Below are 277,236 nucleotides of genomic sequence, written 5' to 3' on the forward strand. Positions count from 1 at the left end.
TCCTCATCTTTTTCTCATTCTCTCTCTCTGTCAAACAACCAGCTTATGGGGCCAGGCTGCATTTAAGTATGTGGCTCTTTTAAAACCCGCTGCCAAACACAAGCCAGCTGATGAAGACAAGATTCACTTGCAGAAAACTTACAGTAGGTTACAATCAAAACGATAAACACAAACCTTTTGCTCCCTCAGCTGCTTTCTATTTGTCAAAGGCTCAAGTTTGACTATTTGTTTTTCTGTTCTTCTGTGAGATTAAAGGAGAAAGTATTGAGGGACCGACAACAGCTAGAGCTTCAATACAGCTTAAATTGCACTTTTTACAGGTTCAGATGAATTCAGATTTATTGAGACATTGTTTTGGAACTACGTCTTCTGAACTAAGTTTTGCCTTCAAGTTTGAAAATGACCATAGTGTGTTATAGTTCTCTATTTCTCAAAGTGTCACTAATTGTGAAAAATCTGTGAATGATGCATATGAAGGTATGGGTAATCCTTTTATTTTACATGACACAAAACAAAATTTAAGTCAGCTGTTTGGTAACATGGGGCAGTTTTGTTGTTCTATTTCTGCATAGATGTATGTGTTCAATTTTAGCCCTATAGGGCACCTCAGGCTCTTTGGAATCTGTGCCTCTACACTATTCCTCCAGACTCTGGGACCCCTTTATTTCCAAATGAAATGGAAAAAAAAGAGGTCTTAAGATCTCTAAGAAAAAGACTCCAGACGGCAGTCTTATATATCTCCCCCAAAGTCTTGAAAAGCACAATCCTCTTAAGACTGTGGATATCCCTGTTGCTTGTACACTTATTTCCACACCTTTTCCTTCCACACAACTTTCCAATGATGTGTGGATAGAGCACTCTTTGAATGATCAGCTTCTTTAGCCATTGCCTTTCTTGTGGAGCAAGGTAAACCACATTAACAGTCTTCTCCAGGATTATGTTTGTCGTTCCATATAATTTTTAATCTTTATTAGCACTAACACAGAATGATCAAAAGTAGCAGATATAAATTCTTGAAATTGTCCACTCTGTTTTTGATTATTCTATAGAAGATTTACCTCTTTATTTAAATTACAGATTTTTTTAAAATGAATGAAATAATTTGTTGAAATGCACCTGTAAATGGCCATAAAACAAACAAACAAACAAACAAATGTGTAAACTACAAAAGTGTAAATTACCAAAAAATAATCAGAGCAGCTTATCTGCAGGGGTGGCAACTGCCCCCTTGCCCCCCTTACTGGTGCACTTATATGATATGCATCCAAGCCCGATGTATTGGCACCCTGAGCTTGCCATATACTTTTCACAGCAAGGATGCAATGTTTTTACCAATGCTGCCCCAAAGTACCTGATGTCCCAGTATGCCTGGATATATGTCAAAAGTATATCCTAACTGCAGTGTTATGAATGTATTTCGTGGACCATGCACCAAAAGGCAAAATCTTGTCATAAATGTGTGCTGGTTCTTGTATCAAAATATTGAAATCCTTTTCAAATATCGCAGCGTGTTGCCAAACACAGCGTTTACCACCTCTTAGTGTCTGCGGTCTCTCCCTCATCCTCTGCGTTTGTGTGGTGCGCATTCAGGTAATAAGCTGCTCCGCCACTGCGCAACGATGGAGCTATCACAACGATGGAGATGACGCAAACAGACTCAGCTCTCCGAAAAAGTGTTTCAAGACGAACATGGCGGCAACTTAACCGAGGTCCAAGATGACAGTGGCCACCGGGAGAACGGATTAGATGCTTTCGGAGAAACACATCTACCTGCGTCGAGGGGGCTGCTGGCTCTCCTCTAAGTGAATCTGCGGATCGAGCGGTGGCAGACGCGCAGCATCAGCACTGAGAGGCTCGCAACAGCTGGTCTCCCTTGCGCGCACCCCCTGACAAGCGAACAAGCCCGGAAAGGGGACGTCAGGGAAAACGTGGGGGTATGCGGTCAAAAAGGACGCCGTTCTCCCCCGGAGAGCCATGGAGAGCCGGGATGCGGCAGCGCCAAGCTTAATCTGTGCGGGCACGCTAATTGGTTCGGAATAGCACCGACTTGCTGCGGGGCGCGATAGCAGGAGCGCCCTGGACCGGCGAAGGCTCGGAACCCCCTTCCTATCGCTGCAGAGGAGAACCAACCGGAGCCCGTCTCCCGACAAGTCAATGAGTATTGTGGCAGAGCAGCCCCCGCGGTGGAGTCGGCCAGGGCAGCACTTTCCTAAAATATGACCAGGGGTGCTTGGATGCGTCGGCAGCATGACGAATGCTTAAAATACTGGTTTGCACCTCGAGAGAACGAGAAGCCATTCACGGAGCCGGAGCGGGCCCAGAGATGGCGACAGTCGCTGGCCTCTCTGCTCTTTATCACCGTCCTGCTCTCTGATCACCTGTGGTTCTGCGCCGAGGCCAAGCTGACGCGGACCCGCGACAAGCGCTCGGACGAGGGGCTAGCTATTACGGACGCGGGCGAGAAGAAGCAAAACTCCCCCCAACCACACCATATTCCAACATCCCCCGACCCCCGCCGCCTCTCCAGAGTGCAAGATGTTATTTTTATAGGGAATTCTACCAAACCTCTGTGGCGGATGGACACCTGTCACCCGGACAGCGTGTCCAGAGACTGCTTCACTTTCACTGACGCTCTGACCGTGTGCCTGGGCCTCTCTGGCGGGGAAGAAGAGGGGACACAGTCGGCGTACGTGAATCTGAGCGATTTGTACCTTTCTTTTTGTAATTCCTACTCACTTTTGGATTTGTTTTACGGGTTTACGATGCCGGACGTTCTGAATTGCTCCCTGGATACGGCCATGGGATTGGATCTGCTGGGATGCGCGGAGTGTGTCCGAGCTTATCAGCGTCTGGATCGGCAGGCGGAGGAGAACTACAGGGAGTTTGAGCTGCTGGTCCAGAAGTACGAAACGGACGCGTATTCAGTCAGGACGTGCATGGATGAGTGCAAGGTAGGACGCACCCACACACGCACGTGCATTTAAGAAGAAAAATTGGATTAGGGGGTCACGGTTGTCACGGTAACCGCTTGGCTTATTTGTCCTGCGTGCATTTATGCTCTAAAGTTCAAGGTCCCTATCGGTTAGCAGAGCCTGCATGGCTGCAACACATTCTCCACACATGCGGATGATACTGGAGCAAGCATAAAAATCCAAGGCTGCGACGCCTCTTGTGCTTATTTATTTCCTTCAAACTCTTGGCCTCTAACTCTGCAGAATACCTTGCAGCTAGTGTTTGACATATGGACTCAGATTCAATTACATCTCAACCAGATGAACAGAGAGAGAGGACACAGTTTTAATATCTATAATAGCACTCCTGTGATTTCTGCATCTAATCCAGGATTTGCACTTCACCCAGTTTACCTGTGCCATTAGCAGCACAGCCCTTTCAGTTATACAGCATGGTTGCTTTTGCAATTAACAGCACAGATCTGCTGTATGACAAAGACGTATCCTTGGTTTTGTGTCAGGTTTGCTGTTTGAACCCAGTCTGCTGTGCTGTCAAGGAGAAACAAGGAGGAGATGTATCAGCTGAATTAAAGCTGAGACTATTTTCGTTTGTTTTGAGCTGTATAGTTGCAGGCTTGCCTCTCTTTAATCAGTGTACGCTGCTGTTGTAAATGTCTGTGGTGCTGAAACAAAATGCAGCTAAAGGGTTTCAAAAGGAAAAAACTTTATTTCAAACCTAGGATATATTAAGTCTATACTAATAAGTTAGAAAGCCATATAGCTAAAAGTACTGATGTACATATTCATCAAAGTGTAACTTCAACTAACTTTAACAGAATTCCTCATCAAGTTGAACCCACATCTGAATTTTCTGTGTTTTCTTGCATGTTACTAAAAAGCACTGTAGGTTGCAATGCCTTGCAAAAATGTTTACAGATTGAACCTTTTCTCATTTTGTCACCCCATTTGTCACCTTACAACTTGTGTTTTATTGGTATTTTTTCACAGAACAACACAAAATTGCACACAATTGTCTTTTTACAGATACAAATCTGAAGGCATTTTCTGATACACCTCAACCCCATCCCCTTTACGTATAGAATCAGAATCAGCTTTATTGCCAAGTTTGCGCACACAAACAAGGAATTTAACTACATTTTGCTCATAGTAGGGATTTTTCTTCAATATAAATGGAAATATAAAATATAAAATATCTATTAAACGTACATATATACACCAGTGACTTTACAAGAGGAGATAATGTGAGATCAATCCAAGTTAGTGTTGTGTTGATTTGGAACTCTGACTGTCAAGTGTTCATCAGAGAAACAACCTGGGGGAAGAAACTGTCTCAGGGTTTAGCAAATAGTGCTCTATAGCACAGAGCTGAAGGTAAAAGTCTAAACAGTTTATGTGCAGGGTGTGTGGGGCCTGCAGAGATTTTAGCTGCCCTTTTCCTGACCCCAGACCTGTACAGATCCTGGATGGGGGGAAAGTCAGCCATGATGATTCTCTCTGCAGACCTGATTGGTCGTTGCAGTCCGGACCTGTCCTGTTTTGTGGATGAGCCAAACCACACTGAGATGGATGAAGACAGGACAGACTGAATGATGGCAGTGTAGAAGATGACCAGCAGCTCTTGGGGAAGGTTGTACTTATTGAGTTGCCTCAGGAAGTACAGTCTCTTCTGGGCCTTCTTCTGAACATTGTCTATGTATGAGGCCCATCTCAGGTCTCAAGAAATGGTGGTTCCTAGAAACTGAAAGTATAACAAACTTTCACTGCAATTAAGGCTGCAAGTATTTTAGGGTATGTCTCTACAAGCAATGCACATCTGAGGAATTAACTTTATGCCCATTCTTGAAAATAGCTCAAGTTCAGTCATATTAGATGGATAACAGATGGGATTAGCAATTCTGAAATCTTGTCACAAACCCAATAGGATTTACATCTGGACTTTGGAATAAATTACATACAGCTGGAATCTATTTACTAAATTATGTGAGTTTTGAAAGCAAACGGTTGCACTGGATATTATTTAGGGGTATCAAAGTAAAGAGCAAGTCACAAAATGATCCATGTATCATTTTCTTTCCACTTAACAATGATGCTGTACTGTGTTGGCCACATAAAATCCAAATGAATACAAAAACACTTTTAGTAGTTATGTGATTAAATAGGAAAAGGTTCAAGGTGTAGAATTCTTTTTAAAGACGGTGCGTGTCTGGAGGGCATCTTTAACAAACAGCTTTTAGAATAATTGGTATTTCAATTGTAAGCAAAGACTCTGGGAAAAGATAACTTTTCTAGTAGAGATTAAGCTCCAGCCAGCCTAAAGTTTGAGAGAAATCCATCTCAGGACTAACCTTCTGTTATGTAAATAGGTTATATAATAAAATAAATTTTCCAAAATAATTTGGGTAGGGTTTAGATGGTGGTGTGGCTTTGAATGTTTCTGAGCTAGGGTGGATAAATCAGGTAGCTACCATGGGGGTTTGTTATTTTATTTTGAGTCATAGCATGTTAAAATGGTTGTTTTCCTTTGGGTGCATACATTTATGAATGCATCGTATCTTAAAAAGTCTATTTTCCATATCATTTACACAAATGCTTTCTTGTTATGCCATCTAATAAGCAGTATGCTTTTGCACTGCAGATTTTGCTAAAGTAATAAGACTCATGCAGGGCTACATTAGCCTTTTAGCCCCTTTATTTTAATCTGAATTTCTAATTTGTTTTAGTGTACGTGTGACCTTTGTGAGAATGTAGCTTCCCAGGCCTCCCCAAGAAGCTGCTGCTTCTCTAAGGACCACTGTGTTGGACAATACAACGACACAAGGTGGCTTGAAACAACAGTTATAGCTTTTCAATCTGATATCCTCTGTTTCTTTCATCCAAAGCCTTCTCACTTTGAAAAACAGATTATTTTCAAATGAAACAGTGTTGGGAAGTTTTCAGTACCTAAAGGAGATTAAAGAGTGTCAAACACATTTGTTTGCTTTAGTCGTGTATTGTCACAATAAGATGCAAGAAGTGATGTAATTTGAAGTTTTAAACAGCAGAAACTAAATAAAAGGCAATAGGATAATGAAAAAGTTTTATGTTTAGGTGATACTCGCATTGCAGTTTAACAGCAGTGCTTAGAAGCATATTTGATGTGTTAAAAGCTGCAGCACAAGATGTAGCATGTGGGAGATAGAGTGCTGTGCAAAAAATATTTGCATCCATTTCCATATTTTGTCCTGTTACAATCTCAAACTCCAGTTTGTAACAAGCTAAGTGGAGCTAAGTGGAAGACACAACAAACATGTTGAAGAAGGTGATCTAGTCAGGTGAGACAAACAATTTAACTTTTTGGTTGACACACAATATGCTATGTTTGGCAAAAAAATGGCACTGGTTATCACTCTGTCCACAAAATCCCCAATGTGAAAAATGGTGGTGGCTGCATCATTTGAGGATGCTTTTTTCAGCAGGGACAGGGATGCCTGTCAGGGTAGATGGCAGGATGAATTCTAAATACAGGATCAATTCTGTTTTTTTAATTTGAAAAAAAAAAAAAGAAATACATGAAAACCATGTATCCTTTTTTTTCCACTTCACAATTATGGGCTACCTTATGTTGATACTCACATAAATTGCCAAACGTTTGTGAATGAAAGGAGACAGAATGTGAAAAAGATGAATGTTTATTCTGACATTGACATTTCTATGAATGAAACATTTCCTCGTTGATGGTGAATTCTGCTTTGTTACAACTGTTTTAAAATTGTGTTGGGTTTTAATTTTTAAGCATAAAATACTGGCAAAGTTGCTTCTTAATTACATACCTATCAGAAAGGCCATGATTACCCCATTTGGATTATGTCTAATACTTTCCTAATATTTATTGTTGGAAAATCTTAAATAACAGTTTTTGTTTAATAACTCAAAAGAGAGATGCTTCACTTTATTTACAGATTTATTTTAAATCTGCTATAATCAAAAGAACAAAATGCCCGAGATGAAATCTATAAACCAAGTGTTTATATTTCTGTATCACTGGCTGATCTTTCCTTAGATGGGAACAATTGGGCTTTAAAGCAGACTTCTTCAGATTTTCACACAGCTCATGTTAACTCTGTTGAACAATGGTTCAGTACTTTTTTCTTGACGTGAACAACCCCGCCATTACATATCTGTTTGTAAAGTAAGTGTGTTAATTTTAAGAGCTAGACACACATAGACTAATACATCTACACCTGTTTCTTGAAACACACAAAGGCATCCACAAAGGAAAACTTTAAAGACTTCAAAAAAAAAAAACAGTGAAAGTCAGGACGACTTTAGTCGTAGTTAATATTGGCTGGGTCAAATTTCTGACATCTGTCTAACAGAAATGATGTGGAAGGACCTGGAATTACCAATGACTTGTCAGGGTATTTATTCACCTTGAGGTTTTCAGCTTTTTAAATATTCTTCACTATATCATAATGAGCTTTTATGAGATGGACCAATAAAAAGTGGTGGATAATTATGAAGTGGAAGAAAAAGGAAACATAATGTACAGATTCAAAAAATGGTATGCATTAGTATTAAGCCTATCTTAAATTAATACTTTGTACAACCATCTTTTACTGCAACTAAATAAAACTCACCCATCAGTCCTCAGTGACTATAGACCTGTTGCTCTGACATCCCACATCATGAAGGTCCTAGAGAGACTCCTGTTGGCCCACCTGAGTAAGCAAACAACTATCAGGACCTCCTTCAGTTTGCTTTTCGCTGTGGAGTTGGAGTTGAAGATGCCATCATACACCTGCTTCAACAAACCCACTGTCATCTGGACAAAGCCAGCAGCACTGTGAGGATCATGTTCTTTGATTTCTCCAGTGCATTTAATACAATCCAACCTGATTTGCTTTGTCAGAAACTCCAGAAGACTCAGGTGTAGGCCTCAACAATCTCCTGGATCAAAGACTACCTGAAAAACAGACCACAGTTTGTGAGACTGAAGGGTTGTCTGTCTAACCAGGTTAACCAGTTAGCAGGAGAGGAGCACCACAGGGGGCTGTACTCTCACCATTGCTCTTCACTCTGTACACCTCAGACTTCCAGTACAAGACAGACTCCTGTCATCTGCAGAAATACTCGGATGATTCTGCAGTCGTGGGGTGGATCAGAGATGGACAAGAAGCTGAGTGTACAGGGACCTGGTGGACCACTTTGTGGCATGGTGTGGAAACAATCATCTCATCTTGAACATGAATAAAACAAAGGAGATGATTGTAGATTTTAGGAGAAACAGGAATAGGGGAAAAACTATTTCCATCATGGGAGAAAAGAGGAGGTGGTGCAGGAGTATAATTACCTCGGTGTTCACCTGGACAACAGACTGGAGTGGAGATGCAACTGTGAAGCCATCTACAAGAAGGGACAGAGCAGACTATACTTTTTGAGGAAGTTCAGGACCTTCGGTGTTTGCAGTAAGATGCTGCATATCTTCTATAAGTCTGTTGTGGAGAGTGTGACCTCTTCTGCCATCATCTACTGGGTTAGCAGCATCAGAGCCAGGAGCTTCGACCCTCCTCCACCCCTTCTCCACCATAGGCTCCCAACTCTTTCCATACCAAGGCCTACACCACCAGCAAGATTGGATCCCAGGGGGAAGACGTACCTAATCATAATCATAAGATGTTTATTCAAACTCATTTCATCCTCAGCATTCACATCTTCCTCAGGGGTCCGAGCGCCAGAGAAATAATCTTTCATTAATAAACTCTTTAACCGTCTTCTTGTTGTTTCTCCATTATGTGAGTCTTTCCAGGTTGAAATCCATTCTAACAAAATATCTGGGCTTTGAGCTAAACTATTATATTGTAGCTCTGACTGTAAGTTTAGCGTTGTTTTCCTATTGGAATGTTAACCTCTTCCACAGTCTCAAATCCTTTGTAGCATCTGACAGGTTTCCTTCTAGGATTACCCTGTATTTTACTACATCCATCCACCCAAATCAACTCTGACCAGCATCCCTGTCCCTGTTGACCTGTTTTTCCACAGTTATTTGCATGTCAGCAAAAACTTACAATTTGCTGACATGCACATTGCCCAACAAACAGCTGTCCTGTTGAAAGTTTCCTCCACCTGAGCAGTTGATCTATGCATCTCTTCCAGAGTTACCATTGGGCCCTTGGCTGCTTCTCTGATTAATGATCTTATTTCCCAGTCTGCCCATTTAGGTGAATGGCCATGGTTTTGTACATTTGCAGTTGTGCTATGCTATTCTATTTTTGGATAATGGATTAAGCAATTCTCGATGGGATACGGTTACCTAAAGCTGGGGATAAATGTCTTGGCCGCTGTCATATATAATTCCAATCAAGCAATTATCTGGTTATAAAGTAACTAAATATGAAACATTTGAAGGGATATTGATACTCTGGCAAGGCTGTCCATGTGAGTAAACGCAGTCATAAGAGCTGCATCTGTTCGACTCTCAGATATTGGTGGTTATTGTACATTTTTCAGTTGTAGTTTGTCGAGGAAGGATCTTGGGTCGGACCAAAGTGCAGACAAGAGCTCGGTAGCCGCATCATAGTTTATTCCACACTCCAGGTACTATGGCAAAACGTAGCAAAACGAAGCATGAACAAAACATAGTCATGGTAAAAGTAGCATAAACGAAGCATAGACAAAGCATAGACATAGAAAAGGAACCAGCGGGGAACTAAGCAAACAGAACAACTAATATACACAGAGCACAGAGAGGGGAACAAAAGGCAGGTAATCAAAGAAACAGGGAACAGGTGTGACAAGGAACAGGTGAAACAAATACAAAGGCTGAGGATGGGTGAAAGGACTAAACAAACAGAAAACACAAACTAAGCAAGAGAATAAATCAGAGGAGGAAATAAAGAACTAGAATAACTATGAACTAAAGTAAACAGAGAAACTAGAGGGGAACATAGAAACAATAACTTAATAAATAAACAAAGAGCCATAAGGAGAATCTAAATTACAAAATAAACCATCAAGTCCAAAATGTCACTCCATGACATAACCCCCTCCTCAAGGTCGGATTCCAGACGACCACTTGGAGACTAAAACAAAAGTTCAAAACAACCCAACCAGGGTGGGCGGAGGGGGGCCTTGGGAGGAGGGCCAGAGTCCAAAACAAAATAACTCCCAATAAACAAAACCAAAGTCCATAATCTCCAGGGGCGCATAACAAAATCCAGGAGGCCGATGATCAGGGGGCCTGCGACGACGAAGCCAACGGCGAAGTAGCTGATGATCCGGAGGTCGGCAGCGACGAAGTAGCCAGCGAAGTGGTCGATGGTCTGGAGACCTGCAGTGACGGAGATGCAGGCGTCTAGGAGGCCGGCAGCGGCGGCGAGGATGCAGGCGCCTCGGAGGTCTGCGGCGAGGATGCAGGCGCCTCGGAGGTCTGCGGCGAGGATGCAGCGTCTCGGAGGTCTGCGGCGAGGATGCAGGTGCCTCGGAGGTCTGCGGCGAGGATGCAGGCGCCTCGGAGGTCTGCGGCGAGGATGCAGGCGCCCCGGAGTTCTGCGGCGAGGATGCAGGCTGCCTGGAGTCCGGCAGCGGAGATGCCAGGCAAACCCACGAAGCGAGGAGTCAGGCAGTGTATGACGTGGCGAGATCCTCAGAGACTTAAAGCTGGCGTCCAACTTGGACCCAGACAGAAACCCTGAAGACTTGGCCCTGGCGTCTGGTTCGGACCCAGGCTTAGAGTAGTCAGGAGAACGGTCAATCAAAAAGTCAGTCATCACATAGTCAGGCTGCAGTGCATCAGGCAAAGAGTCAGGCTCTAGTGTGTCAGGCAAAGGGTCAGGCTCTAGTGCGTCAGGCAAAGAGTCAGGCTCTAGTGCATCAGGCAAAGAGTCAGGCTCTAGTGTGTCAGGCAAAGGGTCAGGCTCTAGTGCGTCAGGCAAAGAGTCAGGCTCTAGTGCGTCAGGCAAAAAGTCAGGCTCTAGTGCGTCAGGCAAAGGGTCAGGCTCTGGTGTGTCAGGCAAAGGGTCAGGCTCTGGTGTGTCAGGCAAAGGGTCAGGCTCTGGTGTGTCAGGCAAAGTCAAAGAGTCAGTCCATATCTCCAGTAACACCCCCCAGAGGAAACTGAGCAGGTGCTCAGAACCAGGTCGTGGAGACAGCCCATCCATGGGCTCCACCGAAGCATGGTGTGGAAGTGGAGGCAGCCCGCCCACGGGCTCCTCCGTGTCGTGACGAGGCTCTGTAGATCCGGCGACGGCCGGCTGAGGCTCTGTAGATCCGGCGACGGCCGGCTGAGGCTCTGTAGATCCGGCGGCGGCGGCCGGCTGAGACTCTGTAGATCCGGCGGCGGCCGGCTGAGGCTCTGTAGACCCGGCGGTGGCCGGCTGAGGCTCTGTAGACTCTGTAGGTTTGGCTGCATGCTGCGAGTCCTGAGGCGTGGCTAAATGCTGTGAGCCCAGAGGTTTGGCTAAATGCTGTGAGTCCAGAGGTTTGGCTAAATGCTGTGAGTCCAGAGGTTTGGCTAAATGCTGTGAGTCCAGAGGCTTGGTTGCCTTAACGGCCACGAGAAGAGGATCGAAGGGACCTCCAGCGGAGAGTGGAGCTGGAGCGTCAAGCCATCCCACAGCAAGAAACTCAGCCTGAAGTAATGAGTGCACCTGGTCCAAATCCTCTGGGTGATCCATTAAATGGAGCACGAACTTACAGCAACGATTCTTCATAAGTCTCCTATTCAAACCCTCCAGCCCGGCTTCAATCCAACTAGGGGCTGGAGGCTGCACCGGTGGCTGGAGAACTGCAGAGGGCACTGAGTGACCGCCCACCAACTCCGGGGAAGACAGCCGCGAGGAGGTCATGGCGGATGGACACTCCATGGAAAAGTTAGAGGCGCCCACCCGTACTTTCTCAGTGGCGACTGCCTGCCGACGATGACGTCGTCCAGGGCAGAACGAAAACCCAGCCGGAAACTCTGCAGCGGCAGGTGGCAGCTCGGCTGGAGCTGCTGCAGACGTGGAACGTTTGCGGCAAGAACGACGTCGCTTGGAGGAGGATTGTGCTGGTGAACAATGGTTCCGACCTGGCTCGAAATCCACATCAGCCCAGTCGGCCTCACCGAAGCACGCTTCCATCTCCTCCAGCAATAAAGGTGAGGGCGAAAGTTCCACCTCCTCACCGAACATAGTCCTTAGCGTCTCCACTTGCTGCTTAACCCATAGCTTCAGCTCTGAGACTTTGTCTGCTTGGTCCTTAAGTTGGCTGGTTCCTAATGTCGAGAAAGGATCTTGGGTCGGACCAAAGTGCAGACAAGAGCTTGGTAGCCGCATCATAGTTTATTCCACATTCCAGGTACTATGGCAAAACGTAGCAAAATGAAGCATGAACAAAGCGAAGCATAAACAAAACATAGTCATGGTAAACGTAGCATAAACGAAGCATAGACATAGAAAAGGAACCAGCAAGGAACTAAGCAAACAGAACAACTAATATACACAGAGCACAGAGAAGGGAACAAAAGGCAGGTAATCAAAGAAACAGGGAACAGGTGTGACAAGGAACAGGTGAAACAAATACAAAGGCTGAGGATGGGTGAAAGGACTAAACAAACAGAAAACACAAACTAAGCAAGAGAATAAATCAGAGGAGGAAATAAAGAACTAGAATAACTATGAACTAAAGTAAACAGAGAAACTAGAGGGGAACATAGAAACAATAACTTAAGAAATAAACAAAGAGCCATAAGGAGAATCTAAATTACAAAATAAACCATAAAGTCCAAAATGTCACTCCATGACATAATTATTGTTCTATAAAAAAGTCAAAGCAGATATTAAAAGCACTCACAATGATAAATAAAAATTATATAATTATAATGTTTCTAACTTTTAAAAACAAATCTCTACCAACCTAGAGTACCTATCTCTAAAATACATTTTTTCACATGATATTCAAGCAGCAGTTTAAGATATACTAAATATAAAATTTAACACAACATTTTTGCCACGTGCCCAATTGACTCCAAATGCAAAAGCTAACAAATTAAATCAGCATTTCTGAAATTGCTTCTTCCGTCAATAATCCCCGAAAAGGTTTTTTATCCAAGAGGAGAATTTCCACTGATCCAAGGTTTAATAGTGTAGTGTGAACAACCAAATCTCTGAAACTAGGAATATTTTTAAATTCTGTATTAATAGTGGCTGTAAAAGAAAGATTGCATTTTGGGGAGAATAAGAAAAAAAGCTTTGAAGTGATAAGTCTGAAACCCAGACGATCACAAACGTTTTAGAAAGCTGTCATTTGAAATTTTAGAAAGATTTTGTTGATTATTGAAAATGTGAAATAATCTGAAACAGGGATAAACTGAAATACACAATCTAATCACCCTTTATATTCACAATGAAGCAGAAAATAGTAATACTAAAATATTTTAAAGACAAAGTCATTAAAAATGTCCAGGGCCAATACTGTCTCTTGAAAATCCTTTATCTGTCAAGCGTGGTAACTTGAAGTATGCACAAACATTGCTGCCTATTTGTCCAGAGGCTTGTTTGTTGAGTTGGTTCCCGGGCTGCTGGCCTCTCTTTCTGCAGTAGGTACCCTCAGGTCACGAATGTCCAACTAGTGACAAGCTTTGAAGTATGCAGACACATACACATATTCTCATTTTACTGCTGACCAGACTGCCTGTCATCTGTGCCACATTGTATGGTCCCTGGAGCCTTTAACACATATGTATGAAAATGTTTTACAGTGCCTTGCAGGAGTATTCATTCCCCCTTGAATTATTTTTCAGATTTTGTGACAATACAACTATAAACCTTAATGTATGTTGTAGGAATTCAATGTGACGGACCAACATAAAACAACACATAAAGTGAAAGAACAATGCTAAATAGTTTTAGACTTTTAAAAAAATCTGAAAAGTGCAAAATGCATTTGTATTTTCCCCCCTTTACTCTTATATCTCTAAATAAAATCCAACTAATCGTCTTGAGTAATCACTATAGCTGCACAATATGTTGAATTGCAGTTGTCATTGCAATAGTAATGTGTGCAGTATAACAAATGCAAAAGATTTTTTGGATGCAACATTTGGTACAATATTACATTTCAAGTGCAATCCATTCAAAGACCATTCATATTTTTTGGCCTCTTGACTAGACTTTAACTGCCCTTGATGACCACACCTAATGTATACTTTTAGTGACCGAGAGACTAAAAGAATGTGGGTGGTTTGTATCACCAACATAATCATTATTTATGTATTTAGACATTAGTAAGGTTCATATTTCACCTATTTTCACATATTGGATTTCTTCTTGCATGTTAAGAAAGGAGTAGGTTTAAGTATAAACTTATGTAGTCAATTTAAAAGCCACGTTACACTTTTTTAACCTACTTATACTGTTTACAGTCTGAGATCAGTATTTTGTTTTCTTGTTGCAAAACAGCAAGAAAACCAACCAAAAAAAAATCTAAAAAAAGTTGTAATATTAAAGCATTTTTTTCTGTATAGCTGTTCTTCATTTAAATATTTTTGTATATTATTTGAACTCAGGTGTTTAATTTTATAATTTTATCCCTGAAAGTAAAACCTATATATTTTTCAGCGTTGTCTTGACACTTAAATTTACCCTCCCAAATTATATCTTTCTCAAAGCAGTTTCTGTATTTTACTTGGAGTAAATTTTTTCTTGCTTTGAAAATCATTTGTGCTCTTTTAAAATAAATTCAAAACCTGAGGTTTTATAGTTTCTGATTTTAGAAAGAGTTGTGGTCTTTAAAGCCAACATTATTTATTATTGTACCAATACAATATTCAGCAACAGAATCAGTGTTTTCTTGAAATTATGGCATCCTGGTAGCAACCCAATGAGTAAATAGTTGACGTGTGTAATTTTATGCATCATTTAGTGAATATATTTAGAACAGGATTTTGCTATAATTACAGCTGCAGGTGTTTTGGAGTATTTCTTTTTCAGCTTTGCACATCTGGAAGTTTTGCCATTCTTCTTAGCAAAATAGCTTAAACTCAGTCAGATTGGATGGAGAGCGAACATGAGCATTACATTGCATGACATTTAACAGGAAGGGTTTTATTTAGCTACATGCATCTTCTCATCAGTTTCAACTTGCTTTCTAGTCCTGGCTGAAGAGAAGCAGGGGTGAAGACCTGCAGTGAGGTTAATACTTGTTTAGAGGCCAAGACAGCAGCACATTGCATGCCTCAGAAATCTGACCCAGATTGATAGGTGCTTACTCTGATGCTAGTTCTGAGCCTCGCACGACAACAAGTTATCTGTATAATGATAAGTGTCTAAACAGCTGATCAAAACTGACCAGATCAACCTGGGGCAGAGGTGAAGCAATGTTTTGTGTCCATGAAGGGGGTTCTTCAGTCTTATCCACTGACTGAACTCCCCTCCCCTTTTTCTATCCAGTCATTGCGATTTTGTTTAATGTCGTCCTCTGTATAAAACATGTATATATGGTATGGTCGACGTCTCCTCTTTGGGAGATCTCCACAATTTTATCCCAGTGCTGTTTGCTGTGTCTTAGTCTTCTTCCACAGAACAACTGAATTTCTATTGAGATTAACTCGCACACAGATAGACTCTGTTTAAACCTATAACCAGCACTCTGCTAAGCTTACTAATCTCTATTTGTTATTGAAAACATGAAATACACTAATCTCACTTTATTCAAGTTTTCCCGTTGAGTTTCAAATGTATTAACATTAAATCTCTTTAATGTGCCTTTACACTTGTGGGAACATACACACACACAGATCCCCTTACACAGTGTTTCCTGCAGGTCCAGACCTGAATGTCCCTTCCGGTGTAATTTAATTTGCACTCCCATAATTCTCTTCTTCTGTGGTGGCTGTCTCCAGGGCTCTGTCTCAACATGTTGATCTCCTTCTTCCCTCCAACAGTAACCGTCCCTCTCTTGCTTTCACCTCCCCTCCCATCAGTGTCAGCTCAGAAAAAACACAGCACACTTACACACATGTAAGGTATCTCTCCCTCCACTGTCCCCGTTCTAATGAGGACATTCTTCCCATCAGGGCTTACGGTTCCTCTTTCCCTCTACCTTTCTAGAATCGTGGGTGTTAAAACTTATTTTTCTGCTAGAGTAATTGATAATTCTGTAAATTAAGGTCCTTTCCTTTAATTACAGGCTTGTCCACAAAGAATTCTCTGTGCTCACTTCTAAAGTACATTTCTAATCCTTAGTCTTTTCAATAAAATTTCCTCCATTTGCACACTGGTATTCAGCTGAATGCTCATTTAACTTAACTGTGTGGGTTTATGTGTTAATTTCACAGTATACAGCTGAGGTTGTTGATTTTTCCGGTCTGTGGTCATTATGCTTTAGCTAAGAAGAAAGCAAGACATGATGACTGCACTGTGAAATTTGGAGATTGCTGTCAATAAATCTATCTGTGCAAAGAAAAGCAAGTTTTACTACAGAGTTTTACAACCCCAGTTCCAATAAGGTTGGGATGTTGAGCAAAACGTAAAAAATATCTTAGAAGTTAGAATTTTCATGAAGAGTAATTGAGAAATAGCTAGATCAGTTATCAGAAGATATGGAGGAAGCCATAGTGCCACTAATTAGAGCAGCATTGGCTGTTCTCCTAAAATAACGGCACAGACAACACCCTGTATGTGCAAAGTAGCTTTGAGAAACAGCCCGTGATGAGCTTCACGCTTGGCACTGGTGTTGCTCCATGGTGTTTATATGACAGCTCATACATAGCAAAAGACATTGCACAACGTCACCTTCTATGAAACTGAACAGAAAAGGAGTAAAATAACCTCAACTGGATCATAAAACCCGTAGAGCAGTTTGTTAGATGTTCATTGATGGGACATTTTTAACTTGAATCATGATCATCAGCATAACTGTCTTGATGTCGGACAAAGACATTTTATTTAACAGTAATTTTGAAGCAATTTCTAATCATTTAGAATAAAAATTATTGTTATGTTAGGCAGGAAAAGGTTCTTTCACTTCAAGGCAATGCTGTAAAAATACAGTTTTAAGCATAGCCTCTCATTGAATGCATATTGGAAGTTAAAAGGACATAGCATTTGCTGATAAATGCCTGCGAATGTGTTAAAAATACTGGCCATGAAAAGTCACCTCCTAGTTTTCAGAAAATTAGCTAAAAAAACAATTCAGCATGACAGTGATTGAGGGCCAAAGATTCTTACCAAAAATGATGAGGGAAAAAAAGCATGAAAAGTGTCAGCCTGGTAATTTTGTTGCCTCACTGCCTGACTTTGTTGTAATATATATATTTTTAAGGTATTTTTATATCAAGAGTAGAAAAAATACATTTTCAGCAAACAGCATTTGCAAACATGACTCTGAAGCCGGAGAGAAAATGTCTTCAAAAGCTTTTGCAAAATTTGCTTTCATTTTCAAGAAGATTCAGTTCAATTCAATTAATTTATAACACGCCAATTCACAACAAATGTCATCTCAGGGCACTTTACAAAAAAAGAACATTTAGTTGAATTCAGTTGATTCGAAGTTAATTGACTAGTATTGTAGTCAAAAGAAGAGAAACACAGCTAAGCAGATAAGCTCTGAGACAGTTTTCAAAGAGAGCACATATACAGGTCCTTCTCAAAATATTAGCATATTGTGATAAAGTTCATTATTTTCCATAATGTCATGATGAAAATTTAACATTCATATATTTTAGATTCATTGCACACTAACTGAAATATTTCAGGTATTTGATTGTCTTAATACAGATGATTTTGGCATACAGCTCATGAAAACCCAAAATTCCTATCTCACAAAATTAGCATATCATTAAAAGGGTCTCTAAACGAGCTATGAACCTAATCATCTGAATCAACGAGTTAACTCTAAACACCTGCAAAAGATTCCTGAGGCCTTTAAAACTCCCAGCCTGGTTCATCACTCAAAACCCCAATCATGGGTAAGACTGCCGACCTGACTGCTGTCCAGAAGGCCACTATTGACACCCTCAAGCAAGAGGGTAAGACACAGAAAGACATTTCTGAACGAATAGGCTGTTCCCAGAGTGCTGTATCAAGGCACCTCAGTGGGAAGTCTGTGGGAAGGGAAAAAGTGTGGCAGAAAACTCTGCACAATGAGAAGAGGTGACCGGACCCTGAGGAAGATTGTGGAGAAGGGCCGATTCCAGACCTTGGGGGACCTGCGGAAGCAGTGGACTGAGTCTGGAGTAGAAACATCCAGAGCCACCGTGCACAGGCGTGTGCAGGAAATGGGCTACAGGTGCTGCATTCCCCAGAAGCGCCTGACCTGGGCTACAGAGAAGCAGCACTGGACTGTTGCTCAGTGGTCCAAAGTACTTTTTTCGGATGAAAGCAAATTCTGCATGTCATTCGGAAATCAAGGTGCCAGAGTCTGGAGGAAGACTGGGGAGAAGGAAATGCCAAAATGCCAGAAGTCCAGTGTCAAGTACCCACAGTCAGTGATGGTCTGGGGTGCCGTGTCAGCTGCTGGTGTTGGTCCACTGTGTTTTATCAAGGGCAGGGTCAATGCAGCTAGCTATCAGGAGATTTTGGAGCACTTTATGCTTCCATCTGCTGAAAAGCTTTATGGAGATGAAGATTTCATTTTTCAGCACGACCTGGCACCTGCTCACAGTGCCAAAACCACTGGTAAATGGTTTACTGACCATGGTATCACTGTGCTCAATTGGCCTGCCAACTCTCCTGACCTGAACCCCATAGAGAATCTGTGGGATATTGTGAAGAGAACGTTGAGAGACTCAAGACCCAACACTCTGGATGAGCTAAAGGCCGCTATCGAAGCATCCTGGGCCTCCATAAGACCTCAGCAGTGCCACAGGCTGATTGCCTCCATGCCACGCCGCATTGAACCAGTCATTTCTACAAAAGGATTCCCGACCAAGTATTGAGTGCATGACTGTACATGATTATTTGAAGGTTGACGTTTTTTGTATTAAAAACACTTTTCTTTTATTGGTTGGATGAAATATGCTAATTTTGTGAGATAGGAATTTTGGGTTTTCATGAGCTGTATGCCAAAATCATCCGTATTAAGACAATAAAGGACCTGAAATATTTCAGTTAGTGTGCAATGAATCTAAAATATATGAATGCTAAATTTTAATCATGACATTATGGAAAATAATGAACTTTATCACAATATGCTAATATTTTGAGAAGGACCTGTAGTGCCTTGCGAAAGTACTCGGCCACCTTGAACTGGTCAACCTCTTCTGACATTTCAGGCTTCAAACATAAAGATATAAAATTCTAATTTTTTATGAAGAATCAACAACAAGTGGGACACAATCGTGAAGTGGAATGAAATTTATTGGACTTTTTTAACAAATAAAAAACTGTAAAGTGGGGCGTGCAATATTATTCAGCCCCTTTACTTTCAGTGCAGCAAACTCACTCCAGAAGTTCAGTGAGGATCTCTGAATGATCCAATGTTGTCCCAAATGACTGATGATGATAAATAGAATCCACCTGTGTGTAATCAAGTCTCCGTATAAATGCACCTGCTCTGTGATAGTCTCAGGGTTCTGTTCAAAGCGCAGAGAGCATCATGAAGACCAAGGAACACACCAGGCAGGTCCGAGATACTGTTGTGGAGACGTTTAAAGTCGGATTTCAATACAAAAAGATTTCCCAAGCTTTAAACATCCCAAGGAGCACTGTGCAAGCAATCATATTGAAATGGAAGGAGTATCAGACCACTGCAAATCTACCAAGACCTGGACGTCCCTCTAAACTTTCATCTCGAACAAGGAGAAGACTGATCAGAGATTCAGCCAAGAGGCCCATGATCACTCTGGATGAACTGCAGAGATCTACAGCTGAGGTGGGAGAGTCTGTCCATAGGACAACAATCAGTCGTACACTGCACAAATCTGGCCTTTATGGAAGAGTGGCAAGAAGAAAGCCATTTCTCAAAGATATCCATAAAAAGTCTTGTTTAAGGTTTGCCACAAGCCACCTGGGAGACACACCAAACATGTGGAAGAAGGTGCTCTGGTCAGATGAAACCAAAATCGAACTGTTTGGCCACAATACAAAATGATATGTTTGGCGTAAAAGCAACACAGCTCATCACCCTGAACACACCATCCCCACTGTAAAACATGGTGGTGGCAGCATTATGGTTTGGGCCTGCTTTTCGTCAGCAGGGACAGGGAAGATGGTCAAAATTGATGGGAAGATGGATGGGGCCAAATACAGGACCATTCTGGAAGAAAACCTGTTGGAGTCTGCAAGAGACCTGAGACTGGGACGGAGATTTATCTTCCAACAAGACAATGATCCAAAACATAAAGCCAAATCTACAATGGAATGGTTCACAAATAAACGTATCCAGGTGTTGGAATGGCCAAGTCAAAGTCCAGACCTGTGGAAATAGCTGAAGACTGCTGTTCACAAAAGCTCTCCATCCAACCTCACTGAGCTCGAGCTGTTTTGCAAGGAAGAATTGGCAAGAATTTCAGTCTCTCGATGTGCAAAACTGATAGAGACAAACCCCAAGCAACCTGCAGCTGTAATTGCAGCAAAGGGTGGCGCTACAAAGTATTAACGCAAGGGGGCCGAATAATATAGCACGCCCCACTTTTCAGTTTTTTATTTGTTAAAAACGTTTGACACTATGGAAGCAAATCGTTACCATATTTAAAATGAAAAAGCATTTCCAGAAATGCTTTTTAAATTAAAAATGTGGCTGCATTGTTTGACTCATAAATGAAATTAGTTATCAATAATCCTATTTGCATTTTAATTTTCTTCTTCAAGACTGCTCATTCTTTCACTAAATGAAAATGAAAAAGAATAAGACATTTGAGATTTATTTTTCAAAATGTACCCCAGCAAATAGATACCAAAATTCAATTTGAAATGTAAAATTTGAAAATGAAAAAGCATTTCCAGAAATACTTTTTCATTTTAAGAATGTGGCTGCGTTATTTGACCCATAAATAAAATTAGTAATCAATCATCCTATTTGCATTTTCTTCTTCACGACTGCACATTTTATGCCATAATCAAAAAGAAAACAAAGCAGACATTGCTTTTTCGTTTTCGTGGTCTGCCCACAAAGTACTGCCCAGAACTCGAAAACGAAAAAGCATTCAGAGCTGCGGGCGCAGCAGAGTGACGTCAGCAGCCGCTCTTCCTCAGCTCCCTGCTGACCGAGCTACCCATCTTGTTCGGTCGGGGGCGCTGTGCACGTCTGCATTGCATTACATTGCAAAAGTGCCGAGGAATTGATTGAATTGCAGCAGGGCCGAGCTCAATTTGTGGCAGTGGCAGGCAGAACTGGTAGTTTCGGTGGCAGGCTGTGGCAGTTCCGCCACAGCCTGCCACCGAAGCTGCCACCGGAACTGCCACAGCCTGCCGCAGGGTGGCACGGGATTCCGCGAGGATGCCAGAAGGTGCCAGACCGGCCGTAAAAGCTTGCCAATGCGGTTGCCGCAAATGGGTTGTCATCATTGTTATAGCCTGTTACCTTTACATAATGATTTCATTATTGATTATTATTTAGTAAACAGCTTTAGACCATAACATAAGGTGATTGTATTTACTTGACATGGAAAATAAATAGCACTATGTGTGACGTGTTGAAAGGATGACGAAGATTTATTGCACAAACAGCCGGTTTATTATAGAGCACGAGCAGCTATTCTGAATTGTCACTCACAGAAAAATATAAATAAATGCTTAAAAACACGCTGGATGTCCCAGGCCATAAGGCTGCCACCGGAACTACCAGTTCTGCCTGCCACTGCCACAAATTGAGCTCGACCCTGCTGCAATTCAATCAATTTCTCAGCACGTTTGCAATGTAATGCAATGCAGACTTGCACAGCGCCTCCTACCGAACATGATGGGTAGCTCGGTCAGCAGGGAGCTGAGGAAGATCGGCTGCTGACGTCACTCTTCTGCGCCCGCAGCTCTGAATGCTTTTTTGTTTTCGAGTTCTGGGCAGTACTTTGCGGACCACAAAAACGAAAAAGCAATGTCTGCTTTGTTTTCTTTTCGATTATGGCATAAAATGTGCAGTCATGAAGAAGAAAATGCAAATAGAATGATTGATTACTAATTTTATTTATGGGTCAAATAACGCAGCCACATTCTTAAAATGAAAAAGCATTTCTGGAAATGCTTTTTCATTTTCAAATTTTACATTTCAAATTGAATTTTGGTATCTATTTGCTGGGGTACATTTTGAAAAATAAATCTCAAATGTCTTTTTCTTTTTCATTTTAATTAAGTGAAAGAATGAGCAGTCTTGAAGAAGAAAATTAAAATGCAAATAGGATTATTGATAACTAATTTCATTTATGAGTCAAACAATGCAGCCACATTCTTAAAATGAAAAAGCATTTCTGAAAATGCTTTTTCATTTTAAATATGGTAACGATTTGCTTCCATATGACACATCCAATAAATTGCATTCCACTTCACGATTGTGTCCCACTTGTTGTTGATTCTTCATAAAAAAATTGAATTTTATATCTTTATGTTTGAAGCCTGAAATGTGGCAAGAGGTTACCAAGTTCCAGGGGGTCGAGTACTTTCGCAAGGCACTGTATAGTTAGGCACAGTAGTAGCTCAGCCAATAGCTTTGTCTAGGAGAGAGACACAGTTGAACCCTGAAAGACAGTGCCTAGTGTATCATCTATAGAAAGAGTTTTTGGCAGCAGTCATTTTCTATACCGCTGCTTCCATAGTGGGTCGCGGGGAACCTGGTGCCTATCTCCAGCAGTCTATGGGCGGAAGGCGGGGTACACCCTGTATAGGTCACCAGTCCATCGAAGGGCAACACACAAAAACCATGCACACACTCATTCACACACCTAAGGTGACACCTTCACAGGTGTCACAGCTACCTGTGTGACACCTGTGAAGGTGTCACAGCTAAACACAGAGCCAGGCCAGATGTAGCTTCTAGGAAGAGAAAAAACAAATAGAGAACATAGAGTTAAAAGCTGAAATAACAGCAAACAATGCAAAACTGGGGAGTAGTAGGACAATGCAGCAGAGTGAGAGAAAATTGTCATTATGTCTTCCAGCACCCTAGACCTATAGCAGCATAACTACAGAGTTAGTTCAGGATAACCTAAGCCTCTCTAACTATAAGTGTTATCAAAAAGGACATTTTTAAGCCTAGTCTGAAAAGTAGACAGATTGTCTGGCTCATGAATCCAAAAACTAGGAGCTGGTTCCACAGGAGATGACTGAATAAAGGTTCTGCCTCCCATTCCCATTCTACTTTTAGAGACTCTAGGAACCACCAGTAAACCTGCAGTCTGAGAACAAAGTGCTATGTTAGAAAAATGTTGAACGATCAGGTATCTGATGTTTGATAGATCTTGATCATTAAAGGGCTTAAAATGAGAAAAGGAGAATTTGGTGTTCATTCTAAAATTACTTTTAAATTCCTTCTTGTCCTTCTTGCATTTGGGACAGAAGGTCACCTTTACAACAGGACAACAACCGTAACACACAGCCAGAGCAACAATGGAATTGTTAAGATCAAAGTATAGGCCTATTCATTTTTTAGAATGGCCAAATCAAAGGACAGACCCAAATCCAATTGGGAATCTGTGCCAAGACTTAAAAACTGATGTTAATAGATGCTCTCCTTCTAGTCTGACTGAGTTAGAACTATTTTGCATAGACTGGGAAATAAATCACATCTCTGGATGTGCAAAGCTGGTTGGAAAGTACCCAAAAAGATACTTGAAGCTGTACTGTGACAAAATATGAAAAAAGTCAAGTGTATTATGAACTCCATAATACCCCTGTATTGGCTCTCCTACCTAGGAAAATAGAATGGGCATAGTAGATGTCAAGCACGTTTGTCTATCTTGCTTGAATTTATTTATGAGATTTTTCAACACATCTTAAATAGATAACATTTAGGAAAGCTCCTCTTCTTTTGAGGTACAAGCGTTTGTTTCTCCACAGCCTGGAGACGAGGGAATGCACCTGTTGAGAAAGAAAACAGCAGCACTCCCAAAAAAACGCTTCCTCATCTTCCTCTGTTCCCCGGCCACACAGCTCAGAAAGACTGTGCGATTTTCTTCTTCCCAGCCTTGAACATTAGATCAAATCAACATGCACATGCCCAGCCATTCTGTTGTCTATTATTCATCAACTCCTTTGCAGGCCCTTACGTTGAAAGAAAACTTATGCTGACCTATTTAACATGTCTGTGTCCCTTCTTATTTATTTCCCCTTTCAAATGGTTTAACTTTGTGCTTAAGTGATACGGCAGTCTGCAAATGCAAAACATTTACTGCCCGATTAGCTGCAATACAAACTAATCTGTTATACAGACAAATACAGACTTTAATCTAATTGTTCCTATTCTAACTCTGAATAAATAGATGTGTGGGGGATTTGTCATGGTCTGTGATAAATGTGAAAGGAGAATTGGTTGGTGAGAAAATGACTTTTTAAGCCCCCACAAAATACATTTAACAAAGTGCAAATAAAATGCACCAGTTTAATAACTTATTCATCCTTAGCAGACAGTAAATCTAAAAATGAAAGAATTAGATCAGTAAATGTTAGGAGCATTATTTTAAAACACCTGAGAAGTGCTGCCATGACAGCCGAGCAAAGTTTCCTTTTGCACGTTTTTCAGTTCTCGTGTGTGAATGTGACAGTAATCTGCAGACCTGATTGTTTGTTTGAAAGGCAGAGAAATTTGCTTTTCAATGGAATGAGTCATTGATATAAATGGAATCAATTTTAGCAGAACTTCATTGAAGCAGCTCTGTGCGAGCTATCTGTAAGGCAGGCAGCGTACGTGTGATATTTGGAATTATGTCAGCACGTTTTTATAGTTGATTTAAAATGCATGAACTGTGATGGCAGGGCATTTTATCTACGTTTAAATTCACTTGGACAGTTGTTTGTTTTTATATTTTGTATGAATACAACTTCATAGATGCAGCTGATTCCCATAGTTAATTGATTATTCTCCAAAGGCGCCTGACACTAGCTCTTAAAAATATCTGTCCAGTAATTACCTGAAATGGAAACTTGGTGTTTTTTAGAGTGCAAGCAGTTAAAAATACAACGCTTTACAAACATTAGAGGATTTATCTATTTTCTGGCCACGACCAATGCAAGTAAAAGCTTGCAACAAAGGTCACCAGCAAAATTGGCTGAAGGGCCTGAATTTTTTCTAAGCGGACAGTGCAAGTCTTTTATATATCCATGTTTCTGTTCTTTTTTGCCCATTTCGGTTTCTTTTGTCACACACAGATGGCATTCACTGGGGCTCTTTTACTTTTTAAAGTGATCTATGATTTTCTGTTTATTCTGTTTTGACTGGCAATATAATAAGAGGATCAAAAAGACATTCATCACAAATGGTGAATAGGAAAATCTAAAATGCGAAACACAGAATAGGCCTTTTCATTTAAATGTAATAGCTTATCCTTGCACCTATAATTTTCTTACAGTATGTCCTTATTTCGGGAGATCAGTTCTTATCAAACAAGATTCATTAAACAGAGATGCATCATAAGCTATGGTTTTTAGCATTGTTTCACTTTTAAGCTAACTCTGTGAGTTGCCTAACTATTTCAAATCTAGGTCATATCTGATTCCTCTGAATTGTTATTAATTCCCAGTGTATGCATATAACAGTTAGTCCATGTCTACTGAAACCCTGGGTACAGATGAGTGTACCATTTCCAACTGCTAAACTAAAAATGGCTAGCAACCTTAGGCCTGAAAGAACAAGAATTTCAAAAATAATTTGGATTTTTCTCCAAATTAATTATACATTTTTCCACCACAAATATTTAATCAAAACCCACACAATTTTTGTAGCCATCGATGGGGTTCTTGCATAATTCCGACTGGATATTTGACCACTCTTTTTTATCAGAAATGATTGAACCTTTAAGAAGCTAAATGCTAGCCTACCTTATCAATTCCAAAACCAGTTATACTGTGCAATTGTGATCATAATTCTGTTAGAACACAAAGTTGTGTTGAAGTTTTGACAATTTAGCTTTAGATTTAAGTGTTATAGACAGACAACCCAATGATTATTTTTATTCTATTTTTCATAAAAGATGTAAATGTTTTATTCATTTAGGGTTTCTCTGAATACCACGAATAGCCTGACTACTAACCACTTTTTATTTCATATTTTAACTGGCCAGGGTCCAGATGATGATCAGTGGTCTACTATAACAATCAAATCCTCTGTCTTAGTAGTTTATTTACTTGGCTGTGTTCCTGAAACTATCCTGCTAATTTTGCAATTACACCAATAAGTAGCGCAATTTCTTGTCTTATTTAGCTAGAGAGCTTCAGCTACACTATCAGCAGAGTCCGTGCTGAAGCAGCACCAACTCTGATTTGCTGGTAGCTTGGAGACACTTTGGATTTCAGCCAGATTTTATATTGTGAAGGAGCACAGTACCATCTATATCCTCTTCCTCACATATGAGACGCTTGAAGTGGGCCTCAGACAGGACAAAATAACAAGAAAAAACAACCTATAGCAGCAATATTAAAGTGTGCTGAGAAAGCTACAGTCTCAGTAGGGCGATTGAGACTAGTCGCAGCTCTCAGACTGTGGTGACATTCTCACATTACTGAGTCATCGTCTTCATCAGTCGCTCATGACCATTTCTACAAACGTATTCCTGTACAGTAGCATGGGCAGATATCCATTACTCTGTAGCATAACTGACGCACATGGGAGAGAAGCTGACAGGAATCTCATGAAAGAAGCAAACACAGTGGAGTTTAGAGAAAGAGAGAATGACTAATGAATGGTTAGATTATAGAAAATATCCAGTGATGCGTGCTGAATGATGGGCTTGTGTCAGACAGCTCCGACATGCCCTCAACATACTGTAATTTCTCTGGGTTTTGTACAAACAATTGATTTGAGCACTTGGTTTGACATAATCCTTTCCATTTTAATCAGGCTATAGTGGTTTTCTCCCAGAGAATGAGTAAGTATGTAAACGTGGTTCCTACCCAGAAGTCTGCTGGCTCTGTTGACTGATTTGTTGTGACTGGAAAAGAAGGTTTACAAAAATATTTTGACATAGAAAAATATGCTTTGATTTTCCCTTTCTTTTCAAGAGTTAGATAAGACCAAGAATACCCTGATGAATAACTACCAGATGCAGGAAGAGAACCATTAGCTATTATTAGCATTATTTATTTAGGAAAACAATCAGTATTTTAGTTGCTATTTTATCGGGCAAATCAAACCCAATTCACCAAGCTTACAAGCTTTGTGCAGACTGAACTCTAATGAGCTATAATAACCTGTTTTTAAACAATGCAACACTGTCTGTTAGTCAGTCAAAATCTTTATACCTTAGAAAAAAACTTATTTAAGTCTTTTCTTTTCTTTATATTTCTATACTTTGAATATAAAAAGCTTGCTGTACAGCATAGCATCCATCCACCCGTCCATCCATCCATCCATCCATCCATCCATCCATCCATTCTCTGTACCTGCTTATGCTTGGATGGTCGCAGGGTCTATACTCAGCGGCCATTGGGTGAGAGGCGGGGTTTAACAAGGACAGGTTGCCAGTTCAAAACAGGCTGTGGGTCAGCAGAGCATGACACTGAATAAATGTATTATTGGTTAATTGCAGCAACATCCCAGTAGGACCTGTGAGGGTTCTGCAACAGTAGCAGGTCTGTCAAGTATATATATAAATATTTGAGTTGGGAGTTGTGACCATCATGCCAAAATTTCAGTATGTTCAAAATAATCAGTGGCCTAGCTCAGCTGTAGATCAAATGTTGTATCATATAGTTTGGCCAGCACCTGTACTAACTTAGATAATAATCATCAATGTTTCTGTAGGAAAACAGGAAGTGAGTTAAGAGGATCTAGAAGGCAAATTATGTTGACCAAAAAAAAGCAGTTGCAGGGATGCTGCTGATCCTCTTATTCTTATCAAGAAAACTAATAAATATATTTCTGGGTTAAATACTTATTTTAGTTTGCACTAAACTGCACTTAAACTAAGTTTCTACGAAGAGAAAACCTAAAGCTAAAAACTTCACCTATGATTTATGCTGGAAAACAATACCACTGGTACCTCTAGATTGCATATTTAATTTAATAAACTTACTCAGCAAGACTAAATTCAGATTTCAGTTTGTTCCTAAATACAACACAATAATAAAATTTCTCTGGGATCTATAACTGTGTAAAATGTCACAAAATAGGTAGCTAATGAAAAACACAAAGAAAATAATGATAAACAGATAAAATGAGTGCAATGATATAGCAGCAGATCAGAATTGTAACCATTTGAGGCAAACATTGTGTAGCAGACTGGTGGTTTTGTTTTTCATATTTGCTGATGGCAGCAATTCAGACATTTCATTAAGAGCGGATGTGAGGAGTTTCTGACAATGTTCAGAGTCCTGTTCCTGCAGCAACTCTGAAAAAGATTCTTTCTAAGAAGTTAGAAGCATTCCAGTGACCATCTTAGCTCCCCTTACTATCCTCTGCAGGGCCCTTTTTCTGCCTTGTTGTAGTACGGAGTACCATGCTGAGATGCAGTTTGTCAGCACACTCAACCACAGATTGGAAGAATGTGAGGACTCTGATAAGAAGTGATGCTTGTTTCAGTTTCCTTAGAACATGTAGTCTCTGCTGGGCTTTTCTTATAAAAGGCATGTATGATTGAAAACGATCAATAAAGCTAAACCATGAAAAGGTTTTCAAAATTTTCTTTGGTTTGTGAAAACCTCCAAATGTGGATTTATGCCATATTACACAATTAGACCTCTATTGAAACCGATGCAAATGAGTGCACTTCCTCCTCCTCACAGCCCTCTTTATTAAACCAAAGAGGCTTATTAATCATATTGTACCTCCAGTGGCACCTAGCAACCTCATCACAATTGAGGGGTCTCGACCAGTGCATGATGCAGAACCTGGAGACTAAGGTTTGGCTGTCCGACTTGACATTTTTTTGCATGTAAGTTGAAGCTAAATGAATTGTCTGCCCTCCATCTACTCCAACAGAGTAATTTGATTGTGAACGGAGCAGCAGAGGGCGGTGTATTGATGGGTACAGATTGAACATGAAAAAGGAACAAAGCAAGATATAAGAGCAATAAAGAGGAGCATGACCTGAAGATGAGGGTTTTATCAGCCTAACCTCAGCACCTTTTTGTAACCGTGCTTTACCCTGTTAGTGTGTCTGTGTGTGTAAATATGAAATGGATGTATGGATGGATGTATGTATGTATGGGTGGATGGATGGATGGATGGATGGGTTTGTAGGATTCCTTTCTTCTTTTTTGGTAAATTTGTCCTTAGCCATCATTTGGGATTTTCAGCTCTGACTGTGATACTCTTTGCTCACTCTTCTCCATCTTTATGAGAGCTATTTGTTTAATATTTTAAATGTCCCTCTATGCTTCACCAAACTGCCTTCTTGACATGGATGATTCTTTTCTTGTGAACATGTTTGTGTCAGTTGTTTCAGTTTTGCTTACATTGATGCTGTGTACTGCTCTCACATTCCCTCTCTTAATTATTCATATTCTGTTACTATTCTGTTACTATCCAAAACTGCTTTAAATCTCTTTACAACTTTACACCTAACCTGTCTGGTGTGATTCGGTCTTCATGGTGTTGTTTATTTACTAATGTTCTCTGACAAACTTCTGATACCTTCAAAGAACAGCTGGAATTATTCTGAGATTATATAACACACATATATGCTCTGTTTATGCAGGTGACGTCTGGAGGTGATCCACAGTACTGCAATTCATTTAGGGGTATCAGAGTTGAGGGAAATTATAAACACTCATTCACTACTTTTTGTTGTTCCATCACTTATAATCTCAACCATATTCACTGAATTTTGTGCTTGTAATGTGACAAAATGTCAAAATGTTCAAGAGATTAATATGGGTTTACATGGCAATATAAGATGCTTTCTGGATCCATTGCAATGGCTGTGACACGTCATCGTTGTCTCACAAATGGGTTAGTTATCTTATTTTTAATGACAGCAGCAGATAACCCTTCTCTACCTTGTGACCTGCCCTGAAGTAGTGGCCTTTATCCATTAATGCAGCCACAGGCCCATCTATACACTCTATCAAGAGGCATCATTTTCCCATGGGTTCATTTAATTATTGAAAATTCTGTCTTCAGGTATTATCATCTTCATCCATCGAGCTAATGACTTTTCTTGTTTTACTCTTCAACAAGCCCATTCATCATTTGATTTGCCAGTCTATCAGAGACACTAGTTTTAGTGTGTGGGATCCATCATAATGCATGTGCTATAATCCAAATTCTGATCTGTGTTGCAACCCTCTTGTCTTGAATCAACTAGAGCTCAGATAAAAAAACTGTTTTTCAGTTTTTTAGAATTTAGATCTTAAGAATTAGTCTCACCTAAAAAGGAAACTATTGAAGATGTTCAGGGGAACAGTACATCTCTTTCCTTTGGAGGCCATGTTTGTGTTTTAGTGAAGGTTTCTTCCACCTTCCTATAGAATTTGACCTTAGCAGAAGACTGACATTTTCTCTCAGTTGTTATCCCTTTTTTCCCCGACCCATTTCCTCCCCAGCCTCCATTTTTATCAAGGTGCTTGCCCATCACACACATGGTACCCCTGTTCGTCACCTCCTACTTCTCTCACTGTCTTGCTGTAACCCTTAATCCCTATGTGTAGGCTGTTAGCTGGTTAAAACTGTCTCCTATCCTTTCTCTTTATTGCAGGATTTACAGCAGCACCCATCCACAGCGCTCTTTTAGTGCTCTTATGGTAGCTTCCACTGGTGCAAGGTTATGCTCTTTGGGGAGCATAAAAACTCTCCCTACCTCACAAATTACTCATACAGTTTCTAAAAAAACACCAGTATGGAGACTAGTGATGAAAATAAATACATAAATACTACTACTACTACTACTAATAATTATAATTTAAATTTCCCCACTGAGGGATAATAAATGGTATTTCTATTCTATTCTATTCTGGTTCTATTTACAGTTAAGATTAAAAAGGGTTGGCAAAGCATTTTAACATTAATTAATAAACAAAACTAATAAACAAGAGAAAACAGAGAATCAAAAACAATGGATAACTGCAATAAACAAAATATAAATTTTTTTTGCATTTGCATCTTCACAACGAACATTCACACTCTGCATGTTGATAATATATTTGGCTTTAACTGCCATTAATCCCCACACCTCATCTCTACCTTTACTGGCTGAGATGCTAAAGCTAATAGGGAGTTAAGGGGAGATTGCATAAAAGTAAAGAAAGAAAAGTGTCCAGAAAATGTGGGTTAAAATGTGGGTTAAGCAATTGTATTAAATAATTTCCTCATATTGCACAGTCCTAACACTTGTAATGTTTCTTAATTTGATGGTGGAAGGAAATGGGGAGAAGGCCAGAGGGAGAAAAGTAAAGTTCTGGAATATTTTCCCCCAAAAAATATTAGTTGTAATTCAATTGCATGTTCTATGAGCTGGACAGATGTCTACCATGAACAGCTTCAGATATTTGTTTAACAGTAACTGACTATAAAGGGGCCTATATTGCATTTCAGGAAGTTTGTGGTTAAAAACAGGAAGTGTCCTCTTTCAAAATGGTTATCCTTAAAGTATACTCATTTTTATTTGGTAATACATTTCATAACGTCTGTATGGTGTTAACTAGTTGTAGTACGAATTCCATCAATGCATTTGCAACAGCGCACATCTTGTTGCACATCTGCTGTGCAAGTTATTCACGGTTCAGGGGTTCAGTCAGAACGATTTCAGGCTTCATGATGGTTTTTGTGTTAAGAGCAGAGTTTGGTGTATTTAATGAAAAGAATATCTCTTGAGACCAGGCATGGAGCAGTAACAGGAACCAGAGTACCAAAGTGGATATATATCAGGTCTCAAATAAACATGGGTGGTCACGGTGTAGAAAATAAAGAAGCACCATCTATCTCTCTTATTAAAGGAATGTGGTCTTGAAACTACTGTACATCTGGAAAGCTACGAGCAGCATCTCTATTAAGACACCAACTACAGGCTGACTACCAAAACAGATATCAAATATCATATTTATACTCCCAATATCATAGCATTTAACATACTTAATTTGTTATCAAATTAAGTATGTTAAGTCTTAAAATAACAGATTATCAATATGTTGCATTATTAATGCAGAAGTAGGGATTATTGTTGCTGTTCTGTTTCAAATAAAAGCAATTGGATGATATTGTACAATCTTTTCTAAATATTATAATAAAGCAAAACTGTCTACATGCCTACATGTGACTGCATTTGTGTGAGTCAGTAAAACAGTTGCGTTAGGAACAAGAACAACTTTTCCCTTTGTATGTTTTGATTTTTGTTCTGTTTGAAAGCAGGCATAAGGTACTGGATGTGAGTGACTGAGAGGTGAAGCCATCAAGAAAAAGATGATCATGTAGAGAAAATTGCCACAAAAAGATGGGGGCACTGGGTCTCTTATTTGTAACAGATTAATACAAAATGTATAAAATTATAAAATGAAACGTAGGATGCACTCATGGAGGTTGGGTGGATGAAATGGTGCAGGGCCTGTTGATGACTGGGGACTGATGCTTTCAGCAAAACATTATGCACATAAGAGATAAAGATTAATCTAGTCATGTTTAATTATTTCTATTTCATATGTTTTTGTCACAGTCAGTCCTCTTATTTATCTTGGTATCATTTTCCTGATCATACATACTATCATAGCTCAACTTCTCTCAATGTCGTGTTCCAACCAAGTTTTAAAAAAAGACAAAAACATTCACGACATTCAAAGTCTGATATAAAAAAAGAAAATGGGTAAAAAGATAACAATAAGAAAATAAGTACATGTATTTTATACAACCCTTCATTTAACATTAATATAATCAACAACACTGAAAACATTGTCAAAAAGTGGCAGCATGACTGGCAGGTCGAGCAGTAAGATAGTCAGGCACAAGTTAAAATGCAAAAAAGGGGCTTTTATTTACCCAGAAAAACAAACTTAAATAAATTATACAAAAATCAAGATATTAGGCCCATAAAAGAGGTCAAACTAACCAACTTTACTCATAAAACTGGCAACAAACTGTAACGTTAAAGCAAAATCAGCCAGAACCCAAAACGCAGCCAAACAAGAGGGCGGTTCACCAAAAGTTTTATTACAAAAATAATAGGGTAGGAAGGGCTCCACAAGGTGTGGTCAAACTGGTAGGTCAGGAATGGAGGGTCCACAGGGGGCCGGAATCCAGCCAGGGAGGTTGGGTGGAATGAACAACGGGAAGTCTTCGGGTTTCCGGGGACAAACAGACGACAGGGACAAAATCCACCAACCAGATGCTGAGTCATGAAACGATCCAGGGTAATGCACGGGAGGGTCTCAGGCAATGAAAGTCCAGTAATCAGAAGACGGAGTCAGAGACAGGCAGGTTTCAGCAACGGGAGGTCAGAACTCTTCCAAACAGCAGAAGGACTTGGCAAAAATCTGTGGTCAAAAAGCAGGCAGGATCAGAAAACCAGAAAACTCCTTTGGAACATGAAACAAGGCTTGAAAGCTGTGACTGGGGCAACAGACGATCTTGCACTGAGCTGGTGACAAGCAGCTGTTTAAATAGGGAGCAGCCCAGTGCAGATGAAGGTAATGAGTAATCAGCACAGTCAAGGTAGAGCTGAAGGGCTGGAATCATGACACAAACGGCACTAAATCTAACAGAGCAGCCTGACTTAAACAGAATGGTAACAGGTAATAGTGTCTGATCAGTTTACACAGACAAAAAAAAGGATCAAACAAACAAAAGCCTGATGAAAACTAATATAAGCAAGTCCCATTTCTCCCCCATCGTCCTGACTTATAGTATGAACCAATTTGCAGGTCTTCACATCTGCTTGTTCTGCCCCTTTTCCACCTCTGTTCAGCCACAGGAATGGAGCAGCTGCCACTGAAGTACCTCAGAAAACAAAAAGGATTACAAATAGTACACATAATAGGGTAAACTAAAATGTGCACACCTTTTGGAATACAGTGCCATATTGTGTAAATAAACAAATTCTTGATTAACATTTGTGTGGTGTTTGGGTCTGTGGGACCCATTTTCATTATTTACTGAAGGAAAAATGATACAATTAATGAAAGTTTATTGTAAATTTGTTTCCACTCATAACATGATTTTAATTAAGTGTTTGATTGTGAGGCATTAAAAATCACAAAATGCAACGGGTCCACCAGACCCAGAAACATTGGCTGAGTAAAAACAATATGAACACCACACAAGGGTTAATGTGTAAATTAAGTACTATATTTAAAGAGAGCAAAATATAAGTGTGGTGAAATGGGTAATTCTTTACTGTAGCAATATGATGTTGGATAGAAATGACCTAATTTGTGTGACTGTAACTGCAGCCATCACAATGACATACCAACATGTTATTTTCTTTGAAAGAGCTTTTTATGTTTTGCTGTTGTGTCAGATCAGACAAACCTGGCCGGTTTCCATCTGTATTATTAACATGGTTTTACCTTTTTACCTAAACGCTACATTTCACCTTTTAATGAGGTTCTCTTTTTACTCCTTTTTGCTGGAGAAAGACTAATGATGCTTGTATTCCTATGCTATGAATGTTTTCAGCTGGTGACAGTTCTGAACCAATGGGAAGACAGCTTTGCATCTGTAGTTAACAGCTGAGCTATTATGCTGTGATACAAGCTGGCTCGGCAAGGCCGTTTTCAGATCTGCTTTGATAAAAGACATTGTCTGGATGGCAGCTCATGCTCCTCCAAAGCTGTGATTGTCCTGGAGCATTATTTTAGGCTCCAGAAGTGTGCATGTTATCCGAGCCATGTACAATATTACATCCACAGATGTTGGCTTTTACAAAAATCGCGGGGGCAGCAGACTCAGCAGACTCAGCAGAGACGCCGAGACGTCCCTCTCCCCAGTCACCTCCTCCAGCTCCTCAAGGCGCCCAAGGCGTTCCCGGGCCAGCCGAGAGACATAGTCCCTCCAGCGTGTCCTGGGCCGTCCCCTGGGCCTCCTCCCGGTGGGACGTGCCTGGAACACCTCCCGGGGAAGGCGTCCAGGAGGCATCCGGTATAGATGCCCGAGCCACCTCAACTGGCTCCTCTCGATGTGGAGGAGCAGCGGCTCTACTCCAAGCCCCTCCCGGATGGCCGAGCTCCTCACCCTATCTCTAAGGGAGTGCCCGGCCACCCTACGGAGGAAGCTCATTTCAGCCACTTGTATCCGGGATCTCGTTCTTTCGGTCACGACCCAAAGTTCATGGCCATAGGTGAGGGTAGGAACATAGACCGACCGGTAAATTGAGAGCTTTGCTTTTCGGCTCAGCTCTCTCTTCACCACAACGGACCGGCACAGCGCCCCCATTACTGTGGCAGCCGCACCGATCCGTCTGTCGATCTCCCGCTCCATTCTTCCCTCACTCGTGAACAAGACCCCGAGATACTTAAACTCCTCCACTTGAGGCAAGAACTCCCCTCCAACCTGAAGAGGACAAGCCACCCTTTTCCGGTCGAGTACCATGGCCTCGGACTTGGAGGAGCTGATCCTCATCCCAGCCGCTTCACAATCGGCTGCGCACCGCCACAGCGCATGCTGTAGGTCTTGGCTAGAGGGGGCCAGCAGGACCACGTCATCCGCAAAAACAAGAGACAAAATCCACTGGTCCCCAAACCTGGTTTGCATGCGCTGTGGTGGTGCGCAGCCGATTTTGAAGCGGCTGGGATGAGGATCAGCTCCTCCAAGTCCGAGAGAGGTGTAATTATTTTCCTGACTCTTTTGTGAATTGTTTTCTTTGTCAGCCCAAAATTTTAAGCCTAATTCACCTGAGCTACTAAAGGTGGCTAAAAAGAAAAGCATTTTCCACATTTTCTCTCTTTACAGAACATTACCTGTGGATGATGATTACAGGATTAAAAGCTATTGCTACTCTCAAACTTAATTAGATATGATTCAGCAACACATTGTCCTTATTTAGACCTGAATATTTTGAAGTTTAGCTCCATTTGGCCTAAGCATATATATACATACAGTGCACTTCACAGTTATTGTTGCATCTGGTTAAGTTGTACCAAAACCCTGGAAATAAAAAATAATAATACATAAATTGCTGTAGCATAATGTAACACTAAAAATTTTAGATAAAATGCAACTTTTATTTCAAATATATTTATAAACTGGAAAAAAATTCAGTGTTTAGAAATAAATGTTTTTGACTTCAAACTGGTGTCACAGTTAGTGGTACACCTAACAATAATATGAAAGACAGAAAATACCACTGGTCTAAACTTGCCCATGTCCACAGACAAAGTAATAATTAATACTTTTCATAATAGTACATTTTATTTATAATTCAGTTTACCATAGTTTACTGAGCCATGAAAACCAAAGGGCTTAGGATCGGTCAGTCGTCAGTTTCTCAGTCAAAGAGATGATGATTTCCAGATGTGGACAGGAAATGGCAGAGTAGAAACACAGAGTAGTACACAAAGTAGTGGCAGCTAAACTACTTTTTGGGTGTTATTTAAAATGTAAGCATGTGAAGTTAAAAGCCAATTGGACTTTAGTTGGAGGTGTTCGCTCAGATCACACCAAAAAAGATTTTCAGGTAGGTCTGGTATAAAACAAAGATGATTTGTATAAATGTGGAAAAACACCTCATTCCCATTTTAGTATGGCAGACGATCCATGATGCTCTTGGCCTTTTTCTCTTCTGCTGAGGAGGCTGTAAATCCTACACAAATGTCTCAATATTTGTAAGCCAAAAAGATGACATTTGTAAATTACACAACAAAGTTGGTCTGAAAGAAAGATATTAGTACCTAGCTAGAATACACGATACATCAATAATCACTGCCCTCTTGAGTGAAGAAAAGCTAAATCTCCCCATCTATTGAGCTAACCTGACACATAATGATAAGGAGCGATGCTGATCAGACTTTAACTGCACAAGGGTTACAAATTTGAGCTCATGCCAAACTATTATGTAAATAAATTCAACTCTGTTCATCTTGTTGCCCATGCACATCTTGTATATCTAGTTTTCCATATTTCCTAGCCTGTCCATGCTGTAATTTGTGCATCATCTACACTTTGGGAGAATATTTGTCTTGTTCAGCATATTTCAACTTTGCTTTGAATTAAAGTTATTAGGACAAAAACTGCCGGAACTAGTCACTGTCTAAATTTAGCCTTAAATATTTAGGTCCAAATGAGACCAACATTGTGAGTGTCTAAACGGTGCCTGTTGCTCTGTGGGTCAGTGCTAATTTATGTTGATTTTGTGATACCAGTACGGTGCAGTGGATCTAAAAGTCCAGATTTTGGCATCCCTAGTCTCCTGCACTGTCTGTCTGCAATTTTCTATCTAGATCTCTCTCTCTATTTTTGCCTCTCGCTAGCTTGATGTGGCAACAGAAGCACCATCCGAGAGCAGAAAGCAGAGGATCAATGGCGGAGCCCCGGATGCTATTACCAGCCTTTACTTGCGAAACTTCAACCCCATTTGTGCTTATTTGTTGACGTGCGTGACTGCGATTAGGGAATATGTGTGTTCCGTGTCTCTGTGTATTATGGCTGTGTTCCTGTGTGTTCTCGGGGCTCAGTGTAATCACAGCTCTAATCTTTCTGCAAGGATTCTGTGTGTGGGTGACATTAAAGTTCTCATTAGCACTGTAACTCAGCACCAGTGTCACTGTGAAGACACCAGCAACACATCCACAGCACCAAAGTCCTCAGTAGCTATTGTGTGCGTGTGTGTGCTTGCATGTGTGTGTGTGTGTGTGTGTGTGTGTGTGTGTGAGGGAGGGAGGGAGGCTTTAAAAGCTTAAGTTCACAGTTTGAGGGATTTATTGCTCACATTCTCCTCATTTTCTTTCCCTGTTTGTTGTTAGCCTGCCGTTGAGTATATCAGCAAAATCATATGAACTGCAAACAGGTCATTTACTGGAATTTTTAACATTGCTATATGCTTTAAAAACTGTCAGGAATAAAATATGTTTTCATCTTGACTCGCAAAACCAAGTTAGGCAATTTCCTCAACCTGTTTCCATTAAATAACACATTCTTTGTAGCCCTTTTTTATGTGATTTAGGCTGAAGTAAAGCTGGATGAATAATAAAGAGGAGGTGGAAAGATTTGGAGAATAGCAATGGAGAGGGAAGAGTTAGGTTGCTATGGTAACAGAAAATGGGTTGGTATTGAGTGAAAGATGTGGTGTCAATTGTTTTACTGAGCCAAAACCACAACAAATCTAATCCTTTGCGTCCAAAGCTCTACCACTGCTTTTGTTTCCTGAGACGCCTAAACGGCTGTGTGATTATTGGTTGTAAATAAAAACATTCTGCTGGCCTTGATTCTTTGACCCACCTCTGAACACTGTTTGCATTCTGTGAGCAGTCCGGTGACTGCACAGGGCATCAGTCTTTCCATATTATTTGTTGTCTAAGCATTAAGAAAGAAATTAAACAGAAGAAGTGGGTCAGAGTATGGGCAATTGTACAGGCTCTAAGTTAATCAGTCACTAAAATTTAGTGACCTTTCCGTTTATCTTGAAAGTAGGAGTATAAGTGGGAATGACTTTACTCATGAGCCAAGAGCAGTTCTAGCCACATTCGCCATGTTATTGAACACTCAGGGAATAGAGGTTAGTTTAGTGCTGGTCACAGCCAAAGCACAAAGCTGTAGAATTAGTTCCAAAGTTGGACTTGAAATCTTATCTATCTATCTATCTATCTATCTATCTATCTATCTATCTATCTATCTATCTATCTATCTATCTATCTATCTATCTATCTATCTATCTATCTATCTATCTATCTATCTATCTATCTATCTATCTATCTATCTATCTATCTATCTGTCTGTCTGTCTGTCTGTCTGTCTGTCTGTCTGTCTGTCTGTCTGTCTGTCTGTCTGTCTGTCTGTCTGTCTGTCTGTCTGTCTGTCTGTCTGTCTGTCTGTCTGTCTGTCTGTCTGTCTGTCTGTCTGTCTGTAATCATATTGAAAAAATTACAATATTGTGGAAAAGTTCATTTTTCTCAGTAACTCAGTTCACTTAGTGGAACACATTATAAAGACACAGTCAGATGTTTTAAAGCTTTTATTTATGTTAACTGTGATGATTTTTTGTTTACAGCTAATGAAAATAACATTTAAGATTAGAATTTTACATCAGACCAATGAAATGGCATTTTTAATACAGAAATGTAGCCTTAATGAAAAGTATGTTTAATACCTGCTTAAATTATGATTTTTTCAAAAGGGACTTTAATCTGACAAACAAGCCTCACTGGAATGCACATTCTAATTTATTGACTACTACTTTATATGTATATGTACAGGTAATGAAAATCTAAAATACACTATCTTGGTAATGTTATGGCCGACACAATAATGAGGAAGAGTGCTTCTTCTCAATTTTCCAACAATCACAGATACCCTCCAGAAATCGGGTAAGCAACAAAGAGTCTTTATTACAAAACTGCTGTTCACATTGCATATTAATGGAAAGTAGAGTGGAAGGAAAAAGTTTGGTAAGAAACGGTCCACAAGCAAGTTGGATAAAAGCAGCCTTGAGTGGATTGAGAAGCAAAGTTTATTCAAGGGTTTTGGGGAGATACACAGACATATCCAGTACGTAAGCTACAGCTGTTGCATCTCATTTCAAAGCCACCCAAGACATTGTAAGAAGCATCTTACCTGTGCTAAGGAGAAAAAAGACCAGACTGTGGCTCAGTGCTCCAAAGTACTCTTTTCAGACGAAAGTATGTTTTGCATTTTATTTGGTATTTAAGGTTCCAGAGTCTGACAAAAGATAATTTGAAACATTGGACCTGATCACACTGCTAAAGGTACTAAAAGGTGATTCAGTGACCATGATACCACTGCCAGAAAACTGGTCTGACACGAGACATAAGACACAAGATGCAGCAACGCAAATGAGCTGAATCCTGATATTAATTCAACCTCGGCTTCACCAACACCTCAGCAGAGCCACAGGCTGTTTTTTTCTACGCCACGCTGCATTGATGCAGTAACTAATGCTAAAAGTTGCCCCAAGCAAGTATGGACAAGTACTTTCAGTCAGCCAATATTTAGGTATTAAAAATCCCATTTTAGTCATCTTGAATAATATTGAGATTTGATATTTGAACATCCTGCGAAACGGAATTCTTCATTAGGTGTAAGCTATACTCATCAAAATTAACAGAAAAAAGCACTACAAATATATGACTCTGTGTAATTAATCTATATAACACGAGTTTCTCTTTTTGAACTGAATTACTGAAAGAAATTGCCTTTTCAATGATATTCCAAGTTACTGAGCTGCACCAAACAGTGTTTTGGCCTTTAAGCTCAGACTAACACAACTTTACACATGCTTGGCTTCTGTTTAGTTGCACACTATGATGCCATCAGGATTCCCCTTAAAATACCGGCTGGATGTTTATCAGCAATATACACAAATTCATACACTTTTAAGAAGCTTGAGTGTTTAACTTTATGCAACATTTGCATAGTGCTGTAAAGAGTATTATTGCAACACTCATAAATCCCACTGGGAGTTATTCTAACTATTCATCCAGATTAATGGTGAACTTGTAGAAACCCATTATATCTTCTTAAATATGTTCTTAGACTTTATGAACATTGCTCTTTTATGTTTGATCCTTTATTTATATTGTGTTTTTGGCTTTGTCTGTGTATTTATGGACTTAAGTTTGTGAATAAGGTTGAATAAAATCAAGGTAACACAACCTTTAGCTAGAAGTGAAAAGTAGTTTATTAAGTAAAGATATTTAAAGAACTTCAGCATATTTAATTCAATGTAATGTATCAAAATAGATTGAAACAAAAATGAGAAAACATTTGGTAAAAAGTTTATTGAAATGCAGAGCCTTGCAGAGGTTCCACTGGGTGGAAAAGCGAGAGTAGTGAGGAAAACGTGGGTTAATCACAATCGATGTCGTCATCAAAACATAGAAAAATAACATTGCAATTTTACGCTTTCCTAATATCATTTACCCTTAACATGAAGCATTTTCTGGTAATAGAGAACAATGTCGAATTTGGTCCATAGCCACTCTCAACACCCAGAAAGGTTGTCTTTGTGCATGCTTGCTCAAAGCTTGTGAAGTAAGCAAAACCAGACTCCACTAACAAATTTCGATATTAGTAAATAAAACATGTTTAGTACTGATATTTCTTTACCTATTTTACGACAAGAGAAAACTGTACATGACAAACTTTGTCTTTTGTACCAGGAGGTAAATTAATTACGTTCCACTTGTTAAATGTTTTACCACCAGATAAAAATTTGCTTTCACACAACAGCTCTCTCATATAAACGCAAAAACAAACCTCTCACTAACCTGCATGTGGTTGTTCATAAATCCACAATGGAGCCAGCCGTGTCCTGACTCAGGTAGGTCAATATTGAGCAATAGTGTGAAAAATATCTGAGGTGTATCGTGATGCAAGTAAAAACAATTCACCAATACCTACCCATGGCTAAAGTCCAATGATGTTTTCTCTCTTAGCACACTTCAGCACAACCCACCCAGTGTGTTAATGTTGCATCGAATGAAACACCTCACGGTGACCAGATGTGTTTTCGCCTCAAGCCCTGTTGCTAGCTGCTGATTGACATACACCATCTGTCAAGACTGCATCCCACCTTTGAGCTGTGAAGCCAGCTTACCCTTACATAAGTCGACCTTCATGGCACTGTCATGACCTTGCTTAGTGAGGTGTAACAGTGGCTTCAGCTCCCTCTTGCTGCCCTGGCCATTTCAAAAATCACAGAGATACGGACGGCGAGGAGGGGTCTAAGTCTTGGCCTAAAGAGTTTTGTGAAAGTGGCTAGAGATTAAGGGGATTCATTTGTGTGTCTGGCCTGTTCCCACTTTTCTTGTTGACTTGTAAAATCTTATAAAATTCTGAAAGGGGCAATAAGAAGAAGAACAAGCCCCCTTAAAGCAGAGCTAACTCGATGATAGCTCCAGTGTTTGACTAATCTGCTCGCTTGCTAAGTGGTGCTTTTGTAACAGCAACAAAACACACTTAAAACAGTTTTACTTGAGCATGCACAGTCTACAGTGCTGCATGAAAGTATTCACACCCCTCATATTTCCACATTTTGTTACAATACAGATATGTTCTGTCAGGATCTGCCATTGTGGGTTTTTATGCTTGTTCATTTGGGACTGTTTTGTATATTCTGTCCCTTTGGTTTATTTACTGCGTTTCATTATTTTCTCTGTTTTCCTGTGCTCTCCTTTCCCCTTCTCTGTGCCCTACTAGTTCCTCCCCTAGGCCTTAGTTCTCCTTCAGTTATTATTTACTCAGTGTTCGTCTTCCTTTATATTTGTAGTTCTTCCCAGCCTTATTCCTTGTTTAGCTTCCTGTGTTAGTCTTTATTGTTTCAGTTCATTCTGATAGGTTAGCTTGTAGTTATTGTTTGCCACTATACTTAGTTCCACTTATTGTTTACGTTTTGGTTTGCATTTATTTTAAGTCTTTGCTTTCTCTGCTTCCCTCCCAGTTAGTTTCAGTCAGTATTTGTTTGGGTTTGTTTACTTTTTCAGTTAGGGTTTCCTTTATGGTTTCTTTGTTAATTCTTATTTGCCAGGTTCTTATATCTTAGGTTGTTATAGTTTTCTTAGATCTGTTTCCCTCAGTTTGTTATTTAGTCCCTTCTCCCATAGTTTAGTTTTGTAGTCAGTTCACCTGTTCCTCAGCGTCCCTGCTCCTCTTTGTGAGTTAGTGTTGTTTATCTTTTGATCCAGTTTTCCCTTTGGTTTATTTCATAGTATAGTTTGTCCAGTGTCCCTTTGTCTCCCAGTCCGGTCACCATAGTAACCATTCATTCCCTCAGTCTTCACAGCCGATTCTCGCACCTGTTCCCACTTCTCCTCTGATTACCTTAGCTTTCCTCTCATTGGTCCACTCTCCTCTTCCCCCTGCTTATAGTCCTGGTTATTCTGATTATTCTCTGCTGGTTCCTCCCATTCTATCCCGTTCTCTTCCCTGTCTAAGTTCTGTTGGTTTTCACTCAGAGGACTTTGTATGCTTGGCTCGATTCAAGTAAGTTTTTGGAGAACTTTTCATGTAAAGCTTGAAGAAATCTGTGATTAAAGATGAAGCCTTCTCTTAACATGCTGCTGCCCAGTGTTTGTCTGCACTTTGGTCCGATTCAACCACAGACCGTGACATGTTCTAAAATTGATATAGGTTTAGTTTTCCTTACAAAGACCTTAAAAATTCCCCACAATGACAAAGTTGCACATTTGTAAATTTATAAAAATAAAAATATTCTGTAACACAACAAATGCGGAAAAAGTCAAGGGGTCTGAATACTTTCTGATTGAATTGTATATAGCAAAGGCAAACTGTAAAATGACCAGAAAAATAAATTAAATGTAAAGTAGACAGAAATTATTAAATACCCGTTTTTTCTTTGGGGCTTTTATAATTTTACCCTGTCATTTGTAATAGTGTCTCTATAAATGAACTGCTAAAACGTACGGTTAATTATAAAACTTTAATGCATTCAAGACAGAGCTCTTAATTCTGCAACAGTAGAGTGCATTTACTTTTAGTATGTTAGATATCACTTTTCCCAATTTCCCCAATTACCCCAGACCTTTAATAAATTCCCCTTTCCAAGAAATAAAACTTTCCAAAGTTCTCTGTTTGTACAAATGTCTGTCCCAAGGAATCCCCAATCTTATTGAAACCTACTGTAATTTATTTATAAGAAAGAAATAATTTCAACTGGTCTTCGAATTAAAATTTGTGCTATCTTACCAGTCATGAAAAGAAAAAAATGTCTTGATCATACAGTAAAACTAAAAACTGGAATAATGTTATTATGATTTCCTTCTACCACTTGTTACATTCTCAAATAAATCTCAACTCATGTTATGATGACATTTTGCTCCTTTGGACGTAACATTTGAATGCACTCTCAGCTACAATACTGAGATCTGAGTTAATTCGAAGGTTAAGATTGTATTGTTTGTTCTGCATTTTCTGTTTTTACAGTATTTCTATCTGGCTTAGTTCTGGTATTAACTTCTAGTTGTCTTTGGTAATCATCCATTACTGCTAAATTGTGACATTTTTTCTTCCCATTTTCATTTTTCTTTATGGATTCCATCCATGTCATAGCATCCTATGTGTGTATGGTATTAGCCACATGTTTGCCTGACCTGTAGCGATCCTGTCTTTGAGACTTGCTTTAAGTTACCATGTTCTGGATTCAACAAGGATTATTTAGAGTCCAGACTCTGTCATTTTTCTGATTCTGGATGAATGTTTAGTTCAAGTACATGATTAGCAGGGAAGAAGTAATTCATTTGTTATTCTATATTTATTTGATTAATTGTATTTGAATAACATAACATAACATTTCTTTTTGACTAAAGAACTTCAATGGTAGATCATCTATATTTTAGGAGCTCAAACAGCATTTTAGAGGGGGCAGCACATGGCACACCTTTAGCACCCAAGCAGCAAAATAACTTTCCCAAGAAATAAAGTTGACCTCTTGGTCAGCAACATCTCTTTAAATAACTGCTGTATTAGCCAATGAGTGGTGGTAGTCACAACTACTTCCATTATTACTTTGGATTTAAACTCAGATATGCACAACAGCATCAGGGTGTTGATTTTGAAGCAGACACACTACTTTGTTGTCTGGATGCAAGGATGGTACGTAGTTATCTGGGCTAGTTAGCCCAGCTAGATTGAAAGACATTGCCTGGGAGCTGGTCAAAAACAAAAGCACACCTGGCTCTTATGCTTGTCACTGTGCATGCTGCATGTGTGCTTGCAGCTGTAAATAATCTGTCCTGTTATCAAAGGGAATACCATTAGAGGTGAAAAGCATCCGTTGTTAAGCACAACTCACTAGGTGCATCCTCATTTGGTCAGCTGGGTAAGCTAGCTGCCTACTCAGCAGTAGGCCATACAGCTTATCCTCCATACCGGCCTGGCAAAACAAAGCATCATATTAAATGGAATTAAAAATAGGTAAACTATCCTGGAGCAATAGAGGTTATTGTGAAAAAAAAGCTACTGAGAATGTGCCTGCCGGTAACTAAAAAAGACTGCCTAATGGTTACTTAGTAGTGTATTTGCCCCTTTGGTCAATGGCAAGCTCTTGGTTATTAGCAGTATTGCTCTGGGTAAACTAATTTGAATTTTATTGAAATGAGCTCAATGTGCCTGTTTGTTAATCAGTGCAGTTTTGGAGATCAGTGAAAATCTCCACCCTGAGGCAATAGATATAACAGATTGAACTGCTAATATAAAATTGATTGTATAAAATTAAAACAAATTACAATTGTAATTTGTATTATTAGAAGGATGAAATATCAAGAGACTTTGTATTATCTTAATCAACTCACCAACAATTGCCCAAAGTAGCTTTTAATGTTTTCAAACCAGTGATACTTTAACTTGCTAGATTAGAAACTCAACTTTTACACAGCCTATGCTGAGATTTCTGTTAAAAGCTTATATTAACACAGCTGGGCTTGCACAGACCACCTGGTACCGGAAGGGTTCCCTTTATCTATCAGAGGTTTGCCACTCAAAGTGCCTCTTTGGCAGCTGGGTTGCACAAGAGGGAGTCAGCAGTGCACCTGTGTATGTTTTGTCCTGGTTCAGCATGGCCCCTCTGATGGCTGATGCTATCAGCCTTTTGTGATGAAAGGTCGATTTTGTAACTTCCAGGTGTGTTTGGAAAGAAAATAAACATCTGTGGACCTAGCTGAAGATTGGTGGCTGGACAGTATATTTCATAGAAAGTTTACAGTATGCTTAAACAACCTAGACCAAAAATAAAACAACTTTAGATTTAACATTAGTATTTAAGGTAATTGTTTACTTTCAGAAGAAAAGTAAAAAAATAAACAATGACACACCTTCTATATCAAACTTTTTATTACAGGGATACATTTGAAATAGTAAAATCACTTACTAAATGCATTTTGGGTAACATGGGATTTACAGTACCTTACAAAATTACTTACACCTATTCAACCAAGGAACATGACAAACAGGTCATGCATTAAGCTTATAGCAGTCAGTTTCTTAAACATCCCAGCTTATCCAAAACTTTGAACATCTCCCATAGCATTTTGCTGTAGCATCCATCAAACCAATCCATAGACTGAACATGGTGGCTCTGCATTTTGTTTCACCATAATTAATAGTCTCTGTACAATTTTGTCACTAGTGAGCACTTTGTTGGAAAATGTATTGTGAGTTCTCATGTTCAACTTGGGGTTCTGATTAACAATTTGAATATGATATTTAGTTGTTAGAAATGCGTTGCGATAATAACATTTGTAAAGTCATAAACCACAATCAATACTATTCTTCAGTACTCATTCATTTAGCTATTAACTGATAACGTGCAGTGTCTTTTTTTTAAAAAGTACTATTATATATAGTCACAAAAGTGACTTCTAATCCCCCTGAGACTTCTCTAATGGGGTCTGACTAAATCAAAAAGTAGCAGCCCCACCTCCCTGGTTCACCTGTTATGAACGTTCTAAACTGCTTTTTAAGAAAGAAACATCTTAAAAAAATATAAAACTGTGAGGTGCCCTGGGATTATGTTTTTTACTGAATTGGCATTATAAAAAAAAAAAAAAAACGAATTATTACACTCAACAAAACAATGAGCACAAATTAAATTCATTGGCTGCCTGCACCCTGCAAGTGCTTTTGAATTGTTAAAAGCATATTGTGTTTACAGAACTAAAGAAGAAAATGTACATTTCTTCAACGTAATGTGGGTTGAGGGAATTTTCTATTTTTTCTGTTCATAGTGGATACATGTCACCTTTACCGTTTTGTCTTAAATGTAAATATGTGCATTTACTGTATTGAGCTTCAGATAACACCAAATGAAAAGTACTGACAGTTTGCAAGCTAAAGACCATGTGTCATGAAAGATAACTCAAAGAAGGATGAAGAAGGAAAAATTAACTGCAACTCAATGGCAAACCGAAAGGATAAAGCAACAAGTAAGAAATAACGAGTGTTTTCCTGTGGTTGTTTTGGTCTTTTAAGAAGCTTTAAATACTGTTTAAAGCGATTTTGGCATTGCTATATTCATGAAGAGAAGAGATAGAAATCGATACATTTTATGGAAAAGTTTGATAAACTGAATTCATTTATTAATATAAATGAGTTACATTGACTAGTTTAACCTGCTCAGAAAAGATGCCACTTAGTCCATTGGCATGTATCAGTAAAGAGATAGGATTTTGTGCATGCCTTGTTACCTGTTTGGCTTTAACAGTATACAATATCTGCTCTCAGTTGAGTCAGTAAGGCTTGAAAAGACAATGTGTACAATAACAGGTTCTGCCGATCATACAGCAGAGTAGAGCCTGCAAGCACGTTTTTTTTTACAAGCACATGAACAGCTGAAGCAACATTTATTGCAAAATATAATATGAACTTCAAAGACCTCAAAGTGACACTTATGCATTCAAATTATGTTGTTAGAGTTGTATAGATTCTTGCCCAGCTACCACTTGTTGAACAAAGGAATATTTTTCTCTGCAGCAGTGCTCTCCTAATTTTAAATACTGCTTGAAGTAGCAGTTTAAAAGCCATTCCTTTAGACGTTCATGTTAATGCAAAAACTGACCTAAAGGACCTCTGTGACCTCTTTTATTCTTCTGCTGCTACAAAACACTTTTGGATTTTCAAAACAAAAGTACTGTTCTATTCATTCAGAAATTCAATATTCTGTTTCACTTGCTTCTATCATAGTTTCGAACTTTTTTAGTGTTTAGACTTTAAAATAGAAGTTTTTTAAATGTGCCTCCAAACTACCAAAAATATAAAATATTATATAATCAGTCAGTCTTTCATTTTCTATACCGCTTCTTCCATAGTGTATCACGGGGAAGCTGGTGTCTATCTCCAGCAGTCTACCGGCGAGAGGCAGGGTACACCCTGAACAGGTTGCCAGTCCATTGCAGGGCAACACAGAGACACACAACCATGCACACACTCATTCACACCTAAGGACAGTGTAGAGAGAAAAATTAACCTAACAGTCATGTTTTTGGATTATGGGAGGAAGCTGGAGTACCCGGAGAGAACCTACGCATGCATGGGGAGAACATCCAAACTCCATGCAGAAAGACCCCCAGACGGGAATCGAACTCAGGACCTTCTTGCTTCAAGGCAATATATTATATTATGTTATATTATATTATATTATATTATATTATATTATAGAACAGTGACAGGGAACTTAAGGGTTGAACTGCCTCACAAATACTTAAGGACTGACTTGCTCGTGAAGAGTAAAGGCTTAAGTTTCACATCAGAGACCTAAAACTTGACATGTCCCTCAAAGTCTTGAGACTAGGCTTGTCCCTGAAAGACTTGATGAATGAATTGCCCCTAAAAGACTTAAAGATGACATGGATCCCCCAAAGACCAAAGACTTTACTTAGTCTGGAGGTTAAAGACTTGGGGAGGGATTTGGCCCTTAAAGACTTGGGACTAGACCTGGACTTGGGGTCAAAAAACTTAATCTGAATGCAAATGCGATAAACTAGACACAACTTTAACAAGTTATATTTTAACTCTTTTTGGTTGTCCCATCAAGTCATGACTTCCATGAAGACACTGACTGACTAATCAAATGTCATGTTTCTGTTTGGGCTGCTTCTGCAACCTCTTCTGCCAAACCAACACAGTTTAAGACTGAACATTTTACCCTTCTCACTGTTTTTCTCTGTTTAGCTAATAAGGATCTTCCTTTAAAAGAGTCATAGCAGGAGGTAGCCACCACTGTTCAAGCTGCCTTATCTTCTCTCGCTGTGCACACCCTGCTGGCTTAGCTGGTCTGCAACCCACCTTAATATAGATCAGGCACCTGGGAGAACAGCGTGGGGGCTTTGGCCCTCTGGCCTGTTCCAGAGCTTTATTGATGGGCACCGAGCCGAGCTGCCAATATCACAGCAGCACATGGACCTGGAGGCTGTCGCTCAGAGTGTGTGTATGTGTTTGTGTATTAGTTGGGGGACAGTATCGAATCCTTTGTGCTCTGCAAACTGTGTGTGTCTCTTTTATGGTATTTATATTTTTTTCCTTGTATGTTTTTGTTTTCCATTTTGTGAAAAGTCCCTTGTGAACATATAAGAAAAAAGCTGCAAGCCCACACACAAAAATTGATGCTGACATTCACGCCTTTTATATGTGTCTAGAATGGGGTGAATTTATATTATATGTATTGGTATATTCTTAGAATTTTAAAGAACAATCTGTATTCATTTTTCTGTTTGCTGGATGCTTTTTGTGTTTAATGCTCCAAAGTCATATTGTTGAGCTGATATAGAAAATGACTGTAATGCAGGTACATTGACTATATCTTTACCATATTTTATGGAAGAATGACTTTGTCTCCACAGTATGTAGGAACATATGACAGTTTTTTGAAAAATGGGGTAGAGAGGATGGGTAATAAGAAAAACGGAGAGCAAAGGGTAGATAGAGGGAGACAGAATAAGGGGAAAATGAAGAGGTGGTTAATATTTTATTAGTTAATTAGAGACTGTTCTATGTTCTGAGCGAGTGTTCAGTAGCTCTAGGCTCCTTGGTGTCACTGTGGCTGGCGCAGTCATCACTTACAGTACTGTGCAATCCCATTTCCGATGGCCTCTAATTTACAACAAATACAATACTGGGACTTCTTTTCAAAGTTTGACAAACCAAGGGGAAGGGATTTCAGAAGAAGAAAAGGCCTGAGTGTAGTGAAACCTGGTGCAGTTGATCCGGCTATTCTGGTATCTGTGTCTCCTAAGTACACAAGGTTACCAAAATAGCAAATGATTGATCTATGTCAAGCTGCTTGTTATGGACCCAGCATGGCTTCATTTTCTCCACACAGAAAATATACTTAACTACTGATTTTCAGTGTGATTTAGTCTGTAAATTCTTAATTCTTTAATTTTAAAAGAGTATTATCAAAGAGAATTTAAACCCAACTGCACAATGTTGCAACCAGTAAGGACAATAAAAGATGCTAGGAATCCCAAAACTGACTTTGAAGCTGCACGTTTTACCAAAATGTCATAACTGGCTTAACGTTTTATTTCAACACTGTGTGTAGGATTCCTATATAGTCTGGAAAAGAATGGGTCTTGATTTAAGTATTTTACAGGTTTGGATAGGTTTGGGAAGAAAATGCTGGAAGGACAAAACATCCGTCCATCCATCTGTCCATCCAAAAGGAGGGATAACCTGTTCACCACTCTATACCCATTCATCCTTCGTTCCATCCGTCCGCTGTTCCGTCTTTCCATTAAACGGTTTGTCCACCGCCACACCCATTCTTACTGTGGTTTTTGCAGATTCCATGCTGAAAGTTGGCCATTGTAGAAACATATTTCATAAATTGACATTAACATTATGACAAAAAAGGCTGTGAACTATGGAAATTCGAACCTGGAAAAAGTATGGTATTTTGACATTTAATTAACATTTAATTTAGTGGGAATTCTGTGTGTGGTACAAGCATTTTAAATCATTAAGAAGAGAGAGAAAGATAGAGAGAATGAGAGAGAGGTTTATTGATTATTACTTTGGACTGACACATGCCCTATTTGAGGACTAAAGTTCTTTATTTGAATGAGATGCAACATTGTACTAGGAGACACAATCTTTGCACACTTAATGGTTTATGACTATATTCATATAAATAGAGATTTAAAATGCCATCACAAGTCCCAGCTGGACTGGGAAATAAATCAGTGTCATCTTGTAAAAAAAAGAAAAAAGCAATTTTTTTCTGCGTCAATGCATCCTTCAAATCTAGTTATGCAGCAATGCCCTACTAGGAATTTTTTGCATTGCATTGTCAGATATGATAAGAAAAAAACAGTTGGCCCATTTTTCCAGTTGCAGGCATAAAAATAAACATCACACAGAAAAATTGGAACCATACAGAAAGACTCAAAATTAAGTTAAAACTAAAATTGGCTTTCATATAGGTTCAACTGTTGTGGAAAGGTTAAAAAAAGGGTGAAATAATCTATAACCACACCAGAGCTACCTAAGAAACCAGAACCAGAAACCAGAAAGGTTTGACAAAAGTGAAAAAAAAAAAAAAAAAGAAAATTATAGAGTCAACACCGAGTATTAACTACAAAGTTGACAAACCAGAATATTGTTGGTACTCCTTTACAGTATGCTGTTTGTCCTTACAAGCTTACCAAAAGAGCTACATCTCGCCAAGCTGAGTTGAGGTTTAGGCACATGGAAGCACATACTTTACATTGGTTGATGCTACAGCACTGTGCAAAATTCTGAAATCTTCCCTCATTCCTTTATATGTTGCATCCAAAATGTCCCACCTTCTCATAATCTTGTAAACCAGTGTTGCATATTATTTCTTCAAGCTTTCTAAAGATCTTTCAATTCAGTAGTTATACTTTAGTAATCTGTAACATCTATTTCCTACATTCAGAGGTGTCTAAAGTGGGACCCTGGGGCCATTTGTGGCCCTTGGAATGATTTTTGCGGTCTCTGACTGCAATTCAAAAACGGTGCAAATTTGGGCCACCGTCCCAAGCAGTTGATGCAGATGGATGCTTTATTGTTTGTTTTGGGCAAGGTTTTCACAGGAAAATTTAAATCTCTAAAATGAAAGATGTTTGTAGAACACAAGGTATTGGTCTTTAATTAGTCACATTTATTTCTTGTTTTTTAGTTCTACTCTAAATAGGACCACAAACATTCACCAAGCTCCCATTCATTAAACATGGCTAAACACAGCAAGCTTTTCAAATAGTGACCCATATCTCGATCTTGTTCCTGAGACCAACAAAACTGCATGCCTTTCTTTTTATAAAGCAAATGTGCATGCCAATTTTTATGTTTAGAAGGTAAATTAATTTATAGATCCCTTTTTTTACTGAAAAAACATCCTGCTTTGTTTAATTGTTGTAACATGTTAAAATTCTATTTTAATGCTAATACAATTTTTAATTGAATAAAAATTCAATTTTTGTGCCCAGCGGGTACATTCACCTCAGTAATTTTGGACTGTGTGGCAAAAAGTTTAGACACAACTGCTTACTTCATAAGAATCATTATATATTGTTATGACTTTGGAAACAAAGGATCTTCTGTAGTAGTCTGTATTTTGGGTTGATCTGAAGACACTCTGTTGCTGAGTTTTGATTGAACTCTTCACAAAAGAAAAATAAAAGAAATTCTAAATATTTCTTCTTACCCTGAAGGACAAACACTGTTCTGAATTTTGGATTTCATAAATACAGTTTAAATTGTCCCTTCTTGCAGTCAGTATCAGTGTTGTCTCTCCAGTCCGTAAAATTGTCCATGTGAAAATCAAGGTAATTATACTCCACTTTTTCTCCCATGATTGACATTTTTTTACATATTCCTACTTCTCTTAAAATCTGCAATAATATCCTTTCTGTTGTTCATATTCAAGAAATGAAATGAAAATAAATAATTGTTTCTACAGCGTGCCACAAAATCTCTTTGTAGATTATTTCACTGCACACTAGAACACCTTCACATTCATCCTCCACCCATGCACACCATACACCAATGATTTCACAGACTTTCACACCACATATTGGAAGTTTTGATTTTACCCTTAATTTGTGTGGAATAAGTTTATATTTAAGAACTCTTTTTGTGTCTCTCTTTTTGTTGTGGCCTTAGAGCCAAGCCATAACAACAGTGCCATGTTGTGCTCCTGTGGGGCTGACCATCTGCACAGACCCACAGCCCGTCAGTCTAACAAACTGACAGTTAAAAAAAAAAAAAATGGCAGTCTGATTGTCAGCTAGTCAATAATTAAGGACATTGTGGGATATACACCCGTTTCTTCTGGAGCTTAGTAAAACCTTTGTGGATTCTGTTAAATGGTCTGGAGAAATCAAATACCACGATCCTCAAAGTGCTACCTGCCTTGTCCAGATGACAGTGGGTTTGTTGATGGTGTATTATGGCGTCATCAACTTCAACTTTATAGCACTAAACAAGCTGCTTCTTTGATTACTTAGGTGGGCAAATAAAGACTTTTATGATGTATGACATTGTTAGTGAAACTGGTCTGTAGTCATTATGGACAGATCAATAAGATTTGTTAGTCAGGAGGTTTTCCACAGCACTGGAACGTCCTCTTGGATCTGCCTAAGGTTAAATAAGTGCGGCAGAATCCAGCATAGCTGGTCTACACAGCCCTTCAGGACTCAATGTCTGACAACAATTGGACCTGTTGCTTTGTTCTAGCTTGGTCTCTTGAGCTGATTCTTCACCTAGATCTTCTGATGTTGTTGGTGACGATAGTGCAGCAAGATCCATTGGTAAGGAAGATGGGACGGTTAGTTACGGAGGTCAAAGGAGGGGAGTATTCTGAGTTTATTTCTAAACAAAACCTCTTGAATAAAGATGTTCAGTGTATTGGATCTGTTTTTCTTCAGACATTCACTCTTTTTTGGTCCAATCACCTTCAGTCTATTGTCTTTCCATTTTATTGGTGTGTATTAGGGCCAGACTACTCTGACCTATTAATCATTCAGGTGCTAAACACTCCTTACATCATTAACCAGTGTAATGTTTGCAAAAAAACAAAGCGGAGCAAAATTGCAAAGAAAAACTTTGAAAGACATTCCGAGAGCATAGACTGATATTGATTAAAACCTCTTTGAAAGATTACATGAAAGTCTATTGTTTCATAGGAGCAAAGGATAAAGTATTTAAAGGTGTAGTATAAAATGGTTGCACAGTCCTGTAAATGCAAAACTTTTAATCAACTAACTTACATTCTGCTGCAAAAATAAATATATAAAGGTTGGGATGAAACAGAATTTATGATTCCATGATTTGCACAGTTTGGCAGTTAATGCAAAGGCTTACTGTCGTTATTGCTGCCATTACATCTTTTTGGTAAAGCGTAGCTTTTTCTGCATTTATTCAACAACATGGGCTTAAGACCGGGAAAAAGAGAAAGTTAGGACACGGTGAAAGGATAATCAAGGACAGACGGGCAGTTCTGAAGGAAACAGTTGGAGGCGTTGACTTCCACTGAGCGAAACCATGGAAATGTCAGAAGTTACCTCAGGTTGCTGGATAAAGAGACAGTAAAATGTATATTGTTTTTGTGTGTATGAACAAAAGAAAACACAGTAAAACAGTTTTTGAAACAAGAAACATTGGCAATTTCTTAATTATCATATCTATTTCAGACATAGATGTTAAGACAGATAAGAATACAAATTTTCCCACAAAAGATGTTTGGGTGTGAGAACGTCACTCTGGGTCTAAAAAAAAGACACTGATGTCTTAATGACGACTCATATTAATCACAGTGAGTTTGGTGTTGGCAGAAATAAATAAAAATGGGAGCTTGATCCTGACACAAAAAGACCTAAGATTGTACTTGTTGTTTAAGGAAATATTCATATTTACTGTATGCTGCTGTGTGTTTTATTTCCACCAACAATATGGTGCATATTTTTGTTTTGTACAAATATATATTTTACTACATAATTGATATTTTAGAATGTTTTACATTAACTTCATTCTAGAACCACAGAAATAAAGTTGTTTTGTAATCTTTCTCAACAGGCCTAAACAGTGAACACTACATCTTCTTTGTAGTCTACATAATTTTTATATATGTTATACAATTGCATACTTGCCTTCCGTTATAGTAGTACTCAAATATACATCACAACTGCATAATGTTCCATCATCTTTGTAGTGTATGTAATTTTTTAGATGTCTTGAATATTTTCATGGTATGGGTATACCATATAAGAGACACAAAGTATTCTGCACCTAGGCACACTACTCTGAAAGTACAGACGCATATGTAAATGTTATAAATAATAATAATAATGATAATAATCATTATCACCCTTCTCAAAAATGAATAGAAAAATCTTTATTGACCTAACAGCTATCCAACCCTTGTTTTAATTGCTGATCAGATTTGTTTCTGTTTCCACAGGTATTGTGACAATTTAATCTTTGGTGATGACATAATACATGATATACAAAGCTATATATAAATCACCTTGAAACACCAAAATACAGTAATTGTGTCAGTAGAAATGTCTCGTACTGACAAGCACAGCTACATGAGGAAGCTGGGGGAGTGCCTCCAACAGAACAACACCAAAGCGGTGTGGACAGGCCTAAAGATCATCTCAGGCCACAGTAAGGACAGTGGGAGGGGGCCTGAGTCTGGAGACAGGGACTGGGTAAATGAATTGAATCTGTTCTTTTACAGATTTGACTACACTTGCCCCCTTCTCCCCCTCACCCTAAAACACTAACTTGCTGTGACACACCACCTCCTCCTCCTGTATCTTGACATCTTCAGCTATACCTTTTCCCACGCTACTCCCTTCTCAGGCCTCCCTTTCCTCCACTCTTGCACTCCTCATCACCTCTGAACAGGTGAAGAGAGGGCTGAGAAAGACCAAGGCTTGTAAGATGGGTGGCCCCTTCGGTATCAGCTACAGACTGCTCAGGGACTGTGCTGACCAACTTGGCGATGTACTTCAGTACATATCTAACCTGAGCCTCAGTCTGGAGAAGGAACCTGCCCGATGGAAAACCTCCTATGTGGTTCCAGTCCCCAAAACTGTGCACCCAAGGTAGCCAAACGACTTCTAGAGAGTTACCTTCATATAAAGACGATGGAGAGGATTGCACTAAAACACCTTTTTATACCTGTACCATTCTGGGAACACTATGAGAGTCATGTTTTTTGACTTCCCCCTGTGCTTTCAAAACCATCCATCCTTCACTCCTGAGGGGAAAGACGCAGGACACAGGAGTAGACAATTCTCTGACTGCATGGACCACTCCACGGACTATCACATGATCACATTATACACTTGGAAGTAAAGGTCTGGCTGAAAAAAAAGTCTGAACGTGAGTTATCACTTAAGGTTATTTTCTGATACCCCTGAGGGTTCCTTCATACCATGAAGACAATTAGTAGTCCTGAGTCATAGCAGGTTGAAATCAGGACTGTATGAAATTTTTTCTAAAAACAGCAAGGATTAAAGCTACTGCAGAATGCTTCTTAGTTAAAATGAAAAATAAAACTCTTCAGTGAAACACCACAGAAAGAAAAAACAGATACCCCAGCTTAGTCATGAATAGAAATTCATATAAATAGAAAAGAATGTCTCAAACCTAAAGTTGTTTAAATTGTAAAAGGCGGATTGATATTTAAGTGCTTCCTTAAACACTGCAGCAGTATGCTGACCTGGTTGCTTGCCTCTTTTACACTACTACATAAACAATGCATGCTCAGCAGCTTTATGCCTGAGGATCACATAACATACTAACAAGTTAACCCACAGTCAGTCAGCCACTGACTAACAAACTGTACATATAAAAAGTAATTTAAGTTTAAAACTAATTTCTCAACAGAATATTATGGTGGCATATCACTGACCAAAACCCGCGAGCAAAAAAAGAGATCCGCGAGCAGGATGTCTGTCCTCACGCGCGAGGAGAAGTCATGTTCACTTTTTGGCAGTGGGTGGGCTGATCCAGCTGGTATCATATCGCTACACATGATTGGTTAAAGTCCCTGTCCTCTGTGATTGGCAGTCAGAAGAGGAAGAACAATGGCGCGTTCCATTTGTGCTCTAAAGTCATAATTTTCATACTGCTTTTCAGTGTTTATAAGACAAGATGTTTCAACACTGTTTATATGCTCGAAATGCCGCGTAGAATAGAGTTATTGTCAATGTTATTGTTTTGAGACTGCTGTTACAGTTGCTAGTAATATAAAAAAATGCAAGCAGGAAAATGGAAAACGCTACAACTCGAAGATGACCTAAACTCCCACTTGGAACACGGCACAAGCAGTGGTAGTGTGAAAGCCAGGAGAGCTTCATGGCACACCCTCAGGAGGTAGGTTACATATGTCTTACACTGCATAATTATCTGTGCATATTGAGTGCATCTTATCATTTCCTTAGCTTGACATTCAATTAAAAATATTCTGGTAACTTAGCTTACATTGTCTGCCGGCAGCATGTAGTTGTAAACATGACGTAAGCTAACACAAGCTGAATAGCATGTTATTCTTTCTTGTTTGTTTATGTCTATATAACAGGCACAGTTACAAAACGCTGCCAGGTGGGTGGTTGCCTTGTTACGGAGTGCCCTGGCTAATGAAGCTGAACCATCTTCACAACACCAGTTACTACTCATTTTGGCACTGTGGGTAGGTCCCGCTGGAAAAGCAAACCAGCATCTCCATGACGTTTGTCAACAGACGGAAACATGAAGTTCTAAACCAGACAGAGATTAAAAACTCCTCTCCTGTTGATATTTCTGTATTGTTTATTCTAATATTCTGAGATATGGAGTTTTGATTTTCTTGAGTTGTAAGCTGTAATCAGTGGCAGAACTATTTAGCTAATTTACTTAAGTAAAAGGACTAATACCACACTGTAAAAAAAAATAAAAAATGTAAGTATTGAGCATGAAATAAAAATACTCATTGCACAGGAAAATATTTCGGTCATTGTGAAACCATTATGGTTTTATATTAATAAGACTGCTGCATTAATGTGTATGTTGCATTTTCCTGAAAATATTTTAAGTAATTGTAAGAAGAGTATATGGATATATTTTCATTAAAGCCATATACTAAAGCACAAGTACCTCAATTATGTCAGCAAATTGCTGTTATGTTTTACTATTCACCATTTTAGAAAAAAAAAAACTGACATTGTAGAGATTTCATTTTTTATTTCTCACTTTTACCACCTGAGTTTTCTAATCTTGAAAACAGAGAAATTATGCACATGTGACGTTGGCACCAAAGCACACTGCACAATGATGGTTGAATCCAATTTGGAGCCTAAATCTCTCTCTCTGTCTCCGCTGAGGTGACGGGCCTGTCCAGTAGGCAAATCACAGTCGTCTTGTGTTTCTCCATGTCTCCATATCCATGTTTTTCCAAGCTCATCTGCTGCGAGCGAGCAGGATTTTTCTCCTCGCGGATGAGGAGAGACATCCTGCTCGCTCCCAGGTGCTGATCTCATTTACGCGTGCGTGGAACTGTATTACCCTCCCAGAATCACTTTTTTGCTTGCGGGTTTTGGCAGTGATATGCCACCATAGAATATGCACAAATTAACAAACTGATTATGATTACTGCAGCCATAATGTTTGCTCGTCAAAGTTTTCTGGTGAAATGAAAAGGTGAGTTGCATTTCTACTGTTCATCTTCATGACAACAGTGCACGTTTTTGCTGGAAATTGCACAGTTTTAGAACGGGTTCAAGAGTGTAATGGTTTGAAAATGTCCCGGTTTCCATTAATGTGTGGACGGGAAAAATGAAAACCGCCCCGAAAATACTGGCACCAAGCAGGGGAGACCCCACAGTGCCCCTGAAACGTCAGGCAGGCACTAGTTCACCACAGCAGTTGGAACCGGGAGGGACCAATGTAGTATTTCACCCTGTGAGGGCCAGTTCTGGAGAGGTTTGGAGGGAGGGATACCCACCAGAGCCCACCCAGCCCCTGCATGATGCTCCCCCCATGCCCCCAAGGCCCATCGTCCCACATCCCAAGACCCTACTGCTGTAGTGTTTGCATATCTAAAGGAGGAGGGGATGAGTGCCAAGGCACCATCATGATTCCACTCTTGGGGGCCAGCTCTCCAACTGATCCCCTCTAGTCCCAGTAGCATCCATACCAGCCCAGTGCCAACCGAAGCCAGGGACCCCCTAGAGATCCCCAAAGACATGAGGGAGCCACCACAAAACAGGTGCCCCTCCCCCCAACAAAGTGGTTCTCCAACAAAGTCCTCATTTTCTCCCCTGTTTTCAAAAGCAGGAAATGTTTGCGCATGTTGTTGAGTTTCAAAGAACATACCGCCTACTAGTGGCATGGCGGGGGAATTATACACTTTGTCGCGTCTCTACTATTGCGATCTGAATGGAGATTGTAATTTAAACATCATGTAGATGTGTTAACAGAAATGTGAAAATATCCCGTTTTCATTGGCTCTTCTTGTAAACAGAGACTGAGCTACATTTGGATCTTGTGTGTCCTGTATGATGTGAATCTTAAGCTGTGAGAAATGCTGTCTGATTGCAAAATAATTAACATTGCATGCTTCATGTTGAATATTGATCATGTTTTGACTCATTGGCGTTTATAATTAACTACAAAATAAATGTAATACACAATGTGGAAGCATTTTTTTCATAACACTAGATATATATTTTGGGGAAAGTGAATACATTTTAGTTGTTGTATTGAAGTTAGTTATTGTAAGACAATGTTGTTACTGGCAGTGATATTTTTGGCAGAGGAAAGTCTTTGGCCCTCACTAACCCTGCACTGTAGCAATCAGTGACTCCTGACTCCTGGCACACACAAAACATCTATAGGCCAAGACAGCTCCTCTCCATAATGACTATTGATAACTGATAATGCAGTTAGGAAAAGGAAAACTGCTTGTGTTTTGGCCATGGGTTACACAAGATACTTTCTTTCAGTATTGCTGAGAGAGACATCAAAGGAGAGGTTTTAAAGCATCTTTAAGAACAGCCATATTTAGGTTATGTTTTAGTATTATATAGTGTTTGCTTCAAAACACAAAGTTACCTATTCCGATAGCCAGACGATGAGCATCAAAGTTGCATATATGTAATTAATAATTGTCTGTTATTGTCATGATTTGATGGTGTTTTGGGGTTTTGTTTGGGTTTTAGTTATTCTTTTTTCCAGTTTACATTTTGGATCTTGTTTCTGTTTATCATTTTCTGGTTGTGCTTTAGTTTCTTATTTCTAGTTTATGTTGTGTAAATCACGTTTCTCTCTATTAGTTGGTATCACTGGATTTCGGTTTTGCCCCAGTCACGTTTTGTTTCTCCCTGTCTCTGTCAACCATAGCAATGCTCATGTAATCAGTCTTCTCATTTCACCTGTACCACGCTCCATATATACACAATCATTCTGTTTACTCATCGTGGAAACATCACTACTCCTTGCTGTCATCTGTGCCTGTTTTGTCCCTGCCTATTTTGTGAGTTATTTGCCTTGCTAAAAAATAAACAGTTCTTACATACAGTTAAGATGTCTGTGCATCTGCATTCTGGGGTCCTCCAGCATACCACTCCTGAAAGTTATAAACATTGAAATGAAATCATTTCAGTATACTTAAAAGTCATGTAAATGAGCATATTGTTGTAGATTGAATTCTAATGTTAAATGTTAAATGCCAAATAATAGGTGTTCAACTCTCATATTGATTTCCATTGTACGTTTTACTGTAATCTTACTTTCCACAATACATTACAAGGTGTGAAGTTTGTTGCCAAAATTTTACATTAGTTCGTTGACTTGACAGAATGTGACTTTAAAGTTGTCTAAAAGTGCACCACTGTAAAACCTAGATGAAAAACATTTGCCACGTTATTTTGTAATTATCCTTTCAAAGGTATATTGTTCATAAACAAAACATTTGCATGATGGAATCTGAACAGATGTCTATAAACTAGTGTTGAAAGTAGGTGAACTGTTTCCTGATGGTGGCCAGTGAATATAACTTTTTACCTAAACAGAAACTTTACATCTAAAAAAACAATGCCACCTCAAAGAATGTTTTCTTCTTTCATAAGTAATCCTTTATTATGAAGGGTGTTTACAAAAACTGGTGATTGGAGTTTTTTTAACTAAAAAAACTTGTACTGGACTGGAATTCAGCCTCTCCAAAGGAATCCACTGGTTTTAGCCAGTAACATGTGGTAGAAAAGAAAACCCTGATCTGCCCTGATAGGATTTTTATCAACCTGTAGTAAAGACGTTCGCTGCTTCAAGCCCTGCTATAGACAAGTAGGGAAAAAACAGTAACTAAGCTAAAACCCATCTAGACATATTGTTTATGTTTATGTACAAAATAGTGTTTGCAATGTAGCACTGCTAGCCACCACAGGAATCAAGTACACGGTAGTTTGAAACTACTATGAGACTATGCTTAACTTAAAAACTTTTTTTGAATCCATTGTTTTTGCCCTGTTGCAACCATAAGGCAGATAATTATTGCACAAAAAGTATTTAGTTTTGCTAAAAAATAATTAATGTTGCTTATTAATATTTATCACAATCAAAATTACTTTGACAATGACCCATATACTATTAAAGTCGGAACAAATGAGAACATGTCTGCAAAGGCAATATGAAATCAATTTTGATTGATGACCACTGAAACAAAACTTTTTGATAATGCAATTGTATAAGTAGTTTCTGATTCAATTGTGATATAAAAACCAAAAACATGTCCCTTAAACATAAAAATCCAGCTTGCAGAGTAGCTTCTTCCTTTTAAAAAGAGGTTGTACTTAATGTTGAGAGGCTTGAACTTAGAGGGCTGTCTGTTTGCTTTTCAACTACATGTAAAATACAAAACTAAACACAAAATGCATTCCGTGTCTTTTATTTCTTCGTGTTCTAACAAAAAAGATAAAAACAGAAAATAGATATAGAGCATAGAGAAAACAAAGGAGGCAAACAAAAGGACAGGTTAATCTGCAGAATGGGAGAGAAAAAAAATGAAAAAGATGTACTGTAGATGTGTGTAGCTAAATCGCTAAGATAGTCACACATTTGATGTGTTTTGACCAAATGTTTTTGCATAAAATCAAATATAAGGTTAAAATAAAATTTGGAAGTGATTACAAAAAAAAGATTTGATTAAAAACAAAAGTATATAGTCTATATGACATTACCTTTATGTTCCTCAATTCTTCTTTAAATGAAACCTTTGTATTAATTTTTAGGGTACATATTTTAAAACTGGCTGAAATTATAATCAAAAAATCAAATATTAGATGAAATTCCCTTTTGCTTGATGCAGAATATATGCATTTCCCTTACTGCTGAGAAAGTACAGTTTTACTGCGCCTCTTCACATAATCCTGGCCATCAACTCCCACACTCTCTGCATCTCCACAGCATGGAGCATCCAGTGTCTGTCAACACTCCAATGGGAGGCAAACTAAACAGCACAGAGGGAATAGCATAATAATGTACACAAACTACTCAGAGAGAAATGGAAATGAGGCCAATGTGTTACATATCATATGTGAGTCATGCTGGTAATAAATCCTGTTTTAGATGCTTGGTATTGGACAGCTGAGGTAGACTTTTCACACTTTGTGTCACGTTCTGCAATCATTACTTTCGTGCAAAGACTGTCATTTCTGGTGTGAATATTAATGCTGCAGTTTAGTTAAGGTGAAGGGCTGCATTCAAACAGGCACTGCAGCAGAAATATTATGGGCAAAAACATTCAATGTTCTCAGGAAGAAAGTCATTTTCAACATAGAGATAATTAACCTGATAGTCCTTTGCAACATTGGTAAAGCTTAGCAGATTTAATATTATCTGTTTAAAAAGGAGGGTGATTAAAGGCCAGAACAGAAAGTAATTGCATGTTTGGTGAAAATAAGTTATTCAGTTGCACAGCACTGTCATTTCTGCAGGGCCCGATTATGTCCTTCCTGCCTTGAGTGTTGGGACTGTTAAAGTCTGAAGGCAGAGATGAACTAAGTAGACTCTGGATTGATGTTCTCCTTCAGCAAAGCACTCAGAGGACTGACATTTGCCCCCCCCCCCCCCAAACCACTTTTTCACTTGCCCGCATTGCAGCAGTTATTTCTCACCTCCATCTTAACATCTCATTGTGGCCAATAGATACAGTGCTCTGAAGAGCTCCTACCTCTTGCTTCTGTCCCTGTATCTCCCTCCCGGTAAAATGCTGAGAGGTCAATTCAGGTATAATCAGGTTTGGGCTGACTTTAGATCAAATAAGGACTGATGACTCTCCTTAGAAAAGTTTTCTGAGAAATTTAAAGGGAGGTTGCAGCGTACAGCTATGGACTTATTTTATGAGGCAATCTCATGTTGTAGTAATCTAAAATACTCTGAGCCCTCGAACTTTGTCTATTGAGACTCCTGACACAATGTTTATATCATGAGACATTTTCATAGTGCTTTCCCTTAAGCAGAAAACCACAGTCCATGCAGACACGCTGGAAGATGGTTTTCCCTAGGTCCTTCAACCAATTTCAATTGTATGCCTGTTCATCCTTCAAATAAGTGCCTTAAACAGGTATTCTTTATGTAAACCATTAAAATGAAAAGATCTAGTTTTTCACTGGTTACACCAACGTTCCTGCTCAGTTGATAAAAAAAAAAAAAAAAAAAACTTTTAATATGGTGGCTATTAATTACCATCATCAAATCAACACATCATCAACAAGACTAATATTGAAAAATTACTGAATACACTCATTAAAATTATTATGTACATAAATCCTTGCAACAGAGCAAAATTGATGAACAAATAAATAAGTTGGTGGCAAGAGAAAACTAAATAGTAACCCAAACAGGGAAGGAATCAATAAACTAACCGAACAAAACCAGTGCCAGAAACAAAACAAAGTTCAGGTGGGCAACCCGAAGCTTGACCGGTGCGAAGCCCAGAGTTTAGGCGGATGGCCCGGAGGTCGTCCCGAGCAGACCCCAAGCTCGGATGGCTCAGAACCACGGTGGAGCTCTGAAGAGCGGTGCAGAAAATGCTTAAGCCCTTGGTGAGGCCGTGGAGATCTGCGGCAAAGCCCTCGCGACCTGCGCGGTGGTGCCACTGAGGCAGAGCTGATGGAGGCAGTGAATCCTCGCACCCCTCACGGATGGTGGAGGCATCTCGTCCACAAGCTCCTCCGAAGCAGAAACTGGAACCAGGAGTGGAAGCAACTCGTCACCGAGCTCCTCCGGAACAGTATCAGGCAGCGGTCCATCCGCAAACCGCTCAGGAACAGGATCAGGCAGTGGAGGCAGCCCGGCTTCGAGCTCCTCCAGAACAGGAACCGGAAGTGGAAGCAGTCTGTCCCCAAAGCCCTCACGGGTAGGAACAGGATGTGATGGCGGCCCATCTTCGGACCCCTCCAGAACAGAACCAGAAACGGGAGCAAGATCAGAACCAGGAACAGGAACAGGAGTGAACAGCGACTTATCCTCGAACAACCCAGAAACAGGATCAGAAAGCAGGAGTGGCAGCAGACAACCCACGGAGTCTGGACCTCCAGGAATGAGGTCAAACAGGTGACCAGTCTTCTCCACAGCCCTCTGTTGCTCCCTCCGCAATGAGTCAGGCGTCAGGGGAATCTGTGGGATAACCCCAACACCTCCAGCCAGTCCCACAGCTGATTAACAGTCTCCAGCCTCTGCCATGATGTACTGCGGGCAACCACGAGGCTCGAAAGTCAACCGAACAGCACTTGTCCAGACTCAAACCCCTGCTGCATCCTCTCCGGCTTGGTCCATTAGGCTGGTTCCTTCTGTCATGATTTGCAGTTTGTGGTAGGACCAAAGTGTCCTGCCACAAACTGCAAAGATATCCCATAGAAAAGATGTCCCATAGAATTTAAGTGGTAGCACCAAAGTGCAGAAACACGGAGAATGCATGTAAGAAGGTTTAATATCCTTGCTCACAGGACCAGGCATAGAAACAGGTGTTTGGCACGCTCCAACCAGACCCGATTACCCGACTTGGAAGACAGGACTTAACACAACGAGGAACCAGCGGGGAACAATGAAAACTAAAGAGCTTAAGAACAAACAGAAAGTACAGGGAGAACCAATGAACAGAGGGAAAGAATAATCATGGGGAACAAGGAACAGTTGTGGGTCAGACTGCAGGGAGTGAAACCAATTAACTAGTCACAACACAGAACAGAGGGTAAACTAAGGACCAGACCAGGATAAATAAACACAAACAAACACCAGACATGGCACATTGTGACAGTTGCTGCTTTCTGGGCTGCAGTGCTAACACATTTGAATGTGAAAAAGGGTTATGCACAATGTGTATGTAAATTTTTGAAAAGCTTCTATGAAATACACTCACCGGCCACTTTATTAGGTACACCTGTCCAACTGCAAATTTCTAATCAGCCAATTACATGGCAGCAACTTAATGCATTTAGGCATGTAGACATGGTCAAGGCGATCTGCTGCAGTTGAAACAGCATCAGAATGGGGAAGAAAGGTGATTTAACTACCATCTCTAGGGTTTGGAGAGAATGGTTCGAGAAAGAGAAAATATCCAGTCAGTGGCAGTTCAATGGGCGCATATGCCTTGTTGATGTGAGAGGTCACAGGAGAATGGCCAGACTGGATGAGCTGATAGAAAGGCAACAGTAACTCAAATAACCACTTGTTACAACCAAGGCATGCAGAAGAGCATCTCTGAACACACAACACGTTGAACCTTGAGGCGGATGGGCTACAGCAGCAGAGGACCACACCGGGTGCCACTCCTATCAGCTAAGAACAGGAAACTGAGGCTCACCAAAATTGGAGAATAGAAGATTGGAAAAACGTAGCCTGGTCTGATGAATCTCAATTTCTGCTGCGACGTTCGGATGGTAGGGTCAAAATTTTGCATCAACAACATGAAAGCATGGATCCATCCAGCCTTGTATCAACAGTTCAGGCTGGTGGTGGTGGTGTAATGGTGGGGGATATTTTCTTGGCACACTTTGGGCTCCTCAATTAAGCATCGTGTCAACGCCACAGCCTACCTGAGTATTGTTGCTGACCATGTCCATCCCTTTATGACCACAGTGTACCCATCTTCTGATGGTTACTTCCAGCAGGATAACGCGCCATGCCATAAAGCACAAATTATCTCAGACTGGTTTCTTGAACATGACAATGAGTTCAATGTACTCTAATGACCTCCACAGTCACCAGATCTCAATCCAATAGAGCACCTTTGGGATGTGGGGGAACGGGAGATTTGCATCATGGATGTGCAGCTGACAAATCTGCAGCATCTGTGTGATGCTATCGTGTCAATATGGACCAAACTCTCTGAGGAATGTTTCCAGTACCTTGTTTAATCTATACCACGAAGGATTAAGGCAGTTCTGAAGGCAAAAGGGGGTCCAACCCGGTACTAGCAAGGTGTACTTAATAAAGTGGCCAGTGAGTGTATGACATGTTAGAATATAACAAAATAAAATACAATGTTAGAAAAGTTATATCAAAACAGATATAGAGAAAAAGAGAAAAACAAATTCTGGTGTTGAAAAATTTTCTGTTGGAGCAAGTTGTGAATTTATTGAAGACAGTAGCTGAATGTGTTGAGTCAGATGTATCTATAGAAACAAAGCATATGTTGTCTGTTTTCTTTTGTCTTGTCTAGATTTTTTTAATTCAAATTAAAATGACTTTAAATGTCATTAAATGCACCCATTTCACTTGGCGGCAAAGATAAACTGACCTGACCTAAAAACAAACAGTCTACAACCAGGTACGCTATCTGGCAGGAAAGATGCTGAACAACATGAGATTCTTAACTTGCTCCTGTTTCTGTAGGAAGGAATTATGTCTTATAAGCCAGATCATTTGGCTTTATGTGACAGCAAGGAGTTACTGTTTCTTTGCTTCCAGTTTAGCTTTTAATTTTGTTTGGTTTTTATAGTTTTTTTCAAATTAAATTATGTTTGTTGTCTATAATTATGGAAGGCCAAAAAAGAAAAAATTTAATAAAAAGATATATCATAAAAAATAAATAAATGTACTATATTTAGTTCATTAAATATTTCAATATACCATTAAATAATGAAATGCACAATTGAATAATGAAATATCCTATTAAATAATCAAACATACCTTTTAAATTATTAAATTAATCAATTAAATGTAATTTTTTATAAATTCATTTAAAAATAAATCTAATTTTGTACTCTATATTAATTTATTTTATAGCTGTTATGCAGCAGTGTCATCATGAAATAATTTAAACTGTCAGCTTGACCCATCAACCTCAGTGGGCGGAGCTAACGCTGATCCTATAATTCTGTGCCAGCTTCTACCACGCTGGACCTCAGTGAGCTCTCTCATGAACTGGTTAGAAATATTTTAGATAGAACTAGGGATACAGAAGGTGGAGTTGCTCAACAAGATTTTGTAGTAAAAATATTGCAACAATTTCTTGAAGTTATTGGAGTTATTTCTGTACTTTCCAGCGAAGACATTAACCTCAGAGTCATAGCAAATTTGGAAGAAGCTGTCTTGACTTGCTGTGTGAAGCAACCAATCAGATGTCAGGGTTTGATGAGGAGCCAATCTGAACCCGCCCACTGGGTTTGATGGGTGAAGTTGACAGTTTAAATTAATTCATGACACTGCTGCATGGGAGTTATGAAATAAATAAATATGGAGTGAAATACAGGTCCTTCTCAAAATATTAGCATATTGTGATAAAGTTCATTATTTTCCATAATGTAATGATGAAAATTTAACATTCATATATTTTAGATTCATTGCACTCTAACTGAAATATTTCAGGTCTTTTATTGTCTTAATACGGATGATTTTGGCATACAGCTCATGAAAACCCAAAATTCCTATCTCACAAAATTAGCATATTTCTTCCGACCAATAAAAGAAAAGTGTTTTTAATACAAAAAACGTCAACCTTCAAATAATCATGTACAGTTATGCACTCAATACTTGGTCGGGAATCCTTTTGCAGAAATGACTGCTTCAATGCGGCGTGGCATTGAGGCAATCAGCCTGTGGCACTGCTGAGGTCTTATGGAGGCCCAGGATGCTTCGATAGCGGCCTTTAGCTCATCCAGAGTGTTGGGTCTTGAGTCTCTCAACGTTCTCTTCACAATATCCCACAGATTCTCTATGGGGTTCAGGTCAGGAGAGTTGGCAGGCCAATTGAGCACAGTGATACCATGGTCAGTAAACCATTTACCAGTGGTTTTGGCACTGTGAGCAGGTGCCAGGTCATGCTGAAAAATGAAATCTTCATCTCCATAAAGCTTTTCAGCAGATGGAAGCATGAAGTACTCCAAAATCTCCTGATAGCTAGCTGCATTGACCCTGCCCTTGATAAAACACAGTGGACCAACACCAGCAGCTGACACGGCACTCCAGACCATCACTGACTGTGGGTACTTGACACTGGACTTCTGGCATTTTGGCATTTCCTTCTCCCCAGTCTTCCTCCAGACTCTGGCACCTTGATTTCTGAATGACATGCAGAATTTGCTTTCATCCGAAAAAAGTACTTTGGACCACTGAGCAACAGTCCAGTGCTGCTTCTCTGTAGCCCAGGTCAGGCGCTTCTGCCGCTGTTTCTGGTTCAAAAGTGGCTTGACCTGGGGAATGCGGCACCTGTAGCCCACTTCCTGCACACGCCTGTGTACGGTGGCTCTGGATGTTTCTACTCCAGACTCAGTCCACTGCTTCCGCAGGTCCCCCAAGGTCTGGAATCGGCCCTTCTCCACAATCTTCCTCAGGGTCCGGTCACCTCTTCTCGTTGCGCAGCGTTTTCTGCCACACTTTTTCCTACCCACAGACTTCCCACTGAGGTGCCTTGATACAGCACTCTGGAAACAGCCTATTCGTTCAGAAATTTCTTTCTGTGTCTTACCCTCTTGCTTGAGGGTGTCAATAGTGGCCTTCTGGACAGCAGTCAGGTCGGCAGTCTTACCCATGATTGGGGTTTTGGGTGATGAACCAGGCTGGGAGTTTTAAAGGCCTCAGGAATCTTTTGCAGGTGTTTAGAGTTAACTCGTTGATTCAGATGATTAGGTTCATAGCTCGTTTAGAGACCCTTTTAATGATATGCTAATTTTGTGAGATAGGAATTTTGGGTTTTCATGAGCTGTATGCCAAAATCATCCATATTAAGACAATAAAAGACCTGAAATATTTCAGTTAGTGTACAATGAATCTAAAATATATGAATGTTAAATTTTCATCATGACATTATGGAAAATAATGAACTTTATCACAATATGCTAATATTTTGAGAAGGACTTGTATGTATTTTTTACAAATGTTCCTAATTTTGCCTCCATCTTGCATAAAGAGAAAGAGGTGCAAGCTCAACTTGCAATGGAAAACAAATGCTAGTAGACATTGCATCATTTTTTAAAATAACCAAGTGGAAGAAAGATGAAGCAAAAATGACCTAGTAGTATGAGCATAATATTGCATCGTACCGTTTATATGCCAATGCCTGGTGAAATTGATGCTCACCATGAGATAATGTATGCACTTTCCTAAAGTACTAAAATTACTGGTATATCTTGGTGACTTATAGAATCAATAAAACTATAAACAACAGAACACAATGAATTCAGTGTGTAACAGAGAGTTTTGGCCTGCTTCAAGTGCAGAGCTGGGCCAGAAGGCTATTTCTCTCATCTGTAGTGCCTTGACTGACTTCCTCTGCTTTGAACTGAGCAGAGGCTATCCTCACACCATCAAACCCATGAGATTAAATGGTTGAAAAGCAGAAATAACCCAGAAGCATGTCTGTGTGAGTGACTGGACACGATGTGTTTACAGCATGAGGAAAGGACACCGTAAATCAGGCTTCTTCTTTTCTCCGTCACTATAGCAATGATTTCCTGATCCACTCTGGGCTGATTTAATAGTCCTAGGGGGCCTCTAAACACACGCTACGGATGCTATTTGGTCTCTGCTCACTGGGCTTGGGCTGGCGTAAATTCAATCAGATACTCCTTAGAACACCTGTGTGCACTTGGGTGAAAATGTGTTCTTTGAGCATTTTAGCCATTTGTGTCTGTGTACTTTTTACAATCTATTTTTGAGGGAGAAATGATAGATTTTCATCTGAAGTGTAACTGTGATCTGCCATTTTAATTGCTTTTACCCAAAGAGACAGGAGGAATTCTTTCATCTGGTGATATTTCATCTAAATCCAACCTCACCTTCACCTCTCATCCATCTAAACTCTACATTTATTCATCTGTTTAAGCCTTGCTCAATAGAGTTTAATTTGCATTTTTGGCTGCATCATCAAACTGTTTACTCTCAGTGTTCTTGACCTCAGTTAGAATTTCCACTGCAGAATCATAGTTTTTAATAGCACCCTATTGGCCTGGAGTTATCAGCCACTGAATGTTTTATTTTCAGCCCAGTCCACTTGATTTTTTTTTTTATCTCTGTGGTATATCTGTATCTGAGATCCGAAAAGTTCTTAGAGTCATAAGTTAAGGACTTAGAGCATAATTTGAAAGTTTTTTCTATTTTTTTAATTGTTCATGTTCTTGCTTAGTTTTTTTTGGTGTGTGGTCTTTAATATATGTTTTCTCTTTTTATTTAGGTAATCTTATTCCTCTTGTTCACTGTCACACTTGTCTCTGAGTTGCATTGTCTTACCTGCATACATTTAGCCATTATCTTTCTCCGTTTATATACAGGTCCTTCTCAAAATATTAGCATATTGTGATAAAGGTCATTATTTTCCATAATGTAATGATGAAAATTTAACATTCATATATTTTAGATTCATTGCACACTAACTGAAATATTTCAGGTCTTTTATTGTCTTAATACGGATGATTTTGGCATACAGCTCATGAAAACCCAAAATTCCTATCTCACAAAATTAGCATATCATTAAAAGGGTCTCTAAACGAGCTATGAACCTAATCATCTGAATCAACGAGTTAACTCTAAACACCTGCAAAAGATTCCTGAGGCCTTTAAAACTCCCAGCCTGGTTCATCACTCAAAACCCCAATCATGGGTAAGACTGCCGACCTGACTGCTGTCCAGAAGGCCACTATTGACACCCTCAAGCAAGAGGGTAAGACACAAAAAGACATTTCTGAACGAATAGGCTGTTCCCAGAGTGCTGTATCAAGGCACCTCAGTGGGAAGTCTGTGGGAAGGAAAAAGTGTGGCAGAAAACGCTGCACAACGAGAAGAGGTGACCGGACCCTGAGGAAGATTGTGGAGAAGGGCCGATTCCAGACCTTGGGGGACCTGCGGAAGCAGTGGACTGAGTCTGGAGTAGAAACATCCAGAGCCACCGTGCACAGGCGTGTGCAGGAAATGGGCTACAGGTGCCGCATTCCCCAGACCTGGGCTACAGAGAAGCAGCACTGGACTGTTGCTCAGTGGTCCAAAGTACTTTTTTCGGATGAAAGCAAATTCTGCATGTCATTCGGAAATCAAGGTGCCAGAGTCTGGAGGAAGACTGGGGAGAAGGAAATGCCAAAATGCCAGAAGTCCAGTGTCAAGTACCCACAGTCAGTGATGGTCTGGGGTGCCGTGTCAGCTGCTGGTGTTGGTCCACTGTGTTTTATCAAGGGCAGGGTCAATGCAGCTAGCTATCAGGAGATTTTGGAGCACTTCATGCTTCCATCTGCTGAAAAGCTTTATGGAGATGAAGATTTCATTTTTCAGCATGACCTGGCACCTGCTCACAGTGCCAAAACCACTGGTAAATGGTTTACTGACCATGGTATCACTGTGCTCAATTGGCCTGCCAACTCTCCTGACCTGAACCCCATAGAGAATCTGTGGGATATTGTGAAGAGTATGTTGAGAGACTCAAGACCCAACACTCTGGATGAGCTAAAGGCCGCTATCGAAGCATCCTGGGCCTCCATAAGACCTCAGCAGTGCCACAGGCTGATTGCCTCAATGCCACGCCGCATTGAAGCAGTCATTTCTGCAAAAGGATTCCCGACCAAGTATTGAGTGCATAACTGTACATGATTATTTGAAGGTTGACGTTTTTTGTATTAAAAACACTTTTATTTTATTGGTCAGATGAAATATGCTAATTTTGTGAGATAGGAATTTTGGGTTTTCATGAGCTGTATGCCAAAATCATCCGTATTAAGACAATAAAATACCTGAAATATTTCAGTTAGTGTGCAATGAATCTAAAATATATGAATGTTACATTTTCATCATGACATTATGGAAAATAATGAACTTTATCACAATATGCTAATATTTTGAGAAGGACCTGTATAGCCCTTGTTTTGGTGTGTTTATCGTAAAACTCATCATTCACTGTTTTATTGTGTTCCTGTTAAGTATAAGCATGGTTTCTTAACATTTTGGTCAGTAGTTATATATTTTCTTTTACTTTAATTTCAGATGGTACGTTAGACACCTTGCATTTGGAGTTTAGGCATTTTAGTCTTTTCAATCAACACTAAATTAATCTAGCCTGAATTTAGAAAGAAGTCATGGTCAATTACCAAGTATTTAATTCTGTCTGCCTTATTTCTGGTCTTTACTGGCCTACCCCAATCTTATTTTTCCTCCAATTGTTCATATGTCTATTAAAACTAAAAACATTCATTTTGTTTTCAATGTTTGGGATGCTTTTTTGGTTATATAATAGTATAACTGATTTTCAATATGGCTTTCACATAAAACTTGTTTTGCATTACTGTATTTTGTTGTTACAGCTGATCAGCAGTCTGCATTTGTCAACTCCTGTCCTTGATATCCCATAGAATTGAAGTAAGAGAGAGACTTAGGTTTCTCAGTAATATTCACACTGCAACTATTAAACCACACTGTTAAAATAGTAGGAATCATATCTAAGAGCATTCAGTAGAACCGATCACTGAACGTACTGGAAGAAATATAATAATGCATACAGCATGCAGTAGCATGTGTCTGTCTAAAATCCATGCATGCACCTCTGCATCAATGTTTCCTTAACACTTGTCCATGTTTTACATACCTCTGCCACACAGTTCCAAACTATATTTGAAGCTGGTTTTGGACTTATTACTGATAAAATCTTTACATTCTTTTTCATTCAACAGCAAAGGCCAGATGAAACGTGTACTCATCTGACTATGGAGCACACATCTACAGTATGTGTCCTTTTTAGATAAGCTTCTGCTCAAAAATCTCCTCAGAGGTGATGGATGTCCTTCTCCATGTTCAGTTCAGTTCAATTCAATTCAGTTTTATTTATATATCTCCAATTCACAACACATGTTATCTCAAGGCACTTTAATTCAATAGAATCACACACATTTCAAGTCAGGTATATACATTCCAATTAATCCTAATTATCAAACAGTGCAGTCAAATTCAGTTTATTATTCAAATTGGTGAAACATTTTTTCTATTTAAGGAAACCGGGCAGTTTGAAGTCAGTGACTTGCAGCATTCACTCCTCCTGGATGAGAAGACAGTGGACAATCACTTGCATTTACTTTGCAGCAATCTCTCATACTGAGCATGCATGTAGCCACAGTGGAAACGAAAACTCCCTTTTAACAGGAAGAAACCCCCAGCAGAACCAGGCTCAGTGTGAGCAGCCTTCTGCCATGACCAACTGGGGGTTCGAGAGAACAGAGCACAAAAGAACACAGAAGCACTGATGCAGGAGTACTTTCTATGGGAAAGAAAAGTAAAACATTATTGGTTGTAGCTCATTTAGTGGTTTCATCTAGGAGAGAAAGACAACTAAGCAAGTGAACACTGAGACAGTTTTCATGTCTAGAGTATGAAAGAGAGCACATACAGTTAGTCACAGTAAAAGCTCAGCCAGCAGCTATGTCTAGGAGAGACAGTGTTGAACACTGTCGAAGGTGAGCATTAAGTTGTTGGCAGCAGCAGCTCAGCCTCATGCTTCCCTCCAGGAAGGTGCCACGGCTAAACACAGAGCCAGATCAGATGTAGCTTCTAGAAAGAGAAAACACAGAGAGAGAAAACAACAGCAAAACAACAGCTGAAACAACAGCAAATAATGCAAAATATGAGAGTAGTATGAGAATGTAGCAGAAGAGAGTAAAAGTGGTCATCATGTCCTCCTGCAGCCTAAACCTATAGCAGCATAACTACAGAGATAGTCACTCTAACTATAAGCTTTTTAAAAAACAAATGTTTTAAGCCTTAAAGGTAGAAAGGGTGTCTGCCTCACAGTCTGAAACTGGGAGTTGGTTCCACAAGAGAGGAGCCTGATAACTAAAGGATCTGCCTCCTGTAGTGGAATTTTCTTATCAAAGTGGGAGAGAAGTTGACTCACAACAAGAGAAAATCCGGGCTTTGTCTTTATAAGTTTTATTCAAAGCCATTCAGCTTTTGAAGACCCTGTCACTGAGGTTAGTCAGTGAAGCAGAGCCCCGAACACCAGTCCCACACATGTATTTATACCAAACATAACAGTGTTATCTCAACTTAAAAGAGTCTGTGTTTTATGGCCCTAGACCCTCCTTGGGTCAGAGGTTACAAAGTTATCTACGAGCAGACCTGCGCTTCCTGAGACATCACCCTAAAGGATGGGTTTTAACCATTAAACTTCTGATAATGGCTTTACAGCTTCCAACACAGATGTTCTGAGGTGAGAGGTAACCTAAAGGTCATACACTTTGGAACACTTAACAGTAAGAATTTCCATCATACCTCCCCCTTGTGATTACAAGATAATCATATATATATATATATATATATATATATATATATATAAAATACTACAAAACCATCACCCAGGAAAATAATCAAAAGAAAAGAAAAAAGAAAAGAATATATAACAAACACACGTGTTATGTTTATGGTCTTCACTAAGATCTAAGGTTCGCAAATCACTAGTAAAACAAAACTGAAATAACAAGGATAACAACACTTCAAAAGAATAAATCACCAAAGCTCTATTTATACCACTAGAATGCTGAACATCAGTATTAACTCCCCAAACAATTTAGAATTATCACATCATTATAGCATCTTAAGCAACATAAAATCCATCGTTATCCATACCATCTGTTATCTCAAATGCATAATCATCACAGTCATTACAAACAGAAATTAAGTCTACATCCTTATCAACTTTTAACATGGAAAAATGTATCAGTCTCATTACCATCCCTTTAACCATTGGAATAATGCAACATGAAAGAAACATCAAAATCAAAAAGAAAAAGAAAAGAATTACTCCAGTCTTTATTAACCAGGATGTCCAACCACCAGTAATGAACCAGGACCAAGGATTCCAAGAGGAACTCATATTTTCCTTATGTTGGGTCGTCAGCAATTCCTCAAATTTATCATGGACAAGTGCAACATTGTTCTCCAATTAAATGACAAACACCACCCCTCTCAGCTAACAGGTAATCCAAAGCCATTCTAGTTTGCAAACTCATCGTTCTAATAGCCTGCTGCTCCTTGGTCAGAACAGTGAAACCTACCTCAGTTAAAGCTGTAAGATTTTCCAACTCAACTGACAATTTATTAATCCTATGGGCGGCGTTAGCAGCACCATAACTAGGAATAAGTGTACCCAAAATCCCTTTCCAATGTGGAATCCTAGCTCTCTTTTGCCGTTTGAGCATTGTCTTCCTTTCTAATAATGGGGTGATTGAAGTATAAGTTGTGACTGTAGGTAGTAGATGAGCTAGATAACATACTCCAGACCAATTAGCAGGCAGATACAGATATGATCTATTTCCACACATCCAAACCATGTTCTTAGGACACGAGTACCCATCTCTACTAGGAAAAGTAACAAGGACCCTGGTTAATTTACCTGCCTGGCCATACAATTTACTTCAATTCGGTAAGGCTGTAAGATTAAGAGTTAACACAAAAGGCTCTGCAGCCAAAGATTCTGAAATGGTATATGGATCAGTTCTGATAGGACATGGTCCAGATGTATTTCTGTGGGTCAAGGCACATGAAACTGGTATAATAGTTTTGCATCCCTCTGTCTTTCCAAGGAAATAAGGTGTGTTTTCTTCCTGAGCAATACAAATATCTGGATCTTCAATTGGATTTCTATTACCCCGAAATCTATAAAGAGTTCCCGTATTTTACACGTTTGGCATGAGTGACCAAAGGTTTGGCTGTAGCAGCCTGGCCATGTATATTGACCCTGTGGAGCTCCCGACGGACAGTTCTGGTGGAAACAGGAGAGTTGAGGTGCACATTTAATTCTGCCGTGATTTGGGCAGCCGTGGTTTTATGTTTTTTGGATACAACCCGGGTTAGCACCCAAACATCCCTTTCAGACAGCTTCCTCTTGCATCCACAGTTAATCCTGTTGGATGTGGTTCGTCCTTCTTGGTGGTATGCTGACATTACCCTGGATACCGTGGCTCTTGATACATCACAAAGACTTGCTGTCTTGGTCACAGATGTGCCAGCAAGACATGCACCAACAATTTGTCCTCTTTTAAACTCTGGTATGTCACCCATAATGTTGTGTGCATTTGAATATTTTGAGCAAAACTGTGCTCTTACCCTGCTAATTGGACCTTCACACTCTGCCCTTATTGGTGCAATGTGCAATCAATGAAGACTGGCTACCAGGCTGGTCCAATTTAGCCCTGAAACCTCCCACACCAAAATGACAAGTGTTTCAGTTTCATTATCCAACCCTTGTATATAGTAAAGAGAATTGGCCAAATCATGGAACCCTGTGGTACTCCACAATAACCCTGGAGTTTGAAGATGATTTATCATTTACATGAACAAACTGGAATACGTCAGAGGATCTCCTCCACCCCCAAAGCATTGCCGCCTCAGAGCTTTCTGACCACATCGGGTGGTGAATGAGTCCAACTAGTCCGTTTTCATCGAGTCCTCAGTCTCTGCTTTCACCAAGGAAGGCAGGACAGCTGGATTGAGGAGATCCTCGAAGTAGTCCTTCCACCATCCCATATTGTCCCCCGTAGAGGTCAGCAGTTCCCTACCCCCATTGTAAACAGTGTTGTCAAAGCACTGCCTCCCTCTACTGAGGCGGCAGACAGAATGCCAGAGTTTGACTGATAGTCCTTCTCCACGGCCTCACCGAACTTCTCCCAGCCCCGAGTGTTTGGCCCTGGTACTGCCTGGGCCACAGTATGCTTGACCTCATGATACCTGTCAGCTATCTCAGGATTCCCACAAGCCAACCAGAACAGATAGGACTTCTTCTTCAGCTTGACAGCATCTCTCATTCCTGGTGTCCACCACCAGATTTGGGAATTGCCGCCGTGACAGGCACCTTACAGCAACAACTGTGGGCGGCAACATCAAGAATAGAGGTGAAGAACATGGGCCACTCGGACTCTATGTGTTCAACCTCCACTGGCATCTGGGAAAAACTCTCCTGGAGGTGGGAGTTGAATAATTTGCTGACGCCAAATGTTCCCAGCAGACCTTCACTATACACTTGTGCCTGCTTCCTCCTCTTCCATTGGATCCAACTCACCACAAGGTGGTGATCAGTGGACAGCTCAGCCCCTCTCTTCACCTGAGTGTCCAAGACATGTGGCCGAAGATCTGAAGACATGACTACAAAGTCGATAATCGACCTCCGGCTTAGGGAGTCCTGGTGCCAAATGAACTGATGAACACCCTTATCCTTGGACATGGTTCTCATTAAGGACAATCTGTGACCAGCATAGAAGTCCAATAACAAAACACCACTTGGTTTCAGGTCAGGGAGGTCATTACTCCCAATCACACCCTTCCAGATGTCACTGTCATTTCCCACATGAGCGTTGAAGTCCCCCAGCAGAATGATAGAGTACCTCGAGAGGGGCTTCGTCCAGCACACCGCCCAGCACTCCGCACCACTGCCCGCCTCTTAGGCTGAAACAACAGTTAGAGACCTCTACCGGACCCCAAGCTACAGGGATGCGACCATCTCATCCACCTGGGTAAACCCTAACACATGACGACTGAGTTAAGGGGCAACAAGCAAACCCACCCCAGCCCACTACATTTCCTCTCGGGCCACTCCAGAGTAGAAGACGGTCCAACCTCTCTCGGGGAGCTGGGTTTCAGAGCCCAAGCTGTGCGTGAAGGTGAGCCCAACTATTTCTAGCTGATATCTCTCAACCTCCTGCACAAGTTCAGACTCCTTCCCCTCCAGCAAGGTAACATTCCACATCCCTAGAGCTAATTTAAGGATCTGGGGTTGTCAAGGTCTCCCCTTTCGACCACTGCCCGATCCTCTTTGCACTGGTTCCTCATGGAGGTGGTGGGCCCACTGGGGGATGTCCTTGCATCTCTCGTTTGAGCTTGGCTCAGTGGAGTCCCACGAGGAGTAACCCAGCCACCAGGCACTTTCTGACAAGCCCCAACCCCAGGCCTGGCTCTAGGGTGGGGCCCCAGCTCCGCCGTACCGCGCGATGTCACGTGCCTTGTTTACTGGTCCTTGAAGGATTCTGAACTGCTCTTTGTCTTACTCGTAACCCAGAGCCTAGTTGCTAGAGGAGACCGTAGCAGGGGCATTTAAGCCCTGCACAACATTGAAGCAATTAAACCCCTCCACCATGTTAAGGTGGCGGTTCAAGGCATAAAAGTAAATAAATCTAATTCAAATGTGGTTTCTATTGAATACAACTATCTCTCCAACAACTGGTTTTGCTGTGGTGTGAAAAATTAGAAGAGATAATTTAATTGGGTATTTTAACAATTTGACATTACCCCCAAACATTTTCATGTTATGTTACATAAAAGAGAAAAGTACATGATATAGTGCTCAGTCAATGTTTGTGATGATTCATAGCAGTAAAACAGCCAATAAAATGTACTTAGTTTGTTTCTCAAAACATAAAATGTAACACCTAAAAAGTTTTACAAAAGTACTTCTGCTGTTAATAACAAGTATGCAATTTATTGACTTAAAAAAATGTCATCCTTCTGAGTGATTTGCATCTGAGTGTGAAGCATCTGGGATGAGAATTAGCTCCTCTAAGTGTGAAGTCAGACATTTTAAACGAGAAAAAAGGTGCATTGCTCCCCTCAGGAGTCAGTGTTCACCTTAAGTGGATGAGTTCATGTTGGTTTGTTGTTCACTAGAAATAATATTATAGAGCCGGAGTTGGAAGGATGGTTTGGGGTCTCTTCTGTAGTGATGCACAACCTGCTGCGTTCTGTCATGGTGAAGAAAGAGCAACACCAAACAACCAAACTCTCAATTTACCCATCTGTCCATGTTCAAACTCGCACCTATAGTAATGAGATATGATCAAGACCGAAAGAACAAGATCCTCAATCCTAGTGGCTGAAATTATATTCCTCCCTTTCGTGTCACAAAAACTAAAACAACTACAAATTTCAACTTCCTAGATATTGTAACAGTTTGTAAACCTGGCCTTGTTAGGATTAGTTTATTTCAAGTTTATTACAGATGCTTAAAAATATTTTAAATAAGAAATTATTTCTGTCTGTAATGCAATATCATATAATGTTATAACAAGTTGGATATGTCATGTCTTAAATAAAGGTCTTGTGATTCAAAATCACTTTACTTTCCCTACAATTAAAGACGTATCACAACAGACTTTAGGTACTGCCTAGTTACCATACAGAAATTCTTATTCAAATAGTTAAACGTATACAAACACAGGGTAATTTAATTTGCTTTCATTGGAGATGTAGGTGATAAAAACAGGATCAGACAGGCACAGAAATGCGAATCAGACATTTTATTTTGGAAATATATCCTGAGCTACAGTGAAATTAACAAACTGACGGAAGTCTATTTAGTGACGTATTACAGCTGGTCACCCTCTTTTGTACAGGCACCCGACCTTCTCCCTAAAGGCTTCACTCCAATCACAGAAAAACACAAAGAACATTGCTGCTGACAGCAGGCGTTATGAGTGGCCTCATGGGAAATGTAGTGCTGGCAATTCAAAGTGGGATGTGAGTCACCATCTGTCTCCCTTACTCAGTCATTATACAAGCACCGCACATGCACGTGTTTGTGTGTGTGTTTGCATTTGTCACCATAAACCCTGAGTGCACTGAGTTATATGACACAGTCAGTGCTACATTTGGGTTCAATTATGTTTTTCATGACTAGGAAATTGTATGTTGACCTTGCGAGACACTTCTTGTTATGCATTTTTGTGTGTAGAAATGGTTTTGGTGATGTTGGTAACTTTTGACCCACAGATACTAGGTGTTACACACTAACACACTACTGAAACACACACGTGCACACACAGAAGCCACCATCACCTAAAGGCGGAGATATCCTACTGTGTCTTTATACTGGGAGAAGGTTTTGATATTCCAAGGAGTACTGACTGGGTCTATTGACATTCCTGTCTCATTGCTTGCTCCATTGTGCATTCTGTGAGAGCTAACCCTTCATTTCACTCTCTCCCTCCCTCCTGGTCTCTGTACGTGTCTCTGCCTTTCCCTCATTCTTCAGAGCATCAGTCTCATTATCCTCACTCACACTCTGAAAATGTCAATGGATAAAGCAGGTGCAGACACGCAAGCAACCACGTACAAAACAAGTGATTACTGTGCACTGACAGTATTTGAAGAATTCATTGATTTAATGGCTCTATTTGTGAAAGTAGTTGTCTGATTTGCCAGTATACAGTATGTATGTTAATCATGATGTTGATGGCACATTTAACTTTGATGTTGCCAGTTCTTGGTTTCACCTCTTTAGAATACTGAATGAATGTTGAATCAGAGTGTACAGCTAAAGACTTGTGTCACTGCCAAGCTGTGCTGATTTGTGGCCAGCAGGTTTATGCACCCGGAGCAGTCATAGTGCTTGCGTACTGAATCATGGACTGTATGCCGTGCAGCAGTTATGTCAGAGTTCATATCTCAGAATTATGTCATTCCCAAAGGTGTTCAGGCTGCAAGTTGGAAAACCTGTTAGGTTTTGCTATTTGTTGAGCTCAGGAAATAGGTTGACCATGGTATACAATAGAAAATAATTTAATTTAATAAAACATTACAGCAAAACCACTTTTTAGCTTGAATGGAACAGGGTTTTAAAAATTAAATGAAATATTGGGCTGTTCCAATCTGTATTTTTCCCTTTAATCTTATTTTTAAAATGCTAGTAATCACTTCGCATATACAGCTAACTTATCTTATCTTGTCTTGTCTTGTCTTGTCTTGTCTTGCCTTAGTTTGCCTCATTGAACCATATGGGTTGTCCCTCACATAAACGTTTTGGAAAAGAGAGACAATTGGTCAATCAGTTGAACCAAGCAGATACATACAAAACCAACCAGAGAAAAAATACATTTATTCACAAGACAAGGCATTTTGAATAGTGAAAAACACCAAAACAGTGAGAGAAACTGAATAAAAAGCATTTAAGTATATGTGGAAAAATGTGGTTGCTTCCAGTTGGACTCAAACTCCACAATTACTACATAGAAATTGTATCAGACATCTAATGTTAATAATTAAACATGACATTTTTGTGTTAATCATATGTAATAATTTTTGTGTAGGCATACATGGGGGAAATATGTTAACAGATATGCTAAACAACCATCTTGCACCAGTAGTTTGCCTTTTATGTCATGTCTCTTTATACTGTTTACTCTGTAGAAGCCCGGGCTATGCCCTTTTGATTTTACAGCAGTTTTAACAGCTCAATTATCTTCCCTGACCTCATACTGATCCACACCATTACACTGCCTGAAACTGCCCTTTTGATTTTCTTTTTCTTTCTGTGGCATCTGAATTGTGATGTTCAAACCACTTTTTATCACAAAGTGACAATCTTTTTAGTAAATACAAAGTGCAGATCAACTTGAAAGAAATATTTTGCTGCCATATTATAATGACTGGATATCAACCACATGAATATCAGGAAGAAAAACAACATAATGTATCCTGTGAGGACACAAAACATGCATGCAAACACCCTGATAGTAAATATGCTAATATATTGGTACTGTATATTAAGGTAAACCCTGCCTAACTAAGAAATGTACTTTAATAAAAATAAATGCCATCCCTTAAGACAAAAGATGATAAAACATATAAACACCATCAACTCAGATGTGAAGTTCACTCTTGCAACATAATAACGATCTTATTATATGAACATAGATTATGTACTCAAATTCAGTCAATATTGATGCTAGTGTGTCATCTTACTGTACTGTGAATCTCTGTAGTTTCATGTGATTCATGGCATTTTAATACATACATACATATATACATACATACATATATACATATATATATATATATATATGAAACACCTGGTTTTAGATGACAATGATTTATTAGTATGGTGTAGGGCCTCCTTTTGCGGCCAATACAGCATCAATTCGTCTTGGGAATGACATATACAAGTCCTGCACAGTGGTCAGAGGGATTTTAAGCCATTCTTCTTGCAGGATAGTGGCCAGGTCACTACGTGATATAAAAATATATGTATATATATATATATATATATATAAATATATATATATACGGTAAATATATATATATGTATATTTATACACTCAGACATAATGTTTTGGACATCAAAATATAGCTATATATATAGTTTTCTGATTTTATCACGTTAATAGTATTTTACCAACACAAAGTACTCTAAAACTGTGAGGATTAGGTCGAGCACTATATTCAGTGTTTTACAGCCCGTCAAGGGCTTACCTTTAGGCTTTAGCTCCAGCCATCTTCACATCATCTCTGTTCAGCTTCCCTGTCCCTGCTGAAGCAAAGCATCCCCAGTGTATGATGTAGCCACCACTATGCATCGCTGTGGGGGGATTTTAGGTTGATGTGTATTCGTTTTTTTGTAATGCAGAGCATTGTTGCATGTAGTACAAAAAGTACAATTTTGGTTTTATCAGACCAGAGCTACTTCTTCCACTTTTGCTTTGTCGCCTAAATGGGGCAACAGTGGCGACGGTGGTAAAGGTTCCCGCTTTGTTGATGGTGGTCAGAGAACTCGGTGGCATTGATTGTATGGCAGCCTCACTTCTGTCAGTCTAAACCCAGGGCAGCTGTAGCTAAATGTACTTTACTACTGTCAGTGTGTGAATGGGTGGATGACTGATTGTAGTGTGAAGCGCTATGGGGTCCTCATAGTTGATAAAGCACTATACAAGTACAGGCCATTTACCATAAACAGCATGTGGGACCTGCAAGCAGAATATGTTGTTGATTTTATCTCACAGTTGCTTTCTTCAAGCGACCTTTCCATAAAAGCCTGATTTATTGGGTGTATGAGTAGAAGTTTTGATGTTACAGATTCTGCTCCTTAAACTGTACCTCAAGCTGTGCGACAGGACTGGATTTTATTTATTGTGTCATGGTAAAGGTGACTTCAAATGCACACCACACTTTTCAGATTGTCATTCATGAAAACAAGAACTGAAAGTTCTCCAGTCCAATCAGTTTCTCCAAGTCCGAGGCCATGGTTCTCGACCAGAAAAAGGTGGCTTGTCCTCTTCAGGTTGGAGGGGAGTTCCTCCTCAAGTGGAGTAGTTCAAGTATCTCGGGGTCTTGTCCACGAGTGAAGGAAGAATGGAGCGGGAGATTGACAGACGGATCGGTGCGGCTGCCACAGTAATGGGGGGGCTGTGCCGGTCCATTGTGGTGAAGAGAGAAATGAGCCGAAAAGCGACACTCTCGATTTACCAGTCGGTCTACGTTCCTACCCTCACCTATGGCCATGAACTTTGGGTCATGACCAAAAGAACAAGATCCTGGATACAAGCGGCTGAAATGAGCTTCCTCCGTAGGGTGGCCGGGCACTCCCTTAGAGATAGGGTGAGGAGCTCGGCCATCCGGGAGGAGCTCGGAGTAGAGCCGCTACTCCTCCACATCGAGAGGAGCCAGTTGAGGTGGCTCGGGCATCTATACCAGATGATTCCTGGAACCCTTCCTCGGGTGGTGTTCCAGGCACGTCCCACTGGGAGGAGGCACAGGGGACGGCTTGATGCCGGATAAAGACAACAAGTACGAGCTATGGTTCACTTTTCCTCCACTTTACACCTATGCACTACTATGTGTTGGTCTATGTTACAAAATTCCAATAAAATACATTTCAATATGTGGTAGTAAAATAAAAATAAAAAACTGCACAAAAGGCACTGTACTGTTTACCTATATCTTGATGTAAAAGATGTAGACAGATCTACCTTTGTTGTGAAAAATCACTGCGGTTCAGAGGGTTAGGAGGACTGTGTGGTAAGATAACAGAACTGAGCCAGCTGGTGTTATTACTATTCAGAAGGCCTTCAGGTCAGAACTGCCAGATACAGTAGGTAGACAAAAGTGGGATGGGATGCGGCACTCACATATGAATTCCACAGTCTGTTAGCAGTGTGGTAATACACACTGCTCATAATACACTGTGCTAAATCATGGCATAATACACACTGCTAACACATTTTAGGCTTCGCTATGTTAAGTAACAGACCACCCGAGGAAGCAGAAATATACTGTATGTTCTTAAACACCCAATTCTTTCTGATGTCAAAATAAAATTTGATGATAACTCACATCGTCTACATTTCTGGGCAAAAGTCTTGAGATGTTCTGACGTTCTTCAAATTTTACTTTAAAAGAGACAGATTTTCTTCTAATCTTTAAAGTGGTTCTCCAGACTTTCTGAAGGCCTTTCAAATGTTTTTGTTGGATATTATTTGTTTTTTCTTCTGTCTGGAATTAGTTTAGTTTTTTTTACATCTAAATTCAGGGTTTCACATCAATCTAAACAGATTCAAGGAATCTGTGATATGTGTAGACAGATTTTGTTCAGAATTAACTGGATTACAAAGTAAGCAGTGTTCATGACCACCTTTTCAAATCTTTGGAGGTCCAGCTGCTAGAAAGACATTAAACATGCTCTTTTTGTTTACCTATAAATAGCATACAGGTTTCTTTAATCTCAAACTGTGTTTTAAAGCATTTGTTCAATTTAGATCGATCCATTTCATTAAAAAGAATGAAACGCCATTTCATTTAGCGCTGAATATGCATCTATCACTCAAATAACAGCTTCATACTTCACTGTCTTCAGCAATGTATGGTTCCGTTTTACAATTTATATACAGTAACAACATGGGGCTGGTCTATACCCCTTCAAGTGGACATGCAAGCAATGTGTTCTTTTTTGGTTATTTTTTGAGTAATCAGCCCACCCCCAGGTGGAAAGGTGCCTTGGCTGATAATCGATATAAACCCAATAATTGATATTCAATAATTTAGACTATTATTTAAAAGTTAATTTATTTCAGTAACTCAGTGAAACACATATAGATTAATTACACACAGAATGATGTTTTCAAACCTTTATTTCTGGTAATCGTGATGATTTTCTTCTTAAATCTAATGAAAACAAAACATTTAATTTCTTAGAAAATTATATTACATCAGACCAATAAAAAAAAAAATGTTAGCACAGAAATGTGGGCTTAATTAAAAGTTTGTTTAATACCTTATTTTCAAAAGGTTCTTTTAATCTGACAGACGAGCCTCATCAGAACACATATTCTAATTAATTAAATATGACTGTAATCAAAACCAGCCACTGATGCAAAATACAAAATGCTACACACACAACTCTTTTATAGTTTCAAGAAGATGATTGAAAAAAATCTATGAGGCTGAAATCATATCCCACAGTAGATATTGTGAGAAAATCAAATATCTTAATAAATACAATACATACAAATTAAAGCAGAATTTTTTGCAACAATTTATTAGGTATGAGAAGACATACTGTAGCAGCAACATGTCTTCCATACTAAAAGAACTACCCTTGTCTTTTGTGTGTTTTATTCTGATTTTCTATGTTTCATTTTGACACATTGGGTGGTACAACTCCATCCATCTCATTGCATTTTATAGTTAGTTTGTTAAAAAACAGAATGGTTTCCAGAGGCCTGGTTGACCATTCTTTCCCCAAAGTAAACCTTTGTATAACACCTGGTGACAAGAAAAACAAATAACTAACAACCACCACAGGCTAAAGAGAAATCCAGTTTTGCTTGTTGTTGCCTGTCCTGACACTGTAGCATACATGATATGATCACCAGCTAAACCAGGCTGCTACAATTTCTCTAGCAGTCATTTTTGGGTTGAAAAATGTTGAAAAATGTTTTCAGCATGAAGGCTGCAACTCCTAGATGCCACAAGTACTGCACATAAACGCCACGGCTACAGAATTGATGTAAATGCTACCAAAAGTTTGCAGCAATGTCACAATAAAAAAATATTATACATTTTTTTAGTACACATGCTGATGCTCTATTTACACTAATGAAGATTTTACCTTAGCATGCCAAAGACTTGAATTGGTTGGTGTGCCAGGGAACTTTGACTTATTTCATGATCAATCTAAGTGCTGTCTTAGCCCCTGAGATGGCATTTTTAGAATGTTTATAATGTAGTCAGGTTCCAGCCTGATCAGATGATCATCAAGTATTGGACAAGAAAAAAAAAAGAGATGTTTTTGTCACGACAAAAACAATTGGCTACAGTTTGTCCAAAAATTATCTGTTTGCAGCAGCTATTGACTCTTCAATGACTTCATTTAAGGTCTCTATCTATCAAACAGATGAAGAAAGGAAATCCTGCCTGTAATACTAATCTGCTTAATGGCCAGTAACCTTCTACAGATGAAGTAGTTTCATAAGTTATATGAAATATAATAGCTTCCATAATTACACTGAGCCAATATTATTAACCAAAGGTTTTAAGATACTGTATACAAACAACTATTACTTTGTTGAAGTTTTGCAAGTGTAAATCATTAGATACATTTTTCTCACATCAGTAGTTTCTTTTATCCGTCCATAATATCCAATGGACGAAGTGTCTCCTTAGGCAGCAGCCACTGTATGCAGTTATCATTATGATGCCAGTTAGATCACAATTAATGGGAGGTATTGTGTTTCTCATAGTAACAGATTGTAGCCTGTCCTCTTTCGACATTACGTTGTGCATATGATCTGGTATGTGCAGTATGTTTAAGTGGGCCTCAATTTCTGCGAATGTCTATGTAAATCCCCATTTGTGGGGGTGGAAGAGGAGGTGTCAAGCACGGTGTGGTATCCAGGAAAAGATTGTTCTGTTCTTTTAGATGTGTGTGGGAGGACACTGTGGAGTGGAGGGGTCATCTCGTACTGTGGACACTCAAGGATTTAAGGAATATCTTGTTCTGATTTCAATTTAAATGCAAATTTGGGAAATGTTAGCTCACTGAAGAGACGATTGAAAAGAAGAGGGCCATTTAAGTGTTTACAAAGATATTTAGAATTGTGCATAAAAGGCAGTTGATGACCAGAGGGGTAAAACCAGAGGGGATTCTCTACAATATCAAAATGCTTTTGGTAGAAAGAATTTCTACCACTTGTTTTATAAAATGCTCCTTGTCCTAATCTGTAGTCTTAGGGTAGAAGTTCAGCATCTGTTGCCCATAGGGTGTATGTCATAGGTATTTTTTTGTAAGAATAAATATCTGCCACTTTTTTATTGTAAAACCTATGTATGCCCATAAGACTAGTAGATGGACTAAAATGAGCATTAGGGGTGTCTATACAAAATGCTTTACCTAAATTTGTTGTTAAAGCAAAAAGGTAGTTTCAAGCTTATAATATGGATATTATCGAAACGTGTAGCCAATGAAGAGGGTCCAAAAACTGACATTTGTGCTGTGGCTAATGGATTATTTATAGTACAAGGAGAAGCCTGTATTTGCATAATTTAAAGGAAGCTTTAAAATTTTTGGAAGGGGTTTCTGTGGAGCTGTGTTCTGCAGACAGAATCTTTTTGCATCAGACAGAAGTCTGAACGACCGCGGTTTAGAAAAACAGAGATCTTACAACCATCTTAAAACAACTGCAATGTCAAACATTTTACAGCAATTTATGGTTCATACTATTACAGAAACCTTTACACTTTTGTCACTTTAGCATTGGAAGGTTACTTAGAAGTCTGCTAAGGGAGAGTAATTTAGTGCAAAAATCAATAAAATTGTGTTGTGTAAAGGTACCATGCTATGTTTAACTATTTTAATGTTCATGTACCAATCAGTCTCATATTCTCACAAAATGTAAAGGATTTAAATCAATTGATCTTTTTTTAACATTTCAAGAAGAATCAGGAAATTTGTGTGTGTTTTCCAGGATCTTTTTTATTTATTTATCAAAGATAATTGCACTTAAGCGAAAGGTTGTGAGAATAATCAGCAAGAGCTAGTATTCAATAGAATCAAGAATTTATTATCAATTAACGGAATCGTTACTGTCACTGATTAAAAGTGAAAAAGAAAACACAAATCAATATAAAGGCTAACAAACAAATATTAATTCTAACAACACACAACACTAAAAGGGTAGGTTCTATGACAAGAGAGTGAACATTCAAAACATTATATCTAAACTTAAAAGTGAAAATGATGTAAAAGTTCATAAAAAAGTGTTTGCTTTAACTGGCAAAATAATTAAATGAGGTAACGCCTGTCAGATAGTTCATGCAATCAAATCGAGCTGTGATGATGCTGTACACGTGATCTTCCTCACACTTTGCAGAATTTATAAAGCATGCTGTAATGATTTGGGTGGTCTATTTAAGCTGCAAGGCTTCCAGCTGCACTTTGCATTTCCTGCACTGCTGCTGCCTGCCAGCTTTTGCTGCTGCTGCCAGTTTCTGCTTGGTTCTCTTCAGCCCCTCCACCACCCTATCGCCTCCAAGCTCAGATATCCTCTTCTCACTTCCTAATATGCAGAAGACTTGTTCAGGGGGGTAGGGATGTGCTCATCCTTCCATAACACATTGGACGGCATAGCCATGGAGTGATGAGATCGGAACTAAGACAGCAAATTCAGTTCTCAAACTTATACTATATTGGCTAATAAAGATGTATTTAAACATTTACACGTTGGTGGTCTGACTGGATTGTAATAGCCATTAACTGGCCTGCCATTTTCTTTAAATTATTTCAAGATGAGACAACTCTAAGCTCCTTCTACTGCAGGTAAGACACTGACTGCAGGTAACAGTCCTACAGAGCCCCACAAATCCAAAGATTTTTTTTAAGAGCCAAAGCACTGATATGAGCCGGGAACTGATCCTGAGTCCTTTTAGGCTCACCTTGAAGAAATACCTCTTTTTTCATAAGATACAGATTAAATCAAGCTTTGCTGATATATATAAGTGGCAGCTATATATGAGTGGAGGGAGCTAAAGTAATTTCAATGTGTTTGACATGATAACTACCCAAAAGCAAGCATAGTGTGCTTTGATAACTGAATTTTCCTATGTTCATTTCTCCAGGTATGAAATGGATAGTCTACGTCTGGAATAAAGTCATTAATTTACTGTGGCATGTGATTTCTTTTTGTAAATGTATGTCTTTGGTATACAAGCATTGCTCCTTTTGTTCGAATTCTGTTTAAAACTCTTTGCTTTGATGCTCCATTATTCCCCACAAATAGTAATAATGCCACAGAGCTGCAAGACGTTTCTATTCGTTTACCATAAGCATTTATTTTAGGTCAGTTTCTGCTCATGCTGCTCAACTGTTTTGCCTGTCAAAAGCTCTGCTAAAAATAGCCAGACAAATGCACGTTTCCAGTTTGAAGCAGTGTTAGTTAAAAGTACTGCCCCTTACAATGGTAGTGAGCAGTATTCAGACCTGTTTAAATATGTATGAATTCTGAGTATATGAATGAGCTTAGCGCTGAGAGCTACTCATGCATTTAGTTGAGCAGCACAGGGGGACAGGCAGACATGTTTATTTCATTGCATCCGTTGACTGAATCAGACCATCACCGCCCTCGTCAAGCAAAAGCAAAAGGTAAATCTGAATTGAACTTGCTGGAACTGTAACCCTATAACAGGCTTGCTCATTCTTTTAGAAGATTTATGTAAAAGATCCCTGAGCACAAACGTCTATGAGCAGACCCAGGAATGCACTGAGACATCGGCTATGAATTATTGAAGGGAGATATTGGTTATCTCGTATTACTGTGCACAGAGTGTTTTACTTTCATCACAGCAGACTGTTGGTGAAAGATTTCCTCATTAAACAGGTCATTTATGAGTGGGTAACAGTGATTAGAGTTGAAGAGGATATATACTTGATGAGATTGGAGTGCTGGATTAGGTATTGTTGCATACACCACATTTGGAAGTGAAGTACTGTGCAGGAGGGGTTCCCTGGTCCTCACTCCTTCACAGTGGAGGCGACGGAGTGGAAAATGGGTGGATTATAAAGAGCCTGACCCTGGGACATTTAACTCAGACAAACACACAAACACACACTTCTGTCAGCATACTTTCCATGCCACATTTATGTAAAACTCTGTTATGTCTATTGACCTGTACTTTTCACAAAGCATGATGATCATGAGTATTGCAGTGTTACTATTATGGGAAACTGCTGCTGCCCCAAAGGTGCTCTCGTCCCTTCTGCTCTCCTCTAATCCTCTCATATATCAGCTCCCCTAAGCAGTGGTGAGCTGGGCCCTGAGGCTGGCTCTTTTCTAACCAACAGTGCTCTTAGATGGTCCATTTGTCATCATGGCCCTATGGAATTAGCCATGTTCTTGTTCAAATAAATATTGGATGTGGACAAGGATACCTGTAAGAACACAGCTAAAAATGGCTTTTACTGTCATTCTTGTTTATTATGTCTGCTTTTTTCTTGTAAGAGCTAAATGTGAATTCAGTATACCTGTGTTTTATGAGAAACCCATGGCAAATATTGAACATATGAGGTGGCAGGCAGGCATTTCAGTAGGCCCTTCAGTTGTATTAAGCCTGTAGAGACTGTGACACTATGTGCCTGTCGGCATTTACACTGATCCGGCATACCATTATGACCACTGACAGGTGAAGTGAATACCACTGGTTATCTCTTCATTATTTCACTTGTTATTGGGTGGGACATGCCATCATAGCAGATGTGTTAGGAGTAGATTAACATAAAAAATTATGTTAAGGTTTTATGCGAGTTTTGACGAAGTGTGTTGTTTAGATGAGTGGATCAGAACATCTCCAAAACTGCAGGTCCTGTGGGATGTTGCCAGTCTGCAGTGTTTATTTTTGGTACAAAAGTGGTACAAGAAAGGAACTGTGATGAATCAGGGACAGGGTCATGGGTGTCTAAGGCTCATTAATTAATGTGGTGGGCATGTGATCCAACAGACGAGCTACAGTTGCTCAAATTCCTGAAAAAGTTAATTCTGGTTCTGATAGCAGTAGTCAGAATACACAGTGCATTGTTGTATGTTGTGTCTGTGTTACATAGCTGCAGACCAGTGCAGATACCCATAGTACTTTTAGTCCTGCTGAGTGATTTTTATATTTTAAGCTGAGAGATAAAATAAACTCATGATGTGCTAAAGCAAATGACCATGAAGTAAAATTTTTATGAAATAATTACTAATAATTTAATTGACTGCATCCAGGAGAATACCATCCCTGGTCTGGACAAGAACAACTCCTTTCTTGACATATTTAATTTTGTTTTGAGTCCTTAATGCAATGCTCCTAAACCTTTGATCAGCTAATGAAAAATCTGTTTGAGTTCAAATGTTGCTTTCAATACGTTGCCCAGTCTTATTTTTTTTATCTCTCGGTCCAGCTTCTTCTTTTTGAACCTGGTTATCATTCAGCAGCATGTAATGTAAATACTTTTAACTTTTCCTCTGTTCTTAGGATTTAGATCAGGAGCGCATCAGAAATCGTCTGTTTAAATATACAATATGATTGTCTTAGTGAAGTTGTAATCATAAATTAGTCTTCTATTATATAAAAAAATGAGAAACCTATAACCTAAACACATAAAAAAACGTTAATTTTAGCTTTAATTACTTTCAGGGTGAAATGCTGCTGTGCACTTCTTACTAGCCTCCCTAATGAGAATCTGAGAAACACTACAGGCAAAGCACATTTAGCATTTAATTAAAGCCACAACATATTGTCTTTTAATGTTCTGTGCTAGAAATATATCCGAGATGCTGATTACTGACTATGCCTGGTCTCTCAGTTTTGCGGGGACTAATCAGGGAGGGGTTGCAAAAGTTGAAGCAAAACATTATAAAATTTGAGAAATACAGCTTGCCTTGAAAACATTCTGATATTTTTCTCTCTCAAAAATAAAACTGATGCTCAGAGATTTAATTTTAGAAATTTTTGGCAGATAAAAAGTGTTAACAAGCGTTTGCACCTAAACAATTTGATCCTAAAGCCAGTTACTAAATGTCATAACTCCAAATCTCCACAACTCCCGCACACTGAACAAAATTAGAGCTGAGGTAGAAAGTGACAGACTGTTTAGTCTAACTTTGTCATCTTGGATAATGATGTTGAAGTGTAAAGATTGCCTAAAAAATAACAACCTGTGCCTGCAGCCCATGTGCATGTAAAATGCCTTGTGAAAGTATTTATACCCAATGAACTTTATTTAATATTTTCTCATGTTGCAACCACATAAGTTTATTTTAAAACTAAAAGTATGAAAAGTCTGGTGTCCATTTGTGTTCAGCCACCTTGAACTAATGCTTGCAATTACAACACCGCAATTACAGGTGTAAGTCTTTTGAAGGTATGGCTTTGTATGTCTACAAACGAGCATCTACCTAGAGCTTTTCTAGCTCTATCCATCTTTCCATCGGGTCTGACCAACTTCCCAGTCCCTTCGGAAAAAAAAAAACTTCTACCCAGCATGATGTTGCCACCACCATGTGTTACTGTGGGGATGGGGTGTTTGTGGTGACATGCAGTGCTAGGTTTCCCTACGTAGTTTCTGCATATAGCATTTGAATGTCCAACAAAGAGCTAATTTTTGGTCTCATCTGAACAGAGCACCTTCGTCTGCATGTTTACTGCGTCCAGTTAATGGATTGCCAACTGCAAATTGGATGTCATAGGGCTCCCTTTAAACTATAACTTTCTTCTTGCAATTAGAGGACAGATTTGTGGAGTGCATAACTAACAATTGTTATCTCAAAGAATTCTTCCAGCCGCTATTGATCATTGTAAATCCTCCAGAGTTGCCACTGGCCTTTTGGGTTTTTCTTTTATTAATACTCTCCTTGCACCCCTCAGTTTACGTGTGCCGCCATGCTTTTATAGGTTTGTACTTGTGTGGTACTCTTTCCATTTTCGGATGATGGATTGAACAGTGCTTTGTGAGATATCAAAGGTTTTGGATTTTGTTTTATAATCTAACCCTGTTTTGGCATTCTTCGAAATTTTTCCCTGATCTTTCTGGTGTGTTCCTTGAATTTGATAGTGCTGTTTGTTCAGTGTTTACAAAAAAACAACTCTGGGGCCTTTACATGCATACATGCACTGAGTGCCTCCTGTGGTGAATTGATTGCAATGTTTTTTTAAGGATATCAGGGTTAAGTGCGCCACACATTGCCACGCATTGAAATTGTAATACAAATGTCTGGCACACTTTTCAGATTATTGTTTGTGAATGTAAGCCATGTATCATTTTGCCCCCTTTTCATGATTCTACTCTACTTTGTTGGTTTTTCACATGATTGCTGCAACATCACAAAATGCCAAAACGTTAAAGGGGTAAAAACACTTTTGCAAGACATTGTACATTCATCTCCCAAATAAAACACAGCAGAACAAAGCCCCAAATTAAAAGTCACACTTATTTATTTTACCAAATAAATATGCACTTTTTTTGCATAGGTGCTAAAGCGTTTAATGTTTCCTGGCAATATCTCTGTAGTCTCCTTGGGTAAAGTGTTAGTGGTAGCCTCGGACAGACATATGGAGGGGATTTAGGGACTTATGTCTCAGGACGTTGAAAGTTTAACTCGATCATGACATTATTCTGTAAGCTATTATTAAAATTCAGTAACAATAAAAAGCTTCTCCCCCAGCAATAGGCCTAAACGCTGTGTGGGGGCTGCCCGTGCTTTACTCTGCTCTAGTCTGCTCTGCTCAAATAAACTCGTATTCTCCTCATGCAGAGCTGTAGATTATTCTGGCAGCAGCAATCAGATTAATAAGTAAACAAGCGAGTAATTGGCCCCAATGAAAGATTCATATGATATGGATGTTTACTACAAGGGTTCCCATCCTGAAATTTGAAGCATTAGCCACCCATGATTATGAGACATGCCATGACAAGCGCTATAACCGTTTTGGGTGTCTTTTTACAGAACCCTATCTTCCAACGCCTCCACCACCTCCCCTCAGTATCCAAGTCACAGTGAACCTACAAGTTCATTTCATTACTTTTGAGAAATACTTCTGCACATTACTTATTTTGAATTCTGCATTTTCGGTGAAACATATCTTAATGTATTTAGCATTGCATATGTGACATGGCTATACTTTTCATTTCAACATGCAGGACATGTAACAGTCTGCCTATATGCTTGTGCTCCTTTGTGATCTTGCTTTGTTTTGACATGTGACATTGCAAAACACAAGCTGCAAACTAACCCAATCATTAGGATATTAATAAGAACTTCAGAATCTAACTTCAGTTTTGCACACAGCAGACCTGGGAGAAAGAGAGAAATAATGAGAGGGAGAGGCAGAAATATGGGATGGTGGAGTGGGTCTGCCTGTTTTCCCTCTTCCGTACTTTTTCTGACAGATAGAAGCACAGTGGCAGACATTGGTCTTGTTGAATATATCAGACACAGACTTCCCCTTTTATTCCTTTTTTGGCTAATTGGGAGCAGCAGCAAAGCAGCTACAGCTCAGGCTTGGCCCAGATGTTGTGACCCCATCTGGTTCTGCCATTTCTTTCTAATTTTGTCCTGCATTTCAAACACTGGCTGGTGCTGGCCCACTTTTCTGTCCATGTGTCTGTGATAAAATACCACAAGAAAGAGTCAGAAACTAAGGAGGAGCTGAGGAAGAGCAAATGTTGATAGAGTTCCACGTTTCAGTTCACATCAGCTGCAAGAATTCACTGTAATGACATGTTCTTTCTACTGCTACACACGAACATGACCTTATAGATAGTTTGTTCATATTCTTAAACAACAAAAGGCTTCCTGTAATAAACTACAGCTACCACAAATGTACAGCAGAGGGGTTAGTACATGGGTCACACTCAGAGTATCTGCAATTCATAAACCTCGGGGTTTATCGTGGGTCCACTCCTGTGCTCTTTCTTGCTAAGGGTTCATTGTCAAAATACGCTGGGTTAAGTTTTTTGAATGTTTTCGCTACTTAAACAAGACTAACACTAAAATGGAGAGTTGCTATTTTATAGTGCACCAAATGCATTACAATCAGACATTTTAGATCAAATTGCAACTTATTTACATTAGAGTTGGCTAAAATGAAAGATTTACAAAGCCTTCTCTATTTATGAATCAAAGCATATGTCGGATTAAGCTTTGTTTGATTTTTATTAAAGTAAAACAAACGTCAAGATGTATGCTGTCAGTTGATTCATTTATAGACTAAGCATGTTTGAAGTTGTTTTTTTGAGGCATTTAATGGTTTGGAAGAACAATATTAAAATTGTCAGTGTTGTCCTGAGTACTGGTCAGAGCCTATCAGGGTAGATCTTGAAAAAACCTTTAATAAAAACATCATACAAGTAGTTTAAAAATACAAACTCTATGCAGAAAGACCCCAGGCCAGGATTTAAACCCAGGACCTTCTTGTTGCAAGGCAGCAGTGTTGCTAACTGTGCCACCATGCAGCCATAAATTCCCACATGAAGCAGAATATTCCATTCAAATGCAGACAAGCTGATTTAGGATTTGATACAATATTTTTGGCCTCACAGTCAATTTGATTGTGTTTAAATTCGGTCAGTAATGTTTTTATTTTTAACAAGATTGGAACGATTTACTCTGTCAATTAGTTCTTCAAACTGCAACCTGTTTGCTTTAGAGCACCTTTTGTCTGTCTCTTTTCTGTAGTCTGTTTCTTTCACCTTGCTCTTGTCCCTCCTTGTCTGTTCCAGTCAGTCAAGCCTGTGTTGTATTATCTCTCTCCACTGTGTCTATATCTTCTGTGAGTTTCCCCTAAGCCCGTCGGTCTTCATTCATGTGACAAGAGGTCCAGCATTCCCTTGTTTAAGCCTTATGGTGCTACAATACTCCTTTTGATTCCTGATCCTTCTCTCAGCCTTGGCAATGTGAATCATTCAAGTTTTCATTTTAGGTTGAATATGTTAATAAAAGTAATACAGAATCTTTTTTTCATATTATGCGTTAGAGTCCTGATGTTGCTTTCATGACAATGTACCGTGTTATAGCTGGTTACTCCTTAGCCACATTTTATGTCTTTGCAATAATTTACATGATGGTTAACAATCTATTTTGTACATTTGTAAATGTATATATTCCCCTAATTTATTTATTAGTAGCTAAAGACAGTAAACGTATTAACAGGTTTTACAACATGAGCGAAAGCAAAAAAAAAAAAAAAAAACTGTTGGTGGTAATATAGGTCCATCACAATAAATGTGTAATTTATTTCAGTAATTCTGATGAAAAAATAAATAAATAATCATGGGCCACTGCTGAGTTGACAACTGTCCAGCACACTGTCACTGACACACACCCTCAGGAGGGTAAGCCACAAAACTTAATTGCCTGCTCATAATGCGCTGTATTCAAGTATTTTAATGGAAAGTTAAGTAGAATAAAAAAGTGTGTTACGAAAAGGTGAAGAAATAACAGGAACAACTGCAGGCTTGAGAGGAATGGGAAGTAAATCCCATTCACAAGGTTGGAGGACTGTGGTCAGAGTCAGTGCTTCAAGACTCACTGCACAAAGACATACCCAGGACAGTCCTTGAGTTCTGAACCAGAGACAAAGTAAAAAATGTCTGGCTTGGAAAAAGGAGAAAATGGACTACACTGTTGGTTGGTGGTCCAAAGTCTTCCTTTCAGAAGTAAATACATTTTACCTTTCATTTAGTTTCAAGAATTTGACTAAGCCTAATTTATTCATGCATTTCAATAATAAATAATTAAAACAATATTTCTTAAGATCATTTAAACTCTTTTGTGTTTGCTTTTTTTACTGTGGAGTACCAGAAACCAAGAACTTATATTTAAATGCTTATGAGAACTATACGTTAATTTTGCTGATTTCTGTTATTTTTCTTAGTGTCATCTCTCACCCGCTGGATGTTAAAGTTACTGTATGGATCTCAGTTTGAGCAAAGGGTTATTTTGCTGCTTTTAAGAGATCTGGACTACATTTGATTAGCTCAAATTCTAAAATACACCAAAGATTTTAAAGGTTAGTAAATTGTGGGATACAGTTTGACACAATGCAGATTGTTTTTGAATAATCTGTTCTTAACTAAGAATAGTGTAATCCAGTTTTGACCAGCCTAAGTATTTTAGATAATGAACTAGAGCTAGTTCAGAATCTTTAAAACCACCGAAATACCCGTTTACTCACGCTACGAATAGGATGCTAACTTTAGTGTTGTTTCGGTCAGCTTCCATCAGTCAATCTCAGTCATAAAGGCATAGTCAGATAAAGGCTTGTGGGAAAGTTAGGCGATGTCAATGAAAAGGTCTGCTTTAATATGGGGCAGAACAATAAGTTTTATTTGACCCTACATGAATAATGTCCAACCTCTTAATGCTGTCTGCTCTGAGCAGGTGGAATGTAAAGGTTTTCTGAGCAAAACAGAAGACCAGACCTCACGGAAAAAATGAAACAAAAAAACTCAAGCATTTAACCTCTGAGGTAGTCTTGAAGGCTATATGAAGCACATAAGTAGAACAGGCTGCAGTGACATTTTCACACAAGCAGCTTCTGCTTCATAGCACCCTGCTCTGTAAGAAATACACACCAGGCAAGTTAGTGTCACAGCTTGGACATCTGTTGAAATAAGTTAGAGAGCCTGGCAGAATGAAGGTTGAGTTTCTCCTCTTGTGCAGCAGCATAGTTCAACAGCTTATGTTACTAAATAACACTTGAGGAATCTTTATCTAAATGGTCCGATAGTAATCTTGGGGAGTTCCTGTTTACACAGTTTTTGCAATTTATATATTTGCGAGATAGATTCAAATAATTTTTCTATATTATGTCAGATGAAAAAAAGAACAAATAAAAATATTAAGGTAAATTAAATGTAAAATCTATGCAAAATTGTGCAAAGGTTTCTGTGGCCAATTGGTTTTCCATCCAAACAGCAAGACATGTTAGTATTCTTTAAAAACACTCTCTTAAGGTGTTTTACATTTTTATTTTTGATTAGCATCTCCAGCAGAGGAACACTATGTGAAAGTTGTATCTTTAGGACACAAGAAAACATCCAACAAACAACTTGCAAAGAATTTCAGAACTGCAGCATGCTTTAGTTGATCATTTTCTGTTTGCCAGGTTTTCAACAGATAGCTCTCTGAAGCTAAGATATTATGCTCTGTTTCTCTATAATTGTTGGTATGTAATTAGGTCATAAGTTAATGATTATAACAGATTTATCTATTAGGTTTTGGCTGTTTTTCTAATGCTGTTCTTTTTAGGTCAGAGCTGAGCTTAATAGACAATAAAAAAATAAAACATTCCTTTGGAAATAGTTAGGCAATTCTCTGAAAAGCAGTAAAAAAAAGTCCAAAGAGAAATTTTGGAAAATCTTCATAAAAACCTGGAGAACTCTTGATCAAGACCACACAAATCTCTGGCCTTTAGGGATGACAAAGTACTTTGGTTTGAACTATGATGTGTTCTAAGCACTGAAATAACCGGAGTGATAAAATCTATTTAAAGGGATACTTGGTAATGTGTTTCAAACAAGTATAAGCATCTCTGGGTATTTGCTAAATCTATAATAAATTTATTTTTGAGCAATCCATATAAAAAACAGGCTTCATTTGTTCTACAAGATTAGAACAGGATTACCTAATATACTAGTGACTTTGAGTCAGCAGGCTAGCTCACCCTGTAATGTTTGTCACTTTAGCTAACCTCATGTGGAGCCAGCTGGCCTCTACGCAGTATCCATGTCTTTGTATGTGATGTACTTTTGTAGCTGGCATTGGGTTCACAGCTGACTGTGCTATGACCGGCCCGGAGGAAACCTACATTGACAGTCACTTCTCAGGTCTGCTAGTCTTTCATCTTATAATTAAATAGATAAATTGTGAATGTCAGTTGAGTAGTGAGAAACTGAGTGTAACCATATGTATTTGTCTTTTTTGTGTATGGTTGTTCCCTATGAGAGATATCACTGCTTGTCTTTGCTGTCATGCATGGACCCTTGGCAGCAAAAGTTGATGATGTAAAATTCATTCTGACAGTTCTTTGTTTGCACGGTTCCAGCAATTCAAATTACTTTTGAAAAACATTTAGAGCTTTGAAAGTTTAAACCCTAGTACTATGTAGTGCTGGTCAATTTTTAGAGTATTTTTGCAGGATAATACAATTCTGACACTTCCTAAACAGCACAAAGACCAATTAAATTATATGACAGTTGCTGAACATGTTGTCAAATACCGACTGCTTAATGTTGATCGTGCAAGCCCAGAGGCAAATACAAATGCTAGATACAATGTCCGTCCAAAACAAAAGTCACGCACTCTAATATTTTGTCGGACTGCCTTTAGCTTTGATTACAGTATACATTTGTTATTGCTTTGTTCCAATAAGATTCTGCAATGTCAAACCATGTATTTCTGTCCAGAGTTGCTTGAAGTTTTGAATTTTTTGAATTAAAGATGTCTTGTTAGCAAAATGCCCAACAGCTAAAGATACCGAAAAGAAGCTGGGTGGGTATATGCATGGAAAAGTTTGCTTTAACACAGTGGGTGCGCAACATCGCAACACACTGGGAGCAGGTTAGAGCATAAAACACTTACACCACTGCTGCCTTTCTCCTGCTGATGTTATCCCACTGGATAACGAGATATAATGTTTGCAGTTAATTGTAAGAACACATGTAGCATATACACCTGCAGATGAGCCTTTGTTTTTGACTGGTTCCATAGCAACTTCTCTGCCTCTGTATTCCAGCTCAACATGCCAGTAATGCTGGTAGCTAACATCCTCTGATGCAGATGATAAAAAAATGGCTCTGCTTCTTCACTGTCTTCATAGAAGCTGAGAAGAAAATTTAAAAAACTCTCAGCACCAAACCTTGCCCTAACAAAAATATCTGACAGTCACTTTTAGCTACCCACGTTTACATCATTTTCCATGTGTCAGAAGCCATGCTAAAATGTGATCAAAATTTTGCTTTTTAAAATACTTGTTCTGCTAACTGATTAAAATGTCAGACATCTGCTATATAGCTAAAAGTATTGGGTCACTTTCCATTGCACTCACGTGAATATGGGGGACAACCAATTTCTATTCAAAGGGATTTAATATGATGTCAGGGAGCTTTTTGCAGCTACAACAGCTTCAACTCTTTTGGGAAGGTGCCTCATGAGGTTTAGAAATGTGTACATGGAAATATTTGGCAATATCAGAATCAGGATCAGCTTTATTGCCAAGTTCGTACATACAAACAAGGAATTTGACTCTGGTACACTTTGCTCTTTGGTTTTGTTTTTGCATTACAGAATATACATATTTACAATGTACAATATACACACATATAAATAAAAAGGTGCATTGCAACATCTGTATACTGTTGTTTGGTACTCTATTAAATGTTCAACAGAGAAACAGCCTGGTGGAAGAAACTGTCTCTGTGGCGGCTGGTTTTAGTGAACAGTGCTCTGTAGCGGTGGCGTAAAACTCTTAACAGTTTATGTGCAGGGTGTGTGGGGTCTGCAGAGATTTTAGCAGCTTTTTTCCTGACCCTAGACTTGTACAAGTGCTGGATGGAGGAAAGGTCAGCCCTGATTATTCTCTCTGCAGTCCTGATTATTCGTTGCAGTCTGGACCTGTCCTGTTTTGTGGATGAGCCAAACCACACTGAGATGGATGAAGACAGGACAGACTGAATGATGGCAGTGTAGAAGATGACCAGCAGCTCTTGTGGAAGGTTGAACTTCTTGAGTTGCCTCAGGAAGTACAGTCTCTGCTGGGCCTTCTTTCGAACAGTGTCTATGTGTGAAGACCATCTCAGGTCCTCAGAGATGGTGGTTCCTAAGAACCTGAAGTGGTCCACGGCCGATACAGTGTTGTTGAGGATGGTGAGGGGGGTGTATGGGGGTGGTGTTCTCCGAAAGTCCACCACCATTTCCACAGTCTTCAGTGGGTTGAGTTCAAGGTAGTTCTGACCGCACCGGTGGACCAGCCGATCCACCTGCTGTCTTTATGCAGACTCATCACCGTCCTGGATCAGTCCAATGACAGTGGTGTCATCTGCAAACTTAAGGAGTTTCACGGACGGGTCTGATGAGGTGCAGTCATTTGTATAGAGGGAGAAGAGGAGTGGGGATAGAACACACCCCTGGGGAGCACCAGTACTTATTGATCTGGAACGGGAGAAGATGCTCCCCTGTCTCACCTGCTGCTGTCGGTCCATCAGGAAGCTGTTGATCCACTGACAGGTGGAGGCTGGGACGTTGAGCTGTGTGAGCTTCTGGTGGAGGATGTCTGGTATGATGGTGTTGAAGGCCGAGCTGACGTCTACAAACAGGATCCTGGCGTACGTCCCTGGGTGGTCGAGGTGTTGCAGGATGAAGTGTAGACCTAAGTTAACACCATCATCTGCCGACCTGTTTGCTCAGTATGCAAACTGCAGGGGTCCGGCAGTTTGCCTGTGATGTCTTTCAAAGGATTTTGTGACCCCAGACGTCAGGGCTACAGGCCTGTAGTCATTTAATCCTACAATGGTGGGTTTCTTTGGAACCGGCATGATGGTGGATCGTTTGAGGCAGGAGGGGACCTCACACTTCTCCAGTGATTTGTTGAAGATCCGTGTGAAGATCGGAGCGAGTTGATTTGCACAGGCTTTCAGGCATGATGGGGAGACGTTATCAGGTCCTCCAGCTTTCTTTGTTTTCATGCGCTGAAAGAGCCTATTTACATCTTCCTCTGAGATCTTTAGTGCAGGCCCCTGTAGGGGGCCCCTGTAGGCAGTCAGGTTTCTCAGACCGGTCCACACAGCCGAAGTGTCACCAGTAGAAAGGCTGTTTTTCAGCTTCACACTATAGCTTCTCTTGGCTGCTTTGATCTCCTTTGTTAGTCTGTTCCTAGCCTGCCTGTACCGCGCCCAATCTCCTCTGTTTTGAGCTTCTTCCTTTTCCCTGCGCAGATTCCTGACATGTGGAGTAATATTTACAGGATCTCATCTGTCAGTCGCTGATGTTGGACAAAAAGGCCTTGCTTACTGTTAATCCCAAAAGTGTTCTATCAGGTTGAGGTCAGGGCTTAGTGAAAGCCACACCAAATACACCAAACTCACTCATCTATGTCTTCATGGACCTTGCTTTGTGCGCTCGTGCACTGTTGGATTGGAGAAAGAAGGAGCCATCCCTAAACTGTTCCTACAAAGTAGGAGCATAAACGTGTCCAAAATAGCATTCGGAGTTCATTTAATTGGAATTAAGGTGCCGAGACCACCTCCTGAAAAATAGTCCAGCACCATAATCCCCTCTGGACCAAACTTTGCACTTGACACAAGGCAGTCAGGCATATGCTGCTCTCCTGGCAACTGCAAAACAAAGAGCAATCTATCGGATTATCAGACAGAGATATAATTCATCAGAGAACAGGTCTGCAGTGCCCTATAGTACAGTGGCAGCATGTTTTGCACCACCGTATCCAGAACTTTGCTTTGCTTGAGATATAAGGCTCTAGACCCCATTCGCCACAACTTTTTTATAATACCACTAAGTGTTGACTTTGGAATATTTAGTCTGGATGAAATTTCCTGACTGGACTAATTCCACAGGTGTCATTCTAGCCTGCTAGATTGCTGGATTTCATTGAGAGCTACCTAGTGATTCACAAATGTTTGTGAAGGCAGTCTGCAAGCTTAATGCTTGATTTTATACCTCAATGGCCATGGAAATCATTGGAACACTTGGATTAAATGATTTGAAAAGGGTGAGAATACTTTTGCCAGTACAGGTAAAAAAAAATAAAATAAAAATTTGAAAATATTTTTTTTTAGTAATTACATATAAGGTAAAGATGTTAAGCCTTTATTTATTGTAATTGTGATGATCATGGCTTAATGATAATGAAAACCCAAGATTTATTGTTTAAAAAACACTGAATGGCATGGAGGTGATCAGCCTGTGGTTCTGCTGAGGTGTAATGGAAGCCCAGGTTGCTTTTATAGCAGCCTTCTGGTCATCTGCATTTTTGGGTCTGGTATCCCTCAACATCCTCTGGACAATACCTGATAGACTCTATATGATCAGGTCAGGCACATGTGCTGGCCTATCAAGCACAGCAACACTATGGTCATTGAACCAGCTTTTAGTACCTTTGGCAGAGTGGGTAGGTGCCAAGTCCTGCTGGAAAATGAAATCAGGATCTCCATAAAACGTTTAGAAAGAAGGAAGCACAAAGTGCTCTAAAATTTCCTGGTGGATGGCTGCATTGGCCATGAATTTTAGAAAACACAGTTTGCCAACACCAGCAGATGACACTGCACCCCAAATTAACAAATCATGACTGTGGAAACTGGACTTAAAGCAATGTGGATTCTAGGTTGCTCCACTCTTCCTCAAGACTCTGGGAACTGGATTATCAAATGAAATGCAAACTTTACTTTCATCGGAAAAAGGACTGTGGACTACTGAGCAACTGTACAGTTCTCTTTCACCTTAGATCAGGTAAGATACTTGTAGCCTATGTGTAGGAGTAATACGTACATAATGGCTCTTGATTTGCTGACTCCAGCCTCAGTCCACTCCTTGTGGAGCTCCCCAAATTCTTGTAGGGATTTTCCTTGACAATCCTCTCAAGGCTGCAGTTATTCCTGTTGCTGGTGCGCCTTTTCCTACCGCACTTTTTCCTTACACTAAACTTTCTATAAATATGCTTGGATACAGCACTCTGTGAACAACCAGCTTCTTTAGCAATGACGTTTTGTAGCTTACCCCCCACCAGTCTAGTCAGCAGTGTTCCCCATTGTTGTGCAGCCCATTGATCCAGACTAAGAGACCATTTAGAGGCTCCAGAAACCTTTGCAAGTGTTTGGAGGTAATTTGCTGGATAGGGTGTGAGATACGAGTTTCCAATATGTAACCTTTTCAAAATATTCAAAATTTCTGAGACACTGAATTGTGGGTTTTCAAAAAAACAAATTACAAGAAAAAAGGCTTGAAATATTTAATTCTGTGTGTAATGAATCATAAGATATAGGTTGCGCTTTGTAAAATAAGTGACAGAAAATATTACACTTCACATAATTTTTTTAAGATGTACCTGTACATGTAAGACATACTCTAAACTGGAATAATATGTTTACTTACTTTTACATGAAAAAAATGTTACAATGTACTTAGAGATCATTTTAATGGTACTTTTATCTCTTTTGTTTGGTTCAAAACATATCACTTTTTATATTTGTGTCTTTTTGTTTGTTGAAAAGCTTTGAGCTTAACAAGTTCTAGATAAATAAAAATGATCAGCTGCTTAATAAAAGTTTGGGACTTTAACCCAAAGAATCCCACCATCTATCTTTACTCAAATTTAACTGCTCACTTTTGATCATCCTGACGTTTAACAAACTTCAGCAGGCTTTCACATCGATAGCTGTATCCCTTCTTTTATGGTACAGGACCCATGACGAAATAAACCAACAACAAATCATAGAAAGTAAAATAACATATACAAAACTAAAAGTACATTTGACAATAGAACTATGTAGCGAGATAAATCTGTTCTATTGCTAAGCTAAAATGTGTACTAGAACCTTGTTAAAAATGTTTGTAGACACGTTTTTATTAACATTTTGTGTTGCATTTGAAATAAATAGGCATTCATTCTGTTTGTAAGCATGAAAAATAAATTAGTCAGGTACATTGTTTTGATCTTAAATGACATGTGGTAAAGTGCTGCTTAATTCCAGTGTGTTAAAAGAAAGAGAAACCAGTTCAGTAGCTCATCTAGCCAAGCCTTTGCCATGGACAGTACCTTGATAAATAGGTTACTAGTCTCAGGGTGGTGGGTACCATCTTTGGCATGCTAATGGCTAGTTTTTCCAGTTGCCACAGCCGACTGCTCCTCATTATCCAAAGCCAGCTTATCAGTTATAAATGTTGGTGTATCATTGGCAAGATCAGTAGCTGTCCATGGAAATAATATAGCATGTACCAGCATCCCATAAGTCTTCATTTTGTCCAGCAGTCCATATCATATAATGATGACAATTATAGTAATTCCCACTAATAATGACTTGCACAGTGATGAATCTCAGTCATCCATCACTGCACATAGCTCTGGGTTGCATAGCTCCTTTCGTTGTACTAACTCGGGTTTTAGGGGATGGATGGATGGATGGATGGATGGAAAAAGTGTCCAAATACAACTTTTTATCTAAAGTTATTCTTGTATATGTCTTTAGTTTTGGATTTATATATAATTAACACATTTGAACCTGTGCCACCTTGCAGCTCAGCAAGTGAAGACCCTGTATTAGTAATTAAGTGCAGCTCAGTCCAGGTCATTTCTCTGCTTTTCTTTTCTTTCATCTCAATATCAGCTAAAACAGGTTTAAGTTTAGACTTTTAATAAATGCCCATAAAACAAGTGTAGAGAAATCTTTAACCTAGATGACTATGAACCCACCTAACATTGTTTTAATGAATTTACACAAAAATGGCTCTTTAGCTGTTTTGTTTTTTATTTTCTTTTTTACTTTATAAGTACACCTGTTCAGTTGCTTGGTCACAACTCAGTCAATTACATGGCAGGAACCCAATGCATTTTGGCATATACAGGCGTTGAACAATGAAACTGTAACACCTGTCATTTTAGTGTGGGAGGTTTCATGGCTAAATTGGACCAGCCTGGTAGCCAGTCTTCATTGATTGCACATTGCACCAGTAAGAGCAGAGTGTGAAGGTTCAATTAGCAGGGTAAGAGCACAGTTTTGCTCAAAATATTGAAAAGCACACAACATTATGGGTGACATACCAGAGTTCAAAAGAGGACAAATTGTTGGTGCACGTCTTGCTGGCACATCTGTGACCCAAGACTGCAAGTCTTTGTGATGTATCAAGAGCCACGGTATCCAGGGTAATGTCAGCATACCACCAAGAAGGACGAACCACATCCAACAGGATTAACTGTGGACGCAAGAGGAAGCTGTCTGAAAGGGATGTTCGGGTGCTAACCCAGATTGTATCCAAAAAACATAAAACCACGGCTGCCCAAATCACGGCAGAATTAAATGTGCACCTCAACTCTCCTGTTTCCACCAGAACTGTCCGTCCGGAGCTCCACAGGGTCAATATACACGGCCGGGCTACTATAGCCAAACCTTTGGTCACACATGCCAATGCCAAACATCGGTTTCAATGGTGCAAGGAGCGCAAATCTTGGGCTGTGGACAATGTGAAACACGTATTGTTCTCTGATGAGTCCACCTTTACTGTTTTCCCCACATCCGGGAGAGTTATGGTGTGGAGAAGACCCAAAGAAGCGTACCACCCAGACTGTTGCATGCCCAGAGTGAAGCATGGCGGTGGATCAGTGATGGTTTGGGCTGCCATATCATGGCATTCCCTTGGCCCAATACTTGTGCTAGATGGGCGCGTCACTGCCAAGGACTACCGAACCATTCTTGAGGACCATGTGCATCCAGTGGTTCAAACATTGTATCCTGAAGGCGGTGCCGTGTATCAGGATGACAATGCACCAATACACACAGCAAGACTGGTGAAAGATTGGTTTGATGAACATGAAAGTGAAGTTGAACATCTCCCATGGCCTGCACAGTCACCAGATCTAAATATTATTGAGCCACTTTGGGGTGTTTTGGAGGAGCGAGTCAGGAAACGTTTTCCTCCACCAGTATCACGTAGTGACCTGGCCACTATCCTGCAAGAAGAATGGCTTAAAATCCCTCTGACCACTGTGCAGGACTTGTATATGTCATTCCCAAGACACATTTACGCTGTATTGGCTACAAAAGGAGGCCCTACATCATACTAATAAATTATTGTGGTCTAAAACCTGGTGTTTCAGTTTCATTGTCCAACCCCTGTAGATATGATGAAGAAAACGTGCTGCTGTTCAAAGCAAGCATGGTTGTTGGGGCCAGACTAGTTCAAATAAATCATGATCTACTGCACAGCCACCTCTAATTACTGCAAAGAATAGTACAGAAAAATAAATATCCAGGGAATGGCAGTCTGGTAAACGTAAATGCCATGTTTTCAGAGGTCAGAGGACAGTAAGCAGACTGAAAAAGGTATGTGGTACACTATGTATCTCTGAACACTACACATCAAGCCTTAAAGGGAGACAGAAGACCTCACGTGGTGTCTCTCCTGTCAACTAAGACAAGGAAAATGATGCCTGAAGTTGCACAGGGTCAAGAATTTGGACAGTAACAGATTTTGAAAAATGTTGTCAGGTCCGATGATTCTCAATTCATTTACGCAATCCAGATAGTATGGTGAGAACTTGGACAACTTGAAAGTATGGATCCTGCTTTGTATCAGCGGTTAAGGGTGGCAGCTGCAGTGTAATGTTATGGGGAATTTGGCCTTGACACGCTTTGAAAAAGAACATGACAGTGAGTTCACTGTACTCCAAAGGCATTCACAGTAATCAGAGCTCTGCCCAGTAAAGTATCTTTGAGGTGTGGTAGAACTGGAGATTCACCTCAAGGGTACACAGCTGACAAATCTGCAGTTACTGGGTGATGCAATGAGAACGTTTATGTATGTATGGACCAAAATCATTATTTGAATTTAGACCATGAAGAATTAAGGCAGTTCTGATGGCAAAAGAACTTCTGACCCACTACTAGGTGTAGCCAGTAAAGTTGCCAGTGATTGTATGCCAGAGGAGACCAGCTCAAAGGAACACTGTAAAAAGTCATAAAAGAAATCTCGCACAGTGGTCTGACGGTGCGCATGCATATGTTATGTCTCAGCTGGAAACCTTGCACCAGCCCTCTCTTTGAAGTCATTTTTCATCCAGCTGCTGTAGTACACACTGCAGAGGGATGCCACGATGTAGAGGAGGTGTAGAGGGTGGGATGAATACCAGGATGAAAGATTGCTGCACTGTGAAAAGAGACAAATGTTTATGTCACACTAAGCACTAATAGCCAACATTTGGCTCTTTGGATTGCTTACATAATTTAACAGGTCCAGTGACTGTGTGTCTAGTGGTTGGATCCTACAGAGGCAGAGAAAGTTCATTAATACATTAACACAGGAACAGACAAATAGAGAACATGCTTCAACATGTATGGTCTGGTGGATCTAACAGCAGCCTTGGTAACTGCAGTGGGTATTGATTCATCATTCACACTCACACATGGCACATCTTCCTGATAATTATCTTTGTGAAATTAATTATTTGTGTAAGTGTCAGCATGACAATGCCGATAAATTACACTCAGATGACCTTGATTAATCAACAGAATGAGCTTTTGGGCAAATGCTGGATGCATATGGATGCTCCCCTTGTAGTAAATGTCCTCTTCAATGTTCATCTATTTTCATCCTCACATACAGTGCCTTGTGAAAGTACTCGGCCCCCTTGAACTGGTCAACCTCTTGCTACATTTCAGGCTTCAAACATAAAGATATAAAATTCTAATTTTGTGTGAAGAATCAACAACAAGTGGGACAAAATCGTGAAGTAGAATGACATTTCTTGGATGTGTCAAACATTTTTAACAAATAAAAAACTGAGAGGTGGGGCGTGCTATATTATTCGGCCCCCTTGCGTTAATACTTTGTAGTGCCACCCTTTACTGCAATTACAGCTGCAAGTTGCTTGGGGTATGACTCTATCAGTTTTGCACATCGAGAGACTGAAATTCTTGCCCATTCTTCCTTGCAAAACAGCTCAAGTTCAGTGAGGTTGGATGGAGAGCGTTCGTGAACAGCAGACTTCAGCTCTTTCCACAGATTCTTAATTGGATTCAGGTCTGGACTTTGACTTGGCCATTCCAACACCTGGATACGTTTATTTGTGAACCATTCCATTGTAGATTTGGCTTTATGTTTTGGATCATTGTCTTGTTGGAAGATAAATCTCTGTCCCAGTCTCAGGTCTCTTGCAGACTCCAACAGGTTTTCTTCCAGAATGGTCCTGTATTTGGCCCCATTCATCTTCCCATCAATTTTGACCATCTTCCCTGTCCCTGCTGATGAAAAGCAGGCCCAAACCATGATGCTGTCACCACCATGTTTGACAGTGGGGATGGTGTGTTCAGGGTGATGAGCTGTGTTGCTTTTACGCCAAACATATCGTTTTGCATTGTGGCCAAACAGTTCGATTTTGGTTTCATCTGACCAGAACACCTTCTTCCACATGTTTGGTGTGTCTCCCAGGTGGCTTGTGGCAAACTTTAAACGAGACATTTTATGGATATCTTTGAGAAATGACTTTCTTCTTGCCACTCTTCCATAAAGGCCAGATGGGTGCAGTGTACGACTGATTGTTGTCCTATGGACAGACTCTCCCACCTCAGCTTTAGATCTCTGCAGTTCATCCAGAGTGATCATGGGCCTCTTGGCTGCATCTCTGATCAGTCTTCTCCTTGTTCGAGATGAGAGCTTAGAGGGACGCCGAATACTTTCGCAAGGCACTGTATATGTTACTCTCTTCACACCGTCTATTCTAGTCTTATTTATATCAAGTTTTAAAACAAAGGTGTTTACTAAATTGAGTCACAATTATTTTGTAAAACTCTGGTGAATTCTGTTATGTTTTTTTTGCTTCCACTATTGGGTTTTATTCAAAAAATACAGATCTTTACAGACTTATGTGTCTATATATGTTCCCTTGAGCGGCTAAATAGGAGAATTTGGTCAGGATTTTACAATGTTGCTTTTAAATCCAGCATATGTATTTAGGGACTGCTCCACAAACAAAGCCAAGAGAAAATGGCCACGATATATATGTACTGTATACATACACAACGTTGGATTAAGGTGAGGTTTTTGAAAAATTTGGAGAAAACTGAGAATCCCCTTCTTTTGTAGCATTTTTCGGGTTTTTACATATAAGTATCACATTTATTGTTTAAAAAACTGTGCAATCAGTTTTAGAATAAGAATAATTGAGTCCAGGTTTGACTTGTCTATATATTACAGTTTTCATGCTTGTCTCAGTTTAAGGAGGTCCTGATGTTGAAGTGATCAAATACTTCAGATTCCTTCAAAAACAGTGTAATAGCTCAGCGGCAAACTTTAGCATCATCAACTCAGTCAACCACCCGCTGTGAATAGCTATATTATAGTCAGCTTATACTCTGCACAGCGCAGAGGAAGACCGAATCCACATTGACTAAACATAAAAATAAGCAACAGAAAACACCTAGAGCTACAACATTTTTTTGTAGGGTTCATCTGTTCTGTCCATCGAAGAAGGGCACTCTGGGTGGGAAGGCATATAACTGATTTTAAAACTACCATAGTTACCATGTTCAAAAGTACCTAAATCAAATCCCAAACTCTTAAAACTAGATGAATGTTATTTTCGTTCCCTACCCATTAGGCCACATCACACATAGTAAAGTAAAAGGGAACCTTAGTCAGTATTTGTCTTTAATAGCACATTGGTTTAGATATCACAGCACTATTTAAGACACTATTTATGCTTACAAAGTGTGGTGGGAGCAACTTGACAAACACTCCAGACTTAAGACCTGCTGATAGCAGGTGCTGACCACCTCAGTAGCTCAGAGGGCAGGACAGAGTGCCACCCAACACAATCTTTTAGGAGGTGAACACCTCCAGCATGCATGGAGGGAATTCATTCTTTCATAATTAATTCATATACTGTCATGACCATATCTTTCATTCGTTAATTTTTCATGTGACCCCTGCTCTGCAGCTATTTTGCCATTCAGAGCTCACTATACTTGCTGCATTGTTCTCCCTTCATTGAGTGTACGCTACGATAGAATACTTCTTTTCTGATTTAAAAACTCAAATAAATAGCTTTTTTTTCTTTTCATTTTACAATTCTGATTCAGGATATGTGTTTTTAAGTATACATGTTAGTTATATATTTTTAAGCTAAAATGAATAACAAAGCATGAAAACTTACATATTTGTTGACTTTTGACTTCTGTCAAGACCAGAACGTACCTCTATATGTGTAATAATATAGTGTTTGTGTAATCTTTCTTAATATTCCAGAAGAATATGGTACTGTCAGTATAAAATCACACTATACAAGACAACCAAGTCCAATCCATTTCTAATTATACAAAAACTGTTCTCAAAACTGTAATTTCAAGTAAGTTCTTTCCTATGCAATCCAGTCATATTTTCAGATTCAGAGCCAAGTACACACAGTTCAGTTTAATCCTAATTATAATACAATAGCATCAAATTCTGGAAATTCTGAATTTCTGCGAGGGTCTTTGAAGTTATGACCTAAGAAGCTCTCGCTTCTTCCTGTGCTCATGATCTTCATTCCTTAGAAGCCCCTGCTTCAGGCACACGTATGTGTTCTAAATATCAGCATTACTTCACTAGGTTTAGAAGACACAGAGGAGTCACAAAAAGTTACAGAGGCACTGGGCCAGAAAGACTTTCTATGAAAAAGATGAAAACACTTAGGGCAATAATAACTCTGTCAATGGATTCATAAAGGAAAGAAACACACTGATGCATTGAACCAGTAATCCTTTCTAAAAAAAAAAAAATGATTAAGCAATAGCTTCATCTTTTAAATATTTGAATATTTTTGCATGGATACATGAAAAGATCTCATTTTTATTTTCACAACACAGAAGCACTGAACCAGGAGTACTTTCAGTGTGAAGATCATATGCAACGTACACTAAAATAGCAGTGGTCCACATAAAGTCAGGCTCTTAGCATAGTTATATAGGCTTTGTGTTGTTAGTGACAGGATCTGGGTTTGTGTTTTTGTTTTTGTGCTTGCTACATGTGCTCATTCTCAGGTGGTGCTGGAGCTCTCAGGTGGTGCTGGATGACAGGTGCGACTTATTCCACTGATTGCCAGGAGGAGTACTTAAGCAGGAGGCTGCCAGCACTTCAATGCGAGAGTGTTTTGCCACAGTGGTACAAACTCTAGCCACACTCCAAGTTATGCTTCGTACTTCGACCTCGTTTAACTTTGTTTTTTGCTCCTCTGCAGATTTTTAAGCCTAAGCTTTGGATCTATGTCACTGAGTTTTCTGGACTACGTTCTGTCTTCGTTTGAGGATCCTGTGTATCTACCTTCGTTTGGATTTGCATCAAGCTGGCAGCTTCCTGTCCTCTTCGTCTCCTGAGCCAAGCCACAAACGTACCTTGTCCACCCTCCAACGTAAGCCACCGCACATCGAACTTGTTTACTGTAACCTGAACAGGACAGCACCAAGTGAACTCACTACGGATATATCTGCTTAAGACCTGGATCCTGAATCTCATTCCCCCTGGCGACCTGACCATCATAACTCATGAGATATTTCATCCGTTCCGTTCCTGACTATATCTTCAATAAACAATTTTATTTTACTTCCTCCTCCTGAGTGTTCTCTGTATGTGGGTCCGAACTATTTCGAACATAACAGTTGGGCAAACTTCAGCTCTTGGCGAATAAAACAAAAAGACCTAAGATTAGATCTTGTAATTTTAGCAGCTTTCTTTGTTTCATTTTCCAATAGTTTTTGCATGTTTTGCGCCATTGATCTCTCATATGTTTGTGCCCATTGAGTCCCCTTTAATTAGGACCTTTAAATGTACTCTCCTGTGTTTGGGTTAATTTGTTTATTCATTTATACTTACGTATGTATTTTGAAGACCACAGTCAATCAATTTGGAAGACGTCCAGTATTTTAGGCATTGATTTGACACTTTTAATGTTTTTTTAATTCCCTACTCTTCTATTGCTGGATGTTTGTACAAGATTATCCCTGGGTTACTGATGTGTTTTTTTCTTCTTTCAAAACAGAAATGACATAAAATATAGTTTTTGTCTTTCTAAAAACCATTTTGGAATTTGCCACTGAGTAAACATAAGTGTAAAAAGTCTTAACATTTTATTCTGACAACTTTGATGTTTGTGGCTGATTATTTTTTACTCAGACATGCTTCTCTTTTGTTTAGTTTACGATATACTCTTTTAATGAGCTCGCTTAGCATGTCACTGTAGTACATATCACGATGTGAGGTAATTACTTTAGCATGGCTTCTGTTTATCAAATTAGCAGCCTACATAAAGAGATAGAGGGTGGTGTTTAGCTGCTGTTGATAGAATGTGTGTCATGTATGCATCATACAATTGTCGCCTCCTGGTGAGTTGCATAAGTGTTTTTTGTTTTTTTACCTTTAACAGTATTTTGATGCTTTTGCAGCCTGCTGAAGTTTTATTTTCTCGCTGGCTTGTCAAGCCACTTTGGCTGAACCTGCCTGTCTATTTCATGTCTGTTTTGGTGCTGAGATCCTTAGCTATGTTACATTTTCTCTAAATAACTGCTGTTGACATGACAGCTATGCTTGCCAGGTACTGGCGCCTCAGGATAGTCATTAAAAGCACATGCACTGATTTAGTCTACATGCACAGAAATGCACATTGCACATTGGACTGTTAAATGCTGTCTGCTCTGCTAGTGTTGTAGTAAATATACTGGTCTCGTTACAGGTGCTCTTTATAAGCAGTGTTTTGTTTTTCTGTTTGGCTTCTTGGTTGATCACATCCATTTATTGATGCAGTGGTCATTCATGCATCCTGGTTTGTTTCTGTCTGTGAACTATGTTTTCTCGCTATATTTATCATAATCTTAATTTTTCTCATTATTTCGCTACATTTTATTGCAAACCACAGTGGAGCCATTGTCACTGGTGCTGCACTTCAACTCAGGCCAGAGTTGAAGTGCTGACCCTCGCTGACGAACACCCCCTATTTGAACCCTTATATTTTACTGCTTTACTGCCACCTCTTGAATAGATTGCTCATTTCAGCCAACATAATGATGAGACTACTGAATGATGATCTGAATAGGATATTTTTCCTTTTGTGCACTTGATTAAATTAGTCACTATATTCATTGGTTATTCTCCAAATTTTAAAGCCATCTCAAAGCAACTAAAAATGTACAAAACATTCTCAGGTTATCTTTTACATAACTAAAATAGTCTTTTTCCTATATAACTGTGTACATCTTACTTTCTTTGCTGACCTCCATTGTTTAACTTTTTTCATTTGATTAACAACCAATCTATTGATTTTTAATACCCGTGTATTGAATATCAGCAGGAGTCAACTTTCTTGTTGCAGACTCAATGTTGCATGTTTTATCTGAGTTGGAGCGACAAATCAGACACAGACTCTGCTGGAGGCGTTTTGAATAATTATTTATTTTTATAATAAAAGACAAGATGAAACTTTGATCAATAATTGACATTCCAGCTTTAGCAGTAAGGCAGACCTGAAACAAAGAAGAAGGAACTCTCTCATGAAGCAAGCCCCTAGAGGTCAGTGACCGTAACAGACAAAATCTCCATAACAAAAGGCCAGACTTTACAAAGAGCACAGGACTATTTCGTCACAGTTTGTAATGTTATAATTTAGTAGAAGGTCAAGAGTTATATATATATTTTTGGCAACTCATTTATTAAAACTATATAATATAAGACAACTGTGTTTGTCTTCACTTGAGGATATTGAGAAAGTACTATGATCCTTCAGATATGTGAGATCAAACTGCACTTAGGAAAAACAAGCACTTGTTACTCTTGGTTCATCAGTGGGACTCCATGGTCAGTCATGTCTCTCGACCAGCCTGGCACCAAAGTTAGCAACAGTTACCACCATTCCTTTGATACTTCTTTCACTATGGTCAGAAAATGGTTCAGTCAGAAAGCGTAAAATGAAGGAAAGCAGGACCCTTGGTCACTCAGTGATCCCCACAGTATATCTATTGGTCTTTGTTTGGTCAGGGTCATCAGTTACAAGTCTTTCTCCAAGTTCGGTTTGCTTATTAAAGCCATTGTTCGATCCTTCCTCTGACTTGTCAACATTGGGGTTCCTTTTAGCAGGTAATTGAGACAAATCCTGTCTTCCAAGATCATGGCAATGTGGATATCTACCAGGACAAGGTGAGGAATTGGATTCTGTGAAAATAGCTGTGCTAAACCTTTTTTTTTTTTCTTCCTACCGAACAAGAAGGAGCATGTTATTTTTGACTGACATTGGGCTTATTTACTGGATATCTTTTAAAACCAGATGAGAAAAGATGGACTGGTCTGGCACAGAGGCAGGAGGCTATCTTTTGTTTTAGACTGTTTAAAACTATGTTGCCTCTGAGTTCACACATACTTAGAACAAATGATTTTTTTACTACAAAAACATAGGGTGATGCTAAAATTCTTTAATTTTACCTTCCCAAATTTCTCTATTTGTGTTTTGTTCTGGACTTCAGAAGCTTTGTAAAATGTTCTCAATAAAGTTCTGTAATTGATTAGTTGTTTTTTTTTGCATGTTTTCAGTAAGCTTGCTATTTTGGTAAAAAGTGGAGAAATTCAGGGATAGAGAAAATGTGTTCAGTCAGATGAACCTTTTAATCCTTTTTATCCAAATCCATACCAGGACATTAATACCTCCTGGTATTTATGAAAATGCTTTTAACTGAAAAGGTTGAGCTGCTTTGGCTATAAACATTCTGCATAGGGCAAAGACTCATTTACTGTCCAGAATTAATACGTAGATGGCCCCTTCAGTGGTTCCTTACAAGTGATGTTTGTTTCAAGGATTTCTATACCCTTGCACAAGAAAAACTATTGGTGAGCTTGTTCCTTTCCTAATATCTTATTGACGTTAAAGCAACATGAAAACTTGAGACTTAAAGGGAAATCATTTACACAACTATTCTTCTTTGTCTTTTTTAGATTTTTAACACTAAATATCACTCTCTAATGCATTGTAAAATAATCCTAAGTCTGTTTTCGTGTGAATTGATTTTAGTCCATGCCAGAACGGTGGATAAAAGTTGGGGCCTGATTAAAAAGCTTAAATGCAGTGAACACATTTGTTGATACTGAAGAACTGGTTGATGAGACTGTGGGTTTTTCTGTGTAGTGCTTCTGTGCTGCACTATAGGTTGAAGAGTAATGAGCGGCTGGTATTTGGTATCCCTCCTGCGTCTCTGTCAGCAGTTTAGCTGAAAGTCCAGATAAAATATCAAAGACAAGGCAGTGACAAGGCAGGGCCATCAGGGGCCACTTAAAGCCAATAGTAGAGGGCAGAATATAAGGCCTTCCATCAGTTACAATGATATTAGCCTAATTGCAATGAAATAATCTAATTTGGGAGCCAGCTGGGCCTCACCTCTGCAGACCGCCAACATGCGAGCACAGCAATGGAGAGCAAGGGGAAGGAGTAGGTTGTAGCAGCATTTTGTGACATGACACTTTCTGATTACCAAACTGATATGTAGTATATAGATAAGAAATAGATTAGAGCACCAGCAAAATTTTATTAGAGATAAATCTTATCTCTCTTTGACTGTTGGAGGATATTTACCACAGAAAAAAAGTAAGTTGAGTAGTTTCTGCTGTTATATCAGTTATCTCTATTATATAACACACACACACACTTCTGTCCGTCAATCTCTGTGTGTATAGAGTCCGTTTTATAAGATATTTGACATGGAGGAACATGTTTTCAAAATGATTTGCATTTCCTGAAGTGATGTAGCTTAGTTCATCTAACCGTTATAATCTATGCATTGCATCATAATCCACTGCCATTACATGTATTTGGCCCCTTACAGATTAATACTCTTTTTGCTCCATTGTCACCCTTAAATGTTTCATATCAACAAACAAATTCTGATATCAAAAAGATAACCAGAGTCATTACAAAATGTAGTTTTAAATCCAAATCAACCTTGTAAAAAAGTGAAACTAATAACTGGTTGTGGCACCCGTGGCTGGAGCAACTGCCATGAGGACTTTGCTTTATCTGGCAGTGATGCATTGATTACATTGCTCTGGCGGAATTCTAGCCCACTCTTCTTTGCAGAATTGTTTTTTAATTCAGTCACATTAGAGGGTTTTTGAGCATGAACAGCCTGTTTGAGGTCATGCCACAATCTCTCTACTTCTCCGAGGCAAATGAGGCCTCCAGAGCTTTACATGTTGTTCTGGGTTTTCTTGTGACATCCAGGATGATTCATCAGTGCGCTCATATAGTAGTTTTGGTAGACCAACCTCTCCTTGGAAGGTTTACTGCAGTTCTGTTTTTTGTTTTTTTTTTTGTGGATAAATGTCTCCCACTTGTGATCGCTGGAGTGCCAAAGCTTTCCAGACTGATAGACGTCAATGACTTTGTTTCTCATCTCTTCTTAAAAGTCTTTTGACCGGGAAATAATAGGTTGTATTCTATGTCATGTTGCCAGACAGATTCTGCTCAAATTATTTGTTGATTCTACAGATCTGGCCATGATCAGACCTGTGCTACTGTGATTAATAACAGTTAAGTAATAATTGAAAAAGGCAGGGATCAGATTGGTTTAGATATCGTTTTTCCATCAATGAATTAAATTCATGATTTGAAAACTGCAATTTGTATTTACTTAGGATATATTTGTCTGCTATTCAAATTTATTTGATGATCTGAAACATTTAAGTTTGGCAAAAAGAAAAAACAGAAGAAAACTATAAAGAGGCAAACAATTTTCATGGCACCTTATCTCTTCCACTTTAACCCGTATATCCACAGCGGATTCTTAAATATTTATAGTCTATTACTGACTTCACGATCTGCCAATTTTTGACCAAATCTTTAGCTTAATCTTAAGGACAATGCAATTATCGTGATAACTCTAAAGATAATCTTATGAGGTATTTTATTTGTGTGTGGTGTGTTAAGAGTGATCTTGGGACCGCTCCAACCTCAAATCGGAGATATTCAACATGTTGTAATGTCTTGGCCCAATATCCTAGCATGTGGGGTTGCTCCCCGAGGACAAATGAGCCTGTTGAATGTGACGTGCAGCCAATCAGAAAGTAAGGTAACAGAACAATGGAGAGGAATCCAAAATACAGAAGACACAATACCTGCCAGGACGCACCAGAAATCAATACATTTTATTTAAACTGTAATTAACCAGGAAAACTCAAAGAAATATCAGAACAGAGAACAATCTAAACACAGTGTGTAACAATGTTTCCCGAAAAAAAAACACAACTGACCTCCATATTTAGTGTAGCAAGTAGAGCCCCTGCTCATGCTGTCTTTACCCTTTAAGTAAGTAAGTAAGTAAAATTTTATTTATATAGCACCTCTCAAGACAGATCACAAAGTGCTTCACAACACTAAAACTGATTACAATTGGAATAGTATATTTATATATGTAAAATAAAAGAAGATAAGATAAAAATCAAAAATAAACTAACCAAACGCAAGCCTAAAAAGATGAGGTTTTAGCTGTTTTTCAAAAGACACCACCGAATCCGCAGTCCTTATACACAAGGGGATAGAGTTCCAGAGTCGGGGAGCTACTGTTGCAAATGCTCTATCACCCTTAGTTTTCAGCCTTGTGTGATGTACAGCCAGTAGGACTTTATCGCATGACCGCAGAGACCTGGGGGGATTGTACGGATACAAGAGTTCACTGATATAAATTGGGGCTTGACCGTGAAGACTTCTATAAGTCAAGACCAGAATCTTAAACTGAGCTCTGAAATTAATGGGGAGCCAGTGCAGCTGGATGAGTAACGGTGTGGAGTGGGAATACTTAGAAGATTTTGTCAGAAGTCTAGCAGCAGCATTCTGAACAACCTGGAGACGTTCCAGGGAGTTTTTGCTAAGACAGGTAAATAAAGCATTACAGTAATCCAAACGTGAGGAAATGAATGCATGGATAGCAATCTCAAGTTCAGAACGTGACACAATGGGACTTAACTTAGCAAGGTTGATAAAAACAAGAGTGAACCAGCGATTTGACGTGGGTATCTAAGGAGAAAGCAGAGTCGAAGGTTATACCAAGGTTCCTGATGGAAGATTTAGCAAATTTGCCAAGAGGACCAAGAGCTTCCATTATCCTGGGTATAAATCTATCAGGGGCACAAACAAGGACTTCAGTTTTTTCATCATTAAGTTGGAGAAAGTTATCAGCCATCCAATTTTGATAGATTCAAAACATATAATCAGCAACTTTAACTTAAAGACATGTTCAGGCTTAAAGGAAATATACAGCTGAATGTCGTCGGCATAACAGTGATAAGAAATGCCCTCAAAAGTGCTCAGGATATGCTGTAAAGGAAGCAAATACAATAAAAATAACAAGGGCCCTAGGGCAGAACCTTGGGGGACACCACAAGAAAGAAAGGGAGGCTGGAGAGGACCTGTACCTAGAGGCAGCCACACAGAAGCATCGTTCAGATAGATATGAAGTGAACCAATCTAAAGCAGAACCAGATACACCACCCAATGTCTCAGCGTATCAAGCAAGATTTGATGGTCAACAGTATCGAAGGCAGAAGTAAGGTCCAACATCAGCACAACAGAACACTCCTGCATCACTACGCAACAAGATATCACTAGAAACTCTAACAAGAGCTGTTTCTGTGGAATGAAACCTACGAAAACCAGACTGATATTTGTCAAGGATATTGTGTTTGTCCATGAAGGCTATCAGCTGCCTAGATACAACCTTTTCCAGAATCTTAGATAAAAAGGGTAATTTTGAAATTGGTCTATAACTGTTGAAAATAGGAGGGTCAAGCTTGGGTTTCTTTAAAAGTGGGTGAATGACAACGTTCTTAAAATAAGTGGGTACTTGACCAGAGACCAGTGAAGTGTTAATTATCAAAAGCACACAGGGACTGATATAGCGGAAAACATTTTTGAACAGAGAGGCAGGTAGAATATCAAGAGAGCAAGAAGATGCTTTCGTTGAGTCCACTAATTTTTCCAGCTCAATTAAAGAAATAGGAGAAAAACTTTCTATAACAACAGGCCGAGCTGGAGCAGGTACGGTCAGTGAAGAACCAGATGGGGAGATGTTAGATCTTATATTACTGATTTTATCTACCAGAAAAGAAAGAAAATTATTACAATCCTCATTTGAAGAAATTGGAACAACAGGTAGAACAGGAGTAAGGATATCAGTAATTGTGTCAAATAATACCTTTGGATTCCATCTACTCTTTATGACCAGGTTTGAAAAGTAAGCCGCCTTTGCATCTTTGACTGAATTATTAAAAGAAACTAAAAGATCCTTTAAGTGAAGCAAATGAATGTGTAAACAAGTTTTCTTCCACAGACGCTCAACTTTACGACAGTCACGCTTTAAACAGCAAATGCTGTCATTTACCCAGGGTGAAGGTTTTGAAGCAGGAGCTAATCTGGTTTTAACAGGACAAACTTAATCTAGAATGGAAAAACAATGATCATTAAAATGATTTGTTAAGTGATCAACATCATCACAGGGAGATAAGAATAAATTAAACCTGAGAATTTTAACCAACACCTTTTCTTTTTCTAATGTTTTTTCTCTGTTAAAATTACTCCACAAACTATTGCTATTGCTTATTCCTCGTCTGCCATGTTTATTTCCTCTGAAGTCATGTTTGATCTTGCGAGATTTCCCATCTGCCATCTTAATGTTTGTGAGCATAATCTGTTCATGTGTGGTGTGTTGTGCTTGCCATGTGGCTGTACACCAAACACTGTAGGACCAAACTTGTTATATCTACTATTTGTTATCATCATGTGTGGGGTCTCTCAGGTTTCAAAAATCAACCGACAATTTTAAAATCTTGCTTAGTGAACAAGGTATAATCTGTTAATTGTAGATCTTAGAAGTGAATGATTAATGTTTACTCTAAGTTACCATAGTTTTAACAAATGGAAATATCATGCATAGCAGTCAAGGGTTATCTGTGAGATATCTTGAGAGTACATGCCACAAATGTAATTAACAGCAACTTCCAAGTTTGTTTTATTTCATGTTACCGTTGAACACGCATTAAATCATAGACCAGACCTCGGACAGAGATGCACAAATTCCCCTGTGTGTTTGGATTTATTAACCAAGGACATGTGTGGCTATTAATGGTTTATAACAACATCATGTTAGCTGGAGCTTCATAATAATGACCACATGAATATCTCTTAAACTTCAATCCTGCTTGAAATGACTGTGAATTGTTTAATAAAATTGACTTAACCAGGGGCATCTTATTCTCTTACTGTTGAGCTAGTATCTTTACAAATACTGTTCAGGTTCTTAAGAAAATAAGAAAGTCCTGTTTCATTTTTGTTTGGAAATTGGACATTTAAAAGGTGTTACCACACAGTAACTCTATTTTATGTGAACATAAGTGCATATTTACATTTGTAGTGGTCAAAAAATTAAGCCTAGTAAATGTAAAACAATTCACAGCATTTAACCAACTTATGTTTCAGGCTGAATGTTCAAAAATAGGATAAATGTATTAAATGTTCATGTGTTAATTTAGGCTTTAAGACATTAATTTGAACCTATAAGGTACAGCAATCTGCAGTTTAGTCTGACCAGACAACATGTATCTGATCTAAGTATCTCTTAAGAGGCTTGAGACTTGACTAAGACTTGCGCCTGAAAGATGTTGAGTTGACTTGGACTAAAAAATATTACTTCAAAAAATATCTGCTTCATCCTAATCTATCAGACTGTAACGTGTTAAATTAACATTAACAAACAAAATAAGATATTTGAAACTGAGGAACTTTATAAACCTATTTTTTTTACTAAAAGATCAAAAGCTTGATTGCTTTTTCAGAAAGCACTGGCTAACATTTGGCAGATGAATTGGGGCCTTTACATGAGACAGTCTTATGTCACAGGCTGACATTTACCCCTAATTTTCATGGCTTTGTATAAATGAGAGCTTTGTCTCAGATCTGCTTCACTTTCCCTTTGATTTTGATGCTGTTTGAACTCGGCTGTGCTCGGTCTGCCTTCATGTTTACGTGTTGTCTTAACATACTTCAGATAAAGAATATTAAACAATCATTTCATGCTGTTACAACATTATTATGTAGGAAGTACACATGCAATAGTGATTGGCTATCAGAAACAAATTTATATGTAAAATAAAGTTCTATTTATGCTATTGTCTTAATTATTTTGAATGTAACTGAACTGTTATTGGATCTGAATCGCACCATGTGATTGAACTATATTGTAGCAAATAGGATTGATCTGATTTAAATTAGGGAATGAGTTGGATGTCAAATGGGAGTTGCAAGAAGATCCTGGGTTCAAATCCTAGTCAATGCCTTTCTGCGTGGAGTTTGAATGTTCTCCAGGAGCATATGTTAGCTGGACACTCTAAATTGCCCTGAGGTCTGAGTGTGAGTTTTTTACACTTTTCTGTCCTGTGTGTCTCTGTGTTTCCCTGTAATGAACTGGGAACCTGTCCAGGGTGTTATGTAATCTTTGACTAACTTTTTGGTATTGGCATCTTCTTGCTGAAGGTGTTTTAACTCTTATTCAAAGTTAGGCTCTGTGTTGCCTCAGAGTAGTAATGTGAGCATACAGATTTTCTTTCAATTGTACATTCAGCCTCACAAAGATAGCAAAAGGTTTAAAACATTGCCATAAAATATATGATCAACTGCACTGTTTTGTATGTTATACATTTCCTGACAGTCCTCAAAGGACTTCTCAAACATTTTTGGTTGATTGCAACAGTTGATAATACCACCCAATAAATGAAGCAACTAATCACATGCTCCTTTGTTTGAGGTTTATAAGGTAATGCATTCTGACTTCATTATTTTAGTGTAGATTGACAGGGCTGTTTCTTTTATTTGTGAGTACAAATTTTCTAGGAATAAACACACACTCACTGGTTACTTTATTGAGTACACCTTGCTATTATTGGGTTGGAACCACCTGTACTTTAAGAGCATCATAACATCTTGCATTTGCTGTAGATTTGTTAGCTTCACATCCAAGATGTGAGTCTCCAGTTCCACAACATCTCAAAACTGGACTGAGATCTGGTGACTGTAGAGGCCACTGGTGTAAAACTCATTGTCAAGTTCAAGAATCCAGTTTAAAACATGCATTTTTCACAGATAATGAATACACTGTGGTCATAATGGGAAAGACATGGTCAGCAATGATGCTTGGGTGTTCTGTGGCATTTAAATGATGCTCAGTTTGTTCTAATTGGCTTATACTGTACAAAAAATGCCCCCTCTGGCCTAAACCAGTAGTACAAGGCAGGATCCATGTCTTCATGTTGTTTATGCCAAATACAGACCCTACCATCTAAATGTTGCAGCTGAATCAAGACTCATCAGACCAGGCAACAGTTTTATGTTTTTTGTGAGAATTTTAGCCTGGTCCTCTGCTGCTGTAGCTCCTCTGTTTCAGGTTTCAACTTGCTGTGTGTTCAGAGATGAGATTCGAGGTACTGTTTCCTTTCTGTCTTCCAGTTTGCCAATTCTCCTTTAACCCTTGTGTGGTGTTCATATTGTTTTTACTCAGCCAATGTTTCTGGGTCTGGTGGACCTGTTACATTTTGTGATTTTTAATGCCTCACAATCAAACATTAATAAAAATCATGATATGAGTGGAAACATATTTATAATTAATTTACGTTAATTGTATCATTTTTCCTTCAGTAAATAATGAAAATGGGTCCCACAGACCCGGATACCACACAAGGGTTAAAAACACCAACAACGCATATTTGATACACAACTGTCATAAGGGGACAATTTGTCATGCTGCACAACCAACTTTTTGTAAGTCAGAAATATGGTTGTGTGTGAACATTCAAAAAGGTCAGCAGTTTCTGAAATACCATCCTGTCTAGCACCAGCCACCATGTTCAAACCTTTTTTTTTCATTCCAATCCTAACTTTGAACTTCAGCAAGAGGTATTTACCACATATATATGTGAACTAAACTTTTAGAGATTTATCTGATTGATTATCTGTTTTAGAACAGCCTATTAAACCCCAATCATCCTTGCTAGATCAGTGACTTATGTGACCTTAACAGCCCTATAAATGGGATGGTTAAAATTTGTAAGCTGATGGTCCTACTATGTGATCAGAACTGAAGAGAAACGTATTCAAAAAACAAAGGGTCCAGTTGCTTTCTATTTAACCTCTTAGTAAAGCCTTGGTTTTCATTCAGTGGTAGCCTAATAATTGCTAATTTGCCACAATGCAAATTCACCTATGAACACAGCAATGGCAGCAGAGGACTGATCTGAAAAAAAAAAAAAAAATCTATTTGCAGCCACTTGTGCATTTTAGACAAGGCAGTCTAGATCATTCATTATTTACATTTGAATTTGATAGATCAATTTCTCAAATTAAGTGAATATAATCATTAATTTGTTCCATATTTTTACATTGAGATCCAAAACACAGAAAGGTTGGTTAAAATGATACTTCTTAGCACAAAACGTCACTGATAAACATTTTAGAAACATCATGGGCCACATCAGTATTTTTAGAAACCAAAAACAGAAATAACAAATTCCTATACAGCAATCCAATTTTACAAAACACAAATACAGTCTCTCTAAATGGTTGATCATTCTCTTTACTCTGTTTCTAGTGCTTCATTAGAAGTAGGTTCTAGCCCCAAAGGACAGCTGCTAAAACCTGTTACTGAGCTGAAGATTGTCTTCTCTTAGACAGCCTGGGTTACACAGAACCACCTATTCGTATTGGAGTATATGGCATCATATGTTTAGACACAGTAGCACAGAATGACAGCTAAGTTTGAAAAAGACAGACACTGTTACTGCCTTTAATTCCTTTATTTAGAAAGCATGAATAACAGATGACCTCAGAATGTGTGTATATATTTTGGTGTTTAACTAATAGCTCATCAGTTTTTTCTTTTAGTTATGTGTGCCACAAGGATGCATCTGCAAGGTCCAGATAAGGCATTTTAATGTTTGTCCACTGATGGTTTAATGAACACACTGGTTAATGTTAATGGTTAAACAGGGCCAAACAGCATGAATTTAAACACATTTTACAGATGATCAATCTTGAACTGTCTGCAGATTACTACACACAGACTAAGCTATACTATGGGGAAGGGACCTCTGAATGAACCATAGCACATGATCTCCTGGGATCAGTCCCATTGTACTGGAAAGTCTCAGGGTGGCCTTTCAAAAAGGGGTTAGATTTCTAACAGACAGATTATCTGGGAACAACTGGCAGCCACTTCTTCCATTCGAATTCTTATAGGAGCAGGAACAAGAAGTGAATAATGCAGACACGTATAGAATCTGGCCATTGATGTGCCCTCCTGTCCTTGCACATGGGGAAATAGTACCTATCAATGGACTAAGAGCGGGCATTGCGCTGTCTCCTGAGAGACAAACAAATCAGCGGCGACCATACTGGAGCAATACCATACATAACCTCTGGTCATGGCCTGTGTTGCTAAAGGAGGAATTTCCCTTCTGGAAAATGTATTTGCTCTGGGATGAGAAAGCCTTTGAGGGTCACTTGCTTTGCAAACGTTATGGAATAAATCTTTTACCTTAACTCTGTGTAGTTCTTAAGTCACTCTTCCTACTGTTGTTGTGCAGGGCTGTGCAAAAAGTAAATGATGCACACTTACCACCACTGACTTTCTTGTTCGAGGATTACAACTCTAGGCTAAGACTGTCCTAGAAATATTTGTGCATCTCTAATTTGCATTTCATCCTACGAGCCAGGCCACATTGTAATATAACCAAGTGAGTTCTGGGTCATCTCCCAGTGGGATGTGCCTGGAAAATCTCCGAAGGGAGGAACCTGAAGGAAGACACAGTCATAGGTCATCTCCAGATCCACAAAACAGTTGTAGACCAGAGAAGCATAGTCCTATGACCCCCTCAGAAATACTGCGAGGGTAAAGATCTGGTCCACTGTTCCAGGGCTAGGACAAAAGCCACATTACTCCTCCTGGATCTGAGGAACCTCCTCTTCAACACCCCAGAATAAGCTTTCAAAGGGAGGCTTAAAAGTGGGATCCCTTCATAATCTGAACACACTCTTCATTCCCCTTGGGTTGTTATATGATTTAAAAATGCAGCGGTTTGCTGGCTTATTTTAGGATTTTTACAAAAATTGCTGTTTTTCCCTCAGGATCGACATTGTATCACCTCTAAAAATAGATGTTAACCTTCTGAAATCTGTGCTGTGCAGCCCAGTGATACTGTGTTTCAGAGAGGATGTTGGGTAATACTCTGTATTGACTGACAAACTGATGACTGCCCAGCAACAAGTGCATTCATTAAACAGTGGATATTAGGATCAACAGGATAACTGCATAGCCTTGTACAAATCAATAGCTGTAGAGGTCATGATGGTGTATGAACATTGTGTAAAAGAGTGTGTATTTATGTGTGAATATCATCCAGAAAGATATTTTCTTACTCATCAATATTCTCTCACCTCTCTGTCTTCCACCCAGATGGTTTATAAGCCCTGGCTGTGTTCTCAGTACTTCCAGACCACCCAGATACACTGCAGCAATCGAATCCCCTGTGGCCAGTACTGCCTGGAGGTTCAACAGCGCTGCCCCTTTGTCCTCCCTGACAATGATGATCTCATTCATGGAGGCAGCCCAAGTTTTGTATGCACAGGTAAAATTTGTGAACCACATACTAATACCTTATTTCACTTTTCTTGTCTGTTCCACCAACAACATGCATAACTTTGTTTTTAAAGATACGGTATAATTGACTCGAAACATACGGCTACAGTCTTTAATAAACTCACATCTTGCTAATGCTGTTCTTATGCAACAGAGTTTGCAGAAGTACTAGCTTAATGTTAGCATGTTTCTTCGCTGTTTTGATTTGAGTCCTTTATAATTAGTCTAAAAAGTAATTTCAATGCAGTTCCACTGAATTGTTTGCAGACAAAACTTATAGAATAAAGTAAATCTTTCACTTCAGAAACTAAGCACCTTTTTTGGAACATCAGCAAAATAAATATCCGAGTGCAGCAGATGGAGCAGGTCATACAACACAGTCCAACAGGAAGCAGCTGCAGCTACCACAAAATGCCGTAAAGGAAGTTTAACTTGATGTGAACCATAAATCTGATAAACTGTGTTTGAGTATTCGCTGGCTTCCTCAAGGACCCAGATGTATGTCACAAAAAACAAACAAACTGAATTTTTAAATGAAAATTGAATTAAAGAACAGAAAGGGAATGTAGTCAGAAGGAATGTTTTATACAACAAGATACAATTTAAAAGCAAATTTTCATTTTCAAACCAATGCATTTAATTTGTAATTATGTGAATACAGATTAAGTCTGAATTCAAATTCAAATTCTGATGGCACAAGTTTGTGCCCGTAATAGAAGTGATCAACCCCAAAAAACAAAGGCTGTGCTGGGATGCAGCTGACAGCCGATCTTTTAAAAATACTGTGAACTCAACCCAGAGCAGATACCTGGTATCAGATTGGAACATCCCTTCTTTAAGACATAAAAGAACAGCAGCAAATCCAGTTTCTTACAGATATTTTACTACCGCACCACTGGTTCATGAGGAATTAGGGGTTTTGATTGGTGGCACAAAACAAAACATTGTCCCTATAAATCCAGGGGCTCATGGCTGTGAGAAACAGGTTCTTCTTAAACACACACACACACACACACACACACACACACACACACACACACACACACACACACAGCTATCATGCAGTCTTTCAAGGGCCAACATAAGCTCAAGACCACCAGCTCCAGTGGGACACCCTTTCTTTGACACACAGAAACCCCTTGTGTGTTTACAGTTGCAAGATGTCTTTGCTAATAAGGCCAACAGGTTCTCCGTAAAAGGTTCAGAGGACATTTTCCATCTCATTCAAGCTTTTTATGTCTAGGATAAAATCTTTAGTTTTTTTACATTTAAATTTGATATAATTAGCAAAGGCCCAATGTTGCATTGCTCACCAGAAACAAGAATTCTTAAACAGCACTATCCATACTACTGCCGAAAACAAAATGTATATCCTGTGTTAATCCAGGGGATCAGGAATCTAGCATCCACACCAGAAAACTAAGTAAACTGAAGCAGGGTTTCTTGTTTGGTACAAATTAAAATATTTTAAAACAGGACCACTTCGAGCCAAAAGCTCATATACAAATAATATTCTTAATACTAATAAACTGTTGATCCATGCTAATGTTAATCTCTGGTCCTCTTGTACACTATTTTGACATAATAAACTCGTATGCCATAGTGTATGCTGCCTCCTGGTGGTCATATGGAGCAATACGTTTGTGGGCCTTTTCAGATCAGATGTTTTTTTTTAGATTTTTTTTTATCAAGATAAGAATATTAAGCTGCATTTGGTAGTTTGAAAATCTATGTTTTCCTCTATCTAGATATTTTATTGAAACAAGTAAAGCAAATATCCTGTTTTTGAAGTCATTTTAGCAGTCTGACCAAGTCTTTCATCCTTATGCCAAAAATTATTATTACAAAGATGGCAAATCTGTTCTAACCTCTAATTGGTTTCCTTAGACAGAAAAACTTTTTATCCAATTTGAATAAATAACTAAATCTGACTGCACTGTTCTATGGTTAGGATTAATTGGAATGTACAGGCGTTGGACAATGAAACTGAAACACCTGTCATTTTAGTGAGGGAGGTTTCATGGCTAAATTTGACCAGCCTGGTAGCCAGTCTTCATTGATTGCACATTGCACCAGTAAGAGCAGAGTGTGAAGGTTCAATTAGCAGGGTAAGAGCACAGTTTTGCTCAAAATATTGAAAAGCACACAACATTATGGGTGACATACCAGAGTTCAAAAGAGGACAAATTGTTGGTGCACGTCTTGCTGGCGCATCTGTGACCAAGACAGCAAGTCTTTGTGATGTATCAAGAACCACGGTATCCAGGGTAATGTCAGCATACCACCAAGAAGGACGAACCACATCCAACAGGATTAACTGTGGACGCAAGAGGAAGCTGTCTGAAAGGGATGTTCGGGTGCTAACCCGGATTGTGTCCAAAAAACATAAAACCACGGCTGCCCAAATAACGGCAGAATTAAATGTGCACCTCAACTCTCCTGTTTCCACCAGAACTGTCCGTCGGGAGCTCCACAGGGTCAATATACACGGCTGGGCTGCTGTAGCCAAACCTTTGGTCACTCATGCCAATGCCAAACGTTGGTTTCAATGGTAGAAAGAGCGCAAATCCTGGGCTGTGGACAATGTGAAACATGTACTGTTCTCTGATGAGTCCACCTTTACTGTTTTCCCCACATCCGGGAGAGTTACGGTGTGGAGAAGCCCCAAAGAAGCGTACCACCCAGACTGTTGCATGCCCAGAGTGAAGCATGGGGGTGGATCAGTGATGGTTTGGGCTGCCATATCATGGCATTCCCTTGGCCCAATACTTGTGCTAGATGGGTGCGTCACTGCCAAGGACTACCGAACCATTCTTGAGGACCATGTGCATCCAATGGTTCAAACATTGTATCCTGAAGGCGGTGCCGTGTGTCAGGATGACAATGCACCAATACACACACCAAGACTGGTGAAAGATTGGTTTGATGAACATGAAAGTGAAGTTGAACATCTCCCATGGCCTGCACAGTCACCAGATCTAAATATTATTGAGCCACTTTGGGGTGTTTTGGAGGAGCGAGTCAGGAAACGTTTTCCTCCACCAGGATCACGTAGTGACCTGGCCACTATCCTGCAAGAAGAATGGCTTAAAATCTCTCTGACCACTGTGCAGGACTTGTATATGTCATTCCCAAGACGAACTGACGCTGTATTGGCCACAAAAGGAGGCCCTACACCATACTAATAAATTATTGTGGTCTAAAACCAGGTGTTTCAGTTTCATTGTCCAACCCCTGTATGTACCTGACTGTTGTGAAGTGCCTTGAGACATGTGTTGTGAATTGGCGCTATATTAATAAAACTGAATTGAATTAATATTGGAGGAAAAACATAACTTGTTCATGAGAATTTGGGTATGGAATTAAAACTGAACATTGCTGAGATATTTGATAAGGCATACCATTAGATACTGAAAAATACAGCAATATTAGTGACCATTGTAGTCACAGACTAAGGTGTTTCGGTTCTGTTTTTATGCTTTTTTAAAAAGCAAACATTATCAGTGTAGTTCCTATGAACAAAGCAATAGTAATCATCTTTAGATAGAAACATAGCATCTACACCTGTTTAATCTTCTACTAAACTCTCATGTATGTCATTAATTGTAAATGTTTTATTTGGCTGTCCTACAAACTCTAATCCTTCTTCTTGTTGACACTCAGTTTTCCTCCTCAAAATAGCATAGATGGTGGAGTGTTTTTGTTTGTGCATGAGTTTGTGATTTACAGGTGTAAGTGACAAGTTTACATTATCTTATCACTGAGATGTGTGTGATATTAATTTTAGGCTTTTAAAGATGTTCTTTCTTCAGGCTACAATGATTACACAGCAAACCATGTCAATAGTCTTTAAAAAATAGAATTGGGTAAACCAGTTTACTTCAATTCACATGAATGAAAATTTGACATACCGGCTCAAATAGGAACAAATGCCCCCAAAAATGTTAAAATGAATGCCCTTTAACACATTTGCAGAGAAACCAAACACTTAAGTGTTTGGTTAAAAGTACGTTTTTTGGCTCTATCCTGTCTGTTTAAGACCACTCCGTATCAGAAATGGTCAAGCTCATTTAAAGTGGCTTGACAGTTTGGGTCAGAAGGTCGAAAGTTGGAAAGAACTGTTGGGTTTTCTAACAAGACATTGATCCTAACGACACATGGAAATACGTTTCGAGAGGGATAAAGCCGTGTAAGTCTGTGAAATGGTTCAGATTGAAAATTTAAGGACTGTGCTTTTGTACCTGGGCCATGTTAGGATTTAATTTGATTGATCTCTGTCCTTTTTGTTTAAGAGAAAATATCTCGTGGTCAAATATCATTGGGCATCAAGTTTCTTTTGGTATTGTCAGTGCACCCTACATACAGAACACTTATTCAAGGTTTAACATTTATTTTATTACCATGTCCATGATCAGCGTATTTAAACTTGGATGAAAGTGTAACATGCTTTACTTTTACAGCCTGAAATTAAAACTGTGACATAAGGTGCTGCATGACAATGGATAAAAAGTCAGCTTAAGGGAATGTGTAAGACATTAAAGCACAAATAAAAGCCTCATCTTTGCCAAAATGCACTGTTTGTCACATTGTCTTGAAATACTACGAACAGAACTGTGTACATAAAGAGTTTCATAACTAATCCTTTCAGTATGTTGAAGTATTTTCATAAATGTTGCACACAACATAAATAAATGCATGTTTACCTGATTAACTGCTTTGTCCTAACAATGCTCCAGCACAACTAATTTTTCAGCTGAAAAGCCTGTTTATTTCCCTGTAATTGTCCCACATTTGTAACGGAAATGCATTTTTGGGTTGAGCAGCAGAGTTTAGTATGTGGGTTGTATGCATGAAAACTTTTCTGACAATGCTAACAGCTTGTTCTGCCTTTCGTCCTTGTTTGGTGTTAATTGGATGATTAACGCTTGAACAATCAAGGCATGATGGCAATTTAACAATTTATTCACTTCTCAGTAGTATATGGAATAATTTGACACAACCACAACAGGCTAGAACCTCAACCTCATGCTGGTCACCGGCTTGGTCACACATTGCTGTGCGACGATATCCTATTCCTTGGCATGGTGAGTTGCATTTACACGTTTCTCTGAGATGGATACAGGCAGGAAACAGGGACCGGACAGGTAGCAAGCAGAAGGATGCAGTGGCAAGAAAACCAGAATGAATAAATACTGAGGGAAGTGGAGAATGGACCAATGAACTGAGGGAAGTAATCAAGGAGAAAACCAGGTGCAGCTGGTGTGAGAGAGACTGAAAGTATAGAGAGAGAGTGACTAATTAATGCTGACAAGCAGGGAGGTAATAGAAAACATCTGAGTGAACAGAAATAAGTAAACAATGAGACTACCAAAATAACATAAACTGGGAGAAACAGATCTACAGAAAAATACAAACTAAAACATCTAACTTAGGAATCCTGAACAACAGAATCTAATGAACATGAATGAACTGAAATAAAAGTAAAGAATATGGTAGTGTAGAGAACGTAACCAGAACTCAAACTCAAAACCTCAAACAGAGGCAGATCATGACAGGCACTTCTAATGGTTTATATCTGGTTTAACCAGTGGCACATATAGTGCTATAAAATATCCACTTATGAATATATTCCTTTCTCCCAATTTGAATGCATCAAACTGGGAGAAATATATCGTTATTGGCATATATTGCTCATAGTGGTTAGTGCCAAAACAAACAGCAAATCCCATTGTTTTCTGACTTAGAGCTAGAATGCTCTATATTTTGGGTGTGACATTATTCTCAGCTCTGAGTCCTGACCTCCGATTACCTAGACCTATTGCGTGTAACACTAGTCTTTGATAAACCCCAGTCCAACATGGGAATCTTGGAGGAGATAATTTAGTCCCTAAGAGTTAAAATTCAGGCTTTACCATTTTTGCAGAACCCCATCTCAATATTCATCTGCACTGAAATGCCCTCCACTTATGACAAGTGTTGTTTTTCCATTAAGGAAGATGATGCCCCACTTCATCACACTGCCTCCACAAAAAGCTGTTTGGTATTGGCAGAGAGGATTTGTCAGGTTTTTCTTCAGCACAGCCCACATACTCGACTGTACAGCTCAAGTGCAAAATGCATTTTCCTTACAAACGTGACATCTCTTAAAGGGAAATAAACTGGCTTCCCAGTGGTATAAAATGTGTTGTGACAAAGCATTGTTAGTACAAAGAAGAAAATCTTTTTGTGCCAAATTTGTTTACATTACATTACTAAACTAGTCAGTATCAGGCTTTTCTTTGGAAAATGTTTTGACAAGCTGTACACATTCTTAAATGAAAACACAATGATTTAGTCTTTATATTTTCTCCCCAAACCCCCTTTCCCTACATACATCCAGGGTTGCTGGAGGACTACCCATCAGGTGTTGACCCAAATGCAGAGTGCTGTGACGTGCGGTGGGATTTAAAAGTGGACAACGGTTCCAGAGGGACCTTAAAAAGAACTCACCCGCCATGCCAGCATTGTACCTCCCTCAGCTCCTCAGCAGCCTGCAGACTTTGTAACAGCCGGCTCAAACTCTGCCTGCTGGTCCTTGTCCTCCTACAGACTGTTGCCAGCCTCACTGCATCCCACAATGCAACAGGACTGGGCCTCCCCACCTTCACGCCTCTGGAGGAGAGCCCCACCAACGAGGAGTGATAGAGCAGCTGAGCAGATGTGAGGTTGCAGAAGGTGGGGGGGATTCCCTCACCATGGCAACCAGCTTGGAAAAATACAGCAACGTTTGATGCAAACGGCTGGAGCTGTGTGCCTGAAGACATACTGCAACACTTTATGATAAACAAAAACATATGGATGCTTTGAGATGAGAGACGCTTAAATCAATCAAAACGAAGCAGTGACTAAATAAACAGATTCCCTCAAACTAAGGGTTTCAAGCAGACCCTTAGGTAGGAAAAGGGAACAATGCCACAACCTTTGTTGAGAGGAAAGGTCAGCCTCCTCGTGGCTGAGTTTCTCTAACTACGCTTTTTTACACTGTGTTCCAATTATTGGTTTCTGTTGCACTGGCTGACTATGGAATAACACAATCATATTCTTTCTCTGACGTTCATTATTTGTCTTTTATGTGGTTCCCACATTCAGGAACAAAATGATTCCTTTAAGGCCCTGTTTACTCGACAACGATACATTGGAAACGGGATTTTCTTTCCGTTTCTGTTAACACGTCTACACGACAGCATTGTAATAGCAATCTCTGTTCACATGGCAACAGTAGTCATGAAAATTGTGTAATTCCCCCATCACACCACTAGTTGGTATGGTGGTAAGTTCTTTAAAACAATAACAAGCGCAAACACTTCCTGCTTAACAACAGGGAAAAAATTTGCATATTGTTGGAGAACAGTCATTAGATTTAAAAGAGTCAGCAGTACAACTCAATACTCTGGAGTCCACCATTGTTACTGTTTTAAATCTCTGTCTTCTGTGGGTGTTAAACTGATCGGGATCTGTTATGTTGTGTGCATTAATTTTTTATTGATTTCAGTCATACTGTGCATGAGCCAGGGCTTCCCCTTCTAGACAACATTGGAGACCAGGACATTTTCAAACTGTTACACTCTGGAACGCGTTTTCAAATTGTGCCATTTTCAGAGAAAACAAACAGCAGAAACACAACTAAACTTTTCCGTCTTTATTAGAAAATGTTCTCGTGTAAACAGGGCTTAAGTAAGAAAGAAAATGTGTGTGTGTGTGAGAGAAAGAGAGGGAGAGAGAGATAGAATGAGTGCATGTTGCTATGCCAAAAGTCTATTTAAAAGGCTGATGATTTTATGGCGAGCCCCTCAGATTTCCTCTGCTCCACCATGGGAATTGGGCCATATTCTTGTTAGGACTTCATTGGGTTTAAATGTGGTTCTGACTTCCATTAAACATTCTTTATTTAACAAATGCATATAGGACTTCTCTGAATTTGATCAGTGAGAAAATATTCACCAAATAACAGAGTTTAGTATCAAAATATTTTTTGTGTGTTCCAATAAAAGCAAACACTGGGCTCAGGAAAGTTTTATCATGTTATCTAAACATTTTTCCAACCCTTTTCTTTCTTATGCTTATATGTAATCAATCAACAACTATGACAGAATTAAGCTGATAAGTAATACACACTTCTTTCTCTAAACCTAAGTGGGAAAAGTGAAATTTGACATGACCTAATGGTGAAATCCTACATGTTACTTTGTGATTATGATTGTTTAAGTAAAGTTTTTAAAAGGCTCATACACATTCATTTTTCTATATCTATTGTTTACTTCTAATTGTGTGAGCTTGATACATTGTATTTAAATGCTAAATGCATGCAGAGTACCCCCCAGCAACCCAGAGAAAAAGGTTAATTAATTAATAAACAATTACTTTCACTGCCCCCCAAACACTGGATGTCCAGGAGTGAGACACAAATTGAAGTCCGGCTTGGGTAGCCCATTTAATCAAACCTAAAATTCACCACCGAGGGCCACTTGCTCATATGGATCAGTTTCCTAGGGGCGCATTAGAATAGGTCAGTGTTTTTCAACCTTTTCTGAGGCAATGTACATTATTTTCATTGAAAAAATCACGAGGCACACCACCAATCAAAAATGTTAAACAAATGATACTCGGTATTAACAATATAATCATTCTTATCAAAGTGTCTTGAATAGGAATCAAATAAACACAAAAATGTATTTTTATCATCTTTTATATTTCTTCTTTCAAATAAAAAGTGCACTTAACATGTCCACTTCAAAAATACAGCTGGAACCGTGCCACAGCAATGTGGTCTTAAACTTAAAGAGGTAGTAGAAAACTTCAAAAGTGTTTTACAAACTAATTCTGTCCAAAGCATTCTGTTAGCAGGAATACAGAAAATAATGCTTATTCTGACAGAAGCTATAATGTTTGGGAAAGATTTCACTTTACAATATGAAGAGTTGCATGTGCAAAATGTCAATCTCAGTATATTTTACTCACTTATTGTGAAACCTGTGCATGTTTGGATGAACACAGAGCAGATATCCTGGCGGGAATTGAAGAGAGACACACATGAAGCTCTTCCTCCACAGCTCTCAGTCTCTGTTTTTAGTTTTTATAGCAGTCAGGCTTGAAAAGCTCACTTCACACAGATATGTTGTGGAAAATGGGAGCAATGTCAAAATAGCTTTGTGGGCCAGCATGGGGAACTCCTTGGCAGCTGCCAACCAGAAACTGTCCAAAGGTAGATCAGCAAAGCTTAGCTTTAAACCACGATCTTGTTTCAGTTCAGTTAGTTCCCCCTGCTCCTGTAAAGTCATGTCCTTTCCAACAGCTGATGCTGAGCTGATGGGTCCCTAACCCAGTCAAGGCATTCAGTGGTGGCTGAAGAGAAATAAAATGACATCTTCTGCTCAAGAGTTTTCAAATGTTTAACTATTACCTCACACAGTGCAGCAGTATTAACATCTTGCCATTTATTGGTGGGTGGGAACATTTCAAGATTGCCACTTTCCACATGTTGTTGCCAGAGTTGCACCTTGGAAAGTAATCCGTTTATTTTATCTGTGCTTGTAGCAGGTTTTCATTTCGGCCTTGCATTTGTGTGTTCAGTTCATTCAGATGATGAAAAATATCTGCCAGGTATGCCAGCCTTGCACACCACTCATCACTTGCAAGTAGCTTTGTGTAATCGGACCCCTCGTTTGTCAGAAACACTTAGTTCCTCTCGCAGCTCAGACACACGGGCCAGCACCTTGCTGCGCCACAACCATCGGACCTCCGGATCAAACAGCAAGGTCTTATGCTCCGCTCCCATTTCCTCACATAAAGCCGCAAATATGCAAGTTTTCACAGGTCGTGACTTTACAAAGTTTACCGTGCGAACAACATCATCCAACACAGGAACGAGGTCTGCCGGTAAAGTCTTGGCCACAAGAGCCTCACAGTGCAAGAAACAGTGCGTAATAATCACATCTGGGTTTCTTTCCTTCACTCTGCTTACAAAGCCTTTGGTGCGGCCGACCATGGCTGCAGCTCCATCAGTGCAGACACTCGTGCAGTTTTCCCACTTAAGTCCTCCTTGTTCAAGATATTCTGATGTGACCCAAAACATTTCCTCTCCTGTTGTCCTTTCTGACAATGCCTTGCAAAATAGGAAGTTTTTTCTGATTGCGTCTCCATCCACAAAACTCGCATTGGCCAAGAGTTGAGCATGTCCACTAATATCAGTACTCTCGTCAAGTTGCAACGCAAATTTCTCACTGATATGGATCTTTTCCAAAACCACACTTTCGATGTCTGCAGACATGTCATCAATACGTCTGGAAATTTTGTAATCTGAGAGAGGGACTTTGGCTATTTCTTTAACCGCTTCAGGTCCAAGCATCTCATTTACAATGGCTTTGCAGGCGGGTAATATTAATGTCTGCCACAGTGTGGGACCTTTTTGATTTAGCTACAAGTTCAGCTACGTAGTAGCTAGCTTTAAGGGCTCTCTTATTTACCTTTGTGGTTTTTCTCATAAAAGTTGCCTGTTTCTCCGTGTGTTTACGCAGGCAAACAAAATAGTCTGCATTCTTGTTTTGAAGTGAAGAGTGTTTCGTTTGGAGATGGCGTTTAAGCTTGCTTGGTACCATAGCACTGTTGGATAGCTTTTCACCGCATGCCAAGCAAAACGGAATTGGTGTCATTGCATCCCCAGTAAAAGTAAATCCAAATGAAATGTAACTCTCATTGTATTGCCTCGAGCTCACGGTATTTGCCTTCTTTTGACATCCACTCATACTAGGGCCTTCATTTGGGTCCGAATTTTGTCCAGGGCCCAGATCGGAGTTAACATTTTTTCTTTTCAAAAACGTCTCCATCACTGTCATCACAGTCTTGCTAGCCACAATGCTCTCACCACTACCTGTCACATTTCTGCATCACTAATTCTCTTGTCTTAACGTACAATGCAATTCGCTACCTGCTGCCATCTAGTGATAAGGAATTATTACATGATTACGCCGCCAATCACTACTACAGCACAGACACTCAAAAATGGCATATTATTTGCAGAAAATAATTAATTCATTTTCAAGTCAAGTTTATTTATATAGCGCTCTTCAGCAACAAGGCACTCAAAGCGTTGTACATGAGGAAAATCATTACAATGATACTGAAAATCAAACACAGAAAAACAAATCAAATGACACTAATAATCCTTGGGAGTAATAAAAATTAATAATCCTTCTGGGTTTACTGGTAGAAATTGGTTCCAAGGCACTCTTAATAATAAAGCATCTTATGCTAAAAGAAGATGATAATATTGATAGTCTCATCATTCCACTGATTTCTAACTAGGGAAGCTGAGTCACTGGTACAAAACAGCTTTAATCCACATTTTCAGGTGCTAATAATATATTGCTTTTACTGGTACTGAAGTCAAACTAAGTAATAACAGTCCATTGTAGTCTAATTAAGAAAGCTGGGTCATTGTTGTAAGAGCAGCTATAGTCCAAATTTTCTATTACTAATAATGTGCAAAGATTTTCAAAAAATCTTTTTTGACCAATTAGGTCAAATTGGATAATTTCCCATGGCACACCTGACGATCTCTCACAGCACACTAGTGTGCCGTGGCACAGTGGTTGAAAAACACTGGAATAGGTCACATCCATATAATAAAATATTACTTTTCTGCCAGGTGTGCCCTGAACAAGAGTTCCATTGATTTATGCATGGGCAATCAATGGGAAGTTAGCCATTGCATTCTTCGATGCACTGCATTTTATCCCACCTAAGGATCTCAGATAATTTCTTAAATTTAAATCGGTTTAGGGGTTGGTTTGCCCTGGGCACCATTTATGCTTGCACTGCTTCTGCCCATCACACAAAGTACAGTAATTCACATGATGACTGGATGTTATCTTTGCATAACGGGTAAACTGTAACTCTCATACAGGTTGATTGAATTATAATTCTGTCCTCTGTCATGCTGTGTAGCCTTTTTTTAATTTCAGTAACACATAGGCAGTTTCAGTCAGTTGGTCTCAGCAAGGTGATGTCACCTTACTGTCAGAACCACATTTACATCCAAATCACATCCTGTAGCATGCCCACTGTTTGTTTTTCTTTACTTAAAACATCACAAATTCCATTATGTAAAGGGCTTATTACGATATACAGAACAAACATTTTTATTCATACAGTCAGACACATTTAAAAGGTACTTGCTTCGCAGTTTGCTTGCTGGTAGAAAGGAGGATAAAGCCTCGTATTTATTTTCACAGAAATTCATTCAACTTCAGCGCAAAAGGCCTTTTTTTTTACTGCAATTGGAAATCAGGAGCAGAAACAAACAGAGAAAGGAGCATGTCACTGTTTCTGTACGCTCAAAGTCAGCTCAGTTTACTTATTTATCAAGAATGCATTGTGAGAGATTAGAAAGAAAATGGTGTGACCTTAAGGGCTGACTTTTTTCCTTCGTTTTGTTTCTATTTTGTGTCTCTTTGACTAACATTGCTGCGAGATCAGGTATCTGCTAAAAACAAGGGGATGATACTGGATACATTTATTTTCACATTCTATTGTGCTTATTATTGATGTGAGATGATCCATCCGGATTCTGATGTCATCAGTTTATATGAAGCTTACATGGGGATTCCATCTTTATTTCATCTATGTCAGTATATATATTTATATATAGGCTTATCTTTACATTTGCTGCTCAGACCTTGTGCTATTTACTCTTCACTATTCCTGTTTGCATGAAAAGCTCCTCATTCACCCATCCTGGTTTAAGTTGTCTTCATTCAGTAACAAAAACGCTGCTATGCCAGAGGACACCACTAGATGGAGATGTATTTATTCTTTTATATGATCACTGCTGCTGGAGGCCTACAGTAGGAGCACTGTTAGATACACAGGAATCAAAGATGCTTGAGCTCGGGGAGAAAAATTAGTTTTTTTTACCCATCAGTTTATGGGTAGAAGTGTGCTGCTGCTGTCTGTGTACCTCTCTAGAGTTTTGGATTTAGTTTTTTTTCAGTTAAAGTTTGTCAGTTATCATTATTTCATTTTGAGCTAATTGCAAACCTCATGACACTGGGGATGCCGGATGGATACAACAAACAAATCCATCCTCAGACACCAGGAATCTACAACATTATTATGTTATTCACTGCAGCCTTGCACTTGCTTGAAAACATCCTATTAATCATTGCATTGAACAGTAGTATCATACTTAAACACATAGTCTGTTTTATCTGACTTTGCTTTTCCCAGTGTGAGAAAATATTTTTTTTAGAAATCTGCCCAAATTAGGTAAATAAGAGTTGAGGCCTCAACTAGTGCCAAGGTAAACCCTGTTTGGGAGTAAAATGCTGCAAATTCACATCCTAATTTTCAAAGAAGAAAGGTTTACCAGTTTTGTTTGCACTATTATTCTGTGTTAGCAAAGCATATGATACACCTCACAAGCTTTATGCTGCCATCATTTAAAGCACCAGGAGGAAATCCAATTTAGGCGACTTGCTAACATTGGTGGTGTTTGATGTCATTTCAATGGGGGCAGCACAAACACTGAAACAGAAAAGGTAAAAGTATTAGTTGAAAGGTATTTTTTCTAAAAGTCCTCTTTATTGATTGTTTCCATGACCTGACAATGAGTGGATCCCGTCTGTGCAGTCTAAACACTGAAAGAAAATATGGCTGTGGACAATCTCTGATTGCACAAAATGTGGGCCCTCGGAGCAGATGTGCTACAGCAGCAAAAGAGCAGACCAGGTGCCACTCTTGACAGCTAAGAACAGGTAAACAAGGCTACAGTACAAACATACCAACAAAATTGGACGGATTGGAAAATGGCTGCTTGGTCCCATCTGTCTCAATTTCCTTAGGTGACATTTGAATGTTCAGAAATTAATGCAAACAACATGAAACATGGATTCATCCTGCTTGTTATATAGTGGGAGCAAGAAAGGATTCAACCAGGGCACCATTTACGCAAGAACATCTTAACATATGGAAAGCATGTTTGCATTATACATTTTCCATGTGCTTGCATGAGTGTGAACGCGGTGTATAGGTGGTCCCTTTAACATGATCCTTTCATGCATTTACATAAAGGATTCACATTTTTACATGCAAGAGTTCTTTAAAACAATTAAATGAATTAGATCATTCTTTGGTCACATTGGTCATAGAGGCATGCATAAAACAAATACTCTTTACTTTTAATGTATGTTTAATTATGTCAAAAGTTTATGGCATTTCGCTTAAAGAAAATAGTGTAGATTCATATAGGCCCAGTCTTCATCCCTAGAAATGCTCTGTAGCAGCTGTAGGCAATGCTCTGTTACCTTCCATAACATATTAACTAAATATGTTTGTGTTTTCTTCCTGCACATACAGACTATTAATGCATGTTGCCCTCAGCTCTTGTGCTCCCATTCAAATGTACACAAATATTTCACTTTGTCTTTACAATGGTTCCTTTCTCTATCCCGTGGATCTATGCAGAAGCTCATTTCTTTTTTTCTTTCTTTTTTTTGGTTGTAAATATGTTCCCTAATATGCTGAACACTGTATGTCTCTCCTTGTGTTATTTAGGTTAATGCCACACACTTACTTCATCTGTTTCTTGTATTTGATTTGAGCGTCTGAAATCTCTGACTGAAGACAGTGTTGCACCGTTAGATAAACAGGTTTCGCCCTCAGCGTCGCAGCCTTTTTGTGAAAGGCTGCGGTTCTGTGTGTGTGTGTGTGTGTGTGTGTGTGTGTGTGTGTGTGTGAACGCAAAAGATTTATTATACTAGAGAGGAAAAAGGTTCAAAGGCATATAGAAGTACCATTGCGATTATGATTATTATTACTATTATACTACCAGTATATTGTAATATTATAGATGCTTTAATTCAAGTAACTTATTTAATTTTTTTTACAAACAACTTTGAGATGAAATAATTTTTAAGAGTCTCACAAGTCATGATTTTTTTGAAAAGTATGAAAATTACTGCTACAATTATTAAAATTGTGTTCTAATGAGAATAAATACAAATATAATGATTCTGTGTACCTTTGTTGTACTTTTGCATGATGTGCCTTGGCATTGGAAGGTATAAAACTGTAAAAAACATTTTCAACACGGTACAAATATAAACATTTTCATGGACTAATAAAGGTAAACAAATGATTTAGTAGAAGTTTAAGAGGTTATAATGTAGTTCTTAGGCTTTTAATATTATGCTAAATGTTAAATCTCCACTACGACTTAGCTCAGGTCATGACTCAATTCTTATGATGTTACGTTCAGCAAAGGCATTTGAGTTTCAGGTTCTCCTAATTTTATAAGGAAAACTAATAGAATAACAACTTATACATAAAGATAAATTCTGTGCATTGCAACAGTACTCCACAGCCTTTTCAACTTTTTCACACTTTGTTGTGTTACAACGACAAACTTCAAAAGATTTTAATTGGATTTGTGCTAGAACAACCCAAAGCAGCACATAAAGTTGAAGTGGGAGAAAAATGATTTATGCGAAAAATCGTCTTTAAATATTAATCTAAGAACTGAGACTTATTTTTGTATTTGCTTTATTTTGACCAGACACAAAGTCTGTGTGTCTACTATTCCACAGCAGTCCCATCAAAGAGTTTTAATTATTGAATCAAATGCAAAAGCAATAGCTTCAATTCTCAGCCCGATTCAAAGCCTGGTTACTTCTAAATGAAAGCTTTAACCATCTTATCTAAATGGCCTGCACGTTGGTCCTCCCAAACCTCACCACTATAGAGGTCCTTCTCAAAATATTAGCATATTGTGATAAAGTTCATTATTTTCCATAATGTCATGATGAAGATTTAACATTCATATATTTTAGATTCATTGCACACTAACTGAAATATTTCAGGTCTTTTATTGTCTTAATACGGATGATTTTGGCATACAGCTCATGAAAACCCAAAATTCCTATCTCACAAAATTAGCATATCATTAAAAGGTTCTCTAAACGAGCTATGAACCTAATCATCTGAATCAACGAGTTAACTCTAAACACCTGCAAAAGATTCCTGAGGCCTTTAAAACTCCCAGCCTGGTTCATCACTCAAAACCCCAATCATGGGTAAGACTGCCGACCTGACTGCTGTCCAGAAGGCCACTATTGACACCCTCAAGCAAGAGGGTAAGACACAGAAAGAAATTTCTGAACAAATAGGCTGTTCCCAGAGTGCTGTATCAAGGCACCTCAGTGGGAAGTCTGTAGGAAGGAAAAAGTGTGGCAGAAAACGATGCACAACAAGAAGAGGTGACCGGACCCTGAGGAAGATTGTGGAGAAGGGCTGATTCCAGACCTTGGGGGACCTGCGGAAGCAGTGGACTGAGTCTGGAGTGGAAACATCCAGAGCCACCGTGCACAGGCGTGTGCAGGAAATGGGCTACAGGTGCCGCATTCCCCAGGTCAAGCCACTTTTGAACCAGAAACAGCGGCAGAAGCGCCTGACCTGGGCTACAGAGAAGCAGCACTGGACTGTTGCTCAGTGGTCCAAAGTACTTTTTTCGGACGAAAGCAAATTCTGCATGTCATTCAGAAATCAAGGTGCCAGAATCTGGAGGAAGACTGGGGAGAAGGAAATGCCAAAATGCCAGAAGTCCAGTGTCAAGTACCCACAGTCAGTGATGGTCTGGGGTGCCGTGTCAGCTGCTGGTGTTGGTCCAAGGTGTTTTATCAAGGGCAGGGTCAATGCAGCTAGCTATCAGGAGATTTTGGAGCACTTCATGCTTCCATCTGCTGAAAAGCTTTATGGAGATGAAGATTTAATTTTTCAGCACGACTTGGCACCTGCTCACAGTGCCAAAACCACTGGTAAATGGTTTACTGACCATGGTATCACTGTGCTCAATTGGCCTGCCAACTCTCCTGACCTGAACCCCATAGAGAATCTGTGGGATATTGTGAAGAGAACATTGAGAGACTCAAGACCCAACACTCTGGATGAGCTAAAGGCCGCTATCGAAGCATCCTGGGCCTCCATAAGACCTCAGCAGTGCCACAGGCTGATTGCCTCCATGCCACGCCGCATTGAAGCAGTCATTTCTGCCAAAGGATTCCCGACCAAGTATTGAGTGCATAACTGTACATGATTATTTGAAGGTTGACGTTTTTTGTATTAAAAACACTTTTCTTTTATTGGTTGGATGAAATATGCTAATTTTGTGAGATAGGAATTTTGGGTTTTCATGAGCTGTATGCCAAAATCATCTGTATTAAGACAATAAAAGACCTGAAATATTTCAGTTAGTGTGCAATGAATTTAAAATGTATGAATGTTAAATTTTCTTCATGACATTATGGAAAATAATGAACTTTATCACAATATGCTAATATTTTGAGAAGGACCTGTATAACATGATAACTGTGCAACAAAATATTCTCACATGTTAAGAAATTGCTGTCAACAATATTACACCTAATTTAACAGTTTTCTGAATAATCATGAACTTAGGTTCCATGACTTTCATGACTTCCACTTAAGAATTGTGCTACGGAGCTGTTTTTATTATAAGCAGACTGCTTATAATAAAAACAGCAAATAAAAATGCCCAACCACAACAATTCTCTCACAAAATATACATGAAAATGTAAAACATCAGTTTGTAACAGATGCACTTATGTGTGCCATGCATACAATGGAGCCTCCTGAAAAAATCCATATGTGATGTTGAACTTCTGCATAGCCTTATTAAGTTCTACTTGAGAACATGTGATATGAATAAAAGGTGGTCAAATCATCCATCAAGAGCAACTTCTTCCAACAACATAGTAGGAATTTGACAAAGTGCCTTGTATTTCCTAGCACTATAAGACAATGTTTCATAGGGCAAATATGATAACCAATTTTTAATGCATAAAATTAGCTAAAGCTGCCTTTTTATGACATTAAATTACAATATTATTTAAATTTCAAAACATTCCTCAGTTCTATACCCATTTTGCTGTTATTAAGTTATCAAGAGCCACTTGGGAGGGCCTAAAGAGTCACATGTGGCTCTAAAGTTGCAGATTTTAAACCATTGGTCTAGTTAGGATACAGATTTTGATGGCCATAGCAGACAGTGTGCAGTTCCAGGTTAAATCACGAGATGGCAGAGCTGACATGTAAAATAGAGATTTTGGCGGCACAAATCCAAGAGGATAAAATAGGCCATGAACAAAACACATTGGGTGTGTAACTCTGAGATTATAAATGAATGCTACACAGACATTTTCCGGCCTTCATTTCTATCTAAACTGACCTTATCGCAGCGTCAGCATGGATAATGTTATTATACACCATCTTTTTTCTGAACGCTGTATGCATGTTTTCCAAAACCATCAATATGCATGAAGATTGGATATATTTTCCAATCATAAATGATAAAACTGCTGACCAAAACTTTCCAAGGGCAGTTTGGTCAGTTCAACACAGTCATCTGTTTAATTTTTAATGTCATAGCTTGAGATTTATTCAGCAAGTAATCCAACATTAATTCCTTCCTGAGTTTGCAGTAGTAAAGTCACAGATATTTCCATTCTCAGTTTCTGCATCTATCCATCCATCAACTATGTGGATCAGATCATTGTGGGTCACCGTCATGGGCTTCCTGTTTTGCATTGGGGGACTTTACTCCCAACAGAGTTGAATAAAACTCTCTAGTGTCACAGTAGTAGATTAGAAAGCAGAAGAACAATAACAAATTACATATTCTTCTTTGTCGTCTGCCCAGAACAGTGGCCGTTCAGTCTCGGATTAAAGCCCTCATTTCTATTTCAGTTTGTTAGGGGGATAAAGTGCTCAGCTGACTAATCCTCCACTAGCCCGCCAATACTCAGCATCTATATTCCACCTGTTTTCAGAGCAGAGTCTACGTGAATGTGTGGTATTAAAAGGCCATGTGTTTTTAGAGGTGAAGTTAATGGCTGGATTTGTGACTCATGAATGTAAAGATTAATGAAATACTAATGCAGATTTTTGAGTCCACAGCAAATATGACTTTCTGTTTGCAGTGGAAGATGTAAATGTTTTCTTTAAAGTTATTGTCATTACTTTATACTTGATTCTTTAAAATATATACACTTGATACAGCAGCATCCACCAGCAGATGTCAGAACTTTGACATTTATGAAAGGAAATTAAATTTAAACCATTCCTTGTTTTTAGTTGTTAGATGTTGCCAGATGAAATTAACCATCATTTATTATATTAACTCCATTATAACATAACATTTGCAAATTACTCAAAGTCAACTAGTTTATATTAGTTTGATTCTGTTATTATCTGTTGCCTCATGTACTGTTATTCAGTATAGGGAAATTCACACCCATTTTGGTTACCGATGCTTTTAGCAGGAGCAATTTGAAATTACAACGAAAAGTGACATATTCACTTTAAAGCACTTTGTAATCCTGATGTTATTTCTACAATATTTACATGTTTAAAAAGTGTGAAATGGCAGAACTAAGTGGAGGATGTGGGTTTGTGTAATAACCTGACAACCAGATCCTGCCCTTCAGGAGAAAATAAACTCTCTGCATCATGTAAGTAAAGTTAATTATTTTATTTAGTTTATGAAAGCCATTCACTTCCTAATAGAACAATGTTTAATGTTGGCATATTATGTCTGCCTCATTTCAAATATATCAGCGTTGTTAAGTTCAGTAATTTTTTCAGATATTAACAATGCTAATAAACACAATCATTTGAATGTGTTTGTCCACAAGACTGCTCAATCTTGGTGTTTTATGATATAGGTAACACATTCTCAGGGTCCTTAAGGTTCTTGAAAAGTGATTCTGCACATACGCTTCTTCCTCTCAGCATATGCAGTATCTGAGACACTAGAGTGGTTCCCTGTTCCTTGAAACAGCATCGCTTGTTTATTGAGGTAACTTCAGCTCATGATATTCAATATCATGAAGCCTCTTTAGCTGGTTCAGTCATTCCGGTGAGGTATCTTGGAAACATTGCCTGCTTTGGACTAAGTGATGTTGGCAAAACAAAACCTATAAGGTACTCTCTTTAAACAGAATGCTTCTAATGGTAATCGTCTTTCTCAATTGAGATGCCTACCGCTTAAAAGCTATCCTCATCTTTTATCAAAGGTTTCTGAGTGCAGAGCCCATAATTTTCTCCAAAAAGCTATTGTGTCTGAACATTTATCTTTTTAAAAATATATTTTCCAATCACAATTTATAACACTGGTATGCAGTATCATATGCAGTTTATTAATAAGCATATTAATTTGGGCATTCAGTTTTTCGTGGCCAACTTTCTTCCTTGTTCTTTGTAGTGATTCTCTTCATATTATATACCTGTTAAGTTAGGTAAGCCAGGTATTTTAAAGGAAATGTCTGTGGTATGTTCAATCATATTGTCAGTATAGAGCCCTGGGGAGATTAGTGGCAAAATTATCACATTTAGCTCTTAACAGTAAGTGTACCACGTATCGCTGTATGAATGTGTGTGCGATTGGGTGTGGCTCTAGTGTAAAGCGCCTTGAGTGGTCAGTACGCCTAAAAACAGTTAAATTCAGGGGACCTCCTGAGTAATCTGGGTAAAACCCTTTTACTGGCATTAAGGCAATCAAATGCTTTTTATAATTGCACATTTCCACCAGCATTTTGATGATTTATCGGCTACTATTTTTAGTAGTAATCGAATGTAAACTAAAAATAAGTACAATTCTTCTGGTCAGTTAGTTTCTCATAGGAAATGGAACAGCTTCTTACAAAATATAATAAAACAATGTGAAATAAGCACTAGTTTTTAAAAAAATTTAGTTTATGTGCTTTTTTTCTAAATTGCATGTTACAAATTAATTATACCCCTCTCAATAATCAGTAGAAAACTCTTTATTGGCATGACAACAGCCAAACCCTTCACTGGTTCCTTTCACTATCACTTTCACTCAGAAGAAACATGCTGGTAAAATGAAATTACTTTAAACCTAAATCTGCCAGGAATGTGAATAATTTTGGGCTTAACTGCATGGTTACAGTATCAAAAATAAGAGTAATTAGCTGAACTCTTTAAGGAAAAGGAATACAACCAGGTAAAAATATTCAAACCAAAGAATCAACCCTTTGAAATAAGACAATTTAAATTGAATCAGATTTTTGTATTTGGTGTAAGTGATGCTTTTTAGCTTCCAGTCTAAACCACCTCCAGGTAATTAGTGAATGCGAAGCACCTGTCCCCTCTGCCTCTGTGAACTCCAACGCCATCTAGTGACCAGGCAGAGTAAATAGCAGGCAACACAAACACACAGTAAACTAACAGACCAGGACATATATAATAGATTTGAAAATGAAATGTTGGCTGCTGAGCATGATACACCTGATCTATTCTCCCAATAAAAAGGCATTAGGACGATGATATTAAATTTAATGATATATTTATGATTCAGACATAAAGCGCCTGAATGATGATGAGCAGACACAACAACCGAAGGACAGATGATGTCAGTGAGCTGAGAAAGATTAAAGACGGTACTCTAAAGGTTAGACAGCAGTCATATAAGTGGGGACTTTCAACTGGTGAATCATCCCACATGCAATACACCTGAGGGTAAATCAACAGACCATAGTGAAAATTACAAATGATGTATAATGCAGGTATCTGAGAGCTTGAATGAATTCTGCACTGCTATCAGATTCAACTAGGGTACAGCATACACAATGTCTTAATGGACTCATCTGCAGTAATTCTGATGTAATATAGTGGTAGGATAGGTAGATATACAGGTAGAGTAGATTTAAAAGTGAAGGTGAAAGTGAGGCTTTTAGTCACAGAAACAACCCACATTTTCCAAAACATGGTTTACGTACAATTGTAAATATGTATATCATATGCAGGAATATTGATATTTTTATTATGTGAAAGGACAAATGCAAATCAACACACTGGTAAAATACTGGGTAGACTGGGAAAAAAGGAAACCTTAGTTATCTGCTGTCAGATTTAAACATGCACCTTTACATGCATTGAAAGCCATCAGTCTCGGACCGTACACATTTATATCCAGGTTCCCTGTTAAAATGTGTACAAAAGTCTAAATTAAATTAGTTTTATGGAGACTTGGTGACCTCTAAAAGCTACTTTTTGCTGCTTTTCTCCCACAGCAAGCTTTTGAGATTTTTCACCCCCTCGTAACACCCTGCTTACGGTGTCTGTGGAGGCTTCTGTCTTGTTTGTCATAGTTCTATTTATATTCAATATTTCTGATTATTGCTCTCACTGTATATACAGTATAGACAAGTGTGGTTAAATATCTTTTTTCTTGCAGGCATTTCCCAACTGCCTTGCTAGGACGACTTGATTTCTTGTCTTTCCCGTTTTGATGCCTGTCTCCAACGGTTATTGGGAGAGGTTTATCTTAGCGGTGAAGCACTTATGAAGGTACTTATAAAGGAAGATGGTGAATGTCACATTTAAAAGTGACTTATGATAGTAGGTAATACCAGGAAATGATATTACCTCCTAAAAAGTACTGAATGCTGCGTGAGTAGGACACCTAGGCTCAAAACAGTTCTCATATCAGTGTTGGTACACTTGCCTAGCAAGACCATCAGGAGCAAAAATTGTTGCTTCTTGAGTCTGTTTAAAGGTGCTCTTATTTTGAGCATTCAGGGCACTTTATAAAGTCAGTTCAATTAAATCATACAGATTTCAAGTCAGGTACATACATTCCAATTAATCCAAACTATCAAACAGTGCAGTTATTGAGTTTATTATTTAAAATGGTTAAACGTTTTTCTATCTAAGGAAACCCGTCAGTGACTTGCAGCATCCTCCTGGATGAATATGTAGCGACAGTGGACAGTCACTTGCATTGACTTTGCAGCAATCCCTCATACTGAGCATGCTTGTAGCCACAGTGGAGAGGAAAACTCCCTTTTAACAGGAAAAAACCTCCAGCAGAACCAGGCTCAGTGTGAGCGGCCATCTGGGGCCACGACCAACTGGGTGTTGAGAGAACAGAGCAGAGACAAAAAAGAACACAGAAGCACTGATCTAGAACATCGTTTTTATCTAGTTAATCATTTTTATCTTATTTCAACAGCACATAATAGTTAATGTAACAAAGTCAATGAGAAGACGCACTAGAGATCATAGGCCTTATCTGGGACACATGGAATATAGGGTGTATGCGAAGGCTTGCAGGTAGGCGAAGGCGAACCGCAGAAGGGCTGATCACAGTCTCAATCTCATATGGTCCGATGAAACAAGGTGAGAGTTTTCGGGACATAGACTTGAGAAGCACATCCCGTGCTGACAACCAGACCTTTTGTCCAGGCCGATATCCTGGGGCTGGTCAGCATCTACGGTCAGCGAAGAGCTTGTCCTGTTCTGCGGTTCGCTGGAGAGCTTGGATGGTGGAGTTCCAGATGGATTTGCAGCGACGGATGTGTTGGTGGACCGAGGAGACCATGATGTCCTTCTTGTCAGCAGAGAACAGAGGCAGCTGGTAACCAATGGATGCTTCGAAAGGAGAGCGTCCAGTAGCAGAAGAAACGTGAGAGTTCAGTGCATATTGAACCCATGGTAGGTATGTGCACCTGTCTGTGGGATTAGTTGATGTAAGACAGCATAGAGTGGATTCCAGTTGTTGGTTTAGTCTTTTGGTTTGGCCATTGGAGTGTGGATGATAACCGGAGGTCAATGAAACTTTAGCTCCCAAGGTTAAACAAAACTGCTTCCAAACCTGAGAGATGAATTGCGGGCCTCGGTCGGACAGAATGTCATGTGGGATCCAATGCAAACGGAAGACATGCTTGGTGAGAAGCCTGGTTGTTTGAAGAGCTGACGGAAGTTTCCTGAGACGAAAGAGATGGCACGCCTTAGAGAAACGATCAATTATTGTGACAAAGGTAGTCATACCTGAGGAGAGAGGTAGACCGGTGACAAAGTCCAGAGGATTATGTGACCAGGGACGATTTGGAATGCTGAGAGGTTGGAGAAGACCTGCGGGTGGTTGATCACTGGATTTATTTCTGGCACACGTGGTGCAGGCCTGAACAAAGTCCTTAACATCTTTATGAACTGAAGGCCACCAAAACCTTCTCTGGATTAGGGCTATGGTTCTGCTGACTCTGGGATGAGCTGAAAATTTAGCTGTGTGAAGCCAATCAATAAGTTAAGAACGTACATTAGTCGGAACATAGGTGCGATTGGGTGGTCCTGTGCCAGGGTTGGGTTCCTGTTATTGAGTCTTGATGATCATGTCCTCCATCTTCCATCTGAGTGCCCCAACTGTCCAAGTGGGCAGTAGGATAGGAGCTGGTTCCTTCACCGAATCATCAACAGCAAATTGTCTGGAGAGAGCATCAGGCTTAGTGTTCTTAGGTCCAGGTCTGAAAGAGATGCACACATCAAAACAGGAAAAGAATAAAGACCACCAGGACTGGCGTGGGTTCAATCTTTTGGCTGACTGAAGGTAGGCCAAGTTCTTATGGTCCGTCCACACTTGAATGGGATGCTCGGCACCCTCAAGCCAGTGGCGCCATTCTTCAAGGGCTAACTTAATGGCTAATAACTCTCTATCTCCGACATCAGAATTTCTTTCTGTGTTGTTTAACCTATGAGAAAAGAAAGCACAAGGATGTAGTCTCCCACCTCAGAGTTCTGAGATAACACTGCTCCAACCCCAATATCAGAAGCATCGACCTCCAAAATAAACAGTTTCGAAATGTCAGGGTGAACTAAGATGGGAGCTTGTGAGAAGTTTCTCTTTAGTGGCTGAAACGCTTCTTCGGCCTCAGGCGGCCAGGAAAATTGAACTTTGGTAGAAGTTAAAGCAGTAAGGGGTGCAGCTGTCTGACTGTAATCTTTGATGAAACGTCTACAAAAGTTTGCAAATCCAAGGAACCGCTGTAATGCTTTGCGGGTGTCAGGTACAGGCCACTCCAGGACTGCCTTAATTTTCTCAGGATCTGAACGTACCTGTCCACCCTCAAGGATGTAGCCCAAAAAAGTGATGGATGTTTGATGGAATTCACATTTCTCGGCTTTCACAAATAGGCGATTCTCCAGTAGACGTTGAAGTACCTGACGAACATGCAGACGATGCTCCTCAATGTCCTTTGAATAAATCAAAATGTCATCCAAATACACAAAAACAAAAATGTTTAGAAAATCTCTAACAAAGTCATTTACTAGGGCCTGGAAAACAGCAGGAGCATTGCACAGACCAAAAGGTATGACCAGGTACTCAAAATGACCAAGCGGAGTTTTGAAGGCCGTCTTCCACTCATCCACCTGGTGAATCCTAACAAGATGATAAGCATTTCTTAGATCTAGTTTGAAAAATACTGTAGCACCATGAACCAGTTCAAAAGCAGAAGTGATGAGGGGTAGAGGGTACTTATTTTTAACAGTGATTTGATTTAGGCCCCTATAGTCAATGCAAAGTCGTAATGGCCCGTCCTTTTTCCCTACAAAAAAACCCCCTGCCCCAAGTGGTGAGGAGGATGGCTGAATAATTCCTGCAGACAAAGATTCACTAATATAATTCTCCATGGACTTCTGTTCCGGACGGGAGATATTATATAGCCTGCTAGATGGCAGGGGGGCACCGGGGAGTAGGTTGATAGTGCAGTCATAAGGGCTTTGAGGTGGTAAGGATAGAGCCTTGTTTTTACTAAAAACTCTTTTTAGATCATGGTACTCTGAGGGTACAGGAGACAATTCAATTACCTCATCCTCCTCGTTACACTGTTTGGAAAAACTCGGGGAGAAAGCTGACTGGAGGCAAGATGAGTGGCAACTAGTAGACCAAGATTCGACACGACCCTCGGACCAATCTAGATGTGGGTTATGTTTTCATAACCAAGGGAAGCCTAAAACTATGGAGCTCTGAGACACAGGAAATACGAAAAAGGATATCTTCTCCCTATGATTACCCGATAACAGAAGGTCAAGAGGCTTGGTCCGGTGAGTAATCTGCTATAATCTCTGTCTGTCAAGAGCTAAAACAGAACGTGGAGAAGAAAGTGGTTCTACTTCAATTCTGGCCTTGTTTACTAATTCAGAATCTATTAAATTCTGTTCATTTCCGGAATCTACCAACACGGACATAGTCAAAGTTTGTTGATTAACTGTAATAGTTGCTGGGAGGCTGAATCTAGGGGCTTTGCTAGTTAGAGAGTGGTCCGCCAACCCCCCCTTCATAGTTAGTGGTCCCTGTCTTTTGACTGCCCGGGGCAAACAGGACAGTCGGCGACAAAATGATCAGGAAAATCACAGTAAAAGCACTGCTTAGCTTGCTTGCGTCTCTGTCTCTCTTCAGGAGTCAAATGGGTGCGTCCTACCAGCATAGGTTCAGATTCGGTAGCTAATCGCTGAGGAGGAGGTTTAGCAATGGGTGGAAAACTAGACTGCAACTGTGGTTTTTAAACAGATTTTTCAGCTCTGGTTCTTCTTCTTTCCCTTATTCTGTTATCCACTCTTGTAGCTAAAGAAATTGCTTCATCTAGTGTTGGAGGTTCATCAACCAGAGCTAGCTCATCCTTTAAAACTTCGTCTAGGGGATGAAAAAAATGCAGCCTTCAAAGCACTATTATTCCAGCCAGAAGTGGCTGCCAAAGTATGAAATTTGATTGAAAACTCGGTGAGGGGTCTATTGCATTGCTTTAAGCCCCACAATTGCCGACCCGAACCTGCCTTATTCAATTCAATTAAATTCAAAGATACTTTATTGATCCCCGAGGGGAAATTAGAATTACAGTACAACCCATCCAAACATACATCATGACACAAGACAAGGGGGAGACGGTCACCGAGGCTTTGCTGCCTACTCACAGGTGCTGCCCTTGCTAGATGAGAAAAGAGGCCACATTAGGTAAGTAGAGGGGAAAAAAAATCATATTTCACACTTTATCCTTAGCAGGATACAGTTTGAGATTGCAAAAAACCTGTTACGGTTTGCTTGATATAGGACCCCAGAATGCAGACGAGCAGGCAGCGTGATGGTAAGTGAAAAAAAGGTTTAATAACAAAAACTCACTCACAGCAGCAGGAGGCAGGAACAAAACAAGCAGGCAGGCAAGACAGGCATGGCATGATCAAAAAAACAAGACTTGGTTTGAGAATGTTTCCGCGACGACTAACTGAACAGGTGTGTATATATGGAGTGAAAACCAGGTGGAGCAAGCAAGGAGACAGATTAACTTTTGAGCAAGTGAACCGAATAAACTTAATTGACAGACAGAACAAAACGTGGCTGCGGCAAAAACAGAGACTCTAATATACAAACAAAACCAAACTTGACAAAACATGAACAAGACTAAAACATGACCAGAAAAATAATAAACAAAAGCATGATTCAAAACTTGAGCAGTGAAAAACATTTAAGGAAAAAACCTGAAACCAAAAAACCCCAAATCATAACAAAACCTCAGCACAAAGAATCAACAAGTTTACAAAACAACATTATGCCGGGAACGGTGAAGGTTGTGTGAGGGGGTGCATGTGTTTATCTTGAGCATGTGTGTGTGTGCAAGTGAGTGTGTGCAAGTAAGTCCATGAAGCACTGTCACAGAGCCCATTGTCTTTGATGGTACGTTGGAATGTTCATCAACCGGCCACAAAGTTCTGAGCAGGTCCACACATGTCCTCAGGGAAGGGAGGGGGCAGAGGGAGCAGAGCGTCATGTTTACATAACTTCCAGGAGAGGTTGAAGATAGCCAGCCATCAAGGCCGTACAGGGGAGCCAGATTCAGAAAAAAACAATAATTATTTGGGTAAGGCTGACTCTTAATTTTCCGTCAGCCTTGAGAGTCTCGCTGGTGCTTCTCAAAGGCGAATCCAAACAGCCAAATTCCTGGTCTTTCGCCAGAGCGAAATACTTTCTCCAAGATTTATTCCCATTTCACCCCTGAGTCCAGGAACTGCAACCTGCCTGCGATCCTGTGTAAGGATCACATCCAGTCTGCGATTCAGCTCACGTAACATCTCAGACTGAGTGCTGAACGCCCTGAAGATCCTATCACACATGCCAGGCAGCCTTACAATTGCCAGAACAGCTGCTGACATTCTCCGAATTTCTCGATATGCCAGGTAACCGCTGACTCCAAAAAGCAGAAATCCTGATATCAAACATCCAATTATATACATATCTTCCACATCCTCAACTGACATTATTGACAAACACACAATCCTCCACTTCTGCCAGGAGTCCATTGTATATCCAGAGAAAAACGTCCCGTCCGGACGTCTTCTCCTCGATAAAATTTGATCATTAGCATTGAGAGACCAGCTGACCAAATTCATAACTAAGAATTTGGAAGATATGCAAAAAGAGGCTCAAAAAAGAAGACAAGACACAGAGCTGAAGCAGGGCAGATATGGGAGGGGTGCGGGAGACAGAGAAAAAGCGTCCTCCTCCACCGAGAGCAGAAAGAAAAAAAAAAAGAAAAATCCAGTACAGGAGAAAATGTCTGCTTAAACTCTTGAATAAATTCTTCAAAGGTACAACCAAAATTGCTGCAGTCTGAAAAACGGGCCTCGGCCCTTTGTAGAGCCTTGCCAGTCAATAAACCAATGATGTAAGAAATTTTAACGTCATCATGCGGAGGAACGTGGAGAGCGGTTGAAAACTAGAGCACACTGGAGTAAAACCGCCCTACAATTACCCACCTCTCCAGAGAACTTTTCAGGGTTAGGGGAAATGACGTCACGAGGCTGAGGGAGCTATTGAGATAACAGCAGCAGTGCCATCTACCTGTGGGGTGGACTGGTATTATGCTTCTGTTGAAGCATAGCGGTAATCTGCTCTAACTGTTGGTTTGTTTGACGCTGCTCTGTAAGAAAACGGAGAGATGAATCATGAGTATGAATTTGATTCGCATGTTCTGAAAGAGTTCCTTGGAGCGCTTCTGCAGGGTCTTGTTGGGCAGAGTGTTCTGTCATTGTTTTTGAGACAGCTTTGACCCACTTACTGAAAAATGCTCAGAAGTAAGAACAGAATGTAAGGTGTTTTATTGTCAGCAAAATAATCAAGTGCGGGGACGGGAAACGCCAACTGTACGGGAAGAAAGGAGAAATGACGAACAAAGGATAATGTAAAAAAATGACTAAAAGATCTGAGAAATGGCTTACTAAATTGTTGCTGCTTGAACAACCAGGGGTAGAGGGATTCAGGGTCTTGGCTTGCGAAGTAGAAGTTGCTCAGCTGTTCTCTCTGGTGCTGTCTGAGAGGACTTGGTGAAAAGCAGAGATAGCTTGGGTGCGGGTGTTGGAGGGTGGAACAGGGTACGCTTGTGCCTTGGTCCTGAAGGAGGAGGAAGAGGGAAGCCGCCAGCTTGGTCCGTGTCCGAAAAGTACAGGTGGTTGGGAACAAAGTCCACAAAAACGAAGATCCAATTTCCAGTAGGTGGTAATCTTAATTCCCCAGAAACGTCTGGAGCAAAGTTGAGCCTCAGCAAGGTAAACAAAGCCTTAGGTTAGAAACCTGCGAGGGAGCAAATACAAAGTTACAAGGAGCACAAAAACGAAGCAAAAATCGGTAGAGGCAGAGCTTGTTACCACTAAGGCAAACACTCTGGCATCGAAGTGCTGGCAGCCTCCCGCTTAAGTACTCCTCCATGCAATCAGCAGATAGGTCGTACCTGTCACCCAGAGCACCTAAGAACCTCCAGCACCAACTGAGAAACAATGAGACAATGAATACAAGTGCACAGTACACACACACACACACACACACACACAGATCCTGACACTTATACAGGTCCTTCTCAAAATATTAGCATATTGTGATAAAGTTCATTATTTTCCATAATGTCATGATGAAAATTTAACATTCATATATTTTAGATTCATTGCACACTAACTGAAATATTTCAGGTCTTTTATTGTCTTAATACAGATGATTGTGGCATACAGCTCATGAAAACCCAAAATTCCTATCTCACAAAATTAGCATATCATTAAAAGGGTCTCTAAACGAGCTATGAACCTAATCATCTGAATCAACGAGTTAACTCTAAACACCTGCAAAAGATTCCTGAGGCCTTTAAAACTCCCAGCCTGGTTCATCACTCAAAACCCCAATCATGGGTAAGACTGCCGACCTGACTGCTGTCCAGAAGGCCACTATTGACACCCTCACGCAAGAGGGTAAGACACAGAAATAAATTTCTGAACGAATAGGCTGTTCCCAGATTGCTGTATCAAGGCACCTCAGTGGGAAGTCTGTGGGAAGGAAAAAGTGTGGCAGAAAACGCTGCACAACGAGAAGAGGTGACCGGACCCTGAGGAAGATTGTGGAGAAGGCCGATTCCAGACCTTGGAGGACCTGCGGAAGCAGTAGACTGAGTCTGGAGTAGAAACATCCAGAGCCACCGTGCACAGGCGTGTGCAGGAAATGGGCTACAGGTGCCGCATTCCCCAGGTCAAGCCACTTTTGAACCAGAAACAGCGGCAGAAGCGCCTGACCTGGGCTACAGAGAAGCAGCACTGGACTGTTGCTCAGTGGTCCAAAGTACTTTTTTCGGATGAAAGCAAATTCTGCATGTCATTCGGAAATCAAGATGCCAGAGTCTGGAGGAAGACTGGGGAGAAGGAAATGCCAAAATGCCAGAAGTCCAGTGTCAAGTACCCACAGTCAGTGATGGTCTGGGGTGCCGTGTCAGCTGCTGGTGTTGGTCCACTGTGTTTTATCAAGGGCAGGATCAATGCAGCTAGCTATCAGGAGATTTTGGAGCACTTCATGCTTCCATCTGCTGAAAAGCTTTATGGAGATGAAGATTTAATTTTTCATCACGACCTGGCACCTGCTCACAGTGCCAAAACCACTGGTAAATGGTTTACTGACCATGGTATCACTGTGCTCAATTGGCCTGCCAACTCTCCTGACCTGAACCCCATAGAGAATCTGTGGGATATTGTGAAGAGAACGTTGAGAGACTCAAGACCCAACACTCTGGATGAACTAAAGGCCGCTATCGAAGCATCCTGGGCCTCCATAAGACCTCAGCAGTGCCACAGGCTGATTGCCTCCATGCCACGCCGCATTGAAGCAGTCATTTCTGCAAAAGGATTCCCGACCAAGTATTGAGTGCATAACTGTACATGATTATTTGAAGGTTGACGTTTTTTGTATTAAAAACACTTTTCTTTTATTGGTCAGATGAAATATGCTAATTTTGTGAGATAGGAATTTTGGGTTTTCATGAGCTGTATGCCAAAATCATCCGTATTAAGACAATAAAAGACCTGAAATATTTCAGTTAGTGTGCAATGCATCTAAAATATATGAATGTTAAATTTTCATCATTACATTATGGAAAATAATGAACTTTATCACAATATGCTAATATTTTGAGAAGGACCTGTATTTTGTCAGCCTATCCAGGCACAATTTTGCCTGCAGGCTCCATAATTACAGTGGCCTTTAAATGGAAACCTTAGGCTTGTAATTGTGACATCTGACATGACAAGTCTCCACTAAACTCAAGCACTTATGGCTTTAGGAAATGTTTCATTTAGGAGGCTGTTAATGGCATCAAAGAGAAGCAATCATATGTTCTGCTCTTGAGAACAGGTAACACATTGGTTGTGTCACAACATTAACACCTAGATGACATAAATTATGTCATAATTCAGAGTATGGCAAATTTAAATCAAATTTATTTTACTCATCTGCCTTTACGGTTTAACCACCTTGACATTTATCTTTGCTTTCCTCACTTTTTGTATATAAATTTGTCTTGAGATTAGTTTAGAAATGTCACTCTACTTATTAACATTTCACAAAAATACAGTTTCCATAGTTCTTATGTAATAGTCCCTTGTAACAGTGTGTAAGCCAAGTCATGGTACATCGTCGCTTAGTTTTTTCTTCCAATTCTTGTAACTTCTTTCTGCAGCCAAGTGAGAATATTGTGTGCATTTGAGGTCGTATAAAAAGAACAAGCTGGTATGGTTTCAGAATGAATCCACTTATTCAGCTTAAAACAAGCTGGACCAGGCCTTGAGGTATGAGCAGACCTCTCAGTAACAGAATGAGTAAGACTACTAGGGACATGCAGAACTATACATACTTGTAGTTATAATAGGGTGCTGACTTTGATTTCCTTGCTCTTACTAGTAGTTTATGGCCTAAAAACAGGGGTGGATGCAGGAGCAAGATAATACAAATTAATTTAGGTCAAAAGATTTGTAATATTTCGTTTTGCTTCATTGTTAAGAGGTAACAATTCAAGTCACATATCCAACAAAACAGTCTAATTAAAATCTGATAAAAGTATATCAGAAGTGAGATAAACAAGTTTGGAATTTGAATACAACTTTGTAATTATCATGATATCAATAAATAACTACAAAGATGGGGACCAACCTTAAAATTCTCATTGTTAATGTTACACAAGGGATGAACATCTGGAATAAAAAATGCAATATAAAAGTCATGTCACCCTGAGCAGACAGCATATTTTGTTGTTTTCAAAGGGTATGCATTTGTTACAAGTTCAGGTTACAAAGTAGATGCTGACATGGATATGCCTTTAATGTGCACTGGAGTGAGTCATGGTCTCTGTCCAAGTCAGTGATGCAAAGACTCACCTAAGACAAAGAATTGATCAACAAACGCATAGACATCAAGCCTCTAAAGGCTTATGTTCAGTAAATCAATAGCTCCCTAATACGTTTTTATGTTGTTGTTATTCAAGCTGTTTAGTTCGCTCCAGATTTAACAACTGCTTTCCATGTTTCCTTTGTGTATGGGTAAGAACAAAGGCCAAGACAAAAGGCAAAATAAAAACACAATAGAAATGTTAAACAATAGGCAACATTTAACTCAGATATTTACTTACACTCTCTAAAAATACACAGAATGTGTAATTCTTCCTTTATGACATCAAATCAGAAAAAAGGAATCCTGTTGGGCCATTGAGGGTTCCTAAAACATTTCTCCTAGCTAGATGCCAGCATACTGAGTGAGATTTCTTGAAACAAATTTAAACTGTTTTTCAAATTCAGAAGCTTATATACATTTCCCGAGTGTTTGGTAATATTGCCTTTTAATTTTTATGGTTCAAACATTTGGGTATCCCTCCTCAAGCTCTTTATATAATTATTTCCTCATGATGGTATGAGGACACCAGTCCCTCCTGTAGCAAAAACTCCGCAAAACATTATGCTGCCATCCACGTACTTTAGAGTGGGGATGATGTTCTTAGACCTGCAAGCTTCCCTCTTTGTCCTCCAAATGTAATGCTGATTATTATAACTGTTACATGCAGCAGTGTCTGCAGGTTAGTGAGTGGATCCTTTTCCCTGAGTTCCTGTTGTTTTTTGCTGTTAGGGTCCTGCAGCGAGGAGGGTACAGCTGATTGCACTTTGCCTTTTACTAGCTGGGTTAAAGCTGGGAGAGGAGCTGGTCTTACAGCCAGTTGACCATTTGGCAGCATGTGTACTCCATAAGCTTGTTTTACCTTGTGTTTTGAGTGGGCTGAATTGAGGGCTGTTTTCCTAATAGGAGTGTTTTTAAGTCGAGGAAATCTAGTCTTGGTTTAGTTTGTGGCTGAGCGCCCTGGCTTGAGCTTAAGAGGGAGCTTAGGTCTGCTTTTTGTGAATCCCTTTGAGTCCGTGGCCTTTTCAGTTGCCGTATGCTGGAGGTTGTTTTTCTTAAGACTTTCTTAATTATGAACTAAATCCCCCCTAAACTCCACCCTCCACCCCCGTTTTTCTTCCTGGTTCTCTTTTTGCTCTAAAGTTATGTTTTTGCAAATAAAAGCTCTCTGCATAAAGCCATGACAAATGGAAAATAATAAAGAGTTCACACTCCACTAAGTTATGTTTACATCAAAAGCCAATCCAGTAAATGTGTATTGTTTTGTATAAGGAAAATGTCTTTGATCATCACACTTCATGAATGTATTTTTCCAACAAAACTGTGGCAATACAGTTTATAATTAATTCCTACATTTACTTAAAATGTCAAACATTTCCTGTGAACAATATTACATTTATATTCTGGTACTTGCAGTTATTCACCACATGCTAAACGCTTTATATTCACTTTCAGCCACCACAAACAGATACTAGCTAGGCAGATATAGTTGTCCTAATGGAAGGTTCTCCTCTTTCCTCAGAGGAACGCTGGAGCTCTGATAGAGTTACCATGGAGCTCTTGGTTACCTCCCTGACCAAGGCCCTTCTCCCCTGATTGCACAATTTAGATGGCTGACCAGCTCTAGGAATGAGTCCTAGTGGTTCCAGACTTCATTCCATTTACAAATGATAGAGGCCTGTGTGCTCATTGGGACCTTCAAAGCAGCATAAATATATATGTATCCTCCTTCCCCCAGATTTGTGTCTCAAGACAATCCTAACTCAGAGGTCTATAGACAATTCCTTTGACTTCATGCTTGGTGTTTGCGCTCTGACAGGCACTGTCCACTGGGGGACCTTATATAGACAGGTGTGTGCCTTTCCTAATCATGTCCAATCAAACGAATTTACCACAGGTGGACTCATTTTAAGCTGTAGAAACATCTCAAGAATGATCTGTAAAAACAGTATGCACCTCAGCTCAATTTGGAGCTTCATGGCAAAGGCTGTAAATATTTACGTAAATATGATTTCTTAGTTTTGATAAACTTGTAACAATCTCAAAGAAACCTCTTTCACATTGTCATAATGGGGTACTTTGTGTAGAACTTTGAGAAAAGTGATTAATTTAAAACCATTAGAAATAAGGCTGTAACATAACCAAATGTGGAAAAAGTGCAGAGCTATGAATAATTTCCTGAGGCACTGTACTCACTCATAACTGTACAAAAGAACCTAAACAAATTCAACTGTCCTCTTAGCTACAATTTGTTTATCTGCTTTCTTCCCCTTGCACTTTCACACATTTGTCCATGCCACAACCTCATATTTCAGTGTATTTTAATTTTATTCTATGTGTCAGACTGACACTAATAAGCACATGATTGTTTAGTAAAATAAAAATAATACAAAGTTTTCAAAAATATTTTATACATAAATATCTGAACAGTGTGGCATGAATTTGTATTCAGCACCCTTTATTCCGATACCCTTAAAAAAATCTGCTGCGATCAATTTCCTTCAGAAGTCACCTAATCAGTAGAGCCACCTGTTCATAATTTAATCTCAGCAGAAATTCAGATGCTTTCTGAAGGCCTCAGAGGTTTTCTGGAGAACATTAGTACAAAAAAAAAAAAAGATTGTAAAGACCAAGAATACAGTTGGAAGGAGATTGAATGCAGTGTTAGTTTATAATCCAGCATTAAAAGATTTGAACATCTCACCACGTTCTGTTCAATCCATCATCCAAACATGGAGTATGGTAGAGTTGCAAACATACAAAGAAGTGGTTGTCCACCTAAACTGACAAGTGTCAGGAAAGCATTACAGGTCCTTCTCAAAAAATTAGCATATTGTGATAAAGTTCATTATTTTCCATAATGTCATGATGAAAAGTTAACATTCATATATTTTAGATTCATTGCACACTAACTGAAATATTTCAGGTCTTTTATTGTCTTAATACGGATGATTTTGGCATACAGCTCATGAAAACCCAAAATTCCTATCTCACAAAATTAGCATATTATTAAAAGGGTCTCTAAACGAGCTATGAACCTAATCATCTGAATCAACGAGTTAACTCTAAACACCTGCAAAAGATTCCTGAGGCCTTTAAAACTCCCAGCCTGGTTCATCACTCAAAACCCCAATCATGGGTAAGACTGCCGACCTGACTGCTGTCCAGAAGGCCACTATTGACACCCTCAAGCAAGAGGGTAAGACACAGAAATAAATTTCTGAACGAATAGGCTGTTCCCAGAGTGCTGTATCAAGGCACCTCAGTGGGAAGTCTGTGGGAAGGAAAAAGTGTGGCAGAAAATGCTGCACAACGAGAAGAGGTGACCGGACCCTGAGGAAGATTGTGGAGAAGGGTCGATTCCAGACCTTGGGGGACCTGCGGAAGCAGTGGACGGAGTCTGGAGTAGAAACATCCAGAGCCACCGTGCACAGGCGTGTGCAGGAAACGGGCTACAGGTGCCGCATTCCCCAGACCTGGGCTACAGAGAAGCAGCACTGGACTGTTGCTCAGTGGTCCAAAGTACTTTTTTCGGATGAAAGCAAATTCTGCATGTCATTCGGAAATCAAGGTGCCATAGTCTGGAGGAAGACTGGGGAGAAGGAAATGCCAAAATGCCAGAAGTCCAGTGTCAAGTACCCACAGTCAGTGATGGACTGGGGTGCCGTGTCAGCTGCTGGTGTTGGTCCACTGTGTTTTATCAAGGGCAGGGTCAATGCAGCTAGCTATCAGGAGATTTTGGAGCACTTCATGCTTCCATCTGCTGAAAAGCTTTATGGAGATGAAGATTTCATTTTTCAGCACGATCTGGCACCTGCTCACAGTGCCAAAACCACTGGTAAATGGTTTACTGACCATGGTATCACTGTGCTCAATTGGCCTGCCAACTCTCCTGACCTGAACCCCATAGAGAATCTGTGGGATATTGTGAAGAGTACGTTGAGAGACTCAAGACCCAACACTCTGGATGAGCTAAAGGCCGCTATCGAAGCATCCTGGGCCTCCATAAGACCTCAGCAGTGCCACAGGCTGATTGCCTCCATGCCACGCCGCATTGAAGCAGTCATTTCTGCAAAAGGATTCCCGACCAAGTATTGAGTGCATAACTGTACATGATTATTTGAAGGTTGACGTTTTTTGTATTAAAAACACTTTTCTTTTATTGGTCGGATGAAATATGCTAATTTTGTGAGATAGGAATTTTGGGTTTTCATGAGCTGTATGCCAAAATCATCCGTATTAAGACAATAAAAGACCTGAAATATTTCAGTTAGTGTGCAATGAATCTAAAATATATGAATGTTAAATTTTCATCATTACATTATAGAAAATAATTAACTTTATCACAATATGCTAATTTTTTGAGAAGGACCTGTAAATAGAGAAACAGTTAGGAGGATCATGGTAACTTTGGATGAGCTGCAGAGATACTTTATTAAATATTAGCAAGATGAAAGATGTTAAAAAGACACCATAAAGCCCCATTTGCCACAAGCAATGTAAGAGACACAAAAAATGTTTAACTTTGTGGCACTTCACATCACGCTGATAACATTATTTCTACAGTGAAACATGGCAGTGGCAGCATCATGTTGTGGGGATCATTTTCTTCTTCTGGGACAGGAAATCTGATCAAAGTTGATGGGAAGGTGGATGAGGTCAAATACGGGGCAATCCTGGAGGAAAACCTGTTAGAGACTCCCATTTCAGCAGGACAGTGACAGTAAATATACAGCCACAGCTACAATAGAATGGTTTTATCAAAGTATATCCATGTAACCAAGTTTTAAAATGGCCCAGGAAATTCCCAGCCCTAAATCCACTCTATAATTTGTTGCAGGACTTGAAAACAAATGTTCAGAGATGCAATTCATCCAATCTGACCAGGCTTGAGCAATTTGCAAAGATGTTTGGGCACAAATGTCATTATCTAGATGAGGAAAGCTGGTAAAGATATAGCCAAAAGTATGGTGACAATGACAATAAAGAATCTTGAATCTTCAATTCAATTCAATTCAGTTGTATTTATATAGTGCCAATTCACAACACATGTCGTCTCAAGGCACTTCACAAAGGGTTTGGAATAGTATAGGTTTGTTGGGGAGGTTAGATTAAACTACTGAGTCTTAGAGTTTGGCCATTTTAGAATGGGCTATGTGTAGGGGTACTAAGTAAAATAATACACTGATAAAGTGTGTCCATGTAGAGCCCACTGGTGGGCATTGTTATAATAAACACCACAAGGATTGGGTGTACCTCTCTCTGTCAGACTGATTATAACCATTGGAAAAGAGAAGGGGTCGCACAGGTAGCAGAAATAGAGGGTGTATTTGCACCTCAACCATAACTGAGCCGGTTTAGGCTAATCCTGACTCCCCCTTAATCAAGACATGCTTGTAGTCTATCTAATTGGATGGGGTCATTAGGATTTATGGATAAGTAAACCCGAGTATCATCAGCATAACAGTGTCTATGTCTATGTCAAAAAGGTTAAAAATTAAGGGCAGTAGTAGCTTCTTTATTGACTTCATCTAGGAGAGAAAGACAATTAAGCAGATAAACATTTTCCAAGAGTACATAGAGCTAGTCATAGTAAAAGCTCAGTAAATCTGGGAGTTAAACACTGAAAGACAGGGCCAAGTAAATCATCTGTAAAAGGAGAACATTAAGTTGTTGGCAGCAGTAGTTCAGCCTATGGCTCGGCCCTAAAGGTAGACAGGGTGTCTGCCTTACGGACCATAACTGGGAGCTGGTTCCACAGGAGAGGAGCCTGATAGCCAAAGGATCTGCCTCCTATTCTACGTCTAGAGACTCTAGAAACCACCAGTAAACAGGCAGTCTGAGAACGAAGTGCTCTGTTAGGAATATATGGAACAATCAGATCTCTGATGTATGATGTAGCTTAATTTTTAAAGACTTTATGTGTGAAAAGGAGAATTTTAAATTCTATTCTCTTTTTTAAATTCTATTTTCATCAGAACCCTTGCTGCAGCATTTTGGATCAGCTGATGGCTTTTAACTGCATTTTGTGGACATTCTGATAGTAAAGAATTACAATAGTCCAGCACTGAGGTAACAAATGCATGGACTAGATTTTTAGCATCACCCCTGGACAAGATATTTCTTTTTTGGCAATATTGCAAAGGTTAAAGAAGGAAACTTAAAAATCTATTTTAAAATGGGATTTAAAACATGTCCTTGCCAAAAATAACATCAATGTACTGTGCTATATTACGAGGTCAATTTAATGCCATCCACATTATTTGACTGACTGAGGAGTTTGTTTTCTAAAGGCTCTGGTCCAAAGACTACAACTTCTGTCTTGTCTGAGTTTTGAAGCATCGTCAATGTTTTTATGTCTTCAAGACATACTTGTAGTCAAACGGGTTGGGCTCATCTGGATTTAAGGATAGGTAAAGCTGAGTATCATAGCAGTAGTAACAGTGAAAATTTATCCTATGCTGCCTGATAATTTTACCTATTGGAAGCATATATATAGTAAAGAGAATTGGCCCAAGTACTGAACTCTGTGGTACTCCATAATTAACCTTGGAGTTTAAAGAGGATTTATCATTTACATGAACAAACTGGAATCTGTCAGACAAACAAGATTTAAACCAGCCTAACGCTGTTCCCCTGAAGATAATATTATGATTGACTTTATCAAATGCAGCACTGAGATCTAACAGGACAGGTACAGACACAAGTCCATTATTTGAGGCCATAAGAATATCATTAGTGACTTTCAGCAGAGCTGTTTCAGTGGTATGATGAGCTCTGAAGCCTGACTGAAACTCTTCAAACAAATCATTGCTGTGTAAATGCTCACACAATTGATTAGCAACTATTTCCTCAAGAATTTTAGATAAGAATGGAAGAACATATAGGTCTGTAATTTTTCAAGTCATCTCGATCAAGTGAAGGTTTCTTAAGCAAAGGTTTAATTACAGCTACCTTAAAAGCTTGTGGTACATATCCATTTACAAAGGATAGATTAATCATATCTAAAACGGGGCTGGTAATCAAAGGGAACACTTCCTTAAATAATTTGGTTGGGATTGGGTCTAACATACGAGTTGAAGGTTTAGATGAAGCTAATATTTCTGATAACTCAGGAAGCTCCACAGGATCAAAACAGTCCAAACACAGATCAAGTTCTACAGTTACTTCCAATGTTGTCTCACTTGCTGAGGAGGAAGTAATCATCTTCGGGAGTATGTCAAATATTTTCTTTTTAATAGAATCAATTTTATTTAAGAAGAATCCCATAAAGTCTTGACTGCTGAGAGCTAAGGGAATGGATGGCTCAACAGAGCTATGACTCTGTGTAAGTTTAGCAACTGTACTAAAGAGAAACCTAGGATTATTCTTGTTCTCTTCTATTAATGAAGATAAATAAACTGTTCTAGCTTGGTGAAGTGTCTTTTTATACAACAGTAGGCTATTTTTCCAGATTAAGTAGGAATCCTCTAGGTGTGTAGAGTGCCATTTTCTCTCCAATTTTCTAACATTGTGCTTTAAAGTACGCAGCTCTGAATTGAACCAGGGAGCTAGCCTCCTACAAATAATTACCTTCTTTTTCAAGGGGTGTTGTGACTATGAATCTGAATATATTATTTCATATTTTATATTAATATATTAATATTTTATCAAATAATATTTCAGTCTGTTAAGGGCTGTCCTGTGAATACCAGCCCAGTAAGGTGGTGGTATTAGGACACAATCGAAAAGGGTGAGCCAAGCTCTGACATTATTGAACAGCAAAACTCTGCACACACATGGAATGAATTCACACAATTTCTTAAAATACAAGAATTTCTTAAAAATAAGTCAACTCAAAGTCAAACATATTTCAATCAACAAACTCTTTACTATGATAAAACAATCCAACTAAACTACCAAGCAGAATTAAAGAATAGGCTATGTACAATATAAACAAGTTGATTAAAGATGGTTGAAAACTATGACCAAAAGAGTGATGCCACATTACCATGTAATGTTTATGTTTGAGAACCAAGGATTATCTTGAAGAATCTGGGAATTAAGTTAAGTTAGTTTTGGAACGAACTTAGGCAATAATCAGCGGACGTTTAGACAATCATTCACAATGCAAGATCAGATAAAATATTATTTTATTAAAATAATGTTTTAAAGAATGATCTGCTGAATAAAACCAACCTTCTGGATGACTAATTCTCAACGGTGTTTCATTAGCTGCCTTTATTTATTAAAATAATATTTAAAGAAATATTATTAAGGAAATAGTAAAATATTTAGGCAAATATTTTAGAAAATAACCAAATCTTTCTGGAGAAATGGGCTTACGTATGCAGGCACGTGTTCTTAGCTGTTAACAGTTAAAGCTATCAAAAGAAGCTGATAGCTTATACCAGAATCAAACACACACCTTTAAAATACCGTTAATAAAAGGGTTAAAATGCATAAGCGCGGTGGCGTGTTTTGATCAATCTTCTGTGTTTAAAATCACCCTTTAAATAAAGTTTTTCTTAACTTTCAAAACACACAAGCACAAAGCACAAAACTGAGCACGTGTGCTGCGGAAAGCCTGCTAGCACTAAGATAGCTGAGTTCAACACAAACAAAACCAAATTTTATAAAATGAAAAACGTTTAGATTTCATACTAAATCACTTCTATCACTCTGCCCAAACCTGATCATTTCATACTAAATCACTTCTATCACTCTGCCCAAACCTAACCTCATGAACCATGCTGAGGAGAAGTGTCTGGGCGACGACAAAGTTTCAAGAAATGTCCACAGCCAACAAACAGTTAGCTACATCTAACCTCCTTCGCTGCGGAGAGTGGCGGCTGTTCTATCGGCCGGCCAAAACTGCATGTTACCACGTCGATGCTGTCCTCCTTCAGATTGGGAGACTGCTCCACTCGGCGTTGTAGAGACAAGGTCCCTGCAGGGAATTCTCTGGAACACAGTTTGTTTTCTGTAGATCTCAGAGAGAAAGTCAAGCAACGCTTGTACCTTAATTACCCCCGTTCAAGAATGAATCTACTGGATACACAGACAGTAATTCATTTGTACTTAACTCAGTGCATATGATTGATGATCGTATGGCACCCTTGGATCCAGTTGAAGAATTATGTCTTTTTGCCAGCAAACTGACATTAGCGCGCTGTGCCGCTCCTGTCCCGGTCGTCACCGTCATGGAAGAGATCGGTTCCTTGGGAAGGTGGGGGTTTCATATAGCCAGTGGCATCATGGGAAGTCCGCTGTTAGCTGATAGCATTAAAGGCTATATTTAGGCTATCCCTTTCAGTGTCAACATGAATGTTAAAATCCTCCACTATAATAACCTTATCTGTATTTAACACTAAGTCAGATAAAATATCTGAAAATTGATCTAAAAATTGAGAGTAAAGGCCTGGCAGACGGTACAAAACAACAAACAGAAGTGGTTTTAGTGCTTTGCAATTTGGATGAGGAAAACTAAGGATTAAATATTCAAAAGAGTTGTAGCTATTGATTGGTTGGGACTAATCAATAAATCGGACTGAAAGATGGTTGCTACTCCTCCTCCTCGCCCAATATATCAAGGAATGTGGAAATTTAAATAATTAGTAGGAGTATACTCATTTATAGTAACATAATTCTCTTGCTGCAGCCAGGGTTTTGAGGCAAAATAAATCAATCTGATTGTCACAAATCAGGTCACTAACTAGCAAAGTCTTTGAAGAAAGAGGTCTTATGTTCAGAAAGCCACATTTAATTGTTTTATTTTTCCTTTTAGTCTGAGTTGTGTTTATTTTTATGAGATTTTCATGATTTCCCTTATTTTTTAATCTATTCCATAACATTTTTAATCTATTTAATTTTGGCCGTGGGCAAGACACTGTCTTAATAGGGTAATGGGTGGGTAGCAGTACAGAAGCTGCAGAGAGGAGTGTTAAACTACGACCCTGCTTCCTGGTCTGAACCCTGGGTTGTTAGAGTTTTGGAGAACTAATAAATTCGGCCAGATTCCTATAAAGAAGAGCTGCTCCATCTAAAGTGGGATGGATGCCGTCTCTCCGGATCAGACCAGGTTTTCCCCAAAATGTTCACCAATTATCAATGTAGCCCACATTGTTTTCTGTACACCACCTAGACAGCCAGCGGTTGAATGACAGCATGCGGCTAAACATGTCGTCACTGGTTAAATCGGGGAGGGGACCAGAGAAAATTACGTAGTCCGACATTGTTTTGGCAAACTTACACACCGAAGTAACACTAACTTTGGTGACGTAACCGGGTGTCATTACTGCCAGCGTAAATAACAATCTTACTGTTTTTACGCTTATCCTTAGCCAGCAGTTTCCGGCAGGATTTGATGTCGCCCGTTCTGGCCCCTGGCAGACATTTGACTACGGTCACTGATGTCTCTAGTGCCACGTTTCTGACTATGGAGCTGCCAATTACCAGAGTTGGCTTCTCAGCGGGTGTGTCGCTGAGCAGGGAAAATCTGTTTGAAATGCAGACGGGTTGGTGGTGATCAGTGTGCTGGGATCTAGGACTATACTTTCTATCGTCGTCACCCAGCCGACCTGAGGCCCCGGCTGTGCGGGCTCTGCCAGAGGACTGCTACGGGGAACTACCTCGGTGGCTCCATGCTGGCTACAGGGCCTCGGCTATCTGCTGGTTTTGGAGCCGGGCCTCCAATTCAATCTTGAATAAAGACTTGCTGCTATATTTGCAGAAAAAGGTGGTTCTACACAGTACAGGTATCAGATGCACATGCCACATTTGTGATTTGCATTAGTAAAAAAACTTTAAGCCATATATTTATTATGTACCTTCCACTTCACAATTTATGTACTTTTGTGTTTGTCTATAAACAACATCAAAATAAAATGCATTGAGGTCTCTGGTTGTATCGTGACAAAATGTGACTCACTCCATGTGGCAATTCACCAGAAATGTATTAGTAAAAACCTTATTTTGGTCTTTGGTAATCAGCAACTCCAAAGAAAGGTAACAATATGCCTTAATTTACATATGTTAAAAATATCTAATTGTGATAGTGGACTTAAAATAATTTAAAAAAGGTTTTTCACCTTTTTCATTGAGCTTCTCTCTGAGCACCATGCAAAAAGGTCTTGGCTTTGCTATAACAAAACTATTTATTCATGTTCTATTCCTGCTTAGTCCCTAGAGTCGATGGACACTCAAGCCAATCTCCATTTATTTTATTTTATGTTAACTGGTGTTACATAACAGACCACTCATGTTGCTATCAAGAAAGACATCTATTGCTTTACGTCAATAGACATCAACATCGGATTTATGCTAAACAATAAAGATTCGTAAGCACCACTTTAAATGAAGGTCTAGCAGCATTTTCACATAAATGTATTTTTCATCATATACATAAGAACTGACATACAAGGTGCAATTCAAACTCTTTAAAGCTAAAAGCTGATCATGCAAGCAAAACATTGTTCACTTGTAGCTGATGCAGACATGAAATTTTGTACAACTCCGTCTTACAGGAGTTACTATGAAACACGGTTGCCACGGTTGTTCCTTGTTCATCTTATCACCATGGCTGCAATTCAAAGAGCCTAAAGCAGTAATGTACCATAAGAGCTTCCTCAAGGACTCTCCCTGAAAAGGGTTTACAGAAACACTTCCTCAATGTGAACATACTATAGTAAGCTTTTGCATGTACTGACACTAGTTTTGGAAATAAAATCCTACTCTTCTTTGAGCACTACATCATGCTCAAATGAGCACAGGCTCCAATTGCTTTAAGGATATTTTCTCTCGGGGCTACTGTGACAGTGTATATGCTCTTTGAGAAGAATATAAATAACTATTTCTGCCAAAATCAAATTAAGGTCCTGATAATATTGTTCTCTCTCTATTGGGGTTTGCTTGACTAAGTCTGACAAGGATAGTCAGAAATGCTGTACATTTTTGATATCCCAATTTTTGGTTCAAATGTAAATAAACATAGAGTAGATAATTTTTGTTCCTGAAATCCTACTGTTGGACATTGTCTTATTTTGGAAGATGCTTGAAGGTAAAATGCAAAACAGTTAACAGCAACAACAGTATTTGTGCAACTTTGTCCGAGGAACATTCATGGTGTTGCTTCTTGGCAACAAACGCATGGACATTCAGTAAAATGGCTTCTGTATACCATCTTGGTCATTTATTCACAGTGAACTGTTGCGCACATTTGTACTACCAAACTTGAGCATTGGAGCAGCTCGAAGTTGAAGTTCAAACAATCTCCTGGGGATGAAGGGGAAAACTGTGCAGGATCCACAAAGAGGGAAGAAAATCTGGAGTCCTTTAAACTCCATCTGGATGTGCGCAGGAGCTATCTCCACATCAAAAGTGAATGGATTGCAAAACAATTACAGATTATGTTTTGTCACCTTTAAAGTAAATGTGAAGAACTTGCACAATGTGCTCAGTTTATCAACAGAATGAACATACGTAGCTGGAGGGACTTCCAAGTGCAGTTTGTGCAACCCCATATCTAGTCACATATAACTGAAACGGTATGCAATATGTAATGTGATTGTTGTGAGCCTTATGTAACCTACTGATGGATTCCTAAAATTTTTCCACAGGTCTTGAGCATGACATATCTGTTCTAATGGCATGTCTCTTAAACAACAAGGCTTTATTGTTTATTTCTAAATGACAATCTTCTGCCTGATGTCCCTTTACCATCTGATTGGCAACTTTGGCATTAATGTTTGACTTTAAACTTAATAGCATCTCCTCCATTGAAGCTCAGTTGCAGAGACTTTTCTCCACCTAATCTCAAAACAATGACCAAAAATAAAAATTTGATTTGTTAAAAATATTTCCTTGACCTTGTTAAACAAATACACAAATATAAATAAACCACAGCCTTTCAGTACAGTTTTTCAACAGTTTATTTTTGTATCAAATGCAAAAGAAATAAAAAGAGCATTACCACTAAGCAAATTCTGATGGAAATTTATTTCATTCTGCAACAACATACTAAAGAATTGAGAGTTCTCTGTTTTGCTTTGCTAAGTGGGTGTTCAACAACAGAAAGCTTTACTGAATGGCTGATGATTATTAGATGTGCAATACCTGAAATATTAGGTTGAATGCATCTCCATAGTAAGAGTGTACTATATATAGTGTACTATAAATAGTACACGAATGTTTGAGAGTAATGCAGTGCCATGAACAGTCCCTAGGCACATATGCATATGACTGGGCATGCGTGAAGAAGCCAACACAAATCAAAATTTCACAGATAGACTGGTTGCTGGGAGACCTCAGGAAATTCAAATGCAATTCACAGGATGTGAGAAAAAAAAAAACATTGGCATGGCACAAGCAATGACTCATGTGGTTTCTAATATAATTATACAACATTTGCAGCACAACTGATAAAAAAACAACCATAAGTTTCAAAGCCTTTATGTGACCAGCTTTCAGTGGCAAATGAAAAGCAGATTTAAAATTTTGTTTGCTCCACATTCAGTTAATTAGCCTCACCTGTACCTTGTACCAGTAATTCTTCCTAATTCATGTTCTTTCAGTTGTTGTCAGATCATCAGCATAAATGCCTTAGTCAAATTTTGGCAAATATGAATGACTAAGGCTTACAAAATACAACCTATATTTAAAAGACAAATTAAACCTACATGTTTTGTATTTCATTACATACTGATTTAATTAAATAGTGGCAGTGAAACTCTTATGGGGCAGTGTGTATTAATAGCAGTATTTTGTGTGTCAGACAAATCAAATGCTTCTGTCGAGGAAGGATTTTGGGTCGGACCAAAGCGCAGACAAGAGCTCGGTAGCCGCATCATAGTTTATTCTTAAAAAAGGTCGAAACGTAACAAAACCACTGCAGGTAAGAATCCAGAGACAAAATCCAAAACTTTCAAAACACTGCAGGTACTTTGGCAAAATGTAGCATAAGCGAAGCAAAAACAAAACATAGTCATGGTAGGGAAAGGGGTAATCAACAGAATAACAGAAGGAACCAGTCCAGAACAGAGACACCAAACCAACTAATATACTGGGGAAATAACAAAAGCAGATAATCAATGGAACAGGGAACAGGTGCGACAAGGGGGCAGGGAAGGAGCAGGAACAGGTGAAACAAATACAAAGGCTGAGGAAGAGTGAAAGGACAAAAAACACAAACTAAGCAAGAGAATAAATCAGAGGAGGAAATAAAGAACTAGAATAACTATGAACTAAAGTAAACAGAGAAACTAGAGGGGAACATAGAAACAATAACCTAAGAAATAAACAAAGAGCCATATGGAGAATCTAAATTACAAAATAAACCATCACAAGAACCCACAAAGTCCAAAATGTCACTCCATGACAGCTTCACTGAAACCAGCATCAAAATAATGTAACCAAGACTATGACAAAAAAAGAGATAGATGCTTTAAACTAAGCTTTTCTGTCACCTGTGTAATGGGGAATTTTAGTGGAGCTTTGTTATACTGTAAACGCTCACACAATTAAATTCAGAGGAGAGCAGATCTTCTAAATATATGAACAAAAATAACCAAAGTAAATTTTGGTTCTATCAGTTTGATTGCTCATACATCACTGAGACATAAATGAAAGCATAAATGATATTTGACAAATCTGTTTTACCATTGTAATATTTGGGGCATTATTTAAGGACAATTACACCAAACCACTGGAGCGATTACATTGTTCCATCTATATTTTGAAAGCCTTTTTAAGCAGTGAATCCAACTTTTCTTTGCTGGATGTTCTTTGTGGGAGTGCTTTTAAACAAAGTAAAAGAGAATCTTGAGCTACAAAATATGAAACAAGGTTTCTTATACACTGCTTAAAAGAATTAAAGAAGCACTTATTAATCAGAGTATCACGTCGGTTAAACTTGTGGAATATGGATCTGGTGAGTTAAGAAGTAGGGAAGGTTGTTAATCAGTGCGAGCTGTTTTGGTGTTAATGAAATTAACAACAGGTGCACTAAAGGGACAACAATGAGACGATGCCAAAAGCAGGAATGGTTTTTCAGGTGGGGGCCGGAAACTTTTTCTCTCTTCGTTTTTTTTGACTGCTTCTCTTTTTTTTTTTTTTTGCATTTGACCAGGGTCAGTGTCACTACAGGTAGCTAGAGGTGATACCTGGACCCTACAGAGGTCGCTCAGGGAGTGCAACTCCACCATGAAGGCACATCAATACGAAGGTCTGCAGTGTCTCCCAGCACATGGAGCATGGAAGAGATTCCAGGAGAAACACAGTTACCATAAGAGAGCTGGACAGTGGTCCTTGACCCATCAACAGGACCGGTATCTGTGCAAGGAGCAACAAGATGAGTACTGTTAGAGCCCTACAAAGTGCTGACATCCACTGATGTGAATGCCTCTGACCAAACTGTTAGAAACAGATGTTTCATGTTGGTGGCCTGAGGGCCTATTGTACTCTAGTAGGCTGTGTGCTCAGTGCCCGTCACCGTGAAGCTCGATTGGCATTTGCCAGAGAAAAGCAGATTTAGCAGGTTCAGCACTGGTGCCTTGTTCTTTACACAGATGAAAGCAGGTTCATTCTGAGCTCATGTGGCAGAGGTGAAAGTGTCTGGAGAAGCTACAATGAATGTTTTGCTGCCAGCCACATTGTAGCATGATCGGTTTGCTGGTGGGTCAGCATTGGTCTGGGGAGGAAAATCCAAGGAGGGATGCACAGACTTGTACAGGATACACAATGGCACCCTGACTGTCATTAGGTTTCGGCATGAAATCCTTAGACTCATTGTTAGACCCTTCACTGGTGCAGCGGGTCCTGGGTTCCTCCTGGTGCATGATAATGACTGGCCTTGTGGCAAGATTGTGCAGGCAGTTCCTAGAGGATGAAGGAATTGATACCATTGACTGGCCTCAACACTTCCCTGAATTAAATCCAAAAGAACATCTCTGGGGCATTATGTGTAGGTCCATCTGAGGCCATCAGGTTTCACCTCAGACTATCCAGGAGCTCAATGATACCCTGGTTAGGATCTGGGAGGAGATACCCCAGGAGCATGACCCCATGCTGTCAGGCTGCATATAATTACATGGGGTTCAAACAAACTATTGAGGGCCATTCTGAGTTGCTGCAATGATATTTGACAGCAATGACAGGAAATAGGACTAGTCTGCTGGTTCGGTGTTTCAGTTAGAATTTCTCGGTGATTAAGCCCTCTGTGGGTTGATCGTTTTCATCAAATGATGTGGCATCCTTTGGTTCCTAAAACATTACCCATTCCATATCAGTATGGATATCCAGCATGATTTTACTTTTTTTTTATTGAGATCTGATGTGTTTTCAAAGTGGACTTTTTCATCACATGACTGATTACTTTTTGATGATTTTATTGAAGAACACCAGCCTCATCTTTTTTTTTTTTTAAAGTAACACTATCAAGAGTTACTACATTTAGTATGACTTGCCCACTTTTCAGAGAGATTTTATGTCATTTTGCTTTCTGACAGTGACAGTGGAATATGTCAGTGTTTATATGTTTATGTCAGCAAACAGAACAGGAGAAAATGTTCTTTCTCTGAGATAAAGACAAAGTTCTAAAAAAGTTACAAAAAAGAATCATATCAACACATTATAAGAACAAATATTTGTAAAATTTAATTAAATTATGTAAATCTCTTTAGAAATTTAAATATCATAGCAATAAATGTTTTATCTGACCTGACTTGGAGACTTTTTTTTTTCCCAGCTTCTTAACAATCTGTAGAGAGGATGTAATTTACATAGAAAAAAGCACTTGCAGATTCAGCATGCAGACTGTGTAAGTGTAATGGACAGGGCACAGAGGTGGGTGAAGCCTGCTGGACCAGTTCTTGATTCCTCTCCTGGCTGTACTGAGACCCTGGTTAAGCCTTGTCAGATCAGTTTGTCAACAGGGGATTCCAGTCATTTAAGCTGCGGAGGGCAGACGCCCACTTGTCTTGGTTAAGCGTTGTTTGTGACACATGCTTCTCCCTCCAGAAATGGAAACTCTATCATTTATCAAGTCCTAATCAAAGTCTGCTGTGCTGCAATCAGTGTTTTCCATCGGAAAGGCCAAAGAGGGACCCCAAGGACACATTGTTGTTATGTGTGGGAGGCAAACAGAAGCGTGAGATTGTGCTGCACTAAGTTTCCATGGCAGGTTTCCAAAGCACCTGAGAAAACCCCAGTCATCATGTGTGCTAAAACCAAACATTAAGCTCAAACCAAAACACCAATGCAAATTGCTAATTATTTCACAAATTAAATATCTCTTTTAAGTCCTATCCTTACAGTTTTTACCAGTGGTGACTAAACTATTATTCCACAAATGCAGAATTTGTGTATGAGTTTGAAATACGTTTTTTAATGTAAAGTAAAAGAAACTTCATGGGTTTGATTCTCCAACTAACTTTTTGTCTGATTGTGTTGCTGATTAGGAACATAATGAATATTTTTTCCTTTTAGAAAAACGTTCTTACATCTTTAGTGGTATTAGAATAAGCAGGGCAATATTTAAAAAGTTGAAAATTATTAATTTAGCAAGATACTGAATATTACAAATTTGTCATAAAGTTTCCCTTGTCAAGGCTCTCATTTTACAGTGATCTTACATTAAAACCTTAGATTTTTAGTTTTACCTACAGAAGTAAATTAATATTTTGGTTTGATGGGTACAGAAAAAAATGAGAAAACGTTTAAGAAAAAGAATGAATGAGAGAACTGTAAACATAACTGGTGAAAGCATCCTTTCACTTTAAAAGATATGAAACAGGAAAAAATAGATATTTTAGCACTAACTGCAACCTTTTAGATGAATTCAGATATTTTATTTGATTGCTTAAGTTGCCAAAAAAATATGGGAGTATAGAACCAGTCTCCAGTCATCTACACGACCATGCAAAGAATGGGACAATGAAGCTGTAGAGTCACAAGGTTAATTAAAGGATGATGAGTCATTTCATGTCTGACACAGAAAGAACATTAATGTTTAATAAAACAAGACACCTTTGTCCAGCTATCGTCTCACAGATTTTCAGTGGTCATCTTAATTACCACCTGCTGCGACATCTTTCACCTTTTTGGATTAAACTCTTCAGATAAACAGCTGAGATAAAAAAAAAGGCCATGTTGATCAATACTTAGATAATAATACAGTAATGACCACTAGGGTGTTGTCCGGCCTAACAGCTGCTATCACAATACAAAATGGGCTCTTACTTTATGAGGCCACTGCATATTTATTTCACTGCATAAGTCGTGTGAGAATGCATTTAGATTAAGCCCTTTGGACAGATTTACAATAATGTATTTGAAACTGTGAAGTCTCACTAACCTTTTCTAGCTTATTTTTAAAAAGGTAAAATTGAAAAAGTTTTTAAAATGAGAACTATAAGGGTAATGTTTTTAAATTACAACTGAATAACTGTGTTTGTTTTAGGCCACAGGAGATGCTTGCTTTAGCAAATACATGGTGTTGGATATCACAGGCATTTGCATTCTCATTTGCAACCCAGCAAGGTAATGTCAAAATGTTATTCTTTTTCACATAAAGCAGCCACCACATGCATGACTCATACTGGCATACAAAACAGCAATATAATAAAGCAACACATTGCATTGCCCATTCATTCTTGGCTGTTTAGGAGTCATAGGTTAGTTTATTGAGGTTGCAGATGTTAAAGTCTAAATATCAGCATATTCTAAAGCCAGGAAATGGAAAAGGCTGCAGTACATATTTAAAATGGGGAGGGCCCATAATTCAACAATGCAGGTATTTTTTCGAGCCAGGGTTCCCATCAAGACATATTTGTTCACTAGTCTTTTACTCTGATTTGCATGCCTGATTTTACTCCATGTTTTACTTATGTTGAAATAACTCCAAAATGAATGAATAATTGTTTTTGTATCAAATGTCATGAAAGTCTTATTCAGCACTTCCTACATGACCTCCTTAACCATTTTGAAATAATTTTACTTCTGTACTTTGGTTTCAAATGATAAAATCTCAGCAAAACTCAAAAGCCACTTTTGAAATGCTGCAATGCAATAAAATCTAATTATTTTTAGAAAGTCTTAATCTAAACATCTGTGGAATAAAATATCAAATCAAGTGTGGTTCTTATCAGAGCATAGACAACTGTCACTATCATTAACATAGGTTTTTTTGTTGTTCCTTGCTAGGTATTCCTGCTTAAGTGTTTTGGAGTCTGTCTCTTCTGATTTGACACTGACCAAGCCAGGTTTTTCGGGTGAAAACAAAGAAAAAAGAGCAGTAACGTTAACAATAGGGGATGTACTGATTTCCTGCAATGTATACACTTTGTAAATTATATTTCTACAGTGGCCTAATTCTAGAGACTTACTGCAAATAGAAAACACTTTCAGCATTTTAGTTTTATTTGAACCTGATGTCTGGGGTGTGGCTGTTAATGAGTGAGCTTGACCTTTATTTATAATTTAAATAGTCAAAGAATCTCCATAGAATACACTCCCAACTAAATCCCATGTGCTTTATTAGCCAATAATCAAGATTGCATTAATGTTTTCTGATAGCAACTTAATTTTTTATTTTATAGCATTTTAAAAACTGACCAATATAGTGACTGACGTTTTGGTGAGAATACTAAATAACACCGATATACAACAAAAGAATCAAGGTTGTTATTTAGGAAGTGTGGAATAAGACTGAATAAGAATATTAGATTTTATAACCTTTTATGCACTTCAGTAGATACTCTAATGTATGAGGGGCACTTTAATGCACAATGAGGTTATCGTTGTGCTGCCGTAAAACGCTGTATAGAACTACTGTGGCCTGGTAGCAGGACAGAACTGTGGGGTAAAACAAAACCTAATGGTGAACAGCTGCTAACTCTGATGTGTAATGAACAAAGACAGAACACCTTGTAGATTAAAACATCTTTCAGCACATCAAACTTACCACTGCTGTCACCTGTCTGTGTGCTGGATAGAATCTATTACAAAACATCCACTGTCATTGAGATCTTTGGGTACTGTGGCACATAAAATGTCAGCATTTTATGTACCAATGTTAACCCAAAAAAGCTTTAGGGCATACAGGGATCAGAAAGAGCTCTCATCATGGGCTGAGAGCTCTTTCTGAGCTCTTTCTGATCTCTTAATTATGTGGTATAGAGGAGTGTGGTATAGAACCTGACTAGATTAGGTACTAGTGCAAAAGGGGGAAATAACCTTGTTGGTTTTACCTTAAACACTCTTGTGTGTCTGCTGAATCTGAAAATATGTTCTTCCTCTGCAAACTACTTATTTCTGTTTGGCAGAATTAAGAAGTGTCACTTCTTAATTAACATGTCGGAATTGAGCCTCAACACTGCAATTTATCAACATCCTAGTGGGAGACACAGTTGATCTTGAACATGAGGTGGTGCTCCTGCTTATTCCTCCCACCTCCATTCATTTTTCTCTTTTCAGACAACATAATTCATCATTTGGAAAAAAAGAAATTCCAGGTAGCATCAGTATTCACCAATAAATGTTTTCTATGAGATGACTTAAATGTAAAACATGAAATTTCACTCTCTCTATGTGATCTTATAAAAACTCAGACATGTTTGGTGTGTGTATGAGCAGCTCTCCTGACACTGATTGATTCCATGTGCATTCAGTAGGGCAGTTTCTGTCATGTGTAATCTCATAATATTCTTAAATATGCAGCTTTTAACCTTAAAGTTTGACATCAGGCAGGCGAACTTGGACTCAGTCTAGACTGATTCAAAACAGACAGAAGAAATCAAATGAGTACTGAATTTCAGGTGCTTTCTTACATATCAGAACCAGAGCAAACATGACTTGCCTTATTAGGCAGCGAATGTTGGCATTGCATGTGGCCAGGACTTTGGAACCAGGATAAAATTATATCATACTATCTCTGTATTTGCCTATACTCTGTTTTTTGATTAAGCCACACTTTTAATAGATTTATAACCATTAAACAATGTCTATTGTCAATGGTGGAAAAGCTGATCAGAGGATATACAAACTACTATTTATAAACAAAGCATAATTTATCAAAAATGTTCTGTCAGAATAACTGATTTGGAAATCCTACAACCTCGTGACTATAATTGGAATTTCAAACTTAGACAAACATATTTTATACAATCAATTTTCACATGAAATGTGCACAAAACCAATATTCTGTTTTAAAAGCATTCATAAATTCATAGCATGAAAGAAAACATTAGTTAACTATCTTACTTTATTAATAAATAAAAAAAATAAGTAAAAGGTATTTTGCAGATGACGTGGTCCTGCTGGCCCCCTCTAGCCAAGACCTACAGCATGCGCTGTGGCGGTGCGCAGCCAAGTGTGAAGCAGCTGGGATGAGGATCAGCTCCTCCAAGTCCGAGGCCATGTTACTCGACCGGAAAAGGGTGGCTTGTCCTCTTCAGGTTGGAGGGGAGTTCCTGCCTCAAGTGGAGGAGTTTAAGTATCTCGGGGTCTTGTTCACGAGTGAGGGAAGAATGGAGCGGGAGATCGACAGACGGATCGGTGCGGCTGCCGCAGTAATGGGGGCGCTGTGCCGGTCCATTGTGGTGAAGAGAGAGCTGAGCCAAAAAGCAAAGCTCTCAATTTACTGGTTGGTCTACGTTCCTACCCTCACCTATGGCCATGAACTTTGGGTCATGACCGAAAGAACGAGATCCCGGATACAAGCAGCGGAAATGAGCTTCCTCCGTAGGGTGGCCGGGCACTCCCTTAGAGATAGGGTGAGGAGCTCGGCCATCCGGGAGGAGCTCGGAGTAGAGCCGCTGCTCCTCCACATCGAGAGGAGCCAGTTGAGGTGGCTCGGGCATCTATACCGGATGCCTCCTGGACACCTTCCTCGGGAGTTGTTCCAGGCACGTCCCACCGGGAGGAGGCCCAGGGGACGGCCCAGGACACGCTGGAGGGATTCTTGATTCTTGATTCTTTGTATTCTTGCTTTCATTGAAATCACACAGCTGTCAAAATATTTGATATGGCAACAAGAAATTACAATCTTAAATAGACACTTGGAAGCAATTACTAAAGGAGCTACAACTCTTTGGCCAAGCTAATCAATTAATGGGTTTGGAACATGTTAGTTTAAACATGTTAGTTAAAATGTTAAGGTGTTGAAGTGTTATTAGTATATAGATATTTATTTTATGACTAATAAAATTTTAAAGAAGGTATTGTGAAAAATAAGAAAAACAATGTCCAACCTTTTCTTTCGGTAGTTGATTGGTGAGTGGGTTTGAGGGTGGACAGACAGATGAGTGAGCAATGGGAGATCCAGGTTAGGTTGTTTCCAGGGGGATGGCCAGAGGAGCCGTGAGGAGATTCACTGGGGGGCTCCTGAAGAAAGTCCCCCAAACAAAAGGAGGAGAAGACGTTCCAGGAACCCCACTCATTTGGGACATGAGTTATTACACTGTATAGAAGTATAGAAACAAACTTTGTGAACGAGTTGATTATATTAAACATGATTTTCTGTCAGCTTGGGTGAATTGACTTTGCTTAGGTTCATGCACAAAGCACATAGGCTTGCTGTGCACACATAAAAATCAATAGACATCACTCAATTTGAATATGGGAAATACTGGTAAAGTTACCATGTACCTTGTATTAAATCTGCGGATAATGAAAAATTACAGTAAACTGGCTAGGAATTAAGTTAACAGTTAACTTTGACTGATTCTAGATTTGTACTGTATAGGTGAATTTTTGGAAAATACAAAGCATCCCCTGTATTTGTGACAGGTTAATAAAACTTAAATAAAAAAGGCAAAGAATGCATTTTCTGTGGGTTACTGGACTGTTTGACTTATATTTATGTACATTAAAAGCATATTTATTATTATTATTATTTAAGAAAAACAACACACCCATTATGAGTTTAGGGAAGAAGTCAGAGGGTCCTCTCCATCTCCATCTTAGAATATTTCCCCCTGGGTCCATCACCCAACATAATGCACAAACATTTTTAGTAGCTCTGGCATCTTAATGTTGATACAGCTGCTGGCAGCGCTCGCACTACTGTCTCACCATGAACTTGTTCACATTTTATTACATTAAAACTACAATCTTAAATGTATTTACTTGGTTTTTTTTATATATATATTATAACACAAACACATAATTGTGAGGTGGAACAGCATAATTAACGGTTTTCAACTATTTTAACAAATCTAATAACTGTGGCAAGCCTGTTGTCCAACTCTTTTACTCTGTCACCCCTATTCAAAATCCAATGGACCTCAAAGCCATCACATTTTACATAATTAATAAATAGAATCCACGATTAGATCTTTGTTCTCTTATAAACATGAGTTTTTATGGTATTATTCGGAATGCACCAAAATACATTCTCTTGATCTCTACTGTGTTAAGTGTTAGGTTTTTTTTAATCTAAACAAAATCAACAATAGTCCTTAGCTTAAAGTGGACATATTATGCAAAATCCACTTTTTTTAGCCTTTAAATACATTTTGTCGTGTATTTGGAGTCCGTAGCAGTGCACAAAGTCAAATTTAGACTCTCCAGGTGTTACATAGTTATCTTCATATTCTGTTTGGGTCATATTCGTTATTCCGTTCAGTTTTCTCTATCCTCTATTACATTTTCTGAACTGTTATGTCACAGTATTTGCTGCAGAACAGCTTAACAAGGTCATTGACTTCCAGCTGACAAATTTCACATATATGCCAGTTTTATTTCTCGCTGCCATTTTGTAGCATTGTGCCTTCTGCTTATGTTAGTGCTGTGTGCTTGGTTTTGACTCTTTGAGGGTATAACGGTACTGTGTGTTTTGAATAGTATTATTACTTTAACAGTTTTGCATTGTTTTGGCCATTTTTGTCTTGTTTCTTCAGCGCTACATAAATGTATCTCTGTTATCAAACTACAAAAATGGCTGAACGGGGAGGAGTGGAGGGCCCTTTGACCTGGAGGGGGTCGGGTGTGAAGTGCTGGTGCGGTTCCACTTTATATAGAACACAACTGAATGATTTAAGTGTGAAAAGGAAGGATTTAAAAGCATGATATGTCCCCCTTTATCTCTAATATTGATTTAACCCCCCTCATAACCAAACCGTGGTTAACAGAATTCTCAAGGTAAGGTAAGGTAAGTTTATTTATATAGCGCTTTTCAGCAACGAGACACTCACAGCGCTGTACATACAATTACAATACAATCACAAAGCAAATAAACACAGATACAGACACAGAAAAACAAATCAAATGATAAAATCAAACAACAGAGGTAATTTAAAAAAGTAAAATAAAATAAAGAGAATAGAAGAATCATTATTCACATTGTAAAAACAAACCCTGATGTTGGTTTGGTGCAAATATAAGTGCTATATTTGCAGTGAGGTTTGTAGTTATTAATTGAGATTTTTTGGTTTTATCAAGTTCAATGAGAGTTCATCAGGACGCATTTGGCAGGTCTCTATTTTAATCAATGTTAATTTTGTTTGGCCAGAGGAAGCTCTAGATTAACTTGTGATGACAATAAGGTAATAATCCTGTTCTCTATCATGGATTTCCAGGCAAAGGGTATAAAGTTATTAATTAATTTAATTTAAACTAAAAGATTAAACACCTTAAATAGCTAAATATTTATTTTCGGTTGCAGAGAATTATACATCTGTTATATTTTGAAAATTAACCGATGTCACAGATGTACATCTGTATTCTGCACAGGAAGTGTGGCAGCTGCATAATGGATTTTAAAGTGAGGGTTTGGAAAATAAGATACGCCTTGTCTTATGTTGGACGCTTTTAGCTATAATAGCGTCTGCTGGGCCCCATCTGCTCTGTGGAATTACTGTACTGTGCATTAAAACGCACTCTTATCTCCAACTCTGTGGCTGTCAGTGTTCTGTCCACTTTCCATTCAGCATTTTTATGTTGGAGGAAGGTAAAGAAGATGAAGGATTCACTGGCCACTCACCTCCATTTTCTTTTTTAAATTACTGCACACAGTTTGTAACACATTATGCCTTGCAGAAGCATTCATACCACTTGAACCTTTTTTTTATTTTTTTTACATTTTGGCATGCTACTACCACAAATGTCACTGTTTGGGAAAGAAAATCCGAATTGAAACAGATGGCAGGGGGAAAAGATTTGTCCGGGGACGTGGGAAACAGGTATGACAATTCTGGTCATGCCGTTGATGAACCCACGTTTCCACCTCCATATAGACCTAGTGATGCTTCACCCTCCTGTCTATATCCATATTTACAGACGGAGTTGCGGGCCCTCCAGATGGCAGACCTCGATCTAGACTCCTGTCCTCCTCCAGCAGCGGGCCAACCAGCAGCGGGCCAACCAGCAAATCTGTCCGCAAGTCAGCCAGGACAACTCGCCAGTCCGCTTCAGTATCAGCCCGTGAATCAACTCACACATCCACCTGCAGTGCAGGCTGACATCACCGAGCACAGTGGCCCCAGCGGAGCGGAAGGTGTGATTATGCACCAGCCTACAGATGAGCAGCGACCGGGTTCATCAAAGGACCAGCAAATACCTTTCCTCTCCTCTCCTGTTAACTTTCATGAGTTTACATGGCTACGAAGTGGAAGACAACGAGAAGAAGATAAAAAAGAGGAAGGAGAGTATCAATGCCCTATGTTGGAAGTAGCCGGAACAAATGAGCCTCAGTTGGTGTTTCGACCGTGGACTGCAGCAGACATCCAAGCCAGCGCCGCGTTACTTCCGGATCCCGTAGGAGACGGAAGAAAGTTTGCTACGGAATTTAAAGCTTTATGCCATGAAATGAGACCTACCGGCACAGAAATTCGCCGGCTCCTTGCAGCAAAAATCAAACCTGGAGATTTAGTTGGTCTGAGATTGCCAGATCCTGCAGTGCGCCTTGGAGTGACAACTGGAGGTGAAAATGGTGATTTAAATCATCGTAATGGACCATGGTATAATGCCATAGAACATTTGTGCACTGACTTGATCACAAAATTTCCACAGAGGAGTGATTGTGCCGTGCTACAACAAGTTAAACAACGTCCTGATGAGACTGTCGCTGATTTTCTTTACCGGACGGAAGAAGCGTTCAATAAACATTCAGGTATGGAGCGCCCCGCTGACTTTACTGTTTTGGGCCCCTGGGAAAAGATGCTGTGTGGCTATATTATGGAAGGACTTCTCCCTGAGATCGCAGCACAAACTAAGACTCTTTATGTTGGTTGGAGACATGGGGTGCGTTTTGAGGAGCTGAAAAGACATGCTTTACACAGCGATGATGTTATCAACAACAGGAAGAAGAAAAAAGTGGACAAAAGAGAGACTGATTTGCATAACGCTGCCTTGACCCTGTATTACAGCACAAATCAACGTGGTTCTTTTCCTCGAGGACGAGGCCGGGGACGCCGGGGTTGAGGTCGGGGAAGGGGACAGTGGTCCCGCTCCGATGCTTGCCATAAATGTGGAAAGTTGGGACACTGGAGGAATGAATATCCAGAGAAACTGCAGCAGCCGGACACCGGTAACTGACGGGGGGAGGACGGGACCCTGGATCTGGCTGCCACTTGCATTGAGGAGGGGTCTCTTAAGGAGCGTGAGGTTTCACAAACACACACACAGTTGCATGATGATACTGATTCACATAGGTTGCTTACAGAGGCCATATTACACTTAGAAGGTGCCTCCGTAGTTTTACCAGGCACGTATCTCCATACACAGAACCCTGCTTTTAAAAGAATGCCTATGTTTTCTATGATGGTGATGGATGAAGAAATTTCGTTTGTTGTAGATTCAGGAGCGACACACTCTGTTTTATCAGCTAAATGTATCAAAGAGCAGCCAAAACTGAGTGGTCGTTATGTTCATTCTGTCTCTGCTTCAGGTGAAACAGTTAGGGAAAGTTTTTCTGTTCCTCTAAAGTGTTCCACTCCACAAGGAGTGCAGTTAAAACACTCTTTTTTGGTGTCTCCTTTGTGTCCTTTAAATTTGATGGGTAGAGATTTGATGTGCAGATTAAATATTGCTATTATTTCAAACCCTGATGGACTGACAGTTCACACTCAGAAGGACTTTGACTATGACTACACTGCAGTACATTGGGCCCCAGAACAACCCTTATATGCATATCAGTGGAAGCTTCCAGTTGGTCCTGTACCTCAACATTTTGTCACATTGGCAGTAAATGCTGTGGCACCTGATAGTGAGATAATGAGTGCAGATGATCTGCATTGTACTTCACATCTATCTGAAGGACCTGATTTTGATTATAAGGACAGTTGGTACAAAATTACAAATGAGAGAGTGCACCTCTCTGACATGTACTGGAATGATCACATGGCAGCTTTATCTGTGACTTTGACCTCTGAACAGCTGCATTTTTTTCAAGTTTCTGGTTCGGTGCCGCATGTATCATTGGCCAAGTCTGAAAATATGGAATGGGAGGATGTGGGTTTTTTTGTTAGACGTTGTCTCCTTGCCACGGATTGGAGGGAGACAGATGTCCCATATGTGTTTGCGTCTCCTTCTCAAAATGCTTTTAAAAGACATTGTCCCACTGTTGTTTCCTGTAATCGTACAGTGCAACTGATTTCACATTCACATCTGTTTTTAGCTACGGCTTCTTCAGCGGATGCAGATCTTGAAGAGCTGCCTGATTCATTGTGGGCTGCTCACAAATATGATGTTGGTCTTATTACAGATTGTGAGCCAGTTGTTGTTACTCCTAAATCAAACTACAGGCCATGTCAGAAACAATACTTATTGAAGAAGGAAGCTTTGGAGGGAATTTGTCCTGTTTTTGATTCCCTCCTTAAAGCTGGGGTAATTGTACCCTGTCCAAATTCACCTGTGAGAACACCGTTGTTCCCTGTGAAACGAATTAGGCCCCCTGGAGAGCCTGACGAATGGAGATTTGTCATGGACCTTCAGGCTGTCAACCAGTCTGTTGTGGCCCGTGCACCATCAGTTCCGAACCCTTCTACGATTCTGTCACAAATTCCACCAGAAGCTAAATATTTTCTAGACAAAAACCTGTTAGAGGCTGTAAAATACCTGAGAATATGGCCAAGGTTCACATTTCAGCAGTACAGTGTACTGAAACATACAGCCAAAGCTATTGTAATGGTTTATGAGTGGGCAACTCCACTCCTCAATGGCTGGTGTCCTGCAACATTTAGTTGTGTCCCTGCTTCAACACATCTGAATCAAATAATTAGATGTCCCCTCATATATTATGTTTTCTAATCGCCCTATCGAAGTCCAGACCTAAATCTAACTGACAATCCATGGAATGGATTGAAAATTGATATTCACATATGCTATACATTTAAATTGACTGTGCATGAGCTAGTTTGCAAAAAGGAATGAGCTAATTTCTTTTTCTCTACATATGCAAAACTAAAAACTGTGCAGAAGACTTGTAGCTGTAATGGTAATGGTATTTATAAAAAAATCACCTTATATATTTATGCACTACTTTAAAGATGTACCACTTAAAAATCCTGAAGGAACCCATTAGTTTATGATTGCAACATAACAAATTATGAAAAAATGTAAGTGATATGAATGCAAGCTAGTTTATGGGATGTTTATGTTAAAATGTGGGACTATCATTCAGTTCCTACTTTTAGGTGCTAACAGAAAGGTTGAGATAACATTTTGAAATTTTTGTTTGAAAAGTCATGAATTTTTTAATTTTAAACAATTTAATTTCATTGTTTACAAAATTTTCTTTTTGTGATAACATACTTTCAAAAGAAAATATGTTTTGCAGAAAGGAGGACAGCAGGGGCTCATAATCTTCTGCACCACAACGGCTTCACTTAGCCTCAGTGGTGGTCCTGCAGGTGCCACTGATACAATACTGAATTGTGTCACAATTAACTGAATCTTTTCTCAGATCAGATGAAAAATATTGCCAAGATAATTACCTTGAGCTGGATCACATCAAGAAGTATGAAATGAACATGAAAAACTGAAAGCAAACAACCAAAACAGGGCGCTGGCATAAAGCTTTACTGCAGGAGATAATACCAATGTTGATGCTTTGACTCTTTTAATACACATGCTTGTGCGTCATTCACCCTTTTGATTAGTTTTTGCAGTGTGACAGCTGAGATTCTCACGCCTTTTAGCACATAAAAAAAAAAAACAATAGACAGCGCTAACAAGTTAACACCATGGTTTCCCATGAGATAGAGACAGTCTGAAGACATCTCATTCATTCATAAAGATTTTTTTAGGGGGCTGTTATTATAACGTTAAGATTTTCACAGCAGTATGTAAGAAATCAATTTGATTTCTTTTTATTAAACATAGTTAAATATATTTGTAGTACAACTGTTCAGGGGAAGTGTTCAAATGTAATTCAGTGCCTTAGCAATGCTATACATGATGTTCCAGCACCGATTAAACTGTGTTATTTATACTTTTGATTATCATAGTTTTTTGTGAATTCAGCAGTAAAATACATCACACATTGTGGTAAGAACAAATGACTGGAGAGAGTTGCTGGAGTGTTTTAGAAGTCTGAGAGACAAAAATATTCACCGAGTACTTTTGATTCATTCTTGACACCAACATATCTATGGACATGCAAATAAATAGCACAAAGGTATGTGTGTTTATATGGATTAAACTGTTAGGGCTTATATAGGTATAGAATGACAGGAAATTACAGAAAATGCTAACAGCATCATCTAAGACCTATTCTCTCCTACTAAATAAAGCAAACTCGAATTAAAAATCCATTTTGTGGGATGTAATCCCATTTAGAAGCTCAAAACATTTGCAACAATTGATCATCACCACCTCCACCCAGCCTCGAACTACGTTGACTGTGCAAATATGCAGAAGAACCATGGTTGCATTATGGTGATGCAAAGTGACAGAGAAGATAAAGAATGGTAAAGGTATCCTGTCAACAAGAAAGAGTTGTGGAGAGAACCTGGATAGGTTTGCCAGTTTATCACAGCTCCCCAAATTGAAACATCCATCCAATTACCCGTTTAATCCTTGGAAGGTCATGGGATGAGGACGCTGGTGCCTACCTTTTTACAATAGGTGAGTGACAGGCTACACTCTTCACAAATTACAGGTTAACAAAGAGACAAATACGATAAACCGCAAGACATGTACACTCTCACATCCAAGGGCAACTTAGGCAGATCGAGTAACCCAAGATGCATCTGTTTGGGCTGTAGGAGGAAAGCAAAGAACATACTAATACAGGAACACGCAAACTAAACACAGAAAGGCCCCTGTTCAAACCCAGAATGTTTCTTGCGGCAAGGCACCATTGCAAACATCTGGCCATCCTGCATCCTACAATAAAACATAATACCAAATAATATGCTGCAGCCTGTTCATTAGGTCACCTTTGATGATGCATTCACTATTAGTGAGCTAAGAGCCAGACAGTATATAAAAAACATGCAAAAAATTTAAATTTTTAAACCTCAGTCAACATTAGTCTGCAAAGTTCGCACTTTCAAAAATACCTTTATCACAATATTTGCTACATAACGCCAAAATATGTGGAAAGGAAAGAAACAATGTGACAGCAGCTTAAAGGACCACTGACCCCTTTAAATTTAAAGAATTGTCGACAGATGTATAGTTTAGAATATGTCTAAAGCTTTCTGGTACTGAGGACAGCTCCTGCAAAAACACTTATGCTGCTGAAGTCAGAGACACAGCTTATTATAAACCAAGATTTAATTTCTAAAAAGAAGACGCAATTAAAAATAAGAATTTCTGGACTGCAGATGGATCAAAGAGCTGTTTTCAGTTGTCTGTAAATAACACTTGAAGGTAAAAAGACCCAATTTTCTGCATGTTTTCACTTGTAAACATTTTGAAGGACTCTTTTTGTTTTTACCCTGCTCCAGCTCTAAAGCATTATTGTAATGAAAATAAGCATTTCAAGTGTAAGTGAGTAAGGTGAATCAGTGTTTTGTCATGTTCTGAAAGTCTACTTAAAAGTAAATGTGGATACAAAGATTCATTTATTTAAACGAAGCAAAGCTTATTGTATACTCTCATTTTCAAAACTCTGGGTAATCTGGTTGCCATGGCAGGTATTTCCCCTTTCATTGACCATTTACATTTAAAAACAACACAATCAAACTCAGGTTTTTCACTTAAAACTTAATCAAATCATGGTAGAAAACGGGCATTAGGGTTTAGGGTGTTTCAGGTTCTGTGATATAATGAAGCTTAGGGAAAGATTTTTGTCTTTGTAAAAAGATTTTTACAGGAGAATAAAACATGAATCAGAAAAAATAAAAAATAAATAAAAAGTCCCATATAATACAAATGCACCAGGACACCATAGAAAACAACATCCAACTGTGAGGTATTTACGCCAGCATAATGGCTCCAGGCAACCACGTACAGCCGTTGGCCCTGTAATGACATCAGAGACCAACAGTCCACCAGGGCAGACATCAAATGGTGTTCATCATTTCACAATATTTTCCCCTCTTTCATATTTTTATTTAGTGGGCAATGTTTCCTGTGGTTTGAATCCATCTGAAGTAATCAGCAACATGAACCAAAGGTTCAGAGTAAACATCTCTTTCCAGGAAGCTTCACAATTTTTATTATTTTTAAAGCAAATATTCATCAGAAATGTATATACATGTCTGTAGGAGTATCTTTTTTTTGCATATACTGTGTAGCAAACATGAAATATACAGTCATGATAAAAAGAAAGAACACCCCCGTAATATCCAGGGTTTTATGTACACTGCGCAAAAAAGTAAAGGGAACACTTAAACAACACAATATAACTCCAAGTAAATCAAACTTCTGTGAAATCAAACTGTCCACTTAGGAAGCAACACTGATTGACAATAAATTTCACATGCTGTTGTGCAAATGAAATAGACAACAGGGGAAAATCTTTGGTGATTAGCAAGACACACTCAATAAAGGACTGGTTCTGCAGGTGGGGACCACAGACCACTTCTCAGTACTTATGCTTTCTGGCTGATGTTTTGGTCACTTTTGAATGTTGGTGGTGCTTTCACACTCGTGGTAGCATGAGACGGACTCTACAACCCACACAAGTGGCTCAGGTAGTGCAGCTCATCCAGGATGGCACATCAATGCGGGCTTTGAAAGAAAAAAAAAAAAAAACTACTCACAATTAAGTTGATAATAGAAACAATCTTAGTATTTTATAATTACAGCATGCGGGCCAAAACTCTGTTATGTGTAGATAAAAGTCATGTTTAGTCAAGGAGCTCTTCTCATGCAAGTATTTCTACTTTAACAGTTAAGGAATCATGTTGATGGGTAGGTAACATTACAAGCCAATATATGCTGAAGGCTAAATACAATGCTCCATGATATAGCGCAACAAACAAACAAATGAATAGGAAAATGTTACTTAACTGTCTGATTTTATTATAATAAACCCAATGTTAACACTAATAGTGTAATTCATATATTTAATATTAATACTTTATATTATACTAATATTTCTGTCTGTTAAGGGTTGTCCTGGTAATACCAGCCCAGTAAGGTAGTGGTATTAGGACAAAACTGAAAGGAATAAGCCAACCTCTGGCATTATTGAACAGCCAAACTCTGCACACACATGGAATGAATTCACACAATTTCTTAAAATACAAGAATTTATTAAAAATAGGTCAACTCAAAGTCAAACATATTTCAATTAAACTCTTTACTATGCTAAAACAACCCAACTACTAAGCAAAATGAAAGAAGACAGACTAATGGGCAATGTACAATATAAACAAGGGAATCAACGATTGTTTACAACCATGACCAAAAGAGTGATGCAATATTACCACCCAGTGTTTATGTTTGAGAACTAAGGATTATATTGAATAATCTGGAAATTAAGTTAAGTTAATCTTGGAACTAACTGGCAATGATTGGCATACCTTCAAACAACCATTCATAATGAATCAGATAAAACATTTTAAAGACAGATTTGCTGAATAAGACCAACCTTTTGGATGACTAATTCAACGGTATTTAATTAGCTGCCTTCATTAAAATAATATTTAAGGAAATTTTGAATACGAACCAAACCTTTTGGATAAATGGGTCCTAATGGTGTTTTAGTTATCACGTTTAGTAAAATATTTAAAGAAATATTACTTCCTATATTGGAAACTAACAGCCTTTCTAGGTAGATGATCCTCAGCTGACTCATAAAGTGGACTAGTATGTGTTCTTAGCTGTTAGTTGTTGGAGCTAACAAAGTAAGCTTATAGCTGGTTATCAGAATCAAACACCTTTAAAATAACACTAATAAAAAAGCGTTAATGTGCGTTATGGGCGCGTTATGGGCTGATTTTCTGTGTTTGAAATTCATCCTTTAAATAAAGTTTGTCTTAACTTTAAAAACACCACATCTTTAGCTGAGTTTCTCAACACGAACAAAAACAAACGTCATTAAAAAGAACATTTAGCTTAAAATTATCTTCTCTGCCCAAACTACCTCTTACGTGAACTGTGCCGAGTAGAAGTTGTCCTGGGCATTGAAGGCAACATCCACATGTGGGTAAACAAAGGGTTAGTTTGCAGCTAACCTCCGTAGCTGTAGGAAAGGGTTTTTGCTGGCCTGGCCGAACCATATGACAAAGGCATGTCCGGCTCCTTGAGTTGCGGCGCGGAAGCTCTCGCTACCTGGACGTGCATGTAGGAAGACATGTGGAAATCCACTTAAATTAGGGCTGCTTCTGGAGGCCTCAGAAGAAAAGCCATGTCAAGCTTGTCTCATTACATGTTGGATACTCAAACAGCAATCATTACTTAACTCTGTAGCATAGGATCGCATGTGCATCCAGTTTGAAGAGTAATGTCTGCTTGCCAGCAAGAGACATGTTCTGCAGGAGATGACTTGAGGAGGGATTTCTAGAAGTAAAGCGATCTTCAGAGAGCTGTAGGTAAATCAGGGATGAGGGCGGTTTCAAGAATCTGGTGAGTGACAGCAACAGAGGCAGGCTGAATTCAAAGTCTTGCAAAGCTAGAGGTTTTAACATTAGTAGGAACACAGAGGGCTAGTGGTTACCAACAATGTGGACCATCAGGCGAAGAACGTTCGTCCAGCAGCTCCTCCTGCTGCAGCAGAAGATTGCTTACAGGTGTGCAGCGATCAGCAGTGCATGATGCCCACCAGCAGAGCTCCTCTTGAACCACACAAGATCACACAAACAAACAACCGTAACAGATATTGTTACCATTTATTATTAGTGTAATGTTTCAACTCTGTCAGAAAACAGTCAAACAATGTATACGGTTTTCTCACCTGATTCAGTGAGTCTCTCGATTTATTTCATTTACAAATTGGCAATTTGTAAATGAATGCCAAGAATATCAATGCTATAAAAGCATAAAAATATCCTGGTTTTCTATTTTAATTTTCTAAATAAATTTGGCAATGGATGCCCTTTTTTGATTTGAGCACCTGCCTATAAAAATGTCTGCGCATGTGCTGACCAGCACCAGATAGAACTGGGATGTGTTGCTGGTCAGGTTTTAGCTTTCTGGATATCTTTTGTATTTTCCCCTTTCAGCATGAAGCGTTCTCTCAACATCAAGTCAAAGCTTAACAAGTAAAAGCCGCATAGAGTGAACTCTTAACAGCATTTTGGGGATTTACAATTGACCAATATCATTTCACAGACACAACATTTTGAGATTTTGAGATGTGTAGGTATTTACTTTTCTGCCACATAATGACACCTATTTTAGTAGCATTTTCCCATGAATATTTTTCTAAAAACCCTCCAAATGTTGTGAATGCAGCCTGAATTTTAACAACCCACTCAAAGCTATTTTTTTCCAGCCCAGCATGTTCAAAAGAAGCCCAACAGGGGGGAAACCAGTCCAGTCTGGCAAATTGCACAGCACTACACAGTTTAACACAATCCCATTAAGAAAACACTATTCAACAACAACAATAAATATGCTGGAGCATAATGTGTACACATGATGATGCCCCCTTCACATTTCTGCCTGCCCCCTCATATATGCAAGCCTAGAACCGGCCCTGGATTCAAGACAGTTGCCAATGTTTCCAGGAAAGAATGTCCCAGCAAGTCATGCCCGCCTTAGACTGTGTAAGTCAGAGAAACTGCAAATAGATCAGATACATCTCAGTTTCTACAGGCCTCAGTTAGAATGCTAAATGTTGAAGTTCATAGCATTACAATTAGATCAAGAAAAATGAACAAATAAGGGTTATTTGGTGCTGCCAGAAAAAAAAAAACCTCTCTAAAATAAATATAGCAGCACAACACACAAGATGGGTGGCCATTATGCGTAGCAACATGTTATTTGGTCTCTCTAAATTGCCCTTAGGTCTGAATGAGTGTGTGTGGTGTGTGGCGACCTGTCCAGGGTGTACCCTGCCTCTTGCTTATAGACTGCTGGAGAGGCACCAGCTCCCCCGTGACCCACTATGGAATAAGAGGAATAGGAAGGAATACACTATGGAATAGGAAGATGAATGAATGAAATAAAACAAGCTATAAAAAATACTTTGAAGATATTTTAGAGGTTGTTTTATTTGTTTTGTTTTTTTACCTTGTTTATACTGTTTTTTATGCATCCAGGTGTTACAGTCTATGGTCAGTTGCAGACTCTTTGTACATCCATTTTATGAGATTTCTTTCATCCCTTTAAAGCACATATTAAAGCGTAAAAGTCATATTCTCAACCTCAAAGACATAGACCTTCCAATGGTAGTGACCTAAGAGGGGAGGGTTCCAGCTGTCCTTGACCTTTTTTAGCTGGACTACAGTAAGGTGATGATTGGAGGGTCCGCAGCATGAGGTTATGACTACTACTGATAGATGTTCCTTCCGATTCACTGGCTGATTTTGACATCATTTATCTCAACAACAACAAAAACAAAAAACTAATCTAATCGTACCTTTAATCTGATAGTAAGAGTGAAGTGGGTAGTTTCTCATTTTTTTGCTGATTTAGTCGCCAGTGGGAGTTGCCAAACAATAGCAATTGATAACATGCATTATTTTCAACTATATACTTCATAGTACCTAAAGAGTAAAGTGCTGTGACACATGTGAAAGCAGCTTTTACATAGTACATTACAGTAGGCAGGAAAACAGCCTTTTTAGATCATAAACACATAACCCTAGAAGGGTTTGAAGGGTCATAATTTAACATCTGATAATGTTTGGGCAAGAAGCTTTATCTGCCTTTATGAATCCACAATTAATTAATAACAACTACACTTGTTAGGGCTTTACACTTACTTGTGTAGTTTGCTTTTGGTTATGACTGAAATGAGCCAGTCATGTCTAATAGTCAGATATTGGTAGGCATAATGTTAAATGCTCAGAAAAAACAGAATTGGCCACTCTCATGGCTACTGCATATGATTTGCAAAAAATCATTTATTTGGTTTGCTTTGTAAAGTTGTTGAATTTTAGTATTCTTGTTATGGCAGTGGATAACACATTAATAAAGACACCTTGATTTTGCAAGGCTCTTAAAAATGTTGCCTTCATTTTAAGCCTGTTCAGTAGACTAAAACCTAAATACTTCTGACCTTCATGTAAGAACTGTATTGGACTTACAGAAATTAGTGTATATTCTGTATTATTTGTGGTATGCTCTGTATTCAATGCACCATCTGCAGGCTTCCCTATGTAATTTGATCAAATGCAAAACTAATACCTGTTGTTCAAGTATGTGTCTTTCCATCTGTTGACAAATCTACCATCTACCTCCACATGAAATGGGGCTATCTTGACATGGGAAATACCTGGCCACTGTTGGAAACACTGTGTTCTGTACTAAGACAGAAGCTATGTTATTAGACCAAAGACTAAAAGTGCCCAGTAACTGTCTGCCTGCTGTCAGTGGTGTGAGCACATGAGGTCATGGCACTGTGACACTGATCAAACATTTTTCATTTCAGAAGCAGAAAGACACAACACTTTTCTCAGTGTGGTGCTTTTGTAATGAAAGTGAACCTTTCTTCTCTGATTGCTCCTGCTTGTGCTAGTGTTGTTTTGCAAAAGCCTAAATGTGTCTTTTACAGTAGCATAATGATAGTGCATTTGTAGATTAACAATCAATTCTAATCCATGTGAAAACAACAAAGTTATAGGGAATGTCTCATAGTGTTTTAGAGATAAAAAACCTGCTAAAGGATTAGCACAAAATGAACCATTTAATTGTTTTCCAGAGTAGATAATTTATAATTTATTATTTATAACTATCCTCTCTTGCAAAAAGAAAATAAACAACCAAATATGGATGATAACATCTAATCTGGATCCACAATGTACAGCATTTTGAACTATTATTTCAAATAAGACTTGAATAATAATTACTTGAATAATAATTTTTTACTTAAAGGCAATATGTGGAATGGATATGTAACCACTTATTAACAGCACAGAAAAAGAAATGGACTAAGCAATTTTGCTTAACAGATCATCTATGTAAGAGACTTCAGTGAGCTCCGTGGAAGTAAACGGGTAAAGAGGAAGGATTCCTTCTTAACTGCTAAACCATGTTTTTATTGGAAACGTGATTTTGGCCTAGCATTAGAGCAGCAAGAGCTATAGCTTAAGCAGTAACTTAACAACCAGACCACCTTGGCGACAACACAGCATTTGTAATCTTAAAGTTATTCAAGTAAGAAAATACTTCTGTTTATTGCAGCTTTTGCTCGTCATGTGTCCTCTGTCTGTACAAAACATCTGCTGATGATTTGTCTCCATACAATCCTCTTGAAGTTTAGCCTAGGTATTTAGCATTCTCAGATGTTTTTACTTTGTGCCTGAGCCAAATGAATGTGTTTTTAACAGAAGCTGCTGTTAGCATGTACAGGGGTTGGACAATGAAACTGAAACACCTGTCATTTTAGTGTGGGAGGTTTCATGGCTAAATTGGACCAGCCTGGTAGCCAGTCTTCATTGATTGCACATTGCACCAGTAAGAGCAGAGTGTGAAGGTTCAATTAGCAGGGTAAGAGCACAGTTTTGCTCAAAATATTGAAATGCACACAACATTATGGGTGACATACCAGAGTTTACAAGAGGACAAATTATTGGTGCACGTCTTGCTGGCGCATTTGTGACCAAGACAGCAAGTCTTTGTGATGTATCAAGAGCCACGGTATCCAGGGTAATGTCAGCATACCACCAAGAAGGACGAACCACATCCAACAGTATTAACTGTGGACGCAAGAGAAAGCTGTCTGAAAGGGATGTTCGGGTGCTAACCCGGATTGTATCCAAAAAACATAAAACCACGGCTGCCCAAATCACGGCAGAATTAAATGTGCACCTCAACTCTCCTGTTTCCACCAGAACTGTCCGTCGGGAGCTCCACAGGGTCAATATACACGGCCGGGCTGCTATAGCCAAACCTTTGGTCACTCATGCCAATGCCAAACGTCAGTTTCAATGGTGCAAGGAGCGCAAATCTTGGGCTGTGGACAATGTGAAACATGTATTGTTCTCTGATGAGTCCACCTTTACTGTTTTCCCCACATCTGGGAGAGTTACGGTGTGGAGAAGCCCCAAAGAAGCGTACCACCCAGACCTTTGCATGCCCAGAGTGAAGCATGGGGGTTGATCAGTGATGGTTTGGGCTGCCATATCATGGCATTCCCTTGGCCCAATACTTGTGCTAGATGGGCGCATCACTGCCAAGGACTACCGAACCATTCTTGAGGACCATGTGCTTCCAATGGTTCAAACATTGTATCCTGAAGGCGGTGCCGTGTATCAGGATGACAATGCTCCAATACACACAGCAAGACTGGTGAAAAATTGGTTTGATGAACATGAAAGTGAAGTTGAACATCTCCCATGGCCTGCACAGTCACCAGATCTAAATATTATTGAGCCACTTTGGGGTGTTCTGGAGGAGCGAGTCAGGAAACGTTTTCCTCCACCAGTATCACGTAGTGACCTGGCCACTATCCTGCAAGAAGAATGGCTTAAAATCCCTCTGACCACTGTACAGGACTTGTATATGTCATTCCCAAGACAAATGTACTCTGTATTGGCCGCAAAAGGAGGCCCTACACCATACTAATAAATTATTGTGGTCTAAAACCAGGTGTTTCAGTTTCATTGTCCAACCCCTGTATATCAGTACTTTATATTTCTTCAACCACTTCTATAGCGATTGGCTTGAAGTGAGTTTTTTGGGACAAACAACATTTTGCTGTCAGAAAACTAACTACAGAAGGACTTACAGACTTTGTGGTGAATGTCAGGATAACTTTTTGTTAACTTTCTGATTGTCTTTAGAAAACCTTACATTACTGTAGTGGAGCAGCAAAGTGGTGGTGTTAGCATGGTTACTAACAACAGCGCTGTTTTTGCATTGCAACAGGAAGGTCTTGGATTCAGATCCCAGGTAGGAAACATTCTATATTTTTATTTTGGTGCAACCTATGCTGTTGTTATCCAGTATACAGTATAAATAATTTCTGCCAGGGGACAGAGAATAAGTCTCACCTTCTCACTTCCTGTCTGGAAGATTGTGATGGGCCATTCATATTACTAATTGACAAATAAATATTTTTGAAAGTCATTATTGGTTTCTCTGATCATTTACTGTGGCACATTATTAATTTATCTCCAGTAATTTCAGTATTTGCAGCAAGAAGGTCCCGAGTTCAAATCCCAGCCAGGGACTGAAGCCCAGAAACTTCCTGTTGCAGTTTGCATGTTTTCCCTGGGCATTAGTGGGTTTTCTCCCTGAGTCCTTTGGTTTCCTCTCATAGACCAAAAATATGCATGTTAGGTTAGTTGTCACTAAGAAGTCATTTCCCGCTGTGTTGGTGAATTACAAGCAGACTGGACTCACAACAGAGTGCTTTGTGATCCCTTAACATGGTGCTGGTTTGTTAGGTCTTAGCAGACCTCATTTCTCTTGGCTTTTCCCACCCCACTTAATGAATTGTCAACTTCAATTCAGACTACCAGTTTAAATTCCAGATGGAGTCTTTGCTATCACTACTTTTGTCTTGGGTGGACATGGTGTTAGGATATGATGCCCAAGTCTTCGGCAACTTTGTCAGCTGCTTTGTGCTCACTTTTTGTCTTTTCATGAGTTTTTGTTTGTTTTTATGTATTCTTCAATCTCAGATTCGGAAATGATTACAACTATTGTGATCTACACGTGTGAACACAAATAAAAAGGAAAAGTTATAAAAAAATATCAGAAATGAAACAGTAAGTGAACTGCTATTGAGGAATAACAAACAAAAACTGAAACAAAAGCAGGACATCTGCTTTACGCCCACACTCAAAGCCTTTAATTAAAATAGTTAATAAAAACTTTTAATGGCACCTTGCACATGTCTTCTTTTGCATAATGGCCAGTTAATGTCATATTTATATATTTTTAAAGGCTAAGGCTTCTTTGTGTCGTTTGAAAGGCCGTATGGCAACAACCATTAGGTTTTTTAGTCCATTAAGTCCACTCTAAATGGAACTACCAAGCAGGTAAGAGAATGACTAATGCCTGTACATTTTACCATCTAAATTTTCAGCAGACGTTTATACTTAAAACTTGAAGGCTTTAAGAGCCGAGAATGACTCAGATATTGGCTGACAGTATCAAAATGTAATTTCATGCTGTAAAAATGGTGCCTAAAGTTCCTTTGAAATTTAAAAGAGACAACAATTACTGATAATTATTGAAAAGTTTCAAATTAAATAAAAACAAATGTAATACATTGTTATATTTCAACAGACATGCTTTATTACGTTACATGACACAACACAAAAAACTTAAAGCAAAAAAACGTTAGTTGCCTGGCTAAATATTTACCGGAATATACATTTCAAAACTGTTTGATTCAGAGAAAGACAGAAAGAATTAAAGAGTAATTTGTGGAAATTATGCACACTTTATAGGAGGATAACAGCCAGAGGAGTTATTGTTGATATTCTCTGTTTGAGGAATGTATAAATATGAAGTAGATGAGCCTCCTGCTGAGACACTCATCTGCCATACCTACGTAAAGTAAAACGGCAAAGCTGATCGACATAATGATTTTATGCTATCATGGCAGAGGCACACCTCTCAAACCTCTGCCATCTAGAGCAGGTCTAAGCTGCAAAGAAAACCACAAGCAAACACCCAGGGCCTTGCAAAGTCAGCAGCATAAACATACCTTTTAAAGAATGCATTAGGTACTTTCATTAAAAACATACAATATTTTTACAGATTGTTTTCTTTGCTATAACAGAATTAGAAACCTCAGACATCATAGAAAATATTGTGTCAATTCAGTTCACCTGATAAACACAGTAATGCTCACTATTATCTACATTCTTTTCATTAAACAAAGAAATAAAATTTGCAAAGGGTTTCAATATGAGCAGTGATTTTGGATCTATGAGGGATTTTGGATGATGATTTTGGATGATGATTCTGTGACTCATAGAATCATCAAGAAAATGTTAAATACAAAAGAGATTGAAAGAAAATGAGTTCTCTGGACGATATTCATTCAGCTGTCAAATGTTTCAAAAAAAGCAAACTACAGATATGACGTAATACTATTATTAATATTTACTATACGGCAAAACATTTTAACGTAGCTCATAAAATTAAGGAATTTCTCATTTCCTTGTTTTGGTTTCTCTAAAAACGCAGAGAAAAATAATGTCTGCATAAAAGGAATAAAACATGGAATCATTTTCAAATGCTTTCAAGAATGGATAAATTATTAGACACAAACTTCACTCATATAAAACAATACTTTGCACTTTGTAATAGGGGTGTACCAGTACATGTACTGGTCAAGATCCACACTGCCAGCATTCACTACCTGCCGTTGGATTCAGTATATATGTGAATCGACTGTAGCACTGTTTCAAACTGGCTCACATGAACAATGTTAATGTATGAAACTACAGTGCAGAACTCTATGTTCCACTGCCAAACCTTTAAAAGGTAGCGCACAAAGCGGTGTTGCAAAAGAGCATTGAGAACCTGCTACAACATTAAGGTCTGCATCACTGATCCACCATCAAACGTGTGTGTCTCATTCATTCATTCTTTCTGTGTGTTCTGTTTTCAAAGCATGTTGTTTTCAGTGAAGAAGAGTCAGGCCAGAAAGCTTAACCTCAGCCAAATGGTTTCATTCTTTAATGTTTTTTGTATCATATATGGTAGAGTTTTGTTGTCTAAAACATAAAAAAGATCAACATCCTTTAAGGATGATAATTCCTTTTGCCAGATGTTGTATGCACAGATACATGTATAAAGAACTTTTATACAAACATTTACACAGACGTACCACAACTGTACATTCATAACACCTTAAGGCAATGGTGACCTGGCAACTGTGACCATTCCAGTAAATCTAACTGTGCCCTTGAATGGTTCTCTAACCTTTAACATTCATCTCAGGGGCTGAACAGGCTGCTTAGAGACATAGCATGTACAAAAGCACAACATCAATGCTTTTTTTCTCACAAAACATCAGTTTAGTGTATAGTTGAGTGTATACCAAACATTTAAATTTTGTACAATTCTGAATAAATGTTAATAATGCTATACAGATGAGCAGGCAGGGGAAATGCACAAATGCACCACTCTGAATTAGGATTCAGAAATTATTTATATTTGGGGACATTCAACAGCAAAAGCTGCCTTGAAGACAGTAAACAACAACACCAATGAACAATAGCAACATTAACTTGCAGTTGACAAATACTTCATTTCACAAAATCATGTTCCACAAAATGTCTCTTCACTCCATGACAACTCAACTGATGCGATCACTGCAATAACTATAGCAATTTAATTCACTGCAATTTATCCACTGAAGACTGAAGCCAAACAGAACACAAACTAGAACTCTCTGTAGTGTGTGCAAGACAAAATGGTCAGTTCTGTCCATCTTTAGGATTCAAGAAAATATGCTTGCATTTTAAAAACTTTCATTTTCTTTTTTTGTGTTCTTTTTTTGTTTTGGTTTAAGAGGCTGAAGCAAATACAATACAAACATTAAAGCGTGTTTTGTATTCTTGACAGGAATGCAAACACACTGAGAGCCGAAAGCCACATTTGTTGAGCACCTCTTTCAAATGTAATCATATGGAAATCTGCACTCAGGCTCAATAAGCATTACAAAGGTTCCTTATACTGCTTGTCAATTTACACCTGAAAATATTCATCCTGACTTCACACAAATACAAATTTTTCATTTACCCTAAACCTTATTTAATCAAAGAATTGTTGCCTAAACATAACCTTGTATCGTACAACCCAAACACCTCCTACCTTGATCTTTGTTGTTGTACAAGATTTTAGCTTCTCATTCATTCCAAAAGACTTGCTTCTCAATATGATCCAGGCAGTAGCTTCAGTCATCAATATAAAATAATGGAAAAGTTAATTTGCACTAAATAAAAAGCAATTACCTAGCTGACTTAAATTATATCCATTATCAAAGTTGTAGTAATAAGATGATGGCTATGAATATCTGTTTAAACTTGACATTAACATAACAGCGGCTTCATTTGAGTGCTTGGCAAATGAGTTTACTGAGTGCACCTAGCTTTCAGTTTAGCCCATCAAAACTGGAAAAATAGATTTCACAGTAGGTTATATGCCTTTCCATCTAGTCTCTGCAGAAATCTTTGTGAACAGACACAGACTTTTACATCAACTAACAAATAATGTTGTAAAATAACTGATGGAGAGAGAAACCATACCAAGGAATGCCAGCATCGACAAAAGGTTTAAGATATACCCAGTGTGTAATTTTTATGAAATTTCTAAATATCTAAATGGTCCACAGACAAATGTATGTGGTCTAAAAGTCAAAGTAATTTTCAGTGTCTAAATTCAGTTTTAGATGTTTATTCCAAGTTTAAATTTAGACTTATTTTAGCTGAGATTGACAGGCATATATTACCCAAACTCAGGAGCTATGCATTAGTGACACATTGTTATTGTTAGAAAAGCTACAAATAAGCACACTCAATAATATGCATGAGATATAAGTCCAGCAATTTTACATTATGTTTTAATTGTCTGTGATATAAAATGGATAACTTTTTGGGTTTGTCTTTTTGTTACTAATAATAATTCACCATCTGCCTTGGAGATATTCTGCCTTCACTGCGTTACCAGCAACTCAGTGACAGAGGTGCTGCCGCAGAAGAGGAATGTAGTACGTCTGGTCAGAAATATTTGATTCTCGAACAGTTAGTTTTTTTTTTTGTAAACCAACAGATCTTTGTCTTTGGTGATATTGAGAAAGCTTCTTCTTGGCAGTGCACAGCTTGCATGGTTCCAATGTTTAACAACACATTAATAAAAATAGAAAAAAAAATCTTGGTGTTTCCGGTCCTGGAAGTACTCCCCAACTTCAAGTGTGTAGTTTCAATCTGCCAATACAATACAAATATGTCATCATATTTACTACTATTGTCTCAATTTTACATTTATTTAGCTCTAGAAACAAAAATAGAAACAAAAATACCGGATATGTTTGCAAACACTGACATAACTACTGCAATATCACAAAAATAAAAAATGATCATATTTGTTACACTGACATATGATGCAGTCTTGGTTTGGTTTGCACGACTAACAGTTTTTTTTTAAGGTTCTTATAAATATATAAATCTCTCCCACATATTTGTCTAAGTTATCTAGGAGAAAATGTGTAACTCTAAATTAGAGTTATGTCGAAATAAGAACTATCGTTGAAATCATGTCTATTGCTCAGGTGGAAAATAAAAAAATTAAAAATCCAAGCTACATTTCTGAAGCATCAAGAGAGCACTGCATTTAGGAGAACTTAGGTTTGAAACCTAAACAATCGGTAGCAACAAGAAAGTTAAACAGTTTGCTCTTTTGGATACCCATTTTAAACCAGTAAATGATTTGTGTATGAAATCATTGCATCTCAGTTTATTCTTGTTTGTAGTTAAGGATTCCCTAAAATCAAAAATGTTTGCGATGAATAGTCAGAATTGCTCAAATCTCATGTGTAATTTACTAATTAATAATATTGGAATTGCATATTATTTTCTAAGAACTCTGGGACTGATCTACTAAAGGTTTGCAAGTATAAAAACAAGTGCAAACTTGATCTATTAACCAGGTGCACCAACATTGTTTTTTTGTTTTTTTTGCATTTATTTTTACCAAGTTTGAAAGGCAGATGCAAAATTATGGCGCAGTATCAGTGCCAAAATTAAGACTATTGCGCACCCTACTGTGGCTTCTTCCTTGTTGCATGAGGCTATATCCGTTCTGAAGCCAGCTACTGATCTGAATAACGACAGGTCGGAACCGGTAACTGCCGGTAACTACTTCTTAGTAATATATCTATTATATTGAACATTTCTTTAATTTTCTCAAATTCTCTCCTCATAAATCTTCTTTCAATTTCATATTTCTGACAACTTAATATACAGTAACATGTTCTATTATTTCATTTTCCCCACAATGGTCACATTTTCCTGTATTATGATTTTGTGTCTTAGAAAGTGTACTGTTCAGTCCTGTGTGTCCAAATCTTAATGTTATTACCGTTTTCTTATTTCTGCTCTGCCTTCCTTTGGTTCTCGACTGATTTTTTGATCCTATAAAACCATCTTCCTTTACTTTCCTTATCCCACCTTTTCTGCCTTTCTTTCTTCAGTTTTTGTTTGATAATGCTCATTGCCTCTGATACTAATATATATATCATATGTGCTGGTATCCATAAAAATGCTATTGTAACCCATCCTTTGTCTTGTGAATATTGTTAGTTTTATTTCTACCAAAATATCTGGCCTGCTATCTGACTGATTATGTTATAGATTCTGAATCTGAACAAATTATTGTTTTTAATGGTCTAATCTCCTCCATCCACTGTACTACTAACAAAAGTGCTAACATTTCTCCTGTATATACAGACAAACCATTTGTGATTCGTTTTCCAATCCTCACCTGAAACTCAGGTACTATAGTGGATTACAGGAGGCCGAGGAGGACTGAACAAGCTCCTCTCTGCTTACAGGGGGAGGTGGTGGAGTGTGTGGACGGCATAACGCTCCTGGGCATTCACATTTCCTGTGACCTCTCCTGGATTGAGAACACCTCCCACCTGGTAAAGCAGGACCAACAACGGCTCTTTAGGAAGCTGAAAGGAACTGGACTACTCAGCTTTCTACTCAGCTGCTCACAAACAATTGAAAGCATCCTGTGCCTTGGTGTGACAGTGTGGTATGGGAGCTGCAAGGCACAGTAGAGAAAGGACTTAGCACGGGTGGTGAAGACAGCACAGGGGATTGTGGGATGTTGTCTACCAAATATGGACTCCATTTGTGCAGCACAAGTCCTGAAAAGAGCCACACACATTGCTAGAGACCACATCTACCAGGGCAATGCACCGTTTGTCCCACTTCAGCCAGGAAACGATTGAGGAACATCACAGCAAAATCAAATAGGCTTGGAAAAAGTTTCTTTCCAGAAGCAGTGAAGGCAGTTGTTCCCCTGCAGGCAGACACCAAAAATCCCTGCTGACGATGAAACAGACCACCACCCCATCTTATAGACTGTTTCAGCACAAGGTACACCTTATGTAAATACCAAATACTACATGCCACATTCCCTGCACATATGTTCATTTTTTCTGTAAGTGTTTGTATAATTAATTCTGCATGCTGTGAATTCTGCAAATGTGTTTTGAATTCTTCAATGTTCACCTTTTGAAGGATTTTACATTTTATAAGTGCTTTTATATTCTCCAAGTGTTTAAATTGCAGTGGATTATGTTTTGTCAGTTATTGCCGAACTATACAAGTGTCAAAAAAAAAATGTGTACAAAGTGTTTTTATATTTGGCAACTTTTGTCCTTAAAATTGTGTAAGCGTTTTTTTAATTAAGTCTGTGCAATCCATATGTGTACCGTAAATTCCGGATTATAAGCCGCTACTTTTTTCCCACACTTTGAACACTGCGGCCTACACAACGGTGCGGCAAATGCATGTTTTTTTTCATACCGCCAAAAACATTTTGCCTGGTAACAGTAGACCAATGAAATTGATGAGTAGTTCACAGAGGTCCAATGAAATTGTGCAATAAATCAAAAGCACTTTCACAATTTAATTACCGGTATTGTAAATCAGTCATTTATATTCATCCTCATCAACATGGGAAATCACCAACGGGTTTCGAAAGGCTGGACTGCTGTGTGATTACGGGAACCGGATGCGCTCAAATGAGAGTGACAACGAAGAGGCTGAAGTGAGTGACGAGATCCTGAGGCTGTTGAATTCAGACACTGAAGAACAGGACTTTGATGGTTTTAGTGCGCAGGAAGAAGATGAAGGAGGCAATCAATGACTTTTGACCTGGTAGGCTGCAGTGTATATCAGTTAGGAGATACTGGAATGTTGTTCGTGCACAGTTCAGTAAAAAAGCATAAGCAATGTAATTTGTTTGATACTGATAATGTACATATATTTAAAGGCAGCCGTGTTACAGGCGCTGTTTGAAAAAAAAACATTTGCAATATGCATTTGTTTACATTAACATACTGATTAAGTTAAACAATCCTCACGTATAATATCTTTCTGTTTAAATATCTCATATTACAACGTGGGACACCCGCGGCTTAAAATCCGGTGTGGCCTGTACAAGTATAAAATTGGTTTTCTTTCTAAAATTAGACCATGCGGCTTTTAATCAGGTGCGCTCTGTTGTCCGGAATTTACAGTATTTATTTTTGATGCGTCTGTATAAATCTGAATGAACAGATAACTGTTTATATATTCCTGTATTGTATTTGGATCTAAAATGCATGTCCTTTCCTTTTTCCTTTCCAATATAGTCATGTCTACTGTTACTTCTGGTAAAATCCAGGGTGGTATAACAGGTAGAGGTAGTGTTACTTATTTCTACATTTTGTATTTAAAATTCTACTGTCATCCTTCCAATGAGCCAAAACATTTTATTTTTTTTTTTTTCCTTTTTACCAGCATGGCTTTAAGATGTCACATGTTGGATGATCCGGGGTTATTGCCTTGTAGATTTACCCAGTAAATTATTGCTAATTGTGTTCTTCAATCTAGCAGCATTTCTCCTATTTCTACCTCCAGTGCTGTTGTTGTTGTTCTGAAAGCTCTTGTGCAAAGGCTTAATGCTTAATTTTGAATAATGTCTAATTAATTAAATTATTTAATAGAATTTGATTATATATTATGTAATACAGATATGAATACATCACGAATCACACTTCATACCAGTTGGTGGGGGTAATGCATGCCTCAAGTATTTTGCCAACCACCAATAAACACCAGACAAAGCAGCATGCTAGTGAGTAGCCTCTCCAATGCTAACGCCTGTAGCTTCTCCAATGCTATTGCCAGCCTCTCCAGAGCTATCGCAAGTGAGTACTCTCCTACTCATTTGCCAACGCCGGCTGCTCAGTTGCCAGCACGGCCGCTCAGTTTCCGGTCCTGGCCTATCATTAATCAGATCAGTAGCTGGCTTCTGAATGGATATAGCCTCCTGCAACAAGGAAGTAGCCACTGCTGGGTGCGCAATAGTCTTAATTTTGGCACTGATACCGCAGCTTACAAAATGGCACAGTGTTAGGAACACATGTCTGCGGTCTTTATGGCAAGAAGGAGGCATAGGTACATTGACAGATGACAAAGAGACAGAACCTTCTTTACAAATGTTAACATATTGTCTTACTGTCAGAAATACCTGACGGAGGGAAGACCTTTGCTGCATGTCTTTCCCCACTCTCCACCCCTTTCCTGTCAGCTTACTATCTGAAAAATGTGAAAAAATACATAAAAAAAAGAAAGGAAAACAGTAGAGACATATCATCTATCCAGCAATGCCATTGTTCAGCTGCAGATTACCATATAATCCCAGCCCACCATTACGTTATTACACCACACCATTGTCTGGATTGCACTGTAGGAGTGCTTCTATGAAGGCCAGAAAAGGTGGTGCAGATTATAGTTGTCTGCTGCATGTTCCATAACATATTCATGAAAACATACGCTTGGGGAAAAAAGACGTCTGCTTGAGATAGGTCAGTGCAGTGGGACTGTAGACAATCTTTAAGCAATTAAAGAACACGAAACAAAACATGGGGCAAGGAAGCCGGAGCTGTTAAAGTCAGCTTTTCTATGTTTTATAAATTATATTTTAGCTTTTGCATTTTTAAATGTTTTTTTTACAATTTTGTAGCACTTTGAGATACTTAAATATAAAGTGCATTAAAAAAACCATGTTATTTTTATCTCAAACTTCGTATCGTAGTGTCAATTTCATCTTTCTTTTGTGGCCACTTTGCTCTCCCAAACCCATGGTGACAGCCAGGAGCACTCACAAAATTGTCATTTAAATAGGGTGGTCCGCACCACTTTTGCACCTTTGTAGATCCCACGCAACACACCCACTAATTGCACAAGCAAATCAGCGCTCCTTATTTGGAGTCTTAGTAGATCAGACCCTCTGTGTCATATGGTATTTTTATTTTGACCCTTATGAAATGGGACAGCCTGCTATGATCAAACCAAAATAACACTATGTGACTTCCTGCTGGTGTACATTATTTGTCTGAGTCATATAACCACATTTCCTAAAGCAGACAATGACTAAATTCTAAAAAATATTACTTTAAAAAGTTGGTTGTCAAAATTGAGATTGATTGTGGATATAAATTAATGCATCACTGCTAAACAACATGCCTGTCATACCTGGAAAAGTTTGGGTTAAAAACACCTAAAACTAGAAAAGATATGAAATGAAAGTGACCAGCATGCATTGATCTTACAGGCACCATAGAGATTATGGTTATTACAGAAGAAAGGACACAGAACTGTAGAATTGGTTGTAGAATTTTGCAATTAAAATTGATCAAGGTAACACTGAACTCAAGGGCCTTAAAGGGTTTGCACAATTAAAAAAGGAATAATCTGAAATTCCTTAACTAGCTTAACACAATTCAATTCAAATTCAAAAATACTTTACTAATCCCAAAGGGAAATTAAACACCCTGTTACTTGTAGAATATAAAAATCCTTCACTTTGAATGGACACCTTATGGATTGTTTTGGAAAATGGAAATTTAAATGTAATTGTATTACAGCTCTGCCAACAATTAGATCTGTTTTCCATTTAAAATGGAAGAAAACTTAAAATTAATTTAACATAAATGCATATGCAGTTCTCAAGAAATGAAATATTTGCTCACATGAAAAAGAAAAGATTCATACCAGTACCAGTGCTCAAGATATCATTTTTGCAAGACATGGTGAAAGTGTCCTTATCTTTCCCCTGTAGCATTGCCCCTGGGTGCCTTAACAGTGACACTTGGTCACCTTTACTTTGAAGAAAAGGTTTGCATTTTTGTTTGTGCAATTTAAGAGGAAATAATCTTAGATGAAAGTCAAGTATCTCATATAATTAATACATGGACTCACTTAATTCTGGTGCTTAAGAAATGCAATACACTGTAAAGTTAGCAGAACAGAAGGTGAGTTTAGCATGGAGAGAAATCTGTCAACAGGATTTGATCACTACAGGTGTAATTATTGCAGTAGTAACAACGTAACTGAGAACTTGGCATCATTGGAAGGCCAGGTCATTGACTAAACATGATTGATTACAGCACAGTCCCTAGTTATTAGCTGCCTTCATTACAGTTTTTTGCACCTGTAATTATCATAGATTTTACTCTCTGTAGAATTAATTATGAGAATAAGAAGCCATGTTTACTACTTTCAAATTAACAAAAGAATAATGAAGGGAAAAAAATCCCATAATTTACCACTAATCTAAACATTCTGGCATTCAAACCTAATGGACCAAAATCATTATGATCTCACGGTGTAGCATAAATGGTCTAATGTCATCAAAACCAACACGTCACAAAATGTATAACACGTTTACATTTGTAGAAAAGTTAGATGTATTTTCGTACCCTCAGAGGCATTTTTTGATGTGTGTCTTGTGCTGCCAATGTGTATTCCCCTTAATTGTTACAGAATAAACATCCAATCATCACCCGAAGTTTTTGCTGTAATGTTTGCTGTAATTTATTTTGCTGTAATTATTTAAAATGCATTTTAAATCAGATATTTGTTTTATTTTTACATATTTTATATTTAAAACCCTCTTTGTGATGTATTATACTTGTGAACTGCATATCCGGAAAATGTTTTAGAAATAATAACAGACGCCCATTTTACACTTTCCTATTCTCGTTTTTTTGTGCATGTCTCAAAGGATAATAATATTTGTATTTAATATTTATTCGCGAACAAATTGCATGTTGAGAATTATTTGATAATCTTAATAATCAATAAAAAAATTTCATTGGCATCACAGCAGTCAAACCCTTCTTATAATTACTTTTCAGCTTTGTGCATATTTCCATCTCTGCTGGTATTTTCAGGATGTATCTTTGGTGATGGGCTCTAAGTCTTTCAGGTTGGGAAAGCCTCCTGCCATCTCCCTAATCTCTGATCTCTAGTAGATTTGAATAAGGACTCTAATTGAGTCGTTCCGAAACATTAATTTGAGTTCCAATAAACAAACAAAAAAAAGCACATTTATCTAAATCTAAGGGTGAAGTATTAAGTGTCAAAGAAAACATGAGGTTCTTTTGAATTTTTCAATTCAATTTTGAATTTCACCACCTGCTGGTGGAGCAAAGGTACATATTTTTTCAAACACATGGAAAAGCTGTTAACACATCCATCTCTTAATCATAAAAGAACAATGCACATTTTCAAAGGTTAGTTTTTTGGTGACAAAACCAATAGGATACAATTAACTGTATTATCTCAAGATAATACAATTAAATCATTCTTTAAGATTACTGAAGAAGAACACATGATAATTAATTGCAAGCACTGCTGTTCTTGGCTTCCACAGTGCTCCTCTGAGCTCCCCAACATTAACATAAAGTATAATGGAATTCCCTTTTAAAGATATTCCTTATTGCAAGTTGGTAAAAATATTTCTTTTTTACTTACAGCAGAATCAATACCGTTGGTTTAGATCAGTGCTTACAATTATTTTCCTTTTCAACCTGTTTTAGCATGAGGAGCCATTCTTAGCTGAAGGGCTTTCATTAGTCTGAGCTCTTCTGTTCACACTATTTAATTCATATAGAAATTAAATGTGTCAGCAAGATATAAAGCAGCTCTTTATCATTTTCAAAAAAAGGAAATAACCAAGTATTCCCATCTATATTTAATTTCAGATTGGTTGTCAGCAGACAAACACACACACACACACATTAGCACAATAACCATTTAGAGAGGGAGTGTGCTGTGTGTATGCAGAGGTATGTGTGTGTGCATGTGGGTAGGGGGGGGTGGAGGTTGGGTTATCAAGAAATAACAGCCAATGTGACACCCCAGGGAAATCACTGGCTTACAGCTCTCCAGGAAAATAAATACACTTTTCAAGTGCAACTCGTAAACAAGAAGCCATAGGGCTGTAATACAGTGCGCTTTCAGTGAAGGGAATGCATGCGGTAGATGCATTATTACACCCTGGCTGCAGTTCACTGTGGTTAAAGAACTTTGATTACTAAAAGATGTCTGCTTCTCCTATGCTTAACAATGAGATTTAAGGCACAATCATTCATTTTATAATCTCACTATGATTTAATGCGCAGATTTTAGACCAGGCTCATATATCATAATGAATGACATCAGTCATAAATAAAGCAGTCCAATCAAGCTTAAAAGATCCAAACAACTAGATGAGTGTGTCCTCTTTTGTTTTAGAGATAATGGTGCTTTGTTGGTCAAAGTAATGGGGCTTTGACAAACATGGCGCCATTATCTCTGGCAGGACTGCTCAGGCTGTCACTTTGTAATCTGTGTCAAGGGATGTCTTCAATTATTTGAATACTTTAGTCCTAACTTCCCCCTGCCCCATGTCATCGTGCACCTGGGCAAGGTACTTAACCTCAAGTTGCCTACCGATTTACGTTTTGGTGTATGTGTGCTTGTTTGTGAGTGCAATGGGTGAATGGGGCTCTAGTGTCAAGCGCTTTGAGTGGATGGTATGACTAGAAAAGTAATATATAAATTTATTCCATTTACCATTTACTTTATTTGGTACACCTTTATAGTATTGGGTTGGACCCCCTTTTGCCTTTAGGACACCCTTAATTCTTTATGAGATAGGCTCAACAAGATTATGCAAATTTTTCATTCCACCACATCGCAAACATCCTCTATTGGATTGAGGTCTGGTTACTGTGGAGGCCACTGGAGTCCAAATCATGCCCAGAAACTATCTCTCACATATTTACACCACCATCAGCAGCCTCATCCTTGACAAAAGGCAAGATAGATTCATGCTTTCATGTTGGTAACACCAAATACATTCCCTAGTATGTAAATGTCATAGCTGTAATCAAGACTAATCTTACCAGCAAACCAGATATCTATTTAAGATATGTGTTGTGGATGGTTGTCTTGGTACTATGTTTGCTCGTACTTTGTGTTTGTTTCTGTGTTTGCACAGTACTTTGCTGTTACTTTCACCAGAGCAACTCCTAGTCAGCAGTCATCTCTGAGGAGTTTTTCTCATCTTTTTCATCAATCCAAAAAGTTTTACTGAAATCCTAGTTGCTCTGTGGTTCTCTGGGGGATTTACCAGAGACGCAGATGGGGCAAATGCGCATACCTTGTCGAGCTCTACCTGCGGGGACTGTGTGCTTCTGTCTATCCATCTGGCCAGTCTCCCCTCCCTGGTAAATAAAATGGACAAGCTGCTCATTCTCAGCACAAGAAACTCTGACCTGTCTGACCATATCTCAATTTTCTTCACCAAAATCTTGGATATTTTAACAGCGCAAACCTATCAAAAGAATTACCAAAATACAAACAGCATATTTACTCACCCACCGGACACACTGGACCACTGGTACACAGTTGTAAAAGAAGCATACTGCACAGTCCCCCATGGAGCTTTAGGACGCTCTGATCACCGTCTGCTTCATCTCATGTCAACTTACAGGCAAAAACTGAAAACCTCTAAGCATGTGGTTAGGATTGTTAGGAAGTGCACTGATGAGTCAAAGCAGATGTTACAGGACTGCTTTGACTGTACAGATTTGTGTCTTTGAATCTTTAGCCAGTGATCTAAATGAGCTTGCTGAAACTGTGACATCTGTTGAAGGACATATGTGCAGACTAAGATGTTCCGCACATAGAACAACAGTAAAACATGGTTCACTTCACATGTGAGAAAGCTGTGTCTGACCAAAGGAGAGGCCCAGGCAAGAAGCAAACTGACTAAGGAGATCAGAGAAGCTACAGTGAGAAGCTAAAAAACAGCTCCTCAGCTAATGACCCTGCAGCACTTTGGATTAGCCCGAACAACATCACTAACTACACCTGATAGTCATTCCCTCTTCTGCCTGCACTGACCAACTAGTCCTCTTCACTCAGATCTTTAAGTCTCTGAAGCTGTGTGAGGTTCCATCCTGCTTCAAGCATTTCACCATCATCCTGGTCCCAAAGAAACACACCATCAAAGGGTGAAATGATTACAGACCTGTCGCCCTGATGTCTGTGGTCATGAAATTATTTCATTTCATTTATTTATTTATTTGATTAGGACAGTGCACATTATTCAACATTACCACAATATATGGCAATAGGTAAATCCCATCCCTTGTCCTAAAGTAGGTAATTATAGAAAGAGAGAAAATACAGATTTTAAATAAAACACCTCAATAAATTCACAAGACAGAACACAGAAAACACATAGTTCTATTGAACAAGAGGGATACATTTACACAAGAAATAACTGTGTAAATTGTAGCCTCCGTTTTTAGCTGACATAAGTGGTTGGTGTTATCTTCTGCTGCTGTAGCCCATGTGCTTCAAGGTTATGTGTTGGTCAACAAGTGTTTATTTAAAATACTGTCGCCTTCTTTTCATCTTGAACCAGTCTGTCCATTCTCCTTTGACCTTATACAACTGCTGCTAATTGGATATTTTCTCAGCTTAGGACCTTTCTCTACAAACCCAAGAGACTGCAGTGTGTGAAAGTCCCAGCAGATCAGCAGTTTCTGAAAATCTCAGACCAGCCCATCTGGCACCAACAACCATGACATGATAAAAGCCACTCAAATCCCCTTTGGTCCCCATTTTGCTGCTCAGTTTTAACTTCAACAATTCTTCTTCACCATAAATAGATGCCAAATTGCATTGAGCTGATTTCATGTGGCTAAGTCACCATTTGCGTTAACAAGCAATTAAACAGGTATACCTAATAAAGTCATCACAGAGTGTAAGCACTTTCTGCTACAATGAATTGTGATGTCTTTGCTAGCACATTACAGCCAGATAAAGTCCATGATTCACATGTTGAACACAAAGAATGCTGCACTAAAAAATCTAGTGCTATGCAACAAAGGGCCACACTCTTGGCATGTCATCCATCTTTAGTTTCTAAAACTGACAGCACTGTGCTTCTGTGCACTCAGTGAAATATGTTTACCAGTTTGCCTGGAAGAGCCAAAGCTAAAACACATTTAGTGTGAAGGGACGATGGGTGGCCAGAGTTGCAGACAAACAAGACAGACATGACAAAGAGAAAGCCGTAAAAACAGGTATCCACTCCCTGGCCCATAGATAAGCTCAACAATAATAGAGAGTCATGAGCTCATTCATAAAACCTCACCGGACAAATACAGTCATCAAAGAGAAACTCTGATGTTTGACATTTTCTTCAAATACTTCTGACCATATTGCTCCTCATATATGTGGCTTATTCACAACAAACATGCACAAGTTAGGCAGGATTCGGCAATCTAATAATGTACAGATTCTGTCTGTAAGATTAAGTTCAAAGAGGGGAAAAAGTCCAGCCAGTTTAATAATCCCTGTACACAAAGTCCTGAAAGGAACTCTTTGTTGTATTCAGAAGGTTGTCATATGTCATTTTGCCTCAATTTAAAACAGAAACGCACACACACACACACACACACACACACATATATATATATATATATATATATATATATATATATATATATACACTGCTCAAAAAAATAAAGGGAACACTCAAATAACACACCCTAGATCTGAATGAATGAAATATTCTCATTGAATACTCTGTTCTGTACAAAGTTGAATGTGCTGACAATGAAATCACACAAAAATCAACAGAAATCAAATTTATTAACCAATGGAGGCCTGGATTTGGAGTCACACACAAAATTAAAGTGGAAAAACACACTACAGGCCGATCCAACTTTGATGTAATGTCCTTAAAACAAGTCAAAATGAGGCTCAGTATTGTGTGTGGCCTCCACGTACCTCTATGACCTCCCTACAACGCCTGGACATGCTCCTGATGAGACGGGGGATGGTCTCCTGAGGGATCTCCTCCCAGACCTGGACTAAAGCATCCGCCAACTCCTGGACAGTCTGTGGTGCATCGTCACGATGGTGGATGGAGCGAGACATGATGTCCCAGATGTGCTCAATCGGATTCAGGTCTGGGGAACGGGCGGGCCAGTCCATAGCTTCAATGTCTTCATCTTACAGGAACTGCTGACACACTCCAGCCACATGAGGTCTAGCATTGTCCTGCATTAGGAGGAACCCAGGGCCGACCGCACCAGCATATGGTCTCACAAGGGGTCTGAGGACCTCATCTCGGTACCCAATGACAGTCAGGCTACCTCTGGTGAGCACATGGAGGGCCAAAGAAATGCCACCCCACACCATTACTGACCCACTACCAAACTGGTCATGCTGAAGGATGTTGCAGGCAGCAGATCGCTCTCCACGGTGTCTCCAGACTCTGTCACGTCCGTCACATGTGCTCAGTGTGAACCTGCTTTCATCTGTGAAGAGCACAGGGCGCCAGTGGCAAATTTGCCAATCCTGGTGTTCTCTGGCAAATGCCAAGAGTCCTGCACAGTGTTGGGCTGTGAGCACAACTGTGGACGTCGGGCCCTCATACCATCTTCATGGAGTCAGTTTCTAACCGTTTGTGCAGACACATGCACATTTGCGGCCTGCTGGAGGTCATTTTTCAGGGCTCTGGCAGTGCTCCTCCGGTTCCTCCTTCCACAAAGGCGGAGGTAGTGGTCCTGCTGCTGGGTTGTTGCCCTCCTACGGCCTCCTCCACGTCTCCTGGTGTACTGGCCTGTCTCCTGGTAGCGCCTCCAGGCTCTGGACACTACGCTGACAGACACAGCAAACCTTCTTGCCACAGCTCGCATCGATGTGCCATCCTGGATGAGCTGCACTACCTGAGCCACTTGTGTGGGTTGTAGAGTCCGTCTCATGCTACCACGAGTGTGAAAGCACCACCAACATTCAAAAGTGACCAAAACATCAGCCAGAAAGCATAGGTACTGAGAAGTGGTCTGTGGTCCCCACCTGCAGAACCACTCCTTTATTGAGTGTGTCTTGATAATCACCAAAGATTTCCCCCTGTTGTCTATTCCATTTGTACAACAGCATGTGAAATTAATTGTCAATCAGTGTTGCTTCCTAAGTGGACAGTTTGATGTTGTTTAAGTGCTCCCTTTATTTTTTTGAGCAGTGTATATATATATATATATATATATATATATGGCTTATGTATATGTAAATATACATAAGACTAGGTCTGCATGGCCGGCCCAGTATGCATAAGGGCGTGTCCGTCTATCTGTGTGCAGAACACACAGAGTGCATGATGGTGGTGGGGTGGATTCAGTTTGTGAGTGAAGCGGAGTTCAACTGCTGTGCCTAATCAATGTGTGCATTTTTGACAGAAATACAATATTTTATACCTCCATTTGTCAATTTGCTACATGTTTGATTCATGTTAATGTTTGTTAAAATTCCTGACTTTGAAATATAAATGAAATATAAAAAAAAAAGTCTAATTAACACAAAATTTCACAATCCCTCCCTGCAGTAACTCCACGGACCCATTAGGGGTCGCAACCCCATACTTCAAGACCTCTGGTCAAGTCTGTTTTTTTTCTCTTACATGAGTGGGCTTGATTAAAGACCATTATCTCTGACATCAGAGGGGTTTTGGTCATTTCCACCCTTGCTTTTTGGGTTTTGATATTTTGTACCCATTTTTTTGCAAATCTGGCACAGGACATTTCATAAAGATCATGTTTCAAATTTTACACTCATGGAGATGTTTCCTCCCAGGTTTGTCTGACCAGTAATTTAATGGTAACTTTTTATACTCTGATTATGGCTTACTAGAATTGTGGTTATGTGACTAATAAGTCATATTGAACAGAAGGAGTTCACTCAGATTGCTTCATAATTCATCAAAATTCTTAACTACCAAGACAAATGAACTGATAAACAGTGGTCAACACTATAGGGATTAAATACAAGTAAGTTGGCTCAAAATGGCAACAATGAATGTAGAATTGGGGTAGGAATTGGTGAAAAGGCAAACTGACCCAGAGTCACTCTAAAATAATAAGACCTTGTGCAACACCATTGTTTGTTGTTTGTTTTGTTCTACACTCTGCTTTTCTATTCATTTGTTTACATTCAGTGGTCATGATTAGGCAATTAAACCTCTTGGTTAGTTAGGAAAAGATTACTTTCTAAACAGTGCACTTTCTACACAATGCATTATCATAGGTTGAGATACAAAGTGTTAGGATTATTTATGTTGGCAAATTCTTTGTTTTTAGAATATGAAGATAAAACGGTATTCTCAGGTGACTGGACTGAATGAACTTATGCTTATAGTACAAGCACTAGTCAAGAAGTGCTTAAACATTTGAAGGAATAGTAACTGCCTCCTAACTTAAAGGGATACTTTGGATTATTTAAAGTGATGGTGTGTAAAGTTATCAGCTCCTTTATCTGCAGTAGACATGTTAATAATTGCTAACACCTGCTCAGACAGAATATTTATCAGACTATTAGCCTTTTACAAATCTGAGTTTTTCTTTACTTTTATTTTTTGTATTCTGTAGTATTTTGAGTTTTTTGTTTCCTTTTTGAGTCCTAGTTGAAGGACAACAAGCAATACTGTATTTAATATTGGTAAATATAATACATAAAGAGTGAAAAAGGGTCAGGTATACTATGCTCTTTCATTTAATATGTTCATTGAAATACTAATGCTTCTCCTCAAGAAACATTCTATCGCTACAGATAATGTGGCACAGGCTGGGTTACGTACCTTTTTTTACATAGTAACAACAAAACTATAAAAGTGATAAAACATTACTTTTCTTAACATATTTTTACAGAACTGTACAATATAACGTTTATATAATATATCCTCCAAGTGGTCAGCATTACACTGCATTTTCAGCTTACTGCAGGTCTCTTATTAGTTCTCATACGCACATTTGAAGCAAACTTTTCATTTCAACTCCACATCTAAACCCTTACACTTTTCTAGTTGCCTCTTCTATTTGCCTGGCAGAAATAAATGAGGCAGATCGACACAAGACTAAAGCAGCATTGTTTTTTAGAAGTAGGCACTTATGCCTGAAGGCAATTAAAATACCATCCTTAACACATAGATTTACACTGGCACCAGAATACAAAACACAGTTTAAGATTGCTGCCCTTTTTGTAGCTACATAATGATGTGTAACTAGGAAAGACTGCCCCTATAATATATATTATAGCTTATAGCTAATACACCTGTCATTGAGTCTAAACCACAAATATAAACCCACATGCACCACTGTAAAGATTTAAGCCAACAATTTGCCTTTAGTCTCTCTTTCAAGAAATAACTACATACTGCATTTTTGGTGCTTTTTTATAGATCTGTGGATGTGTTTACACTGTCTGACTGGGTTTTATTTAATAATTTCTACATTTCTTACTTATAGTCAGGTAAAGCTTCTACACTCATACATTATATGGGCTGTTTCTTTATATGACTGTCCCTATGAGCATAACACTGACATGAAAACAAAGGATGTGGGTATTGTGTTGCTGTAGTAACTGTCTTCAGGTTTTCACGACACTGACTATGGTGTAACTGAACCTGGGCATGGATCCCCTAGTTGCCATAACATCCTCCTCGTTGTCACGTTCCTCACGACGGTGGCGACGGTAATGATGATAGCAAGGAAGAAAGCATATCAAGAAAGTGCGGAGCATGGCCAGGCGGAAGCGCCTGTTCATGAAGCAGTAAATAATTGGGTTGACACAAGCAGAGGTGTAGCTCAGCAAATGAATGAATGAAATGGGCGCCCCTGAGAGGGTACGTTCGGCAGTGACGTTATCAAAAGCCCGCCAGGTGTTGACACAGTATAGAGGCATCCAGCAGATAAAGAATGAAACAACGATGACCACCAGCATACGAATGACTCGGCTCCTGTCCTTCATTGTGGTTCTCGATGCTTTGTTGAGGTTTTTGTCTTTCTTCAAGGATTGGGTTGATGCAGACATGGCAGACATCTCCACTGTGTTGTGCCGCTTAACCTCATTAATATAGCATCCATCTCCATCGTTAGGTACAGAAGGCAAATAGGAAGTCCGTCCATTCTTCACATCTACAGGGAGACAGCAGTGTAAGGAGTTTTATTATTTCTAAGGCTGATGACCAACATGCACAAGGTTATAATTTTATTATACATTATAGTTTTGCTATATGAAGAAGACCATTTTACCATCTGCATATTTAATATTTTGAGCAACATAATTGCATAATTGTCTTTTCTGCAAGTTACTATAAATAGCGGCAATATGTAGGATCATAGTCCTAGTAAACCCTTATCCACACCAGTGACAGCCTCAAAACATGAGGTCTACACTCTCTAGGTTGTTCATCCAAATCCCAAGAAGTCAGTCAGTCATTTTCTACCGCTTATTCCATAGTGGGTCGCAGGGAAGCTGGTGCCTATCTTCAGCAGTCTATGGACGAGAGGCAGGGTTCACCCTGGACAGGTTGCCAGTCCATCGCAGGGCAACACACATACAACCATGCACACACTCATTCATACACCTAAGGGCAAATTAGAGTGACCAATTAACCTAACTGGCATGTCTTTGGACAGTGGGAGGAAGCTGGAGTACCTGGTGAAAACCCACGCATGCACGGGGAGAACATGCAAACTCCATGCAGAAAGACCCCTGGCTGGGAATCGAACCCAGGACCTTCTTGCTGCAAGGCAACAGTGCTACCAACTGCGCCACCGTGCAGCCCATCCCAAGAAGTTTTATTTGTTAAATTTGAAAACCCAGAAATCTTTGAAATCATCTTAAGGGAAAGTTAAAGTAACAAAGTGATCGCAACATTCATATTGTAGTAGTAAGACAGGGTACCTGGAGAGAAACCAGCATGCACAGGGAGAGCATGGACATTCCATGTAGAAAGGCCCTAGGCCAGGATTCGAATCAAACTGTGAATGTGAATGCTGCGTTTTGTTCATTGAAGTAATTACATGCTTGAGGTTACAGGATATTCCTGAATGTGGATGCATCAGTCATTATATAGTTATTATAAGTAAAGTTATATCCAGTTAAGCCCTAAATTATTTATACACCTGCCAGATTTAAAAAAGGTTTTCTGTCAACCAAGAAAATTGTTTCTCAACAAAAAGATGCTGCCATTTTCCGAAAGAACAAAATAATTCCATTTAAATTTATTTACACCGCAACAGAAAATGCCATGATGAAAATAGTTTTTACACCTTTCAATAATAAATGGAAAAGTTTTATTGGCATTTAGAGTGATCATATACTTTTTGCATCTATAGCTACATAGCTCATGATCAAACTCTTAAAACCAGTTAAAAAATTGCAAGATTAGCATTTTGCAATGTTGGTTATTAAGGAGATTCTAAGTAGAGCTTCACAATGCTAAAGAACAAATAGGAGCAAGAGACAAAAAAACTTTGATCTAATAATTTATTGAGATCTTGCAGCAGGCATCTCCAATACCGAAGGGCCCTTGTCTGTGTGGTAATGACTGGGTATTTCTACAGGACAATGTTGCGGTCCACAATGCCCGCCTGACAAAGGACTTCTTCTATGAGAATAACGGCACTCTTTTAAGGCATTCTGCGTGAACATTTGGAGATGGAACGCAAGGGAAGTTTACAAAAATGGAACTAGCCTCCTGGAAACACTTGCATCAAGCATGTCTAAACAACTGTTTGAAGTGATCAACAAGAACTACTCATTACTGAGTCCTTTTTTGATACTTTGATTTCTGTTTTGAGGGTTTTTTTCGCTATAGTCTTAAACTTCTGATCAGCTGATGAACAAACTATTTCAGTGAAACTGTTGTTTTCAATAAACTGTCTGCTCAATTTTATTGTCTCTTGCTCCCATTTCTTCTTTTAGCATTGTGAAGCTCTACTTAGAGCCTTCTTAAGAACCAACAGTTGATGATTTATCTTTAGTAATGATACGCAAGTCTTTGATGGCCTTCTTCCCGTCCCCCCAATCTTTCACAAATTTTCAGTCAAGAATTAAGTTGGGCCTTGGCTGAGGCACTCCAGTTAGAAGAAACATGTTGGCAAAATGAAAAGATTACTTTGAACTTAAATTTGCGAGGTTTAAAAACAATTTTACTTAAGTGTATTGGTGTTATTTTTGATACATGAACTTAGAAGAAGTTCACAGGAACTTACAAGAGTCCCCTCAGACACCCAAAGGAAACACTGAGGAACAAGTAGATCATGTAATCTTAGGTCAGCTACTTAGAGCCCCGCAGCCACTAGTGCCTCTTTTCCATTCCAGCACCGTACCGCTTGTGTTTCCATTGACTCACTAACAGCTGGAGGTGTGGTTCAAAACCCCACCTCCAGCCTCCAGCATCATGTGTTCACAGCTGTGCGACCAAAGTACGTGTCGTCATTTTTCCGAGAGACCATCAAGCTGCCGCTGAATATTACAGTCTCCTATGAAGCACAGAAAAGCCTGCACCTCATCATTGGACCAAGGCTAACCCTACATGCTGGTTGCTTGTGAGGAAACCATGGCTTGCTAGTAGTGTAGCAAGTTTGGGAAATGCCTTTGTTTTTCTGCTCATGGACTCATACGGCTGACCACGCCCATGGCCAATAAGTGAACAGCAGTCTAATCCTGTCACATTTCGGCCCTGCTCAGCCCCACTGTTACCTGCTCCCGATCAGGTACCAAAAAAGCCTGCCCCAGGCTGGAAAAGCGAGTAATGGAATTGGTCGCAAAATGGGCTGTGGAGTGGAGCCGGCCAAATTAAAGACCATGGAAAAGGGGCTTGTGGCTATATATTTTTTGCATGTATGAGTAATGATTTTCATGTGATAAAAGACATATAATTTGAGGAAAACATACAATTTCATCATACAATTGTTTGTTTGTTTTTGTACATGTGAGTGAGACTCAGTGAAGACTCACTTCTAGTGATCTGCAAGGTCTGACTCGGGATTCATGATTCATTGTCTCCATAAAATCACTCTTTTGCGCTATTACTAGCTAGCCAACTGCAAAGAGAGCTTACACAATAAGTAAATGCACAACTGCAACTGTAACTGTATTTATATTGATATTTCGACTTAACCACTGTAATGGCCCTATGGGAAAAGCAACTCAACTCACCGTTTGAGCGATGAGCTGTGAATAAAAGATTAGCTCAGTAGCCATGCAGCACTCACAGGAGAACCGCTGTCTTGGTGACTCAATCCAGCACAACAAATCTCTAACTAATTTCCAGTACTGCAACTAACTCACTCACTTTTATGCTCCTACAGCTATTTGCCACTCCACCGCTTAACACCCTAATTTCCCTGTGGTGGCATAGAAACAAGTGATTCACCATTCATGTGATGTTGGTGTCCCAAAATAAACACAATAAAAAATGTTTAGCCCGTTCCACTGTTTGTTCCAAGAAAAAATAACGTGGCGTTACTCCTTCCCGCTGAGGCGACAGGGTCCTTACTGACTTACTTACTTATTAAATTATTTATAAACCACTTTAGGACAACCACAGCTGCAACAAAGTGCTGCACCTGTAACATCGAGGAAGATTTAAAACATAAAACAAAGAACTGAAAACACCATATTCCCGTATAGTGTATACTCAAAGGTTTTAGACACACTCTCATTTAATGGTTTTCTTCATATTTATGACTATTTACATTGTACATACATTCTCACTGAAGGCATTAAAACAGTTAATGAACACTTATGGATTTATGTAGCAAATGAAAAATTGTAAAAGAACTTTAAATATGTTTTATATATAATAACTTTAAATATGTTTTATATTTTAGATTCCTTAAAGTAGCGGCTGTGATGACTGAAATATTAACCGTTGGCCGTCTCTCAAAGAACCTCTGAGAAGTTCTTTCAAGACTTTGGAAAACCATTTCAGGCGACCATCTCATGAAGCTCATGGAGACAATGCCAAGAGAGCAAAGCAGTCATCAGAGCAAAGGGTGGCTATTTGGAAGAATCTAAAAGATAAGAATGAGTTATTTCACAAGAGACCCATTAAATGAGAAAGTTTATCTAAAACCGTTGACCGGTAGAGTATTTACAATAGCTGTCAATGTGGCTAAATTGAGATAATAAAATAAAGCCTCCCCTTCATGTGTTCATTTATCGTTCTGACTATTTGTCTACATAATCACTTTGTTCCTTTGCAGTTTTACTAATGAACTGTCTACTGTGGGATTTTTTCTACCACTCATGTTTTACTGTTATGTACTTCACATGGTAAAAACTAGTTACATTCATTGTTGTCAAAATTTGCATTATAATTATTCTATAAAACATTTGCTCATATGCAACTTCAATCAGCTGGTTTGTTTCTTGGATAGAAAAACTAAGCAGTCCAAATTCAATTAAATGAAACTGCATTCTCAAAAATAGCAAAACTCACCGGAAAAACAGCTTGACGCAGTCATGCTTCATCAAATTAGCATCTAAATACCAGTACCCCCCCAACCCTACGAGGATAATCGGGTTTAAACAATGAATGGATGTATGTTGCCAAGCCAAAGTAGCTCCTTCTTTTTCTTCTTTGGTTTATTGGTGGTTCCCTACATCCAGTGGGCAGTCGGCGCCATAAAATAAGATGTAGCAATCCATTGTTGCCACACAAGCACACTCCAAAAGAGGCTGTGACCTTGCAGTCCAAATGCTGATCACTGCAGAACCAGTTTCAACCCTGCCCAACCTGGGTCCCAGTTTCAGCCCTGTTTACTCAGATTCAAGCCTGACCACCCTACCAACAGCTAGGGTTAGGTTTAGGTGGGGTTGAAGGTGCTTGGGCAGGTTTGAAGCTGTTTCACCTACGGCCATCTGGCTCCGCAGCGAGTCCCCTCTTAGCATCAGGCAGGCACCAGCACGCCCACCACCTTGCGAGAATAAGCAGGTTAATAAGAGGAGTGGATGTATGTTGCTAAGCCAAAGTAGCTGCTGCTGCTTCTTCTTCAGTTATTGGTGGTTTTCTACATCGAGTGGCCCAGTGGCGACAGAAGATAAGATGTTTCGATCAATTGTTGCCACACAAGCTCACCCAAAAGGAGGCTGTGACCTCACAGTTGCAAATTGTCATTGCTGAAATGGTTGCTAGGCGATGATACCACTTCAGTCTGAGAGAGAGCAGACCGAATTTGGGATCAAGAAAGACAGACTTGAGGGTGCAGTTTTGACGAGAAGAAGGCAACTAGGAGGAGAAAATATATGCAAGAAACATTAGATCTAAATGCGGAAACAAAGATTTGATGGAGAACAGAATTTATTTGAAAGAAAGTTGAAGTTTTGAGTGCAAGCATTACAAGTTTTGAGCACAAAGTTGTGGAATTCTGCTCTTAACTTGAACATGTAGGCTATTGATTTTTAATAACCTGAACTTAAGTACCTTTAATCACTGAAGGAAAAACCTTATTTTTGCTGCAACTTGAAAGTTCTTCATCTTCCATGGAGATCATATTTCACTGAGCATTTGAGTTTGTTAAAGCTTACTAAAACTGAGCTGGAAAAAAACTTTTGAGAGTCATTAAGACTATTAATTTTATTTAGTGGTTTAATGAAAATTTACTTTAAGAAAGAATGTGTCCAAAACAAAACAATGACCATTTTCCAGTGGCATTGTTTAACAAATGTTTTCTGCCACCAGTTTAAGAATGCCCTGAATTATTATAGTTGTCCCCTTTTTCCTGTAGACGTGTAATTGATCTCTATGATGACACAAGCACCTATTTGTAAGGTTTATTCTGAATGACTCATCGTTCTTTAAAAAGCAGCTGCTCAGCCTAATGGAACAAAATGTGACTCGCATTTCCTGCTGAAACACAGTAATCATCCATGAGAGGATATTGAAATTTATCACTAATATTTAATAATCCTGTTTTCCTTCAGCAAAGGAAATAGTCCATCAAAAACATTTGTAGAGGCACATGGCTGCAATTTACAAACAAAAATGGTTCTACTGAAAGGTAAATGAATGGTCTACTACACAGCATTGTTCCTGTTTTCTGTTCTATGTTTTTGTAGAAGAAAACAGAATACAAATAGATTGCAATGCTTCGGCCCACAGTCTGCAGGAAACTGTACTCTGTAACTCAGCATTGGCCAGGATTCGCCACTGTGTTATTATTACCAATAATACTTGTATGTTTACAAAAGGTTGTTTCATTTAAACTATGTGTTTTTCACGATGATTAAAGCATTGTTGATATTTATAAAAATTTGTTTCTAATTATTAACATTTACAATGGAAATATATAAGAGTAATAATACTAATTAAAAATACATAAGTTAGATTAACACAAAGTCAAGCTAATTTATCTCTTTTTTTTAATAGTTAAGAAAATGACTGTCATGTTTTGTGAGGCAAGAACTGGACCAACTTAAAGAGAGGTACTCGGGAGCAGCATTGTGAGTTGAACTGGTTTAATAAAAAAAGTGAAAATACAAAAACGTATCCAGTGGAGGACAAAAAGAACTGGTAAGTATATATACACTGAGACAGTGGTAGAGAAATGATAGGCAACCAGAACAACTAATCAGATGAATGAGTTGCAGCTGAGGCAGTGAGATAGCAGAGTAATCAGAGGTTATGTAGAGCAGCTGAGGCAGAAGAATAGAGCACAGTAGAGAAGGGGAGTGACCAAAGGGAAAATAAACTAGAATGCATGTGGAACAAACTAAGACATAAAGCACAAGAAATACTAAGGCAAAGGCAAACTAATAACACAGAAGTGAATTAAATAAGGCAAGATCTAACAAGAAAATTACCAAAATGACAACAGAGATGGAAATCAAAACATAAACACCAGTGGATTGTGACAATGCCAGTTTTATGTTTAAAAAGGCACAATTCAAATGTATATGAAGACACGATGCTGTATCAGCCTCTTCAGTATATTATTATGCTCAAATTGGGATTATTGATGAAATTTTTCATTTGAAACTTTTATGAGTAAATGGTGTGATAACTTTTATCAAGCCATTATATTCTAGCTATTTTCATAATTGTACAGTTTTTTCTTTCTCTGTACACTTTACTGTACAGATTATCTTATTTCTATTATTTTTGCTTTTCGTTGTGTATCACTGTGTTTCTCATTGCCTGCCACTTTGCTGCGGCTACACCTGGATTTACCCACTAAGAGACAATAAAGTATATTTCTATTCTTTTCATTTCTGTTCTATAGCTACATTCTTCGAGACTGGACTCTATCATGCAGAATGAGAGGTTCTTCAGAAACTATCTCCAGAATCCTCCAGTCCTGACCCCAACCCCATTGAACACTTGGAGGATCTGTGGTGGTTGTGTACAGGTCTCATATGCTCTATAGCCACATGTTTGTTAAATGAATAGATTACTAATTGTTTCTTCTAACTTTAATCATCCAATCCAGTGTCATGATGTGGAAGTTTGGTTTGGTATTTGTTTACGTTTATTCAGTCAGGTGATTTTCTGTTTACTCCAGTGCATGGTTATTTCGTGGTTCTATGTTTCAGGTGCATTTTCCTTTTTTTATAGGTTGTCTAGGTTCTGCTTTGCTCTGTGTTCTTATGGGTTTTATAATTATCTGTTTAGATCTGTTCCTCCTGTTTTTAGTTATGAGGTTTATTTCCTGCCCTGTCCTTCTTGTCTCTGTTCTCACCCCTGTGTTCTGGTTCTCTGGGTTTGTTTACAGTTTGTTCCTCGTCTAGCTCCTCATGTTCCTGTTAATCCCAATTTGGCTCACCTGCCTCTCAGTCTCCTAGTCTGTCCACACCTGTGTCCTGTTCCCCCCTGATTACCTGCCCTATTGTTTCATGTCCACCTTCGTTTGTATTTAAGTTCATCTTTGTCCTTTGTTCCATGCGGTGTTGTTATGTCTCTTTTAGATTTTGTCCTTGCTTCGGATCCTGTTCTGGTAGGTTCTGTTTTTGAAATACCTTGTAATCAGGATTATCTTGTCACCCTGCACCTCGCCTGCATGTAAGTGGACCCTTTAAATTAAAGAAGGAGTTTCAAACTCACTCTGCTTTCTCTGTGCTTGTCTGCCTTTGGTCCAGCACCAAACAGTGTTATGACATCCAGCAAATGAGTCAATAGCAGATTAAGTTGCTTGGCACTGGTAGAGAGGCAAGCTTTTCATGGGCACCGCCCACAAACTCAGCTCTGCTCACAACCCTTTCAATTGTTTTTCCTTACAAATACCATTTAAAAGGAAAACAAAAACAGGCTTTGCATCAGAATTAGTTATTGCCAAGAAGCATTTTACAACAAAAAAAGTTATTGTCCTTAATTTGTTTGTGCTAAGTTTATAATTATTTTCTTCAGCCCAATTAGCATTGGGTTAAAGTCAGATTCTGAGAAAACTGATGATAAAGTGGAATTCTACTAATGTGATAAAAAGGCACTTAACCTGAAAATGTAATAAAATAAGTTATCAGAAAATCTAGATATACTAAGAATTTATAAAGTTTTCAAGAAAAAAAGTCATTTTTACCTCCGCCAAGGACGTCATGTTTTTGTCAGCATTTGTCTGTTTGCAAAACATCTCAAAAAGTTATGAACGGATTTGGATGAAATTTTCAGACAAGGTGTCTATTAGGACAAGGAACAAGGAGCAGATGATTAGATTATGGTGGTGAATCAGGATTGATTTGAGAGATTCTTTATCATTGCCAGACGATGGTGCAACAACTTGGAATTCCCACTTGGTTCCTGACCCTGTCAGCAGCTGACATGCAGTGGAAAGAAGTCATCCAGAGTAAAACTCATCAGTATAGAAGAAAACTCACATCCGCCAATGACCCTATTGCCTTGGTGGAGTGCCACGCTCTTTGAGTGCTTTTCTAGTTAAGTATGTGCCCCCTGTTATTACAAACAGATTTGTCTATTATTTAGTTAATGCCATTAAATGAAATGGGAGAATAAACTTTTTTACAGAAAAGGGAGTAAATTGTATAACAATTATAATTAGACAAAGTTCAAATGTGCATTTAAAATTTTTTATCTGATTTCACGAAAAATATACCTGCCTCTTTACAACTTCAAGTGAACTCTGTCATGTTCAACATAGTGAATATCAAACTTGGTATGACATGGTGTGTGACGCGCAATACGCTACTTTCTAATTATATTTCCACTTTATGGCATCACACTTCTTTGAAATGGGATATGTGTTTTATTATCAGACAATTTAACTTGATATATATTGCTCTCCAAAACATTAACTCTATTTTTTAGCCTTCATTTGACATGATTTTTTAAATGTGTTGTGTATTTGACATTACCAGAGTTTTTCTTGAGTCCGGTCTCGAATTGTATGCCTCGATAAACTTCCCTGGAGATCAGTCCATAGGCAACAATCATCATCACTCCTGGAATTGCGAACAGCACAAGCAGAAGTAGAACATGCCTACAAGGAACACATTAGAAAAGTTGTGACTAATAATTAAGAATGAATAAAGACAGATATGTGCGCTCATTTGCATCTGAAAAATACAAAACCTGTCGTCTACTCCCCATAACAAAAAATAGCCTTCTTGTAGTTCCACATTAAAGCGACATACCTATATTGCTGTCCAGTGTGTTGCCACTCGGTCGCACCCTTGGACTGGCAAAATCTTTTATAAAACTCCTACCACTAAAGAGCCTAACAAGTGGATAATGTTTAACTTAAATGTTGCTGGTCTCAACAAGGATCCTTCAGACCAAGCAAATAATCTGGTAACCATGAAAGTGATATAAGGTACAGTACAGACCAAACGTTTGAACACACCTTCTCATTCAAAGAGTTTTCTTTATTTTTATGACTATGAATAGTGTAGCTTCACACTGAAGGCATCAAAACTATGAATTAACACATGTGGAATTATATACTGAACAAAAAAGTGTGAAACAACTGAAAATATGTCTTATATTCTAGGTTCTTCAAAGTAGCCACCTTTTACTTTGATTACTGCTCCGCACACTCTTGGTATTCTGTTGATGAGCTTCAAGAGGTAGTCACCTGAAATGGTTTTCACTTCACAGGTGTGCTCTGTCAGGTTTAATAAGTGGGATTTCAAGCCTTATAAATGGGGTTGGGACCATCAGTTGTGTTGTGCAGGAGGTGGATACAGTACACAGCTGATAGTCCTACTGAATAGACTGTTTGAATATTTATTATGGCAAGAAAAAAGCTGCTAAGTAAAGAAAAAAGTGGCCATCATTACTTTAAGAAATGAAGGTCAGTCAGTCCGAACAATTGGGAAAACTTTGAAAGTGTCCCCAAGTGCAGTCACAAAAACCATCAAGCACTACAAAGAAACTGGCTCACATGAGGACCGCCCCAGGAAAGGAAAACCAAGAGTCACCTCTGCTGCAGACGATAAGTTCATCCGAGTCACTAGCCTCAGAAATCGCAGGTTAACAGCAGCTCAGATTAGAGAACAGGTCAATGCCACACAGAGTTCTAGCTGCAGACACATCTCTAGAACAACTGTTAAGAGGAGACTGTGTGAATCAGGCCTTCATGGTACAATAGCTGCTAGGAAACCACTGCTGAGGACAGGCAACAATCTATCCTTAGTAAATGGATACGTACCACAAGCTTTAAGGTAGCTGTAATTAAACCTTTACTTAAGGAACCTTCACTTGATCGAGATGACTTGAAAAATTACAGACCTATATCCAATCTTCCGTTTTTATCTAAAATCCTTGAGAAAATAGTTGCTAATCAAGTGTGTGAGCATTTAGACAGTAATGATTTGTTTGAAGAGTTTAAGTCAGGTTTCAGAGCTCATCATAGCACTGAAACAGCACTAGAGAAAGTCACTAACGATATTCTGCGAGCCTCAGATAATGGACTTGTGTCTGAACTGGTTCTGTTAGACCTCAATGCTGCATTTGATACAGTCGATTACAATATTCTCTTAGAAAGGTTGGAATATGCTGTAGGGATCAGGGGAACAGCGCTAGACTGGTTTAAATCTTATTTGTCTGACAGATTCCAGTTTGTTCATGTAAATGATAAATCATCTTAAAACTCCAGGGTTAATTGTGGAGTACCACAGGCTTCAGTAATTCTCTTCACTATATATATGCTTCCAGTAGGTAAAATTATCAGGCAGCATGCAATACACTTCCACTGTTATTACTGCTATGATACTAAGCTTTACTTATCCATAAATCCTGATGAGCTCAACCAGTTAGATAGACTACAAGTATGTCTTGAAGACATAAAAACATCAATGATGCTTCAAAATTCAGACAAGACAGAAGTTGTAGTCTTTGTACCAGAGCCTTTAGAAAACAAACTCTTTAGTCAGTCAAATAATGTGGATGGCATTAATTTTACCTTGTAATATAGTACAGTACATTGGTGTTGTTTTTGACCAGGACATGTTTTAAATCCCATTTTAAAACAGATTTTTATGTTTCCTTCTTTCACCTTCGCAATATTGCCAAAAAAGAAATATCTTATCCAGGGGTGATGCTAAAAATCTAGTCCATGCATTTGTTACCTCAGTGCTGGACTATTGTTATTCTTTACTATCAGGATGTCTACAAAATGCAGTTAAAAGCAATTAGCTGATCCAAAATGCTGCAGCAAGGGTTCTGATGAAAATAGAATTTAAAGAATAGAGAATAGAATTTAAAATTCTCCTCCTCACATATAAAGCCCTTAATGATCTAGCTCCATCATACATCAGAGATCTGATTGTTCCATATATTCCTAACAGAGCACTTCGTTCTCAGACTGCAGGTTTACTGGTGGTTCCTAGAGTCTCTAGAAGTAGAATAGGAGGCAGATCCTTTAGTTATCAGGCTTCTCTCCTGTGGAACCAGCTGCCAGTTTTAGTCCGTGAGGCAGACACCCTGTCTACCTTTAGGGCCGAGCCATAGGCTGAACTACTGCTGCCAACAACTTAATGTTCTCCTTTTACAGATGATTTACTTGGCCCTGTCTTTCAGTGTTTAACTCCTAGACTGACTGAGCTTTTACTATGACTAGCTGTATGTACTCTCCTTCATACTCTAGACTTGGAAAATGTTTATCTGCTTCGTTGTCTTTCTCTCCTAGATGAAGTCACGAAAGAAGCTACAACTGCCCTTAATGTTTAACCTTATTGACATAGAAAGTTCTGCTGGATCGATGCTTTCTGTGTCTTTTTCTGTGTATACTCTCTTCTCTCAAACCCCCAGTCGGTGGTGGCACGTGGCCAATCACACTGAGCCTGGTTCTGCTGGAGGTTTCTTCCTCTTAAAGGGGTGTTTTCCATTCCACTATATGTTTGCTCAGTATGAGGGATTGCTGCAAAGTCAACGACACAATGCATGTGACTGTCTACTGTTGCTACATGCTCATCCAGGAGGAGTGAATGCTGAAAGTCAGTTGACTCGCTGCAATCTGCTGGGTTTCCTTAGATAGAAAGGTTTTTAACTAATTTGAATAATGAACTGAATTTGACTGCAAATCTTTTATGTCATACTGTGGTTGACTTGAAGAGCAGCTAATACTTTATGCTGTGACCCAGTTGTTTAGCCTTCATTATTTGACCCTTGACGAGCTTCTTCAGATCTTTATGTTTGTCCATATTTCTTTGTTCTCACACATTTACTTTCTAAACAAAAATGTTCACCTTTGCTTAATGCAGTTAAGCCAAAAAAGACTTTACACATTGATTATGAAAAAGGGTATAGACAATTTTCAACTAGTCATTTTTCTGTTGTTTTATTGTTTATCATCTTTTGAGATATATCTTCTGAGAGATTATTTTCTGTTAAGAGTAAAATAATGATTATCAGTGCATCAAACAGCAGGCTGACAAAATGTTATTCTAAATACACACCTATTTACATTTTGAAAATGTTTTAAAACATCTCATCACTACACTAGGGATCTCTGCAATTGTATGCGTGCATTCCCTCTATTCCTGAAAATCAACTTCCATTAACCCTGGATGAAAACAGAATGAGGACAATGTTTTGTAGGGGGGAGATGCATTTTTGTCAACTTTCTAATGTGTTCATGAACACAAACTATACAAAAGTTATTCCTTTATTTATTTGATTATATATTTTTCCAGGGTTTGTAGAGTTAATATTTTTCTGCCAAATTTTAATATTAAGATATTCAAAATTTTCTGGCACAACTTCACCTACTTCCAAGGTGCCTAGAGAGGGACAAAGATCTGAGTTAATATTTACAACATGCATGTTTAAGAAGTACAACATTAACAAAAAGTTAGACTTTCATATTCTAAATGAAGGTCAGCAGACAAACATGCACATTATATATAATCCCATGCATTTCTTTTTACATATTCATCAACAATCAGTGCAGACCTGAGTGAATAAGTTACTTATTTTTCTTATCATCTTCATGTTTTCGTACACATGCAGTTAACTTAAACATATCATGTAAATAGAGTTGTTTAACAGGTTTAATCTTACCAAAGTTGCACATTTTCCCAGTTACCCATTATCTCTGCGTTAAGTGGCCATTTAAATTGTAAACAGTTAAGAATAAAGCACTCACCAGGTCTGCTCTGCAGCTGCGAGGGGCCACTTATGGCGACACTGGTGTGCTGTTGTGTTGTCCAGACGTTTAAATGACCTAAGGTTACTGATGATTGGGTAGGGGATCATGATGATGAATGCCAGCAACCATGTAACAGAAATCACACGGTAGGCATGGGAACGGGTCTGCCACTGAAGGGATGACAGAGGCCTGCAGATGGCATTGTAGCGCTCAAGGGCTATGGCAACAAGGTTAAATGTGGAGACGCTCACTGATGTGCCTGCAGGAGAACAAAACGGGTCCTTTAAAAAACTGAGAAAATGTGCATTTTACCACATGTAATCAGATATCTTCTCATTTTAACAAAACAACTAAATTACTACTACTCAGAACTCAAAATAGAGCTAGGACTCATAAAGAGGTGGGAAAAAATAGATTAATGTAAAAATAATATCTGTAACCACAACCAGGCTCACTGCTGTGCAGCCACATAAGGAGAAGAACATAGTGTTGAAGAGAAGAAATGGTGCTGATGTCTGAACGTCATAGTGAAGGAAATTGTGTGAGCGTCTGTTGGCGATATGATCTTCCTTCTACTTACTCAAAGGACAAGACAGGAAGTTACTCTTTACCTCCCTTATCCATGTCCTCGGTGACAATATGAGCTTTATAGGTATACAGTGGAAAGGTAAGTGGGCAAAAAGAAAACCCAGAGGTGCTTCTTTTTGTTGAAACCTCCAAATGAAAGTTTACAGCACCAGTGGAGTATTAGAAAAATCTCATTTTGCTTATTTTCTGCTCTACTGTTAATATCTACATATTTTAAAGTGCTTTGCAAAAGTATTTACACCAACCCGAATCTTAATGTATTTGTTTTGGGATTATACTTGACTGACCAACACAAAGTAGCAAATTCCTAGTATTAAGTGGAAAGTAAAGGAAACATGTTTTTCAATACTTTTTAAACATAAAAGTCTAAAAATTGGCTGTGCATTTGTATTTAGCCCCATTTACTTTGACACCCCTAAAACGCAACCTGTAGCCTTCAGAAGTCACATAAATAGTAAACGCTGTGGGTTGTAAAATAATATGCCAAGTTTTGAGCATCTCACAGAGGTCAACCTACTAAGACAAACCTATGCACTTAATTTAAAAAGCTGGGCAAAGACAGCATTAATAAAAACAACAAAGAGGTCCATGGTAACTCTGGAGGAGCAGCAGAGATCGACAGACAACCATTAGCTGCTATAGTTGTAACACAAAATGGGAAAAAGCTTACAAGACACTATTTGTCAAAAACCGTCCCTGATGGAGATAACAAAGAGTTTAAAGTGTTTTTATACACTTTATACATTTTTCTTCATAAAAATATTATCTGTATTTGGAGTAGAACAGCATGTACTCACACACTAAGAATCATCATTATCACCATGCATTGTTATCTTAAGCAGTTCAAAGTCTCTTCAGATGCATAGGCAGTGAGATCATTCTCATCACCCATTTGCACATATAACTCCTGCACATTTTTCAAATGTCAAATTCTTCATGCAAAGAGACAATATTAATAGCCTTTTAAATTTTGACCTTTCAAAAAAAATAACAAAAAATCTGATCAGCTCAAATGTTAACCTATCCAGTCAATAAGAGAATATAATTAGAGATTTCTTGATGACAATATGGATACTGTAGCTGCAAAAAAAGAACTCATTACACACCTTACCCAGTGAAAAACAAACTCCCAGTAACTTTAAATGAATACCACAGAAAGTATATATCAATGAACCCCACACAATAGGAAAAAGCAATGAAAATAGTCAGTGGATGTGCAGCTATTCAATAGTCATTGACCCCTTTTGTAATTTGATTGACGTCAGGTCAGAAAACGTGTTACCTTCCTGATTACTGGAGGTGCATCTATATGGAGTTTTATTGTAGCAGGACAATGATGGGCTGCAGTGTCTGAAGGTGGTTCTGTTCTCTTTTAATTTTCTGCTAGAAGCAAGTTGTCATTCGCTGCTAAAGGCATTATTATTAGGGGTTTGAATGTGTATTTTCCTTTTAAAAAAAAGTACTATGACAGAATAGAAAAAGATAATTTACTAATATTTCCCTAGAAAGCACAGAAAGGTTTTCTTTTCTTTAATCCAAAGTGATTTCAATGCACTCTAACACAGTTCAATTTATAAATAAATAAAAACTTTTGGAATTGTGCAAACAATTTGAAAACAGGTATTTCTCATATTGTAAGACCTAAAAGGTTATACACATCAAAACTACCACTGACAAAATATATGCTAAACATTCTGCAGAAAAAAATATGGTACTTTAATGAGAATTCCTACATTCAAAGTCACTCTTGTTTGCCCAATTGATCCAACTCCAACCACCTTTCAACAGCCTGCAGAGGCATTAATAGATGTCTGTCTTTATGTGGACATCTTTTTACCTTTCACTTTATATTTTTGATCACAGCTGCCGTTTTACTGCTTTGCTGTGGCAGAAGAAGTTGTAGTGCAATATGGCTAATATTCACATTTCTGCAGGCGTGATGATGCTTCATCACCAGCTGCTGCATTATCTTGCAGCATCTCTATAACAGATTTATTGCCAACACATCGGGACTGCTGGAACAGAGCCGCTGTGTGCATTGAGTTGTTGACTTTGGTCCGTGTTACATGGTTTCACAGGCAAATACATCAAAGTCTTAGTCATAACACCCAAACCTGGCATGGCTTCAACCCCAGTAACCGTGTGCTCTTCCAGCAGTGGTCATCCTAAGTGCTTAAGTAGAAGGCTACTGGACTTCTTCTCTTATTTCTTGGAGACATTTTACCTCTTATCAAGAAGCCATTTGGATGGCGCGGTGCTGATGGTTTAGGGGTTAAGCGCGCGACCATGTAAGAGAGAATTTAAGTGCACCCTTTCATCAAACATTTTGACAGGTGGGCGGGACTTCCTGTGAGGGCGGGACTTCCGGTGGGGGCCATGTGGGCGCCATGTGGTTGCCATGTGGGCAGGAGGTCACGTGGTCAAGCAGGGGGGTGTGTCCAAGGGGGCGTAACAGTGGATGCTTATTGGTTGTCGTCATTAGGGGCGATACCTTAAATGAGTCAATTAAAACACAGGGGTGTGTTTCAGGGTGTTACGGAAGGCCTTAAATGAGCCAATTAAAACACACAGGGGTGTGTTTAAGGGTGTTATTAATAATCTGTATGTTTTTTCAGGCGTTAATACATCTAAAAAACAAAAAAAAAGACATGCATCCTTTTATATTTTAAAGGTATAATCAACTTAATGTTGACCTATCACATGAAATCCTAATAAAGGAACTGTGTAACCTGACAGAATTGTAAGTTAATTTTGCTTTACAGCAGGACCTATTTGTTGAATATATGAGCCAGTCTAAATCCGTTCAAAATAGAAAAGACCTAAAAAAGTTAATAAAAAAATTGTGCTTCACTACATCGATGGAACGAGAAAAACCTTCAGCTTCTGCGTCAACATACTGGAAAAGCAGCTGAAATAGGTAAGACGAATATGAGATTAACAGAAAAAAAAAAGAACTTCAGTATACTGTTTCCTAGTTACAAATTGACTAGCAATGATGTGTTTGTTTTTTGAATCATGAGAGACTCCATTTTAGGAAAAAAGGAATGATAATTTTAGTTACCTGTAGCTTTTCTAAAACATTTACTTTTTCATCTTAGAGTAAAAGGTTATTCGGGGGGGGGTGGGGGGGGGATGGGGGGGGGGTTACAGCTATACTATATCCATCTGTTAGGGGCGATGTCAGGAAGGGCAGTTAGGTCTGTTCATTAGATAACCATATCACCTTTGAACTCAAGAAGGGTTTTGGTCTTAAAAACATAGTATTTGCAGTTGAGATAACACTGTCATGTTCTGGTATAAATACTGTGTGTAAAATGTTGTTCGGGGGCTGTTTCATTGGTTAACCTCAGTGTCAGGGTCTTCAAATGCTGAATGTCTTTGAACCATAACACTTGTTACATTGAAAAATACCAGTACTGACAAGAAAAAATGTCGGTAAATATTTCAGGAAACCCGGAAATTGTGGCTTCTACTTCTGATAATTCACAAAAGCACAATGACATCTTTAAACGTAAGTAAGTAAGTAAGTATTCATTTTTAAGAAATCATTAAATGCATGTGAATGTTCTCTAATTTTGTTTATATATATTGTTTATATATATATATATATATATATATATATATATATATATATTTGTTTCTTTGTCATAGAACCCACCGCAGATGACCTTGATGATTTCATCTTGACACAATCAGATTATGGTAAGCAAATGTTAAATGCAATAAAATATATATATATATATATATATATATAAATATATATATATTATAGTTAACCCTTGACAATGTTTCAATATAGATTTGATATACTCTTACTCTTACTCTCACTCACTTAAAACTGTGCACTTATATTTATATTATATTGTAGATATGTTTGTACTGTTTAATTTGTACTGTATTGCACCGACTATGCCAAAACAAATTCCTTGTATGTCCAAAAACGTACTTGGCAATAAAGCTTTTCTGATTCTGATTCTGATTCTGATTCTGATTCTGATTCTGATGAGAGAGGTAAACCCGAATGATCAAGTTGGAGGGTTCAGTGGCTGGAATCGACAGTCAAAATTGAGAAGGCGAATTATTTCCAAACAAAAGAAACCCCCAACAACAACTGAACTTTCTTTTAACACAGAAATTAAAACTGATTCTTTGAATACCCCCCCCCCCCCCCGTCAATTATCATCATTTCCCCTGAAGACACACCGGATAAGTTACCAGCACCACCAGAAAGTAAGTAAGTCCTAAGAACTATCTATTTTTCTTTGAGAGTGAATGTATTTTAAACCTCAGATAAAAACTGTTTACAGATTCGACTGAGAGCTCTGTGGAAGACACAGTTGTCGAGCAGCAGCAGCAGCAGGGTAGAAAAAATAAATAAAAATTAAATAAAAACAATATATATGTATTTTAAGCATAGTTCAATAAAATGTCATATAAACCTGTTTACAGATACATCCAAAGATGCCACATTGAATCCGCCCACCAGAAGGTCGCTTTTCAAAGATCAAGACAGCTTTCAGCAGAGAGGCACCGTTTCAGTTCAACAAGAAGTGAAATCTGGAGGTTTTACCGCAAAGAATCGGAGTAAGATAAAAAAAAAAAAAACTTGTGTATTTTAAAAACTATTTTTCGTTTTATTTATGAACGCTGTGCTGCGCAGCGTAAGATAACTTTTATTGTCTTCTGTTTTTACAGAATATTTAACCCCGGCCAAAAGACAGCGACTCTCTGCGCTACAAAGCAGAGCAACGCTAGTGAGTGGATTAATGAACGGTACGTTTTAATTCATACATACATACTGAATTAATTTGAATTCCTTTATTTTTTTTTTCAGCTTTAATGTGATTATTTCAATATATATATATATATATATATATATATATACATATTTTTATTTTTATTTTATTTTGTTCATTCTCCTTACAGAGGTAACGTTGATGGTAGGACAGATTGGCCACAGAAACGGACAACGCAGGAAGACAGTCTCTACAGCCTCACGGGATCTTCGTAATAAGGCCTCATCGTTAACGCTTCTGGCAGCATGTCAGATTCTGTTAAAGAAGCATTTTGGTGACATCAAGGTGATTTTAAACTGAACTGATCACTGTGTTTTGTTTTTGTTTTTTCTGTAGGTTAGTTTTATTTTTTTATTATTATTTTTTTTTTTTCTTATGTTCATAGAAATGGATAACCGAATCAGACTTGCCCTGGATGAAATAAGAAATTTAGTTAATGAACTTAACGAAATTCCCGTTAATGCAGAAGTAGCAGATAACATCGTTTTAAATGCATCTCCTGCTAACAGTGAAAATGTAATAAATGAACATCAGCACTCTTTTTATCCCACCTGACAGGGGTCAAGTGAGGGTGTCATTGAAATCCCTCAGCACACTATCAGGAGGGATAAAAAGAGTTGTCCCGTCAGAAAAAAGACGTCTCTTATCATACACCAGTCGAAACTTTTTAAGAAATGTCGCGTTTGTCAAACGGAATCTCTTTTTATCCCTCCTGATCGTGTGCTGAGGGATTTCAATGACACCCTCACTTGACCCCTGTAAGTAGCCCTCGACCAGCCCTTTGATGCTGTCAAAATTGACCCTCTCGCTGCATTCATGCGTCTGAGTGATGCCTTTAGCACGTATCACTACTTTTTTACGGTTTTTAGTTTGGTATGCATAACTCTTGGGTCCTGTCGATGCAAACTCCGAAATGTTGTCACCATCTAACTCGTCAGTAAGATCACCCAGATAATTCCCCAATTCCAGAGGAGTTTCACCACTTTTTGTCACATAAATCAAACTGTCCGTGTCAATATAAATCAATCTGTCCTGTAACTTCTCCATGCTGCTGAGAAGTTTTAAACGTGCATAAGCGGTGGTGAATGCTGCTATAAACACATTATTTGTCTTACTTGGTGGATATATGACACATTTGCTGTAGTTCCACTGCACTACACACATTTCAGGGTTGAAAAAATGAAAATAGTTAACCCTGTATTTACTCGAGAACATGAAGCTGAAAAAGTCTTCAGGGTTAGTGATGACTGTGGTCTGAGACAGATCCCTTCTTTGTGCAAATTTCCCCAAAAAACTGTTTAAACACAATTTTGCAACCTGCCTTTTGGCAGGATTCATCTCGATTTTCTCAGGGTCTAATTGGATGCCCTGATGCAGTTTGTAGTCGCTTAAATACTTTGACTTACTCTCCTGATCCACTGCTTCAGACGGATAGCCTGAAGCCTCCTGCTTACCCTTTAAAAAGCAATGAATGTAACCTTTAAAAATTGTATCACTTCTCTTTTCAAAATGCCACACTTCTGTGATTTTAGCAAGACGATAACTACACTCCAAAGCTTTACATAGTTCTACACTCGCCCAAACTCCCGTCAGAGCTCTGTCCTGATCATTATGCGTGCAAGGACCTGACTGGTTATTTAATTCAGCGCATGTGCGGCAGAGAGTGAACACAAGTTTACCTTGGGATGTTCTGTAAGGTAAAACAGGGAACAACAGGTTACGTGGTGGGTAGACCACAGCTTTGATTATACCGAAGTAGCTGCTGGGGTCATCAAAATCTTTGTAAATGATGGTGGGGTGTCCGAGGGGAAAAACGCAGTTGGCGTTTACATAAGGGTACAGAGATGTGTAATCCACATAGTGTACAGTTTCATCCGGTTCCGCTGTGTACCTCAACTTCATAGGACAGGTGCGTCCACCATACAGCGCATCCCGGGGGGATAGCGGTTCGGGTGCATTAACTTTCTCAAGAAAGCTGATCACCCCTGGGTCTGATTTTTTCATTTCAATCCACTCATGCTCCCATATGACTTCGAGACGAAGGCCGTACACAGTTTGTAACACCTTGCTTCTCTCAACAGTGGCTGCGTAAAACTGTTCAAATGCGACCCCTCTCAACGGACACTTGTCATGAGGCATGTAACACTTTTTACAGCCGTGGAAAAAACAGCCGTAAAATTCAAACGCAACTTTGACCCCCTTAATCTCTGCATACCCATCCACTGAATATGGCCCGATTTTCTTTTTACCCCTATTTAATGCATGCTCGATAAATATGGCTCTGCTGTCTGCAATCCAGCCGAGCTTAGTGCCATGCCGAGGACAGGCTATCAATGTATTTTAACCTGTAATCAGGGTCGGTTAAACAGAGAAGTTTACTCCCTACCATGACGATATGAGGTTTAATCCCTAACTGCAGCATTGCTGTGAGAATCAGGTAACCATCATACCCCCGCGCATTGTGCGCTATTAAGGTGTAACCTCTGTACTTTGGCCTCCTGAAATGCAGGAGAAATTTTTGGGTGCAATTCAGTCCATAAGCGTACCATTCATCACCTTTCAACGTTTTAGCACAGACCAGAAAGGGGGTATGCACGCCGCTCTCATTGACGAGGCATTCGAAATTATAAAAAATCAGTTTATCATCAAGCTGATTAATTGCACTGCAAGGCAGAATGTAACACTTATGATCATCGCATGTAATGTCTAGGCTGGGGGGTACATTTTCACCGCAAATACTGCATTTTACATTACACACGTGTGGTTTATTCGGTTTACTGATTGGAATAACGTATATCCGTTTGCATACTTTACACAGTTTTACCAACTCACAGTCACTCATAGGCCTTTCAGCACTATTTCTGATGCGCGGTTCCCTGTGTCTACTGAAACATGAGGAATTACGACAGATTCTTTGACAGCCTGCACAGCTTACAGGATTGCTAATCTCTTGCATACATTTATATGTTCGACACACTGGACAATAACCTTCACAATGGTGTGTATTTGCATTATCATAGCTGGTGTAACAGTAATTACAAATATATCTGCACCCCATAAAACCTTTGAGATTTTTGATCCCATAGTAATGACCTTGAAATAACAGCAAAAACAGAGGGTTTGAACGATCAGGGAAACTGGTCTCAAATTTACACAGAGCAGTAGAGCCCGTGGTTCTGTGAAACACTACAATTTTTCTCTTCAGAATGGTTTCAAATTTACCAATATCACTAAAAGTAACTGCTGTTTGCTCGTCGAGGCCTGCCTGATGCTGCCATCTCCTCCCCAGTTCTACAGCACGGTGATCCGTGAGCTCAGGATCAGAGACGTGTGCGAGGCTGATTGCAAAACATAACTGATTACCGGTATTGTTTATAATATACAAATGACGCATTTTCTTATTAAACAGTTCACAGTCTAACGTTCCTGCAGCTTTACGCTTAGAACCTCCTGCTGGGTCATTAACAACCTGAAGAACAAATTCCATGTTATTATCTACAGGTATATTTGCATTCGATTGTACTAAATCGTCGAGGAAGTTTTCGAAAGCAGGCAGGATCATATTTCCATCATCTGTAACAGTAAATGTGATGTGACGATTGAGATTTTCACCCACTAATTCCAGCTGCACAACGTCGTTACGTCTGGTTAAAGATCTCGCAGCGTGGGCTAATTCAATTATAATACGCATGATGTCTGTATAGAATGCGGCTAAATCTGGAACGTTACTTGGACAGGGCGGCGGTATGGTAAAAGGTCTCCTTATTTCATGGTTATTAAAATTTTCACGTTCAACCACAGCTGGAGGGTTTCGTCCTATTTGATCAGAACTAACTGCTACGTCCGTATTGAAATGACCCCTGTGCTGATCTGCGGCGTGTGACGTAGAAGGATTCTGATGACTGTCAGGTGAATCATTTTCCTCAATGCTGCTGTGTGGAGATGGTGCTCTATTTAAATCTTCAAGAGCCTGATTGATTACATTTAAAACGTCACCGTGCCGATCTGCGCCGTGTGACGTAGAAGGATTCTGATGACTGTCAGGTGAATCATTTTCCTCAATGCTGCTGTGTGGAGACGGTGCTCTATTTAAATCTTCAAGAGCCTGATTGATTACGTTTAAAACATCACCGTGCCGATCTGCGGCGTGTGACGTAGAAGGATTCTGATGACTGTCAGGTGGATCATTTTGCTCAATGCTGAGTGGATACAATGCTCTATTTAAATCTTCAAGAGCCTGATTGATTACGTTTAAAACGTCACCGTGCTGATGAAAGGGTGCACTTAAATTCTCTCATGTACGGAGGCTACAGTCCTCAAGGCGGCTTTCCCGGGTTCGAGTCCCGGACCCGCCGACATTTATCGAATGTCTCCCCCTCTCTCTACCCCCTTTCCTGTCTACCTACTGTCAAAATAAAGGCCACTAGTGCTGAAAAAATATCCTTAAAAAAAAAAAAGCCATTTGGATGAATACTGAAAAATCTTCAAGAAATAAAAAAAGACCAGTTGCCTTCTACTTCACTGCACTTAGGACCACAATGGCATTCAGTGTCTTATGTGAATCTGCATTACATGTTATTTAGATTTATCAAGCCTGACATAAAATGCATGTAAGGGTCAGAAAGGTAACAAGCTCAACCCTGATTTCCATAAGGACAACAAATTCAAAGTTTGAACATCCTTTAGCTTTAGATATCTCTCATGTTTCATATATCTCATGCGAATAGTTTTTATTGTATTCTGACACCAAAAAATGCCAGTGAACAGGTAAAAAGGTTTCATTAAATGCCCCGTTAGGACAGGGAACTCACACTACAAATGCAGTTGATTACTATTGACTGGCTCACAAGAAAATCTGTTACCATTACAATATCTGAATCAAGTGATGTGCTTTATAAGAATGGGAATACTTAGTAAAAGTGCGTCTCTATCAGCTTTGCAAATCTAGAGATTGAAAAGTATCCATTTTTATTTTGAAAATGGCTCATGCTTACAGGGGTTGGACAATGAAACTGAAACACCTGGTTTTAGACCACAATAATTTATTAGTATGGTGTAGGGCCTCCTTTTGCGGCCAATACAGCGTCAATTTGTCTTGGGAATGACATATACAAGTCCTGCACAGTGGTCCGAGGGATTTTAAGCCATTCTTCTTGCAGGATAGTGGCCAGGTCACTACGTGATACTGGTGGAGGAAAACGTTTCCTGACACGCTCCTCCAAAACACCCCAAAGTGGCTCAATAATATTTAGATCTGGTGACTGTGCAGGCCATGGGAGATGTTCAACTTCACTTTCATGTTCATCAAACCAATCTTTCACCAGTCTTGCTGTGTGTATTGGTGCATTGTCATCCTGATACACGGCACCGCCTTCAGGATACAATGTTTGAACCATTGGATGCACATGGTCCTCAAGAATGGTTTGGTAGTCCTTGGCAGTGACGCGCCCATCTAGTACAAGTATTGGGCCAAGGGAATGCCATGATATGGCAGCCCAAACCATCACTAATCCACCCCCATGCTTCACTCTGGGCATGCAACAGTCTGGGTGGTACACTTCTTTGGGGCTTCTCCACACCGTAACTCTCCCGGATGTGGGGAAAACAGTAAAGGTGGACTCATCAGAGAACAATACATGTTTCACATTGTCCACAGCCCAAGATTTGCGCTCCTTGCACCATTAAACTGACGTTTGGCATTGGCATGAGTGACCAAAGGTTTGGTTATGGCAGCCCGGCCGTGTATATTGACCCTGTGGAGCTCCTGACGGACAGTTCTGGTGGAGACGGGAGAGTTGAGGTGCACATTTAATTCTGCCGTGATTTGGGCAGCTGTGGTTTTATGTTTTTTGGATACAATCCGGGTTAGCACCCGAACATCCCTTTCAGACAGCTTCCTCTTGCGTCCACAGTTAATCCTGTTGGATGTGATTCGTCCTTCTTGGTGGTATGCTGACATTACCCTGGATACCGTGGCTCTTGATACATCACAAAGACTTGCTGTCTTGGTCACAGATGCGCCAGCAAGACGTGCACCAACAATTTGTCCTCTTTTGAACTCTGGTATGTCACCCATAATGTTGTGTGCATTTCAATATTTTGAGCAAAACTGTGCTCTTACCCTGCTAATTGAACCTTCACACTCTGCTCTTACTGGTGCAATGTGCAATCAATGAAGACTGGCTACCAGGCTGGTCCAATTTAGCCATGAAACCTCCCACACTAAAATGACAGGTGTTTCAGTTTCATTGTCCAACCCCTGTAGCTGAGTTAGATGGAGCGAACAATCTATTTTCAAGTCTTGTCAGCTTCTGAATTGCATTTAGGTCTCTCCTTTGAATGAGCATTTTAACACATGAATATGATTTTATCCTAATCATTTATTAGTAGCTGTGTTAGAAGATGAACCTCTGCTCAGTCTTTAGTCTTTGCCAGGTTTTAACAGTTTTTGTTTCACCAGATTGCTCCATTCTCCAATCATTCCTCTCTAAAAGCTGTGACAATCATTTAAATTGTCACAGCTGATTTGGTTGGTTGAAGGCAACTGTGAGCTTGAACGTTTTCTTAGCGTCATTCCAAATGTGTCAGTTCAATCTTGACTGAAATTACTTATGGTTGGGTCAGTTTTAACCTCTGCCAGGAGGCAAGTGACCTTTAATCTGCAAGTGCTCATCCCAAGGTATTCTGTCATAGCTCAGCAGTGCTTAAAATTCAGTGAGATTTGATAGAAATGACTTCATTTGACTAAACGTGATTCAGATGTGAAGGGAAGGTTACAAGGTGAAGATTTTGAACATACTGAGCAAAAGACACTGCTTTTCTTAAAAAAAAAAAAAAAGATTTACATCCAGGCTTTAAAGCATAACATATCTTCTCACAAAACCAAATCCATCTCCCACAGGATTAATAATTTGTCTGTTTTTGAATAGGTGTTGTTTTATTAATGTCAAATAACCCTCTCTCTCTCCCTATCGCTCTCAATGGGAATATTGTGAAACAGTTCAATCTTTGTCACTTATTTGAGGAAGTGAAACTCATATATAAATTCATTACACATAGAGTAGGATATTTCAAAACGTTTTACTTTTAATTTTGATGATTAGGGCTTACAGATGATGAAAACCTAAATTCAGTGTCTAAGAAAGTTAGAATATTACATAAGATAAATAAAAATTATATTTTAGACAGAAATGTCATGCTTCTGAAAAGTCTGTTACTTCCTGTGCAATCAATACTTGGTTGGGCCTCCTTTTGCATAAATTGCTGCAATGCAACCTGACATGGAGGTGATCAGCCTGTGGTTCGGCTGAGGTGTAATGGAAGCCCAGGTTGCTTTTATTGCGGCCTTCAAGTCATCTACATTGTTGTTTCTGGTGTCTATCTTTCTCTTGACAAAACCCCACAGAATATCTACGGGGTATTAAAGATACTTCTCATTACACCCACATTTCTGTATTTTTTGTTCATTGGTCTGACATAATATTATACATATAAATATTTTGTTTTGATTAGCTGTAAGCAGAAAATCATAACGATTAACAGAAATAAAGGACTTAAAACATCAGTCTGTGTGTAATTAATCTATATAAAGTACAGTATTTCACTTAATGTTTGGAGTTACAGAAATATAGGACTTTCATTAATTTTCTAATGTAATGAATCGGTCTATCTGTCAGTCTGTGTGTGTGTGTGTGTGTGTGTGTGTGTGTGTGTGTGTGTGTGTGTGTGCGTTCATGTGTGTAATGAGAGCCAGGTTCTCTCTATTTTTGACCCCTAATCAAGTTAGCTTACTGTGCAAAATTGGGCAATAAATGCTCAAATTATTCTTGTTAAGTCATTTCACATTGATGTTCAGCCAGTGCAACAAGCATAATGGAAGTTATTTATGTGACTTACTAATTTTCTAGCTTCCAGTTGTGGCTGGCAGTGCTGCTGTGTTAATGCTAGCTTATGAGTGAACAGTAAGAACAAAGGGAGATTTAATTTCAGCTAGTTTATTTTTCCTTTAGTCCCAATTGATTATCAGATTACAGGTAATAACATTTATATTTGCACTTTTAACAATAAAAAAAACATTGTTTGGAAGTCAGTGCAATGTCCCATTAAGGACAGGCAAACAAGTGTGTGTGGGTGTATATGGTCAGATGAGGTCCTAAGATGACTCAATAATTTAGACAAGACAAACAGCAAGAAAAGCATCCTAGGTGCAAAAAATAAAGTTATCGCATATCCTTCCTCCCAGCAGGTGTTATACATCACTGGTGTTATTTGCACAGTTTTCCATTTCTTGTAAATAGTCTATTTTTGTTTTTAATGCACAAATAAACTTGCACGAATTGTACATTTCTAAAATAACCCTACTCAGTCCCACAGTTCTTTCAATCTGAGTATGCTATTTTTAATAACGGTACAGTATTTTTTTCATATGTTGTTAATTGTCCCCTTAATTTACACTCTCTTATTCTTTTTTTTGTTTGTTATAAATTTTGTGATTCTGCATGCTTCCATTTTCCTTTCACTTTGCTGCTGGTACACCACTGTAGGACAATAAAGGATATTTCTATTCTCTTCCTACTTACCCATGAGGTAGGTCACTATCTTGCACATCAAAGCTCCAAAAATGAAGTCCTTGAGAATGCTGGGGATCAGGTTGAAAGGCATACAGAATATGGCCATCATCAGGTCGCTAATGGCGAGCGACAATAGGAAGGCGTTGGTGACAGTGCGCATGTGATAGTTGAATATGAGCACCACGATGATCAGCAGGTTGCCGAGTACACTCGAGAAGAAGATGAGCGAGTACAGCAGGATGCGGAGCGTGTGGTCCTCCCCTGCTCAGGAAGAATACAGGATATTAAAGAGTGCAGGCTTTTGTCCTGATGAAGAAATTAATCTCTTATGTTTTGCATTTTGATCTTCAATTTCTTTCATTGAATAACCTGGTGACAACAATTGCGTGTGTAACTTTATAGCTTCTTATTTCTTCCACTTTGTGTCTGTGTGGCCGTTAATGAGCAAACCATATTTATTATAATGATAAGCTTCTGTATAGGAGAATTTTGATTGCAATGGTAGCTGCAATATTGCTCATAAACATAAATGATATACCCCCAATATTCTTGTGAACTGACAAATCATGGACATAGCAGCAGTGATAATTTTGTTAAAACACAACTCACTGACGGTTTCTCCATAATTAAATATAAAATCATTCTTGTAACATTAAGCCCTCTGCTCAATCAGATATTGAAGATATCATAGTTTAATGTTTCCCCAATCAAGCATTCTCAAGAAATCAAGTAAAGAAGTTTGTCATATGCAACTTAAAACACAGTGGTTATACTAAACATTGAAATTATTGCCAATTCCTAACACAGAATAACAAAATAAAACCACTTCAAAGGCAACAGTAAACAATAAGCTCAAAATACTAAGCTTATTTGGTCGTAAAGCTCTAAAAACATGTAACAAATAGTGATCAGGAGTGTATTCAGTTTGTAAAATAAAGGATGTATCTGCAGTTTAAAAACAGTTCAATGATTAAGTATCCTAATGGCCTGTGGATAAAAGTTGTTTCTGAGCCTGGTTGTCTTTGCTGTCGCAACCCTGTAGCTCCTGCCAGACAGCAGGAGTGAGAACAGTGTCCTGTAGGTTAGGTGTGGTCCTTGATAATGTTTTGTGCCCTCTTTTTGAGACAAATTCTATAACTGTTTTGCAGTGATATGAGGGTCACTCCACAGATTAATTGGACTGTTTTAATGACACGTTGGAGAACCTTCCGGTGTTGAACAGTGCAGTTCCCATACCACACTGTGACTGAGCCCACCAGGATGCTCTCCACTGCGCTTCTGTAGAAGTTGCTGAGTACTTTGGAGGGCGATCAAAATTTCCTTCCCTTTTTCAAGAGTCTCAGTTGAGCCTTCCTAATAATCTGCTGTGTGTGATGTGTCCAGGCGAGATCCTCACTGATATGGGTACAGAGCAGTTCTTCGCCCAGTCCACTAGGTGAAGCACACGCTGCCACATCCAGCGATACTCTGACTCACATGGGGGGGGGGGTGCATAAGCTTGGCTGATGAGCCCCTGGCACAAATGCGTCTTATACGGGCTTGTCAGCTCGTATAAGACGCATTTGATTGCTGTAATGCCAAAAAAGGCTTTTTCATTGATTAGTGAAAATCCCTTTCTGTTAAAATGTAAACAAAAAGCCTTTTTTTCTCAACAATGCTCCTTGGACATTATTATCTAGTTTTGTGAGATGCCTTGTTGAATGAAAATAAATAACTATTAAATAATTTTTATAGTTTTGGGGGTAATTGTACATTGCACCCACTAACAACTGTCAAAATCAAGAGGTAACAGCGTCATTCATTTTATCCGTCAGTGGCCATAATATTTTGCCTGATCAGTTTTTTTGGCATCTATTGTAAAGTGAAAACAGCAGTCTCCATACTTTTCTCAAATTAAGGAAGTCCTGATGCAACTTGAATAGAATATAGAATTAATTGCAAACTGCATTTAGAAGAACAATTTATTTAGTGTTCAGTACCATTCTAAGTACTTTAGATTTTGACCTCAACATCCTAAAAGACTCCAGGTTCCTTATGACACACTGGAATCACCCTATACTTCAGTAAAGATGAATCCCCATTAACTGTTATATTATTTGTATTTTTTTTTTTCAAGCACTGATGCTACCTCTGATTTAAGGGCACCCTTGGTGGGGAGCTTTTTATTAGACAGACCCAAAATAAATGAAGGCATGTGTATTTAGAAATTAATCAACTAATTTTTTTTATTTCTTCTTTTATGTGATTGTAGAAAAACTGCTACTTCTTTTCCTGAAAACTGAAATTGTTAATGTGGATTTTTAAAAACATTTTTACTAATTCACTATAACCCAACAGCCGAATCCAAATGGCCACCAGATCTCCCTTCTTCTATCTGAAAAACACCTAGATTGAACATACTGGAATTTAACATACTGAATAAAATACTTTAAAAGCCAGAAGAGTAGAAAAACAAAACACCTACATTAACATCGTCTAAGTCAACATTTTCTGTCCGATTCCCTCAAGTAAATAAACGGTCCCTTTAGTACACCAGAACATCAGTTTAATGTGCTTTTTTAGAAAGTAACCAGGTAATAAATCAACTTTTAATGTTGAAATCATTTAGAGACTCTTCCAATAATTACCATGTTCTAGTATTTTGTTGTAGTTAATAGTTGCAGTCTATGTTCTGTGGGAGCTTTGCAACAATAACTAAAAGCAACCATTTACTGTCCTATGTACTGTGATTTTTTGCTTGTTTAATGAAGTTTATCACTGCAGCAAATCATTATTTAGAAATGTTTTTCTTTATTTGCTGTTTTCAAAGTTGGACACTAATATGGTCTTTCCCTTGAATACAAATAGCGTAAAATGCAAAAAAAAAAAAAAAGCAGTCTGAGGCAGAGGGAGCATCATTGGATCATATCCTCAAAAGTCTGTGTTATTTGCTTTTTCCTCTAACGTCTATTTTATTTGCTTTCACTTTGCAGCTTGCTTGGACACTCCCAATGTGTCTGGGGGGATTAGAGGTCCCGTGTGCACCAGATCGGCAGGACACCAAGCACATCACACATATAGGCTTCAATCTTCACAGATGCACAGGCAGCAGCATGTGCAAACACACACAGGACTAAAGCCCCAACATTTACACAGACAGCAGGTAAATTACATTTGCTGAAATCTGCAACATTCTCAAACCCCTAACCACATTTATGGTAATTGCCACTTTTATTCTATTACCTTTTTTAGAAAGGTGTTCATGTAACCAGGAAGACCTCGAATTTGATCCAAAAACATTGTCTAAGGCAGTGGTTCCCAAACTTTTTTCTCCTGGGCCCCCCTTTGATTTATAGGCAAATGTTGCTGCCCCCCTGCCCAGCACACATCGACCCTCCGACCAGACACACACGTATTTTGTTTTCAAACTCTATTGCAATTTATTTCACAACTCAGTAAACTGTAGTAAATTACAGGTTGCAATAAAATAAACTACAGTCATTTAAGTAACAAAACAACAAACCACCTTTTACAGTGTAAACATTTCAAATGTAATTTTTTACAGTATAACAATATTCAACATTGCTATTAACCCGTTTTTCCAAACTGTGTAAAATGGGTCTAAAACATGAACAACTCCCTAAGAGGAAAAATAAGGTTTCTTGTGAAAACAATATCTTTCATCTTCATATCTTTTTAGTGCCTGGTGTGAGCCTGCTTGTTGCTGCAGATCTTCTCAAATCTGGGTTGCAATTGTGAGACTGCCACTCGAAGTTCGTTTTCAACGTCCAGCTTTGATCTGTATTTTGTCTTGATTGAGGCCACTGCAGAAAAACCTATCTCACAAAGGTAGGATGTGGCAAAAGGGAGAAGTACGGCCAGGGCTCTCTTACCTAGCAGTGGATAATCTTTCTCCACTCCAATCCAAAATGCAGCCAGTCCCAGTGTAGCTGCATTGTTGAATTAGATGTGACATCAATGAACTGTTCCTCCTCTGATGTGCTGAAGTTTGTAGGTAGTTTTGCACTGAAAGGATCACGGTCCAGTCATATTCTTTGGAATCCTACACCAGGAAATATCTCAGGAGACGTTTCTGAAGGGCAGAGATGTGTGCTTGCATGCATGAGATCACTGTGTTCTGCAGCTTGTTGTCTTCAGTGAATTATTTCAAGATATGATTCGTCATATTTTCTAACCTTTGGCTTGGAAGGAAGCGCGCCCCCCACTTTGGGAACCTCTGGTCTAAGGGGTACATGTATGTTTAACAGTTATACTTTAGTTAGGTCATTAAAGAAAGAACATGCTGTCTGTTAAAATGCAGGCAAATTTCCACTAAAAGTCTGCTTGCAGATCACAAAAAAGGACAGTTCTCAACCTCTCCTACCTCATTACTCCATAAGCCTTAGATGTTTAAAGTCTTTTTCATCTGCATCTAATACAATACAGACATTTGCTCTATAAAATTTATCGGTTGGGGGTTAATCTATATTTCATTCACTAATTGAAATCTTTCCTTGCTGACAGGCAGCAGCTGGTCGGCAATGATTAACACCTACTCCCCTGTGATGGCAGCTACTTGTGGCGCTGCACAAAGATGTGCTAGCTCTTCACCCCTGCTTGGCCTTTACACTAATGACTCTGTTACCACAGTGCCAACCCACGATGTCATCAAATCTTCTGATAGGACAGGCCCATTGAACTGATGACAGAAGTGGAGGAAAAGGGGCTTTATTTGAACACATCTTATCTCCTTTCCTCTTATCTCATCTAGTCTTAGCTTGTCTTACTTCTGCGAAGTTGTGTAAACATTTAATTTAATGTTATTTGTATTTCACAACATTTACAAACAATTCACCTCCTGATATAGCATAGTGGTGCATTTTTTTTTTCCATAACAGGATACTAATTACTGATAATTATTTTACATTTCTATTTTAATTTGGGTATTTACTTACTTACAAGCTTCCAGGATATTAGCTGTACTGTAAGTCTGTGGAAGAATGTATTTTATTTAATCTAATGACACTTTATAATTTATGTTGTATCTCTCATGTTAAATTTCCACTTTTTAGTTCTATATATATCATTACATAAATAAACATGTCTTTCAGGAAATTAAAGATTATATTACATATGTTTAATCTCAGTAATATTTTATTTCATAAATAGTCATATAATATTTAATTAATTAATGTATTTATTTATTTATTCATTCATTCTTTTCACTTTTTTGTTTTCGAGAAGTTTGATATTTCCCATGCTGTTGGTGCAAGACAAAAGGTGTTGCTATTCATGACAAAAGAAATAGCTTTTTATTCCAAAAGTTATACTATTAATACTAAGTCGGTTTAAATGCTTCAAAATAAAGCTGTAAAAAATTAAACATTAAGCTCACTGTGATCCAAGTGACAAAATAGCATAGAAAAATAAGTTCTAAAGAACATAGCAAACATCAAGGAAAAGAGAAAATTCACACACAAAAGAAAATCAAAACTCAAGATCTCAGGTTTGTGACAATATCAAGAAATTTACAACCTAATCAATCAACATGATTTCATTTGAAGCATTTTCTTTATTTGCTTTCTTTTTTTTCTTCAATTTTTTTTCTTTTTGCTGTCTAAATGTGGCAGTTTACTGAGGTTTAGTCTAATTAGTCCAGCATTAATCAGTGCTTTCTATCAAATTAGGCCACTAAAAGTAATTTGTGACTGATATTTTGTTATTTCAAATGTAATTAAAAGCACAACATACAGCAAATAACCTAAATACGTTTCCTAGGGCTTGTGCCAACATAACTAAGCCTGTACCTAACCAATACTGATTCGCAGTAATCACCTAAGATATAAATACATGCCTTGTGCACAGCTGGCTGGAGACCATAATCCGAACTCCACGTATTATCTGCGTGCTTATCTGAGAGCTGTATAACATTCAGATGAAGTGAAAAATTGTAGCACTGTTCAGCTATCAAAACATAAATGGATCACAACATTTAACTGATGTGAGGTTTCAGTAAATCAATCACAGAAATGCATCCCTTAAATGTTTTTGTATCACTTGCAGGCTTAGTGAAGGATTTAGGCACAGACTGGTCAGAAAAAAAGTCAGTCAGTCTTTTGCTGTCTCTTTCATCTATTTCTCTCTCTCTCTCTCTTTCCACACACACACAGGCACAAACATCTACTGACATGTGGCTTCACCATCTGTCACGCAACCTCCTCTGCAAATATAAAGCTCTAATATGGTGGCTGTTCTGCTGAGAGAACATCGGGGTTACTCCACCGAAGCAGGAATGGCAATGGCAGCAACTTAAAATGTTTAATTTGGTTTTTGTGTGTCTGCGCAGGAGAGTGCGCACACATCTGTGGGTGTATAATGAAAATACTTAGACACGTGATTGGCAAAAGAAAGAGAGAGCAACAGTCTGTTTATGTAGTGTTACTCTTCCTGCAGCCTAATAAAATATGTTATAGTGGCTTCTGATTAATCAAAGCCAATTAGCTTTTTCTGTGTGCTCAGTGATAACTCCCTCAGCACATTTACCTGGTCCTTCAGGCCAGAATTCCTCAAAGCTCTTCCTTTGATTATCAGTGTAGAGTGGAGGCATTATAGTTTACCTTGCTTGCTAATTATCTCACAGGCTAATATAATTCAGTTCAGCTCAGTTCATTTAGAGAGCACCAGCTGACAAAAAAACAATTTTAGTGGGCCCTATAGAGAAAGAATAAACAGATCCAGTTTAGTTTTTCATGCATACAGTGTAATCCAGTTATTTTGCTTTGTAAAGAGAGCACTGGAACGAATCCCTATCCACAGCATAAAAAATTCATTCATTACTTGTTATGCATAAATAATAGATAATTGAGGTGTTTGGCATCCACATTGTGATTATCTGTCATTTAAAGAAAGCAGAAAAAGAAAGAAAGTTAAAGACAAAGAAAATGTCTCGGTATTAAGGATTTAATTACTACTTCGTAAACTGATGTACTGGAATCCTTGCTCCTTTTCCGTTACAAGGAAAAACTAACTAGCAATTAATTTTATATACATATATTTAAAAAATACAATGAAACTGAATTGTGTTTCTATTGGAGGATATCACTGAAATATTTTTTTGTTTAAGACATGGAGATCAAACAGCAACTGGGAGGGGAGTAGCAGCTGTCGCATCAGCAGGAGGACTTACAGAACCTTTCAAAGTGATACCTTGGTCGACAATGTTTATCCGCTAGCTTGTGTTCAGGCTTCATGGGAACCAACTGCTGTGCTGATGGAAGGTGGTAATCTGTGCAGTTTGCCAGTTCGTACCCCCATTTTGTACCTTTGTGTTTCTGTTTTGTCCCTCAATACTTCCATTTTGCATGTCTAAACAATTACATGAACATGTGAATGCCTGACAGAAAATAGCATGAAACAAGATTTATGAGCAGATTTTGACTTTTTAGGGCTATGGTCTTAAACATTTGATCAGCCCATGAATAGCCAATTTGTATTCAAATGCAGTTTTCAATAACTTATCTAGACTATATGTTTTGTCTCCTTTTTTGGTCCTGTATCTTCTTTTTGTATTTTGAAGAGTTGCTTACAACCCGATTCTGAGGATTTCTATCTGGGCCTTTAAATGTTGAAAAGGTGTGTATGTAAAATGATCTGTTAAAATTGAATGCGGGCATCTGGTCTAAAAAGTAATCAATTGTGGATGTACCTTTAAGTGCAAATACCACTGATAATTTTCAGGGCTTCTGGTTTCAGCAGAGCTTGGTGACAAATGTCACAGTGCAGGGAATTAAGGCAGAGCCCACCAAATCTCTTGCCAGATATCCAAAGAAGCAAACAGAATGCAGCTTGCACCGTCTAACTACACTGGGAATCAAATTGATCCTTTTTATAAAGGATTAAACAGAGAAAAAACTTTCATTGGACTAAAAGAAGCCCAGAAGATAAAAGATGAAAGTGCTGCAGAGGCTACACAGTTCAGCTGTGTATCTTTTGTAAAGGGTCAAAGTTTAATCAAGCTAAAAGGCTATTAAAATTCCTGACTCCAAAGTAGAATAAATTCTTGATTTTGCCATTCTGACATTATGAAGTGCATACTTTTAAAAAGAATGTTGAAATTCCTTGCTGTAGTCTTTACATTTTTCTAATTTCATACAGTAACCAATCTATGCAGTGTTAAGCACCTATGATATCGTTGTCTTCGATTAAAGGTTCTCACTGCCCTGATTTATACTTTAGAACAAAACTGCAAGCTTTTACCTGACTATTTATTCTCTGAAATCAATATTGTGGTCATACTGCATGGAGTTTACCAGAACCCTTTTCTCTTGACATAACCTTGGCATGATAAACATAGACAGATCTGCACTTGTTTTTCTGGCTTATTTAGTCACAAATACAGATTAACCTCTAAACTGGCCAACAGCATACTATGATGGATAGGAAAAGCAACATGGTTTATTCAACTGAAAAACAAACTACAAAAAAACAATAAACTAATTTGTATTAGACTAGGTTGAAAGAAAGAAATATTTTCTTCAACATAAAACATGCAGTCCAGGATGAAATCTGTCAAAAACAAATAATTTGGTTCTAACAAAATTAATCTTTTGTCCATGATTCCACAAGGTACACAGATCAACAAAGACCAGATATGTCCACACTCAGATAGATTTGTAGAACTTTAGCAAGGCAGAGGAGGTCAATATTTGTGAAGTTGATTCCAATATAAGGCCCCTTTTCCACTGGTACCTACTCAGCGCGGTTCGTCTTGGGTCAGTTGTACTCTACACATCGTAAGTTATCACCGAGCACACAGGAAAAGCTTATTTGGCTTTGATTGATCAGAAGTGTAGATAACTGTGTAGAGTAGAACTGACCCGCAAACAAACCGTGCTGAGTAGGTACCAATGGAAAAGGGGCATAAGAGAAATTAAGGCTGAAATTGACTCAAAAGGTTTAAGAGTTTTTAAACCTGGTTGTTCTTTTTTATCTTTTTTTCCCTCCTACAGATTGCTTTGTTCTCCATTTGAATTACAAGGAAATAAATCACGTTAAAAGTGGGAAAAGATTTTAAATGAACTGTTATGGTCTAGTGTAATTTAGGTCATAAAAATCTGACATTTCAACAGGGGTCTGTGCACTTTTTAATATGCCTTGTATATGTGTCTACTGTATGCTTATTGTTGAGAGGTTTCTATGGCCTTATTATATTTGCAAAAAGTAAAATAAGAAAAGAGATGTGAATGTGAATAATGTAAAAAAGTTTAATATTTTTTGTCACTCATTTCAGAAAGTGAAACTCATACATTATATAGATTCATTTCACATAGAGTGAAATATTTCAAATCCTTATTTTGTGTAAGTTTGATGATAATGAAAATATAAATATTTCAGGTCTTAACAAATTTGAATATTGTGAAAAAGGTAAATATTGAAACTCATGGTGTCACACACCAATCAGCAAATATTTCTTCAGCTTCTAAATTGTCTCTCAGTCTGGGTCAGTAGGCAACACAACCATAGGGCCGACTGCTGACCGGACATATCCAGACGACAGTCAGTTGACAACCTTTACAAGGAGGGTATACCACAAAGAAGCTGGTTGTTCACAGTGCTGTATTTAATCATATTCATAGAAAGTTGAATGGAAGAAAAATGTCTGGTAGGATGAGGTTATCCAGCAACTGGGATAACCTCAGTCAGCCTTGAGAGGATTGTGAAGCCAAACTCATTCAAGAATTTAGGGAGCTTTACAGGGAGTGTACTGAGGATGGAGTTAGCACATCAAGATCCACTAGGCACATACGTCTAAAGGCATTGGGGTTCAAAAGTTATCAAAAGCTTTTGATAGCATCAAAGCATGTGGGCATAGCCAAGCCTCAAAATCAGACTTCTCGCCATAAAAGACGAAGGTGTAATAACCTTCACACAAAAGGTCAGAGCTGTACCAAACCAGCACTCAACATATTCACATGGTCATTTTCTGACATTACTTTAGCTCCACCCACTTAGAACAGGAGGTGACTTTGAATGCTGGTGGAGGTCCTCCTTTTACACTCTGACTCAACAAGGTAATGTTGAATCCAACAGTGACTGAACTGAACTGTGTGGGCTTGGCGGAGCGATGCATTTTCCTCCCTAATGCAATCAGACCCACACCAAATTTTGTGTTCTTCCTCATATACAACTGCTCAACATTGGTAAATTCATGACATCACTTTAGCTCCATCCATTTAGAATCAGTATACGCATGTTTTTCTGGTGGATTTTCTCCTTTTACACTCTGACTCATATAACTTTCAAGCTGTATCTAAAGACACAGAACAAGATGATTTTAAATCCTACTTTGTACTGTGATGGCTGGACCGTGTGGGCTTGGCGGAGTAGTGAATTTCCATATCTCGCCGTTTGCATACGGATGGCTCTAAATCCCACATGCATGATCCAATTTGTTCCGAACTGGATATGAATGATCTTTGTCAACCCAAAAAAGGCTAATAGGATTGCATAGGAGTCTGAATCAACTGTGACCCTAGAATATTTCAAACAGTTATACAGGTCCTTCTCAAAATATTAGCATATTGTGATAAAGTTCATTATTTTCCATAATGTCATGATAAAAATTTAACATTCATATATTTTAGATTCATTGCACACTAACTGAAATATTTCAGGTCTTTTATTGTCTTAATACGGATGATTTTGGCATACAGCTCATGAAAACCCAAAATTCCTATCTCACAAAATTAGCATATCATTAAAAGGGTCTCTAAACGAGCTATGAACCTAATCATCTGAATCAACGAGTTAACTCTAAACACCTGCAAAAGATTCCTGAGGCCTTTAAAACTCCCTGCCTGGTTCATCACTCAAAACCCCAATCATGGGTAAGACTGCCGACCTGACTGCTGTCCAGAAGGCCACTATTGACACCCTCAAGCAAGAGGGTAACAAAAAGAAATTTCTGAACGAATAGGCTGTTCCCAGAGTGCTGTATCAAGGCACCTCAGTGGGAAGTCTGTGGGAAGGAAAAAGTGTGGCAGAAAACGCTGCACAACGAGAAGGGGTGACCGGACCCTGAGGAAGATTGTGGAGAAGGGCCGATTCCAGACCTCGGGGGACCTGCGGAAGCAGTGGACTGAGTCTGGAGTAGAAACATCCAGAGCCACCGTGCACAGGCGTGTGCAGGAAATGGGCTACAGGTGCCGCATTCCCCAGGTCAAGCCACTTTTGAACCAGAAACAGCAGCAGAAGCGCCTGACCTGGGCTACAGAGAAGCAGCACTGGACTGTTGCTCAGTGGTCCAAAGTACTTTTTTCGGATGAAAGCAAATTCTGCATGTCATTCAGAAATCAAGGTGCCAGAGTCTGGAGGAAGACTGGGGAGAAGGAAATGCCAAAATGCCAGAAGTCCAGTGTCAAGTACCCACAGTCAGTGATGGTCTGGGGTGCCGTGTCAGCTGCTGGTGTTGGTCCACTGTGTTTTATCAAGGGCAGGGTCAATGCAGCTAGCTATCAGGAGATTTTGGAGCACTTCATGCTTCCATCTGCTGAAAAGCTTTATGGAGATGAAGATTTCATTTTTCAGCACAACCTGGCACCTGCTCACAGTGCCAAAACCACTGGTAAATGGTTTACTGACCATGGTATCACTGTGCTCAATTGGCCTGCCAACTCTCCTGACCTGAACCCCATAGAGAATCTGTGGGATATTGTGAAGAGAACGTTGAGAAATTCAAGACCCAACACTCTGGATGAGCTAAAGGCCGCTATCGAAGCATCCTGGGCCTCCATAAGACCTCAGCAGTGCCACAGGCTGATTGCCTCCATGCCACGCCGCATTGAAGCAGTCATTTCTGCCAAAGGATTCCCGACCAAGTATTGAGTGCATAACTGTACATGATTATTTGAAGGTTGACGTTTTTTGTATTAAAAACACTTTTCTTTTATTGGTCGGATGAAATATGCTAATTTTGTGAGATAGGAATTTTGGGTTTTCATGAGCTGTATGCCACAATCATCCGTATTAAGACAATAAAAGACCTGAAATATTTCAGTTAGTGTGCAATGAATCTAAAATATATGAATGTTAAATTTTCATCATGACATTATGGAAAATAATGAACTTTATCACAATATGCTAATATTTTGAGAAGGACCTGTATGTCCCTGATGCATTATCAGATCCACACAAAGTTGTGCATGCTTCCTGATGGACAACTGTTCAACACACATTATGGTAAATTAATGACACCATCCTTTTCAGTGAAAGGTATACAATTATGGAATGCATTACCATCTGAACTCAAGACAATATTTTTAATTTGCAAATAAAGAAATATTTGAAACTGAAGTAAATCGGTGAACTTCAACTGTGCAGTCTCCTTTTCATGGGTTACATTCAAACCTAAATGTGTGCGTGTGTGGGGTGGGGTGGGGGGTGGGGGGTACATGTAAGTGTATGGTTATGTGTATAAATACAAGTGTAATACAAGTTTATGTGTGTACATACATGAGTGCACATGTGTGTGCAATGTGAAACTGGGTGAATCTGTGCGCATAGAGAATTAACATTTGTAGCATTGCTACAAATGTTAATTCTCTATACTCTGATGTTTATTTCTGTCATTTTCTTTTAATATATTTTTGTGTTTTGTTATAGTGGTTGTAATACTTTAAAATTCCATATTTTCTTAAATCTGTTTTAATCCTGGACGTCTAACCAGGGACAGGGGTTGAAAATTAGAGAAACCTGTATATATAGCATGTAGTCCTTCTTTATGAAGCAACGTTGAATGTATTTGTCGCTGTCAAATAAACTAATAAATAAATGACATCACTTCGGCCACTGAAAACAAAGTCGCAGGTTTTTGTAGTGAATGACCCTTCATGACAGTCTGTAGAAGTTACAATCTTTGTCTAATAATGGATAAGAACGACAAATGACATTTTCAAAATACTACAGGAAGTCTTTATAATTGTTCAACAACAAACAGGAAGTGACTGCAATTCCATCAGGAAGATCACATTTCAGCAAAATTTTGAAGACTTCCCACCGGAGCAGAAATCAGCCCAGACTAAAGGTAATGTGGAACACCCTGCTCTCGGCTCCTGTCTATGTGGCCTCTGCCAAGTGCCTACTTTTTGGAGCTGTAAATTAAGAAAAACATAACTACTTTGAAACCTGTCATCTTTGACCATCATTTATTAGTTGATTCAGAAATTTGTAAATTTGTGGTCATCTGAAGAAGGAAAATATGTTTGTTTACACTCCCCCTTTACTTGCTTTAAAAGGTGCACAACAAAAAATGACCACAATTTACTGAACGTTATGAACGACAGGTACTACAAGCGACCTTTTTTTTTAATTCTTTATAATGTGTAATCAGTCACCTAAGTTGCTGAATGCACCAAGAATTAGCCCTCAGTTCTTGTCAGTTTTTACTGTTTCTACAGCTTATTGTTTTGATTCACTGTCACAGTGCTCCAAATTCTCTTTGTGATGCGCCATAATGCAGCTTTCAGCCAAAATATCTTTCAAACTCGTACTGTTCCTGATGAGCAGAATGGAGCGGGTAACACAAACAATAAGGAAGACAAAGACATGAGTTGTAGCAGAAAAATGACTGAGGAACAGAAAAAAATCAAAACAGTCAATAGCTCTCACGTGTTTGAAAAAGTATAGAGACAAAACTATTATGAAGTATTAGAAAATCACTTGTTCGTGAAGGCATTACAATAGATTTGAGTAGTTTATCATCATGTAGCAGACAACTGGCAAACACATCCTTCATCTGGAGAGCCAAGGGGGAAGACATTATAGGCTGCAAGATTTATTAATATTACATTGCCAAATGTGTGATAATATTAAAACTACATTATGCATATAAAGCATGCAAAGCTTCTTGTCAGCTAAGGTTATTGTAATAGTGTTCCAATTACTTTTGCTGAAGACACTAAATATAAATAGAAATATTCAAAGTTCTTGTGCAAACAGGATTGTTAAAAGTAGTCCTAATATGACATATAACTTTATCTGAGTAGTGGAGGTGCAACTAGTTTATAAAACAATTTAGGACCTACTGAAAATATTTCAGATAACTGGGCTTATTGGAAAACAGAATGTTATATTAAAATAAATAAAACTGTCACCCTTCAGATTTGTGTCAAAATGTTCTTTAAAACTATGATGAGTATGATATCAGCAGCCGAGCAGCTGGTGCAGGAACATCCCACACAGCTACAAATTTATAATCTCACATTGCTCTCTAGTCTATTATTTTACCTACAACTAAATAAAATTAGGGACTTAACACAGTTTCAGTTAGTTGGTTTAACAATTTTACAATTCTCCTCCATCTAGCCTAATCTTGTTTTTTTGGTCTGCAGAATTGTGTTGACCGCTGACTTTGAAACACAGTTGCACTGTCAATGGTTTATAGCTAAAGCAGGCTGTTTTAATTTGCTGTACTAATGTTTTATTGGGCTGCATTACCTGCACTTTTAATTCAGCTGGGTACTCTTGGTTAAATCACAAGCAGTACATCTGTACTTTTTGCTCTGATGGAAACCAGTATCATCACAATATGCAATATAAAGTCAATGTACTTTCTTTTAAATATTTACTTGATTTGCAGGTGTTTATCGAGCAACTTAGGTTTTTGTGAAAGAAAACATCATACAATTCCCAATGAGAATGACATCTTAAAGCTGCTTTTAAACTATTTTTTATCTAAAAGTGTTTCATATGTGGGTTCAAATGTGAAGAAACATTCAGTACTGTCATTTAGATGATCTATGTAGCTTTTAGAATGCTTCATTTTTGACTATATTGCATGTATTAGGATGAAGGATTTAAAATGCATATTCTGGTGCTTCATTATGATAAATTAAGCAAATTTTGCAGTCACATGTTTCTTTTTCCATACATAATAATCACCTGACCACCATGGGCTGTTAATGTCTCTGTACACAGCTTTCTGTGCCCCCAAGTTGTAAAAATGATTAATTATTAGAATGGCGAGGTGAGCAAATCTTCACCAGTGCAAACAGAGTATCTGCATAGCTTAGTAAGATATTAAGTAATGTTAATATCGGTTCAGTATGTAGCATTTACATAAATTATGTGGCAATGGTATGCATGTCCACAACCTATTGTGTCTCAGAGATGTTCATGCCAAATATTTTTCAAGATGTCCAAAAAAATCAATGGGAGCCTGGTTTAGCTGGTGATCCCTAAACAAACATTGCAGGACAAAAGTTTGGAATTAAGATAAAAATGTAACAACAAAGGTTAATGTTTCACATGTATATTTTGTTACAAAATAAACATGATTAGAGTTACCTATCAAAAATATAAATTTTGCACTTGCAAATACCCTTAACCCTCTACCATGCCTTTTTTCTTTTGTTAATATTTATTCAGCAATGGTCTGGTAACATCAATGTAATCCTAAATGTGAAGTGAGGAATTTGGTGCATGTTAGTGTAAGCAAAGTCTAAACATGTGGTAAATACATCCCAAAATCCATCGACTTTATACTTGTTTTTAATGAAGGCATTGTAAACAGAAACTTAAACTGTAGTTGAAAGGTATAGCCTGTATTGACCTTGCTTCCCAACCTTTGACCTTCTTTGCATATTAAAATTACTAGACAATAACTGTAAACAGGTTAACAAAGAAAGTCTTTGTTTTAATGTTGCCAAGATTTAAAGTCACATCTTTAGTGTAAAATAAGAAAAAAACAGATCACAATTTACATATCGTGTTTAAGCCATGCTGTTGTTAAAGCGAGAGGAGGTTATTCTGAGGAAACCACAAGTATAAGCAAGAGAAACCCAAACATCTGATTACTGTAGTAAAAATGTATTCTGTTAACTGACTCGATATGGGGTGAAAAAGTGTTTGCCCTCTTCCTGGTTTCTTTTTCTTTTTGCATGTTTGTCACACTTGAGTGTTTTATATCATCACATTTAAATTTAAATATTAGTCAAAGACAACACATGTAAACACAAAATGACGTCTTTAAATGACAGTTTTATTATTAAGGGAGAAATAAAAACCCAAATCTATTTGGCCCTGTGTGAAAAAGTGATTGCTCCCCGTTTAAAACCTAACTTAACTGTGGTTTATCGCACCTAAGTCCACTTTCTCTAGCCACAACCAGGCCTGATTACTGCTATACCTGTTCTCAATCATGAAATCATCTAAATAGGACCTGCCTGACAAAGTAATGTAGACAAAAAGATTCTCAAAAGCTAGACATCATGCTGACATCCAAAGAAATTCAGGAACAACTGAGAAAGAAAGGAATTGATATCTATCAGTCTGGAAAAGGTTAAAAAGCCACCCCAACCCTAAGTTGCCTCCAGAGCACACCTAAGAGGTCACAAAAGACCCCACAACAACATCCAAAGAACAGCTGGACACTTGCCTCAGTGAAGGTCAGTGCTTATGTTTCCACCATAAGAAAGTCACTGGGCAAGAATGGCCTGCATGGCAGAGTTCCAGGATGAAAACCACTGCTGAGCAGACAGAGCATTAAGGCCTGTCTCAAATTTTCCAGAAAACATCTTGATGATCCCCAAGACTTTGGGAAAAATACTCTGTGGATAGACGAGACAAAAGTTGAACTTTTTGGAAGGTGTGTCTCATTAAATCTGGCGTAAAAGTAACACTGCATTCCAGAAAACAATATCATACCAACAGTAAAATATGGTGGCAGTAGTGTGATGGTGTGGAATCGTTTTGCTAATTCAGGACCTGGAAGACTTGCTGTGATAAACCATGAATTCTGCTGTCTACCAAAAAATACTGAAGGAGAATGTTTGGCCATCTGTTTGTGACCTCAAGCCGAAACAAACTTGGGTTCTGCAGCAAGACAATGATCCAAAACACACCAGCAGGTCCACCTCTGAATGGCTGAATAAAAACACAAAATTAAGACTTTGGAGTGGCATAGTCAAAGCCCTGACCTGAATAGTTTTGAGATGTTGTTTCATGACCTTAAAAAGGCCGTTCTTGCTCAAAAACCCTGAAATGTGTCTAAAACCAGCAATTCTGCAAAGATGACTGGGTCAAATTCCTCCACAACGCTGTAAAAGACTCATTGCAACTTATCACAAACGCTTGATTGCAGTTGTTGTTGCTAAGGGTAGCCCCACCAGTTATTCGGTGTAGGGGTCAATCACTTTTTCACACAGGGCCATGTAGGTTTGGACATTTTTTTCTGCCTTAATAGTAAAAACCTTCTTTTAAAAACTGCATTTTGTGTTTATATGTGTTGTCTGTGACTAATATTTAAATTTGTTTGAGGATCTGAAACACTTAAGTGTGACAAAAATGCAAAAAAAATAAGAAATCAGGAAGGGGGCAAACACTTTTTCGCACCACTGTAATTGTGTATTTGTTTTCAAAGTATACCAACAAATGTATGATGTATTTTTCTACAGATTTCATCTGACTTCTAAACTTTTGTCCTGTCGTGTTTGCTATAGTGTGTGAGATTTATATAAAAATAATGCTGGAATATTATTAATGTAAATTCACATATCTTTATGCACAATAAATTCAAGACCGATATGTAAAAATGTGACAGGTCTATCAATGATTCATTTAAAAAGCAAACCACCATAAAGGCTTTTATAGTATATGCATTTAAACTTTTCATGAAATAATAATGAGACTTTTAGTTCAATCCTAATTATCTATTTCTCTTTTTCATCTGCTATACAAGACTTCCATCCTCTTAAGCATACGCAGAATTTTTTTCCTTTCTGATCTATCCGCCTTTGTGTCCAAGTATCTATCACAGAAAGCCTGGCAGGGCTCCTGTGCGTCCTAGGTGTTGGTAAATGTCACAGTCGGGAGCTAATCCAGCTTGGTAAATGCCATCTACGCCTTGTCACTCAGCCATCAGTAGCCCAGAACAGTTGATTGATGCAGAGAACAAAACCACTTTCTATTGACTGACAAACTGCAACACTCAGTCCGCAGGGGCTGTGGTCACAGCGGTCAGTGTACAAAACAACATGTAGGTGGCTTTTGTTTTCAGGAGGCGTGTAATTAACACATCGGACCCCAACAGGCAGAGTGACATGGGAAGGTGTGAGGGGTGGAGGAAGAAAGCCATGTGTGACAGTATAAGAGGTGGAGTTTTAAGTGCAGGCCGAGCAGAGAAACTGGTTGATATTCCGTGTCCATCTGATCTGAGACACACATTCATCTTAAGCACATAATACATGCTGAGGGTGGTGCAGCACGCATTCTTATATTTAAAGTACTGAATCCATTAGGACAGCCTTACAGGAGGATTGCAGCACAGTACTCAGCCAAATAAAGGGGAAATCCCCCATATATATCCTGCACATACTTCTCAGACCAGTGTTGCAAGTTGTTACCACGCCCTGGTTCCATGAGCCCACCTGCGTGCTCTGCTCACACACGAGTCATGCAATCTCACTTGATGAACTTGATCAGCCGGGGTGTTACTGTGTGGAGTTTTCTTGCATGTGCTGCAGGTTTTCCACAGGTTTGCTCCTGCTGTCTATATGTATTTCCTTATGTTTTGTTTTAAAAGCTGACTGTATCAATTAGATATTTTTGCATATGCTTCCATGTCCTAAAGCATGCTGAAAAATGGGCAGCCCAACTGGGTTGGCTGTGACACAACTCAGTCAGAACATTAGAGAAAAAGTGATGGGCAGAGACCGAAAGAAACGAGAGATCCAACCATGAGAGTAGTGCCATGAGTAATGATGATGGCATTGACTAAATATGGGCTGACAACTGTGTTTGTTTTATTTATGGCGAATTAGGATGGCTTACAGAATATGGGTCGGTTTGAGGGATCAGTGGGCTAAACACAGAACGCCAAATGTCTTTAATTTTGCTGATGGGTAAAAGAGACATGCTTTTATTGGTTTATACTGCTCAGTTTGAATGAATTTATCAATGTCTTTGCTGGATACAAGATCCAAAACAGGTTGCCAAACAAAAGATCAGAGTTGTATCTGTAAATGTTTACATAATTAATTGAGTAAAATCTATGCTCAAATAATATATTTTTCTTCAAATTTTTACCAAACATTAGAAGGAAGAAACTGAGCTGAAGAGACAAAAAATGCTATTTTTCGTGTTAAAGTTATTATTTGTATACATCCATTGTTAGAGAATACCAAATTGATCGTTTGTAATACAGAATTAGATCAGACAGGATTTTTTTAATCTGTTGTTAAATATGTCCTACACTCCTGAGATGCTTTAGAGATGTTGCAGGTGCTTATATGAGTGAGCGGAAATGTTTATGGCATTATTGCTGAGATTTTCCATCTAGTCTGCAATTAAAGCATCTGGAATATCAGCCATTTGTTTGAGCATTTAACAAAGCTTAAGCTGTTATTATCAACATGGGAGTCTTATCTGCCTTTCTAAATGTGTTTTACTCTACAAAGCAATACCCTTCACACTACATTTTGCAGTTCTTCAATCCTCTTGGGTCCCTTCAACTCCATCTTTGTCTTTCATGTTGTCAGAGCATCTTCAGCAGAAAACGTTGTACTTAAAGGTATAGGTGGTTACAACAACTGGAAAAAAGGTTCAGAATAAAGTGTTCAAGTGTAAAAGGGCATTATATTCATTCAGACTGTTAGATAATATGGAGAAGAAAACAATGGGAGGATTACTAGTGATTTGACAAAATACTTTAATTGTTGAAACATTACATGCTACAAAAATGCATATTTAAGCATTTACATAAATAAATTGCTTAATTGTATAAAATAAAATTATATTTTGTCAAGTTTAATTAAAGTATTTTTTTTTTCTTTCAAATATCTAAAATAACTTAATTATCTTAACCCAGAAATGATAAACCAAATGCATGGTTTTTATTGGCTTTCTGCATTTTGGCTAAGGTAAATATTAATTATTGGAGAGGGGGAAATGTGATACTATCAGTCATTAAAATGTTCAATTTCACTATAGCATACCTATTGTAACTTTAAAAGGTTAATCAATCCTTCAGGTCTTCAATGAAGAATCTTAGTCATGTTTTTAATTGAAGGTGTGCTTCACATGGGTTTATGCTCCATATTTGATCCTGCAGCACTGCTCCTACATGAATTAATTCTTGGAGTTTATGAATAAGTATTTCTCTCATTTAGATGGACCCATATGTGACTGTCAATTTAGCTGCTTATCCAAAGAAGAGAACCTTGACCCTTTATATTTGGAGAAACCTCATGCACAAATGGAGACTCTATTTATTGCGCATATGGAATCAGAGGTGATCAAGATGTGGAACCAGCTGTTCAACCTCTGATTTTTGGAAGTAAAAATAGGAATGAGAGGAAACTGCATGAGCATTTAAGGAGAAGATTAAAGGATTAAATCAGCTCTTGTGAATTTCAGCAGCATTTAATTTGCTTTCTCAAATTTAGAAAAAAAAAACGTTTTAAATACACAGAAAATCTATAAACACCATGATCAAAAGGCGCAACCCAGATTTTTCTCTAAATGAATTCTCTCTATGGCCAGGATTAGCAATAACTGTGTTCTGACAGAGCCCTATTTAACTGGAACAGCACAGATCATACCAATAAAGCAAAATAGAGAATGGCACATCATCAAAACCCACCACAAATACCTGATATATTTAATACCACATGTAAAGCACTTACTTTTATAAGTATTTTGAAAGGGTAAATTCTCGGGTTTTTCTTGCAGGATTTTTTCCTTCTTAAAAATAAAGCAGATTTTAATGTCAAAAGCATCACAGTGTAATTAGTTGTATTTATTTTGTGTGCATCCTAAACAGATTTTGTTAAATTTCTTTGTGTCATAATAGTTTTATAACAAGTACTATGCCATACATTCTGCAGAATTCTGCAGATCAAATTTCAATGAAAGGTTGCAACCATTGAACAACAAATTGCAAAACTTTATAAGAAAAGGAAACCTGAAAAATTATGCACAGTTGTTTGTCCAGATAAATTTTAACTGTGAAGCTAGATATATTTAAAAAATACACTTTTCAGTTCAGAACACTAGGTAATGCAAGTCCACTGGAAACCATTAAATAGACTAAATGTATTTTTTGTAGTTGTTTTGATTGATTGATTTCCAATATATGCAACCGCATAATATCCAATATTCTAATGTGCATATTCATAATTGCCATGTCCAAAAAAGAAATAGCGGGAGGCATTATTATTTCTTTATTATAAATGGAAATTTGGGTGTGGACCGGATTATCTTGTGCCTCATAGGGTATTATGTCTAGAAACCCCCCTTGTTGGTGACTTACTATGTTCTGCTGGATCCTAATTTCACTGGATCACCAAAGATTATTTCTTAATATAATTGAAATATTTTCCTTACAAACTGAAAGACATGGAAAATCTATAAATAGGTGGAAGACCATGACCATGAGGCACAGCCCAGATATGACTCTTCATAAATGAATTCTGTCTGTGCCCAACATGACCATAATGTCCTTCTACAACTAGAACACCCCCCATTATACTTAAAAATAGAATAAAAAGAAGAATCGTGTGACTTTTGCACAATATCACTTCTGAGTCATAGATTTAATTATAAAATGAATGTGCAAATTTTTATGACATGTATTTGTAATTTTGCAATCAACTCCTCTTCTTAAAACTACTGGAGAATAAAGAAGCAAATAATCGCTTCTCTTCTTTAACTTAAGCGGCAGCACACATTTTTATACAATTTATTGTACGTTGATACGTGTCTATCTTTGTGTGCATCTCACCTTGCCTGACACGTTTTGGTGTGAGCAGCGTAGAAGCGTTGCCACAAGAGATGTTTGATGCCTCCAAGCTTCCATTGACCGCACCGCTCTGCATCAAGTCTTGAAGCGCTCGGACGCACTCTGAGTCCATAAATGTCTCATTCCGCAAATCAAGATCCATGCCTCTAACTTGTCACTTTTAATATAACCTTAAGTATTTTAAAAGCTGCCAAATAAATAAAAATAAAACGTTCACCTTCTATTTGTATTCTGCAACGCGTCCGAAGTGGTAAAAGTGGACTCTTTTGCCATGCTCCAACGCACCTACCTAAGTTACGAGTAAAATAAGAAAAGAAAAACAGAAAAAAACAGATGACCTTCTTTTACTGTGCGTCCTTTTAGGCTCTGTGCATTTAAAGACGCATGCTGTTTGGCTGCGTTCCTAAATCAAGGATCTGTGCGCAATGAGGGGAAGGAGCGCGGCACTGTGCTGCGCTTTTGCCAAAAGAGAGGAGAGAGGGAGCGGGCAGCGCAAAGGAGTGGATTTCTAATGGCATAAAGTGTTTGAATGCGTGTGTGTGTGTGTGTGTGTGTGTGTGTGTGTGTGTGTGTGTGAGAGAGAAGGAGCAGAGGTAATGAGATCAGAAACGGTGACTCTGTTGGTTTAAGACGCATCACTTATTAAAAACTAACTTGTTGAGTAAAAGGGATATTCATGGGCGCAGATGTAAATGAAATTATTTAATTTCAGGTTGTTCTGAGACATATTTTAGATTTCTATGTAATTACAAATATTAAATAGTTTATTTGATGAAACTTTTTCCATCAGTCTGATGAACACTGGTAACTAAGTCCCTTCTCAAATAAAAAAACGAAGAGCATCCCGGTCTAAATAATCATTTTCATCACCGGGTTTTAGCATTTCTGAAATTTACTGGACTTTACATATTTAGGTATTTGTGGGTAATTTTAGCGTCAGGAGACAGGATGTGTTCACACAGTTGTCCGTTTACTTTGTTAACATAAATCGCTGTTTTCAGATTTAATTGACAACAGAAACGTTTCCACCTATTTTAAAATAGGTCGATGTTACGTGCTGCCTTATAAAAGCGCACGAAGCAGTTTTACAGCTCACTGGCGCCCCCGTGTGGTGAGTAAGCTTACCTCTTGTGAGAAGGTTCGTGCGCTCAAAATAGGCACACATCAAATTATTTGTTAAATAATTTGTACAATAGAAAAAGTTCTTGTTTTAAATACGCTTTTAGTTATTTAGTCAATATTAATTTCTAGAGAAAGTCCATTGAAAGTATACAGTATAAATTGTATGAAGCTTTTCCTGACCTCAGAAAATAACTAAATAGGATATTTATTGATCTTTTGTTTATGTAAATAGTAAATTGAGGGAAATTTGGGGTTCAGTAATATTGTTTTCTATTACTGATGCAGTTTTTAATAGAGTTTTCTAACAGCTACAGTTAAGTGGAAAAGTGCAGTGAGGTGAAGATTAATAACATCTTATAGTTTTCTCAAACTATTTCCACAATGTAAACCCTAATTCACATTAAGTTATTGGAGTCAAAGATATGTTTAGTGTTACTTTATACTTTGTCAAAAAAGGTTTTATGACCTTGAATTTAAACATGATGACCACATGGACTTCAGCCATTAACCAGAAGTGAAAGAGCCAAGTTTGATCTACTAAAAATAGTTTTCTAAACTCAGAGACCAGTTAAATTTATTATATTAGGCTTAAAATATGACTGCTTTAACCTTACTTTTACCTGTGAAGGTTTTCCTTAGTATGAACACAACTTGTATACTGGTAAACCATTTCAATGGGAGACTTCTGCTTCTCTTGCGGCCCCAGTTCACTTATACCTCGGGCAGGCCCTGAGGTTCTCATTGTATATAACTGTCCATCATGCTCTCCTTTACAGGAAACTGCTGAGATCATGCGATGTTAAAATGTAAACCAGATTTTGTGCTTTTGTTTATGATTGTCCCAACGCTGGTTGCCAACTCGCTCGTTATTTCCATCTGTTAAATCCACATCAGCACAGTTTAATAAATAAAAAGTTTGTGACTATTTTTTCCACCATCAAATGAATAATACTTTTAAGCTGTATTCTTTGGGGGAATAAATCGGCACAAATCCCATTTTGCTTTTAGTTTAGGGAAAAAAACTTTTAGAGAGTGATGACAAATTTCATCTATTTTACGCACGTTAAAAAGAAAGGTGGCCTTTTTAGAGACTGGTACTAGTCATAAACATATGAGGTCATATTTAGTTCTCTCAGCTGATGATTCAGGAGACCCTTCTTCATCTGATCAAATTTTCCAAAGACGTCAGCAGCACGGTGCTTCTGGTAATCAGCATAAAGAGGGGTGAAAAGAACATCTACTCCATCAGGAAATTATTTATACAAAATATTTGATAAATTTTTTTGTAATCAAGCATATTTACAATGTGTTAAAGATTCATGATTTTAATCAGAACTATTCAGCTGTCTTTTCTGTGGACTCATGTATCTTATTTTCCACAAGAACATAGCCAAGGCCATTTCTCTCCGGCGTAACACATTCACAATGTTTTCGTTGGTCTTTAATTCTGTGCAGCAGATTTAGCTGTCCTTCAGCTTTAGAATAGGTTAATAAAAATTAGAGATAGATTTTAGATGGCTGTTATTTTTGCTTTATTTCAATGTTTTACTTTGACTCGAAATGAGGATAAGGACAGTTAATTGTATAAAATCTCCGATCTCCAAGCAGAGTTAGTTTGTGCATGTGTATTATTTTAGGTTTGGTTCTAATTTCCTCCCCAAAAATTGCATTTCTTACTTATTCTGATTATTAGCCATTTTATTAACTTGTTTTTGTTTTTTTTTGTTTTTTTGTAAAAGTTATATATGAAGGAGGGTGAATGCGAATGAATGTCACACTTACCAGATATTTATTTGTTGTTAAAAAATCCCAAGGTTCATGACAACCTTAGCAATCCACTATGAAAATCTTGACTTTAAACCTTGGCAAGTTAATTGTTTGTGTTTCTTTGACTGATCGGAAAGAGTGTCCTCTCTGTTCTCTCTGTAGATTTGCAAAGTTAAAATGTCACTGCCCTCTAAGGTTTGATATTGCAGTAGGAAGCAGACAGCATCTAATTGGCCTCTGAACACTCAAGGGACTCCCAGAAGAAAAGAGAAAAAATAGGACCATTATTTCAAGCGTGGTCTCTATAATCTCTCTCCAGTTTTGAGTGGCTCCAGCAGGTCATGCAGAGCCTCTTACCCCAGATAAACAAGCCTGTGAGGATTCCAATCAAGACAAGAAGAGAGAGACTAGTGCTTCCTTCTGAGTGAGGTAATCATGGCGTGGAGCATTGATTATGGATGCTCCAGTGCTGATGAGGACTAGTTGAATATAATTACTGCCGGGGTGGTACTTTACAACCCATGTCTGCATCTTCTGATGCATCAATATGTCCATACTCTGTTCCCGTTTCTGTAAACACCCTCCGATTATGTTACAGGTCAAATAAACAACTGCCGCCCTTGAAGGCTAATCATTTCAGGCAGTCATCATTAGGGGAAGACATTAAAAACAAGGTGGTGATGGCAGGTTGATGGATAGTGAAAGCATCTGTGCTAAAATGAGCTAAAACAGATTTCTGTCTCTTGTCAGTCCTCCCCCTTTCTGCCGCTTGGCTCCAGACTCTGGGAATCGATTCCTAAAACACTGTTCCATGCCAGTAGAGAGCAGGAAGCTGCAAGGTGAGAGTCATATGTTGTCTCATAATGGGGTATGCTCAGATCACCAGCCCAGTCCAGGAAGAAGTGCTTGGTATGGAGGTAAACACAGTGATATAGTATCCGGGCGCACACTCGGTACTGTAAGTCTGATGCAGTTGGTTGTAAACATTGTTCTCATGAGATTTACCTCAGTGCAGCAAACGGTTTTCCAAGAGCCTCCGGAACTGAGCAAAGTGTGACCTAAAGTTTAACCATTTGAAGTTAATATAAAAAATAACAGTTTAAATATGGTTGTTTTACATTGTATGACTTTTGTCTCTGCTTTGTCCCATGCAGAGTTGAAGAGCTACAGTTTACCTCAGCTGTCACCAGGTTATTAGTGGCCAGTACAACAGTTTCATTACCATACAACCATGCACACACTAAAAGACACAATTAAGAATAACCAGAAAACATGGAAAAGTTCAGAAAATATGCAAACTCCATATAGAAAGGCTTCCACAACTGAGATCAACTGGAGACATATTTTGTAATCCTTAACACCTGGAAAACCATTCACCTTTAGGGTCACAATGATACATAAGGACCCAAATATGTACATATCCTACATCTAATACTGTATTGTGAGAAATGTCATTCAGCCAGCTGCAAGGAGACCCACATGCTTCTGTGGTCATCATAAGGTCCTGGCATACTTCTTGCTATATTTCTGACCACTGAATTGGTAGAGCTCATTTAAAGTAGTTGATTTCCTGCTATAAGGCCAGCTTCAAAGTCCATACATTTTCAGTAGGGATTAGGTCACAGCCATTCCAGTAGCTTTATGTTTTATTCCTTCTGAGATCGCTATTGATGATTAGGATCCTTGTCCTGTTTCAACATCAAAGAGTGTCAACCATATTTCTGTTGGACTTGGGTTAGGTTGAAGATTTTTTTAGATAGTTCTCCTTCTTCATTATTCCACCCACTTTGTACAATTCACCAGTTATAGTGGCATTAAAAGACATCCTCAACATGATGCCAACCATCACCATGATGCCTGACTGTTTCAATAGTTTTGTGCATCTTTCTTAGTTGTAAATGCATCACCTCGACCCTCCAAACGTCTCTTATGAATGTGGCAAAACAGGGCAATCTAAGTGACATCTGACAGTAAAACTTCTCTGGCTTGTCCATATGCTTTGATTTCTAGGTGGAAATTGTACTTTAAAGTGTTATTTTGATGTTACATGTATATATGTATGTATATGTATATATTTGGGCATAATATGTATATTTTTCACCCTATCTGGGTCAGAAACGGTTCATTCTGAATTCATTAAGATTTTAAAAAAGCTGGAAAAAGATAGTTTGAAATGCATCATGATCACACCACCTTTTTAGAAATAGCTAAAAGGCAGAGTAATTGCATTTTGCACTATGCTAAATCTTGAGTTTTTCATAGATAGATAAGATCCTACCTTTAACAGCAAAGCACAGGATTATACAAATGCTGTACAAGAGATGAAATGTAATGACTTTTAACAATGGATTTCTTGAAGTAACTGACGTGTAATGAGTTGGTTTTGTTTGCATCCCTTTCTGCAGTGTATATACAAAGAGAGCAGGTGTAATGTGATATGTAGCCTTGCAGGCTGCTGAAGGAAAATTGATGTCTAGTAGGTAATGGATTTTATACATCTTTCCACCTAGAGTGATGTAGGGATATCTCTCAGCATGCATTACTGTCTGTGGTAACAGGCTGTAAAAGTGAGCCAAAAAAAGGGACAATAAAACCGGGTGCAACTTATGCATGTAAATGTTTTTGTATGTGTAGCAACTTGCAAAATATTGCAATGCTTGGAAAGGTTAAGTAAAACACCACAAACAACCTTAAAATAACCTACTGTTTTATTGCAGTAATAATCGTATACTGAAAATTCCCCTGCATTCCTTTAACTGTTTCCCTACTTTAAAAAAAAAAACACCCTTAAACATTTTGTGAAGTATCAGTTGATTTACTAAATAAATACATTTAAAAATATAGTTACATGTGTGTTTTTAAACACTGGCCGGTATGGATATACTTTATTTTTGTCTTTCTAAGTGTAAAAAAACAAACAGGACAGTGATTTGACCGTGGTTGATATAAAAGAGAACTTTCACACTAAGTCGTGACGTGTTTCTGCTTCAGATTGTTGTGTCATTAAGGTGGGAGATGAAAAAACACCTGCGTCAAAAAAGAGCTTGTAGGTCACTAACTAGTTAACACATGTTTAAGGAGCTTAAAAAAACTGCCAGAAATACTGACGCTTTCTGCGCTAATGTATTGTCTTTTCACAGGTTATTGACATTTGCATTTCTTCATCTGAACAGAAAGCAGCACAGTGATTAATAGGCGTTCAAAGTTTCCATATTTGTTTTTGTTGGTTTTGCTTTGTATTGTTGTCCAGTCCTGAACACACCAATGTAATGCCTTGATTACTATCCTTTATGGTCTACAGCAGCCATAAACCTGGGGGACAACACCCAAACTTATGGTTGTTGTAATTATGAATCTGAGATTATTATTTAATAATTAATATTAATATTTTTATATTTAATCAAATAATATTTCGGTCTGTTAAGGGTTGTCCTGTGAATACCAGCCCAGTAAGGCGATGGTATTTGGACAAAATAGAAAGGTGTGAGACGAGCTCTGACATTATTGAACAGCATAAATTCTGCACATATATGGAATGAATTCACACAATTTCTTAAAATACAAGAATCTATTAACAAAAATAAGTCAACTCAAAGTCAAACATATTTCAATCAACAAACTCTTTACTTTGCTAAAACAATCCAACTAAACTACCAAGCAGAATTAAAGAATAACGAAGACTAATGGACTATGTACAATATAACAAGTTGATTAAAGATGATTGCATGGTAATGTTGCATCACTCTTTTTGGTCATGATTTCCAATGTTTATGTTTGAGAACCAAGGATTATCTTGAAGAATCTGGAAGTGAAGTGAAGTTAGTCTTGAAACTAACTTAGGAAATAATCAGCAACATTTATACAACCATTCACAATGCAAGATCAGATAAAATATTATTTTAATAAAATAATATTTTAAAGAATGATCTGCTGAATAAAACCAAGCTTCTGGATGACTAATTCTCAACGGTGTCTAATTAACTGCCTTTAGTTATTGAAATAATATTTGAAGAAATATTATTAAGGGAGTATTTTGGAAAAGAGCCAAATCTTTCTGGAGAAATGGGGCTTAATGATGTTTATTTAGTTATCAAATCTAGTAAATGATGTTCAGGGACTATTATTCACTAGCTTGAAAACCAACAACCTTTCTGTTGAATAGTCTTAGTGCTAGCATGCTATCTGTAGTAACCACGTGTTCTTTCCGGTTAGCCGTTAAGCTAACAAAGAAGCGGATAGTTTAGCACCAGAATCAACACATACCTTTAAAATACCAGGATTAATAAAAGGGTTCAAATGCATAAGCGCGGACGGCGTGTTATGATCGATCTTCTGTGTTTAAAATCACCCTTTAAATAAAGTTTATCTTAACTTTAAAACATACAAAGAACACAAACCGGCACGTGCTGTAGCTAGCCTACTAGCACTAAGATAGCCAGGTTTCACAAAAACAAAACTTCATAGAATGAAAACGTTCAGATTATTTCATCCTAACTGTTAATCTGCCCAAACCTAACCTCTGACCATGGTGAGGAAATGTTGTCCAAGGGCAATGAAGTTCGAAGAAACATCCACAGTCAACAAGCGGTTAGCTTTCAGTTAAAGCTAACTGAAAGCCTCTACGTTCGCTCTGTGAACAATTGGGTTAGCTCCGGAGAGCTGGGCGGCTCGTTCGGTCTGTCAACCAGCTGTTCGTTACCGTAAACATGGTTGTGCAGGCCGTGGTCCTTCCTTCAGACTCGGCTTGTAGAAACAGCTTCTCTACTGGGGATTTCTCTGCGACACAGTTTTGCTTCTGCGGGGGCTTCGGAGAGAAAAGGTAAGCAACTCTTACACCTTAATTTCCCCGTTCATGAATGAAAATACCGGATACCCAGACAGTATTTCATGCTACTTAACTTTGCATATGATCGATGATCGTATGGCTTCCTTGGATCCAGTTGAATTTATGTCTTTTGCCAGCAAAAGACATCAGCGCGCTTTGTTTCCCTCCTATCCCGATGGTCATCGGTGTGGAAGAGAAAGACTTGTGGGAAGGTGGGGGGTCTTATGCGGGCAGTGGCATCATGGGAAGTCCTCTGTTACCCCCCCTTCCCCCTTCGGAGTTTTGCTGAAAGTCTGTTAAAGGCAATTTATTTTGAAAGTTCCAGAAAGGTATGTACCGGAGTTTAATGTTGAAATCCATGGCTGTAGGTCACAACACGGTGGACTTTATGAACCTCGCAGATCAACTGAAGGGACATTCAACAGCAACTACAGCAAAAATGATCCACTGATTCAATGATTCACCAAAAAAACTTAATTATAAACTTGTTCCTGACAAGGATGTCATAGACCTGCTTAACTGAAGGAATGGATTTAGCTCAATACTGTATGTTTTTACTATTTAATGAACAAAATCATCCCAGGTTAGTTTACAGAAAAGCAAAATGGGTCCAATTCAGATCAAACATGAACCCAGTTTAATCCAATACTGTCATATTCAAAACCAAAATATTAATTTATTAGGCAGGTTTTGAAATACACTGACTATAGTTCAAAAAGAAAGGAAAGAAGTTTTGATTTTTTTTTTTGGTAATGTTTAAAAATGTTTTTCCTTCACCTTGCATCTTCACAGGAGTCCAATCATGGTAAAATGTCAAGTTATGGCAAAGAAAAAAACACAAAGTCTGTCAAATCTAAGTTTTAACACCCCCAAACATCTAGATGTGTCGAAAGCATCCAAAACCCCAGAAATTAAAAATGGTGTACTTTTATTTCACCATACAAAATGAATGAATGAATGAATGGACGGACGGATGGATGGACTGTTTAAAACTACGGTATTTAAAAATGATGATCTCTCAGACACCAAGGTTAAAGCTCATGCTCTGTACCTCTTTCTTTGTTGTTGGTATATTGCTGTTTTGTATCGC

At 38.7% G+C, this 277,236-nt stretch overlaps 2 protein-coding genes and 2 long non-coding RNA genes across 4 annotated transcripts; 2 read left to right on the forward strand and 2 right to left on the reverse strand.

Moving 5' to 3' along the window:
- Positions 1–2,211: 2,211 nt before the first annotated feature.
- LOC124871508 (NALCN channel auxiliary factor 1) lies at positions 2,212–134,930 on the forward strand. Its single transcript, XM_047370862.1, has 3 exons — positions 2,212–2,951; positions 126,037–126,208; positions 132,599–134,930. Exons 1-3 carry the CDS (start codon positions 2,217–2,219, stop codon positions 132,898–132,900), a joined length of 1,209 nt encoding a protein of 402 aa, XP_047226818.1. The 5' UTR covers positions 2,212–2,216; the 3' UTR covers positions 132,901–134,930.
- LOC124871510 lies at positions 111,622–112,114 on the forward strand. The gene is made up of 2 exons (XR_007039035.1): positions 111,622–111,676; positions 111,753–112,114. It is a non-coding gene; the product is annotated as an uncharacterized LOC124871510 (long non-coding RNA).
- A 64,578-nt stretch (positions 134,931–199,508) lies between the features above and the next one.
- Positions 199,509–208,317, reverse strand: LOC124870987. Its single transcript, XR_007038919.1, has 2 exons — positions 207,488–208,317; positions 199,509–203,178 (listed from the first exon to the last, which is right to left on the reverse strand). It is a non-coding gene; the product is annotated as an uncharacterized LOC124870987 (long non-coding RNA).
- A 9,536-nt stretch (positions 208,318–217,853) lies between these two features.
- LOC124871595 (cholecystokinin receptor) lies at positions 217,854–268,887 on the reverse strand. The gene is made up of 5 exons (XM_047371029.1): positions 268,415–268,887; positions 246,670–246,921; positions 232,704–232,965; positions 228,472–228,596; positions 217,854–219,290 (listed from the first exon to the last, which is right to left on the reverse strand). The coding sequence occupies exons 1-5, from the start codon at positions 268,572–268,574 to the stop codon at positions 218,743–218,745; spliced, it is 1,347 nt and encodes a 448-aa protein (XP_047226985.1). The 5' UTR covers positions 268,575–268,887; the 3' UTR covers positions 217,854–218,742.
- Between the last annotated feature and the right edge of the window lie 8,349 nt (positions 268,888–277,236).

Source organism: Girardinichthys multiradiatus, chromosome 7, assembly GCF_021462225.1.
Source record: "Girardinichthys multiradiatus isolate DD_20200921_A chromosome 7, DD_fGirMul_XY1, whole genome shotgun sequence".
NCBI classification, from domain to species: domain Eukaryota; kingdom Metazoa; phylum Chordata; class Actinopteri; order Cyprinodontiformes; family Goodeidae; genus Girardinichthys; species Girardinichthys multiradiatus.

Bases quoted from the DNA above. Each gene is read 5' to 3' on its own strand.
- LOC124871595 (XM_047371029.1), bottom strand. From the start codon at position 268,574: ATGGATCTTGATTTGCGGAATGAGACATTTATGGACTCAGAGTGCGTC. The intron at 232,966-246,669 runs GTAAGTAGGAAG...GTTCTCCTGCAG, and splicing joins GATAGTGACCTACCTCATGG to GCACATCAGTGAGCGTCTCC. The intron at 219,291-228,471 runs GTAATGTCAAAT...GTCTCCCTGTAG, and splicing joins CGGACTCAAGAAAAACTCTG to ATGTGAAGAATGGACGGACT.
- LOC124871508 (XM_047370862.1), top strand. From the start codon at position 2,217: ATGACCAGGGGTGCTTGGATGCGTCGGCAGCATGACGAATGCTTAAAA. The intron at 2,952-126,036 runs GTAGGACGCACC...TCTTCCACCCAG, and splicing joins CGTGCATGGATGAGTGCAAG to ATGGTTTATAAGCCCTGGCT. The intron at 126,209-132,598 runs GTAAAATTTGTG...ACATACATCCAG, and splicing joins CCCAAGTTTTGTATGCACAG to GGTTGCTGGAGGACTACCCA.